Source organism: Cupressus sempervirens, chromosome 3 (assembly GCF_028749045.1).
Source record: "Cupressus sempervirens isolate cs-2001-9-10 chromosome 3, ASM2874904v1, whole genome shotgun sequence".
Classification (NCBI taxonomy): Eukaryota; Viridiplantae; Streptophyta; class Pinopsida; order Cupressales; family Cupressaceae; genus Cupressus; species Cupressus sempervirens.
This window is the reverse complement of record NC_143120.1, coordinates 581,303,919-581,592,276: the sequence shown is the minus strand read 5'-3', so window position 1 is coordinate 581,592,276 and position 288,358 is coordinate 581,303,919. Positions and strand designations below refer to the sequence as shown.

Below are 288,358 nucleotides of genomic sequence, written 5' to 3'. Positions count from 1 at the left end.
TAGCTACTTAGCCTATTGAGGTATTCTTGTGCATTAGGGTTCCTTTGACAACTCACAAAATAGTGTTTCTCAACACCTCCCCCACTTTGACATCAAGTGTTTTTCAACACTTTATAGATAGTTTACCTACGGTCTCCAATGTCGCAGTATTTCTCACTATCAGAATCAAGTCTGGAAGAAATGGCCAAGTGACTTACACACACGCACTTTAACACTTAAATGACTGAGCTATGCTGACATTTATCTACTTTGTGTGCTGTCTATGATGATTTCTTTTCCATGTATTCCCTCCCTAATAGTCTTTCAAGGATGTCATTGACTAGAAGACTGGGGGCATGGGACATATCTTCTTGATTTCTGCTTGTGGGTATACTTTGTTTGTCTATAGTGTTGTAAGCATTTATGCTGGTCCTATTCAACACATTGACTTACAAATGTATCATCCTTGACTGTTTTGCAAGACCGCACTCAGGGTTTATCCCGGCGCTTATGCCTTGATACAGGTGTAATCTTGCTAAATTAAACTTAGGGAATCTAATCGTGTAGTTATCTTGACTTACATGTCTCTGATGCTTAGATTGGATTTCCACATACCTATCTCATATTGATCATATTCATATCCTCATAGTTATACTAGTGATGGTTGTATGATCTCATGATGTCCCTAATAAATGCTCAATGATGAAATTAAGAGTCTAAATGTTATGCGCTTCTTGCTGGTAAACCACTTTGCATATTAGCTTGCATTTTAGGTTCATTTTATAGCTTAGTCTTGCATTCTTGCATATGGGGAGAGCTCTCTCTTCATCTTTTTGTGGACATATCAGCTAACTCCTTTCATATATTTCTTTACTTTCTTCTTGTTCATGTCTTTTCACCTTCTTAATCTTTCGCTTCATCTCTTTTCTATCTTATCATCACATTATATAAAATTTTTGACCTCTTAAATAATTTCAACGTCCTAGATTCATTTTCGGGATCGAAATCCAAATTTGAGTTCACCTTGATGGTCAAAATTGTCTTTTGAAATTCTACTTTCTTCTGAGCAGTTAGTTGACCTTTTGAGGTCTAATCTCTGAATCATCACTGGGGCATCTTCATTTCTTCATGTCTTCATCATTTCCATACTTCATATCTACTTAAATTCACTATTTCATGTCTAAAATCACCTTTCTACTCATTTCAACCTTATTTTTATGCTATATCCTTCAAGGTCAACTCTAGTCAAACTGGGGCATTTTATCAATTTTTTTATATAGTCATTCTTGGGTTCTAATCATCTATCTGTCATCTTGGACATTGCTATATTCTAATTTTCTCATTTCTAGCCAATTTTTGCATCCCCTTACCTCATTTCAATTTCGATCCCGAGGGGGCAGAAATACTCTATCACTGCTTAGGAGCATTTGTTTGATCTTCTCACTTGCTCTCACTCTATCTGCTTTTCTAAGTGTTAGTATTCTTCTTGAATTCTAACATAATCTCTTCCTAGTGTTCAGTACTACTGCTATCAGGCTGTGCATTCAGGACTTGCTATCTATTTCTGCATTTCATTCTTTGGAATCAGATATCTATATCTATCACCGCCTACTTGACTTTCTATTTTCTTTGACATAATGTGTTCCCAGATCGATCACACATTAGTCAAAGAGGGGCAAATGTAATCACCTAAAAATGGTCATCTAGACTATTAGCCCCCTTTTCAACATTTTGGCTAAATTAATTTAATCATTTATCTAGACCAAATTGCTAATAATCAATTTATTTGATTATAACCTATAGTTTGACTATGCTATCCTAAGTTCATTATTTGATTAAAAGAACATGTCCCCTTTTAATTAAATAAAAGACCCCATTCTTATAACCCACTTAAAGTGCACACATAAAGTCCTTTTTCTATTTTGCAATTAAAAGAAAAGGCTTTGTGACTTTTGTCTTATATGACAAGTCAACTTATATTCTATTGGTTGATTTGTGTGTGCACATGGATCACTCCTATTTTCGAATTCCACCGTTGATCATCCACCATCTTCATCTTGATCTCCACCGTCCATACATCTTTAAAAGGGAGAGAGCTTTCCCCCTCAATCCATCCTCATCTTTTGAACATTGTTATGCTGCAGGTTTTCTAACAGGTTTCTTTGGAGCTTTGTGGAGAACTTCTATTTCTTGTCTACATTCTCTCATACCATAGCATCTTAGCTTAGCTTTCATTTTTACATGTAGCTTAATCTCACATAGCTTAATATTTGGATTGTAACACTCTCATCCATGCTTAGAATAGTTGCATTTTTCATATTCATTCTAGCTTAATCTTCATTTGCATTGCATTCTTGAGGAACTCCTTGGGACATTTGCATTCTTGCATCTTGTCTTTGGAACCTCCCATTGCATGGTTTACTAGCAAGAAGAGTATCTCTAAGGCTCATCTGAGAGCCTTTTTATTCTTGAAATATACTCTCTTGCACTCCGTGGATAGGGAGCTCTAAGCCGGCATCCAAGCATTCCAAACTCATGGAATTGTTTGGATAGAAGGGTTTAGAGTGTGACACAAATCGAGTGTACACTAACAATAAGAGAGAAAGAAAGAATTACTGGACCAGAGCTCAAAGTCTAGTGCGGATCAATAATTTAAAGAAATGAATTATTATGGGTGACTTTAACACTCTTCTATTGGATGAGGAGAAGAAGGGAGGTCTGCCTCTGGACTAGGAAAGCAAAAATGACCTACCTAACTTCATTAATGGTCTAGCTTTTTTGGATATGGACCTCATGAGAGGTGCTTTTACTTGGTCAAATAAATGGATTGGTCGGGATTGTATTTAGGTCAGATTGGATAGAGCTCTTATCAATTTTGATTGGCTGAAGACCTCCTCTTGCAAATTAGCTATTTTGCCTAGAGTTGGTTCTGACCACTCCCCTATTTCCCTTTTAGTTGTTCCTATAGGTCCCAAAATGCATCCCCCTTTTCATTTTGAAAAAATGTGGATCTCCCACCCTGACCTTTTAGACAAGATTAAGCTCTAGTGGAGTATTGATGTGGAAGGCATAGCTATGTACAGGGTAGCAAGAAAACTTAGCAATGTTAAAAGGATGGTTAAAGCTTGGAACAAGTCTAATTTTGGCCATATATTCTTTGAGAAGGAAATCCTAACCGACAATCTTTTTGCTATCCAAACCTCAATTCAAGAGGAAGGGTATGATGAGTTAAACAGGGAGGTTGAGTTGTCTATCCTATCAGATTTACACAATATTATCAGTAAAGAGGAGAAGGTTTGGAGACAAAGATCAAGGGTAAACTAGCTCAAAGAGGGAGATCAGAATACAAAGTTTTTTCATCTCACTACTCTAAAACATCATGCAAACAACAAAATCACAGGTTTAAAGAAAGGATAGGGATTGTTGACCAAGGATGAGAAAATATCAATTGAGGCTATTTCTTTTTTCTCTTCCTTATTGTCTTGGGATCCTTTGCTTTCCAAAGTGGATCAGGATGACATTATCTCTTATATCCCTAAGGTCATCCTTCCTCAACATAATAAACTACTTCAAACCACTCCCTTTGAGTCAGAAGTTAAAGAAGCTCTCTTCTCTATGCCGGCAGATAAATCCCCTGGCCTTGATGGCTTCCTGTCTTTCTTTTTCCAATTGTTTTTGCCTATTTTGAGGAAGGATGTGGTTTAGGCTGTTTAGGAATTCTTTGGGGCTAGAAGCATTCTTAAGGAGATTAACTCAACTTTTTTAGTTATCATTCCTAAAATTCTTGGAGCCAATTCCTTAGACAAGTTTAGACCAATTAGTCTTTGTAATTCTTTCTATAAGATTATTTCAAAGGTTCTTACTTCCAGGCTGTTCAAACTCCTCCCTCTGATTATTTCTCATCAACAAACTATTTTTGTCCTAGGCAGACAAATTTTAGACTCCATAATGATGGTGCATGAAGTGATTCACTCCATGGAAGCTAGAAAAAGAGAAGGGATGTTACTTAAACTGGACCTCTCTAAAGCCTAAGACAGGGTTGACTAGTCTTTCCTAGATAGAGTGCTTAAGGCTTTTGGGTTTGATGACAAAACTTGTAAGCTAATATCTCAACTGGTGTCTACTTCATCTCTTGTAGTTTTAGTTAATGGATCCCCCCTCTAATTTTTTCAAACCCTCTCATGCCCTTCGTCAAGGGGATCCTCTTTTGCCTATTCTCTTCATTATCTTGGCGGAATGTTTAGGCAAACTTATTGAGAAGAATAAGAAGGAAGGGAGAATCAAAGGTTTTAAACCTTCTTCTAAAAGTGCCCTTTTTTCACATCAGCAATTTGTTGATGATACCATAATGGGAGGGGAGGCTTCCGTTAAGGAGGCTAAGGCTATGAAGGACATCTTGGATATCTACTCTAGAGGGTTGGGGCAGCTCATCAACTAGGATAAGAACTTTGTTTTCTTTATCAACACCCCTAAGGATAGACAAAAGAAAATCTTCAAAATTCAGTGATGTAGTGTGGGGAAGCTTCCCTCTACCTATCTCGAGCTTCCTTTGGGCATGAATCCTCCTAATTTTTTCTGGAACGGCATTATGGATAGATTTAGTAAGAAGTTGGTTGGTTCAAAAGGGGCCTCTCTTAGCCAAGCTGAAAAATGCCAACTGGTTAAATCCACCCTTTAGGACTTGCCTGTCTATGCTTTGATCCTCTTTGTGATCCCTGTGAAATTTGCTGAGAGAATGGAAAAAATTCAAAGAGACTTCTTATGGATGGGGGCTGAAAAGAATAAAAGGTATCCTCTTGTTTCTTGGGAAAATTTTGCCTCCCAAAGAAATATGGGGGTCTAGGCATCAAGAAGCTAACTCATATCAACAAGGCTCTTTTGGCTAATCAAATATGGTGTATCTTCAGTAGCACAGGGGAATGGAGAGACATTATGGAGAACAAGTATATTAAGAGACCCTCTAAATAGTTTACCCTCTTTAGCAAAGATATCCCAAGAGGATTTGCTATTTGGAATGGTTTTTTAAAAGCCAGGGACCTGGCTAATTCTAGAGTTTCTTGGAAACTAGGAAATAGGGAGGATATCCAGTTCTAGTCTGATAGTTGGCTCATTCAAGGCCCCCTTATGAACAACCCCAGCTATGAAGTCTGGATGAATGACTCCATCAACCATTTTGGGCAAAAAATTAGTAACTATAGGAACGACCAGGGATGGATAGACCTTTCCATCATCTCTAAAGATCTTAACCCTATTATTATTATGCTTAGCTCTATGGCCCTGAATTAAAAAAATGATGAATTGGTCTAGGGAGATAATACCAATGGGCAATATACTGCAGCCTCTGGGTACTCGGCCCTTTGGAGATTAAAAGAGATCCCTCCTTGGTTGAGGGCTTGGATTCCTAGCCTCATTCCAAAAATTAATATGTTCTATTGGCTGGCTCTACAGGACAAAATCCTTACCCAGGATAACCTTATTAAAAGAGGTCATATTATGCATAGCAGATGTGTGTTATGTAAAGATCAGACAGAGAGTGGCAATCATTTTTTCATTCAGTGCTCTTTCTCTAAGGAGGTTTGGGTTTTCCTCACCCAAGACTTGGGCTTTAGTAGGTGTGTGCCTTTTAACCTCCTAGATCTCTTATGTCAATGGAAGTGTATGTTCAATAGGTCTCAACTTCAAGAATTAAGTTCCTGGATCCTGCCTCATTTCTGTTGGAGCATTTAGAAGGAGAGAAATAATAGAATCTTCAAAGATAAAGAGGAGCCATCTATAGTGATAGGAAAGAAAATATTTGCGAACATAAAGGAAAACTATTCAATAAGGAAAGGGGGAGATATTGAATTAGGTGGCAGAAAAAAAGAGAAGGCAAAAGACAGAAAGATGAAAAGATAGGAAGCCAAATGGCTTCTCCCCTCAGAAGGTTGGCATAAAGCCAACTTCGATGGAGCATCCAAGGGAAATCCTGGCTCCTCAGGAAGTGGAGGCATAATAAGGAATGAAAATGGAGATGGTATTGTGGCTTTTTCCCTCCCACTAGGTTATCAAACCAACCACTTTGCGAAAGCAAATGCTGCGTGTAATGCTGTCAAACTGGCTTTTGAAATTGGAGTTACTAATCTTTGGCTTGAAGGGGATTCGAACAACATTATAAAATGTATTAATGGAAACTCTCATCCATCATGGTCGATTGTGAATCTTATTGATGAGACTCATCAGACTCTTGCCAAATTTAGTAGAGTCCACGTCACTCATATTTTTTGGGAAGCTAACCCGGTTGCTGACAAGTTTGCAAATATTGGGGTCGGTACAAGCCAAATTATGACATGGCATCCCAGAAATACTTTGCCCTCAGATGTTAAAAGCATGATCGATCTAGACAAGATCCAAGGAAGTACAGAGAATATCAATTTGCAATTATGAGTATGAATGGATTAAGGGGAAAGGGTACTTCCCAAAAAGTTAGCATGGGAAATTGTAATTGCTGCAATTTATTATAGACTAGTCGACATGCTTTGTGGGTTGTTTATTACTTTTACAATAGGAGCAATAGAAGGGTTAATTCTTTCTGCATTCTGCTTATTCACAAAGGATCCAATCTATTGCAGTGTGAGGTGCATATAAGAATTGAGGGTGTGTAGAGTGCAAAAATGGTTGGTGAAAGGTGTAGAAAGGAGCCAATGGGCAAAATTGAGAAATGGAAGAGCAAGGACAAAGTTTGGGAGCAGCTGGATCAAGGCGAGATTACCAGATACATTACGAAATTGCATGGCTTTGATCAAGAGGTGACCAATAGTATGATTGGTTCATGGAAGGATGGAAAAGTGAAAGTGAATGGTGTTTTTTTCATGATCACTGAGGAGGTGATTTTGATCGTTGCTAAAATCTCGATTGAGGCTTTTAATTTTTTTAGGGACAAGAAGCTCTCGGCTAATGCTGTGCAGGATTTTGTTAAGGATGAGAAGGAACTGGAAGCCCTGAAGAAGATTGGCATGTACTATGTTCCTCATACCATGAAGAAAATGTGGAGGTATGTTCTAAGAGCTGCTATAGAGTATATAACTTTGGACCCTAGGTTTGATAGGGCTAGTACCCACCACTTTGTTCTTTTGAATCATTTTTGGTGCAGCCGTAAAATTTCTTTTCCTTTTTACTTGTTAACTTCTTTGAGAAAGGTAGTGGTTAGCTTCAAAAAGAAGCCTACTGATAACCCTACATTGCATGAGGGGCTCCTATTGCTTATTTATGAGCATTTTAAAGCTCAGGCTATAAGGAAGGCTCCCCCTCAAACTGAGAATGTGACCTCTGGAAGCTCTAGCTACTCTTCAGACTTAGATGACATTCAAAGCTTTAGCTCTAAGGATAACGTGATTTAATCTACTGATAAAAAAGCCACCCATCAAGTCAAGAACTCACCTTCCTCCATCAACCCTTGCAGAAAAAGTCCTAGCGATCATGGGCAGAAGCATCTTGTGAAAGATGTGAAGGATGACAGTGATGAAGAGGAGGATGTGGAGATGAAAGAGGAGGAAATGGAGATGCAGGAGGAAATTAAGGATGATCGAGGAGGGAAGAAATGCAAGAGGGAGGGTCTAGAGGATGAGAGAATGAGACATGTCTTCGCTACCTCTTTCACCTATCCATATTCATGCACAACCTGAGGAACAAAATTTGGATTTTGAGGCTGAGGGTGGGAAGGTGCAGGTAAATAATAGGAGGAAAGCTTGGAAAAACTTTAAAGTTAAGACCTCAAGAATGGGCATTTTTAGAGAGGCCATGATCTCGCAGGTCCTTGTGGATAACCAAGAAGAGACGAGGCTTGAAGAACTCATTGACTCGGTGATTGTGGCTAGTTTGGACAAAGCTAGGGAAATCGGGTTGAATCTCTTGAACATTGCCCGCAATAGCATGATTGATAACTTCAGATCAATCAAGTGGCTTTTCCATGAGCTGGAGGAGGTCAAAGAGCAGGTGGGTCATATAAAGGATAACAAGAATGGAGTGGACTCTAATAAAAGAGATGACAATGGTGAGAGGCTTAGTCTAGAGAAAGAGAAGGATTAACACCCTCAAAATCTACAATCATAATCTCTTGAATTAGATGATTTTGATGCTAAGCTCCATTAACAGCAACATCATATCTTTAACAAGATGGATCAAAGACAGAGTTATGAAGGATGATGAGGATGGTAAAGATAGGGAAGAAGCCAAAATGGGGGTCGACACCACAAAGAACAACATCAACAATGGTTAGGACAAAGAGGATCAAAGGGCGCACCAGCAAGAGATCAAGGAGAACAAGATGGCCTATGAGGTAGCTTAGGTCATGCAAGACCTAGAGACAAAGAATGAGGACTAATCCTCTGCCTATTATTTTGTTTCTTTTTGTGCCTTTTTTTGGCTTTTTGTAAGGGATTTTACCCTGGTCATTTCTTGTTGTTTCTGTTCCTGGCCTTTTCTTTGGTTTTTATCTGTCGGCTGGGCCTTGTGCTTATTTTCAACCTTTCAACTAAAACTTTTTTTGCTGGGCTTTTCACGCTTGTTATCAGCCTTGTTAATGTTTTAACTCTTGGGTTTCAAGATCCTTGTAAAACTTATTTATCTAATCAAAAACATTACATAATTATTATGACCATTTTGATGCACTATTTATAAATTAATTTAGATAACTAATAAATTAAAAAAAATACCTGGTATAATCATTCACAGGGCAGGAGTCCTCAGGGAGGAGGGTCTAAAGAACTAGGTATGAAGGAGGGTTTTCAGGTAGAGTGTGGAGAGGCAAAAAATGGGGATGGGAACTCACATGCTAATGGTGAAGTCCAGATCAAGCCAAAAATGCAACCCTATGTGGTCAGGCTAGGGAATCTTCCAGCAAAATGGGCCTCGCTCTTTGGTGTCAAACCATTTGGTAAGTCATCTTTTCCTCTGGTTAAGATTGTATCAAGTCTGGAAAAGGGATTGTGCATGATTGCTATTCCAGACAAATTAGTTGATCATAGCATAGCTTCGATAGCATCCACACTGGTTGGAAATTTTATTGGTTAGAGACCAAACATTAATGTGGTGTGGTCCTTCACCTTGAAGAAATGGCATCTTAAAGGTCAGGTCAACATTACTACGATGGCAAAGGGGTTTCTCTCTTTTGACTTTACTTGTAATGAGGACATGGCTAATATTCTATGTGAAGGACCCTAGAGTATAAGACAGGCAACTCTGGTGTTGCAGAATTGGTCTTCAAAATTGGAATTAAATGAATCTTTTTTTCAGCAAGCTCCAGTATGGGTTAGACTCCTTGAGCTACCCTTGAAATTCTAGAATGACGATGTTTTTATGGGTGTGGCTAGTTCCTTTGGAGAACTATTATCAATTGATCATATTATTGCTTCTACGAGTAGACTTACCTATGTGAGGATATGCATAGGAGTAAGGGAAGGGGATGATATACTGGAAGTGGTGTGCTTCGAGTCTAAGCTTGGCACTCACATATAGCAGATGGACTATGAGAGCATACCTTTTGGTTTCTATCATTTTTTTAAGACTGGACATAAGGCTTTTCAATGTCTAAAAGTGAAGATGGACAAGAAGAAGAAGTCTCTCCCTTCCTCTTATCTCAATAAAGACAAGAAAATTTGGAAGAGGAAGACAACCAGCATAGGCCACAAGGCTAATCCTATTATGGTTGGTTAGAAGGCTAGAGAAGTTAAGAAGGACATTACAAATAAGTTACCACCTTCTACCAAAATAGCTCAAACCAAAGATAAGAAGGATTTTCCTTATTCTAAAGAGCATGCCCAAAAAACTTCAAATGGTGAAGTATTTGCAAATCTAAAGGAAAAGCTAGAGGCAAATTCCCTAGAAGGAAACCAAGTTGACTTTCATGAGTCAGAAGACTCTCAAATTGTGGAAGGGGCAAAAGATTTGCAATAGGTAAAGCCTATGGTTAAAAATTGCAAGGGAGCTCCTCAGCAGATTATGAAGGAAGCAGATCCGAAAGGGATCCCTGAGTCTAAAGGGAGAAGTGTTTTGGCCGCCAAAGACAAAGAAAAGGATAGAGTTAATAAGGATATAATTATCTATCAAGGCCCAGACAATAATTTTGTTTCCTCTAGAGTAGGAGCTGAAAGTGTTGTAGAGAAAGAGAAAGAAGTTTTGGTGAGGGTGCTCGATGATTAGGAGGATCCTCCTAGAACTCCAAAGAAAGCTCAAATAGTATCTAGGTCTTTGGACTCTATTTTGGAAAGAGAATCTTTTCTTTCCCCTAAGCCTAGGAAGAAAAATTTTAGAGAACCCTCTTTGGCCTCTCCGGTGGAGACTAGAAGTAGCTACAAACCAGATGTGGGAACAGTGGCTAGAAAAGGTAGAAAAATAGAGAAGCAAACTAGAGAGGAGGAGACCAGAAGATGCTTGGCGAATGGGCACCAGATAACTCTTCAGGAGTGTTCCAAGAATGGAAAATGAAGATCATATCATGGAATATAAGGGGCTTAAATGGAGCCCACAAACAAAAAATTATAAGAAATTTGATCAAAGATCAAAGCCCTGATATTTTGATGATCCAAGAAACTAAGATGAAAAAGGAATCTCTAAGGAAAATTAAGTTTAGTAGCATGATGAGTAGGGAGGCTTCAAATGTAGAGGGTGTCTCTGGTGGTCTACTGACCCAGTTTAATACCAAGCATTTTAGAGTTGAAGTAGTGTTTAATGAGGGTAATATTATTCTCTGTCATGTTCATCATATTCAATCCAATGAAAATTGGTTTTTTCTAAATTTATATAATCCTAACAATAAAAGAGATAGAAAAAATCACTAGACTAAAGTAGGAAACCTGGTGCAAAGTAGTAATTTAAAGAAAGGCATCATTATGGGAGATTTCAATACTCTTCTTGTGGATGTGGAGAAGATGGGTGGTCTGATCGTGGATTGGGAAAGTAAATAAGACCTCTCTAACTTCATCAATGGTTTGGCTTTTTTGGATCTGGATCTTATGGGAGGTGCCTTTACTTGGTCAAACAAGCACTTGGGGTAGGACTGCATCTAGGTTAGATTGGACAGAGCTTTAATCTCCCCTAATTGGTTGAAGTCTTTCTCTTGTAGGTTAGCTCTCCTGCCTAGAGTGGGATTTGATCATTCTCCTATCTCCCTCTCGGTTGCTCCTATAGAACCTAGAAGTAACCCCCCCTTCAGATTTGAAAAAATGTGGACTTCTCATCCTGATCTTTTGGATAAAGTCAAATTTTTGTGGGGTTTAGAAGTGGAAGGCACTGTTATGTTTAGAGTTTCCAGGAAACTGAGTAATGTTAAGAGAATGGTTAAGTTTGGAATAAGACTGATTTTGGCCATATCTTTCATGAGAAAGATGTCTTGACTAACAAACTTATTTTTGTTCAAGCCTCTATTCAATAGGACGAGTATGATGAGCTTAATCGGGAGGCTAAGTTGTCTATTCTTACAGACTTACATAATATCATCAGCAAAGAGGAGAAGTTCTAGAGGAAAAGATCTAGGGTCAACTGGCTTAAAGATGGTGATCAGAATTCAAAGTTCTTTCATTTAACCACCCTCAAGCATAGAGCTAATAACAGAATTGTTGGCATCATGAAAGGGCAAGATCTGATGACTAAGGAGAAGGAAATATCAATTGAAGCTATCTCCTTCTTCTCTTCTCTCTTGTCTTGGGATTCTCTTCTATCAAAGGTGGCCCAAGAAGACTTGGTTGTATCTATTCCTTAGTTAATCCAACCTCATCATAACTTAATGCTTCGAGCCATTCCTTCTGTTATTGAAGTTCATGAAGCTCTCTTTTCCTTGCCTATGGATAAATCTCCTAGCCCTAATGGGTTCCTTACCTTCTATTTTTAGATGTATTGGCAGGTGGTGATGGATGATGTGGTGAAGGTAGTTCAAGAATTCTTTGGAGCCAGGAGCATTCTTGAGGAGATTAGCTCCACTTTTCTAGTCCTCGTCCCTAAGGTGTCCTGGGCTAACTCTTTGGACAAGTCCAGACCTATTAGCTTGTTCAATTCCTTTTACAAGATTATCTCGAAGGTTCTTACCTCTAGGCTGCTCAAGCTCCTCCCTTTGATTACATCGCAGCAACAAATAGGTTTTGTCCTAGGTAGACAGATTTTAGAATTGGTCATGATGGTGCATGAAGTAATCCACTCTATGGAAGCTGGAAAATGAGAAGAAATGTTGCTTAAACTAGACCTATCTAAAGCCTATGACTGAGTTGACTAGACTCTTCTTGATATGGTGCTCAAGGCTTTTGGGTTTGATTTAAAAGTTTGTAAACTGATATCTTAGCTTGTCTCTACTTCCTCTCTTGATGTGTTAGTTAATGAAGCCCCTTCAGATTTTTTCAAACCCTCAAGAGGACTGTGGTAGGGGGATCCTCTCTCACCAATACTCTTCATTATCCTAGCTAAATGTATGGGAAGGCTTATTGAGAGAAAGAAGAAAGAAGGCAGAATCAAAGGGATAAAACCTTCCTCTAAAAGTGATCATTTCTCACATCGGCATTTCGTTGATGATAATATCATGGGGGGGGGAGGCTTCTGTGAAGGAGGAAAAATCCATGAAGGATGTCCTGGATATCTACTCCAGAGGGTCAGGCCAACTAATTAACTGGGAAAAGAGCTCTTTATATTTTATTAATACCCCAGAGGATAGATAAAGGAAAATTTCTAGGATTTTGGGTTGTAATGTGGGAAAGTTTCCCTCTACCTACTTTGGGCTTCTTTTGGGTCAGATTCCTCTGACTCCTTCTGGAATGGTATTATGGATAGGTTCAGCAAAAAGCTTGTTGGCTGGAAAGGAGCTATTCTTAGTCAAGTTGGCAAATGTCAGCTGGTTAAATCCACCCTTCAAAATTTTCCATTGTACACTTTAAGCCTCTTTGTGATTCTAGTTAAATTTGTGGAGAGGATGGAAAAAATTCAGAGAGATTTCTTATGGACAGGAGTTGAAGGGAAAAAAAGATACCCACTAGTTGTCTAGGACAAAGTCAATCTCCCTAAGAATTATGGAGGTCTTGGCATAGCGAAGCTTACTTATCTTAATAAGGCTCTTTTGGAAAATCAATTATGGTGTATCTTCAACAGCACTAGGGAATGGAGAGACATCTTGGTCAAAAAGTACATTAAGAGGCCTTCTATTCAATTCACCCTTTTTAGCGAGGACATTCCTAGAGGATCAACTATCTAGAATGGTTTTCTGAAAGCCAGGGACCTGGAAAAGGCAAAAGTATCTTGGAAATTGGGGAATGGGGAGGATATCCAGTTATGGTCTGATAGTTGGCTTATTCAGGGCCCCCTAATGAACAATCCTATCTATGATGTTTGGGCGAACCATTGTATTCAACTTTTTGGGTTGAAAGTCTGCAACTATAGGAATGACCAGGGTTGGATAGATCTGTTTATAATCTCTGATGATCTAAAACCAATCATTTTAATGTTAAATTCAATGGCTCTTAGCAACAAGAGGGATGAAATGATCTGCGGGGACAACTCTAGTGGAAACTACTCTGTTGCTTCTAGGTATATGGCTCTTTGGAGCTTAAAAGAGAAGCCTCCATGGTCGAAAGCTTGGATCCCAAGCCTCACTCCTAAAATCAATATATTTTATTGGCTAGCCTTACAAAACAAAATTCTCACTCAAGATAACCTTATAAAAAAAGGACAGATTTTGCCAAGCATTTGTAGTTTATGTAAGAACCAGCTGGAAACAAGCAACCACTTGTTCATTCATTGTTCCTTCTCTAGGGAGGTCTGGGACTTCCTGACCCAAGACTTAGGGATTAGCTGGTGCATGTCAGATAATCTTCTAGATTTTTTCTACCAATGGAAATCCTTGTTCAAATCCCCTATTTTGCAGGAATTAGGAACCTAGATCTTACCCCACTACTGTTGGAGCATATGGAAGGAGACAAACAATAGAATCTTTAGAGACAAAGAGGAGCTAGCCATTGTTCTCAGGAAGAAGACTCACAAAAATATAAAGGAAAACTACCTAGCAAGGAAGGGGGGAGATATCAAAGTGGGCGGTAGGAAAATGGAGAAGGAAAAAGAAAGAATGTTAAAAAAAATAGGAAGCCAAGTGCCTTCTCCCCCCTGAAGGATGGCATAAAGCCAATTTTGATAGGGCCTTTAAGGGAAATCATAGCTCCTTGGGATGTGGAGGCATAATTAAGAATGAATTTGGGGATGAAGTAGTGGCCTTCTCTCTCCTACTAGGATTCCAAACTAATCACTTTGCGGAAGAAAGTATGGCCTGCCATGTGGTGAAACTAGCTTTTGAAGTAGGAGTTACTAATCTATGGCTTGAAGGGGACTTGAATAACATTATTAAATGTTTAAATGGAAAATCTATTATTCGTGGTCGATTGCAAATCTTATTGATGAGACACATGAGACTCTTGCTAAATTTGATAGAGTCCATGTCACTCACGTTTTCTAAGAAGTAAACCCGATGGCAGATTGGTTCGCAAATAAAGGTGTCCAATCTGACCAAAAAATGACCTGGCAACTGGGAAAGAGTTTTCTAGTGGATGTTAAGAGCTTGATCGAGCTGGATAAGATCTAAGGGAGTACGGAGGAGATCAATTTGCAATTATGAATAGGAAAGGCTTATGGGGAAAGGGTACAACTCTTAAAGGTTGCATTGGTAAATGCAAGAAGTGGGAATTATTATAGTTTATTCAGCACACTTTATGGGTCATTTTTTGCATTTGTAACCTAAGCAACAACAAGGCTTATTTCTTCAATCTCTCTCTAAAACATAGAGAACCCTATCAGGTGGTGAGGTTTTAGAGGGTTGTGCTTATGAGAATTGTGGGAGAGCAAAGTGCTAATATGGTGGGTGAAAGGTGCAGAAAAGAATTGGTGGGAAAAATGAAGAAATTGAGAAGCAGGGAGAAAGTATGGGAGAAGCTGATTTAGGGCGAGATTTCAAGGTATATCATGAAGTTGCATGGTTACAACCAAAATGTGCCCGATAGCATGGTCAATTTGTGGAAGGATGGTAGATTCAAGGTGAATGGGATAGCTTTTCTAATAATGGAGTGTCATGTCCCCTATTCAAATAATTTTTAAAAAAAAAAACTTTGTTAAGGCAGGCAGGCTCCAAAAAGGTGAAATTTCGGAAAAAGGGGTTAATCTTTGAAAACCAATGGACTAATAAATAAAAATTATTATTAAATTATATTTTATTAACCCCTCTTGGACGTGAGTTAGGGTTATGCCCTCTTTAAAAGGGGTTTGGAGGCATTTTGGGCTCATTCTACATCTTGATTCTTGCTAATTTTCTTGTTATTCTTCAGAGGCTGCCAAACCTGTGGAGAAGGAGACCCAAGAATGGGAGTTTTCAAGTTTCCAACAAGGTTAAGGTTGGGAGTTTGAAGCCATTCCATGTGCATTCTCATACAGAGTTTGCCTTTGTGCTGAATAGTGCCGATTTGGGTGTTTTCGGGGTTGTTTTTGGTTTGAGTTTGGGTTTTCAGTTGAGTGTTTCATATCAGTTTGGTTTGCTGTTGTATTTCAGACTTTATGATGTTAAAATAGGGCTGAATATATGTATTGGGTCATGATTAAACTTCTAAGATAGTTTATGAGTGTTTTGTGGTGTTTCCGGGCATTTTTTGTGTTAATTTCGAGAGCCCGATTGAGCATAGTTTTGCCCTACATTTGTGGTCTGTTGTGTAAAGGCTATAAAAATCTAGAAATTTCATTTTGTAGGCTGTTATGCTACTGAAATTTCTATAAAAATGTCCATTTTCAGATTTATTAATAATTTGTGAAGTTGTGAAGTTTTTGGCACTAATTTGGACATACCCGATTTGGGTTTTATTGGGAAATTGGCAGATCTTTGTAATATTGGTTGTTTGATTTTAAAGTTCTGATTTGAGGCTGGAAATATCATAAAAAAATCAGTAAAGGGACATTTCAGTGGTATCAGAGCCATGATCTTGCCAGCCTGAGGGTTTGTAGAAGTTGCATGTCAGTTTTAACAACTACCCAGATCTTGCATGTCAAGTTTTGATAACTACCCAGATCTTGCATGTCATATTTTATGATTGCATGCAACTAAGTGAAAGAGAAAAAAGATCATTGCAGTGAGAAAAGAATAAAGAAATTTTGATCAAACCCCCAGTTGAAAGCAAAAGTACAAAATCCAAGGAAGAAAAAAGTATGGCTGATCCAGATGAGATGGCAAAGAAATTCTTCCAAGACATCCAAAATACTCAGAAGCAAACAGTGGATGGTTTGGTGGAAACTAGAGAGGCTTTGCGAATATTGATAGAAAAATTACAAGGAATTGCATCTATTAATGAGAAAGGGAGCACTTCAGAGGAGCCGAGAAATGGGAGATCCACACCATCTAAATCAACCAAATCTATTTTCTTGCCTGCAGATGAGCCACCAGTACCAAATCCAGCCATTAATCTAGTGGAAGAGGTTACAGGTAATTTGATTACATTAAGAGCTACTTACAATGGCTTAGATGATGACTTTCGTAGTTCAGTTCCTTTTAGAGAATATGTGGATATGATGAACGCTTTGATGCCCAAGAAAGAGAACAGGAGGGAGCATGACACAAGTGGAAGAGAGCTCAAAAATAAAATAAGCAAGTTTACAGCACCTACTTTTGATGGAACAAATAAAATTTCAGCTAGAGCATGGCTACAAAAATTACAAACTTTCTTCACACTTAACCCCATGAAAGAGAATGATGCTATTCAATTTGCAAGTCTACACTTGGAAGATGCAGCCTATGATTGGTGGTATCATGGAATGACTACTCAAGGTCACGATCAGGTAACTACATTTGAAGATTTCAATCAAAGGGTGATAGATAGATTTGACCTTAAGGATGATGAAGAGTACTTTAAAGAATTGTCAAAGTTGAAGCAAAACAAATCAGTTAATGAGTATATAGAAGAATTTCAAAAAGTGGTTGTTATGGTACCTGATATAAGTGAAAAGAGGATCGTTTATCTTTTTATTGATGGTTTAGAAAATTCTGTTAAGGGTTTGGTTAAGGCTTTCTCACCCTCAACCTTACAGGAAGCTATCAAAAGAAGCTTGCAACTTGAAACTTGCGTGCCTTTGAAATCAATCACTAATCAAAAACCCCCAAATCTTTGGCAACATAAGGGAAATTTTCAGAAAAAGACTTTCCCAACACTACCACCAAAAGATGTAACAAATGTGGCAAAAAAGAAGGTAGATGAAGAGACTAGGAGTGAATTACGAAGGAAAAAGCTTTGTTTTACTTGTAGAGAACCATGGGTTCCAGGACACAGATGTTTGGGGAAAGGTCAAGTGCACTATATTGAAGTTGCTTTAGAATCTAATTCAGATGAGCATGAGGAATTTCATGATGCTAAGGAGGAGGTAGAAGAAGATAAAGTAAAAGAAATCAGCAAGGATGGCACTTTAGCAGCATTATCAGGAGTACCAAGATACCATCCCTTCCGAATTCGAGGGGTACTAGCAGGGCAAAGGTTGACTGTTCTTCTTGATAGTGGGGCAACTCACAATTTTATTGATGAGGCATTTGTCATGAAAAGAGGGCTTAAAGCAGAAGATTTTGAGGGATTCAATGTTACTGTAGCTGATGGATTCACTATGCCTTGCACACGGCTGGTGAAACAACTCAAGATGACCTTAGGAGATTATGAGTTATGTGATGACTTCTATGTGGTTGGTATTGGGGAGACAGATCTTGTATTGGGTGTTCAATGGTTGCACTCTATTGGAGGCTATTACATGAACCATCAAACTATGGAGTTTAAACTTCATTCCAATGGGAAAGAAGTCATATTGAGAGGGTTATCGAATGGAGCACCTAAGGCGGTCTTTGTAAAGAGGATGGAGAGGACTTTTCGAAGAGGACAAGTAACATGGGCAGCAGGAGTCATAATCCAACCAACAAGCTCTCCAAAGAATCAAGGTAATTTCCATTTTGAAATTCAAAATATTCTTGATAAGCATAGTATAGTTTTCAATGATTTGCCTCCAGGATTACCACCAGATAGAGGTTTTGAGCATGTTATAGAGTTAGAACAGGGTGCCAAACCAGTTATAACAACCCCATATCGCCATCCAAGAGGTTATAAGGAAGAAATTGAAAAAACTATTAAAGAACTCTTGGACATGGGATTCATAAGGCCTAGCTCTAGTCCATTTGCATCATCTGTGGTACTTGTCAAGAAAAAGGATGGTACAATGAGAATGTGTATAGACTACAGGGCTCTAAACAAGAAGACCATAAAAAATAGGTATCCCATACCACACATAGATGAACTCATTGATGAGTTACATGGTGTTGTATACTTCTCAAAAATTGACTTAAGATCAGGCTACCATCAAATCCGAATGAGGAGTGAAGATGTGGAAAAGACTGCTTTCAGATGTCACTATGGGCACTTTAAATTTCTTGTTATGCCATTTGGACTCACTAATGCACCTGCAACATTCCAATCTTGTATGAATAAGGTATTCAGTCAGCATCTTCGAAAATTTGTTTTGGTTTTCTTTGATGATATCTTGATATACAGTAAAACATGGGAAGAGCATCTAAAGCACATAGACACTGTTTTGGGAATCTTGGAGCAGCAATCCTTCTATGCTAAGCTATCTAAATGTGAGTTTGGTTTGATAGAGATCCTATATTTGGGACATATTATAAGCTCTAAAGGAGTACAGGTTGATCAACAAAAAAACCAGGCAATTTTGGATTGGCCTCCACCCACTAATCTTACACAGTTGAGAGGTTTCTTCGGGTTGTGTAGCTACTATAGGAGATTTGCCGAGGGATTTTCTCAGCTTGCTGCCCCCTTGACTGATTTGACAAAGAAAGGAGCTTTTGTTTGGACAGAAGAGGCACAAAAAAATTTGATAAGCTTAAGGAGCTAATGAGTTCATGCCCTGTGCTTGCAATTCCAGATTTCTCTTTACCTTTTGTTGTCGAATGTGATGCTTCGGGAGAAGGTATAGGGGCTGTCCTAACTCAAAGGGGACATCCAATAGCATTTGAGAGTCAAAAATTAAATCAATCAGAGAAAGGGTACTCCATCTATGATAAAGAAATGTTGGCAATTATGCATGCACTTCATAAGTTTAGACAATATTTGGTATGTGGGAGATTCATTGTAAAGACAGACCATAATAGCCTCAGGTTCTTCTTGAACCAAAAGGATTTGAATGATCGTCAACAAAAATGGGTAAGAAAATTGCAAGCTTATGATTTTGATATTGAATACATGAAAGGAAAGAATAATGTGGTTGCTGATGCTCTCTCAAGAAAGCCCACTTTGTGTTCCTTATCATCTATCTCTGCTGATTAGAAAGTCTCCATAATTTTAGAGTATGCTAAAGATTCATTTGCCACCAAGATTTTGGATAAGTTAGTGGATGATAATAGGTACAAGGTTGTTGATGAATTGATTTATTACAAGAACAGGATCTTCTTAGTGCCAAGGTCAAAAACTAAGGAGAGGATATTGAGGGCCTTTCATGACACACCTTTGGCTGGTCACCAGGGATACTTCAAGACATACAGGCAAATTCGAGAGTAGTTTTCATGGAAGGGTATGAAGGAGGATGTCCTTAAACACATTAAGGAATGTATGGTATGCCAACAAAGCAAGAGTGAGCAAAATTTTCCTGCAGGGTTGTTGCAGCCACTTCCTATTCCCGAACAAAAATGGGAAAGTATTTCCATGGATTTCATCACAGGGTTGCCCAAGGTTTAAGGTAAGGATTGCATATATGTGGTGGTAGATAGACTAACTAAGTATGCATATTTCTTTCCTATCACATCTAATTTCAAGGCATCACAAGTGGCCGAATTGTTCTTCAAGGAAATTTTTAGATTACATGGTTTGCCTAGAAACATTGTTAGTGACCGGGACAGTAGATTCCTCAGCTCTTTTTGGAAGGAGCTCTTTCATTTGGTAGGAACTGAAATCACTCCCAGTACTAGCTATCACCCTCAAACAGATGGACAAACAGAGATAGTTAATAAATGGATAGAAGGATATTTGAGGAACTCTGTTTCAAATCAACAACATGCTTGGGTGAAATGGTTACACCTAGGGGAGTATTGTTACAATACATCTCATCACATGTCTATTGGTATGCCTCATTTTCATGCTCTTTATGGTTATGATGCCCTTTCCTTTGTTGATCTAATACTTTTCGATAGCAGAGTACCCGCAGCAAGTGATTTCATCAAGCAAAGCCAAGACATAATAAGGTCCCTCAAGGATAATCTACAACATGCACAAAACCAACAAAAGATATATGCTGACAGGAAAAGGATTGAAAGATATTTTGAGGTGGGAGATTTGGTATTTGTTAGGTTGCAGCCATATAAGCAAAGCACCTTGAAGAGAAGTGGGGCAGAGAAACTCAAGCCAAGGTTCTATGGGCCTTATAAAATCATCAAGAAGGTAGGAGAGGTAGCTTATGAATTGGAGCTCCCACCAAATAGCAAAATACATAATATTTTTCATGTATCTTGCTTAAAGAAGGTTCTAGGCCAGCAAACCATAGTATCTACAGAATTACCACCTCTTGATGATGAAGGGAAATTAGTTTTGATACCAGAAGAAATTTTGGATACAAGAGAGAAAAGGTTGAGAAATAGGAGCATCATAGAGCATTTGGTCAAATGGAAAGGATTACCACTAGAGGATGAAACTTGGGAAGGAGAACATATTCTTGAGAATTCCAACCTTCATTGCTTGAGGACAAGCAATATTTGGGAGGGGAGGACTTGTCATGTCCCCTATTCAAATAATTTTAAAAAAAATAAACTTTGTTAAGGCAGGCAGGCTCCAAAAAGGTGAAATTTTGGAAAAAGGGGTTAATCTTTGGAAACCAATGGACTAATAAATAAAAATTATTATTAAATTATATTTTATTAACCCCTCTTGGACATGAGTTAGGGTTATGCCCTCTTTAAAAGGGGTTTGGAGGCATTTTGGGCTCATTCTACATCTTGATTCTTGCTAATTTTCTTGTTGTTCTTCAGAGGCTGCCAAACCTGTGGAGAAGGAGACCCAAGAACGGGAGTTTGCAGATTTCCAGGAAGGCTAAGGGTGGGAGTTTGAAGCCATTCCATGTGCATGCTCATACAGAGTTTGCCTTTGTGCTGAATAGTGCCGATTTGGGTGTTTTCGGGGTTGTTTTTTGTTTGAGTTTGGGTTTTCAGTTGAGTGTTTCATATCAGTTTGGTTTGCTGTTGTATTTCAGACTTTATGATGTTAAAATAGGGCTGAATATATGTATTGGGTCATGATTAAACTTCTGAGATAGTTTATGAGTGTTTTGTGGTGTTTTCGGGCATTTTTTGTGTTAATTTCGGGAGCCCGATTGAGCATAGTTTTGCCCTACATTTGTGGGCTGTTGTGTAAAGGCTATAAAAATTTGGAAATGTTATTTTGTAGGCTGTTATGCTACTGAAATTTCTATAAAAATTTCCATTTTCAGATTTATTAATAATTTGTGAAGTTGTGAAGTTTTTGGCACTAATTTGGACATACCCGATTTGGGTTTTATTGGGAAATTGGCAGATCTTTGTAATATTGGTTGTTTGATTTTAAAGTTCTGATTTGAGGCTAGAAATATCATAAAAAAATCAGTAAAGGGACATTTCATGGAGGAGGTGATTTTGGTTGTTACTGAGATCCCGATGGTGGGCTTTAAGTTCTTGGGACAAAAAGCATTCGGCTAGTGCAGTGAAGGACTTTGTCGACAACTCTAAGGAGTTGAATGCCCTAAAAAAGAGTGATACGTTTTATGATCCAAATTCTATAATGAAGATTTGGAGGTATGTTCTGTGTGTTGTCATTGAGTACATTACTCTTGACCCTAGGTTTTATCGTGTTCACACCCACCATTTCGTTCTTTTGAATCATTTTTAGCATGATAACAAAATTTATTTCCCTTTCTATTTTTTGAACTCTATGAGCAAGGCAGTGTCAAGCTTCAAAAAGAAACCCTCTACTAACCCTGCTTTGCATGAGGGGTTGTTACTGCTCATCTATGAGCACTTCTAGGCTCATACGATAAGTAAGATCCCTTCACAAGATGGAAATGAGGAAATTAAAAGCTCTAGCTACTCCTCTAACTCGGATGATATACAAAGCATTACTTATGAGGAAGAGGGGCTTACTTTCTCTGGTAAAAAAGCAATGCCTAATGTAAAGAAGTCACCCTTCCCCATTACCCCTAGAAGAAAAAGCCCTAGAGATCATGGTCAAAAGAAGCTTGGGAATGAGGAGCAGGACACCTATGATGAAGAGGAGGCTATAGAGTCTGAAGATGAGGAAAAGGAGAGGTGGGAGGAAAAAAAGGAAACCCAGGGTGGGAAGAAATGCAAGAGGGTGGGCATAGAGGATGAGGGGTTGCAGTAGGACCCAAACTCTTCTTTGCTCCCTCTCTCCCCTATCCATCCCCAAGCTCACCAAATAAAAGATAGTTTTGGAGCTAAGGGGGAGGAGGTTCTAGCCAAAGATAGGAGGAAAGCCTGGAGAAATTTTAATGTGAGGACTTCAAAAATGGGTATTTTCAGAGAAGTGATGAACCCCCAAATCCTGGTGGACAGCCAAGAGGAACTGCATCTTGAAGAGCTCATTAACCCTGTGATTGTGGAAATCTCTAATAATGTTAGGGAATCTGGGATGAACCTCTTGAACAATGCCTGCAATAGCATGATAGACAATTACAGGTCAATCAAGTGGTTTTTTCATGAGCTAGAGGAGGTTAAGGAGAAAGTGGGTCAAATGGAAGGAGCCAAGAATCTAAAGGGCTTGGAGAAAGGGACAAATTATGATGATAGGCATAGCATGGTAGAAAGGAGGATCCACAACCTAGAAAATTACAATCACAATCTGTCTAGCCAGATGATCTCATTGCTCAACTCGATTAATAACAACATTCTATCATTAACTGATTGGCTTAAAGATAGAGACATGCAGGGGGATGTGGATGGAAAAGACAGGGGTAAAGCTAGATCTGATGATGATAATACCACTAGTATCACTTTTTCTACTCTGGACTAGGAAGAACATAAGACTCACCAACAGGAGGCCAAGGAGAACCAGATGGCCCAGGAGGCTGCCCAGGTCATGCAGGAGTTGGAAAGAAAGATTGAGGATTAGTTCCTATCTTTTTCCTTTTTGGCTGGCTTTTTGTTCTAGCTTTTGTTTTTTTTGTTTGTCTTGTATTTTCTGTTTGGCCTTTTCTTTGGCCTTTATTTATTTGACAGGGCCTAGTGCTTATTATCAGCCTTTAGACTTGTTACTTTTGTGGTTGGGCTTCTAGCGCTTATGTTCAAACTATTATGTTTTAACTCTCGGGTTTCAAGATCCCTATAAAACCTATTTATCTAATCAAAAACATTATGTGCTCCCTCTTTATGGATATCCAAGGAGGAATTTTATTGTTAATAGCAAAAACATGCCACATTGAGTAAACATATTTCATATCTCCAAATGGATTGATAGTGTCTGTTGCTAATGAAAGCTTGAGATTACGAGGTTATTCTTTAAAGTGTGTCCATATTTTTTATGTCTTTAAATGTAGAACCATTTGCACAATTTGCATAATGTCATATTGACTTCTATTGCAGGCATGGTAATCCATAAAGTGTGCCAAGCTAGTGTACCTAAATAATCGTTCAAGACATGGAATAATGAGAATGTACTAAAGAACTTTGTGAGACACCTTTTTTGTTATTTGATCTGACTGATATCTACTAATACAAAAATTAGGGCATTCTATTGTAAATTCATGTTTTTTATGATATAGAATGTGATCATTGGGACATGCATGTATTGTTTGATACTTCATTCCAATTTGATTCATAATGGTGGATAATTCTCGGTATGAATGAGGCATAATGTTTGATGATGGTAACAAAAACTCACCTATCAACTTACAACAATAAATATGAATTGTTAATATAATGAATAGTAATGGTATGCTAACATTAAATATGACAAAAATGGCATACCTTAGCATACATGACATTGCTACATTGGATAAACCATTCATAACCTTCAAGTTCACCAACAATGATATAGCAAAGAGAAGAGTTGTTTGGGAGCCTTGGTATAGGGGCTCATATGCATTCTCAAATATAGGTATATCAAGACCCATCTTAATCATCATTATCAGATGTGCTAGTACCATCATCATGATCATCTTCATCAGCTATGCTAATACCATCTTTTTCAATCATGTCCTCTAGTACATTATCATCTTCTTACATGGGAGTGTTATCCTCATCTTGGATATTCACACCTCCATGTTCCTCCAATTGGAAGTCCACATCCACCAATCAACAAAAATTGTGGTCCCTTCAATGTGACCATGTTGCCTACAGTGACTCTAGGTTGTTGTGATTAGAATTCTTTGATTCTTTAAGCCCATTGACTTTTTGGAAGGACAATTACATTTATCAACTTTTCTTCGAAATTGAAACCACAATCTAGCAATTGTCTCGTTATTTTGTTATGGGTTCATATTGCTAAGCATGGTCTTTCTTCATAGGAAAATATATCTAAAAATTTATTGAACATGTTGTACTTAAATGTTTATATCTACACATATGGTTTTGAAAGAAAAATTTAGTGTAATTAATGTGTATATCTACAAAAATATTGGACATGTTTTAGTTAATGTTTATATCTGCACATATGATTTTGAAAGAAAATTTTGGTCTAATTAATGTGTATATCTACAAAAATATTGGACATGTTGTACTTAATATTTATATCTTCACATATGGTTTTGAAAGAAAAATTTGGTCACCTCACTCAAATTCACCCATATTATGACCAATGAAAAGTTATCTTCTTACAATGCTCTTTGTTAATTGTACAATATACAATGCTCATTATACAATATTTAATCACAAATCTCATCACCTTGGTATTTAATTGTTCATCTATAGTAATTTTGCAGTCAGCATGGTACATAGGAGATCTCATTACAACATAGTGGTCTTCTACGAATCATTGTCTAGACGATCGTTTTCTATAAGATAGGATTCCTTAAAAAATGCAGTTGTTCCAATGATATTCAATATTATCAAAATAGTTGAGAAGCTAGAGATGATGATGCTAATGTTGAAAATCATCTTCCTATCACTTGCAAGTCACTGTTGATGTTCCTGATATAAATGGTCACAAATTCATTCTTAAGGTTCATGCAAGCAACACAAAGCTAGGAAAAGATATCTTACTTGATGTTGTTGCCATGAGAACACCTGAGTTTAGTGGTGTTGATCTTGCAAACCTCTTGAACAAAGCAAAAATTCTTGCTAGAAGACAAGGCAAACAATACATATTAAGTAAGGAAATTGATGATGCAATAGATAAGATTGTGACTAGTATGGAGGGCACATCAATGACTAATGGAAAGAGTAAGAGCTTGGTGGCTTACCATGAAGTTGAACATGCAATATGTGCATAACTACATAAAACCAAACATCAATTAGTACTTTATTGTATGCTTTTATGTAGACCCTTCACATATGTATGGACCACAAGTTGGAAGTCTGATTTGCAATAATATATGATATCAATGTGTGTTTTAGATGCAACTAAAACTTGTCTTGGTAATTGTTACAAGGTTAGCATGATGACCCCTAGACATGATCCAGTTCAAAAAGTTACTCTTTTACCTCGAGGACAAGCACGTGGTCTTACATGGTTTTTTCCTAGAGATGACCCGAGTCTTACTACCAAGCAACAAGTCTTTGCTCAAATTGTGGGGGCTCTTGGTGGAAAAGTTGTAAAAGAAGTCATATTTAGTGAACTTGAGGTCACATTAGGTGCAGCCAATGACTTGCAGTAGGCAACACAAATGGCAAAACTGGTATTTTTCTCTAAGTGGAGATTGTAACGCATTTCCAAATGCACATAAAATTTGGAGCTGAATTCTATTAATCATTAATTCTAGAACTAATTTTTTTTAAATATGAAATTATATCTATGTTTTATGAAGTTATATCTATCTATCTATATGTATGTACGTATATACACAACTTCTAAATATTTCATTTCTCATTGCATTTTCATTAGGATTTTGTTTCTCATTTCTCAGTTCTAGTAACACACTCTAATTTAAGCCTTGCTATTTGAAAATTTCTATAAGTGAGGCATCAAATGGGAAACTTAGTATGTTTTTCTGTAACTTGCAAATGGTTATGAGGTCTGGAATGTCTGAAATTGGTTCATGGGATCTATTGGACCCTATAGTCCAAAGTGGTGATATTATTTTATGCATGATGGGAAGGCATTCCATGTCAGAGAAGCTAGCAGAAGACATTGATACAGTAGTAAGAGACATTTTAGATAATGCATATGAGGTGGCTAAGAGTCACATCAGGAGTAATTGGGTAGCAATGGATAAGATTGTGGAGATCTTATTAGAAAAAGAGACACTTTTAGGGGATGAGTTTAGGGCCATCCTATCTAAGTTTACAAAGATCCCTTCCATTTTTTTGATATGTAGAGAGATTTTGTGTCTCTTTTTAGACACGTGTGCCATTATGTATAGTATGTATAGAGTTTGTTATCATAAAAACATAAATGTTATTATATGTGATTTGTAGAGAGTTATAGCTCTATAATAAGTAATTAAGTAAAAATATAATCCATGAAACACTCTATAATTCCATGAAGCTTATTCTAGTTAGCTACTTTTCTTCCCAAAGTTGGGGCCTTTCCTAGCTCACAACACAACTTAGATTTCTTACAAGCATGAGACTAGGAAAACTTAGGATTAAAGTTATATTTCCTTGAGTATTATGTGGTCATTTCATTGAATCTTTAGACCATTTGTTATCTATTATCCCATTTTTTGTTGGTTATAGCTATTGATTATATAGAATGATGGGTTGACCATCTTCTATCGTTTCTTCCCTATGGATCATTGCATGCTCACTTTTTTTTTTTGTTTGAAAAAATTAGTTGGAAATAAATAATTGATTCTTTAAAAAGACTCCCTCTTATTTATCTAAGAGGTCCCTTGATAATCAAAAAATTCCATATTAAATTTGACTTTCATATAAATATATGAGAATTTGGATCATTTAAATAATATTTCTTCATAGGATAATGAGAATAGAAAAATTAAAATCACTTTCTATTCTTTCAATTTTGAGTTGCATACCTCTTACATCATTTTTCTTCCGCTAAAAAAAAATATTTTGTTGGGAAATCAACTAGGTGCTCCTAGACTAATGAATGCCAACTGGAAGAACTCCCCAATCAAGCCTATCGTTCAGTAGGAGATCCCTTCTTGTGGCTTTTCATAGGGGGATTACATGTTGCTAATGGGGAGACATCTTTGCATCATTAGGGGTTTATGCTCCTCAATGGAGATCCCAATAAGAATAGCTTGCTTGTGGAACCCTTTGTTTGGTAGCCATTGGAAGCATGAATCATATCCAATCGACCACATACCTCCCACAAGATATGCCCAAAATCCTCATCTCCAATAGCTCTTGATATCCCCAGTTGTAATAGCTCCCAATAGAACCATGAAGAAAAAATAACAAAAAAATAAACTTTTCGCTATTTTCTTATTTCATCAATTGGTTTCCATTAGGATTAAAAATGCAAAAAGTTGTCATATTTGACAAGAAATTGCAACTATGCAAAAATTCAATTTTGGAAAAGTTGTCAAAAATGTCTTTTTGGCCTCCCAACATTCATAACCATCAAAAGTTGGTTTGAACTGATTGGATGAAGGTATTTAAGACTCATTGTGTCCATTTCATAATTGATCATCAAGTTGTATGGAAGAATCAACATTTTAGGAAGGGATTTACCAAAGACCAAATTATGATTGAATCAAAAAATCAGAAGGTACACCACTCATACTTATTTGGATTTGTGATGCCCTCATTGTTAACCTAACAACAAGATAGAAATGAAACACATATGTGGTCAAGGGGTGGTAGACCTTGAGCACCTCAAGATACTAAATAGAAATTGGCAAATTGTACATAGTAGTTAGAAGTTCAAGAAGGTAATATGTATGTTCTTTCAATAAATTCAATAGCATCAAGGTCTTATCAAGGAAAATAATAAAGTCTTATATATATGATGATTCTCCTATCTAGCTTCAAGTAAGTGCACAAGAGAATTGAGATCAAGCAATGTGATCCAGAATTGAAGATATCAAGTACCTTCGTCAACATAGAACTGAAGTATGATCCAAATATTGAGCTCACATGTTATCAAGTATAACAATCATTTGGATACCTGACACCCACCTTATTAGTATGTGAATCATGAATTTAGTAATAAATGCTAATTCCATAATCCATCATATCCTTAAGATGCCATCCTTTATTGATCATCATCAAGAAAACATGAAGTATGATTATTAGTGAAGATATGGTTGTCACATCATAGCATCCATCCATTGATTAAAATATGAATAAAAGTCCTTATCATTAATCATACAAAGATAAGATAATAAAGTTAGCAAGAAACATGATAACACAAGCAACATGATCATCCAACAATTATTATCACTGGGGAGATAACCAAACAAAGCATCAATTACCAAACCAATCTACAATAAATGGTAATGTTAACCATGAAATATCAGTTAGCAAGCATGTCAAGATTATCACCTTATTTAATTCTCAAATGATCATCATAATCACCCATCAATTATAACCATTACAAGAGGTATTGAATAGGAAGATTGAACATACCTTTCAAATGTTCCCATGTTCACATCAAACAACATAAATGCAGCCATAGTTGTGTGTGTGTATACATATGTATGTAGTTTCCTATCAGCAAATACACAGTCATATTATCAGCATTCAACATAATATTGTCTTTATCACCACCTATGGAAGATTAATCAAATAATGAAAAGTGAAGTGAAAAAACTAATCAGTAGTGATTATTCATAACTATGCAAAGGCAATGATTAACCATTAAATGACCATTTCTGAAAAAGAAAGGTGCTATCTCAACCTATGGGTGCAAGTATTCAATAATAATGAGATTTATTATAAGAATCAATCTCATTCTCAAAGACATTATCGAGTATTTCTTATCAGCTGTTTATCCTTATTGGATTGCTCAAGGGAGTACTTGCCTTTCAAAAATCAGTTTGCAAATACTAAAGGAAAGTAACCATGAAGAGCCCACTATCTTGTATATTTCCAAAGACAAGGTAGACATAGCAATATCATTACTGTAAGCAATATTAATGACAATTGCATATGTATAAGGTAAAGATTAGAATTAGCAATATCATTGCTATAAGTGATGTTGGAGACAAGTATAGATAAGAAACAACTATATCAATGCTATAAATGATATTGAGATATTTGTGTACTTATAAGATAGATCAAGAACAACAATATACATCATTGCTATAAGCAATAAAAGTAGACTTCAACATATTAGTGCTATATTAGAGTCGGCTATCAACACATTGGGAAGAATTGTAATATATCTTCTATTGATATATTAGAAACAAATAGCAGCAATTGGAAGGAGACTTCACACAATTCATATTGTTATAATAGAAGTGCAGATCTAATATATAGTAGACATCATCTTGGCAAAAATCTCATCAATATATCTAAGATAGTTGTGATACTCTATTGTATTGATAAGTAATATATCTTATAGCAGCATATTATAAGAAATATCAATTGTAAATCATAATCTTTCATTCTTATATTAATTGGTGTCAATTACTATCATTACATGTCTTGTAAAGGAATTTTAAAGTCTTCTTGGAAGGAAGTTTCTCGCCAATTTTTGTGAGTTAATTGCCCCTAATTCCTAAGAATTAATATAAGGGGATATTGCATAATGTTAAAAGGACTCTTCACTAAAAAAATTCTCTACTGCTAAAACTAGTTTATGTTCATTTAAACTATTTGGTAGGAAGGAATCAATCTCATAATATTAGATGTACACAAGATTCATGGCTCTCTAGATTATTCATAGCTTAATTTGTCATACCTTCTAAAAAAATTGCATAATTTTAGGTTCCTATTTCTTAATGGAAACACTGACCATAGGTATTATAGATTATTATTATATTTTATTGTGATATTTCTATTTATGTTAGCGGTGTGGTCTCACCTTAGCATGTCTTAATTTTCAAGGAGTCAACAATGCCCATGAAGTAAAGACCTTTTTGGTACATGGAGAATGATGATAGATAAATTTAACTTAAATAGGTCCAATGAACTCACTCTAATTAAAAATATAGAGATTTTCCCTCCTAGTATTGCCATCCATTTAATAACATCTCCTAAAACTAAAGAAAATTCACTTGGTAAGATAATGTATGGGATATGTAAGAATTTTCCTTAGGGAAAAATCACCGAAGATCAAGGAACTCAAGCACAAGCACAACAGTAGACCAAGAAGAGTATGATCAATATGATAATGCTCTCTATTATGTGAAAAGCATGTACATACACATTAGGAGAGCCTATATATAAAGGCCTCTAAGATACATCTAGAATGGTTCTTGAAAGAACTAGGAGATAAGCATGACAACTAAGCACACATCCTCTATTGTGCATGAATATGCATGCACCAATGAGAGGATAAGCATGATGAGGTGTCTCATGTGTAGAGATGTTGTAGACACCATGTGCTTAAATAAAGTGCTAACTTCTATGTTGTAGACACCATGTGCATAATTAGAGTGGTAACTCTTGTGCTGTCAACATGACAACTCACAAGAGTACACATACTCCTAAGTGACTAACTAATAAATAATTAAATAATGGATTGACTTAAGTAAACTTAAGTAAAGTGTAAATAGTAAATACTTATTTACACCAACACCCCCCCTAAGTAAAACTTAGGGGAATGCACTGGAGTTCACAAAATCTAGGATGAAATGCATAATGGGTCCCAACTACTAGGCCATGTTAGGTACCCATGTACATAATCCAATGCAATCTCTCATAAAGTGGAGAAAGAGGGAAAACCTCATGGGAAAAAGCCTCCCCCAAAAAGAGAGATGAAAAAATAAGATCCATGGATGGATGGAGTAATCAAGACCCCTCAATTATGACATACATCAAGTATATACAATAGAGAATGAGAAGGAAAAAACCCCATTAGAGAAAAAATTGCCCCTCATAAAAGAGAAGAATGGGACAAGGTAGTCCCCCCCCCCTTAAAGGTAGTGTGTTGATTAGTGAGAGCTGCTCCAATGTAGAAGTTGATCCATGACCATTGAACAATGTTCCTCCCCTTTGGAAGAAACAATGGCAAAGGTACAAATGAGATGCTTCCCCTATGTGTAGAAAGAATCTTGAAGATGTATGATGTCTTCAAAACCTGCTCGACTATCCCTATGTTGATATTGATGGTCACTCCTTCCAATACTACTAAGAAGAAATGCAAATCTAGCAAGGATGTATGTAGAACATGTTCCAAGGAACAAAGTGTCTCCTCCAATGATAAAGAGACCTCTTGCAATTGCTATACATAAGGATCCACAATCATATCAACTTGTAAAGATTGATCATGTAGAGAATGGAAAGGAGGGTTAGAGTGAGCCCTTGTGACAACTGAAGAAGTGTCTACTTTATCAAAGAGAAGATACATATCATCAATGATGTCTCCCAAATCTAGTATGTGTGACTCCATGAAAAAACATGAAATGTTAGTCAAGAAGTCATCCATTGATGTTGGAGATGGAAGACTAGGTGTACCCTACTATGTTGGACCTATCATTGTGGCAATGGATGAAGTATTCACCTCAACAAAGAGAAGATGAATTTCATCGAGGATGTCTCCCACATCTTCAATATGAGACTCCACGAATAGACTTGAAATGTCTAGAAGGAAGTCATCCTATGAAGCTGAAGTAGGAAGACATAATGTTTCTTGTTGCATTAAATCAAAAGCATCTAAGGATGGAACTAAATTAGTAGAATCAACAGGAGTATCAGGAGGTGGGATCTCATCTAAAGTTGGAGAAACCAATACTGAAGTTGCTGGCTAAAGATATAATGTCTTCTGAAAAGGGAGGAATGTTTGGATCTCCATATGCTTCCCAAAGAGCCATCCAAACATCATGAGGAAAACTTGCCATAAGAAGAAGAGCAAACGATTCCTTACTCATACTGCTATACATAAAGTGAAGAAGAAAAGGAAGATATTTGAACGAAGGTGGTATCTTCAAGTATAGAGAAGGAAACACTTTCTAATGTTCTCTTAGATGATCAAGCATCAAAGCAACCCATTTTTTATAGTTTCTCAGTGTCAACTTCTGTCTTAAACCAGACTGACATATGTGGCAAGACTCCATGAGATCAATAAATGTATGCACCCCCCAAAATGAAGAAATAAGCATTTAACCCCTCCCCCCCCCCCCCCAATGTATGATTTGGGCACCCTATAACCACTTGCCAATTTAGGGCCTATTTCTGCAAGTAGTATTTTTTTCCATAGAATCCTATATCTAATTGCAGATCTAGAAAGTAGACAAAAAAAATGCACTTTCAAAAAAAATGGAACCTGATTATGTGTCCAAATGAGCCCGTACTAAGCATTTGAAGTGAAAAAAATCAAGATTTTTGAGTTGCAAAAAAATTCAGAAAATAAAGATCTCAAACCACTTGCACCAATGTGTAGATCACAAAATTCTACCCTAAAACAAAAAAAAAATTGCTCAAAAAAATGAGCCTGTATGAGGGAGATATCATTGTTTGAAAGTCACCTATGTTGTTATTTTTCCTAAATCGTTGTCGTCCACCTCCAAAAATCAAATGACTCTAGATTTCACTAAGGATGTCTAATTTTGGTGAGACAAAAGTTGATTTGGGGGTTTTTTGACCTTTTGAATGTGATGCAAATATCTAACTTACACTAGCAAGCTTCAATCTTCACCTGCAAAAATCTCTCCTATTGGCCTAATGGCCAAAAACAATTTGAAAAATAATGCAGATCAAAAAAAAAAAGTTGTAGAGATGCAGATGAAAAAAAAATGTAGACCTAAAAATTAAATGTATGGATCTAAAATGATCATACCAATTTTGTAAATCAGGCCTTTAGGTTGTCAGTTTGCAAAAAAAATTGCGTCAATTTTGACTATTGCCCAACATAGGCACATTTATAGTCAAATTTTATTGAATTAACATTTTGGACGCAATGGCAAGGTTCACTTTGGCTCTAGATGCTCCCAATATCTGTGGATTCTCTAGATCTAGGTCAAGGTGCTAAATCAAGAATGGTCTTGAATGGCTATGTGAAGAGAAATTCCTCAAGCTCTAATACCATGTAAGAATTTGGTATAGCTTTGATACCATGTAAGAATTTTCCTTAGAGCAAAATCACCCAAGATCAAGGAACTCAAGCACAAGCACAATAGTAGACCAAGAAGAGTATGATCGATATGAGAATGCTCTCTATTATGTTAAAAGCATGTACATACACACTAGGAGAGCCTATATAAAAAGGCATCTAAGATGCATCTAGAATGGTTCTAGAAAGGACTAGGAGATAAGCATGACAACTAAGCACATGTCCTCCATTATACATGAATATACATGCATCACTGAGAGGATAAGCATGATGAGGTGTCTCACGTGTAGAGATGTTGTAGACACCATGTGCTCAAATAATGTGTTAACTCCTATGTTGTAGACACCATGTGCATAATTAGAGTGGTAACTTCTGTGTTGTCAACATGACAACTCACAAGAGTACACATAATCCTAGGTGACTAACTGATAAATACTTAAATAATGCATTGACCTAAGTAAACTTAAGTAAAGTGTAAATAGTAAATACTTATTTACACCAACAAGATAGTTAAAGAGAATTGATTTGAAGATAATGTATGGGATAAATAAAACACACACTTCATATCAGAGAATAAATTACTTGCATACTTTCATATTTTACAAGGAGCTTGTCACCAAAAAGATGTTTCTCAATGGAGGCAAAAATTATGGGGTACATCATTATGGCAGAGGTGTTTCTGGCTATTTCTAATGTAAATTTAAGATTACTAATCTTGGTATAGTAATTTTTTATTACATATGGGAAGATTGAATAGCCCCAAACTCACTAAGATCTAGCCTACATTATCTATCTCAAAAATTAATAAATGATTTATGGTTCTCCTTCAATCATTTGAGCATAGTATATATATGATAGGCTTATTAAACCATCTATACAATTGAGAATAGATAAAATGTATACAACCTCATTTCCTCCTTGCAAACAACTCTGATGAAATAGGAACAAGATTGAGAAAGCAATCACTTACTGTTTAGACAGAAGCCACATTTTGTAGCAGATCTTCAAACCCAAAACTAAAATGCAATCTAATGATATCCAAACTTCAAATAATGATATAAAAGATAATAAAACCAAGATAAAAACAAAACAAAACAAGATTGTTATTATGAATGTGGCTTGAAACTTGCTCAACACTTAAATGCCTGTAGGAGCTCCTAAAATGAAAAATCATATGATATCTAGCATAATAATCAAACTAGATAAGAGGCACAAATCCACAGGTATGAGATGGTAAATCTGCAGGGTTTTGATTTTTTTCCTCAAGCTCTCTTTCTTTTCATTTCACTATTGCCAAGGTTTCGCTTTGGTTTGAAATGAGGGTTTTATGCATTCACTTGCTTTCTACCATTCACTTGAGGGTTTGGCATTCACTTGCTTTCTACCTCCTGCAACTTATAACCTCCTTTTGTATTCACTTTCTTTCTACCATTACTAAAAACAATAATGAGCTCAATTTTGATTTCTTTGTGATTAGATCACTTGCATTCAAAATTATGCTTCCTTTTGCATTCACTTGCATTCAAAATGGCACGGGGTCAATGACTTGCCATAGACATTGGTGATGCACTTGTAGCTTGATCCCTCCTCCTACACCTGTGAGTGAATAGATGTAATGAAAATCCCTCCTCCTGTGCTTTCTCTCTTTTTTTTGTTTATAATCCTTGTTGGTCAAAATTTTGACCAAACAAACTCATGTTGTTTAAATTTTCGACCAACTCGGGAGCTTAAAAAAAAAAAAGTTAAAATCAAATGGAAAATGGCATAAGTTCAAAAATTAACACCAAATCTACTAATGATACAAGTTGGAAAGATGATAAGATTGAGAAAAAAAGTACCAAAGAGACTCTAGATCCATTAAGGAGGAATAACAATATGATTAAAAAAGACTCATATTATAATCCTTAAAGATTACTACATGCTCTAGAAAATTGTGTCATAGCCCAAAGTTTGTTAGAAGAAGATGATCTTAGATGATAATCAAAAATCCATAGTAAATGTGATGGAGACACGACCCAAGCACAGAATGGACACAAGAGGAAAGGGAAAATTTTATTAACTGTAAAAATATGCTAGTACACTTAGTGCAGAGAAACAGACTCCAAAACAGTCCCTATGGGCTTACAATAGCATAAAACTGGAGATAATTTCTTCTCCCAGTACCTTCTCTCAAACTCCACTCCGAACTGCCTTTTACAATGCCAGAAATGTTCTTAAATAGACCCCAGAGGGTTAAGGATTAGGAATAGATTCTAGAAAGTGCTAGTAGGCATCCACCGACCAAATAGAAGGCTCTAGAAGTTGCATTAGAAGTCAACGCAAAATTAGAAGAATCCAAAAACGGTAACCAAACTTTTGGGAGGCATAACTTTTGAACCGTAGCTCCGATTAATGAACCGCTTACATTTCCAAAAAACTCTCGAAGCGCTCTATAGCCCTTTTGACTAGATTCACTCATCCCCCATTTTTTGGCCCTTTTAGAGGTCATTTAATGCCCCTAACTTGACTTTGAAGCATTCTTAGGATGTCTCTAGAAATTGAAAAACTGCGATAACGTTCAAACCGTGGGGCCTTTTGACCTGATTCTTTTTCTGGAATGCTCTAAATTACAATTACATTCATTTGGGCAATTTACACCTTGTTCACCAAAATGATGGCTCAATTACATAATCCTTTTTTTTTGGCATTTACACATATCCCAACGTGTTCAAATACTCTATCCTAGAACACTGATAGTGGAACTGTGAGAGCTGGAACCTTTATTTGACCCGAATGGGTATCCAGAAATGAAAACACATGAAACAAAAACTAAGTCTAAGTACATTTTTTTGGTTGACACAGGATTGCCCTTATACCTCTGGATGCTCCTGCATCAAAATGCAATCTCAACTAATTCATTTTGGGGAAATAATGAGTATAGTTCTTCTAAAGATGCGAAAATAACAAAAATTAACTCAAAAAGAGTAAACCAAAAATGTAATGCACACCAAGTATTTTAAGATGATGAGGATGCTCAAACATTGAGAAAATTGATAAATGAAATAAAAAGAACTTATACAATTACCAATATAGTGCAAATAAGAAGTACTTACCAACTGAGGAACATAATACTAAATGCTAACCAAAGAAATCCTACTAAATTTTTCACTAAAGTACTAGAAAACAAAATGATAACAAAATGAACACCTTCAAGAAGAACAAGGAAAATGGTTCAAAACATAACCAATAAGTAAATCACAATGAAGCCCATAATTCGACAAAGCCAATGGAGAAATAAATGATCTATAAATCTATTCTAAATAGTAATTATTTTATGCCTAATGCATTATCCTAGGTTAAAATGATTGTTCCTTGATGAAAATTCCTAAGTATAGAAATAAACTTTGAAAATATTATCTAATGCTAGTGAAATTCCTAAAGAAGAATCAAGTAAGAAAGAAGTGATAGAATATCTACTAGTAATATACTTGGGCACTTCTATTACAAGGAACCCAACTCGAGTAGATCATTTTTATCTTCCATTTTTTATTATAAACAAGTTGGTTAAGAATTCTATGATAGATTCAAGAGTAACAATGAATATTATGCATTTTGAGGTCATGAAGGAACCTAGGATGAAGTTGGATACCACATTTGAAAAATTTTATGTTATGCATGATAGATCAATGCCATGGTTGGAATCATGAAGAATATAGAATTTAAGCTTCCAACATGTTTGCATGCATCATATGAAACTGATATTACAGTGGTGGAAGTACCCACAAATTATGGAATGCTTTTATCTAGGCAATGGTCATACCCAATGGGGGCTTATCATATGCAATCATCCTAGTAAATGGTAGAGAAGTGAGAATTGATAGAGAACCAAGATCAACATATATAATTAATTATTTAGATCCAAATCATGTAAATTATTTATTCCATAAAAACATGGACAAATTGAACAGGTAAGTATTATTAAACCTTCTATGCAAAATACTAAGCAAATTGAAATGCACATGTTGAAGAAAATAAAGAAAGGATATGGCATATGTATTTTGATTGTGTGTGTAGTAAAGAAGGTAATGGTGTTGGGGTCATTTTTATTTCCTCTAAAGGTAAATATTTTAAGTATTTATTCCTTTTGACTTTTATGTCTATAGATAATATAGTTGAATATGAATTAATTTTGTTAGGCCTTAGAACTACAAATAAACATGGGACAAAGTTACTATCTATCTATGGTTATTCATGATTAATTGCATCTCAGGTTAAAAATAGGTTTCTTAATAAGACTTCAAAGATAAAAGTTGCAAGAATGAAGTTTGGAATTATATTGAGGTTTTTGATGCATTTGCAATAAATTGGGTTAATAGATCAAATAATGTTTTGGCAGATTTTGTGGAAACTTGGATATCATACACAATGACATCTCTTTTGATGAAATCACTAAAGTGAAGACTAAAAGGCCATTAGTAACTAATAATGTTCATAATTAGTAAGTTTTTGAATATTACCTAGAGGTGATAAAGTTTATAGATAATATAGTTGAATATGAATTAATTTTGTTAGGCCTTAGAACTACAAATAAACATGGGACAAAGTTACTATCTATCTATGGTGATTCATAATTAATTGCATCTCAGGTTTAAAATTGGTTTCTTAATAAGAATTCAAAGATAAAAGGTGCAAGAATGAAGTTTGGAATTATATTGAGGTTTTTGATGCATTTGCAATAAATTGGGTTGATAGATCAAATAATATTTTGGTAGATTTTGTGGAAACTTGGATATCATACACAATGACATCTCTTTTGATGAAATCACTAAAGTGAAGATTAAAAGGCTATTAGTAACTAATTGTGTTCATAATTAGTAAGTTTTTGAATATTACCTAGAGGTGATAAAGTTTATCACTTGTGAGGATCAATAGATTGATTTGAATACATATGTAGAAAATGAATAAGGTAAGGACATTTGATAGTAACTTTGTCCCATGTTTATTTGTAGTTCTAAGCCCTAACAAAATTAGTTCATATTCAACTATATTATCTATAAACATAAAAGTCAAAAGGAATAAATATATAAAAGATTTACCTTCGGAGGAAATAAAAATGACCTGGGCAACACCATTACCTTTTTTACTACACACACGATCAAAATACGTATGCCATATCCTTTCTTTATTTTCCTCAACATGTGCATTTCAATTTGCTTAGTATTTTGCACACTGCAAAATACTAAGCAAATTGAAATGCACATGTTGAGGAAAATAAAGAAAGGATATGGCATACGTATTTTGATCGTGTGTGTAGTAAAGTGTAAGGTCCCATCTAGGTAAGGACTAGAAGGATCGTTAATTTGTCTACAATATAATTTGATTAGAAGTAAATATTAATTTTTTCACTAGAGAACATTATATGGCTTATGCAATAACATGATTAGGGAGGATCATTATGTGACTTGCTATGATTAGTATTGTTTAAATAAGATTGACTTATCAATTGTAACCATCTGAATATTAGGTCCAAATGTATATGTGATACTTTGTATAGTAGAATCTTTCTAATTTAATTAATGTGCAAAGTTAGACTCAACTTATGATCAACTATGGATTTTGTTCATACAATTGACAATGATTACAAATAGAAATGGTTGGACCTCTTTACAAATGATACGATAGTTTAGATAGTTTATGAGACTGGTAGCATTAGAACTAATTCACACTATGATAGATTGTATAATTTATGTTAACATATTGATTAACTAATGTGAGTTACCTTATGGATAAATACCTTATATTATTCATTTTTATCTCATTATGATAATTAGATAGTTTTAATAATTGAAATTATGGCCAATTGAATTGAATAGATATTGTGTTGTGGTGAATACATTCTACATAAGGTGACTGTGAAAATGGAAATCAAGTTTGGTTTATGAGGTTATTGTTTTGAAGTAAATTATGTATCAGTTAATTCAAATAAAGAAGTATAGAAATGAATAGAATATAGATAACACAATGAATACCAGTGATACTCGTTATGTTATTGTAAGAGATGTTATGATTGGAATCCTGTAATTAGTGAGAGTAAGTACTTATGCTTGATGAATTTGATTAATGTATGTGTAACGTGTAAGGTGTTTTGATACATATGCTGTGAATTATTAATGTGGTTATTATTCTTGAAAAGTTTGTAATTAGAGAGTTAAAGTAGAAAGAATGATACTTATTTGTAAATGAATTTAATATGCAAATGATTCTGAAGAAATGATGTTGGAATATGATATTGATCTAATGGGTCGATCTATGGTTAATTCAGGGATATGTATTAATGTTTAAAGTCTTATATTTATATGTTTGAGTTAATGATGTTAAATTTGAATTTGTGCAGCGAATGATATGAAAGCCTAATCAGATGATTATGAAGACCTTCAAGAAAACTATGCCAACTCTTGTACAACAATCAAAGTCGACCTCTATGCAAACTTTATGTAAAATCGAATATGAACTAAAGTTGGACTTTAGAGGGCTTAAAATGGATCCTAGAGTGCATTTTGGGTTAAAATAAGCCAACCCACTTATACTACCTAAGATTGGATGTTAGTTGAGGTTCAAATCATGGTTAAAACTTACATTATGATATCTCAAAAGTGCCCCACTTCAAAGGTGACGAAAATGAGTAGTGGGAAACAATGGGTTATGACACATTGATAAGAGAGCCATGTGCCTTCATTAAAGGGGATGAAGACTTTGGAGAAGGGGGGATTCACCATGGTTGGAGATGAAAGGGGGAAGTTATATGCAGAATAGGGAAGGAGGAGTATGGAGAAGGGGAGAGATGATGGTAGAACCAGTATGAGGAGAAGAAGATCAAGAGGGAACTTGAGAGAGAGATGAGTCTTTCTATCCCTTTTCTTTGTAGTATTTCTCTTTGATTCAAATTCATGTAAGTCTAAAATGTGTAACAAGTGTAGTTTAAAATATTGTTCTTGTATTAGGAACTCACTCATATGATAACATCTATGATCCTTAGATGCAATGAGTTCTTGCTCGGGGGTATGGCTAGGGCACAAGAGGCCTCATGATGCCATTAATTGGTAGGGTGGAAAACGAGCATTGTTTGAGTATTTGTAATTTTCTTTATTGTGTCTTGCAAAGAAATGTAAAGGAAACTTATAAAAGCTAAGTCTTGTTATTTGATTCAAGCTTGTGTATATGACTCTATGCAAAAGAGAAGTTTGTGATCTAACATTTGTGATGTATGAAAGGTTTCCTACTTGAATACAAGAAAACAAAAAAAAAAAAAAAAGTTATGTGTCTTATTAAGATTTATATTTGAAAGACTTTAAAATGGAAATCTAAATCTGATGTTTTTTTTTGAGTTGAAATAAATTAGTTAATCAAAGTTTTGTTTCCTTATAGTGTAAATCTAAAAATTTGTAGTAGAAAAATAGTTATCTAAATCATGCCTTCCTTTAAGAGAATTTATGTTTTATTTTGGGTAAGAAATTATGGGCATGACATAAAGAAGGTAAAAATAAAGAAAAGATATGGCATATGTATTTTGATCGTGTGTGTAGTAAAGAAGGTAATGGTGTTGGGGTCATTTTTATTTCCTCCGAAGGTAAATCTTTTAAGTATTTAGTCCTTTTGACTTTTATGTTTATAGATAATATAGTTGAATATGAATTAATTTTGTTAGGCCTTAGAACTACAAATAAACATGGGACAAAGTTACTATCTATCTATGGTGATTCATAATTAATTGCATCTCAGGTTAAAAATAGGTTTCTTAATAAGAATTCAAAGATAAAAGGTGCAAGAATGAAGTTTGGAATTATATTGAGGTTTTTGATGCATTTGCAATAAATTGGGTTGATAGATCAAATAATATTTTGGTAGATTTTGTGGAAACTTGGATATCATACACAATGGCATCTCTTTTGATGAAATCACTAAAGTGAAGATTAAAAGGCCATTAGTAACTAATAATGTTCATAATTAGTAAGTTTTTGAATATTACCTAGAGGTGATAAAGTTTATCACTTGTGAGGATCAATAGATTGATTTGAATGCATATTTAGAAAATGAATAAGGTAAGGACATTTTTTTTGGAATGTAAATTGTGCAACTAAAGACAAACAAAATTCCAAAGGGGTTATTTGCATTAGAAAGGTTTTTTTAACAATAGTGGGTTACACTTTTTTGGAGGAAGAAATTCCTCCAAAATCGCGAAAGTCATATTTTTTGCCGAAAAACTTTCGATAGAATTTTTTTCATCTAGTTTCGATAAAAACTATAAAATTTTCTATCGAAACTACTTTTGATGGTAGTTTCGATCGAAACTAACTACGCAAATTTTTTTTATCCTAAATAGTTTCGATAGAAACTATAGAAACTATTTAGTTTCTATCGAAACTATTTTTTAATGAAAACTCGGCCTTATTAGTTTCAATAGAAACTAACTAAAAATAGCTTCTATCGAAAGTATTAAAAAAGTTTCGATAGAAAGTTAGTTTGTATCGAAACTAGTAAAGTAGATGGCTTTTACAAAGCCTATAACATTCTTAGTTGTTTTCATGGCTTCCAGGCTCAATTTCTAGGTTCAGATGGAGCACTAAAGACATGTCATTTTCCATGACTCAAGTACTTAGAATGAGCTTTCTAATGAATATGGATTTGATAAATTTTGAATTTTTTTAGTATACATTTTTTTACGTTAATTGAACAGAGGTTCATTATAAAAAATAAACCTATATATTGAACACTCATGGAAAAATAGTAAATAAGAGAATAAAAATTCTGAAAAATAACTACGGTCTCTGTATTTGAGTCCTCTTTCAATCAAAAAAGAAAAAATTTAAATTGGATAAATATATAATAAGTTACATGTGTCAAAAGCCATGTATGTCCAAATTAGTGTTAGGTCAACTTTAAACTCTGATAAAATATGAAATACTAATGATAAAGACATCAAATCACCTTTTCGGTTTTGGTATGGATGTTAAAAAACTAAATTCGAAAGAATTATATTGATATCTATTGTAGAAAAAAAGTTATGTGTGTCAAAAACAATGTTGCTTTTTAAAAATTAGGTTTTTGATAACATAGCAATTTTCTTGGGAGAAAAATTAATTCAATCAAATCAATTCAAAAAATATATTTAAAAATATATTTAGAATCTACATAGAAAATCCTAAAGGACTCTAGTTTACTTCATCTTCAAATTCCTTACCGTTAAATGGCAATTCGCATCTGAATGTGAAAGTTTTCTTGAAAATTCATCGTTCAAGGTCAGTTTAGGAAAAAAAGTGTAACCCATTATTGTGGGTCCACCCAAGAATTGAAATCATGTCCTATAAGTAATGATGATGTGGAAAAGGTGAATCTTGGAAATGAGCATACCCCTAAGGAAGTATTTATTGGAAATAATATTACCCCTAAGATTAGATTAGATTTAATAAAATTGTGAGGAATTATTGACGTGTGTTTACTTGGTCATATTGTGACCTTAAGGCCTATAAAGAAGAATGTTTTAGGATGAAATTCCTTTAAAACCATATGCAAAAACATTTAGGAAAAGACAACAACAAATAGACCCAACATTGGCTGCAAAGATAATTTAAGAAGAACTAATGAAGATGAGAGATGTAGGAATAATAAAAAAAATTAGACATTCAGCATAGGCGTTTGATTTGGTGCCTATCAAAAAGTAAAATGGTGATGTAAGATCATGCATAGAATTCAAATAATTAAATGTGTCATCACTAAAAGATAAGTATGATTTTCCTAACATGGAAGTGTTGTTGCAGAAAGTAATAGGAAATAAGTTTCTCTTTATGATAGATGGATATTTTAGGATATAAATAGGTGAAAGTCAAAGAATTAGAACAAGATAAGGCAACTTTCACAACACCTTGGGGAAAATATGTGTATGATAGAATGCTTTGTGGACTAAAAGATACTAGAGAAACATTTTAAAGAGCCATGGATGTGGCCTTTGAAGGTTTTACTGATTTCATTTTAGTTATTTATCAAGATGATCTAATTGCATAGTCAAAGAAAGTAGAAGACCATTGTAATCACTTGGGAAAAAATTCTTGAGAGCATTCGAATATGATATATCTCTTAACCCCAAAAAAAATCATTTTAGAGTTATATAAGGTAAATTATTAAGGCATATTGTATCAATAGAATAGTGTAAGGATAGATTGTGAAAGGATTTTTTCCATAGACAGAACTCAAGTGCCTAAAATAGTAAAGGTTGCTCAATCTTTCTTTGTGCATATTTATATTTTGAGAAGATTTGTATCTATTTTTTTAGAAATTATGAAACCAATTGCAAAATTACTAAAAAGGTGGGTTAAATAGATAAATGAAGCCTTAAAAGAATTTGAAATATAAAAAGGGAAATAAAGGAATCCCATGTTGTCAAGTCTCTCGATTTTCACAAACCATTTAGATATTCAAATTTTCTTCTTATCACACCATAACCATTGTTATGTTACAAAATAATGACGAGGGTAATGAGTGTGTGTAAAAAAAGTGTCACACTTCTATAAATCATTATTCTTGAGAATACCCATGAAAGAGGACATCTCAAGAGGTGACTTATAGCTCTCTATCTATGACGTGCAAAGGTTGTGAGATGGTGGCTCTCAAGTGAACCAAACTATGAAACCCTTGCAAGGTGCACCATAGAACAAAAGATTCAAAGAGTAGAGGCAAGAATTTTAATATCCAAGAATCTAGAATAAAATACAATACAAATGCAAGCTATTCTAAATTAAATGCCAGCTAACAAAGAGAACTAATCTAAATCATAAAGGAAACCAAGCTAAAAAGTATGCCATAATGTAAGTAGAATGAGAACCAAGCGAAAATGCAAGAATGCTCCAAGCCTCCAAAATCACCAAGAAAACCTACAGCATAACAATAGCATGAGAGACTAAGATTTTTGAATGAGGAGAGAGCCCTCCTTTTTAAAGAAAAATGGATGGTAGAGATTAAGAGGCAAACAAGGCATAATCAAGGGAGGAGAATGCATCTTGAGTGATCCATTTGCAAACACATTGACTATGGATGAGTTGATGGGAACTCTTCAAACACATGAGCACCAGATCAACAAATTAGCAACAACTTCCCAAGAGCAGTCATTCAAGGCTCAAGATAATTTAAGAGGTAGGGGGAGAGGAATAAATGACTCCAGTAGAGGCTCAAGAAGTAGAGGTCATGGAAGGAATGGTCAAAGGAATGCTAGTGTAGAAAGCTCAGGACAAGTAAGCAACCAAGAGGGATCAAGCACCTCTCAAGATAGCTCTAGAGGAGGTAAGAAGAATTAAAACTCCAATAAGAGCAATGTAGAATACTACTACTATCATAAGTTTGGGCATTATGAAAGTGAATGCTAGAAGAAGTAGGGTGATCAGTCAAGACAAAATGCAAATGTGGCTGATGTCAACATGGGAAATGCAAACAAATCTGTAGCCTTCATAATGTGCAACATTGGTGAAGAAGGTAGTCCTGAGGTATGGTACTTAGACACCGGTTGTAGCTACCACATGAGTGGAAATGAAATTCTATTTTCATTCATTGATATATGTTTTAAGTTTGAAATTAAGATGAGAAATAATGGAACCATTCCCATAGTAGGAAAAGGATCTATCATGGTCTGCAATAGGCAAGGTGAGAAGAAGGAGATACAAAATGCATATTTTTCCCCCAATATGAAGCACAATTTGATGAGTTTTGGATAACTCATTCAAAATGGTTAAAGGTGTTGATGGAAAATGGCAAGTGTTCCATTCATGAAAAGGATGGGAGTAAGAGAATACTTGCAGCAGTCCAAATGACAAAGAATCAGATGTTGCCTTGAGGATAGAGACATGCTTCTCTTCTCAAGTTAGTGCTACACCTCCCAAGCATGCATGTACAATAGTGCATCAGCAATCAGCTCCTAGGAACATGATAGAAGACCCCTCCAAGCTATGGTATCTCATGTATGGACATCTTGGCTTTGCTAGTTTAAATTTGTTGTCCAAGAAAAGAATGGTAGATGGTTTGCCAAGAATTGTAGATTCATATGACAAGTGTGATGCTTGCATTTTGGGTAAGCAACATAGGCTTCCCTTTAATTGTAGTAATTCTAGAAGGGCAAGGGCACCATTAGAATTAGTGCATTCTAATTTAGTAGGCCCTATGAAAACTACTTCTATTGGGGGAAGTACTTATTTTATGACATTTATAGATGATTTCAATTGTAGGACATGGGTGTATTTCTTGAAGAGAAAATCTGAAGCATTTAATAAATTTGTGGAATTTAAAGCCTTGGCTGAAAAACACTATGGACACTATGTAAGATTCCTTAGGTCAAATAGATGAGAGGATTATACCTCTAATTTATTTGTAAATTTTTGCAGGAACAATGACATTGAGAAGGAGCTTACAACCAGTTATACTCTATAGAAAATGGAGTGGCTAAGAGGAAGAATATGACCATTGTTGAGATGGAAAGAAGCATGATGAAAGTAAAAGGACTCCCAACTTAATATTGGGAAGAGGTTGTAGAAAAAATGGTATATTTGATAAATAGGTGTCCTACAAAGTCAATTTGTGAGAAGATTCCTCTTGAGGCATAGTCAAGGAATAGATGGATAGTTTAGCACTTAAGAGTGTTTAGATGTGTAGCATATGCACATATATGAAAGGAGCAAAGGAAAAAGCTAGATGAAAAAGGTGTAAAGTGTATCTTTACTAGTTACAAATCAGAATCAAAGTCTTATAGGTTGTATGATCCAATCACCAAGAAGATCATCATTTCAAGAGATGTGGAGTTTCTTGAAAATTAGTCATGGGATGGATTGGTAGATTAATCTTCAAGCACTTCAAGTAAAGTGTTGACCATTGAAGAAGAAGAAGACATTGGTGATCAGCAAGATGATGGAGCAGCAAACTTAGAAAATTGCAAACAAAAGCAACCTCTAACATGTTGAGTGACAAATCCTAAAAGTTCAAGACAACCATGAGCTAGCATGCAAAATAGTAGCAAAAAAAGTACTCAAAATTCAAATTCCACTATCACCTCCCTATTGCTAAGAAAGACTAAGAGTCTAAGGGAGATATATCAAGAAGAAAGGTATGATGAAGAGTTTGATGAGAGTGTCAATTTTACATTATTTTCTCAAAGTAATCCAATCTACTTTAAAGAAGCTATGAAGGAGGAGAAATGGTGTAATGCCATGGATGAGGAAATAGATGCTATTAAAAGAAATGAGACATGGGAGTTAAATACATTTCCTCCCAAGAAATAAGTAATTGGAGTGAAACCAAGTGCAATGCTAAAGGAAAAATAGATAGGCGTAAGGGACATTTAGTGGTCAAGGGGTACAAGCAGCAGTATGGTAGATATTATGATGAGACATATGCCCCAGTTGCAAGAATGGAAGCCATGTGTGTTGTCATAGCAATTGCAGCCCAACACAAATGGAAGGTATATCAAATGGATGTGAAGTCTACCTTCTTGAATGGTGTATTCAAAGAAGAGGTTTATGTAGAGCAGTCACCTAGTTATGAAGTTGCAGGTGAAGGACATGAGGTGTATAGGTTGAAGAGAGCTCTATATGGCCTCAAGAAAGCTCCATGGGCATGGTACAGAATGATTGACTCATACCTTATGAGTAATGACTTTAGCAAAATCGATGGTGAGCCCACACTCTACATCAAGGTAGAAAATGGCAAGGTATTGATTGTTTTCTTGTATGTAGATGACTTAATCTTCATTGGAAATGATAATTTTCTAATTTGTGAGTTCAAAGAGGCCATGAAGAATGAATTTTAAATGACAGGTATAGGTCTCTTGAATTATTTTCTAAGCATAGAAGTAAAATAAATACATGATGGCATCTTCATCTCTCAAGAAAAGTATGCAAATCAAATTTTGGAGACATTCAAAATGAAAATTAGTAAGACAGCCCCAACACCAACATTAGTAGGTTTGAATTTGAGCAAGGAAGATTGCAACAAAAGTGTGAATCCAACATCATACAAGAGTATGGTTGGAAGCCTAATGTATTTGACAACAACTTAGCTTGACATGATGCATGGGGTAAGTTTGATTTCCAAATTTATAGAAACACCAATGGATTCCCATTGGAAAGCAAGAAAGAGGATCCTAAGGTATGTGAATGGTACCAAAGAATTTGGGATTTTGCAAACTATAGATAATGATTTCAAGTTGATTGGTTACACAAACAATGATTGGGCTAAAAGCATAGATGATAGGAAGAGCACTTCTAGATAAATGTTCCATATGGGATTGGGTGCAATTTTATGCTTATCCAAGAAGCAACCTATTGTTGCTCAATCTAAAAAAGAGGTTGAATACATAGCAGTGAATGCAACAGCATGCCAAGCTATTTGGTTAAGGAGAATCTTGACAAATTTGAATGAAAGGCAAGAGGATGGAACCACAATATTTTGTGACAACATTTCCTCAACTAGACTATCTAAGAATCTGGTCTTCCATGGGAGAAGAAAGCACATAGAAATCATATATCAATTTATCAGAGAGTTGATGGAGAATGGAGATATCAAAATAAAATTTTATAAGTCTGAGCAGTAGCTAGCAAACATTTTCACTAAGCCTTTGGGCATAGCAACTTTTGTGCATCTAAGAAGGAGTCTTGGTGTAGTTGATTTGGATCAAGAGTGATCCTTGTTTGTATGGATTAGGAAAAAGAAGAAATATCAAAAAAAATGGTTGGTTTTGTCTTGGAGCCACACGGCCACCTACCCACCTGAAAACATTCAACTCAATAGCTAAGTTTGAGTTCAGAAAAGAGAGGGAAATAGTTTTTATGAAAGACAAAAGGGATGAAGTTCTTTCATTTTTAGAGAATGTAGAGAGAAGATCAATAGATCAATGTAGAGGAAGTGCAGAAGAAAGTGCAGAAAGTTTAGAGGGTAGAAGGAACTAGAAGAAGACATAAGTTGCAACAACATAGTCTTTGTTCTCCTTGTTCTCTGTGAGTTCATATTTATTTGTCTTGAGAAGAAGTGATTCCTCTAGGTGTTATTGTATGTATCCTTTAGTGTTGTAATTTTAAGATTAGTTTTATCAGTTAAAGTATTTTGTGTTTTTTTAGGTTGATGATGAATGCTCCCAAGTCTATAATTTTTTAATTAGTTTATGAATAGAAAGCAAGAAGGTAGGCATAATAGTCAATCCATTTGTTTTTACTCTTTATTGTCTCTTTTATATTATGTATTGCATGTTGCATTGAGTATTTGAGAAGATTAGAGTTACAAGCTCTCTGTTATTATCCTAGTGTTTTAATAGTGGAAAAGTTCAAACAGAAAGTCTATCATTAATGTGCTCAATTCCTTTGCTAATTGTGTCCCCCTAGTGTTAACTTGGTCAACACTTGTATTGAGTCTAATGAGTTACAATTGTTTGTATCAAGTTTCCACCCTGTGCCTACTAAGCTCACTTGATTCCTTCATCAACCAAGTCCACTCACTCCTTGTGTTAGTTGTGTGTTGAGCCTGTCAAGGTCCAGCTTCCTTTGGTGATCGAGTTCACTCGGGTCCCATTGTTGCTGACTCACTCAGTATCGATTGTATAAAGCCCCATTACTATTGAGCTCACTCATCTTCGTAGTGTGCTAATTTTACTTGGCACCCATTACCTGCCATTCGACATCTTATGTTGCCAAGAAAAAATGTCACTAGGCATCCACTAAGTACTGAGCAAAATTTTGAAGTTATTTTGTTGTGATTTCTCACAGTTGATGCCCAACCTTTTCTTCTTCCAAACACAAGACCCTATCTTGGCAACATACCTTTACAAAAATGACTTGAACAACCTTCTATTCATATCCATATGAGAAGTTGCAACAACATATCCCCACAATCTATAATCTAGACTAAACTATTTTGACATTTAGCAATTTGGAATCCAATTTTCTACCTTTCCTATCTTGAAATTAGAACTCAGCCCATAATATATGTCAATGCATATGTCATATTGCACACAATACTAAAACAATGTGACAATAACCCATTTTATATCTAGTCTCCTTGTGAGCATACTGGAAAAAGGCTCAATAATAAGGGCTACAAATTTTGGTATAATCAGTTTCTTTCCACTCCATTAATGAAAAACTTGTAACACAGTACCTGATATGGAATACTTTAGACACCATTTTTGAAGAATAGGCCACTATTGAAGCAAACTTTCACAAGTGTAACCATTGGGATATCCAAGCATGTTTGATTTCTTCAATCATTTGTTGTGTACAATCTTACACACTCATTTGATATGGAATGATAATATGTGCATTCTCTAAAAACCTTTCTTTCATGACCAAAGTGATTTCATCCTTCTAATTTTAGCACACCACTATTCTTGGCATCAACTTGACACTCTAATGGAATCAATCGGGCCTCGAGTGGGTTTGGCTAAAAAAACATTGCACTTCAAACAACTAACTTTTCAAACTGATCCAATGATATCCTTGGATTGATTTGATGAAAAATTGATCACTAATTTATCATTTTAAAACTCACTTTAATCCTTTTAGAAACCTTCCCATTTTCATGCTGAGAGCCTCTAAAACTAGCCTTAAAAACTAACCAAAACACCTGACCTTGGCCAGATATCTAGCATTTCTGCTCTTCGATTAACAAACTCCCATTTTGTAAATTTTTATCTCATGAAAACATCAAGTTCAACAGATATTGATTGTCAAAGTTCCCCTTTTCAGACTACCCTGTAATCAAGCATGTTAGAAAACAACAAAATGCATCCGATTTTGACTTTGAAAACTAGTCAAATGACTACTTGGGAATATGAAACCTAGGACATTGGTAAATTTTTATGTGGAGAATATGAAAGTAAATTTTGGGCTCATGAAAAATAACTAGATGAATTTTGCAAGCGCATGAAGTTGGCTACTTGGAATTGTAGAAGTGGACGCATTGATAAAACAAAGTTTCTTGCAAATGAAATGGAGCTAGGAAAGTGTGCAAATAGATTCATCAAAACTTGCAAACTAGCATGCTTGAATTATTTTCAGTCTAGAACATAGTGGTGAAATCCATTTGGCTTCATCTATCATGGTTTCAAAGTTGTAACATCTCAAAAGGGCCTTCCAATCAATCTGCAAGTTTGGTTACCAGTAAAACCTTAGAAAATGCATTTGGAATCACACTTGAAAACTAGTCGAATAGATTCGTCATAAGCTCAAATATGGAACATAAAATTTCTCTAACCCTTAGAAAAAAATGAAAAAATAATTTCTTCCTTTCGTTCAACTGGGTCAAAGTTGTGATTAGTCAAACATGGCTATTGGTAAATTGTCATAAAGGACAACTAGGCAATTTTAACTTTTTTGCAAACGGATTCAACTCGGGAAAATCATCATATAGATTCATTAGACCTTGAAATTGAAAAATTAAGATATCTTTTATGACTAAAACATAGTGGTATGACCATTTCTCCATAATATTTAACTGGTCATTAAATATTCACTATCAAACAGGGCTTCCTAAAATTCTGAACAATGTGCATCATAATGATAATGCACAACAAACTTAAAGGAATTCAAAACCCTATCAAAGCATATCAAAATGACTCAAAATATGAAACATAGGTTCTCTAATATGCATACTAAGCACTGCCAAAGTGGAAAATCATGAAACTCTACCAGGTGCAAGATATTCAAATGCAAATTAGGCTTCCCATCGCTATTTGACACTTAAAAGGAAAATGCAGATTTGACAAATGCTCAAAATGACACTTCATGAAATGACTTAGAATTGCAATTTATCATTATGAGACACATGCATGTACTGAATGAAAGGTGTAGAACATCTAAAACTCATCATAGGCCTCAAAATGGCAAAATGGTACATACACATGATAAGCTCTTATAGGGGTTCATTTTTAGCAAAATATTCAAAATGGTATTCAAAGTCCTGATGAAATTTTGAGTCTCAATAAATGGTACATGTCCATTATACCATTTAGGAAGGTGATTTAAGTTTTCTTGATGCTTTCCAAACATTACACACCATTAAGAACCTTTATACATTGAAGCAATCAGACAATATTAATTTTTTGCCAAAGATAAACTATTTTCTAGTATTCTACCCACTAGGGAATCAAAGATATTTCACAATAATAAATCAATAGATATGAAATCAAAGTCATTTTAAATACATATCAATGTACTATAATATACCAAAAGTTTACATTTTTCCCATGATTCAAGGATGATTTATGGTCAAACCCCTGTCGTGTGCTTATATACCAAGGATTTCATAATATACTTTACAAAATGTGGTTGATCTATTTTCATCAATCATGAAATAACATATAACTTGGTTGTAAACAAAGTTAGTCCATAATTATTTACTTCCAAAAAAATAATAATGATTTTTTAATCCATTTTCATACAAAATAATGCATGGGAGTTGTGACTACAAATGAATGATACACATGTGCAAAAAATCATAATAATATAATATATATATTCATATACAAATATGATACAAATGTATGTCAAAATATACATCAATATACAAAATTTGGCACATGTAATCAAAATATGTCTCCAAATCAAAGTTTATTTATACAATGTGGCATGTTCCATCTTAAAATGTGCCTTGGGGCATCCCTAAAAAACTAAAAAAAATTATGTTGTTGGTGGATCATAAAAATGTAGCCTCTTCGACACAGTTTCTAGACTCATTAGTTATGTATGAACAAAAAAGACACAATCCAAATAGACTAGTTAATTTAAATGATCTTTACATATCAAACTAAAATTTATTCAAATACATATTGATCAATAATGTAATTAAAATTTGTAGAACTTCATTTACCTCTTGCCATGCCTTCCTATGGCGGATGGGAGTCCTTACATAAGCCCTTGGCAAATAAGGGACCATGTCACCTTTGACCTAAATATGTGTGTATGGTTATCAGATTGAACTGATACTTAAACTATAACATTATTAATGCTAACATAATTAATTAATAATATAATGAATAATTCAAATCAAAATTTACTTCATGTGATTTCTCCTATGGAAGTATCGATTGGATCATCAAAGATACAAAGGTTTCCCAACCCCCTCCATCACATCAAGTGTTTTCTATGAAAGTCAAAATTATAATTGTTACTATAATGACAACCATTTCTTTATAGTCTAAAAAAACTAAGATAAGTAACAACTAAATGATAAATATATATAAAATGGGGCTCTAGTTGAGAATGGAAATGCATGTGGCTCTACGAAGATGAATTTATGTTGGTGCATTATTAATGGAAACCCCCTATAAAATAAATAATTCAATAACATTTCATTAATAAAACTAAGTGACAAGTATATATTATGCATTTAATGATTTTAGAACACCTAAATACCTTCCCCTTGTCAATGGAAGGTGGCATAAACCCACCCCCCCTTCCCCCCCCACCCCCCCGCCCCTTTAACATTGTCCCCCACTAAGAGGTGAAACCTACAAGGGGAAGAAGATGAGAAGACACGTATAATTTAATAAGTAAAAAAGTAATGAGTAATAAAATAATACATACCATGGAGGTTTCAAGGCCAAATGAAATGGTTGAAAGAGTGACATCATCCACCTCTATCATTTTCTGTTCCATCATCAGCTAAAGAAAAATGAATCATATACATGTACATAAGTGTGAAGTTGTCAAAAATATTTTAATATAAATATTTATTTTTAAAATTACAATACTATGCTGAATCAAATGTATAGACTTATCAAACAGAAGGATTCCATCGCTTTACTTGCCCCTCATGCTCTCTCGTACGAGTTGTGCCTATCTTTGCAGAAATGTCTATTGTATCATCATCCTCAACTACAAAGTGAAACTCTCCATCACTAATGGGACCCAGGAAAAGATTATTGCACATAATTAAATTATGGGTCACACAAACATGTGAGCTACTACCTAATGTACTAGTGTCAACATCATTAGCACGAGTAGGAAACAATAACCTAGCCTGTGTGACTAGTATATTTCTCAATCTATGAATGGGTTTGATAGACTATGAGCTAACCTCAATGATGATATCAAGATGTTGCACGGAGGAGGGGGGTGATATGAGGGGGGAGAGGAAACATGTGGTGGCTTTCCTCCACTGGGAAAATGGTCTATCCTGTAGAGCTCCTCCTCCTATACCAATGTTGGCGCTCATGCTCCAATAGTTTAATTTCTTCCCAATCACAAACTCAACATACATCTTTCTCAAGAAATAAATGGGCAACTCCATATTTCTATGTGGTGGTTTGTCAAAAACCATCCACCAGCAATCCCAAGAATGACTCTTAATGGCCTCATTGGCGCACCATTTTACTGACAATGTTGGTTCCTTTTTGTCAACCTTTTTACTAGTTTTGGGGTCAAAAAATGGGGCAGCTAAATCTCCCTTACTAGTATCAAGGGCCGCAACCCCATCATAATCTAATTCATCATCAAAGTGGGTGTGCATCTGGTCATGCCAATGAAGAGAAGCATCATGTTGCTCAATTAGGGTCTGAATGTTATCCACAACAGTATTGAGTGTGGATAGAATGAGAGACAATGTAGGGATATTGTTATAAGATTGTTGGATGGTCATCAATTGATTTAGGTTTTCTTGTATAAAATTATGAATGCATGGAGGGTTTTGTGGGGGTAATGGTTCATTTTGAGGTGGTTGTGGATTGTTTTGAGGATTATTGTTTGGCAGGGAAGTGTTTTAAGGTTGGTTGATGTCAGCCATGCCTACTTATATTGCAAATAAATGTATAATTTTAATTTTAATAAATATTTTATAAACCAAATTTTAAAAACATATATTTTCATTAAAATAACCTAAATTTTAATGAAAATGAATTAAATGAAGTGTCAAAAAAAATTAACTTACTTATGTTAGGATGGAATCTCAGGTGAAAAAACTTTTGTGCAAGATCGTATACCTGATCAACTTGCCCAAAAACCACCACAAATGTCATCAAAATCAAATACACCGACAAAAAAATTGTTCAATTTTTTTTAAAACTCATCTGCAAGTATCAGATACTTGATACTTGGGTACCCAATATGGTTAGTAAAAAAATTTCTTGCATTGGTGTTAGGATTGGGGAAAAAATCAACATGAATTGAGAAACGCTTTTGGACATTTTTAGACTAGTTTTTTTTCACATCACTAGTTTTCTACCCACCATGATCCTGCACATACCCTAGCTACCCAAGTAGAATGTTGAGTTGGAAAGATTATATTAGCATATAGCACCTTCTAAATTTCAAAAAAAAAGGTTCCTATAATTTGTGGATTGTACTACAACTACTTTTTCTAGAAAGGAGTTGCACCATACTTAAGGGGATATCATGGTATGAACCCTTAGGATAGAAATCCTTTAGGTCATAACAAGAGTATGGTAGAACATATATATATGTATGTATGTATGTATGTATGTATGTATGTATGTATGTATGTATATGTGTGTATATATATATGTATATATGTATGTAGGATTGGGGAAAAAATCAACATGAATTGAGAAACACTTTTGGACATTTTTAGAATAGTTTTTTTTTTCACATCACTAGTTTTTTGCCTACCATGATCTTGCACATACCCTAGCTACCCAAGTAGAATGTTGAGTTGGAAAGATTATATTAGCATATAACACCTTCTAAATTTCAAAAAAAAAAGTTCCTAAAATTTGTGGATTGTACTACAACTGCTTTTTCCAGAAAGGCGTTGCACCATACTTAAGGGGATATCATGGAATGAATCCTTAGGATAGAAATCCTTTAGGTCATAACAAGAGTGTGTGTGTGTGTGTGTGTGTGTGTGTGTGTGTGTGTGTGTGTGTGTGTGTGTGTGTGTGTGTGTGTGTGTGTGTGTGTGGATATGTATATATATGTATATGTATATGTATATGTATATATATACATATACATATACATATATACATATGTATATATGTATATATACATATATATATATGTATATATGTATATATGTACATATACATATGTATATATGTATATGTATATGTATATATATGTATATGTATTTGTATATGTATATGTATGTATATGTATATGTGTGTGTGTATATATATATGTATGTATGTATGTATGTATATTTATGTGTGTGTCTGTGTGTATTCATGCAAGAGAATCGTATATTGATTTATTTATTTAGGTGTCCAATGTTTTCCATTGTTCACAAATCTTGGGTCGACATCTGAGCCCAAGTTAATCTTCTCAGATTCCATAGAGGATTTTGATCCAACTTCTTGCTGATTTTTAATGTAGTGGACATGTTTTACAAATAGCCACTCCAAATCAACAAAACCACATGGAATTTTATTTTGTTTGAGCTAAATGATATCATCCTTGATATCAAAATCCTTTTCTAAATTGATCTCTATAGTAGGTGAGATACTTTCTTCAAAGTACGCTAGACTGAAGTGTTCCTAAGGGGCAATAAGGAAAATTGGGTAATAATTTTAGGAGGGAGATATCTCAAAGATAAAAAACGGATACAAATAGACTGTCAAGATAAAAAGGATTTTCTTACAAAGACCTATAAGAACTTATCTAATTTTTTGGAGATTAACTTGGTTTTCATTTGGTGACCCAGTCTTAATTAGTGCAAAAATTTGCATTGTTCTTCAATTAAAATTTTCATAATCACACATCTTCCAAACCATTTGTCATGGGCCAAAACCATCTACTCCATTGGCTCTAGTTGGCCAAGTAAATTTTAGTTACAACCTCTTTTCTCCCACAAAGTATCTCAAACATTACAAAGCATGCTAGACCAAAGTTTTTCCAAGGTACACTATGACAAATCAAGCAACATTTTTTGGATGGAAATTTCTCAGAGTTTGCAAGGGGTATCAAAAATATTTCTAGGGAAAAATGGACCATCTTACCAACTCCTAAAAGTACATATCTCAAGTTTTAGAGATTCCACTTAATTGTCATTTAGAAAACTAGTCTTTATTGGTGCCAAAAGTTGCATTGTTGCTTCATGAAAAGTTTCATAATTGTGCATCTTTCAAACCATTTGTCATGGTCTCAAACCATCTACTCCATTGGCTCTAGTTGGCTGGGTAAACACTAGTGACTTCTTTGTTTCTCCCATAGAGTATCTCAAACATTACCAAACATGTTGGATCAAAGTGTTCCTAAGGTGCACTAAGGCAAATCAGGCAACAATTTTTAGAGGGTTGTATCTCATAAGTGTCACTACTTGGGTATGTAGGTATACACAATATCAATAACCTAGTTTTAAAGTATACAACATATGAGTTCTAACATGTAATGAACAAATTGGATCACATTTCAAGGCATAAACACAATGAACAAGTTTGATCACATTTTAATTGTAGTATCTAACTAATTTAAAAAAATATTAAGTTTCATATATATCAAAATGAATTAAATATAAAATTTAATTATACATATCAATGAACAAAATGGATTGAATTTTTTCACACAATGATCAAATGTCAAGTTTCTTGTATATTAAAATGAATAATAATCAAGTACATATAAAAAAATGGCATAAATTCCAAACACAAATAGTTATAAAAATGTGGCATATCTCATGTTTGTCAAATTTGATATATACATGCATTTGTTCTTCAATGACTACAACTAGAACTATATGTCTTTAATGGTATCTACAACTATGGTCGATCATCAAAATTTAACCTCTTTGAAACAGTACATGGCTCTTTAGGTAACTAAAAAGGGACAATTTAAATATCAAATCAGATAAATTTTCACAATATAATATATAAATATATAAATATTAAACTTTAAATTGTTTAAAGTTAAAATGTTAGTTACCTCATCTCTTTCTTTTGCAATCAGGTGATGTCGGTGATTCATGGGAAGTGTTGAAGGGGGTTGTAATTGGTAAAAGAAAATTAATAAAATTTAATAATATGCATGTTAAAAAATACAAAATAAATAAAAATGGAGAGACTTACAAATAAAAGCATGTCAGAGCCTAAGATGGATCTCCTATGGTTATAGGAGGAAAATTCACAAATGAATAAGTTACATTCATTTCCTATATAGATGGTAAGTGATCCAAAATGAGTTAACAAGAGGATTTCAACTCTATTCTAGACTTACTAAAAATAAGTTAATGTAATACAAACACACATGTTCCCTCTATTGTGCTAAACCATATCTTTGACATGTAGGAATTCTAACAAAATTTAATGATAGAGCATCAATAGGAAGTTTGGAAGGAGGTTGTAATAGGTTAAAGACAAGTAATACAAGTTAATAACCCAAAGTAGTTGACAACCTAAATAAAACACTATAAATGATTATGCTTATTCCTAAATAGATATGTTTAACATATGTAGAATTAATTCACATTGAAGCCCCATATTGTTCTTCAATAATCTTAGGAGGCATAGTTGAATCTAATGCAACTATTATCAAATTCTATATGAAAAATGATAACATGTGATAAAAACATGAAATGATATAGATATTTAGAACAAGAAATAATGCAATCCAAAGTCAATGTGATTTTATCAATTTATCAATATCTACATATACAAGTTTGATCATAATACATTTCAACAAATAAATTTAAGTTATATTGAATTGCCTTCTATTATTTGTGTGTTTGGGTGGATATCTCTTTCTACCTTAGAGTGTTGGAGGATGGATTTTTCACACAAGATGTCCTCTAGGTCGATGGGGTAATCTAATACAATGTTTTTTAATATAAGAGAAAAGAGAATGTATTCAATATATCACCCAAATCAATAATACCTAAATCTAAATGGTACCTCAAAGCTATTTAGGCCAAAGTCAATGGCCGAAATGGTAAGATCATTGAGTTGGGAAATCTCAGCCCCTCATAAACCCTTCAAAACACCAAGTAATGATACATATATATTAAAAAAACATATTTTTAAACCAATATATTATTATATTTTTAAAAGATTAAAAATATTTACCTCTAGTGGTGAAACCACTTGAGATTACATAATTGACAAGAAAAGTACATGGTGTACTCCCATCACACGATGAACTTTGTAGTACATTTCATTTATATGTCACTTTAAATTGTTCTAAAAAATAATAATTTTTTAATCACTTAATTGTTAACATATCATAAACTAAATTAAACAAACATATATATGATTGTGAGAGAAAATGTACTCATCAAGTCATCTAATAGGGCTACATCCTCTAGAGAGGAAGCATGACATGTACTCCTATAATATGTACACAAATGAGATGCCAAACCATCCTCACTTGTATTAATGTCTACATCAAAACATACACCCTAGCAGATGGTGCACATATGCTCAATGGGATGGCCTATGCCAAATGATGCATAAGGAGTCATTAATGAAGGAGGTGTTATAGGTATTGGTATACTCTCTTCTCTGACCAACTATGTGTCATGTTAAATAATGGCATCAATCAATGATGTAATTGCTTGAAGATCCAATAATTTCATATACTACTTCAAGGATGTTGGGATACTGCCATGAACCATGGGTTTAGGAGTTGTATAAATATTATGTTGCGGTTATTTCATGTTATGGTTCCTAGGTTTATCCCATCTAGAGCCCCTCCCTCTACCTTGAAACTATTGGATGTCAAAGTAATGTGGATTCTTGTTGAACATAAACTTGTATACAAAAAAGCAAACACACTTTTATAAACCCTTTTCCCAAAGAATCTCAGAGAGAGAGAGGGGGGATTCTTATATCTCTCTATCTATGATGTTGAAAGGTACAAAATTGTAAGAGGGTGAATCTCAAATGAACCAAGTTATGAAACCCTTGCAAAGTACACCATAGAACAAGAGATTCAAACATGAGAGAAAGAATGCTAGAATCCAAGAATAAATATGCAATGCAATGCAAGATAATTGAGAGATGTGAATGCAAGATAAACTAGAAAAATGAGAGTATTACAAAGCCTTCCTAATTTGACTATGTGAGCTATTTTAAAGAATAAAAAAAACTAAACTAAGAATTTCATGAAGCTATGATGCAATTAAAATGAAAGCTAAACTAGAATTCAAGAATGCTACATGCTCTTCAAATCTCCAAATTCACCTAGAAATCATGCAACATGATGTTAGTACAAAAGAATAAGGTTAGAGAATGAGAAGTGAGCCCTCTCTTTTGAAGAGAAATGAATAGTTGAGATTAAGAGGAAAAAGAGGTCTAATTAAGGGTGGATAATGCATCTTGAGTAATCCATGTGCACAAGAATCTCACCTAGTCAAGATCAATGGTTGAATTTTATACGAAATATTATGTGGAGGAGAATCAAAGTTATTTTGAAAATGGAAGATTTATCTCACATAAAAAATTGTGTATTCATGTGTAGGAAAAATCCCATTTTCCTCTTTTTTTAAAATAGGAATAATGTTTTATGTGTGCACACTTAGGATAATTGGGACTTGGTGATTTTATTTAATTAAAATGGAGCAATTAGTCAATTAAATAAAAGACTTGGAATAAGGTGGTCAAACTATAGATTATAATTGAATAAATAGAAAAGTGATGATTTTGATCAAAGAATAACAAAGGGATGAATTAAGAAAAAAATGCTAGAAAGGGGGCTCATAGTCTAGATAACCATTTTTGGGTGATTACATTTGCCCCTCTTTGACTAATGTGTGATCAATTTGGGAACACATTAAGTCAAAGAATGAAGGTAGCAAGATAGGATAAAGATATGTCTCCAAAGAACAAAACATAGAGAGATAGCATATGTTGAATGCATACTCAGTTACTAGTAGAACTGGGTACTAGGAGAGAGATGGGAAATATCAATACCCGAGATGAGCATCAATATGTCAAGCCAAGTAGTCAAAGCAAGACAATGGATCAAGAGAAAATAGATAACCATAGCAGAAAAGCAATTTGCAACAATGATAGAATATTCCTCCTCCCTCAAGATCAAAATTAAAATGATGTAGAGGAGACACTTAAATGAGCTACATTTGATCAAAAAATAATAATAAAAGGTTTATGATGGCATATAATAAATTAAGACCAAACAATGAAGATATGCCCCAATTTGATGAAATTTGACCAAGAAGATAGAGCATCAAAATTAGGTCAAAACTAGAAGAAAGATGAAATGAAATGGAATTGAATGGATAAGAAGAGCAGAAATGATGAAGAAATGAAGGTTTCCCTAGAAAGACTCAAAGATTAAGCCTCAAAAGGTCATCCAATTGCATACAAGAAGGAATAATTTTTAAAACACAATTTTGACTAGTAAGATGAACCCAAATTTAGATTTTGATCCCCAAATTGGATCAAAGACATCAAAATTAGGTCAAAATTATATATAACGGGTCCAAAAGGGTAGATAAATGTGATGATAAGATTAACCCCTTATGATGACAGGACAGAAAAGAGGTGAGAAAAAGCCAAAAGGAGATGATGAGACATGATGGAGAAGAAATAAGAGAAGATTAACGCAATTAGCCAACATGTCTATAAAAGAGGACTCTCTCGATAGTCAAATGTAAAAATAAGCTATAATGAACCCTAAAATGAAATATTGTATGCAAAGGAGCAATTTCAAGGGTTATATAAGTAGGCCCTAGTTTTTATCATAGAGCCTTAATAGGGAAGTTAGAAGATCATAAAATCATTATTAACATAACTATGAAGATTTTCATATGATCTATATCAAATAGGTATGTGGGAACCTAACCAATGCATGGAAGACATAAAGGTCAAGATGATGGTGTCGTTAAATTCCTTATGATTAGTATAGCAAGATTATTCTTGCATCAAGACACAAAATGTCTAGATGGCCATAAGCATGCACTTGCAAAAATAAACAAGGATGATACGTCATAGATCCTAATTGTCAAGCGGGATGAGAAAGATGCTCAATACACCTAGGATCTAACAAAGTACACCCACATGTAGAAATCAAAGGAAAACATGCCCCATGCCCCCAGTCCTCTAGTCCTTGAGAGACTATTAGGGAGAGAATATTAGGGAGGGAACACTCAACAATAGAATCATTATAGATAGCACACAAAGAAAAATAAAGTTGATAAATGTTAGCTAGTTTTAGTATTTAAGTATGTGTGTGGAAGTCACATGATTGTCTCTTTAGGACTCAAGTATACCAATGAGAAGAATCGTGACATCCTAGACTATAGCAAAAGAATTTGATAAGTGTTGGGGAAAAATTGATGTCAAGGGGGAAAGAGTTGAAAAACACTATGTAGAAAGTTGCCAAAGAAACACTAGTGCAACAAGGAGACCCCAATAAGCTATGCAGTTTGTGCCTCATAGAATTAGATGAGATTCAATTCCAAGGCAAGGAAACATAATGTAAGATGAGTGATTTGTGAGTGCAAAGAAAGATACTAATAGACATAGGTACAAGGGTCTCAATTAGCACCTATTTCAAGGTTTTCAGCACTTGGCATAATTTTTTATTTATTTTCATGACTTTTTATGATTTTTTCTTGTATTTTTGAGATATTTGATTTTTTTGGTGATACATCAAAATGCTTGTTGCTAGGTTTTCACTAAGATGGTCATTTTTTGGATAATTTCTATTTTTAAGGATTTTTTCAACATAATATATGATTTTTTTGTAGATTTTTTCAGGATCATAAGATATGTATAAGTATTGGGTAGCAAGAGCACTAAGCATAGAAATTTTTCAAGTGAAGGATGTTAATAGGATTGGGGAGTTGTTCTCCTTCAAGTGTAGAGAGTTAATAAGTGCCAGATCCAAAAGTAACATTGATAATGTAGGGACCCAACCAATTAGATTAGGCCTTCTATTCTTTGTTCTGCTAATTTTTTAGATTTTCTCTAAGGACAAGATCATGAAATTGAAATTATCTAGGATGAACTTTCTTATTGTAGCTGATGGATCTTCATTTCTGATAAGCTCCCGTATGACCAACGACATCCTTATGATGTTCACCTAGGACCTCAAGCTCATGTATCCTCATAGCTCTATAATCTTCATTAGTAATTAGCCCTTTCAAAGAGACTCGCAACAAAGGAATCTCAACCTTTAAAGGTAGAATGACCTTAGAACCATAAACTAGAGAAAAAAGTGTGGCCCAGTAGGTGTGCATATTCTAGTCTGATATGCTCATAGCGCTAGATTAATCTGCAGATGTCAATCTCTCCCAAACTTATGTATAGTATGCAAAATTTTCAGCAATGTTTTGTTTGAAGCCTTAGCTTGACCATTCCCTTGAGGGTAGTAGATAGAGGACCAATGTTGTTTAATCTTGAACTTCTTACAAAGTTGTCTAAATTCCTTATTATTGAACTACCCTCCATTATGAGTGACTATAAAGGAGGAAATGTCATAGCAAAAAATGATATGATCTAATATGAACAAAGAAAAATGCTTTTATATAGCGAAAGAAAGTGGAACAACTTCAACCCACTTAGTCAAGTATTATGTAGTATTGATAATAAACTTGTGTCCACATGAAGAGCTAGGATGTATTTTTCCAACTAGATCAAAGGCCCATTGCGAAAAATGCCAATGTGTGATGGATGGGATTAGTTCACATCTAGGAGCATGAATAAAATTACCATGTAACTAACAGTTTTCATAGGACTTAGCATAATTTGTGATGTCTTCTTACATAGTAGGCCAATAGTAACCATCCCTAAGCATTTTCTGAGCAAGCACAAGGCCATTAGAGTGAGACCAACAAATGTGGTCATGGACTTCAGCTAACGCTGATTCAGACTCATCCATTTCTAAGCACCTAAGTAGCATTCCATCCAGACCCTTCCTATAAAAGGCACTAGAGATGAGGGTGAAATAGAAATCATTAAGAATGAGTTAGCATTTTTTATTACTTGTTAGGTTATCAGGAACAATTTGGACATAGAGGTAAGAGTAAATGGTAGCATAACAAGAAGAGTCACGACCAATGATAGTACAAATGACTCAGTTATCAGGGATATCATAGGAAGGATAACTTAGCTCTTCCACCAAGAATTCAAACTGAGATTCATGTTCTTGCAATTGTAATTTATAGATGCCAAAGTAGCCATAGCATTTGCAGCCTTATTTTTAGCCCTAGGAATTTGTAGAAAAGTGACAAAGGTGAAGTAGTTTTGTAGAGCATCAACAAATTGCTTATATGGAATCAACTTGTCATCCTTGGTTTTTATAATCATTGTTGATATGATTTATGACAAGTTGAGAATATCCATAAATATGTAGCTTAGTAATTCTCCATTCAATAGTCATTTGATATTATTAGCGAGAGCCTCATATTCTCCTATGTTATTTGTGTATGGAAATAATAGCTTGTAAGACTTAGAAATTGTGTAGCCATGGGGTGTAATGAAAAAAATGATAGCACCAACACCATTTTGAGTATGAGATCCATCAAAGAACATCTTTCAAGTCCTTTTTTCTAACTAACATAATAAATGAATCTAGGAAGTCTATTAGCATAGGAGCATTATCTTGGAGTGGAAAATCAACAAGTTGGTCTATAATAAGTTGTCCTTTGATGGATTTAAATTTGACATTTTAAATGTCAAAATTTGATAGAATCATCATTCATTTAGCAAGTCTACCCATAAGTGTAAATTTACTTAGAAAATACTTAAGAGGATCAATTCTTGTAACCAAATGTGTAGTATGAGCTAGCATGACATGTCATAGCTTTTGAGATGCAAATACAACATCAAGAAAAGCCTTCCAAATTTTATTGTAATTGATCTCATAAGTAGCTAAGGTTCTTTTGATGTAGTGTTAGTAATGCTCCTTTTCATTCTCATCATGTTGTGTTAGTAATGCCCCTAGGGAAGTAACTATAGCTAAAATGTACAAAAGTAAAGGTTTCCTTGGAATAGGAAGCATAAGGATTGGAGGCTTGGCCAAATATTCTTTGATTTGATTGAGACTTTTTTACATTCTTCATTCCACACACATGTAGATCCCTTATGTAGATTCTTATTGAATGGTTGTGGTCTATCAGCTAGTTGAGAGATAAATCTCCTTATAAATTGCACACTTCCTTGAAGACTTCTTAATTGACTTATGTTTCTAGGGGGTGGAATTTCCATTATAGCTTGTGCTTTCTCATAATAAACTTCAATGCCCTTTGCAGATATGATGTAGCCTAACAGTTTACCAGAGGTGACACCAAAAGCTCATTTCTTAGGATTAAACCTAAGCTGAAATTGTTCCATATGGTCCAATATCAAACTCAAGTCATCTAAGTGTGTATTTATTTGTTTAGACCTATCTAAGGTGTTTTCTACATAATATTCCATGTTTTTATGCATCATATCATGGAAAATGGTTGTCATAGCTCTTTGATAGGTAGCACCAGCAATCTTAAGCCCAAATGACATGACATTTGAGGAAAAAGTACCCCATGCACAAGTGAAAGTAGTATTTTCTTGATCTTCAGAAGCTATTTTTATTTGGTTATATCACAATAATCCATCTATCAAGGAATACATTTCATAACCTGGAATTATGTCCACTGTCATATCAATGTTTGGGAATGGAAAATCATCCTTAAGGAAAGATTTATTTAGATCTTAGGAGTCTAAGCAAACTCAAATGGATATGCCCCAAACTCAAATGGATATGCCTTGAAAAAAGTACAATGTTGGATATCCATTCAACATAATCTACAACTCTTCTAAATTTGGCACTTAGGATCTTTTCTAATTCAGCTTTCACCAATAGGGCAACATGTAGATGTATTTTTCTCAATTTTTATTAACAATTTTGACACTAGGAGCTATAGAAAGATGGTGCATGATTAAATCAATGTCAAGACTAGGAATGTCTGCATATGTCCAAATGAAGTTGATTTTCTTTTCATATAAGAATTGAGTGAATTGCTCTCTTTTTTAGTTGATAGTGACTGGGCTAGATGTATAATCTTTGGAGACTCTTATGTACCAAGGTTGATAGGTTGTATGGGTTCAATCAACACTGAAATATATTAAGAATAACTAGGAAGAATACCAAGTACCTCATATTCGAGCACCTCAGAGAGGTTTTCACCCTTAGACATATCTTTATTTTTACTATTTTTTAGCTTTGACATCGCCACAAAATGGTTTTCATCATTAAAGCTCCCTTTTTTATTTTTCATTTTTAATTTGTGAGCAAGGTACTTGATAACTAACTCAGTCATGTTGATAGTTTTCTCACTAATGGAAGAGACTATAGACTCAATAGCATTTAGGTATTAGGAAATCTAAGAGTTATTTTGAAAAGATGCTAGTTTAGGTCATTGATTGTGTATAGACTAGTCAACGAGATTGGGGTGTACAAGAGATAATGAAGTGGAAGGTTCTAGGTTATTTATATGAAAGGAATTGTCTCTAGCAACATGAGAGTTAGGAACTATAAGGAAATCTTCAAAGGTACCCAAATTAGGATAATACCAAGGAGAATTAGCGTGGTCCACTAAGCAAGTTAAGATTTCAACTTGTCAAACCTACTTAAGACTTGTCAACTAAATTGGTTTGATTAGTATAGGCATGTAAAAAATCCACTCCCACTTCATAAGATGCGATCAAAAGAGAATACGATTCATATTCATTTGAGTCAAAATTTTGATTGTGAGCTATAAGGTGAGCAATATTTCCTCTAATTTGTTCTATAATAAGATCCTCTATGTAATTAAAATAAAGTTGTATAGAAGTGGAAGCCATCCTCAAAGAATGGAGGTAGAAGGTTTGAAGTCTTCTTCTGGGATAGTAGTAGCTATACGTTGAATCTCATCTTCTGAATCACTATCTATAGGGGGCTCCTCATCATAAATAGGAAAAAATAATCAACCACGTAGCCCAAGCTAGTTGTTTCTTTACTTTTGTGACCATTAGTATGATTCATGAGTTCCACAAGAGTGTGTTTGTTATCATCCAGAGGTTCATGTCCAGGGTAACCCATCTTCTTGAGAAATTGATAGCCTTTCCCATACCGCATAGGAGAAATAGGTGTATTAAGTGTAACCTCATTAATTGGGTCTTATTCGCTATATATCCAATCCCTAATAGCTTTATCTTCCTTTTCATCTTCTCATGGGACTAAGGATTGGACAAATGTATCATAAATAGTCATAATTGATGATGAGGGCTTCATGCATTCGGATGGTTTCCCATAAAAGTGTGGAGAAATTGGTAATGCAACAACATAATCTAAGTATACCCCCCTACACCAACGCTCATCATTTTTAGCTTTTTCTCATAATCAGCAAGTGAGGATCTAGCTTCATTAGTAGCTTTGTTATTTGGAACTAAGGACTTGGCAGTAGTGAGCATGTTTATCTACATGTAATTATCCCCAGGAATCAAGAATTCAATACCATTAAAGGGGAACTTAATGCATTGATGTAAAGTTAATGGAACAAATTGCATTTAGTATATCCAAGGTCTCCCTAACAAAATGTTGTATGCAAGTGAAATGTCAAGAATTTGGAATACCACATGATTTTCCACAAGACCAATCTAAATAGGTAGTACAATGAGACCCTTGGATGAGAATTCAACTTCACCATAAGCTTTGATTGTAATCTTGCATCTAGGGTCAATGAAAATTTCAGCGAGACCCAATTGTTAAACAACAATAAAAGAGACAATAGTTAATCCTGTATTATTGTATATCAACACTCATCTAACTTGGGTATGATAGATTTGAACTTCAATGTGCAATACAAGGTTATGGGGGTGACTAAGCACTTTATCATCTTCTTCCAAAAATGTTAGGTAATGTAGAGTAGAAATGTGATTAACCATAACTTGGAGCTTATATGTATCAATGTCGGTAGGAATACTAGTTGCACATAAATCTTTTTCTAGGATCTCCTTGTACAAACGAGATAACTCTTGTAACTTAAAAATAGAAATGTAAGCAAGAGTGCATTCAAATTGATTTACAAGATCATAGGTGGGATTAGCGTTTGAGGATAACCTAACTTGTTTAGAATTAGCATGTTTGGAATTATATGTGGTCTTAAGGACAACTTTGGATTGACCTCTAATAACAATGTTTAGTCTTTCACCATAGGATGAAGAGGAATATGAAACCCTAAGTGAAACCATAGGTCTATTGTCATCGAAGCATTGGAAAGAGTCAAGAATTCTTAAGATCACTTTAGGCCTTCATTATTAGTATCATAGCTAGGTTCCTCATCAAATTTAGGCACCATCATGTAGACACTTTCTTCACCAATAGGCTCAAGCATATGTATAACATTTTCATCATTTGTGTATGTGTGTTTTATCTTTGTGTTGTTGCTTTTCTTATTTGCATTCGATGTATCTCCTTATTTATACTTAGGAAGAGGTTGTTTGAAAGCTTTGTAATCCAAGTTCTTAACTAGTCCATCTAGGCTAACCTTTTGTTCATCAATGAGATCTTGTATGATGTCCCTAAGCTTAAGACAATTAGCGGTACTATGACCCTTTTTCCTATGATAGTCACAAAAGTGATCATCCTATTGATCTCAGAATGGTTTTAACATTTGAGTTTCAACACACTTAACCACTTTCTACATAGAAGTTGAGTACACTATAGTATGTGTCGAGTCAGAATCTGTCAAGTCATAGTTTATGTTGAGCAAGTCAAAACGCTTCATGTGCCAAGTGAGCCAGAACTATGCATGTGCCAAGCAACACAAAATGTAATAGGTGCTGAGAAAACTAGGATCAAACATGTGTCAAGCACCAGAAATCTAGTTTGTGTCGAGTAACACAGAATCAACATACAAGTTTGTGTCTTTACAAACTTAGATGCAAAACCATTTTTGGATGATTCACAAAGGGATTAGAAGATAAGATCAAATCTTTTGTTTTAACTATGTTATCAGCATGCAACCAACTAGAAAATTGGAGACAACATGCAACCAATAGGCCAAATCCAAGGATTTGAGTGGGAAATTTGAGTTCATGATTTCATTACAAACCCTAAGTCTATGAAGTCTTTATAAGAAGACTTAGACCCCACGATTTCAAGTCACTGAATAGAAGTTAAAGAAGTTGATAAGAAAATAGAAAAATTGTAGAACAGGGAAAACATTAGGGGAATCAAAGACTTAGTGAATTGAGCAGCAATTACATATCCAGTTGATCAGAATAGCACAAGGGCAATGATCAGATATTAGATCAAGTAAGGATCACATCAAAATGAGAAAATCAAGTGCCTAAAAATAGCAATTGAAGATTGTAAGCAATCAAGTCAAAATATTACTAATACTTTCTAGCAAGTGTATTAGATCGTGGTAAATCCTATGTTGATAGGTTAGCTTAATAGCTATTTTGTAGATCCTTTGAAGAGGTGACTAAATCCTTTAATAGGGTGACACTTCATGTAAAGTGTTTTAAATCCTTTAACTAGGTCACTATTGACAAAGTGTAAAGCCTTTAATAGGGTAGGCCTTTAACAAGGCAAACCATCAGAAGTGGTCAAACAATTATTGCTGCAGTCATTTTGTGGGTATCATCCCCACCCTAGTTTTACCTTCTCACTTTGGAGGGTTTCTAGGTTATCAAATTCCAGTGTCATTTGTTTACTTGCATGTGTTTATTTTATGGTTATTTGATATGTTTACATGCATGCAGTTTATTTTTAGCTAAGTGTTTTAAAGGGTTTAAAAGGGATAAAAGTTAGTTACTTCTAATTCACCCCCCACCCCTCTCAGAAGTACTCTTCCCATTTGAATATTCCAACAATTGGCATCAGAGCCAAGGTTCTCATAAGGAAAAGCCTAACAACTTAGAGAAAAGATCTGAAGATGGAAGTCTTCAAACTTGGGAAGATCATAGACAATCAGGTGATTGATGTGCACCTCACTCTACACAAATTGGAGGAAGCCAAAGAAGAATTGAGAAAGTCCTTGAAAAGAAGGTAGGATATAGCCATAGCTCAAAATGACATACACTACAAGGAGATTGACACCACACAAGTGTTTTCCAATGCAGATTCCAAGGAATTTGATGCAGCAATAACTGAATTGATGGAAAAGAACAGAGCTCAAGAAAAAGAGATAAGTTCTCTTAAAATTGAGCAAGAGTCACAAGCCATGATGTTGTGTGAGATAATTGAACAAAATAAAAGAGCCATTGATGATAGGGCCATGCTTGAGGATGACAAAAGAAACCTTGCAAACAAATTGGAGGAAAATTCCATAGAGCTTGCAAAAGTCTCCAACATGTAGTTAGATACCCTTAGCCAAATGATGAATGCTCATCATGAGCAAAACATGAAGGACATTGAGATCTCCTCCTTGAGAATGCAAAATGAATAATTGTAGAATGAATTAAGGAGAGAGAAGGAGATAGTAGAAAGCTTCAACAAACCCAATGAGGCTATCAAGTACTTTGAGCAACTAGTGAAATCACCAAGGGCTAGTAATGATACTTCAGGACTTGGTTACACCAGCACTGAACAAGGAGAATCATCCAAGACTGCAGAAGAAAGGAATAAAAAAGGTAAGAACATTAAACCTACTTGTCATTTATGTGGAAAAAAGGGACATACCTCAAATGTATGTAGGAGCAAGGATGGCCATCAACATGATAAGCCTAAAAATGCAAGCTTTTGTCACAAGTGCAAAAATCAAGGACATCAAATAGAAGAAAGCAGGACTAAGATTATCAGGACACCAAAATTTGATGGTCACTACTAGAATTGCAAGAATATGGACATAGAGATTTTGAGTGTAGGTCAAAGCCCATGTGGACATCAAATCAGGTAACAAGAGAAGGTAACCATGGTTATCACTACAATTGGGACTATAACACCAGGTATAGCTTTCACTACTGTAAGGAATATGGACACATTCCTAAAAATTGCATAAGGACACATTTCAAATTCTAATTTAGGAATGTTTCAGTTGCTTGAAGGCTGGTCATATCAGTAGGTATTTCCCAACAAGGGCCAAGGCACCCAAGTTAGAAGTCAACAAAGGAAAAGAGAAAGTAGATGTTGAACAAATTAGAGGAGAAATGAATAAGGCTTGGAAGAAGAAAGATGAGTGCAACACATCAAATGGAGGGATCACTTCACCCAAGAGGTCAAGTGATCACACCTCATCCAACTAAGCAAAGGATAGGTGTATGGGACTAATATATAAAGTTATATCATACATCAGTCCCAAGTCATACAAGTACTGCAAAGAAGAAATCAACATGAATAAAGATGCCAAGTCAAAACTTGAAATTTTTGCAATATTGTCGAGTTGTCCTCAGATGCTAAGTAGATGTCAATGCAAGCTGAATGAAGTGGAAATCTAGTTGATGCTGAGTGAATGAAAAGCAATGGATGTTGAGTCAAGTTAAAATTTTCAAGAGTCGAGTTTATAGTTGTATGCATTATGCATTTAATGCTAGGTTTTTAAAGGGTATAAGGTCAAATTTTAATCATTTTTACGACATTCAAACATAGAGCAAAGATGAGAAGAGTGCAGAAGTGATCAAACAACAACCTTGAAGCCTTTTGAACTAATTTCAACAATAATTCAGCATAAATTTTGTCAATCTAAGGTATTTATCAAGTGTCAAGCTACATAGTGTTAAAGTTTTAATATATTGAAACTCTAGATCAATATAATGGCTTCTAGTTCTAAGAAACTCAAGGGAAAGGAAAGTCATGAGGTCTAGGTGGTTAGTAATGAAGTAAAACAACCTGAGTTTAGACCCATTCCCAAGGTAGCCTACAAGAATGACCCTGTCAGCGTGTTGTCCATAATTACACCCAAGGTTGTCATGGTGCAGGATGTAAGGAAGTGTTATAACTGCAAGATGGGGGTTATAGGTGACCTTGAGATATTCCAAGCCTATGAAAAGCTGTGTGACAATAGGATTCTGAAGGATGAATTTCAAATAGTTGAGAAAAAGGGTTTAACCCATGCCCTAGTTTACCCTAGAGGTTTTAAAGCAGAGTGGATAAGAATTGTTTTAAGCAACATAGACAATGGTTGTTTATGGTTAGAAGTAGGACTCATGAAGATAAAAAAGAGGATAGTACATAAGGTTACGAGTTTCCCAACCTTAGATCAGTCTAAGACCCTAAGAAGTGATTCAAAAATATAGGGGCTAAGTGGAATAAGAGGGGTATGACAATTGATACTGTAACAAATCCTCTTCTAGATTTTGCAGTGAGAGTGATATCTCACAAATTTTACCAATCCAATAGATTAAACAGTGTACCATGTATTGTTGTTGATGTAGCCTATAATCTTGTAAAGAAAGATCATACATATGATCTAGCAGAACTGATGCTTCAGTAGATAAATGAGAACCTAGGAGCAATAAGAAGGTCAAAAGGTGCTCAATGCAAGTTTGGTTCAGTTCTTGTGTGCATTTTCTTTTATGTCTTGGAAGAGTTTCCATCAATTGGAAAGGTAAATTGGAACTCAAACAAATCTGCAATCACTCAAATCAATGAGTAAATTGAACAGATGGGTGACAACTTTGAAGCCCGAATGACAAGCTATTTTGAGAATATCAAGAAATCCATGAAGCAAAGGTTGAGGATACTAGTTTCCCTAGTGGAACAACATATCAATGATATATTTTTCTTAGTGGACATTGACTACATCTATGTACAAGTAGTAGTTCCAAGGGTGAGATGGCTAAGGCCATTGGGATATGAACTAGATGTGGATGAAGCATCAGCAACAATCACTGCATTTCTTGCAAAAGAAATTGATAAGAAGGAACCTCACTTTGGAGCATATGATGTTGTGCATTCCAAGGTAGATATGGAACTAAAAACATCCTCCACCTTAAGGAAGAAGGATAAACTAGTGAAAAAAATAAAGAAGAAGTTTGGTGCAGGAATTGAGGGTGCAGCTGAGGAGGAAGAAGAATAAGGTGAGAGTGAAGAAGAAGAACAAGGGCAAGGCCCAATGGAGTTAACCCAAGGCTTAGAAGAAGACAAGGAGGAAGGTGTCAAGAAAGAAGAAGCCAAGGAAGCACCTACACAAGTTGATTCAAAGAAGAGAAAGGCTAAAAATTAGCCTCCAACCCAGCCAAAAGAGAAAAAGAAGGCTATAGAAATAACTCAAGCCAAGCCAACACTAGTAACAAGAGCTACCATAAGGGCCTCTACTCAAAAGGCCAAGGAGTAAGTAAAAGAGAAGAAAAAGGCCACTGAACAGACTGGTGAAGTGCAAAAGAAAAGAAGAAAGTATGTAGCATAACCAGATATTGATGATGAGGAGAGAACAGAGTCAAAGGATAACAACCAATTCAGAGTGGTAAGCCATCCTCCCAAATTTGCCATAGATAAAACTTGTGAAAATATTAAGAATGCAGATTTGACTGATTTGAAAAGCCTTGAATTTAACAAGTTAAGTAGAGAAGAAAAAAACAAACTAGAAGAATCTGTATATGCCATGACGGCTGAATTTAAGAACACACCTCTAGAGCTAGACAATACCATGCCTAGGGAGTTATATGAGATAGTTGAAAACAAATGGCATTATTGTCTCAAAATGGAGAAGGAGATTAGAGAATCAACACTAGCACAAGTGATGCCTGATCTGACAAGAGGTCAAATTACTAAGGCTACTAAGAAACATGGTGATAATTTTGCACCAAAATATAGAGCCTTCATTATTCTGCAAAATAAAATTGAAGATGTAGTGAATAAGTCCACACAATTGTGGAAGTCAATATACAAATTGACTGATGACAAGGATGAAGAAGAAAATAAGGCTAAAGCTAGTGAGAAGGAAAAGGAAGCCAAAGTAGTGGAGGAGGAAAATAAAATAGAAGAGAAGGCAGAAGAGGAGACAACATCAAAAGGAGAAGAAGAGAAGAAAGGAGATGAAGAGAAGAAATGAGAAGAAGAGAAGAAAGAGGAAGAAGATAAGAAAAAAGGAGAGGAGGAAACACAAAAAGGATATGTAATGGCAACAGCTAAGCAACAACAGCAAGAAGAACAAAGTGTGCAAGACACACAAATGCCACCCCCTAGCCCTCCTCATGTAATCATCACACCTGCAGACACTATAACTATGAAGGATGTTCTTGACAATTCTGCTTAAAACATCAATCCACTAATTGTAGAGGATCTCAAGAAGATCCTTCACCAGTCAACTTTACAAGCACAATTATTCACAAATCTTGTATTGGTGAGTGTAGATGACCTACAGAAGGTAGTAGCAAGACCAATAAAAGATAAGGTGAAACCACAAGAACCACCTTCCATCTTTACAACTACTAGCACTAAACTCCTAATGCTTCCACCATTACAGATTGCAATAGTTGATACATCTGTAATAGATGACACCATTCAAAAGCCGAGTGTAGAAGTAGAGAAGCACACAAAGCAAATAGGATAGATTGATACATCTGATCCTATAGTAAAACTCCAAGGTACACCCGAAATAATTGTCATTGATCAAGGGAAGTTTGATGAGGAAAAGGAGGATAAATCAAAGGAAGAGGAGCAGGCCGCAATACAAACACTGGTAGAGTTACCAAAAATAGGCACTTCTACAAAAACTCTTCAGAAGCCGAGCATTGAGATGATACCTTTGCAAATCTCCACACCAAGCTTGAGTTCTACAAAGGTTACTAGGGTACTTCACTATGGAGACCCTAAGTTAGATGAAGAGATAGTCATACCTTCCTATGACTCTAAGACTATTAGTATTGAATAGATTACAGAGATGCAAAATGCATTGGACAGAAGAAAGAAGCAAGAAATACTCATAAAGGAGTATAAGCACATGCAAGCACTACTTGAGATAAAAGACATCTTTATGGATGCCTTAAACTTGTACTCACCACATGAATCAAAGCCTATACTGCAACAATTATCTGATATAGTTGACCAGGTGACAAGCAAAGACCAAGACACAATTGTCAAGCTTATGGAGTGGCTTGAAAGGAAATTTTAGGGAAAAGTAAATGAGAAAATATCAAGTGAAATAGCACTTGCACATGTAGAAATGGCCAAGAAAATTGAAAAGGTCAAAACTGTACTTGAGAATATTTTCTCACTATACAAAAGCTGTGTGATTTTTCCAATTTCACAAAAGAGATAGGCCAAAGGATATTGAGCTTGGAGAGAAATCTTAAGATTTCTAGCATGCAATTACCAAGAGATCTAGCTCAAAGTGAGAAGCATTTTGGTCAATCGCTTCACACTCAAAAGGAGTTAGCTACACTTACAAGTGAAGAGACCAATATTAAGGTCAAATTAATGTAGATTCAATCCTCCATAAAGAGTAAGCCTATGTAGAGAATGTTCTCAAGAAAGATCCCAATCTTTCTACACTTGATGGGCTTGTGCATCTTGCTGCAGAGACTATCATTCAACATAAGTCACTTGAAATTGCTTTGGAAAATTGGGATGTAGCTCTAAAAATGATAATGGAGGTAACCAATACATTTTTGGCTAAATATGGTATTATTTCTTAGAACCCTTTGACATAAGTGTTAAAAAAGGGGGAAGATATTACTAAGGGGGAGAATACTAAGCATTTTGATTTCATTCTTTCAATCATTCTTTTGAAGAATAAAGGAGGAAAGATTGTAGATAGCCAAAAGACAGAACAACTCAGCACACAGGTATAGATTATAGAAACAGGGCAAAGTCAAAGAATATCAGGTATATTCAACACATAATTTTGGTTACAAGAATAGACAAGGCACAATCAACTCAAGGGGAGTTATAAGGCATTTTGAACAAATTTTAAAATTTTGTACATATGTAGAGCAGAATGATTAATGTACTCATAAGGTCAGATCAATAATGTTTAGTTAAGTTTTTTTGACACTCATGTCAAAGGGGGAGATTGTTGGTCTTAGAATGGTTTTGAAATTTGAGTGTCAACACACTTAACCACTTTCTACATAGAAGTCAAGTACACTACAATATGTGTCGAGCTAGAATTCCAATAGGTGCCGAGTGACTTTAGCTGTCGAGCATTATATAGGTACCATGTGATATATAAGTGTCAAGTCACAATTGATGCCAAGCATGTCAAAATGCTTCCTGTGCCAAGTGAGCCAGAACTATACATGTGTCGAGCAAGATAGATTGTAATAGGTGCAGAGCAAACTAGGATCAAACATGTGTTGAGCACCAGTAATCCAGTATGTGTTGAGTAACACAGAATCAACATATAAGTTTGTGCCTTTACAAGCTTAGATGCAAAAGCATTTTTGGATGATTCATGAAGGGATTAGAAGATAAGATCAAATCTTTTGGTTTACCTATGTTATCAGCATGTAGCCAATCGAAAAATTTGGGACAACATGCAACCAATAGGCTAAATCCAAGGATTTGAGTGAGAAATTTGAGTTTATGATTTCATTGCAAACCCTAAGTCTACGAAGTCTTTATAAGAAGACTTAGACCCCATAATTTCAAGTCGTTGAATAGAAGTTAAGGAAGTTGCTAAGCAGATAGCAAAATTGTAGAATAGTGAAAACATCAAGGGAATCAAAGACTTAGTGAATTGAGCAGTAATTTACATATCCAGTTGATCAGAACAGCACAAGGGTGACAATAAGATATCAGATCAAGTAAGGATCACATCAGAATGAGCAGATCAAGTGCCTAAAATTAGCAATTGAAGATTGTAAGCAATCAAGTCAAAAAATTTCTAATACTTTCTAGCAATTGTATTAGATAGTGGTAAATCCTATGTTGATAGGTTAGCTTAAAAACTATTTTGTAGATCCTTTGAAGAAGTGACTAAATCCTTTAACAGGGTGACACTTCATGTAAAGTGTTTTAAATCCTTTAACCAAGTCACTATTGACACAATGTAAAGCCTTTAATAGGGCAGGCCTTTAATAGGGTAGACAATCAAAAGTGGTCAAGCAATTATTGCTGCAATAATTTTGTGGGTATCATCCCCACCCCAGTTTTACCTTCTCACTTTGGAGGGTTTATGGGTTACCAAATTCTGGTGTCATGTGTTTACTTGCATGTGTTTATTTTATGGTTATTTGATATGTCTACATGCATGCAGTTTATTTTCAGCTAAGTGTTTTAAAGCATTTAAAAAGGATAAAAGTTAGTTACTTCTGATTCACACTCCCCCCCCCCTCTCATAAGTACTCTTCCCATTTGAATATTCCAACACATCCCTCCACCATGGAGGTTTAACTATAGGGTCATAGGGTCTTGAGTTTTTTGGTAAAGAAATGGTTTTACAGTCAAGCAATGTCTTTAGGATAACATCATATAAATCAGCTAATGGAGTGAAGTTATGCTTAGGCTTTGGAGGCCGAGTGAACTTAGGTTTTTCATAAGATTGAGACTTGATTTAATCATTCATTTTTGTAGCTTCTTGGTGCTTGGTAGTTAGGACAACATTAGCTAAACAACATTAACTAAGTTCAAAGTGGGTTCCTTGGTCTTAGGTGCATCAACAATTCCATCATTAACAACATACTTATTCTTATTCTGACGTTTTACTTTTTCCTTAACATTTCCATTGCCATTTTTATCCCTGTTTATGACTATAACACCCCTCTTAACATCAAAATCTTCAATACAATACACATTCTCAATCATGTCATTGAATGTGATGAACAATTGTTTCCTATGATCATAATATAGATTGATTACAAGAGTGCTAATGAAGATACCAATTTTTTGATTTTTTTCATGGATTTGTTGAGGATATTTAGAGTGTGATCTCCTTCATCTCTTCAAATATGTGACAAAAGGCTCCACTTGTTTTTGTTTATTGTTGCATAAGTCAAGCATTGTTACAGGGTGTTGTATGTTGTATGAGTAATGTTGAATAAACTATTTTGCGAGCTCATCAAATGTCCTAAAAGGATGAGATATTTTTGTGGACCACTCCATAGCTCATCCATTCAAGCTCCTTGGAAAGAGCCTCATGGGGTATGTGTCTTCATATATAAATTCCATACTAAGCTCATAGAATTGTCTAACATGATCATGTAGATCCCCATTGGCATCATACTTGTCATATTTAGGAATTTCCACATACCTTGGAAAAGGCATCATGTAAAGGTTTTTGTCAAAAGGTATCACACATATGGTTTCAAAAAACAAGTTTGAGGTTTCTATTTTTCCATATTCATCCATGTACCCTCATTTCATAGGTCTTGGACTTATTTCTTCAAGATCTCACTTTCCATAGGTTCTCTCTTTCGAATGATCCTTTGGACGTCAAAGTCATGGGGTAATTTCCAATCTCTAGAAGTCATGTATTGTAAATATTGATTCATATTTTTGTTCTAGGCCTTAAGCATAAGTCTTTGATAGTAATCATCTTTTTGAAATTTAATGAGCTCTTCGCTAGTCACTTCATTTTCTACTTCACTCTTGTGATGTGAAGGTTGTCCTTGATGGGAGCGTCTAGGTGGTGACACATATCCCTCAACATGTGATCTTTGGGTTCTTGGAGGGGTATTGTTACCATTATTGCCAAAGTTAGCATAGGTTACAAAGGGATTTCTCTAAGTAGTGCTACCATTTTTTATTTTTTAAATTTTATGCATAAGGGCCTTCAAAACCATAAGCATTATGAGCATGAGCATTGTTTTCATCATATACATGGGCAATCACTCTAGAAGTTCAACATCTTGCTTGGTCAAGACTCTCTTGTTCCAACCTTGCCTATTCATCTTGATAGGATTTATTTCCTCTCTCAATTTCTTCTCTGCTATAAGAAAAATAGCTAATTAAGTGTTGATTTCCCTCTTTTGGATTCATGGTGAAAGACAAGTTTTTATCTCTAGGAGTATCAAGTGGGGTATCAAAAGAACTACCAAAGTGGCTAAGTGGATCGTACCAAGTAGTGGACTTGTCTTCCTCAGCAGTGTCAGAAATAGGTTCACCCTCAAACTATTACTTACATGGATGCCTAGTAGGAGAAGTTAATTTCTCCAAGATAAAAGAAGGATGGCTAACTTGACCAAATTGAAGCCTAGTTGTAATTGACATGTAATAGCTTAGTCTTAAGTTTAATGAGATGACACAAAGTGTTTGGAGTTTTAACTTAGAAAATTAAGATGTTCACTTGTCAAGAGAGGGGTGGAAATAAAAAATAGCTTGTCAAAGGTGTCCAAGCAGCTTATGAGACTAGTGACTCAAATCAGGGGCTAGGCAAGAAGCCCAAATAACAAAAAGGATAGAGTAAGTGGAAATGACAAGTGAACAATCTCTCAAATCAAGTGTGTATCCAAAGAGCCAAGGTGATCATTTTCAGCCTAGAACACAACCAAACATGCAAATTTCAGCCTACAAATTCAATGTGACCAATTATGGACACCACTAAATCAGCTAGAACACAACCAAAGTCAAATTTGAGCAAGTAGAAAGTTCAGGCGACAAAGTGCAAGAAGAAGTACGATAGAAGTTTAGCAAAACATTTCGTATGATAGTTTGCAGAAAGAAGTATGATAATTTAGGCCAATACAATAGTATCTATAAGTCAATATAACAAGTCTGATCTTGTAGTGTCACAATTTCTATAAGGAAGAATGATAGTTTTCAAAGTCCAGAAGTATTGTATGATACTTCTCAGAAAGATAGTACAATCAAGATAAATTTTTGTCACTTCGTGCCTACAAGAGCTATGTTTAACTTCAATTTTTCACTTGTTTGAATAATATAACAATTGTAGTAGAGTGTATCTTAGTTTGTAACAATAATGTAGCCTTTTTTAGAGAAATCATGGAAACACACATTTTCAAGCAGTTGGACACGAGACAAAGCAACCTTTCCAATACAAACAATTTGGAGGCTTTAAAGAAAAGACCTTATGAAAACTACCATCTTGTGTATGTTCAACTAATTTCCACAGATCTAGCATATTTGAAAATACACTAAGAAATATCTACCTAAAAGTCATAGTCCATTACTCAATACCTTGGCCCACAACTTGATGCCCCCTCACCTCACACAAAGTGGTTGCCCATAATAGATATTGGCTTTGTCGTGGAAGTGCTATTAACATAACCAAAGGGACACATATGGTGAGTCAAATCTTGGGGTGATCAAGGTAGTCCACTAGGATCGATCCTTGCACCAAGATATTGAGCAACTAAAAAGGATAGCCTCTAATCCTAGAATGTCTAGTAAGGGTGTTGTTCAAAACATACCCCTTGTTCCTGATGTGAGACTTAATAATGGACCTCATAGCCATATGGGAACCTTAATCATACTGACCTAGTGATTTCCTCATGGTCCCAATCCCACAAGTAATCTCACCAAGTGAAGTCAAGTGTTACACCCCCTAATACTTTTGCCTTTGTCAAGAGGTTTGTGATTATAGTGGGTCAGATTAGCTGGGTTTCACTTGTTCCCACTTTGGGTTGTTCCTATTGGTATCTTTCCACCAATAGTAGGCCCTCTAAAGGTATGAACTCACTAGGAGATTAACAAAATAGATCCACACCAAGGAGGTCAAGATTTTTGATTTTCCTAAAAGGTAAAGAGCATACTCTCCTACTCCCTAATATTTCCCCCAAACACATAAAGCAAGTTAATTAAAACCACTAAAGAGTAGAGTAGCCCACCTAGTTTCTTGATTCAATGAAGGGTAAAGATTTTTTATTCACCTAAAAGGTGAAGATGAGTTTTATGTGCCTAAGAAAAGGGAACAACTAGTACATGCCACACATGAAAATGAAATAGAATGCACCCAAAATCTTTTTTCTTTCTTTTGTTTTTTCTTGGCCATCCTTGCAACAACGTTAATATCCCTTTTTTATTTAGCAATGTACTTAGCAATAAAGCAAGCAATAAGCCCATAAAAAACAAACAAGGGTTAGGCAATCAACTGGCTAGAAAAATATGAAAATAACCCTACAAAACCACTTGTTAGGAGCTATTAGGAAACCAAAAAACTGAAATGTGAATGCTTGGAAATGAAAAATGCAAACTAAAAACCAAATCAACTAATTGAAATAGGTTGGATGATAGTTCAGGTTGCAACAGTATCATATGATACTTCCTAGTATACTAGTTGATAGTTTTGTCTGGGTATGATACTCTATATCAAATAGTACAAAACCTTATAGGACTGCAGTACAATAGAGTACATAATATCGGTAAAATATTTAATTGGCTCTATATTGTATGCATACGATAATCTTGTCTTTAAAAGTAAAATTTGAACCAAAAAGCTGAAAAAATGGCAAAAATGCAAGAAGTGGATCTAGACAAGGTTGTCTAGCTCCATGATAGCCACCAAAAATGTATACCAATAAGTAGGCACACTTCTATAAACCCTTATTCCCAAAGAATCCCATAGAGAGATAGAAACTTGAGAAGCATTTTATAGCTCTCTATCTATGACGTTGAAAGGTGTAAAATGGTAAGATGGTGGCTCCCAAATGAGCCAAGCTATGCAACCCTTGCAAGGTGCACCATAGAACAAGAGTTTCAAAGATGAGAACAAGAATGCTAGCATCCAAGAATCAATGTGCAATGCAATGCAAGCTAAATAAGAGATGTGAATGCAAGATAAAATAGAAAAATGAGAGTATTACTAAGCCTTTCTAATTAGACTATGTGAGCTATTCTAAAGCATAAAAAAAGTTAAACTAAGAACTCCATGAAGCTATGATACAAGTAAAATGAAAGCTAAACTAGAATGCAAAAATGCTCCAAGTTCTTCAAAGCTCCTAATTTGCCTAGAAATTGTGTAGCATAACGTTAGTACAAAAGCATAAGGTTAGAGAATGAGGAGAGAACCCTCTCTTTTAAAGAGAAATGGGTGGTTGAGATTAAGAGGCAAAAGAGGTCTAATCAAGGGTGGAGAATGCATCTTGCTTGATCCATGTGCACAAATGTCTTACCTAATCAAGATCAATGGTTGACTTTAAGAGGCAAAATATGTGTTGAGGAGAATTAAAGTTATTTTTAAAATAGAAGATTCCTCTCACATAGAAGATTGTGCATTCATGTGTAGGCAAAATTCCCTTTTTTCTTATTTTTAAAATAGGAATAAAGCTTTATGTGTGTGCACTTAGGATAAGTGGGACTTGGGGATTTTATTTAATTAAAAGGGAGTTCTTTCAATTAAATAAAAAACTTAGGATAAGGTAGTCACACCATAGGTTATAATCAAATAAATATAAAAGTGATGATTTGATCAAAGAATAAGCAATGGATGAATCAAGCAAAAATGCTAGAAAGGGGGCTCATAGTCTAGATGACCCTTTTTAGGTGATTACACGACTCACATTACAACTTTCCCAAAATATATAAAGGAACCTCCCAATTATTACAAGGTGGTTGGTCAAAGACCATATACCACCTATCCCAAAAAGACACTTTCATCCTAGTATGAACATGCCAATGTATGGCAAAGTGTGACATATAAGTAAGTAGGTTGTTATTAATATTAGGATCAATGAAAATATCACATCTGTCATTTTTAAGTATGCCTTTTCTTTTCACCTAATCATATGATAGCCCATCTGCATAAAATGAATGACATTTATCCCTCCATGAACTCCATTTTGTAACTTGTCTAGATACCTCATTTGCACTCTTGGCCATAGTTTCTAGGGTTTTCATGAGGGATGGCCAATCTTCTTGAGTATTGGACCTTAATCTATTCACTAATATAAAAATTTAGGTAGTGTTTTGTATCAAGTGATTAATAAGATCATCTTTTGTGGCTTGTACATGATCTACGAGAGGAGGTAGAGGGTTTCAAGGTGGTGATAGTTTCTCATGAGCAATATTTTGAGGGTTTTGTGGTTGTGTATGTAGTTGCAGTTTATAATATTCATGGGGTTTTCTTGAGTTAGTTGTGTAGGAATAGTTCTTTGTTGTCTCACTCATTTTTTAAGGATTTTTTATAGAATTTGACATCAAATTAATAAAAGAAAACATCAATCAATTAAGAACCCCACTTTAATGAAAGAGAAAAAGAAAATAATTAAAATAATGAAGTATTACCTCTTCGAGGTGGTGGCATGGTTGGAAATTGATATAAATACCAAAAAAAAGGTTATTTAAGGCATAACAAGCTCAAGTTCTGAGATGAATTTGGTTATTTTTGGTGATGTTCAATGTTTTTGGGTGTTAAAGCCAGGCCAAACCCACAACCTTCAAAAACATATCAAGTTTTTCATAGCCCATATGAGCTATGAGAAACTTTTTGTTTCTCATAACCTATACGGGTTACGAGAAACTTAAAATTTTAAAAAAAGGAATTTTCAAGGATTAGTAACACTAGTCCAAGTGTGATTTTGAATTATACAGAACCCAAGTGGGTTACATACAATTTCATCTTTTTTGCATTTGGCCACTTAATTGACCAATATCTGGTGCACTTATCCAAAAGTCATATCTTGTCACACACTTAGTCATTTTCATATGATTTATAAATAGGTATAGTTTTGTTGATAAATTCCATGTAATGTACAAATATGCTCTAATTGTAGGTGATAGTATCATGTGCAAATCTGTAACACATAATTATACTATAAGTACATTATTCTTTGTAGTATTGAATAAGTCAAAGGTAGTTAAGGATTTCCCCTTCTTTCTCCACTTTTCTCTCATCCCCTTGCCTATAAATAAAGGAGGGCGCTTAGTGTAATATTTATCTTTTGGCAATGCGAGAAAACTCAGCTAGTTTGTGTATGCACTCTAAGAATTTATGCTTTGATTTAGATTAAATTTCTTTTAATAAAAGAAGTGGCTTGTTTAGAGACTTTGTGTAAATAAAAACTATAACGTGATGATACTTTCTTGAGTTTATCGGGAGTTTTATGCTTTGTTTAATAGGGATTTTAGCATATTCTTGCATAATTTGAGTTGTTTATCTTGTTTAGAATTACAATTTGGTTTCAAGTTTTGTCTCAAAGAATTTGAGCTTCTTATCAAGTTTAAAGTTATTATAGGATACAAAGACAAGGAGGTAACTTGTAGAATTTGTGCTACATTTAATTTCTCAATTTTTGCATGCAAGGAAGAATGTGTGTTGGAGACTTTGAGTTGCACATGTATTTCTTTCTTGTTCATAGTGACTTATAAAATTGCCACCCAACAAAGATCACATAGACATTGTATGAACTATTGCACTTAATGAAGCAACCAAAATCATGGGCATGACCACAACTATACAATATTTAATTTGAGGAGACAAAAAAACTATCAAGATGATGATGCAAGAAGAAAATCAACTACTCCACTCAACCTTAAAACTCAAACAAATAAATACGCAATGACCACAATAGAGCCTCTTTATTTTTGAAGAGCATGAATTGCAAAATAAAATCAATTTATTAATAACAAGTTTGTGGTCCCAAATTACAACCTTGGCCTCACAATTGTTCTCTCACAATTTTGTTTGTTTGTTTCTTTTCTCTCCCTTCATGCCCCTCACATGGGTTGTGAATTTCTCCTTACTCTTTTCCATAGCTAACCCACACACTCACCCGAGATGAGAGTGTTTGCTTTTCCTCTCCCATTGCAATCTCCATATTTTTGCTTATATCAATTCTTTTCTTTCCATTCTTTTAGATTCTACCATGTCTCTCCTAGACTTTGTATTGCATTATTAGAGATGCCTTCATAGAATGAGAATTGGAAGTTGAACATTCTAACATTTTCATTTATCTTTCCTTCTTTTGATGCCTCATTCATTTTTCCTTCATCATCTTGATGTCAACTAGAGTTGAAAGGTTGTCAATTTAATAGTTTAAAATAATATATTCTTTGTGCTTCTTTGTTTCAATTGATATTTGTAGAACACAAATATAGGTTGGAATATTCAGTCATTACTATTTATGAGACACTGCTTCTTGGAAATGCTTGTCAATTAACATGCTTGGTGATTCATTTGTTATTTAAAATGGTGGAATTGAATCCTAATTGACTCTCAAGGCCTCTCCTATTCATTTCTTCATGGTTGTAACTGAAATCAAATGATTAACACACCGCTCTTTTGTTCAAAACATTTTTGATGTAGGAATTCCATGTGAGCGCATTTTACCAGAATCAAACACTTCTCAAGCATTGTCCATGATTCTACATTTACATACATGGTCCAATCTCTTATGATAGATGAATGCTTATACTCCATTCTCATACTTTAGGAATGCTAGCACAAAAAATGGCTTTACAATCGATGTTTGCAATTGTTTAATAAGATGGCAATGCTATGACATGTGTTAATATCCATATTTAAACTTTCCTTTTCACTTTCAATGGTCATAGTTGAGCTTCAACAAACTAAATGTGAGATGTCAAGACCATGAAAACTTTCATTCTTAGTGGTCATGGTAAATCTTCTACAAACTAAATGGGAGATGTCAAGACCATGAAAATAAAGCAAGTAGAAACTAAAATTGAAGGCAACAAATGAATGAAAACATATTTGGTTGATGTTGATCACCCATTCACCCATAAAGATCATGCATCAAAATCTAACAAGAGACACATTGTATATGTTATCCCTCTTCATGTTAGGCTATAGAAATGAAATGTACTATAACATAGAATGACCACAATCAACTATTACTAAAGTTGAAAAATAGATTTCAGTGCAACGAATAATTTATTGATTGTAAAAATCAAAGAAATGTGCAATGACAAGAATAACCAACCCTAGCATGTATGTATGATTTGAAGGGTCGTGATAAAATCCTACGATGAATAATATGTATACATTTATTTGAAAGTATACACATGTAAACAAGGGGTGTAAGCGCCAAAGTTCCTTCCTTTATTAATGTGGTGGATTGTGGGGTAGGAGGTGAGTGAAGTTTGTGAAGTTGTACATTTAATGGTAAAATTTATAGTTTGTAAATTTTGACATTAAACTAAATAAATTAAAACTTTGATAATGTATTGTAGATGGAAAATATAAAATTTTATGTCATTTTAAGAAATATTTAAATAATAAATATGTCTTTTGACTTAAATCATATAAATCTAAGATCAACAAATCAAAGAAAAATAATGATGATCATAATAACATAATAATAATTTTGGCTTATAAAAATAACGTAATAGTATTGGTACGATTGATTTACTCATGACTAAATTATAGATCATTATTCAATTTTGAGTTGTCTCATATGTCAAAAACTAAGTCTTGTAATTATTATTTTAATAGTGCTAGAATATTGAACATTTAATAATAACAATGTCATTTCAATAATAATTATAGTTACTAAAAGCTTCAAAGCTTGAGATATGTTTTTCAAAGTTAAATAGCAATGATATCTAAATTTCATGTAATATATGTTTTAAAATTATAAAATAATATTGAAATCAAAATATATATGTTTTTTTATTTTAAAAATATGACCTTATTATTCAAATTCCTCATAATCTATATACTTTTAAATTTATAAATAATAAATTAAATATTATAGTGCAATGGTTTAAATTTTTACAAAAATTAATCTAATTATATAAGTATTTGCTAAAACAAATTATAATTAACCATTAGTATATTTATTATTATTTTATTAATATCAATGTAAGATTGGAAAATAGTAGCTAGTAAATTATAGTGTAAAAGAAATAACATTTTACAAATTACAAAAATAAACATCAATGTAAAAATAATAATAAATATATTTAAAATAAGAAATATAAGAAATTTAACTCTATATTTGAACATGATAAGAAAAATAGATAGTGATAATTAATATTGATTAGACATTCATTTGTGAGGTGGAAGATAAAAATGATTGTTTTTAAAAAAGTTAATCCACTCGTCACAAATGTGGAAAAGATAAAGTTGTAACTAATGCATTCATTGATACATGATAGAGTTGTTAGAAAAATATTTGCATTTTTGTTGGAGAAAATTGAATTTTTTCATTGCCAAAAATAGAATGGTCCAATAGAATGAATAAAAAATGTGATTTATAAAATAATGAAAAATTAGAAAAAGATATAAACATTTGAAGTTTCTTTTAATCTTTTAAATCCTATGAATTGATAGGTCAGTTAAATTGAAAAATTAAATTGAATGAAAACAATAGTATCCTGCCAAAGGACAACGCCACATGTTGTACTTACATTATGTTCATCATGCTTCTTCGTATGACATACAATATGTAAATATTTCCTCATAAAAGGAATACAAGGAAATAACTAAGTACCAATTTTAGCAAATGGTTTGCATCTTTTCATCATAGAAATTCTCTGTGAAATACATTTAAGAAGAACAAGTGTAATAATATATAAAGGTTTCCTTTCATGTATGGATATGCACTTTCCATTTGTCAAATTGGTTTCATGTAATTTTTTCTATTCTTTCTCTTATTGTAATTAGTATTTGGTCAAGAAACACTATCATTTTACTTTTACTTTTTATTTTTATTTATTTATAATTAATCTACTAATATATTACCCAAATGATATCTTGCTATCAACATAACCATTTTGATGGCTTCCCTCCGACCTTTTTTGAATAATTTTGGAATATTATTGATCTAGAGATTACTAGAGTTGCTAGAAGAGCTCTAAAGACTTTATAAGGATGAGTAAAATTTTGTGACAACACAATAAATCCTTCACTTTTCTTGTCCCCAAACAAAATAACCCCACCTTCATGAATGATTTCAGGTCATTCGACTTATGCAACACTTTCTACAAGACCCCATCCAAAATCACCAGTCAAAATCAAAAGGCACTTGTTCTAGGTAGACAAATTTTGGATGTGGCCAATTCTACCCATGAAATCATCCACTCCATGGGCAAAAACAAAAATGAAGGCATGGCTCTTAAACTTGACATCTCTAAGGCTTATGATAAAGTCAATTAAAATTTCCTTGCTAGGTTGGGATTCAATGAAAAATTTGTCAATTTTGTTAAGGAACGTGTTGAAACTGTTAATTACATTGTTATTGTTAATGGCTTCTTTGGTGAGTTCTTTCCCTTGCAAAAAGGCTTCAAGAAGGGAGGCCCTCTCTCCCCTACCTCTTCATCCTTGTTGCTAAAGTAATGAGCATAAACATGTAGAACCTGGTGGACTAGTGAAGAATCAAAGGTATCAAACCCATGTCGACCCTTTGCCCCTCAGTTAGACAACAATTTGTGGATGACATATTTTTCTTTGGCGATCCTCAGTGATTGAGGCCAAAGAATGGAAGTATTTGCTGGACAACTATGTTGAAGCCTTAGGACAATGTATCAATTTCTAGAAAAGTAGAGTTTTTTTTCAGTACTCTTGAAATACAAACTAAGGTGACTAAAATCCTGAGATGTCAATTTGCTACTCTCCCTTTAACCTACATAGGGCTCCCTCTCCTGGTCAAAGATGTAAAAAATGAATTGTAGAATAATACCCTCAAATACACCCAAAAGAAACTCATGGGGTGGAAAGGCAAACTCCTTAGTAGTGCTGAAAAACTACAACTTCTTAGCTCGTCACCCCAAGGCATCCTTAAGTACTTTCTATCTTTGTTCAAATTCATGTTGTGAGGAATGGACTTGAGAAAATCCAATTCACCTTTCTTTAAGTGGGCATTGAGGAAAAAATGAAATTGTCACTTGTTAACTAGGATACTGTCTATTCTCCTAAAATATTGGTGGCCTCAGGCTGAGGAAGATTAATAACTTTAACAAGGCTCTCATGTGTAAAATGACATGGAAAAGCATCATGATCAAGGTAGACTGGTGCAAAGTTTTCCATGCTAAATATCTCAATTAGGACTCTTTTAGTGAGCTGTATGTGGAAGGAAATCACCCCAAGGTTCCAAAATAGGCAATAAAATCCTCAAGTGCAAAAACCTCCTTCATAAAGGTGTTAGATGACATCTCAACAATAGGAAATTCTTAGATTTTGGAAAGACAACTGGCTTGAAATGCCGACAATAGAGGCAAATAGATTCTAGCCTTTGTGCAATTTTCTTGTCCTAATTCTTGTGAAAAATATAGTTAGGTAAATCAATTTGGGGAGGTGGACTAATATGCTCCCCCTTATGGAAAATCACCCAGAGGTCTACAATCTCACCAAGAAACTGATGACCAAACTCGAATAGATAAGAATTCCTTTTATGGGGTAGGTTGTGGCACAGGGAAGGACAAGAGATAACTAGGGCCAAAGGCACACCCAATGATCTAAGCCACTTGCGAGAGTAAACATGATGGAAAACAACACAAGGAATAGCCACAAAAGGAGATAGAAGAGCCAAATTGCTTTATAGATTCATGAAATCATCAATATACATGCCCAACTTTAAGGCATTATAGGTTGCAACCAACATTACAATAAAAATTCAATCCTTAACGATAAATTTCACATTCCAACTTTAGTTCTACTCTTCCTACTCTACTTTCATACCCTAGACTCTACCCAAGACCCCAATAAATACATGCATGACCACAAGTCGTCCTGATGCTAATACTAACAAAATACACCCTTACATTAAATGCCAAAACAAGCCACAATTCGGCTCTCAACAAACACCTATCACAAAATTAAATGCAAAGGTCGGCTCCAACTAGGAACTGCACATAGATGATCCGATCAATGAAGGACCAAACACAATGTTGTCACATGGCAAATTGAACAGTCAAAGGAACTTATCAACCAAAGGAACTTGGCAACCAAAGGAACTCGATAACCAAAGGAACTCAATAACCAAGGAACTTAGCAACCAAACGAACTCGACAACCAAACAAACTCTGCAACCAAAGGAACTTGGCAACAACTGTGAACTTGATAAACATAGAGAACTTGACAATGCAAGGCATTGCAACTCGATAGAAACTAAGAAACTCATCAAACATGTAGGATAGCAATGCAACCCAACATGCTCCTACATCAGGTTGACAAGATAATTTGGTCCCCTAACATGTCTGGCTTCTTCACATTTAAATCAATTTATCACTTGACTATTACCACCATCATGGAGCTGATGAACTATTTCAAAATTTGGAACTTGCATCTTACTCACAAAGTCAAGTTTTTCTGATCGACCCTCATGCATAAAAATATTCTCACACTTGATAATTTGACTAAAGGGGGATTCAATTTTGGCAAATGATGCATTCTAAACAAGAAGGTAGAGGAGGACATCAACCACCTCTTCATTCATTGTGAATATGCCTCAACCATTTGGCAATAGGTCCTCAGAAAACTAACACTCAATGATGATATTAAGTAGTTTATATACCAATACTTCATCTCCAATCACCCCTTGCTCAAAATCCTTTGGAAGATTATACCCCCTCATATCTATTGGTGCATTTGGAAAGAAAGGAACAACAAAATCTTCAGAGAAATTGAAGCCTCCCCCCAAACCACCTTCATTTGGGCTTGAAACATCTCAAGGAGAATGTTTCTACATGTAATTGGAAGTGCCCACAATAGGGCTATCCTTTCTAGAGAAACACATAGTGTGAAAATGAAACATGTATCTAGATTTTGACAATTATGATAACTCCAAATAGGTTGCCAGAGACAAAGTTAGGTGGACACCACCTCTCCGGCTGAACCAAGCTAAAATTTGATGGTGTTTCTATAACAAATGCACAAGTAGGTGATGCAATTTTGATATCACTATCGCCAACTTGTAATTTCCTATGTTAGCTTGCTAAGTGAACACATGGTCAATCAGGCTGAAGGAATGACTCTACTGTAGGGGCTAAAAATTGCCATCTCTATAGGTATCACAAAGTTAGAAATTAAAGGTGATTCTAAAATCATCATGAATGTTGTCCAAGGCATGGCCAAAGTGGGTTGGAAAGTGAACCCTATCCTCCTTGATATCATTTCCCTCTTAAAAAATTTCAAGAATGAAGAATTGGCCATATCTACAGGGAAGACAATGTAGTGAAAGACTCTATGGTTGTGGTGGGTTTGCAATAGGATGACCCTAGATGCTAGAGTGTTAATGATCAACTACCATAGATTACCTAGAGACTATTAAGGTGGGAGTAACATGTTATTAACAATATTATCCATGCATGACACCTATATGTGAAAGGGGTTGGGGCCATGATTTCATTAATCAAGAGGGTTGCATCAATTGTCCCCTCTTAATGGTTATGATTTGCATTCAAAGGCTCGCATTAATTAGGTTGGTTTTGTGGATCATCATGGCTATGTCAATGTAGGAAATGATCATCTGGCAAAATCTCACAAGTTGGAGTGTGAATTTCCTGACACCTAATGAGCCCTTTGGGTGTCCTAACAATAATTATAACTATAACTTCATTCCCAAGAATTATTTTAATTTAATATTTCATGATCTTACCAAAGTTGCTTGCAACTTTTATGTTAAAAGTTCCCATGTGTATGAGCATCTGCTAACTAGCAAGAGGGGTAAGATTTACAATGGTCATAATTATGGCAATTATAGGGGTTATGACAACCATCATCAAATGGTAATACATTTTGGGCTTCATCTTGGTATTAAGAAGGGTTTTTCTTTCATTTCTGCCAATAGTTGCCTTTTGACTGTTACTATGCACTTATTTTTCATGGGCAATGCTAAGCTACAAATTAAGCCAAGAAAAAATGATGAAGCCTTCTGGAAGAACCCTAAAGTGATGTTTTTCTACAAAGAGGGAGGCATTTTTCCCTTCATAGAGAATATGGGTGGTGGATATGATGAGACCATGTCCAAGCAATTTGTGTCTTCCTGGAACAATCACATAGTCACAGTGTATGACATTTTCTTTGAGTTTAATGAGGATGTCACTATGAAGGTGATGGGGCTTTCCATTGAGGATTGCAATTGGAAGAAAACTAGTCACACATTTGTCGATCATGAAAGCTTCAACCATTTCTTCTGACCCCCAAATGAGCAACTAGTCAAAAAGCAAGGTGGTTATAACAAAGAGGATCTCTTGGGCATCTGGCCTTAAATTTTCCACATTATCATGAAGTACTTCATGATGGAAGGAGATGGAGAAGGAGGTTAAGATTATCAACAATCGTATGCATGTTTCTAACAAATTCGCTATCAACGCCATGCATGTTTGTTTGGTTACCCTCTAAAATAAGCACGAGAGGATCACAAGCCTAAAGTCAAAAGCTAAGGAGGACTACAAAGAGTTGTTTCCATTCCTCAAGGAAGAATGCGCCTCTACCATTCTTTCCAAGAAGCTGGGAGGGGATAGTAAAGTCTAGTGTTTATGGGGTTCCCTTTCGGTTCTATAGTTCGTGGTGGGCCTAGGAACTTTGATAATATGTTTAAAAACACTATTATGTTTAATGACCCCGTGTGACTTATCCGCTACATTGACTTTTTGAAGTATGTCTATATTGCTAGTTTTATTTTCCATCTGAAACACTTTAGTTTTTACGTTTTTGATAGAGACAAAAAATAGTTGCTTTGATATGTTGTAAATCTACTAGATATTATTAATGTACTATTAATGTTCTAGTTCCTAACACCCTCTTGCTACTTTTTTATTAAAAACATAACCATTACACATCCTTAAACTACAATAATAGTTAATATCTAATTACTTTCATAAATAAAAAATTAAAATCTACAAAATGATTGAAAACAAATAATTTATATTTATAATTGAAACTTAATTATTTTATTTCATTACTATATATAAAATTAAACACCTTTACATCTCAACTTAATTATTTTATTTCATAACTATAAATATAATTAAACACCTCCACATCTCAATGTGGTTTATATGTTTTTAATAAAAGAGATTTCATAATTTTATTTGTATTTTCTTTGACACAAAGATAAATGAGAACACAAATAATTAACAAGGGGCACAAGCACCAAAATTCCTGCATTTAGTGTAGTGGGTTTTGGAATAGGAGTGCATGTTGTTTGTGATGGGGAAATAATGGTATTCAGTTTTGTAATTAGGTAGGTTTAGCCTTACAATTAGTCCAACAATGATGTGAAAATTGAGGTAGAATCAATGTTAAACATTGAGGCACAATCAATGCGAATAATTGACTAAAATATGAAAGTGATGTGCCCAAGTAGTAACATTCTTTTTTAATAACAATTTAGATAACTTTTAAAGCAAGTTGTATTAGTTTGAAGAATTATTCTAAAATTATCTGCACGTGAATGGTCTTTCCCTAATTTAACTAAAATGCATCTCACAAAAGTTTTATTTTTTGGATAGTCTAAACTTGAAAATACAATTTCATAAATAAAATTAAAGTGCATTTCAATAGGTAATAAACATCTACATTTTTCATAAACTGTGATTTTTTAGAAATATATCAATCCCATTTTGAATATAATGGGGAATGAGCATACATGTCACCTTTGGAAGTTTGATCATAAATTATAGTTCAATGTAAATAAGTTTCATCATAAATTATAGTTCAATGTAAATTCTGTGTTGGTGATTTACATAGCAGACAACCTACTGAGTCACATCAGTACTATTGAGTTAATAGTTTATAATAATAAAAAAATAATTAAAGGAATTAAGTCCAATTGTGTGAAGTTTTTTTGCTGCTGAAAAGAGTATAGGGTATTAGCAGTGAAATAAAGTTGCAATTGGTCTATTATTTGAATATGATTAAATTAAATATTTTGAAATCACATTCGATTAATAGACCACGTAGTATAAATCACATATTTTGCTTCAGTCATCTTACTTGTAAAAGACTTTTTGTCATACAATAAAATATTCAAAACCTTTTATTGTAATTCGTGCTTTCATCAAATAATGAGAACTAAGCAATTTAAAATAACTTGCTAGTAGTTATAATATATATATATATATATATATATATATATATATATATATTTTATAATTTATATTTTTAAAGAGCTTTTTGAGTAAGCAAACTTATAGATGTTATATTTTACAGATGTCATACACTTGTCTAGCTCTATCTTTTCTTGGTTTTAAATTTGCATGAACTCTTACAAGATTCCAATTTGTACTATTATTGTTTGTGTATTTCAAAATGAAAAAGAAATGCTTTGAAACAAAGCTTCCTATCTTTTCTGTTTGGTATTCTGTGTCTTGAATTTCCCCAAAATTGATGCACATAGAATTAATATTTTTTCGTAAAAGCAATTCCCGATGTATTCATCCTCAACTCACTAATTTGATACACTCACAGGCATAGAGTAGCTGGAAATATATCAATGCTATGGAATGGACGTGTTCTACACATGGACTGGTGGGTTGCATTTGTGCTACAACTTAGTGCTGTTAGCAAGTCATCCCTAAAGAATTGGCAAGAGAAATTGTGCTGCTCAAATGCAACAAGGGTTATAGTGTTCTTACAGCTCATCCAATGTCAAATCAAAGAATATTAATGTCCAATGTTGAAGCAAAACACTACGTACCATTAGAACGATACATGGTAAGGCTTGATCACTTGTGAAGGCATCTGCCTTCTCTCATCATGAAAAACAAAATTAATTAAAGAATCCCTCATATATACTATAACGATGGCTATCATTCTTAGTGGTGACACCCATAATTCTTGAATACACATGATTGACCTGAAGGATTGTGGTTGGCTTAATTAATTTGATTGAGCAAAAAATAATAATAACCCTATTATCACAATTAGTGACAGAGAAAATGCAATCTTATCTATGTTGGTAACAACCCCCGATCTATCTTTTAGAATGAAACCACAACATATTGGGTTGCATTAACTTTGTATATGATTCAAATTCCTGCTTATAAATTTTGTATGGTTGGAAAATTTATGACTTGAAGTCGGATTTTGGCAAGGCTAAAATTAGTCCTCCTTGAATTTGATAACATGCTTCAGAGTCATGGCACCTAAAGTTTGCCCTAAGATATAATATTTTTGTTATTCTATTTTTATGTAAATTGGAAAACACACAACTTAAGTTTAAGGAAAAATTAGTGATATTTTTGGAAGAAAAATGTTTACGATTCTTTCCTAGAGATTAAAAAATCCCACAACTCTATAGATACCCATAAAGAAAAAAGTTTCACAAAACTTCTGAACAAAAAAGCTTAAATCTTAGGAAAGTATTGATTTTGAGCCAGAACAATAGATCTAACCTGGAAAACTGCCAAAATCTTTTGATTGCCATGGTAAATGAGGAAAATGTTGTCTTTCTGTGCACACGACCAGACAAAGATGTATGCAAGTAAACTAAGCAAGGTGCCAGATTAAGAAAATTTATAGACTAGCAATCATTGTACCTAGTTCGCAACCGCTAGTGCATAAAGAAAAAGGCATATATTATGAACGTTGAAATTGTAGCCATTTTTCATGTTGGCTAGTGTAGGAACAAAAAAATTTACATATTTAAAAGGAATTAACATCTCAAGCATAAACTAGAAAACTCAAACCTGTTCACACTAGTAGGATCCAAAATATTAGAAATACCTAGTTGAAAGTAGATCCCTCATAGAGACAAAAAAGACACCTTTATAATCAAGTAGATAGTCAAAAGCTTGAATATGCTAATATCGCAAAATTAGGTATAATAATTTTTTGTAATTGACTATGTATATAGCAATTGAAAGAGTAGCAAGAACTAACAAGGGCTTTCGACTGTTCTATTTAAAAAATCGACAATGACATATAGGGGAAAAATCTGAAATTCTTGGAATGTACTATGCTAAACTTCGCCTATCAAAAGGACATACATTCAATGCAGTGAAGGACTTATATTTAATGCAATTAATGAGTGAAGGAGTTACATTTTACAGTTTACTTTGCATTGAAATAACAAACAATATTTTAATCCAATTTTTCTTATGCAAATTTAATTTTACTCTTTGCCTTTTTTCCATGGGGACCAATAAGATTTCAGATAAATAACGTTTTTAACTTTTAAAATAATAAGAAAATATGTAAACTATATAGTAGACTTTATAACTAAAAAATTCTGAAATGCTATTGGTCAAACAAATAGCACTCTAAGAGCTAAACGAAAGCAGTAGGTTTCCTCCTATCGTTGGAACTAATAATTAATAATAATAATAATAATAATAATAGCCGGCTACCAAATATAGAAACCCAACCATTCTAACATTGTCGTTCGATTCTTCCATGGCTTCTCCTGTTAAGGTGCGTGCGGAGTTTTACAATATTGTAGCAGATTCTTAGGTTTTAATTTCTAATTTGTTTCACCTGTCTAACTGCTCAGAGTGTTTTCTTTGACTGTGGAAGCAGTGTGATTGAATACAAGAGGGCTGGAGTAATTAATGTCATTTTTATTTTCCTAATTATGTATTGGACATCTGGGAATAGATAGTTATTCTCACTGCATAATATTCTTAGCTACGTCTCACAAAAATATCCTGTCACACTGAAATTTATTTCAAGAAAACCCTTTGATTGAGTATACCGTATTAATATATATTCTGAAAAATGAAATCATATTCCAATTTCTTCTCCTTCTAGATTCTCACATAATGATGCTGAATGTCTAGATGTGGTAACGCTCCCTAATTATGGCCGTCTAGACATGGAAGTCCCTGAAACTGAATCGACGCCCTATTAAATGAAGTTCAACTTTTAGTTGTTTTGAGTGTGTTCATATGATGGGAGGTTGAGCATGAAGGAGATGGGTGCCTCTATCCAGTTCGGCAACGAAGTCTTAGGTTTTATACCTACGACTATATGCATTGACTAAGATTGAATTTGCCATAGCTTAATGAAGATATGACTGAAGACTATACCTTCCAACTTCAGACATAAGCTACTCTATGCGAGCAAGCAAGTGGATAGACGAAATTGTAAATATCGAACAAGCATGACTTAGCAGTCCACGAATAAACCCATGTACTCCTTATGTCAATTTAATAAGATATCTTCTAAAAGTTTTTCAAGGATTTTACAATTATCCGTATGACAAATTAATTACAGATAACACTTGCATCACCAAACCTGTGAATTTTTTGGGAAAATATATAATTCACATGGATACATTCACGAGACACCCTACACAAATAAAAATTTAATCTCCTAGGATTACAATGTTGTGTTATATCCTTGAGATAAAACCCAAAATGTTACAATACAAAGTTCCTTCAACCTTTTGTTTGAAGGAGAACTCTAAATGGCCTAAAACTCTATTTCTTTGATTCTACTCCAGAATTCCATCCTTTGCAAATAGATATGAGGTTGTTTGAAGGAGAACTCTAATTGGCTTAAAACTCTATTTCTTTGATTCTACTCCTGAATTCCATCCTTTGCAAATACATATACGTGCATGCATGCCTACATACATATTACAATATTGTATTATATCCTATAGATGAAACCCAAAATGTTGCAATTGAAAGTTCTTTCAACCTTTTGTTGGAAGAGCTCTAGTTAACCTGAAACTTTTTTTTCCTTTAATTCTACTCTAGAATTCCATCCTTTTGCAAATAATTGTGTGTACATAAATATATGCATGCATGCATACACACACACATACACGTTACAATATTGTATTATATCCTCAAGATGAAACCCAAAATGTAACAATACAAGGTTCCTTCAATCTTTTGGTGGAAGAACTCTATTTAGCCTAGAACTTTTTATTCTTTGTTTACACTCTAGAATTTTATCCTTTTGCAAATATACATGTGTGTATGCATGCATGCATACATACATGTATAGAGTTCAATACTAGTAAGCTGAATTGGGAGAAGCAGCAGAAGCACCATCACTCATACTTGTGACTTCAAATACCCTACAAAATTGGTACCATATAATGTGTAGAAGCAACTTTCAATTGAACTACATCCTTCCCTGCTCATTAATGCTGTCTAACAATGTATAGGGAAGTTAATAACCCTCATCTTAGTCATGTGTGGAAATTTATTGAAGATTAAAATATTCCGACCTTGTCATGTGAGATAAGTTAAATCCCATGAAACTTGCGAGAAAAACAATTAACAATTTGTAGGAAGATCCTTGGGAGCTGAAATTCACCCGCCTCTTTAATGGTGGTGCTATCATCCTCCATCACATATTTGCATTTGACATTGCCCCAATGATAAACAATTTTTTTTGGGTGGAAAAAACATGATTGGGTAGGTGTGAGATTAAATCTGGTTGGTAATGGTATTTTGGAAATTTTAGGGGAATGGTGGAAGTGATTTGGAAGAAATGCAAGGATTCTAAGCATGTGTGAGAATGACAGATGTGGTCTCAAACAATAGAATTGAACATTAGCAGAAGGTCCTTAGATCTCTGCAAAACAAGTGAAGGGTGTAATGTTCTCATTTTTAGGTTTTCTTGTAGTTTAGTTGGCATTGGCTTTTTGGGTTGGTGTCACCAGGATTAGAAGAGCATTTTGATGTTGCAATGGTGTTTAGATGGATTGATAGAGATTAATGGCCACTACTTATAGCTTTGGGTCTCCTCTTAGCTTTGGTATGCAATATATTCAGTTCTAGGGTTTGGATAGTTTGGGCTATTTTTAGGATATTACTATTATAGTAACTTCTATTTTGGGCAATTGATCTCAGTCTTAGCCTTCACTCAACTTCATAGTACAGAGTCCTTAGTTTTAGGACTTGGTGAATATTCTTAAGGATGGGAAGTAATATTTTCTTATTTCACTTGAATATTTCTATAAAGTGAGATTATCACTTAAGTGAAATAAAGTGAATGTTAAAGTTAAGGAGGTACAATATTTTAATATCATTTTATGTGGCCTCCTAAAATGAAAAGAAAATAAAAGATTCAAATAATAAATTAAAAAAAATGTCCACATGAGGAGATATAATTGAAAAATTCAAAAAGAGAAAGATTATTATTTTATTGTCTGAGTTTCCCTAAGCTATTGTAGCCCTAATTACTCATTGAGATTTAATATTGGGGTTTTGGCATTCATTTGAGATATGTTGATTTCGTGGTTTTTGATATTTCCCTTTGAGTAAACCTTGTATATTCTGGAGATTGGACTTGGTGTGTCTCATGCTTTTTGGAGGATGAAGACCCTTACAAGGAACATCTCTATGTTGGTCAAAAATCCTATTTGGAGGATTACTCAATAATTTCACAGGGAGATTCATAGTTAGGCTTCATTGTGAAAGATTTCAGTTGTTTTATAGTCTTGAAGTAGAGGTTGAAAGAAATATTTGCAGGTTTAGTTTCTCTATGTACTGACCGTACAGCCTAGGGAGTGGTGTGAGCATAGAAAAAGGTGGTTCTTGGGGTTTGAATAGGTTTCCTTTGCTGTTTGCATTGCCATTTCTATCTATTATATGACCTTTGAAGAAGTTATTGAAGGTTGACATCCAAACTACAAGTGCTAGTTTGTCGATTTTAATACCAATTCTGTATATTTCATTGCTGCATTTTTTTGGGTATGTATGAAGTTGATAATTCTATTTGATGATTTGGGTTCCTCTTACGTTTAAGAAAAAATGTATTTTTAGATTAGAAATAAAATCATGTAATAACCCCAACTAGTTCTAACTCTTACAAATCACCAACTGCTTCACTTTCTAGATGTTTGATATTTCGTCAAACACTTTGCATGCAAACTCTTTCTCGCTGTATTTTGTGTACTTGTTTGGAAGGGTTTTGAATGACATTAGAATGCTTGCAAAAGTTGACCAAGAAGTTTAGGAAAAGAACTAGGTTACAATGCAACCCTTGTGAACCTTTTCAAATGTATACATATGATTTCTACATTTAAAAAGTGCAATTACAGCCAGTAGACATTAATGCAAACAATTGGCATGAAACCAAATAAATAATTATAACATTTCTCAATTAAATTTAAATAATAATTAGAGAACCTGTGAATAACTGCTATATGGATCAACTTGCAGTAAATAAATTAATGAAAACCACATACAACAGTTTGCTCTCCCAGCCCAATGCCAAACGCTGCTATGCAAATGATAGACGCAGCCTTACAAGGTAACTCAAAGCTCCAATAATGCAGGTCGCAACTGCTAGGATAAGGCCACAACTGTAATGCAGACCCACACCAACAACATGAGGTATTTGCAGCAAACAAATGCCTTGATGACATCCAAATTGTAGAGGTTTAATTGGGATAATGGACACCCAATCACACACTATATGCAGATTTAAATTACTGTCCAGTTGTGTATCATTAACAAATAAAATCCAATGCCCAGCTGTGTAGAATGGACGCTAACTTGCAGCACTGTCGCCTTCCTAAAACACAGTAATCACAGTAGAGGAAGATAATAATTATTGTCAGAATTGAATCCACAATACCTCAGCTATGGATTAAATGCATAACTTAGGTTCAAACCCTTATACCTCAGCAATGGCACACAAAATCAGAGCTTCAAGAAAACGTCACAAAGACGATAAAGCAAAATAAGATAATGAAATGATTAGATGCTTTTCTCATCAAATGGACTCATATTTATAATCTCCAAATGGCACAAGTTTCCCAAATAAACTCGACAACGTTAAAATATAAAAAGTTCCACTATAATATAATTTATTAATTGCTTTTGGCTCCCAAAAAATGACCTTAATAACATAATATTCTGACACACAAGGCCACTGTTTCTTATGCCCATGATTTAAAACTTTTCGACACTGTTCCAGTCAGCTATGATACTGAGGTGATCAACATAGAAACCAACAAAAATAACAACCTTAGCATAATTAGATGAATAATAATAATACACGCGTCTTGCAAAAACAACTATAGAAGCATTAGAATCGAAATCTCACAACACCAAAGTGATCTTTGATGAAGAAAAACAATGAATGAACCTGATGGGTGACTTGCTATAAATAGACGCTCCCTCCAAAATTCTTGGAGCCCAAACCAGAAGCCACAAATAAAAAATGAGAGCATCTCTCAACTCCTTTAACTCAATTGAGCTCATTGGAACCAACAGTTGACTTATTATAAATAGTAAGTCCCTTAAACAAAGCCAAAACACACCATAGGTTGCTGGATAGCCTATAACCCCCCGACTGAGACACTCAAATCCCACTATCAGCTCACGAGGGTTGCGATGGTGAACTGACCAAGCCAATTGTAGGAATCTGCTAAAAATGGGGACATTATAGTCCTCCCTCCTCAAGATAGCTTGTCCTCAAGCAATCCGGCAACATAGTGAACTCCAACCTCTTTGTGGATCCCAAATGAAGAACTACGTGACACCTCTATCAACATTGAACCAACTGCATACCACTAACATCATCAGGACCAACAACATAACTTGCAACATAGCACTTAGAACTTGTGCTAATGATGTAGAAGTTAGGATATCACCAAAAGACAACTCCATAGGAAATCTTAGCATACTTTTCTTCCCGGTCACCACCCACATAATATATACTAGACTGGAATCTTGATCATCAACCCCCACAAAAGATGTAGGTACAGGAGAACTTGGTGCAGCATGGGTTTCTCTGCTTATCTCAACAAAGGCACTCATACCAACAACACTTGTAACTGCAATGGGTGTAGCTATGTTATAATCTGTAGATACAAGAACATCAACAATTGCACTTATAGGACTCTGAATTGTGTCTGCAGATGGCGAGAACTGAGTCCAACTCTACTTAGGTGAGTGATCATCATCAACATCAAACAGTGGATTGTCCACGAAGTGAATCTCACCATTGTGTTGATTTGAACTATAACATTATGCTGCCTCGACATCACTCACCTCATCATTAATGACATTGTACTATCATCAAAACACACATCAAAAACCACAAGCATATTGCTAAAATCCTCAATAGATGGCTCAACCGACATAGAAGTAGTTGCCAATATAATTGTATCATCGAATGCTCCTACTCCCACTATCGCTGCATCACCATCAATGCATGACCCTGGGGACTCACGCCAACAACCACATCATCCAACTTAATGAGTTCTCATCACACTCCACATCCACTGTGTCTCATAAGAAATGTCTCGCACATCTGTAGGTACTAGTGTATCATCACATTTCTTTCTTCAAAAAAGTGATATCATGCTTTGCTCAAATCTCGGATTTGAACTTAGTTGGATCATCCATTTGTGATTTTGATTCAACTCATTTACTAACACATTCAACTGTTTCAGAATACCAAAATGTATCATAGGTTCTTTATCCCTAGGTGGTGAAGTACGCCCTTTGTGGGTATAATGAATACCAAACCTCTTGTCACCATCCATAATGCTGAAAACCAAATCTCCAAGAAAAAAACACTAATCAAACTGAGCCCAATTCCTACAGGCTGGCAGGAAACCGCTTTGATACTACTGTAATAACCCCAACCAATTTTAACTCTAACGAATCACCAACTGCTTCACTTTTTAGATGTTTGACATTTCATCAAACACTTTGCATGCAAACTCTCTCTCACTGTATTTTGTTTTCAGATTGTGTTTACTTGTTTGGAATGGTTTTGAATGATATTAGAATGCTTGCAAAAGTTTAACTAGAAGTCTAGGAAAAGAACTAAGTTACAATGCAATCCTTTTGAACCTTTTCAAATGCATACATATGATTTCTACATGTGAATAGTGCAACTACAACTAGTAGACATTAATGCAAACAATTGGCATGACCAAAATATCTACGAGGCAGCTCTTGATGAAGACCAAATAAATAATTATAACAACTCTCAATTAAATTTCAATTATAATTAAAGAGTGTGTGAATAACTGCTATATGGATCAACTTGCAGCAGATAAATTGATAAAGACCACATACAACAGCACTCTCTCCCAACTCAATGTCAAACACTGCTATGCAAATGATAAGATGCAGCCTTACAAGGTAATGCCAAGCTCCAATAATGCAGGTCGCAGTTGCCAGGATAAGGCTGCAATCATAATGCAAACCCACGCCAATCATAATGCAATCATATATGGATCAACTTGCAGCAGATAAATTGATAAAGACCACATACAACAGCACTCTTTCCCAACTCAATGTCAAACACTGCTATGCAAATGATAAGACGCAGCCTTACAAGGTAATGCCAAGCTCCAATAATGCAGGTCGCAGTTGCCAGGATAAGGCCGCAATCATAATGCAAACCCACGCCAACAATGTGAGGTATTCGCAGCAAAGAAATACCTTTAACGATGTCCAAATTGTAGAGGATTAATTGGGACAATGGATGCCCAATCACACACTATATGCAGATACAAATTGTTGCCCGCTGTGTATCATTAACAAATAAAATCCAACGCCTAGCTGTGTAGAATGGACGCTAATTTGTAGCACTGTTGCCTTCCAAAAACACAGTAATCACAGTAGAGGAAGACAATAATAATCCCCAGAATTGAATCCACAATATCCAAGCTATGGATTAAATGCATAACTCAGCTTCAAACCCTTATACCTTAACAAGGGCACATAAAATCAGAACTTCAGGAAAATGCTAGAAAGACGACAAAGCAAAATAAGATAATCAAATGATTAGATGCTTTTCTCATCAAATAAGCTCATATTTATAATCTCTAAATGACACAAGTTTCCCAAATGAACTCTACAACATTAAAATATAAAAAAGTGCCATTATAATATAATTTATTAATTGCTTGTGACTCCGAAAAATGACCTTTTCCACCATAACATAATATTCTGACGCACAAGGCTACTGTTTCTTATGCCCACGATATAAAACGTTTTGACCTGGTTCCAATGAGTTATGATACTGTGGTGACCAACATACAACACCAACAAAAATAACAACCTTAGCTTATTTAGATGAATAATAATAATAACTCACCCGTCTTGTGAAAATGTAATGTCCCCACTTTAGCAGTCAACCAAGTGTGTGCGCGTTAGCCTAGTTCTACATGGTCCCGAGGGTTAACAAAGGGTTTAAAGGGATATTAGAGTGTTTTGGCCTAGTCATCTCCAGTTTGGGCCAAAATAGAGTTGATTTACTCAGCCTCAGGCATACTTACTATTTTTAGTAAGTCAGCAAGACACAGGGGAGGCTAGTTTTGGTGATTGAATTTGATACTCCGTGGCGAGAGCTTTTCGACGAGCTATCACTTGTGCTATTCAGAGTCCAATAGCTAATATATTTTTATGCCTGAAGTATTATTAAAGTAACAATTAATTTAGTTGTACAATATTAAAGTGTTACTTTAATATTAAATTTTATGGGAATGTGTGCAAATCAAAAGGGGCGCCTAAGGGAGACATAAGTGATTATTTTAATATGTTTTATATCGCACATCTTTTATCCCACATTGCTCATGTGAGTGGAATGGACCCTTGGAGAAAGAATAAAAGGGAGCATTAGTGGCTTCATTCAGTAGGTTGAACACTAGAAGACATCAATGCATGAGTTTTAGATCCATTTTTGGCATTAGAGGACGTCTATCCTCTCTTGTGACATTCTAGACGTCATTCCCTTGGGGTTTGGCCTTTGGAATTCATTGCTATCAGCTTTACATCAGGCAGATTGGGTGCATTTCCAGCTACAACCGAGTTATTGTGGTGAGTTACTGTAGCTGCTGAGTTACTATAGCAGCCGGATACTGTAGCAGCCATGTCACTATAGCAGTTGAGTTACTATAGTAGTTACATATTGTTGCAGCAGGTCAATGCAAGAACCATGCCCTCAACTATTTGATGTAAACAATGTTTGTTCCAATTAATTGCTGGAGTATTCAGTGAGTCAGCTTTGCACTTGTTTATTAATTTTGGAAATCAATATAAATATAGTGTGCTGGTTATTTCTGCGATATATGTTATGTTTTTTCAATTCCTATATTTATGTTACATGCCAAACACAACACAAAACAGACAACCTTTTTAGAGCCATAAGGGTTGTAGCACATAACGGGAAATTAGAGACTGCAAGCTAAGTGTTTGATAAAATTACCATATAGCTGTGAATACTTGTAAGCAAATTTGGGGGTATCCATTACAAAAAACAATTTGACAAAAAGCAATTGTACCCATTACAAAAAACAATTGTTGAAGCATCAAAATTAAAATTTGACAACACCAGAATGAAAATTTGACAACACCAGAGTGATCTTGATGAAGAAAGGCGATAAATAAACTTGACGGGATGACTTACTATAAATAAACGCTCTCTCCAAGATTCGTGGAGCCCAAACTAGAAGCCCGAAATAAAAATAGAGAACATCACTCAACTCCTCTAACTCAATTGAGCTCATCGGAACGAATAGTTGACTTATTATAAATAGTAAGTCCCGTAAACCGAGCCAAAACACACCATAGGTTATTGGAAAGTCTACAACCCCCAACTGAAACCCTCAAATCCCATTATCAACTCATGAGGGTCATGATGGTGAACTGACCGAGCCAACTGCAAGAATCTGCTAAAAATGGCGACATTACAAATCAGAATTTTCGACTACATGTATTTTTAAATATTGTTATATTGATGTCATCTGCAAGTTTACGTACATATTTACAATAAAAAAAGAGGTATGCAAGAAATCTATTATAAACACTTCTTGTAGAAAAAAAGCAAGAGGAAAGACAAATTCGACTAGAATATAAAGCTGGAAAATTACTCAAAAAATAAAATGAATCCAAGGAATAAGAGTTTCTTCTTCGATATCTGTTTTAAATGATTAATAGTAAGGTTCACCTAAAATAATACAGAGAATTGGCATGAACTAAATCTTCCAACCCCACCAACACAACTTGCACGGTAAAATCATTCCCAGAAATAAGAGAGAATCTGAAAGCTGAAACTCTCAAATGGGTGCATATGGCACTAAAACTCTAACAACATTCTTCTTTATCTGTTTTGATATTCAAAGTAAGTTGCACAAATGATACTCATTTAATCTTGATCATACTCTCTTAAAAACACATTGTGGTCCACAACATGCCTACACTATGATTCAATCACTCTACTTATTGTACTTAGAGAAATTTCTTTGAGAGCAGCTATTTTATAACTAGTTCATAACCTCATAATATGTTACCCTTTAACAAATAAAAATGCCACAAAATTAAAAGGTTATTATGAAAGACTAAAAATGGTGGAGATTACCACCTACCACTTGCCACCTTCACACTGTTGGTTCTAGTAGAACCTACCATGTCATCTTGACTGGTCTCATCTGATTCCCCTCTTTCTATCTCTGCCTTTTCAGCTCTAATGTTCCATTGCCAGCTACATTGCATCTTTATCATTTGACTTTATTCAAGGTGCCTATAAGTGACGCTTTAATTTTGTAATGATATTTCAAGGATATTATAGTGTCATCTAGAAGGCTACCATAGTGTTTAATATGGTTCGAAAACTATTTAATTGTTATATTTGTTGCACTACATGTTAATGGTCAAATATGTGTGATTTATTTGATTATTAAGTAATTTTTTCTCTCACTTATACAGGAAAACCTTAATCCTATTCCTTCCTCTGCCAGCTTGAAACTATACTCTTTTTGGAGGAGCTCATGTGCTTGGCGTGTCAGGATTGCACTGAATCTCAAAGGTCAGGTTTAAACTTTATATTATCGAATTGCAAGTGAGTGTATTCAATCATAAGCTTGGTTGAAATTTGAAATTTGGTATTAATTATCCTAATTTATAGTTTTAAATTTTTTTTAGAATGGTGAATTCCTCATTGGAAACCCATGATCAAGGGGTATCTTTTTCATTACACGCACTTTGGGCTTATACTTGACTCATTTTTTGGGGATGCTGCATCCAAAAGTGGATGTGCTAGTTTCCTAATTAAACATTCAACATCGACACATTTTAATTACTCAAAAATTGAACATCTAAACATTCTGATATGTAAACATGTCAAACAAGGGAGCTTATGCAATTAGACATTCAACATTCATACATTTTAATATGTAACATGTCTTGTGGAGGTTTGGACATGAATCTTCTATAATAAAAGCCTTGGTGATTTTAAACTTGAACTCATCCCATTTGACATCTTCATTTCTATTTCTTCTATGCCTTTTTCCTATTTTTTTTATCTTTATTTGTTTGATGTCATTTACTCTAGTAGGCATTAAAAACCTTGCTCGGGTCTGCAGGGTTGCCATATGAATATAAAGCAGTGAATCTTGTAGCTGGTGAGCAATTTAGTGAAGGTAGGTTTGCAATTGCTCTAAGGATTCTGTCGGGAAAGAAAATCCTTGAATGAGCATAGTGATTGTGTAGTTCACATTTATTTTTCTTATTGGAAGCAACGCAAAAACACAGTATGCAACTAATAGACTATTGCTATTTCTTGTACAGATTATACAGAACTGAATCCTATTCAGTTTGTTCCAACTTTGGTGGATGGCAACATAACAGTTGCAGATTCACTTGCCATATTGCTGGTCTGTAACCAGATTAACCATTGGATCTTAGAAATTGGTGATCTTATATGGTTACTCTTATAATTACATAAACAGTCCTTATTTTACTTAAGGCTTTATATCTCATGTTCTCATGTAGACATATTCAGAAATGCCTATTGACATAGTTTTTGTTTGAACAGTACTTGGAGGACAAGTATCCTGAACACCCACTTCTCCCAGATGATCTTCAATTAAAAGCAACCTGCATGCAGGCTAGTATTTATTTTCTTTCTCATGTTGCATCAAATTGCCATTTTTTGGTGTTTTATTGTTATGAGTGGTTTTGCTAGTTGTGATCTCATGTCACAAATGCCAGTCTTCCTAGACTTGTTCTCTCACTCATTAATGTTAGGAATCACTTATACTCTCGATGGAGGAACAATGTGATATAGTGTCAAATCAATAAAGCAGAACTAAATCAGTGATATGATAATATATCATGGAGACTAAAAAAACAGTCCCATCCAAAATACAACTCCTCTTACAATATTATCAACAGAACTGTAATTATAGTAAAATAAGGAATAAACTTGTACAGAAGTCTGAAAGAGATGTTTTCACTTTTCTTGTTGGAAGAGACAACTGTTATATTGAAATAATGGAGCCCAGGGTAGGATCTATTCCGGAGCTACCTTATGAAGCATCCAGAGAATTGGCAGTGTCAAAGATTGCTGAAATAATTAATCTTCCTAAGGACCTTAATGAGCCCAGTTTTGGTACAGTGGAGGAAATTGAAACAATTATCAGAGAAGGTAAAATCAATAAAACTCATGCTTAAAGGATGGAAAAAATGTTTACTGACTTAGTTATGCCGAGAGCTTTTGAGGTATTCAAGAGGACAAGATCTGTATCTTTTATGTCTCTTATGTGATTGGCTCTTCCAGTATCCCTAAGGGAAGATATTAAAGGAAAGGTTGCCAGACCAAAGCAGAAAACCGGAAGGAAATTTGTTTTAGAAAGCAGCAGCAACTGCACAAATGAGGAATTAAAGAAACAACAATTTGTTATTAGTCCCTAGATGAAGAAGGCATGGGTGGAGAATGTTGAGGAAACTGAGACTCTTGTGAAGTTGTCTAGATTGTAGACAAGGTCTGGAAGGAAGAAAAATGTAAAGGACAGAAAAAGAAATTCTGGAAGATGACCTGAACTATCAATTGCTTAGCTTCAGGGCCATGGTAAATGCTATTTGTATTGAAAAATCCTTGAAATACACTATGGACATTTATGATGTAGTCCCTCAGGCAGATAAGAAAACAATTGAAAGTGCTATAGCTAGATATATGATTATTGTTATTAAAATTCTTAGCGTGCCTATTTATATGAAGTCTTAGTTGAGAAAAGGAAGAAGGCTGGGATGAAATAAAATGATATCAATCTGCTGCTATGGACAAGGTATGCCGTCCCTTGACTTGAGAGGCATGGAGCAAACTTGTACAAAATTTTAATTGAAAGAGTCAAAATGAGGGAAAGAGTGAATTTAATAATGGGTAGAGATCCAAGAGATATCAAAATAATTATCAGACAACATAAGACATTGCAGAGGTGGTTACATCCTTGTCTTCTTTTGTGAGATGGTAAATACTGGAATTGCTATGTAATGTCCCCAATTTAGCAGGTTTTTGGAATATGATTATGTTAGCTCATCATTGTGACCCTCGCGAGCTAACGCTTGGATTCAAGGGTCTCTGATTGGTTGACTTACTATTTATAGTAAGTCAGTTGGGCGAGTTACCTTTTGGGCAGTGCATCTGGTGATGCTTTGGGTCAGGCCATAATTGCAGCAGGTTGAATACTTGACAAATTCTTGTTCTTGGGGTATAAAGAGAAGTAATTAATTAAGTTTTACTTAATTAATTAGTTATAAGCCTAAAGTCAAGTATTAAATATAAAACTACATGGAGTATTCAAATTAAAAAGGATTGAATATGTATCCAAATGCAAATTCACAATGTACGTGAAAAGTGTGAATTAAAAGTGTGAATTCAAAGCCTCAGCCGTTGGGTGTGATGGAAGAAGCTTGAACTAAAATGTTATAAATACAACTCCTTGAAAGAGTTTGATTCATTCTTGAGCTTTGATAATTTCTGTGATGAGGGTTTGGTGAGTTATTCTGAAGCTAGAAGGAATCGGTAATTCTTTGTTGCCAAAGCACTTTGAGTTGGTCAGTTCTCATTCCAATGAATTGTGCCTCATACTGCTGTGTTTGAGAACTGTAGAATTGAAGCGGTTTGCATAGGAGTCTGACATTAATTGCTCGGTAGAAATGTCTAATATTCAGAGCCATAGAGGTCAACGACATCAATACTTGGCAGCCGCATTGCCTCAAGCCAGCGCGAGGACTGAGAAAGGGGCTGCACTCAATAGCAGCAGCATTTGTTCGCATAGGCTGCCATGTCAATCCCAGGGTTGTGTTTGGATGATGGAGGGTCAGCGTCTCAGTTAGGCATCAATTTCATGTTCATTCTACATCAACTGGCATGTAGCATTGCTCATTTACATTACGAGGTTCTTGCATATTAGTTTCAAAGTTGTGCACTGTATATATCTGTCATTTTCAATATTTGCATAATAAATTAAAAGAGGAGTGGATTTCCATTTACTTTCTATGCATTGTTGTTTACTTACAAATTTAGAAAAAGTACAAAGAAACATATATTCCAAAAAAGCACAAAAAATACAAAATTTTAGAAAACACAACACAACAATTCTTTAACATAGTTTGAAAGGAGCCAGCAGGGTTCATTACAGTGGTATTAGAGCGATTCCCTGCCATCCAACAAGGAGCTGGGTTCATTTATGGCACAAAGATTTATACCACGGGTTCATTTATGGCACAAAGATTTATACCACGGGTTCATTATATTCGATGGGAGAACTTTGCCATCAGGTAAAGGCGAGCAGGAAATACAGTTTGACACTGTGGGTGACAGAGATGCTGGTAGTTCCCATAATGATATAGATAGAGAGGCTATGGATATGTTCAGGGATATTGCAGACGGATAACATCAGTTGGCAGCTGGCCAACACTAGGTTGCTGATGTACTACAACAACTCTCTGACACATTCCAATGCATCTCATTACCTAGAGGTCACAATAGAGATAAGGGTATGAGGATTATTTCAGTCAATTGATGACAGAGAGGATCCTATAGGTACACGTGATAGGCCTTTGCATCCTACTTTCTTGAGGCCTAAGTCAAACATGGTTAGTACTAAGACTGAGACAACACCTTTTTCTAATGATGTGGTAGCTCATTTTGCAGAGTGGGATGCATTACCACAGGTACTGAAACAAAATTTGAACTTTGATAGGTTTTTGAGTTAGAAGAGAGAGCATTATAGAGGTAGACCTAGACCTGATATGAGACAGAGGCCTAAACATAATGATTTGAAGCAAGCATCCAACAAGATGTCTTTGACTCACTTCGATGGAAGTGGGAAGGTTACAGCTAGAGCTTGGGTTCACAAGCTTGGCACATATCTTTCATTATGTCTTATGATTGAGGAGGATGCTATATGATTTACTGTGTTGCATTTGGATGGTATAGTCTGTGATTGGTAGTATCATGGGTTGGTTTTATTGCATCATGATTATATTACATCCTACCAAGAGTTTCTGGATAGAGTGGTAGAGAGATTTGATGGGAAGGTCCCTAAGTCCTATTTCCGTGAGTTAGCATAGTTGAGGCAGAGTGGAGGTCTTGAGACCTTTATCAGTGAGTTTCAGTGTTTATTAGTAATGATTTATGACATTTCAGAGATGAGGTGTGCGATGCTCTTTATAGAGGGTTTAGTTTAGCCTCTTAGAAGTTTGGTTAAGTCTCTTGATCCACCCACCTTGTCAGAAGCCACGTAGAAAGAAAGGAATTTGAAAATATCTAGTCCACGAAGAAAATTTTCTTCTAAACCATCTACTTCCTCTTATGAAAGAAAAGCAGTCCCAAAGATGGTTGAAAAATTCAGATTCTAAAAGACCTATAGCAGCCTTTTTAGATCAAGAAAAACTTAATGATCTAAGAAGGCAAAGGCTTTGCTTCTATCGCGAGGGACCTTATAATGAAAAGCATGATCGTTCTTTGAAGCTTTGGAGTAAAAATTGGATTACGAAGTGGTTTTATGATGATGAACATAATTCTGATTTTTTGGAACAGCTAGGTAAAAATGAACAAGAGAATGAGCTATTAATAGTGAAGAGGTTGTTGATGATTCCAACCTCAAAGTAGTATACCTCTCTAGCATGAGGAAGGAAGGATCTTTCAGGTTACAAGGTCTTTTGGCAGGGCAATGAGTTATCACTTTACTAGACACATGTGTCACTCATAATTTAATTGATTCTTGGTTGATATCTAGGATAGGCTTTTAGACTGAGGAGTTTGAGGGTATTGTTAAGGTGGCTGATGGTTACACTCGTAAGTGTAATAGGATGATTTCTGAGCTTCCCATGAAGCTCAATATTGTGAGTTTAAGGCAGATTTTTATGTTGTTGATATGGGAGGTATTGAGGTAGTTATTGGGATGAGCTGGTTACACACTATTGAGGATATTTATCTCAGCCTTAAGAAAATGGTAATGAGATTTGTAATTGACTGTAAGACTCATATCCTTAAGGCCATTAGGGACAACATCTCGAAGGTGATTTTATTTAGACATATGCAACATCTCATTGATCATGATGTGGTTGAGTGGGTAATAGAGTGTAGGATATTACCGACTCTTTTGGGAGATTTTTAGGTTGCATGATTTACCCCAAAGTATTATGAGTGACGGTAATAGCCATTTCATGAGTCATTTTGGCAAGAGTTGTTTAAATTATGTGGGACGGAGTCAATTTCGAGCACTAGTTACCACCCCCAAACTAATGGCCGAACGAAGATTGTTAATAAATAGGTGGAAGGCTATCTATATGTTAGCGAACAGATTGTCTTTCTGATTACACAATGATAATTCACTCTATACCCAAGGATGAAAAATACTACAATGTTCACAACAATTGAGAAAACTTCATGTTATTTGTTTTCTCTCTGTATTTATAGGTATAGCTTCCTTTATGAGATTTATCAGTGAATTCAAAGACCAATTTCACACTTTTACCAGAAAGTGCATAAGGTACTCTCACATACTCCTAGGTAGTGAGGTGATAATTCATTCATGCAACAAAGGATGAAAAGCCCATAGTCTTTCCACTAAAGATCACTTATTCAAAAGAAATTAAACACTACAGTAACTTCAGAACAATCATTCAAGAAAATCAATTGGTATAAATTGCAGGAAAAACAGCAATAGATGTTCATACACTAAATCACATGTCTGCAAAGTAACAATGATTGAATTGCTTCAAACACCATGTTTCAAAGCACGATCAAAAGATGTGATAATATATATTTAGAAACTTCTTTCTGCACACAGTCATTCAAAAGAGCAAATGTATATACTATTTGTCTATTGCTATTCAAAAAGAACCTATTTTATCAGAGTATTCTCTAGCTTTTCTAATTCTAACTCCTAACCAGTTCAATGGTGCAGCATTTATAGTTCTTTTACAAATCCGAAAAGGCCTCGATTAAAGCCCAACTTTTCGGTTGAAACAATTACGATAAAATAAAAACAGTTTCAAAAAGAACCAACAGAAAGTAACTTTTTCCATTAGACTTCGTCGTTGGTCTTTCCTTCTTCGCCCATAGTTTGTCTCACCAGTTTCCAACCACTGAAAGTGTTTGTAAATTCCTGCATCGCATGAGAATGAGGGTTCTTTAGACTTAGCAGTTTGGATCTACAGGTGTCTTTTTGCCACTTGAATTTCTTGATCTTAAGACTTTGCCGCGGCATGAGGTTCCTATTTAAATATAGCATAGATTCTATATTTGCTAGTGTGGTGAAATCACTAGCGGTAAGCGTTTCATTGTCTTTAATCTTTGCAATCGTGTCATTGAAGCTTTTTGTTGGTGTTTCAGAATCCATATTGCCATCATCGAACTATAGAATTCCTGTAGGATTTACTACGTTCATATCTTTAAGAAGTTCTTCATGCATCCCGACAATCTTATTTTCAATAGATTGCATTTCTCTAATAGCTTCCCTGTAGATTGATTCTTTCCATCCCATGTTATTCTTCAAGATGAACAATATATAGGAATCTATTGTTTTCATAGGATTCTCACCCAAAAATTTGGGCACCCCATACTTTTCAACTTCGGAAATTTGGAACACAACGGCCTAACATCGGCATCGGTCGGCTTCCCACCCTAGAGTAAGAATTTGAATTTCACCCAAGAGTGTTTACCCTTCAGCATACACAGTAGTGAAATCTAGGATGAATTTATTGCCCTCTTTGGTAATGGAATTTATCCAATCTTGCATTGCATCCGAAAGCAATTTCCCTTTTTGCATATGTTTAACCAATTGTTGACTGTTTGTAGAATTAAGGTCAAAGGATTGTGGGGTTTGAACCACTGGGAGAGCCCCGAGATTCATCAGTGAATCTATGTACGCGGCCATGGTCACTACTAAGGCTTTGAGTTCTTCTCCTTACTATCCTTTTCAGACTGTGTTAACATATGATCAGTAGAAACCTTGAGGAAATGATTACTTGTGCTTTTGTTGATGGTCCCTAGTGCAATTGAAGTAACCTTGAAGCCTTTGTTGTCAATTTCTCCGTATTCAGTTTTCTGCTTATATGTAGCTACTTTAGTTGTTATCTTTCCAGATACTGGATCTTTAATTAAATGGGCATCAGTCTTTAGCTTCTTAACCTTTGAACCACGAGCCGCATACTTAGTTACAATGTCTTTCACAAGTGTAGATATTGGCTGCAAATTCCTTTTCTTACTGCCCGAGTTAGATAACCAAGATGGAACAATGGGATTAGCAGAGATTGCCTGAGTATCCCTGGTAGGGGTCATGAATTTAGGCTGATCTGCCCTAGGAGCTTCAATGAATTGCACATCACCATTAGGATTGATTGAGAAATCGGGACCATCCCCTAGATCTTGTCCTTGGGTCATCATCTTCTCTTTCTAAACTTCTTGCTGCATGAGAGCTTCAGACTTGGTTCTAGATCTAGTTTGAGGAGCTGTGTTCTGTATATGAGGTTGCGTTTTTCTCTGCCTATTAGGAGTTGATATATCACCTGCAATAGGAGACGAAACTTGAATGTTAGAAATCAGTGGGTCAGAAAAAGAAACTGTTTTTGGAGATTCTCCAGATGGTGGTTTACGGACTACTTTCATGCTTTGTCTCCTTAACAAATTGTCTGTATGGGTGAGGATGGATCTAGTTCTTAGATTTATGTCATCTTCCTTTTCCTGATTCCAATCCACTTCCAGTTGCTTTGATTCGCTAGCCTCTTCCCAGCCTGGTTCAACAATGTCTGAACCATCTTCAACTACACCTTCTAGTTGAAATTTCAGCTTGAGGGAATTAATCTGTTGAAGTGTTAGCCTTGAATGATCTCTCTTTAACACTTCTTCTTCGTCTTTGCAATCTTGCCATAGATCTTCCAAATGTGGAATTGTAGACGTTTGACCCTTTAGACCAAGAACATGAGCCACAAATCTTTTACTATCAAAATCCCTTCTTCCATGATAAGACCCAAAACTAAAACCAAGCAAATTACTTCCTATGACTGAGGCGTTGATCATATTGTTACAAGTCAAAGAACTGAGTTTGATTGGAAATACTGACTCCCAATTCTCTTGAGGCAGGTTATCTTTAATGACAGAAAACAATTGCCTGCAAACTTCAACTAAAACGAAATAGTCAAGTGCATAACGTGGCAGCTTCAGTGGCTCATTTTCAAACCCCCCTACTCTCAAATAGGTGAATTTAGGGAACTGTATGTAATAGCTTCCATAGTTTTGAATCAATTTCTGGGCTTTTGAGGATAGTCTGGGCATGGGTGCCTTTTTTAGAGCCAAATGCACGCTTTCTATCAACACATCATGTACTTTTCTGAAATTTTCCAATACTTTGTCCTTTTGAAGTAGAGGGCAATATTGATAGACTGTTATTTCCTCACTCCAAACTTCATGCGGGAGAGAAGTGATATTACTAACACAAGCAATGCAGTATGTGAGATAAGAGGCCATATAGAAGCTTTCTCTAGACTCCTTTGCATGTTTTAGCTGGCTTCTTAATGAACTAGCAATTATTTCAACCCAATCCATCCATTGTTGTCCCTCTAAAATAATCTCTACATAACGAAACATCCATTCCTCGAAAAGAAAGACATCGGCTGAACCTTTAACTCAATGTAGCAGCACCACAAGATCATGAATATGGGGTTTCAGATGATCTTTGGTGACAATCTTAGGTAACCTCGAACCTCCACCATAGTTAGTTTTTGTCCATTTCCAGGCTAGGACGTTACGATATTTACTAGGGCTTTCTCGATATTCAGCTAGGGACTGGATGGGGGAAAATGTAGCAAATGTGCACTCTGGCAGACGAAAGACAAAGGCAATGGTTTCTCTGGAAATTGATAGTACAAGCTCTCCATCTTTGTTTAAGATACTTTTGCTTCTCATGTCATAATGATCAATACAAAATTGAAGCAACTCAGGGCTTAACAGGGTAGGAGGGAAAGCCATGGCTTCAATCAGGCCACTAGTCAAAATTTCCATGCAACCATTCAATTCATCAACTCGTTCAAGGAAATTGGACTGCAATTTCTCCACCCTAACACCTTCTAAATTGGTATCACAAATGGTGGGCTTCTTGCATTCCAAACTCGAAACATTCCCAAAGAAATGCAATACAAATTTCATCTTCAACAAAGAAAGTAAGGCTCAAACTGATTCTATCTTGAAATGTACACAGACGATGATAGAACAAAAAGAAAGTTTTTTTGTGTTCTCACTTGCGATTTGTTGAGAAAAATGACCATTTTTTCCTTGTCCCTTAGTAGCTCCTCCTTCAAATCTTTTTTTTTTTTTGCAGAATAAACAAAAGGGAAACCTATGTTCTTTTTAAAGGGGAAAAGAGAACATAAATGCGAAAGTATAGTCTCATAATGAGGCTTTCATGACAAATCAACTGCGGCTAGGTTCACACGTTCGAAATCCTTTAATGTGACCTTCTTATTAAATAATTTCCCCTTGCGGTTGTATTGACAATGATTAACTTTGTCTGACACCCAATCTTCTTTTCGGGCAAAAGATTTCCCACTTAAAACATGATGACGATTTTCTTATGCTTGGAGTTAAGGCACTCTTTTAAATTATTACCTCCTGATGTGGTAATTATTACCTTGGGAAATGACGACCTTTTAGCAAACCACAATCAACTTCTGTCAAAGAGCCTTAGTTGTAGAATGGCTTCGAACTGCTTTGAACCAAGTTTCAAAGGGGTTCGAAGTAGTTCAAAGGAACACTTTGCTGTCTTGGCGCGCATTATCTGCAAGAAAAACGGTCAGTAAAAATCCCTTTGGTTGAACTACTTTGAACTATTTTGAACCAAGGTTCAAAGGGGTTCAAAGATGTTCAGAAAAGACAAAGTGTGACCGAGAGCTTTGGGAAACCTTGTACAATGTTTTCGGTGACCGTGAGAACACGAAATAAAGATAGGAAACTCCAAAAACTAAATGGGCAAATTTAGGAAAAGTTTGGGACATTCAAAAACAATGGCGACTCAAAATATAGCTAACACTATAGAATTATGTGTTGGTGCAATGAGCCTAGGTGAAGTGGATAAATTTTTGTGATTGTTCTTATAGTTCTACTCACCATATGTCTATTCAGAGGAGTCCTTTCAGAGCCATGTAGGGGTATGATCCTCCGAGTTTCATGGATTTGTTGTTCAGTGACAGTAGGGTGATCAGTGCAGGAGATTTATTGTAAGATAGTCACGATGTCATGAGGAATTTGAAAGACAACATTCAAAAGGCTCAAAATCAGCAGAAGCAGTATGTTGATCAGCGGAGAGTTGCTCGCTATTTCTAGGTTGGTGATATGGTATATCTAATGTTGCAACCCTATCTATCAAGAAGAGTGCAGTTGAGAAGCTCAAGCATTGCTACTATAGTCCCTTCCGTATTATTAGACGTGTGGGTGAGGTAGCTTATGAGATTGATTTACTAGAGGACAACAGAGTGCATAATGTATTTCATGTATCTTGCCTCAAGAAGGTGTTAGGCAAACATGTTTTCATGTCTTATACTTTACACCCATTGCATGATGAGGGAAAGTTAGAGTTGATTCCCAGGGCTATATTGGATAGCAAGGGGAGACATCCATGTAGATGAGTCAGTCAAGAGTTTTTGGTGAAGTGGTAGGGCTTCCCAGATGAGGATACCACTTGGTAGTCAAAGGAGCTTCTACAACTAGGATTGTGATTGCTTGAGGAAAAACAATCTTGGGGAGGGAGGACTGTGATGTCCCCATTGGTTATGTTAGCTCATCATTGCGACCCTCGTGAGTTAATACTTGGATTTTAGGGTTTGTATTTGGTTGACTTACTATTTATCGTAAGTCAATTAGATGAGTTACCTTTTTGGACAGTGCATTTGGTGATGCTTTGAGTCAGCCCATAATTGCATCTCGTTGAATACTTGACAAATGTTTGTACTTGGAGTATAAAGAGAAGCATTACTTAAGTTTTAACTAAATAATTAGTTATAAGTCTAAATTCAAGTATTAAATATCAAAGTTCATGGAATTATAAAGTTTAAAAGGGTTGATTATGTATGGAAATGCAAATTCACAATATAAGTGAAAAGTGTAACTGTGAAGCTTCTTAAGTGAAAAGTGTTAATTTTGAAACCTTAGCTATTGGGTGTGATGGAGAAGCTTTGTGTAATGCCTACCCCTAGTTTACTTTTCATATTACATTGCCAAATTCTTTTAGGCCAGTTTTATGATTATGTTTTATGATTAGCGGTACTTGGTTACTGGATTTGATTATATGTTATTTCATATTTAGTTGATTTATTTTATGAGCTACTTGATAATCAGTTATTTCATGTGTTCATGGTTATTCTTTTGATGATGATATAAGTATGTTCATATAGTGATTTTAGTTGTTTCATGATGATTAGTCAGATGAATGATTTATATGCAATTTCTATGGTTACTTACCCCATACTTGCATGTGTATGTTGTACTTGTATATTTTACTTTATGTTTGATGTTTTTGATGTGGTTGAGGTAGGGAGTCGTAGTCACCCGCTAGTCGGAATCTACCCGATGCACCACTCCTCGCCATTGCTTGTTTAGTTTAGATTTATATTTATATGTACATGCTCGGATTTTATGCAGATTGTAGGTACTGGGCATCGACTTCCCGGAATTGCGAGGATGAGCGGGCCCTATCGCAGTATTTCAATGGTAAAAGAGGAGAGATAATTCTTGAGTCCAAATCCTAATCTTAAGCTAATTGTCCTAGAAAGTAGGACAAGTATTTGAGTTATTTACCCTTCCAAATTCGTCAAGTGACGTGAATTCGTGATTTTGACCCTCGAGTTTGGTTTAGTACTCTGTCCGTTATAATGGGATATCTAGTTTTGTGGGTCTATTGTGATTTTTAGTTATAATTAAATCAAATTTAAAAGATAATTAAATGATTTAATTTAATGAAAAATAAAGAAAAATCAATATTTAATTAATTGAGAAATTAATAAAATAAAATAATTAAGTTTAAAAGATTTAATTAAAGTTCTAATTTTGGCGTAATTATATTTATTTAATTTAACAATAATTTATTTAAAAGTTTTATTTTTATAGTAAACTCTAAATATTATTATTAGTTAAATTAATAAATATATTATTAAAGACGTCTTGTGATTTAATAAAAGAGAGAAGGAATTAATTTAATAGAGTTTATTTTAATTAAAATGCAAAAAGGTTGCACATGAAATTAAAATAAAATAAAATAATTATGAAAAAGGTTTTGCGTGATTGCGAAACCGAAAACCTAAAAGAGAGAAAGCTCTTTATTAAGAAATTAGAGCTCATTTCTCCACACACAGGTTTGGAAGAGCAAATTTCGATAAAAGGGTTTTCGAGGAAAAGAGAAATTCTTACAATCTTTGAGCGTTCATCTGGTTAGCATTAGATCGAGGTAGGATTGTTGCTTGAATCTATCACAGTAATTTCTCTTCGTATTTCTCTGTCTTCTTTGTGCTTGTGTGAACATTGTTTTAGAAATGGATTTGTTTGTTTGAAACCCTCGTTTGAATAATTATTGTTCTTCTTTGCTAAATCGTTTGAGAATTAAATCAATTGAAACCCTTGATTGAGAAATGGTGTATTCGTAATTGAATCAATTTAGAAAACAAATTGTAATTTGGGTAGAGTTTGGAAAAAATCAGAATTTTATTTTGAGAATCTTATCGATAGTAATTATCTTTCCTATCAGATCTAGGTTGGAAATTTTATCAAAAAAAAAAAATAATAACAAAACGATCTTATGTGGGGGGCATGTATTTTGTTTCTTTTAAAAAAAATATATAATGGTGGGTGGGGGCCACCACCCCCTCCACTCCCCTTCCCTTCTCCTCTCCTACGGCTATGGGCTATTGGTGGGCTTTTAAACCCCGCCGCACGACAAACTCTGCTGCTGTAGTTGCTACGTCAGCAGTGCTGCCGCATGCAACGAGCCTACGGGCTTTAAAAGAATGAAGGTAAGATTCCTTTTTTTTGTTTTAATTTTTTAAAATTTTATTAATATTTAATTTTTTTTTAATATAAATGATTTAATATATTAAATATTAATTATTATTAAATATTTTTAATAATAATAATTAATATTATTTTATTAAATAGATTTAGTAATTGTTTTTATTAATAATTTAATATAAATTATTTTATTAATATCTAATAATTATTATCTTTAATAATCGAATAGTAATGTTGAAATTTTAATAATATCTATTTGAAAATTTTATTAATTACCTTATTATTTAAAATATATATTTACAAAGTAAATTGATAATTTGTAATTCAACTTAGAGAATAGAATGTTATAATAAACTTGGGTTTTGCTTGATGGTTTAGTTTTATATGGAAAATGATTTCTAATACTAGGGGAATTTTATCATTTTGGATAATTCATAAACCTTAGTAATTGTAACACTTTGAAAGGACGAAAACTGGAATGCTGTTTGTAAATCGAACCTTTGTGATTTCAAAATTGAATGATCTATGAAATTACTTTTGATGTGATGTATGTTTTATCTTGTATTAGGTTTAGGTTTGACTTAGTACGTTGACCAGTCAGGATGTTTACCAAAGGCTTAAGGGTTTTTGTTCTATAATGATGTTATGGTTATATTTTGGTCACGATCTTTTATACCCGACCATGGTGACGTATTCATGTAATTCTATGATGAGTTCTCATCAAATGTTTGTTAGTGCTTTCCAGTTGGTTGTATAGAGCTAAGGTGAATGGTATGATTTTCTTGATGTAACCTTCGAGTTTTCGATCAATTAGCTTTTGGTTCTTTCTAGTTGCTTCTATAGGATTGAGGTGATTATTGTGATTGGTCTTTAGGTGCTTTCCAGTTGCTTGTAAAGGAATCAATGAAAGGTTTTGTTTCCCTCTCTTCTCTGGCATTGTCTCTTCATGTGTTGCTTTCGTTGTGCAATCTCTACAAGGTTGGTTGATTGTCAGGCGTGCATCAATTCCCCTTGCGTCAATAATGAGTCATCATCTAGGGTATGCAAACCACCTTACCTACCTAGAAAAGATATACCAAGAGAGGAAGAAGGAAGAGATCAACCTATAAATAGAACTATAGAAAATGCTAGATCCTGACCAAGTCTTGAGCTCGAAGTTAGAGAAAACTTTTATGGAATTTTGTGAAGTTCTAAGACATATGACGCCAAAGAAAGCAAGGAGACATCCCAATAACGATCTAAGACATAAATTAAATAAAGTGACGCTTCCACATTTTTAAGGATCAAGAAAGATTATCATGCTTGGTTGCAAAAGTTGAACACTTATTTCACCCTTAGCCCAATGACCAAAGAGGGTACACTCCAATTTATTATCCTCCATTTAGAAGGAATAACACATGAATGATGTTACCAGTGGATCCTCACCCTAAAACACTAAATTAGAAGCTTGTGCGAAGAATTCTTTCATAAAATTGTTAGTAGATTTGACCAACAACATCTTGAATGGTACTTCAAGCAATTTACACAACCGAGGAGTTTTCAACGAATTTCAAAAACTTTATGTCATGGTTCCTAATCTCTCCTAAAGAATGCTCACCTATCTAGTTATTGAAGGACTCTGAGGTATACAATTTTCCGGATGCGAGTCACAGTTCAAGGACAACAGGACGTAGTTATGCCTGATGGTGGGGCCATACTCAATTTCATCAATTCATCTAGTAAACTGTAGGGTTTTGTGTACAAAAGCACTGGAAGGGTTTTACGTCAAGGTGGTAGGTGGAGACTTTATGTCATGAACCCATCTAATTTTGCAGCTAAGCATCACCGTAGAAATCACATAGTGACAAATGACTTCTTCATGGTAGATCTTGATGACATGGAAGTGATTTCGGGGATTCAATGGATGGAGACCATCGATGAGTACATACAGAGTTTCAAAAGGCTGGAATTTTCTTTTGAAGTTGATGGCAAAAAGGTTGTCTTGTGGGAATGTCAAATGACAGGCCGAGAGAGATTTCAACACAATAAATGGAGGCTATTTTCAGACATGATGTAGTCTAGGCCGCATATTGCTTCATTTCAGAAAAACCTATACATGTACAATAATGTTTCCATGAGGATGAAGAACTTCAGGCTGTTCTAGAAAAACACCATGATGCAGAGAGCAATGCAAGAGACATGGTTTAGGCTCACAAGTCCTTACAACTCCTAATGATCACCCTCAATGGCCACAAATGAACTTAGTCTCTTCTATGAGATCTTTAGAACACGACTAGGGTCTTGAACAACTCCCAAGATCACAAGCCTCTGATCTAGGCATGGATCAAATTTGACACCAACTTGGCTTTAGGGACAAGTTCCTTAAAGGTAAGGCAAAATGGGAAAATGACTCAAACATTCAACTCTACTTGAAGAAATGACTTTGACATGTTTATTTAGACCGATGACCACAACATCATTCATTAGACCAAACCACAAAGGCACACAACACCAACTTCTCAATTTGATGTAGTAGACATGCCTAATTCCTATTAGGTTTGGTTAGTCAGTTTTCTGGCCTTAAGTTTATTTTCTTCACACAACCCCACAAATACTTGGGCTTTCAGATACCCATTTGGAAGCTTTATCAAACTTAGGAGACCGAGGATTTGACTCCTTTAGAGAACTTCCAAACTAGTACTATTGATAGATATGTACTAGGCCTAATTAGGTCTACTTTCCAAAGCATCTACCGGTAAATGAATTGATCCAACTTGGTCAAATGCTTGGATACCGTTCATTAGTCTTTCAAACACCAAATCAACCACTCGATTGAGTCCCCCAAATCCTCAAACACTCACAACTACTCAATTTGCATCAATCGACACCCAAGCACATAAGAGATGCTCGGCTAGGGCCTCGCAGGAAAAATAGAAAACATCAACCTCCTATTCTGAAGCTTAGGAATCTTAAAGTACACATGCCTAACTTGCTTCTCACGAAGAGCCATTGAATTCCCATGGTGGAAAAGCGCGTTAGGGCCACATCTTTGTGCAACCCTTATTTTGTGGAGGGTTTGGCACAACCTACAATGAAATTTGAATAATTTCCTTATTTCTCCACGTTAAGAGATAAAACCAAATGCAAGAGAAATTAAGACAAAGTCCTATTCAATCATGCTTCTTGATCACACATGTTAATCCAAAGATGGTTGTACAATACGAAAGAACAGAGAATTGCATAGGAAAATCATTGCTTTATTGTTCTCAAACTCCATCTATTGCATACAAAGCTTCATTGCCTTTGTTTGGCCTTCTCAAGTTTATTTATACCTATCCCAAAATTCACAACAACTTTTTTGAATCCATATGTGCCATTGGGAAGGTTTTGATATTTTTGTACTAAAAGTTGTTATGCAACTTTGTTTACATTTTGTCAACATTTGACAACTTATTGCATATAACTTCGAAGGGGAATCAAATTGACTAATTTCTACCTAAACATTCTAGGACACCTAGAAATCATGAAATAAACACTATGTGGACCCTTTTGACCAACCTTGACCCCAAGGTTTATAAGGCTACCTTGTGCCAGGTGGCCTTACAAATAGGTCCTTACATTACAACCAACGGATCCAATGATCCTTAAGACATCCTAGGCCTAATACACCCTAGTCCATTACATCATTGGAGTGGTGCTCTTGCACCTCACCACTTGGTCTTTGTTGACATACCACTTGCATACCTTGGTGTTGCGGGTTTGGGCATACTATTTAGTTGGAGGTGAGTGCCAAACCCATCATCACCACACCATGCTATCATCCTAAGAAGTTTAAGGATGAGATTGAAAAGACAATCCAAGAGCTTCTCGACAAGGGATGGATCTAGCCCAGTTCTAGCTCCTTCGTGTCATCAATAGTGCTGGTAAAGAAGGATATGATATGATATGATAGATTTTAATGACGTCCACGAGGCTAAAGTAGCCTATGGGACCCACACGATCACCCCTCGAAAGGCAGGAGCGAGACTATTCTAGCTGCAAAGTTTTGGTTAACTTGTCTCTCCTCTAAAGTTTGATAATCAGAGCAACTGTTCTCTTCACTTGATCTTCCTCAAATAAGTGGTTGAAGTCCTTGTTCTACAATATCTCTGTGTAACCGAATTTGATGTCACCGTATGCTAGGCAATCCTTGATAAAGTGCTGCTCCGTCTCTACTGCTCCCATATTAGAGAATAAACACATTCTATTTTCCCACTCTTCCTTTGGAACTTGCCATGTACTAGTTTCACATCGCAGCCGATGTGAACTAGTTCTGAGTTGTGCCATCAACATTTTTGCTTTCCAATTAATAGGTGCTCTTATATAGGCCTTTTCATCATGACTAGAAGTGGGGTTAAATTCTTTAATGTGATAAGATTTTTTCTACCTTATGTGCCTTGTCCATAAAATATTGCTAAATTTTTCTATGACAAACTTCTTTATTTCTTTAATGTTATCCCGGCAAGTATGGATGTTGATATCCCACTTTCGCATCCATTTGTCATTTTGCTTCATCCATGTGCTTTTCCATTTGACAAGTTTTTCCTCTACGACTAGCTTGGGCCAGTGATGTGTTTTTAGACCTTGGGTTTTCTTTAAATAGCTTAGCATCCGAACCAATGCGACGGCTTGTAACGAAAAGGAACCCACCTCTGCCAATAAGATCTCATACGGCATCGTGGACTTGACTTTAAGATTGCATGTGATGAAGTGTTTTTGAATTCTTTCTACTAGTCTCCATTTCTGTTTGGACATACTACCGCTGCACAGTTCACATCTATATAGAATAACTAGAGTGACCAGCAAACCAAAAAGAGTTTTTATGGTCGTCCAATCCCATATTTCTACGTTCTTGCACCTGTTTTGTAAAGAATATAATGCTTTCCAGCCCCCTTGAACTCTTTTTGATCTGTATGTATCCCAATTGAGTTTGTTATGAAAATCTATGCCCAAGTATTTGTACTCCTCCACAATCTCAAGAGGGTTACCCTCAAATAGGAACTCGTCCTGTATACCCCTATTCTTCTTTAGCGAGAAGATCATAACTTTGGTTTTGCTAGTGTTCACTTGCATTCCCACTTCATGACAAAAACTTTCTAGTGCTTTCAAGTGTTCTTTCAAAGCTGTTTAGCTGTTCTAGCAATCTAGAGATCGATCACAATAGCCATATTTAGAAAGAAGTAATACAAATCTGAAACAAGATATATCTTCCCTTATTTAAGAGAGACTATTGTCTTGTTCATATTACAACCTGCAAGTAAGATACAGAAATCAGTAAGAATTGCATTCAGAAAAATTAAAAGACATACATAGTTCACATCTGTAATAAATCTCATCAACTTAAAAAAAAAATATAGTACTAAATATTAAAATATTTAGACCTAAAACAATAGATAATGGTAATATTAGAATAATAGAAGAAATAGATTATGGTACAAGTAATTCAACATAACCCTAATCATAACATCATTTCTAATTCAACTCTAGCAATAATTATAAGTTAGAACATATTAGTATGATGTATGTCACGTCAATTACACACATGAAAGCTAACTAACCTAAAGAAGAAAAAAGAACACGAAAATGAAAGCTTCCTCTAAAGAGGAGAAGAAAAAGATGACATGAACACAGCTGATATAATAGAAACTAACAAATAAGAATTATTTTCATAGATGAGACTTACAAGGAAAGAGGAAGAAGATAACATCACAAAAATGAAAGCTTACTCCAAAGAGGACAAGAAAGTGATAATGACATGAACCTAAGAGATATAATAGAAGTTAACGAATGAAAGTTTTTCACAGATACGTTTTTCAAACAATGTTGACAAGAATCAAATTATTGTTCCTCAAAATTTATATCGTATGATTTCTATTACAAAATTTCGATTGTATACAATGCACAGATTTACTTTTTTGTATATTCTACTATCAACTTAACTATTACACCTTTTGGTGCAAGTGCTGGTATTAATCATTTCACCTTTATCTCTTGTAACGAACCTTCTCATAGCTATGCTGGATTCTGCTCTTCCATAGAAGTATTGATGATGTTGTTGATTAGTGAACAAAACTTATGTGATAGTTCGTATTCGCTGTTCCAGGCTCAATTGACGTCTGCCATTACTAATTCACTCATCATCACCAATTTGTCAGCAATCTGTAGTAATTTTTGATCCCTTATTTGGATGCCACGCACATGTATTAGCTCTGATTGCTCCTTATTTATTCTTTTCAACTCTCCCAATATATAAGTTGCTGCTAAAAGGTTTGCTTCCTGGTCGACTAGTTTAGCATATCCACATACCTTAGGAAAATTTGTACCTCAATTTGCTTATTATTATTACTTTTTTCTTTTTATATTTCTTTTTATTTTATTATTATTTATAATTTATTTAATTATTAATTATCGATTTACTTTATTTATTTTTATTTTATTATTGTTATTGTTTTATGTATATTATAATTATATTGTATTAAAACATTTTTTTAAGCAAAAGGTAAAATGCCGACATATATTAATTTTGTATTCAAATATTATGCTATATTATTTTTTAATTATCTATGTTAAAATATTCTATTGTATCATTTATTTAATTATCTATCTTTATATTTTAATATTATTATTTATTTACTAACATCTTGTTATTTGATGATTATTTATTATCAAATCTTATTTCAAAATGGGGACATCACAATCTTCTACCACTTGACATTGATGACAAAATCTTAAATAATTTCATCTTGATGGTTGCGCTGTATAAACTTGTAAACTGATTTCCTTGACAGAGATCTTATTTGAAAAAAACTATCAACTCTTGACATTAATGACAAATACTTCCAAGAGATGTATACTTGGTGTGATTGACATGTTGCTTACTATCCTTTTTGGAAAGGCGATCGTCATCTTGGAGTAATCCTTATTCGTCCCAATGTATCCAAGGAAATCGTCTTATTCACAAGACTCCTTGTTTTTCCAAATATCTTATTCTTAACTGCTTATGTACATTTACTTCTAGCTAACAATCTGCTATGTATATCTACTCTAACTAGCTATAGGTATTCAAGTACCACCACTCCTTCACCACAAAAGGGCTTTATTGTCTTTATGCGTGCACCCGGGTCAAAACCCTAGCGCACTTGGTGCGCGTAAGCACCTGGTGTGGGTGCGTCACTCACCCGAGTACCCCCGTGAGGAGATTTTCCGACGCCGCACCCGCGCCGCACCGGTCGAGCACCCGGGTGGGGCACGATGCTCAAGTGCGTGGCAGGTGCTTGGGTTCTCCTAGGGGTGCTCGTGGGGTGCTTCCCGGGTGCTCCGAGAAGATGGCCGACAAAAGTCAAAAATAAAAAGTGTTTTTGCATTTTTTTTTTTTTTTGGTTTTTTAGGCATGCTAACCCTGATTGTCATCATGAGCATCTTTATGATATATGATATTCATAGAATCATATAATTTGAACAATGAATTTTGAATCTTGCATCTTGAACTAAGTTAATTTGTTAAGTAGTCATTAGTAATGGTTATGAAGTTTCAAGTTTAAACTTATGGTTTGTGAATCGCATTTCAATTTTCTCTATTCATTGTATTCAACTATATTTGGTATGTTAATGTTATATAATATATTGAAGTATCATTTCATAATATATTGAACTAAGTTAATTTGTTAAGTAGTCATTAGTAATGGTTATGAAGTTTCAAGTTTAAACTTATGGTTTGTGAATCGCATTTCAATTTTCTCTATTCATTGTATTCAACTATATTTGGTATGTTAATGTTATATAATATATTGAAGTATCATTTCATAATTAGCATTTTCAGTCATATATATCATATATATAATATATTGAACTAAGTTAATTTGTTAAGTAGTCATTAGTAATGGTTATGAAGTTTCAAGTTTAAACTTATGGTTTGTGAATCGCATTTCAATTTTCTCTATTCATTGTATTCAACTATATTTGGTATGTTAATGTTATATAATATATTGAAGTATCATTTCATAATTAGCATTTTCAGTCATATATATCATATATATACTATGCAACACCCTCCCCCCCTGCCCCCATCCCCTCTCCGCTCCCCCACCGTCCCCAAATTGAGGCCATTTTTTTCCCGCACCCGAAACTTGTCTCGATGTCCCCCCCGCACTGCCGCACCCCCGTGCTGGGGTAACTCTGCTTTATGCTATCAGTTTCAGTATGGGGACATCGCATGTTGGCAATCTAAAATGGTAGTTCTACCATACAACTCATTTGTGAGACCAAGGTCACAAATTTTCTTACCCTAGGTATTTGATGCAAGAACATCAAGGTGTAGGTTGATCTTGCATTATCCAAATATTTTGTTATTTTAATTTTCTGAAGATTACTGGGAATGAAAATAAATGCAAGCTACTATTGGTCTCCATGTACCTAGGAATTTGTCCAAGGGGAAATCGGAAATAGGGATGAAAAATATATAATATTCGTGGCTCATGTATAAAAGAAGAAATTGCAAATTTTCAAGAGTGGACACATTTCTATCATTTTTTATGCTAATAATGAAAATACCCATCTTGGCATAGAAATTGGGAAGAGGAAGAGTCATGCACTCATTAAGAGTTGAATTATTTATAGATAAAGAGGAGCGTTGAGGAGTTTAGAAGTGCAGTTTTTTGCTCCATCTTGCAAAATTGCATCAAAATTGAGAAGCCTAAGTGGTTGATACTTTGTAACTATGAATAATTAATTTATTTCATTTGACAGATAGAAGGCAAGTTTTTGATTAAGGGTTAAACAGGTTGGAAGGGACCCAAAACCCTATAAACAAAATGCTGCCATCGGCAAACAATCAGGAGAAAGGCAGCCGACTCACAGCAAATCTGACAGTAAAACAAGAACTAATTTAGGCTTTCTAATGCCACTTCAGCTTTGAGTTGAGAAACATTCACAGATTTTTCACGTCCTTCGGATTGTAGAAGGCAAGTTATTTCTTGCAATTTTCTGAGTTGTTCTCTATTTTATGCAATGTATGAATATTGGGGTGTAACCTTCATCTAGTATAACAAATTATGTGTTTGGCGAGTCCATGCCATCAATGACTTATGTGGAAAAACAACAAACTTCATCTCAAAACTTGACAGGATGTGGAATTTTTTGTATGGGTATAACAGATCTTATGTCATAGATAGATTCTCTTATAAAGCACTACATGATCTGACCTTTGCTGTTTATTTTAGTGGATCTTAAGAAGGGTCCTTTGTCGATAAGGTCATTCTAAGATTCTTCATTTTAAAAATATTCATTTCTGTTTAGTTAGATGCATAGTTTATATTTATTCTAATATTTTCTGTGGGCCAAAGTATGAACAATAAATTTTATTTGTTTGAATGGTATGGTTTCCTTGTATTAATGTCATACAATGCAATTAATATATTTTACTTATATTTGTTTGGTATTGTCCAACAATACACATGCCCTGAAAAATCGAAGTTGAAATTTTGTCTTCTAGAAGTTCCCATAGCTAACTTTTCCTTTCCATCAGAATGTTTGACGAGTTTCATGCACCTGAAAGCAATTTATAAGGTGTTAAAAAAACTATATGAATGCAATTTTTCTTCTATCTTGTTTTATTCCCATAAATTTACTAAGATATATTTTACTATACATAGTATGCGTTTAAATTCATTAATGTATTATTTGTATACTTTCTAGATCTTGGACGAGTTCCATAATCAGAGTGTTGTTTACATGGACACAGGTTATTGCGATTATTGGATCCAGTATACAGCCTTTTCATCTGATGGTTGTAATATTGCACTCTTATAGGATTATAAGGATATAGATTCTGCTCTTTGCACTATTATTGGTAAATTTGTATTTGGATTACTAAGAAAGGAAAATGTTACCAATATATGAAGTGATTTTGATGTGTAGGATAGAACGAGGGGAAAACTTGGACCAGAGGAGCAGGTAGCATGGATTAAATATTTCATTGAGAGAGGCTTCTTTGGTATGACATAGTATTGCTGACCATATCATATTTGCATATACACAAATATACTAGATGATTGATTTCAAGGATTTGGAAACTTGACGAATGAACCAGTTTATAAACGTTGTGGTTGTGTTACATAATCATTGCAACAAACACTTTTTAAATCTTTCCATATTGATTTCATTTTAGTTACAAAAGTGTTTTTTTTATAGAAAAATCAAGATTTACTTCTCTCGCTCAATATTCATAACCATCTATTAAAGGAAGATCTAATACCATAAACTTTCTCTTACACTAGCTAGAGCTTATAGTGGATGAGAATGTGGAACATCTTTAACTAGCACTAAATGAGTAACTGCCACTAAGTAGTTTGATATTTCTTTATATTTTACTTGAGTAATAATGTCTTATGCTTTTATGTTCTATCTAAATCTGATTGAGGTTGTCCCTTCCATGCTGTTGAAGCCATGAAGTCTTCCTAGATTTGTTCCGGATCTAAAATTTAAGTTTGTGCTTTCCTAGATTATAAAATAGATTAATGCATGAACTAAGTTTGTGGTATATGGCCAATAATTAAAAAGGTCTATTCAGGAGACTTATCATCTTGCTCCTTATATGTGTATGTGTTGGATGGATATTTTGCAACCGACAGTTTATGCAAATTCAGTTGTAAAATAGGTAGCCACCCACAGTGTGTGAGACAAAGTGATATTGTTGTATCATTATGTTCTTTATGAGATAATCATGGTGGATATTATGTTATGTAATATCTGTGGACATGCCATGCCATGATATGTTATGGTTGACATCATGAGACATGATGTTAGTACACATACCATAACTAGGATATAAGACTGTCATGTGACTTGATGTTCTCTATACTCCTTGATATTACGAGTTAGGTGATATCTAAATTGATATATACTTGATTATCTTCCCTAGATAAGAGGGAGGGTTGATACATAGTAGCTTCGGTCAGATTTCAGAATGATAGATTGTAATGCTTACACACGTGTACATGTATGTATATCAGTTTACTATGCATACATACATACACAGTTACTATGTTTAACATGTGTAATCGTTACAGGACCTTGAAGACAAATCTATCATCCCATTATCCAAATCTGAAACTCTATGATCAAGTATACTACAATCAGTATTGACATTCTGATAATAATTATTCACTCTTGATTCAGATCGAAATGTGATCTTTTGAGTTGATATATAAGATCAAATAGTGATTGCATGTTAAGTCTCCTTTTGAATCGAGTAATGATTCATTAATGCTCTAGCAGATTGGCGATTTGCTAAGGAAATATTTGGCTATGTATAAACAAATCTGATTATGATGAACATTAACCATTTGTTTAATTGAAAGGTCTTGTCATGAGTGAACATGAGACATGTACCCTCGTGACACACCTTTTAATTATATGTCTATTGGAAACCATATTTATTCCCAGCCAATAAGCACAAGAGAGAAATAGAAATCAATCAATACCCTCTCATTGGAAGTTTGGCAGTTTCAGATCTGAAGATTAAATTGCATTCTCTTATTTAAATTGGTATTCCACATAATCCTCTAAACCACATAATTCTCTAAACCGATTCCTTCATTAGTAAGGATGGATCATTACGTGCCACAAAAGAATAATCAGAGCATTGAAATCTACAAATCGCCTAAACTATACCAGTCTGATAAATAAGTTTAGTTTACATTTACACTGCCCTCATTTCTTGGGCATTATGGTATTGGGAAATAGGTATTTCAAGGTGAAAATCAATTGTTTTACAGGCAAAATGGAGTCTTTATTTAAATTTGGAACAGGTCAGGGCTGCGAATTGTAAATCTGGGTATGAAATCAGAGATGTTAAGGGGCAAAAAATTAATGATTAAATTTCTTATTTTGAGCTAGAAATCAAACCAAACCTCATATTCCAAGTAAAGAGGCAGATTAGAAGTTTGATTGAATGTGATGTTTGAAGGAGGTTGGAACTTGGACAGGTCGGAATCCAACCCTTCCATGTCCCACTGGAGACTTCATGCCCCTAATTTATGCCAGCTTGTGTAATGGCAATTCAGTCTCAAAATAAAGCCACCTCCTTTCAAATTTGGGCCTTCTAGCAATTGCATGTTAAAATAGTTAGAAATTGGGTTAGAAAGTGTACTGTCCTCATTTTTGCCAGCAATAGAGTTTGAGAGATTAGCCTATTATTGTGATCCTCGTAGGCTAAATATTGTGGATAGAGGGTCTTTTGAGGCAGAGGCTTGGCTATGGGAGGGCCTTGTCTTCTTCACAACTCAACATGCGCCAGTTTGGTCTTAGTTTGACTCAGATTGGACTTCATTTGGGCTTAGTTTCATGCACTTGCTACTTATGGTAAGTTGGGTGATGATTGAGAGGAACCCTTTCTATTTTAGGAAAGTGCATTTGGTCACATGGGGAAATAGTAGGCACAGGTCATGTTTCAGACAGCATACTTAAAGGATAAGTATTTTGGGAGTTATTATTATTTTAGTGGCCAAATTATTATTAAATCATTAAATGACTTATTATGAAGTTATAATTTAATTTTATAATTTCACTTGAGTTGAGGGTTGAGTCATCATTGGAAGGGGCCATTTATTTAATTAGTTATAAGCCTAAGTCAAGTATTAAATATTAAATTGCAAGAAATTGTTATATTTAAAAGTTGAATCCTCTTAAGTGAAAAGCGTCTTTATGAAGCCATGTGCTAGAAAAGCTATTTATTAAAAGAATCTAATGGAAGCTTCTAATTAATGGTGTGTTGGTTAAGCCAACAAGATTATAAAATGTGGCTTCATGAAACAAATGAATCATCCAGTTGTCTATTTGCTTTGCTGTCTTTGTGAGGGTTTTTGAATTTGGAGATTTCAACTCCCTTGCTGAAGTATAAGGGTTTGAAGCTGGGTTGTGCACTTTATCCATAGCTGAGGTATTGTGGATTAAATTCTGAGATTTATTATTGTCTTCTCATACTGTTTCAGACTGTGGCTGAGAAGTAATTGTGCTGAAGAATTTAATATTTGAATTCTGAGAATTTTTTGGGTGACTTCCTTTCTGTTATTGGTGTTGCTTGGAAGGCCATTATCATGTTGAGAGTTAAATGACAAATTGATTCTGTATGTGGATGTGCATCTTTAATGGTTTTTGGTGTCCAACATTCCTTGTTTCAGTGTGAGTGTTTCCAGCATTTCAGAATGCCAAATATCTGTTCATCAGCATTGAGTTTGGCTGCGAGGCGTTGGGTTTTATTTGCTACATCAGAGGTGTAAAATCTGTGTAACGAGGACTCCATTGCCTGCAGATTGAGTACCACTACTGGTGTTGACTTAGGCTACAGCAGCTGCAACTAATGGGCTGCGATTTGTAATAGAAAGCAGGGTGTCTATTGGTGAAGTGGGTTGGCTATTTCCAGGTTCATGTTATTTTAATTGTAAGTTTTATAGATGTTGCAGCTGTGATTTGAATAAGAAATTGCATATTGCTCACATTCCAACACTGGCATATTACATGAATTGTCAATTTAAGATTTTATTATTCAATTCATTTACATTTAATTTTATATTCAAAACCGTAAAACACAAAATTGCAAAATGATGTTCGTATCATTCAGCATTTCAAGCTAGAGCCAGGTTAGGCTCATTACAGTGGTTGCTTGCAAAGTTTTTAATGAAATGTGAAACAACTGAATAGAAAGGAAAATTGGTGTTTGACAAGGTTATAACCAATTGGGGTTATTACAAAAGGATACAAATTTTCAAGTTAATTTCAACTATTAATTTAAGACTGAAATTGTAATGTTTATGAGTTTGACCTGATTCTTTGTTTTGTTTTGCAAGGTAGCTTTGAAAGAAGGAGATGTCTTAGAAAGTGAGAGGCTATGACAAGATTTCATCAAGAGGACAAGATAAGTTCAAGGATTCAAGGAAAGAAAGATGTTTTGGGAGTGAAAGCCAAAATAAAGATTCCAATCCAAATTCAAGATGAGATTATGAAGATGGTGATTATAGAACAAATTATGCAAGAAAAATGAACATGTCTACAAGTAAAGATTATTAGCAACTTGAATTCCCTTTTGGAATCCATGTTCAATTGGACCAAATAGAATTATGCAATTACTATAATGCCCCCTTCTCTAGCACATGTTGTATGATGTTGTCATAAGCCTATTTCTCCGTGATCTTGTAGGCTAACCAGGACCAAAAAGGGACTCTGTGGCCTTTTGGCCTAGGCCATTTAAGTTGTAGCTCATTCTGAGATGATCTGAGACAGTTTGGGCACAATATTTGTGGTGTCATAATGGGTATAATTAACTTCCAGTGGTAGAGGTGTTGATGATTAATTGTTTAATACTAATTGATATATTTAATTATTTAACTTTATTAATGCACAATCTATAGTTTGTGGAGCATATTTAATTAAATGACCCCCTTTTATTCTATAATATATTGGAATCATAAATAAAGGTAATTGGGGACTTAAGTAAAGGAAAATCATGTTATATGATATGGAAATATTAAAGAAAAAAAGCATTCTTGATAAAATAAAGGCTGGAAAAGCAACTGTAAGAAAATATGGGAGAACAAAACTAAAATCCTTAAATTATCGGAAAGGCCAAAAAAGTGATTTTCTTTATCCCACAAAAGTGTTTGAGCTCTTATAAAGTGTTATACAAGAGATTTAAGAGCTGTCTTTGTGCATGCTTGGAAAAACATATGAAATTGGGAAATTGTATGGAAAATTCATATTTTTGGGCTTGGAGGATATAGACCCTTTTTGCTATCATTCTCTTTGCTGTTGAAAGACACAGTTAGGAGGATTCATGATTCGCTTGAGCTTAAAATGTAACAAGCTGTTTTGCATAATATATATAGTTACTTCATTTATGACATCTTAGTAGTTAGAAGTGATTGATTCGAGTTGTTGATGAAAATAAATGAACTGGTAGTGCTTTATATCTATTAGAATATCCTAGCTGGGTGTAATAGTAGCTTGTAATTAGTAGTTGCTGCCCATACAAGTTTGATAGATAAGAGAAATAAATTTATTAATGCCCAACAAGAGAGCAATAAGGGTCTAAGGGATCGAAAGTTTACCAACAAGGGAACCACCCACACTAGGGACACCAAATGGTGCCCACGAAAGAACAAAGCAACAAAGAAGCAAAGGAAGACACCAAGGAAAAGGACTAGGGGTCCTCCCTTGGCTGGAAGAAGTCCATCACCGAAGGATAAGGAACAAGGTGACCATGGGACCCATGGCATCTCTGAATACTGTCAGATGAGGAGGTCTCTTCTCTGGTGATTTCCATATAGGCTCATTGATTTGATATGGCTGCGAGAAGGAGTAGAGAACTATCCCTTTATGCCACTGGCGGGGGATATGGGTGCATAAAAGTTGGTGATACGCTGATCCAAAGCCTGGCGTTGAAGAAAAAGCAGTTGTAAAGTACGGTGCCGAAGGTGAGTGGCCTCCCGGAGATAGAGCACTAGGCAATGCTGGTCAATGTAACTAAAAAATGCTGATAAGGACCTGATCTCATAGTAGATGGGACAATGAAAGATGAAGTGAATCTTCGTTTTCGTCTTCGACAAGGTACATAAATGAAAAATATGGTCCTCTTTGTCAATGTGATGGCTAGTTTGGTATCTAAGCTGGTGGGATCCAACTTTGAAGGAACCTAGAGAGATACAGAGGGCATGACACCAACGTCGGGTCAAATATGCAGGACGAATGATATTGCCATCACAGATATCTAAGAAGTGCTCTGCATAAAAGGCCATCTGCGGATGTAGCCCTCCTGGAGGGTTGATCCAAGTCGTCCTAATGTACTATCTGTAAATATCGAGTCTCACATGCTAGTTCAGCTCCTGATGAGAGGGAAGAAGGTGAGTTGGAGCATTAAGAGAAAACTGACAAGGGGGGAGACGATCAATGTCAATCCAGATTGAACACAGTAGAGTAGTGGCTCGAGCATACCAGCAGTGGGCCCTAGTGGAGGGATCAGAACCATCGGTAGTGATTGAAGAGTAGTAAGCCAAGTAGGAATATCTTTGTCGGCCGCTAGTTGAATTAGCAAAGGCTCGGAGGCATTGAAGAAACCAAACTAGATCGAAGATGACCGCAAGTCTGAGGCAAACCCCACCAAAATAACATTGTAGGGAATGGAACGATGACATTTGATGAAATGCTTGAGGAAAAGCGTCTGAACCCACTCAACCAAGGACTAGTCGTAGTCCAGGAGGGAGGGGCCCCAAACCACTAAACCATATGAGATTGTGGGTCAGACCAAAGAATCCAAGAGGGACAATTTAGAGGAAGTGTCTTGATAATGTTGTTTGAAGCATTGTCTCTCTAATAGGGCAAGGGAGCCCAAACCCGTTATTAACCCTAGGCAAAACAACGGGTCTCAAATTGAAACGAGGGCTAGAGAACTTCACCCCAAGGTAAGTGTACGAAGAAACAATCTCTATCTCCTAGCCCTATAAACAAACATGACAGTGTGAAGTCTTCAGACATGTGAAGACCATAACCTGAGTCTTACTCAGGTTCACAACAAGTTGATGCCGGTCACAAAAAGAGGCCAACCTATCAAGAAGCCTTTGAAGATCCTCAAGAGAAGATGCCAGAAGAATCACATCATGGGCAAAGATGAGAATAGAGATCATGACTTGGTGTAAGTAGCAGCTGTCATTGGGGACCGAGGAATCTTGGAGGAAAGCCTCAAGCTCATCAATATAAATGCCAAACAAAGTGGGGGAGAAAGGGCAACGCTTCTTCACCCCAATGGTGCTCTGGATTGGGTCCGAAAAGCCCTCGGGAGTCTTGAATCTGCCTATAACAGTCTCGTAGAGCCTCATGATTGCGATCAGTAGAGTCCTTGAAACACCAATGTCTTTGAGTATCTGAAAAAGTGCCACCCATGGGATAAAACCAAATGCCTCGCGAAAGTCCACAAAATAGTCATAGACTTTTGCCGAATGGTGATGAGCCTCCTTAATGATAGTCCGCAATGTCAAGATATGGTCCATGGTTTGAAATTCTACTCAAAAACCTGCCTGACCTCTGACCCTACAATGTTCCTTGTCAAGTACACTAGTAAGAATGGCGTTCAACGCACTGGCGTGGAGTTTGGAAAAGGTATGCCTGATCATGATGGTCGTATAGTTACCGTGGTCTGAAACCAACCCAGATTTATGAATCAGATAAATCTTGTGTCTCGACTAAGAGTTAGGAAAACTAGTGCACACAACTCAATTAAAGAGCACGGGAAGATAGGAGCTCAAAACCAGAATACCAAGCTTGAGAAGCTTCACAACCCTTCCTCATCAACCGCTTTGCTACATCTCAAAGATTTGATGGCCTCATAAATGTTGGAACCATACAGTGTGGAAATCAGTTATAGATGGTCCGTATGGGTCCGCGATTTCCTAGAAGTTGTACAGGTCTGTAACTTGCAAAAAAGTAGTCGTACAAGTTGGAAGTCAAGGCAAGATGTTAGGGAAACCTGGAGTATTGCTGTTAGGGTGCCCTACAGGATTTAAGTTGCCATTAATCAACACTAAAGGTGTCATTCTAGGTTGATTGATAGTGGTAATTGATCTGCAGTCCAAATTGCATATCTATTACAGTAATTATAGCAAATGGGGTAAGCATACATGGTTGGTTTGATCTCTAGTGTGTCGTACCTCATTTGGGCTAGTGTGTGTGTTTCTTTGAGGACTAAAATCTGCTCAAAGGGCTAAAATATACACCTACAACTAAAGAAGACTCCACTACTGTAGCTCATCATTGGTAGCATTCTTCTTTGAGGCAATAATTCTACAGTGTGAGCATTATTGGGTAGTAATTGGGCATCCCGTATAGCTGGTAATGAGATAGTGCTGGAGTTACACGTAGGTGACAAGAAAGGTGTGAAAATAATTATCAGATTCATCTCCCAAATTGGTGTAGGGCACCTTTCTTTTTGATGTTTTTAAATTTATTTTGGATGTGTGGAATAAATTACAATGGGTTTTGATCTATGATGGATCAACCATATGTTGTAAGAGCCTATAGTGTTCACTAGGGGAAAAGTTGCTAAAAGTTGCCATTTTGGCTTAGAATAGTGGAATAGTGTTATTTTGGGGTAGGATGAGTTTGAGGGGTGATTTAGGACTATGTGGATGTTTGCTAGAGTCAAGGTGCTCACACTCAACCATCGAGTTGTCAATATGGGCTGAAATGCTCATTGTGCTAAAAGTTGCTCAAGCAACTTTGACAACTCTTGCAACAATGGAGCAACTTAAGTTTAGATTGATTATAACCACCCATGCTTGGGATATGAGCATGGATTTGATGCTTGGCGAAGGTTAATGGAAATTTGGATTGCAAATATTTTTTTTTTGGTACTTCTGCACGGACATTTGTGGCAGAACTGTGCTAAAACTGTACTGTTTACTTGTGGTTGTACGGCTGGTACGGATTGGTAGAGTAGATCAGGTTCCATGGAAATATAGAGGGTTTAATTACCTTTCATTGCAATTAGATAGGTTGTCTTTAAGTTGTTAGGGTGTGAAGTTAAGGCTTTTTGAAGGTCACTGGTTTGCAGTCCATTTGATAGTGTTGTTTGGCAAGAAATGGCTCTAACCTAAGAACCCATTGGTGGAATTGACTGAAACCATGGGGGAAGTAGGGTTAGAGCTTGTAAATAATCTTTTTGTTTTTGCAATGGTTTTCCTTGGCCAAATTGGAAGCCTTATGGCTGATTGTTGAGAACAGGTGAGCCAGGATAGGGAAAACAGTGATTTGGCACGTGCGCGCATAGCCTTGTGGAAAAGGTTAAAAGGTATTTGAGGAAGCCCTAGATGGTCCCTTGATAGGATCTGGAGGTGGAAGGAGTAGAACTTAAGATTGAAGGGTTTTTTGACAATTGTTTGTGCTCATTGGTCTAGAGGCCTAATTAATAGGCTTAAAACTAGGGCCTAGTTGAAATTGGGGTTATGGGTGCAATCAGAAGTCAAGATTTTGGAATTTGATAGTATTCACAAGTACCTTAGAGATTCTCAAGGTCTTGTGTGGGGTCATTTGGAGAAATTGGGACTTCTATCATCAAATAGTGAAAATAGGCATAATAGGCCTTGGAGCAATTAGGTCTCCTAGTGAATTTGAAACCAATTAGGTTGGTGAAGGGTCCAGAAGTGTGGGTGAAGGTTTAGAGGGACTCTAAATGGTTGAATAGACTTAAGTGTTTAAGGAAATATGTGGAGAGATCTTAGGAAGAAGATTGGGCATTCTAGGAGGGAAATCTAGCAAAGAAGACCAAGTATTTGAGGACTAGTTGGACTAGTTCAACCTTGTAAGCTTGGAATCTTACAAAGATCAGCTATACCTTGGAGGAGAAGTTGATCCCAAGGACCTTGGAGATCCTAATTAAGGAAAGGTTCTAAACCATTGGATGGTTAGAGAAAACAAAGGATTATCTGGAGTGAAGAAACCCTAGGATACCCAACTTCTCTACATCACAAATATGGTCAGAAATGTTGCTACAGGTCCGCATATTTATTTAATTTGTCCTAGAACAATGTCGATTCTTCTATGTTTTCTTCACAATGACGTAATGCTTGAGAAACAAATTAATAAACTTGGAAGAGTTGTTTATGTTCTGTATTGTCTTCTTTGTTATGGCATTTATTTCTATTATATGTAATACTGCATTGGTAAAGAAATCTGAAAATCTAAACATGAAACTCAAACAAACTTAGAGATCTATATTGTTAGCATGCTTGCAAACTATTTGACAAAATTCCTGTAAGTTGCAAAAGTTGAAAAAATATTAGAATAAGGAGGTGCCCGTACAATAACGTAAAACTTTTAGAAGACTAAGACCAAGAAAATCAAGAGTTAAAGAACAAACAAGTTCAATGAGAAGATTTCCAAGAAATACAGTTTTTTTTGAAGATTCAACAACTTGGCTCCAATTGCACGTGTCCAAGCACATTCAATCAGTTCATGCCAAGTGTACATTTTGGAGTCCACATAACGTCTATAGGTAACCTATTTTCTCATTCGCTCTCAAAAGCATTGCAATGTTCTCATTGACCCACAAGGTGATGCTTTCATGTAAATGGACAAGCATTAAATTCTTGTATAGTTTTATTAGGACAATGTTGGCATAATCTTGGCCCTTTATCTCAAATTGATCTTGGTTCATCATTTTAATTGAACAACCATAAAAGGTCAATGCTTTCTTATTTTTAACTCATTAGATTAGATTGGATTAGCTAAGGGAGAGTCTAGTTGAATTTGTTGGCATAATGCTATTGAAGTGGTTGCTAATGTATTGTTGGTCTTCATGATGGATTACTTGTGTTACTTTCAAGGATTGCATGGTATTTTACATTACCTCACTCAGAGTATATTTTATTTCATGTTGGTTAGAAATAGTGTTTAGTTGAACAAAAGATATTTTGGATGCAGCTTTGGTGAACTCACTTAGATGAAACCACTAGTTTCTTGATGATTGTAAGTATGCCTTGTGTGGTTGAATGGTATATTTATGAGCTTTACTTTGATTATTGCTTGCACGTTGATATTGCATTGATGAATGGTGATAGTTTGAACAATTTACATCCACCTTAGGAGATCGCATTAGCTTGGTTGATGTCGATGGCTAAATTAAGTCTACCAGAGTCACAAAGACGTTCATTGTTTCTTACATTCTAGGTAGAATAGCTTTCTAAACCCTCTTATCTCTTTGTAGTTTTTTTGGTTGGAAGTAGTTGATATGCATGGAGTGAACAACATAAGTCCCTTTGTGATGCCCAGCATATCACATCATTAAATTTGAGTAAAGGAGGAGCCTTGGGATTGTCTCATTTGACTACACAATCCATATAGATTGTTTAGCATATGAGCATCCTTATTCAAGAGAGATTTTGAGATTCGGTGTTTCAATTGAAATATTAAGTATTCGATTCTGCATGTTATAGTGGCATAAAACCACATCAACATGACCCCAAACAGATATGAGGACACAAATAATTTTAGGTAACAACTACTAGAATAGTGAGGAGAATGAAGAAGGACAAAAGAAACAAAGAAGAACTTTATGTCCACAGGGGACCCATCTACCACAACTATGAGTAAACCAGATGTTTCTTGACCCAAATTCAAATGTGGTTAGGGCTATAAAATGCAAAGTGCAAGATGATACTTTCTTTGGCAAAACCACTTAGGGATGCTTTGCTAGGATAAGGGCCAAACTAGCCCCTTTGATTGATAGGTTATGTGGGGTGTATGATAAACTGATCCAAAACAAAGAATAATCTCAGTTTTGGAATCGAGAGATTGAAGCAAGTAGAAGATTCATTGCAACAAACTGAAGAAAAACTCAAAAGGATCTTGGAAATGGGAATGGATAAGCTAGCTGTAGAAGGTATACACCCAAATGCTAGGGATATACAATATATTACTTGGAAAGGAAGTATTAAATGGAAGATAAGAATCTTGCAACAGAATTTAAAAGAACAAGACAAGCTAGTGAAAGAGTGTGAGTGCCTGATGATACATCTCGTGCAACAACTTAAAGATATCAGGTGCCAACTGCAGCAAAACAACAATGCAGAAGTCACCATCACTGATGAATTGAAGGCGGACTTTCAAAACAGTGTAGATGTTCTCTTGAGTCAAGCCAATTATAGTGAGTAAAACATGAGCAAATTGGCAAGGATTGACTCTAATCTATCTTGGTATGTCAGTCACCTGAATAATTACTACAAAAAATGTCAACATTCGGTGAAACAAAGCTATTTGGAAACTATGAGGTCAAAGCATTTTCATCCCAAGCCCACAGGGCATTTCAGCTGTAGTGCAAGCATTAAGAGGTTACAAGGCCAGGTTAGAAGCTCAGCAAGCACCAGATCTGGCCAATCAAGATCAACAAGAAACATCTTCACAACCCCGACTCTTCGTTTCTCCATACTACATCTTAGTCATTTTGTAGTGATATTTTGAAGAAGTTTTGCTTAACTAATTCTATTTTGGAAATAGGATCAGTTACGAAGGAAATCCAGATAATTACTCTAGGGGCAGTTATAAATATGCAATTGATAGACATGAAAAGGGTCTGAATTTTTTATAGCAGTGACATTGTAATGTAAAATAGTATTGAATCTGAAGATGAAGAAAAACCTTTCTGAATGAATTACTTTAGATTTTCTTTGATTGTATGCAATGAAATCAAGATGATACTTGCATTTAGCATAAGTCTGTGAACTTAAAGTTTTGGATATTACTTTTTTTCTGAAGTTGAAATCTGTGTACACATTTTCTTGACATCTTAGAAATTTGGTCGTCTTAACTACTTAATCTTATTTCCATTATCAACTTGTTAATTTCTGCATTAAAAGGCAGTTTTAGTTACTGTTTTGGAAAAGATTAAATGATCTATGCATCTAAAGTCATGTCTCTATAAGAGTTATAGTTTTTCCCCAAGTAAGATATTTTGCATCTATTTTATAGTGATGAGTGGATGTTAGTTTCCTTTCTACTTTCTGGTCAAAAGTATACCCATTGTAAATTTCTTAGAATAAAAAACATTTTACAAATGGAGCTGTACTTCTACTAAAATTCAATGGGGAACTAACTAATAGTTCACCCAACTGTTATTAACTATTTGTCCTTATCATTCGGGGCATTAAAAAGTCATTTTCTTTAAATCTTAAGGGGACAAATATCTTAACTAACAATAGGCACCTGGATAAAGTAAGGATCAATCAGTCTCTAGGAATATGTGCATATAAAATTAGGTTAAATTCAAGTCTGCGACCAATTCTTGTACATAAACATATCAATTTGTATATTGCTAATTTCACGAATGACCACTTAGAATGAGCCCAAAATAATTAGGAAAGGGTAGGGTATGCAATTTTCACCATCACTTTTGTATAAGATTATTCTGCCATGTATTAATCTTGCTATTCGTGGTAAAGTTTTGGTTTCTCATTCACATGGAGGCAAACACACACTATTATAGATATTAATGGTAACAATATGCACTCAAAATGGCAAATGAATTTTCCATGTCATATCCTGAGAACATTCTACTCAAACTTTGGTCTTTGTATTTGTCTCTTGTATTGTAGTCCAACTCAGGGTTACTTTTATCTGTATAAAATCCAAAAATCCCTTTCGTTTTCCCAGGTTAGATTTTGAATGTGAGGACAATAATTTGTGTTTAACTTTTTACTCCATTTATGTCAGTTTTTTGGTGTTAGGGACATAACACGACCATAAAAGAAAATTCTTGCAATAGCATAAACCACTTTTCAACTCTTTCCTATATGACTGAAAAAAGAAAAGATAGGCACGTAGGCAATGATGTAACTATTGCGATTCATAGATCATGATTCATTTTCTTTTTGTGAAGTATTATGGCTAACTTCTCTAGGAAAGTACCTCCGGTATGGTGTATTTGAACTGTTTCCTGTATAATTTGCACAGTTTGTAATGAAAGAGAAAGAAACAAGATATGTTAGTAAATAGTTAAACACTTTTTCATGTATAGATCATGGTAGAGACCTTTCAGCTGCATTGTACTGAACTTCGTCATTGGAAATTTATTGATGGAAAATGAATAGGATGGTGAAATATTTGCTTGGTTTATTGGCAATGGGGTGACTTGCGGTGTATTGCATATACCAACATGGACATGATTTTATTTGTTTTGTTCTATGAAAGATACCTGATAGATGCCCTTGCTGATCTGTTGTAGTTTTTAAATTAATAAACTATATTTTCCTGTGATTTCTTTGATGGTCTTTGAGAATAGACAGAAGTTGCAGAAGGTTTTGTTTTTGTTTTGTGTTTTTCGATAGTTTTCACAATAGTAATGAATAATGAACAATAAGCATGAGAGGAGACTGAAAATAAATAAGAACATAGAGCCAAATCAGAATTGTTATAAATCGTACCAGGCAGATTTCTGATTTATAAAGCCAAATAATAAATCCAATGTAGTTCCAAGGAGCTTACATCCAACAATGATGCCAAACTGTTGCAAATGGCAGCCGTAAGACTGCAATGAATCACGTCCCAGCTGAAAGAATCAATTTGTAACGCTGAAACCATAAATCTGCAACCTGAATCCACAATAAAGAATGGTGTACTCTATCCCTGATAGCAACGCACACTGTCTGAAGAATCCAATGCCAATAACTGCTGAGGGCTACGTCCCAACCAATCCAGAACCTCGGGTTTGCGTCCTAGATCAAGAATTGCTCTCTCAGAGCCAATTCACAAAAACAAGTTTTTCAATATGCAAAAGATAATAGGAAATTAGGTCTCCATCCCCTTATATCCCCTTCCAATTGTAAATTGAACCCTAAAGGGAAATTACACTTTGCCCTTTAAATAAAATATAATAAAATAACATTTTCCCAATTAAAGTCGTCCATGCTATAGGAAAAACATTACCTTATTAAAATTTCATAGCTGAGGCACCAAAAAGTCTACAGATAGTAAAAATCATGTATAATAATTCGAGACCTTTCCAACAAGCTATAACACATAGGTGTACCTGATCAACTGAAGCCAAAATCCCCATATTACTCCAAAATGGTTATATTATTAACCTTATTTTAATTTATTTAATCACCAACTTAGGAAATATTTAAATATATTAAAATATTTCTCAAATGGTCCCAAAAGGCCCAAAATGACCAATCAAACATGAATCTGACCTTGTCACTTGTCTGTGACTGATGCCGAACAAGATGGGTCAACTGGCAATCCATCCCTAAAATCTAGGGATGCTCCTAAAAAGTAGGAGATTGCCCCAATCAACCAAAATTGAGTCCCAATGACTCTCCCCTACTGTGTGCACCTCTGAGAGAACTGTCACTGAACTGGGAGTTCCTCCTAAAAAATAGGAGATGCACTCTAAGTCTCCAAAACGTTCGCCGAGGTCTCCAAATGCCTCCTAGACCACTCCTAGTCAATCCCTACAAATTAGGAATCCCTCATAAACTGTAGGAAACTGTTGTCTACTGCTCCAAACTACTTGGGAAGCTTGTGCATGACTCTCAAAGGCCTTGGGTTGGTTCCCTCTATGCTCTGCTGGCCTATGGGAACTAGATAATAGACCATCCTTGCTAGAAATGTTGTCACTAAGGAAGGGCAAAAATTGGGGACATGACATTCTAGATACAAGAGTATTGTTGGTCCTTGAAAACAAGCTTACTCCTTGGTCATAGTATCAAAAGGACATGCTGGCATACCTGTTCAACCTTCTTCAAGTTTGGAGTGTTCCTTAAGGTGTGAAGTGCCTAATTAGTTGGATCCATAATCCTGTCATTGCAATCTTTTCTTGCATCATTTGGATATGAGCTGATTGGTTCCTCGTAAATCATTGGCTCTTTACAATTTTGAATCAACATTTACGGAATTTGTTCTGTTAGAGTTGAGTAATCACATCAACAATTGTAATGAACTTCGCAAAGCAAAGAAACAAATAAATTATCATATGTTGGTTGAAGTGAAGAACTGACCATGAAATCAATGATAGATACACATTCCATTCAATTTATCAGGGAGGCTAATGTGTTGGATTTTCTTTTATTTCCTGTATCTGTAGGTAGAATGCTGCCTTCTCTCATTATTAAATTCTCAAAACTCTAGATGCTCTTATTGCTTTAGCTATTACTAAACTAGATTAAGATATTTCATGTTTTTCTTTATTTTCTTTGCCTTCAGAATTTTATATGGAACCGAGTCTTAGGTTTGAGTACAATCAGTTGTCCTAGTGAGTTATTTGTATAATAAACACAAATTAATAGGATTTCATTGTTTCTCCTTGTTTATAAAGAAATACCATTGTAAGAATTTATAATACAACCTACTTAATATTAGAAGAAGGAAGGCCATTTTCTAAGAATTGGCATTTATGATGAGAGAGCTTTACTTTATGACACTGTGTTTCTAAATATTCTTTGAATTTGTATCAAAACTGATTATCTGTTAGTTATTTGTAGGACCTTCCTTTGATGTTTATATATTTTTATGCTGATCATAGGTACTAGAGTAATATAACCTCGTACTTGTGCATATCAAATCATATATTATGAGGAAATTCACCATTCATATTTTAATTTGGAGGAAATCTTTGAATGAATGGTGTAGCATTGGAGACATTGCTGAAGAACGTTTCTGGGAAGTATTGCTTAGGAGACCAACTAACTTTGGTGAGATCCTCATATTCATACATGTTTGTAGACAATCAGCATGTTCTTATTCATTGTGTAGCTTTAAACATAACAATGTTATTAATCTTGAGAAATGAACCTGCAAACGATGTAAAAGTGATGAGCTTTTGTGGCTCATCAGTTGGGTTTTTCAAAATTTTCCAGATTATAAGTTTTAGTGTGATCTTCATTCTAGGATTATCTAAGGAATCTTATCCAATAAGTGTATAACTTCCATTATACTATGTTTCTGGTCTTTCTGAGCTGTTATTGTTTATGTACATTACTTGGGTTTTTTAGTTGATTTTCTAGAACTATATAGATGTGGTGATGCAGATTTTGCATGATGCTGATGAACTTCTGACTAATTAAAAGAATACATCTTTTGCCATATTTTGCAGGCCTTAATCACACCTATATCTTTGGGATTTGACTTGTTTGGTCATTTCAAGATTATTTCCATAAGTAGTCATTGCCCTAATTTTTCTAGGTTTATATTCGTAATAATTTTATGGTAAGGGGATCCACATAGCACTGGAATGGGAATTCAATGTATTTGCTATGGAGGTGAAAGGCTCTGTAAATAAGGAATTACAAAAGGATGTTTCTAAATCAGAAACAGTCGTAAATAAAAAGCAGAAATAGAAAGAAATTAAACTAAGTGAAAATATGTAAAATAACCATTATAGTAATCATGACAATATTTCTATAATACTCTCCACTACTGGTCATTCTACTGACTACATCAATTTGCCCCCTATATTTGTAAGATGCCACCCCAAATCTATTCCCAATTTTTAACTTTTTTTTTCACCAGTTAAACTACTACAATATTCTCTCAAATAGTTTGCATTCATTCTATTAAATGTAGTTTACTGCGGTTAAACTACTACAATATTCTCTCAAATAGTTTGCATTCATTCTATTAAATGTAGTTTACTGCAATTATTTAAGGAGATTCTTGTAATGTCCCCATCATAAAATAAATAATAAATTAAAACTTCAATTATGGGCCAATTGATTTACATATTTCGGACCCATTTTTATTTTAATTGTTTTCGTAGGAATTTGCCTTGTCTTTTGTCGGCACATAGTTTCTTCCTCCACAGGGTATTTATGTCCATCAGGTTGAGTTGTTTTGGTATGCATTTGGATTATTTCTTTGTACTACAAATTCCTGTTAGAGTTCAATATTGTTCGCCATTTCAGAAGTGGAAGACATTCCCTACTTACCTATTCTGGTTTCAGTGGGATTAAGCCCTCAACCTATTTCAATTCGGTGTATTAGTTTGCTTCGGGTCTGGCACATCTAGAGCGCCATCTTTGTTTGTGAATATTATTGGCGAATATTTGTGTTCAACATCTATTCATGTTTGGCATATTGTGCAAATTGGTGTTCTAATATTATCTTATGTAGCATACAACATTGGAATTCACTCATTCACAGATAGCATCCAACCGCACTTTTCGAAAAGCGGATTCAAACCAAGTACCTACCAGTACCAACCATACGGCCTTACCAGCATACCTTACAAACACCTCCATTTGCCACTATCTGACATCCTGCATAAATCCACTGTACGACCCACAGTCCATACAAACACCACCTCTGCTCATCGTACGAAATTACTTAATCCAATTGTATGCCTTTAGTCCATCCAGTGTACATCTTCTTTCTCCATTGTACAACATCTATATTCCAGCTTACCATACCCCACAATCTCCTGTGTATGATAGCCAATAACATTTCCTCTATACGACTACTTCCTTTGGCTAGCACCCACTTGGCATATGACTACCACCTACTGTACAGACACTCCTGCATTGATACTATACGGATAGTACAAATTGCCCCACTCATAGGGTCACTGAAATTGACTTCTAGTATGCTGAAGTCTACACTAACAGGGTGTATTTGGGAACAAGAAGAGTCTTTCTTCAGGGATCATAGTCTGGTACATTACAGTGGTATTAGAGCGAGTGATACTGCCAGCTTGTGGATAGTGAATACAAATTTATAGCCGGAAACTAAGGAGATCCTACTTAGTTGATAAATGATAGATTTGTAAGGACCCACTCCTACCAAAGTCATGGCATTATTAAGGGAGCTTTCAAGGAATCCAACATAGATTAACAACACTCAATGGCTTATGGAAGAAACTTTGTGGAAGTTAGCTGAAAATAAAATATTTGACAAACAAAATGGTCAAAGTGACGATTCAATTTTTGGAAAGGCAAATCCTTATCCACTTTGCTCGCGACCTTGCATGCAGACTTTCCCTCCACGAACCGATGCACCACACTAAGGAAGGGAACCAACCTTTGAGGAAGTTCAAGAACAATTGATAGAAGATTGGAAGAATGCAAACTTGGAAGGCGACATATCCTACAAAGATTATGTAGAATTGAGAATAGGATATTCTAGGGTCAGAAACTGACGATATTTTAATGATGATCTCAAAAGGAAGTTTAGTAGAGTGATTCTCTCGCCATTAAACGGATTAGGATCAATATCTGCACAAGCATGGGTAATGAAGGTTGATATTGACTTCCAGCTCAACCTAATGCCAGAAGAGAAGGCTATTAAATTTGTAGCACTCCACTTTGAGGGAGTGGTGCATAAGTGGTGGTATCATGGTACAATCACGCTAGGACATGACCAAGTAAATATTTATGCAGAATTCACTGAAAGACAAACGGGATTGGTTGACCATTACATCATGGAATTCTTGACTTTTTGTACTTGTTACAAACATTTATGAAAGGAGACGTATAGAATCACTGATTCATGGACGAATTGATAGAACCACCAAGGAGTTGGGTAAAGAGTTTCAATCCATCCACTCTCTCAGAGGCTATCAAAAAGGCACGAAGTATGGCATCATCATCCGCATCTTCTTCTCGAGGTTACTCTCACTCCAAACCACGTTGGCTCCTCGGGATAGAGACAACAAACCCTCTCCAAAGAAGCCTTCGTTGGATGAAGCTACTATAGAAGAACTTTGAAGGAAAAAATTATGTTTCACCTATAAGGAGTCGTGGGAACGAAGGCACAAATGCCTTGGGAAAGGGAAAATACACTATATCGATGTTGTATTTGATGTTGAGGATGATTAGGAGGAATAATCCATCGAGGGTGGTCACCAACAGGAGGACCCCAAGGTGGTTAGCCTAAATTGTACCAAAAAGATTGCTGCATTGATACGACGCAGAGGAACCATCGCCCTAGACGGAAGCCCAAGATGTATAGTATTCAGGGTACAGGGAACCCTTTAGGGACAGAGGATCATTGTGATGCTGGACATCGGAGCCACTCTAAATTTTATAAACTCATCACTAGTTAAACGAAGAGGTTTACCTACAGAGGCACACACAGGTTTCCAAGTCAAGGTTGCCAGAGGAATCCTCTTACCATGCACGTACCTTGTTCCCCAACTTAGTATCACCATGACTAACCATAGGTGACGAAGGATTTCTTTATAGCGGACCTAGATGATATGGAGGTCAATCTGGGCATATAGTGGATGAAATCAGTGGATGAATACACCCAGAGTTTGAAAAGGATGGACTTCTCTTTTTTGTCGATGGGAAGAAGGTTGTTCTTAGAAAGATGGAAAATGATGGACCAAAAGAAGTATACACACAACGATGGAGGCCATCTTCTAGCATGATGGTGTTGTGTGGGCTGCACATTGCTTCGTTTCGGCAGAACCAATAAAAGGGCAACCAGTGTACCATCGAGATGATGACCTTCAATCCATTTTGAATAAGCACGATAGGGTCTTTGCAGACATTCCTCCTAACATACCTTCCCATCAAGGTTTTGAACATACCATCGAATTGGAAGTGGGCACCAAGCCAGTTATTACCACGTCGTGATGCCATCTCCGAAAATTCAAAGATGAGATGGAGAAAACTATTTAGGAGCTGCTTGACAAAGGATGGATCCGCTCCAATTCCAGTCCCTTTGCAACATCAGTGGTTCTAGTGAAAAAGAAGAATGAAAGATTACGCATCTACATGGACTACTATGCATTGAACAAGAAGATAAAAAATAGATACCCTATTCCCAAGATTGCTGAACTACTTGATGAGTTGCATGGCGTGATTTACTTTTCTAAGATAGACATTCATTTCGGATATCATTAGATTCGTATGCTTGAGGAAGATGTAGAAAAGATGGCCTTTCGTTGTCACTATAGGCATTATGAGTTCCGGTCATGCCATTTGGATTAACAAATGCACTAGCTACATTTTAGTCTTGCATGAATTGCATCTTTAACAAACAGTTGCGTAAGTTCTTGTTGGTATTCTTTGATGACATCCTCATTTACAGTAAAGCATGAGAAGAACACTTGAGGCATTTGGATGAAATCCTAGCGATCTTGGAGGCCTAGTCCTTGTTCACCAAGCAATCCAAGTGCGAATTTGGGATGATAGAGATATTATACCTGGGACATGTTATTAGAAGATATGGAGTACAGGTTCACTAGAGAAAATCCAGGCTATTCTTGATTGGCCTCTGCCAAAAGCACTCTTAGAATTGTGAGGACTCTTCGGACTATGTAGTTACTACAAGAGATTTTAAAAGGTTTCTCCTAGCTTAGTGCACCTTTAACCGATCTACAGAAGAAAGGTTCTTTTCAGTGGAGTGAAATGGCACAACATACCTTTGATAGATTGAAGGAGGTCATGAGTACTTGTCCAGTGCTTGCATTACCAGATTTTAGTCAACCTTTCATCATGGAGTGTAATGCCTCAGGGGAATGCATTGGCACTGTGTTGATGTAGGATTCACACCTGATAGCATTTGAAACTCTGGTGGGTGCCAAGTTTGTTGTCTACATTGATCATAATAGTTTGAGGTGCTTCCTTGAACAAAGGATTTGAATGAGAGACAACATAAATGGGTAAGCAAGGTATAGGCTTTCGATTTTGCTATTGAATATGTGAAGGGAAAGAATAATGTCATAGCTGATGATTTGTCAAGAAAATCGACCATCTATTCATTAGCTCAGATCCCAAGTAATTGGAAGACACACTTATTGGTGAAATACTCTAAAAACACATTTGCATGTAAGCCAATGGATGGCTGTAATGTCCCTTAATAGAACATTAGTTTAAGAACCTAACTCTACATATATTTCTTCAATTTTCAAATGATTTTCTTTCTCATTCCTTCCATGTCCGCATTCATATCTTGTTCCTTCATTTTATATGGAAGAAGATGCCTTTCAAATGTCATGAATCTTCATAGACATGACATATCTTGTAATAATATATATAATAACTTGTATGCTTAAGCATATAATAACTCATTTCAATGTTTAATATACTATTTATTACTGATTTTATTATTAGTATTTATTGTTATTAATCAATAGAATTATCATTTCAATATTTAATTAATATGTAGATATGATAATATATTTATATTATTATCATATATTATAATTTAAAATTTAATTTTAATATTACATTGTTTATCCTTTTAATACTATAATTTTTATATCTAATGGCTAAATCCTCTATAAATTTCAGTTTGGTATGATTTGTTTTTCTAAAAAGATGACATTCTTATATATTTATCATGTTTGAAGGGATGTGTCTCTTCTAATGCCCTTATTATAATTATTATTTATATAATTAATATATATTATTATTATTAAAATTTTCATAATTGTTACTCTTTGTTTGATTAATAATTATCATAAATACTATTTAATATTTATCATCTAATAACTATAAATTTCAATCATAATATTTGATGTATTACTATTTATTATTATATTTATTATTATATAGTATGATTATTATATCAATATGTTGATATATAGATTACGTTATATTATGGTAATATATAACCTTATATGATACTTAATGAAAATATTATATTCATTTATCATTATTTCAATATTTAATAGTAATGTATTTAAATGAGATTATTTTATATCATCTGTCTATGTCTATCTCTCTTAGCTGGGGAACACTATAATTAGGGTTCTAAGTGAGGGCTATGACAATGGCGACATTCATGACGATCAATATAAGGTGGTTGATGACATCATCTACTACAAGGATTGAATTTACTTGGTGCCTGAGTTCAAACTAGAACAGAGAATTCTGAAGGAAATGCCTGCCTCATCATTTCCTGTAACACCTTGGATTTCTCAAACCTCTATAAATAGCTCAGGTAGAGGTTCTCATGGAAAGGACTTAAGGATGATGTCTTGCATTATATGTGGAAAGGTGCAATATGCCAACAAAATAAATCTGAACACACCTTATCGACAAGCTTGTTACAACCCTTGCCAATCCTAGAATAGAATAAGATAGCATCTCAATGGATTTCATCACCGGAATCCTGAAGGTAAATGAAAAGGATTGTGTTTTCATGGTGGTTGATAGATTGACAAAGTATGCACAATTTTCACCATTCCCACCAAGTTCCAGGTTGCCTAAGTACTGAATTTATTTTTCAAGGAAATCTTTTGCCTGGATGAATTGCCGCAAAACATTGTAAGTGATAGGGATAGTCATTTCCTCAACACCTTCTGGATAGAACTATTTCGATTGGCAGGAACAAAATTGTTACCAAGTACTTTTTATCATCCCCAAACTGACGGGCAAAGAAAAATTGTGAACAAGTGGTTGGAAGGATATCTCTGCAACTATGTTTTGACACAACAAACTGCATGGGTTATGGCTACATCTTGAGTAGTACTGTTATAACACTACTTACTGCATGCCCATCAGGGTGGAGCCTTTCAAGGCACTCTACGGATACGAATCCCACTCATTTGTAGATATGGTTCTGGGTGAGAGTCGTGCATTGAAGGTGAAGGATTGGATGCAAGAATAGCTAGAGATTTTGTAAGTCTTGAAGGGAAACCTCCAATAGGCACAAAGTTAATAGAAGATGTACACAGAAAGACATTGAAGTGAGAAAAGCTTTAAGGTAGATGATCTGGTATATCTCTATCTTCAACCACATAGGGAGTCATCTCCGAAGGTAAGTGGCAAAGAAAAAATAAGGCTACGATTCTACAGTCTGACTGGCAGGAACAAAATTGTTACCAAGTACCAGTTATCATCCCCAGACTGAGGGGCAAACATAAATTGTGAGCAAGTGGTTGGAAGGATATCTTTGCAAGTATGTTTCGGCACAACAAAAAGCGTGGGTTAAATGGCTACGTCTTGGGGAGTACTATTATAAGATTATTTACCACACGTCCATCAAGATGATGCCTTTCAAGGCACTCTACAGATATGAACCCCCTCATTTGTAGATATGTGACAGTCATGTACCGAAGGTGAAGGATTGGATGCAAGAAGAGCTAGACATTTTGAGGGTCTTGAAGGAAAGCCTCCAATAGGCACAAAGTTAACAGAAGATAAATGTAGATAGACATTGAAGTTAGAAAAGCTTTGAGGTAGGTGATTTGGTATATCTCCGTCTTCAACCACACAGGGAGTCATCTCTACAGGTATGTGGCAAAGAAAAACTAAGGCCACGATTCTATGGTTTGTACCCCATAACTTGACGTATAGGGGAAGTTTCCTATGAGCTTGACCTACCAGAAGGAAGTCGGATCCATAATGTCTTCCATGTATCCTACTTGGAGAAGGCCGTAGGGAAGAACATTCTTGTATCCACCGACCTGCCACCCTTGAATGATAAAGAGGAATTGATATTAGAGCTTTTCAAAATCCTTAACATACAAGAGAGAAAATTGTGGAATCGCACCATCAAGGAATATTTGATACACTAGAAGCACTTGCCGCTCGACGACGCCACGTGGGAAGGTGAACAAGTTCTCCAGCGTGCACTACCGTGTTTTCTTGAAGGCGAGCAAATTCTGGAATGGGAGGACTATAATGTCCCCATCATAAGATAAATAATAAATTAAAACTTTGTTTATGGGCCAATTGATTTAGCATATCTCAGACCCATTTTTATTTTAATTGTTTTCGTAGGAGTTTGCCTTGTCTTTTGTTGGCACATAGTTTCTTCCTCGACAGGGTATTTATGTCCATCAGGTTGAGTTGTTTTGGTATGAGATTTAGATTATTTTTTTGTGCTACGAATTCCTATTGGAGTTCAGTATTGTTTGTTATTTTGGAAGTGGAAGATCTTCCCGTCTTGGCTATTTTGGTCTTGGTGGGATTAAACCCTCACCCTATTCCAATTCACTATATTACTTTGCTTTAGGTTTGGCACATCTGGAGCACCATCTTTGTCTATGAATATAATTGGTGAATATTTGTGTTCGACATCTATTCTTGTTTGGCATATTCTGCAAGTTGGTGTTCTAACATTATCTTATCTAGCATACAACATTGGAATTCACTCATTAATAGATAGCATCCAACTGCACTTTCCGAAAAGCGGATTTAAACTAAGTACCTACCAATACCAACTGTACGGCCTTCTCAACAAACCGTACAGATACCTCCATCTGCCACCTTACAACATCCTGCATAACCCCACCGTATGGCCATAGTCGGTACGGACACCGCCTCTTCTCACTGGATGAAATTACTTCATCCAATTGTAAGCCTTCAGTACCTCCACCGTACATCTGCTCTCTCCATTGTATAACATTTGCATTCCATCCCACCATACCCCACAGCCTCCTGGGCATGACAACCAACAACATTTCCTCTGTACGACTACTTCCTTTAGCTACCACCCACTTGGTGGATGGCTATCACCTACTGTACGAACTTCATACTCACCATACAGACACTCCTGCATTGATATTGTATGGAGTCTGGACAATCCACATTGCCTCACCCGTACGGTCACTAGAATTGACTTCAAGCAGTGCGGAAGTCTGCACAAGTAGGGTGTATTTGGGAATAAGAATAGTCTTTCTTCAGGGATTTTAGTTAGGTTCGTTACAATTCTGAAGTGAGTAATTGTTGTTTTCAGAAACTCAGTCTTTCATGAACAAGAATATAAAATGCAAGTAGAGGACATCTACATTCTTCACAAACTATGTCAAGCTCCAATTTGTTGTTCACAACAGGAATTTATGTTGCAAGATTCAACATCGTATCATTGTCCATCCTTATACTGCTCGTCATTGGCAACATTACCTTAGGATTCCCTTGGGGGCTTTCAGAGTTGGTTCCAACCATCGCCATATTGAGATTGACCACGGTTTGGACAGGTTTGACAGGATTTGCCAGCTTTGTTCTCTCGGTGAGGTGGAGTCAGAGGAGCACTTTATTTTTTGTTGTCCTATCTACTATGAGATTAGAGGCAGGTTCTAGTGTCTCTTTAGAGAGGCCCAGTCTCTCTACTCTTCCTTCAGGTAGACGGATCAGAGATGCATTGCTCTTTATCTGCAGGAGGCTGCTTTCTACATGATTGTTCTCTTTAGTGCATTATTCAGCAGCCTTTGTGCCCTTTGACTGACCAGCTCACTGCTTCTTTCTTTCTGGGGATGGTGTGGGGCACCAACAGGAAATTTTCCTCACCTTCCCATTCCAGATATGTGAGGCCCCATAGATCCTAGTTGCAGTGATCCACTCCTCGCTGGGTGGGTCACCTCCGAAGACAAATTTATCGGCACCGCCCCTCTGTCACTTCTACTGATTGTCCTTCTGTTTTGGGGTTTTCCTTTGTCTCCTTAGTTTTGGCTGGTGGTTTGGGGTTGCCCTCTCACCCTCTTCCACCCTCCTCGTGTTTCTTGGGGCCTTGATTCCTCATTTCTTTCTTTCTCTTTTCTGTTCTTTGTTTCTTTCTCTGGATACTGTTTGTTGTTCCTGCTGTTGTTCTCTCTAGTTTAGCTCTTTAGTTGCTTTGATTTGTTTGTGGTCATGAGTTGGACATTAATAAAATTTATCGCCTACAAAAGATACTTAAAGAACTTGTATACAATTTTCTGTCCTTATTTAATGGAGTATATTTCATTTGCACATGTCTAAACATTTCCTGACCACGTTAGTTCCATGTAGAAAATGATATCCTAATTGTTGGCAGTATGAGATTCATTTATTTTCATTCAAGACCAATGGAGCAAGAATAAAAATTATTAGAGTTCTGTGATTAAAATCAGACCAATAATAAGTTGCATATTAAGAATCAGACTGTTAAGAGTCAAGCCAGACACTACCCTCTGGGTTCTGAGCAATGTATGAACATTTTTGATGTATTAAGATGCATCTTTGCACACTCCTGCTGGCAGATTATGAGAGTCATTGGAATACCTTTTTGAACAGCCATAGCCTACCAAGAAGTCCCACCTTCAGTCATTAAATATGATGTGCAAGCAACAGCAGCACCAATCGATTTGTTCCTCTAAATCTTGAGTGCTCAGCAAGGGATATTCCTAAAACTGGAACAAGACGGTAACATATCAAGAGCAAGAGCTGTAATATATGACTGCCTCTCAAAGACAACAAAGTCTTTCAAATAGCTGATGAAAGCTCAGAGAAATCACATGCATAGGAATAGCCCAAATGAAATAGTGGAAATTACACTTCACCATAGACAGTCTAACAAAGCTGGCCTCTATCAGCAAAAATATGAGATTAAAACTTCTGAAACTCTAAAAAATTTGGTACTGTATTGTAGAACAGAAAAACCTCACAACAAAGGAAGAAGTACCCAACTGTAGAATAGGAAAAACTCACAACAAAGAAGTCTATATCAATTTGCAGTGTCTTCCAAAGGTTCTGCCAAATATTTGAACTATAACTTACACACCAGAGTCTTTTAATGTGGCAGTTCCTAGTAAAGAAGAGCCCGATAATACATGTATATTACTTTTAAATGTTTCATAAAATATTTCAAGCTCCCCATATTGCCAAACCATAGGAAAAATTAAAGACTATGCATAATGTAAGGTGACTCCCTCCGAGATGATTATTCTGAAAACTATTAATTAATTCCTCTGAAATAGCTTATTGCGCCCAACATTATAATGTTCAATGAATATTAGAGTCCTCTCAATGCAAATAAATCCTCCTCTGGAACAAAGTAAATACATTCACTAGAGCTTAATATTATGGATTAATCCTCAAATAACCTCAACACCTCATATTTGATGAAAAAATCAATCGCCACAGAACATGCCTCGTTAAATAATTAAACTGTTCATAATCAAGATGCACTTCTTTGCAATCTGTAGAAATTCAGATGATAAATAATCTCAAATGGCAGCTCCTAGTAAAGAAGAGCCCGACATGTATATTACTTTTAGATGTTTCATAAAATATTTCAAGCTTCCCATATTGCCAAACCATAGGGAAAATTAAACACTATGCGTAATGTAAGGTGACTCCCTCCAAGATGATTATTTTGCAAACTATTAATCAATTCCTCTGAAATAGCTTATTGCGACCAACATTATATTGTTAAATGAATATTAGAGTCCTCTCAATGCAAATAAATCCTCCTTTGGAACAAAGTAAATATATTCACTAGAGCTTAATATAATGGATAATCCTCAAATAACCTCAACACCTAATATTTGATGAAAAAATCAATTGCCACAGAACATGCGTCGTTAAATAATTAAACTGCATTCATAATCAAGATGCACTTCTTTGCAATCCGTAGAAATTCAGATGATAAATAATCTCAAATGCTTTCTATGTTTTTTTTCCAAGACACTTCGTGAATTTGAAAGTCTGTAAATACAAAGTTAGATGAGTTTACGACTGTGATTCTTGACTGGCTTCTCCAACTAGAACTGGGTTTACATTCAATTCCTAACAAAATCTAAGGGTTTTTGTCCTCGAATTTTTATAAACTGAAAGCCTGTAGCTCCCAATCCCTCCAAGAGAAAAATGAATTAAAACCAAGAATGTTTGAATGAATCTATCATTCTTCTTTTAAAGCCCAATCTAGTGACTTCATTTTCCCTCTTCCCTTGTCTTCATTTCCTTTCTTTTTGTCTTTTTTGTTTGAATTGAACTTAGGGAATGATAATAAAATGACTTTATTATTATTTTCTTAATTCACCACTAGAGTCATTTTGATACTTTGATAAATAATTAGATTAAGTCATCATCAAATTATTTATTTTTTGACAACTTAAATTTAATTATTTAATTAGTTTCCGGTATCTAAAGAAAGGGGATTTTACAGTTCTTTCTTCCTAGAGATTGGTTGCCCTCAAGCAATTAGTTTTTGTATGCCAATACCAAGATCCCAAATCAATGTCAAAAACAATGCTTCACCAATCTGTTGTGCCACTCTCTGATAATAACAGTTGTAATGCCCTGAGTTGTGATGCAACTCACCACGATCTACAAGAAATAATGCACTGATCTTGTCTACACCCAGATCGCAAACCAATCTATCCATGGGAGTAGAAATGGATATCTATCATTATACATTTTTCATTTATCATCAATCTGAATAAGTAATCCACCCAAAAAATGCTGAAATAAAAAAAGAAACTCCAATATGTAAATAGATCAACTTATTAGGCTACCAAAAGGCTGCTTATAATGTCCCTGTCATTATATTAAATTAAATTTATATTTGTATTTTTGGGGTCTTGATTGATTTATGTATATCTAGGCCCATCTTTTATTTTTGATTGTAGGTGTTTGTTGTTGTGTTGGCACTTGTTTGACATCTTAAGAGTTTCCCTCCGATGTGGAATTAATGGCCGATGTGTAAAATGTTTTTGGTATGCTACTTGAATTATTTTATTATATTAGGAATTCTAGTTGAAGTTCTTCTTTGTTCACCATCTCGGAAGTGAAAGATCTTCCCTATTTGGCTAATCGCAGTGTCAGTGGGATTCACCCCATACTCTATTTTCTTTGTGTTGCTTTGTTTCGGATCTGACAAATTTGAAGCACTATCATTGTTTGAGTCAACAACTACTTCTAGGCATCTCTAACACTTGGCACTCATCTTGTCAATCCGTGCGATCTGGAGTCTATTATTGTCTATACGTACAAATTAATATGCTTGGCATTAGATTGTCTGCCCACTTTTAATCATTTATATTTGGCAAACTTGACATCCCTGTATCAATTTCACACTCTTGGTGAACAAGGTTTTACAACCATTCCAGCACATACAACCGTGCATGCTGGCTTGACACTATATGAACATCAGTGCCGAGTCATTACATGATCAACCCCACACTGTACAGACTCTCTTCATACCACATGCCTAACTTGGATTGTATGCCCAAACTCACTTCTTTTGTACAAATTATTACTCTATCCCCACCTAATATGTACGCCTTCACCAGTTTCACTGTATAATATGCCATACAGACAACATTGTTGCACACACCAGATTCATTTGGACATTGACACAGAAGACTAATTCTGCTACATCGAGTTCGGGACATTACAGTGGTAACAAAATTGGTGATTTTGCCAGCCTGTGGGAAGTGAATGCAAGTTTATACCAGGAAAAGAAGGCGATATCACTATATTTTCTAAAAAGGCTTCTTGAGGTGCTAAGATTTTTATGATCTCCATCAAACAAGAAGTAACCAACAACCTTATCTCACCATCTAGATGCCTCAACTGTTAAAATTTGGTAACTACTTGAGAGCTCCTTCATAGTTGTGGTGATGAGTAATAGTTTCATCAAAGTTCCTGTGGTGCTGTATGAGTCTATCTCTTTTCGGATTGAGCTGCTTCATTATTGCAGAGATGTCTTTGTCCCTAAGACTATGTAACCTTCCTCTTTATTGTTATCGTTGCTTGTTAGATAACTATTTCGAAATCTTATCGAGCTGTAGTCTTACAAGCATTGAATGTCATGATGCCATGCCCTTTACTGCTTCCAACATGGCTTTCACTTTTTCTTTTATCTCAATCATTTGTTTCATTAGGTTATGTCTTCCTTCCTCATACACAATGATATTGTTGTTGGTGACACTTGTCAAGGGTTGCGTGAAACATATTGATGACATGATATGAATTACTTATATGTAAACGCTATCAATCCCTTGTTATGAAAGTAACATCATTCTGTATGGACCAGGGAAGTCCATTTGCATGCATGGGTCTTAGTATTGGTAACACTTAAATGAAGAAAGGTGACGTTTCATTCACAGTATATCGACTCTTTGTCTATCGAAGGTGAATGTCTCATGAGAGAGTCCATTATGTTTTTACACACTGAGAATTTTAGTGAGCTCAGTAGATAAGCAACATATAGCATTCTAAGATTAAAGCATTAATATACTATTTGTGACAAGTAAGATTTTGATACAGTGTTTATCAGAGATTCTGATCACGAGTGATAAATTATTTGTTTGTTAATCATTTCCAATACTTGTGAGATACTCTTTGCTGTTTTTTATAGTTCAAGTGTTCAATTTGTGAAGGAGATGTATTGGGCTTATTGATTGACTATTTTGAAGTCATCAGTCATAAGTCAGAAATTTGTGTATTTGTTTTGAGATCTACGTAAAGGGATCATCATTTGGTGGGTTGGGGTTTTTACTCTTAAGTGGAGGGTTTCCTAGGGGAAGACTCTGTCGATATCTGTTATTTGTGATTTTTGTATTTTCAGTTTATTGAAATTTATATATTCTGGTCCAAAATTAACATGGACTTAAGAGTGGTTCTAAGGAAATGATCTAGAACCAAAGTCTTTAAGTTATATCTTCTCCTTGTTCTTCTTTCACTTTGTTTGTTTCAGCTCTCTACAATAGTGAATGGTCTAAAGTGAAAGATAGATTGGATGGAGCACAATTTCACTTCATGAAAATTCAAGGTCCTAATTGCACTTGAGGAAAATGATCTTTTCAATTATGTAAAGTCTAATGTAGCTGAGCCTGCTAACGACACAAAGGAAGTGCAATGGAGAATGAACATCATCATGACAAGAAAGATCTTGATTGATTCTGTTAGGGATCATTTGGTACCTGTCATATCCAAGTTGAATTTAGATAAGGAGATGTTTGAATGTTTTTAAATTTTTGTATGAATACAACATTGTCAAAGCTGCAGCCTTGAGACATTAGTTGTGACTTTTATTGATGGATTCTCTTGAGTTGTTTAGATTTAAAGAATTTAAAGCTCTTGTAGAAAATCTGTCCAATAAGAAGATAAAGGTTTTAAGGTCTGATAACGGGGGTGTATGTAATGTCTCCCCCTTTCAAGAACATAATCTAATAAAAATGAATCAATAAAACAATCAAATAATATTGATAAATTAATTATCAAAATAATTAACAATAAATTATACAATTTATTAAATTAACTATAATATAATGATTGAAGAATGATATTATAACATAATTGATTAAATATAAATATTAGAAATTGTTGTTATGTGGAGCCTAATCCGACTTGGAGGTTAATTTTTTTCCTACTTCATTCGGTGCGGTTTCCCCCAAATTTTACTATAGGGGAATGGGGGGCAGCGCCCCCAAGCTTTAGGGGCAAGGGGTAACGCCCCTTGCAAGTTCCTAGGACAATGTCCTAGGTGGGGTCAAGAGGTAATGCCCCTTGCAGGGTTCTGGGGTCGGTGGCCCTAGGCAGGCTCCTTGTCACGATACAAGGCGGGGTCAAAGGGCAGAGCCCCCGAAGCCAAAAATGAATTTAATATTGTAAAAGGCATTGGGAATTATATTTTTCTATTGGTCCACTTATTCTAGCCCTAATTTTGTAAGCGGCATTAGGGTTTTTTTATTATGTATGACGAGATTGTAGCTTCTTGCAGTGGTATTGAGCTGTAAGGGATTGTGGATTTTAATCAAGTTGTAATCACTGGATAATAAGAATATTGGACTCCCTTTTTGGTGGACATAGCCCAGGGATTGGTGAACCGTGTTAAATCTTTGTCTCTTCTGTTCTCTTCTATGCAATTTATAATTTTTTGATATTGGTTATATTTGCATGTAATTGTTATTTCTGTCTCATTAATCCTAACAAAAATTGCAACATAAAAATGAATCAAATATAAAATGATTTAATCCATGAAATGAATTAATTAATAATTGATACACTAATATTTATGCATTTAATGAATAATATTTAGTAACCCATTATTGACTTAATAATACCTATCAAAATCCAATAAGTTTATGGCTTGAATAAAGTCAACAATATTAACTTTTTTTATGAATGAGATAAGGGGCATAAAATACATACAAATTGAGGCCATATGTGTGGAAATGATCAATAAAACAGTTAGTGTTACTGTTTCGAAAAGTCTATGGTCATAAGTCCTTGCTCTTGTATTGTCGTGCCTTGCCAAGTATTGAGTTCATCTGTGCTGAGATAGTATTATGTGGAGGAAGAAAGTAAAGTCTATAAATTGATATATTTAATACAATTAAGTGGGAACTAGAAAAATATTGATTACCAAAGGCTTAGGTATGACAGTTGAAATGGTAAAGAGTTGCGATCATTTATTCTCTCATCTTTTCATAGCATATATAAGGAGGGAAGGAAACAGATACCAGGGATATAATTCAGTCAGCACCGAATACTAATTAGTGTTGAATCCAACAAATTCATAGATACATGTAGGCCAAGTCAATGCTCAATCATAGTAATCCAATCAGTACATTGACATTCAGAGAAAAACACAAAAACACAGCAACAGGAAGGGTCAACTATTAATAAACAATTTTCATTCAATTGAGATGTAACACCTCCACGGACACGGAGAGAAGAAAATAGATATATTACATTGATACGTGCAGCTATTATATACTGGCAGAAATCCTATTTACTTATGACATCCTACATATTCAGGTAGGTTGTTTCCTTATTATATTCTTGGGAACTACTCTTACTGAAAAACAATATTGTGGGCTACACACAGGTTGCAAGAATACATTCCCTAATCAAAGACAACATTAGTGAAAGAAAATACATTGTAATATCAGATACATTATATATTATTTGAAGAATAAAATAGTAACAAATGTCATTCACAATAGGCAACAACGTTATTAATCACTACATATTGTGGAAGACCATTGAATTCAATACTTTCAACATTACAAGAATCAAATCTCTTACCAAGAGATCACAAAGGTTATATTCTACCATTAATTTGAGAGATTACAAGGAAGGCCTGTACACACAACCATCATCATTGCATAGGGATATTGTTATATCAGATACAAAATAGGTCTGTGAGCTGTATTATTATACAATTACAACCTCATAATTACATATTGTCTGTAATTTGAGTATATTGATAAGTCATAATATAAACTTATCCCACATCACATGCTTATAAACTCCTACACAGTTTTTATCAGAAAAACATTATAAGAATCCGTGGTTATTTTCCATCACTTGTTTGGTAAACATCTAATCAAGATAGTCGGTGAAATATTATCCCATACAATCCTTATTGTTCAGAAATAGAGAAAGAAGGGACGTTACAGTGGTATCTGAGCATAATCCTATGGTTACCATCCTGTGAGTGAAGGATGCAAACTTACGAGAGGAGAACAAAGAAAACTATAATGAATGAATTAACAAATGAGATGAGATCCTAGATGGAGCAAAACGACCAAACCAACCAAACTATATTGAATTGACTGAAAAAATCAAATCAAGCACTTTTCCAAGCATTGCAAGACATGGGAAATTTAATCAACAATTTGAAAGGTCAACCCAACCAGGCAAGAGACACTAGCTCCAATCACCCAGAAAATAATAATGTATTTTCTACAGCCGGGATATTTGAACCATCATTCTTACCCAAAGAAGAGATACCAAGAGAAGAAGATGGAATAGAGCAACCAATGACTAGGATAGAAGACATCGCAAGGGCGTATGCTGTTCTAGAACCTCACATTAGAGAAGTGGCATGATTCAGAGAATTTTGTGAAGTTAAACAAAGGGAGACATCCAAAAGGCTTGTAAACGAAGAACTCAAACATAAAATCAAAAAAAATAAAAATCCCAAATTTTGATGGATCAAAAAAGAAAACACCCCACCAATGGTTAGAAATATTAAACACATTTTTTATTCTAAATCCCATGAAGGAAGAAGATGCCCTCCAATTTGCTATAATCCATCTAGAGGGAGCAACACATGATTGGTGGACCCATGGACGTACCTTATTAGGACATAAAGATGTAAAATCATATGAAGAATTCTCTCAAAAGTTCATGAACATATTTGATGATAAGGATATTGAATGGTATTTCAAAGAACTCAACTCAAACAAATTGGAACAGTGGAAAAATTCGCTCGTAAATTCCAAGGGGTTATTAGTCATGGTTCCAGATCTTTCCCAAAAGAGACTTACTCATATGTATATAGAAGGATTGAAAGACTCAACTAGACACTTCGTACAACTGCTTGAACCTCAAAACTTGGAAGAAGCCATTAGAAAAGCAAGAATGGTAGAATCAAATCCTTCAAAAGCAAGATTTTAAGAAATTTTCAAGCAAAATAGAACATAAGCATGGAAACTCAAAGGTGTAGATTTTCTGCAAATTCTGATGAAATAATACTGATATATTACCTTCAACGTTGCTGGAAATGGTCCTTAGAAATTCTGGACAGAATATTAAACATTCTTGGAGAATGGTGTATAATTCTAGAAATTGTTTTAATTTTGATATAAAATCGCTCAAGGTAGTAATGCTAGAAGAGCAGACTTGGGTGTAAAAATGCGTGTCTTCTATCTACATCCTTGCCTCTCCTTTATAGTGAACCTAAGGGAAATGTCCTTGCAAAGGACATGACCCTTTCTAGGTCAGCCCTCTATAAAACACATTTAATTTACCAAGATTGGTGTATCTACTTGTTTGTCTATTAGTTAGTTAAACTAACTACATTTAGACAGTAGATACATTTAAAAATGTTCCAAATGGATTGCGATCTGCATTATAAATTAATGTATCCTAAAGGCCAATTCACTTAAAGAAATTCCATGCATTACCAGATTTGTTCGATCTAAAGAAAAGATCATTATATTATCAGAGTTACTCATAGAATTAACACTCCCTCTTAACTTGATAATCATAATGAGAGAGAACATATCTAGCACCATCAATCTGAAGTTCATTGATCTATGCATCCTGCTGCTTCAGCAAGATCAATGGAAACAAGAGTTCGGTAGCAGCTCCAATTCCACCTCCACAGAGCAAGCCTTTGTTGCGAAATCCTTTCAGAAGGATGAGGGCAAGTTTCAGCAACCATTTCAGTAGAAGTCTTCTGCTCCAGCATTTGATGGTTCTAGAAAGAAGAACATTCAATGCAATTACTACCACAAGTTTGGACGCATGAAGGTTGAATGTCGAAAACGCTTAGCTGCCTAGTCTAAGAAATCAGGTTCGTAGCCCAAAGCGAACAATGCAGAGCACACTAAGCAGGCGGAATTTGCCTTTTACGCCTTCATGGCTAAAAGACTTGCAGATCATGTGAAGTCATCTGCCTGGTACATTGATTCAGGTGCCTCTAGACATTTCACTCACTACAGAGACTGGTTTACTGACTACTAGCCTTATTCAGATTCTATTATTTTTGGTGGCGGAGAAGAGTACACGGTTGTCGGTAAAAGCAACATTTAGATTCAGTCTTTTGGGAGGAATCTCATATTCCTTGATGTGTACTACGTTCCTAGGATGGAACTAAATCTACTCTCAGCCAGTCAGTTGCTGTGACATTCTCCACACTTGGCAGTCACCTTCAGTTCACATCAGTGCACCATCACTGATTGGGCGACTATGTCTACTGTTGCAGTGGATCTTGAGGATCATGGTCTTTTCAGACTTATTGATTCTGGTGATTCTCAGGACTTAGCTATTGCTGCTCGGCGATCTTTTGTCAGCACACTTTGGCATCAACGATATAGGCACTTAAATGTGCATTATCTCTCATAGTTTGCTCGGGATGAGCTTGTTCTTGAATTGCCAGAGATTTAGACTCAACAACTTGGAATTTGTGATGCATGCCAAGCTAGGAAGCAACATCGCACACCTTTCACAAGTGGCGATTCTTGGCAAGTTTCTCAGGTACTTCAGCTTGTTCATGCTGATATTTGCGGCCCTATGGCCACTCCTGTTCTTGGGTCCAGCTTTTTGGATACACATGACATCAAATGCTAGTTAACCACTCCCCACATGCTACAACAGAACAGTGTAGTTGAATGTCAGAACAGGACAATCACTGAGATGGCTCATTCCATGCTCGAACATAGACATGTTCCGAAGCAGTTTTGGGTAGAAGCAGTTAACACTGCTGTTTATTTGTTGAACCGGTCACCCACAGTGGTGGTCAATGGTAAAACTTCAGAAGAGGCCTGGTCAAGTCGCAAGCCCAGAATTAGTCACTTGAAGGTTTTTGGCTCTCTTGCTTTTGTTTGTATCCCTGATGCTTCGCACACCAAGTTGGATGCCAAGAGTCAGAAACTGATGCTTCGCCCACCAAGTTGGATGACAAGAGTCAGAAACTAATGCTTGTTGGATATAGTAGTCTTCACAAAGCCTACCGCCTGATTGATGTTGAGACATCTTGTCTCATCTACAGTCGCCATGTAGTCTTTGATGAGCAGTGAGGACCATTCATGCCTGTTTCTCCTGTTCTTGATCCAACAGACATGCCTATGATGGCTCATGATTTGGGAGTTCGGCTTTCATTAGGTCCACCTGATGGGAGGGCTCCAGTAGCTCTTGCAGCTCTAGTTATTCCAGTGATACCTATGCAGACTCCTCCGGCTTCTCCTACAGGATCACCTCGCTTTGTAGATGCTTCACTTGAGTTTGATCCAACTTCTTCTGATGAGGATCTTGCTGATCAAGCATCTCCTAGTACTACTTTTGGTCATTCTCCTATCTGGCCTAAGTGGTGGGCTAAGACATTTTTTGATCTTCGTGATGATGAGCTCATTGATGGGAGAACTGCTCGAAAAAAGAGCAAAACTATAGATTCTGTTAACTTTTCTCTCATGGCCAACATTCACAGTGTGTTTGAACCTAAAACATATTCCAAGGCTAAAGGAATTCTTGAGTGGGAACATGCCATGACATCTGAACACCAGAGCCTGCTGAAGAACAACACCTGGGTCCTTTCTAATCTCCACTAGGGAAGAAACCCATTGGCTGCAAATGGGTCTACAAAATCAAATACAAATCAGATGGTACTTTGGATAAGTACAAAACTCGGTTAGTGGCGAAGGGCTTTTCTAAGTGTCAGGGCATTGATTATGAGGAGACTTTTGCTCCTACTACAAAGATGAGCACCATCAAATTAGTTCTAGCCATGACAACACAGTTTGGCTGGAATGTCCATCAGATGGACGTTAAGAGTGCTTTCCTAAATGGTGATCTCCATGATGCAGCCTCCTGGTTTCAAGGTTGCTGGTAAAGACCATCAGGTTCTCATATTAGTAAAAGCTCTCTATGGCTCGAAGCAAGCCTCTCAGGCATGGTACATCAAGATTGATAAGTACCTCAATGATCAAGGCTTCAAGAGGAGTTCTTTAGACTCAAATCTGTACATCAAGACTACTGACAGTGACATCATCCTTTCGGTTATCTATGTGGATGATCTGATCATCACTGGCAGTTCAACATCTTTGATTCAAGGAATTAAGCAGAATTTATGCCAGTCTTTTGATATGACTGACCTTGGGCTCACGCATTATTGCTTAGGTGTTGAAGTTTGGCAATAGTCTTCTGGTATATTCATCTCTCAGTCCAAATATGCCCGGGCTCTATTAGACAAATTCCGCATGCAGGATTGCAAACTTGCATCTACACCTATGGAGAAAGGTTTCAGGTTATCAACAAAGTTTGATTCTCCTTCCGTTGATAATACTACATACACGCAACTAGTAGGCAGCCTCATCTACCTCATTGCTAGTAGGCTTGATATCAGTTTCGCATTTAGCTATATTTCATGCTTTATGACAGCTCCTAAGGCTGATCATTGGATGGCAGCAAAGCATGTGCTTCGTTATGTGAAGGGCACTTCAGATTATGGACTTCTGTATTCTCGAAGTTCTAATCCTAAACTCAGTGGGTTCATAGATTCAGATTGGGTAGGCTTTGTTGATGATAAAAAGTCAACATCTGGATATGTGTTCAGTTTGGGATCCGATGTAGTCACATGGACCAACAAGAAGCAGCAGGTAGTTTCTCTCTCCTATAGAGGCTGAATACAAAGGGACTGTTAAGGCAGGATGTGAAGCTGTTTGGCTTCATCGGATGCTTGGGGATATGCAGATGTCACCAGCAAGTCTGACTACTTTGTTTGTTGATAATGAAGGCGTTATCAAGTTAGCATGGAATCCAGTCTTCCATGAATGAACGAAGCATGTGGATGTTCACTGTCATTACATACGACAGTTGGTTGAAGACGGGACTATAGATTTGCTGTATGTTCCTACCATGGATCAGACTGCAGATATTCTCACCAAGCCTCTTGGTCTTGATAAGTTTGTCAAATTTAGAAGACAGCTCGGTCTGTTAGATAGATTAACCATTAAGGGAGGGTATTACAATAATAGATAAGTCGTCTATTATTAGTTAATAGTTATCTATTATAAATATCTTAAGCTTTAATTTGCTTTCGTTTTTTGCTTTCTTTAGAATAGAATGTTTCTATTCTTTATGATCATTTCCTAAGGAAACATCGTCTCATTCTTTTCTATATATTGACCTTTTGGTCTGTTAATATCAAGCAAATATTTACCAATTACCTCATAATATGGAGCTTGTTTAAGCCCATAGAGAGCTTTCTGGAGCTTGCAAACAAAGACTTTGGGGTTATGAGTTTCAAATCCTTCAGGTTGTTCCAAATATACCTCTTCAGTAATCTTTCCATTCAGAGCTGTTTTCACATCAATCTGATGTACTTCCTATCCCTTCAATGCTGCAATAGCTAGGACCGCTCTTACAAAGGTATATCTGGCAATTGGAGCAAAGATTTCTTCATAATCAATTTTCTCCTTCTGAGAGAATCCTCGGGCCACAAATCTGACCTTATATTTTTCAATGCTACCGTCAGCAACATGCTTGATCTTAAATATGCACTTAGAAGAGACAAAAAATTTTCCCTCAGGCCTTGGAACAATTTCCCAGACATCATTCTTAATAATGGATTGGTATTCTTATGTCATGGCATCCTTCCAAGTTGTATGTTTGATAGCATCTGAAACATTTGTTGGTTCTCCTTTAGATAGGTTACTTATGTTTGTTGCATAGCTATAAAATCTTTTGGGTCTTTAGCTTTTTCTGAAGGTTCCAAATGGTGCAGCGAAGTCTTGTGCTTCCTCTACAGTCTTAATAGCCCAAAGTGGTCTTTTCTTAGGATTTTGACTTCCCTCAAGATTAAGATTTTGAATTTCACCTTCAATTTCTTCAATGTTCTCCCTTTGAAACTCAGGTTCATGATTTTCTTCAGAACTAGGTATATGTGAAGGATCTTCAAAACTTAGGGCTCTTTTGAAGCTAAATCTTCTTCAAATATTACATCCCTACTAAGTTCAATGTTTTTATGACCAGGTATGTAAATTCTATATGCTTTGGATGCTTCACTGTATCCAACAAAAATACCTCTTTTGCCTGAAGGTTCAAGTTTAGTTCTTTTCTCTTTAGGAATATGAATGTAAACAGAACACCCAAATATTCTAAGATGACTAATATTTGGTTTAAAATTAGAGAAGACTTCCTCAGGAGTTTTATCTCTGGGGTGGGAGTGAGAGCATCTGTTTTGAATATAGACAACAACAGATGTGGCTTTTGCCCAAACATAGGATCCTAAATTTTGGTCAAGTAGCATAGCTCTTGCAACTTCCACAATTGTCCTGTTCTTTCTTTTTGCAACCCCATTTTGCTGAGGATTGTAAGGAACAATACACTCCCTCTTAAAAATCCTTAAACAAATTTGATGTATATTCCCCTCCATTATCAATCCTAAGAGTTTAAATTTTGTGTCCTGATAAATTTTCAATCAAGTATTTGAATTCTTTAAATCTTTTAAGGATTTCTTCTGATTCTTTACATTTCAAGAAGTAAATCCATGTCTTCCTAGAGAAGTCATCCATAAAGAGTACATAGTACAAATATCCTTCGAGAGAAGGAATAGGCATAGGTCCACATAAATCTGAGTGGACTAATTCTAAAACATTGTTCATTTTTGTAGTGCTAATTTGAAACAGACTCTTGGTGTTCTTACCTAGTGTGCATCCTTTGCATATGCTTGAATGATCTTTATTTAATTTAGGTAAATCAATAACCATCTTCTCCATAGTCGATAAGGCTTTGAAGTTTAGGTGCCCTAACCTTTTATGCCATACTTTGTTTATATCGGTGGCTTCATGGATTAAGACTTGAATTGTTTCTATATTTAATTCATACAAGTATCCCTTTCTTTGACCAATCAACTTTGATTTCTTAAATGAAGAGTTCTTAGACCAGGTCATTACTTTACCATCCATGAATGCTATCTTATGTCCATCATCTTCAAGTGGTGTAACAGAGATTAGATTCCTCTTGATTCCTGGTACATAGAGTACTCTTTTGAGATGAAGAGAAATACCCGACTTCAGTTTCAAGGTGTAGTTCCCAATTCCTTTGATAGAATGAGTGGAATTATCACCTATAGTAACTTTGTCATTAACTTCCTCTGATATTGAGTCTAGTACTTTTTTGTATCCTGTAATGTGTCGAGATGATCCACTATCAACTACGCATGCTTTGCTTGATTCTTCATTTGATAGCGCTGAATACAATACATAATTTTCAACATCATACTCTTCTTTTGTCTTAGTTACCTCTGTGAAATTTGCTTGCTGTTTCACATTCTTAGGGTAATGTCCAAGTTTCTCACATTTAAAGCATTTGACTATAGATATGTCCCTCTTGGATTTGTTATTGCCTTGAGAGGCCTTCTTTTTAAAGTGTTTCTTCTTTCCTTTGTAGGAATTTGTATTGAGAACATGAAGTTCTCTCCATTTTTCGATTTCAGTATTTTCTTAAGTTGCCTAGATTCTTCTTGAAGGCAATCTCCTTTAAGTCTATTGAAGTCTAGGAGCTTGTCTCTAGCACTTACTCCTTGTGAGAATGTTTCACATGAATTTTGAAGCCCATCTATAGCCATAAGTGATAGCTGTTTGTCTTCAATTATGGTCCCTATACTTGTAAGTTCATCTCTTAGACTAGCCACCCTTAGGAAGTATGTATTCATAGATTCTCCCTTCTTTATTTTTATATGATTTAGTTGCCTTTTTAGTGCAAGGGTTCTAGTTGCATTGTTAACCTCATATGCATTTAATAATGCACTCATCATATTAAATGCTGTCTGATGTTTCATTAGCATAGGTACTATTTCATTTTTAATTCCATCTAATATGATTTTCATGGTTTTCCTGTTTCCTTTAATCTAGATAGTTTTAGGATCAACATTAGGTTGGTTGGATTCCTTATCAACAAACTGTATTACATCATTGTCTTCAAGTGTCGTCATAATTCTTAATTTCCATGCAATGAAGTGTCCTTTTCCATCGAACTTGTCTTCGGGTCTGATTGTGTTGGCCATTGAAGGTAGAAGGATGTTTGCTTAGATATGTTTAAAATCTGATTATCAATTTGCAGAGCCAAGGTTCGACTACTAAAGCTCTTATACCATGTAGATTTTCTGCAAATTTTGATGAAATAATACTGATATATTAACTTCAACCTTGCTAGAAATGGTCCTTAGATATTCTAGACAGAATATTAAACATTTTTGGATAATGGTCTATAATTCTGGAAATTGTTTTAATCCTGATATAAAATTGCTCAAGGTAGTAATGCTAGAAGAGCAGACTTGGGTGTAAAAATGTCTGTCTTCTATCCACATCCTTGCCTCTCCTTTATAGTGAACCCAAGGACATGTCCTTACAAAGGACATGACCCTTTCTAGGTCGGCCCTCTATAAAACACATTTAATTTACCAAGATCGGTGTCTCTACTTGTTTGTCTATTAGTTAGTTGAACTAACTACATTTAACAGTTAAGACATTAAGAAAATGTTCCCAAATGAATTGCGATCTGCATTATAAATTAATGTATCCTAAAGGCCAATTCACTTAAAGAAATTCCATGCATTACCAGATCTGGTCGATTTGAAGAAAAGATCATTATATTATCAGAGATACTCATAGAATAAACAAAAGGGCCACAAAAGGGAAAAAACATTACTTATGTAATGAGAAATGGAGTATAGAACATCAATGTCAAGTGAGAGGAATTAATGAGGAAGAGTTTATGTTTCAAAAGTAACCAACCATGGAGACATAATCATCAATGCAAAAGAGGACAAATAAATGAGATGGAAGAAGCAGATAATAAAGAAACATCCAACAAGAGATCAAGGCATTCTTAGTGAGTGCCAAAGACATTCTTAGTGAGTGTCCAAGATTCACGGTGTTCTTAGTGAGTGCCAAGGACATTCTTAGTGTCAGAGATTCAAGGCATTCTAAGTGAATGCCAAAGACATTTTAAGTGAGTGTCAGAGATTCAAGGCATTCTTAGTGAGAGTGCCAAGAACATTCTTGGTGAGTGTCAAAGATTCAAGACGTTCTTAGTGAGTGCCAAGGACAATGTTAGTGAGTGTTAGAGACTTAAGGCGTTCTTAGCGAGTGTTTGAGATTCAATTGCATTCTTAGTGAATGCCAAGGACATTTGTAGTGTCGAGATTGAGGACATTCTTTCAAGATTGGATCAAGAGCATTCACAATTAATATAGTAATTGTTAAATAGGAATTAAGACAAAGACTATATATATCTTTGAAGGCTTACTCATCTCGGGATAAAGGAACATTCAGCAAAGGAGATCACAAATGCTACTATAAAACAAGATAAGTTCTACCTTTGAATTATCCTTATGCATTTTTAATTCGAATATTATGGTAAAACATCTTTAAATTTAATAAATTTATATATGATCAATCTAACCTCATGTTGAAATTATGTTTTCAGGATCATTGTATCAGATATTGGTGTGACGTTGAAAGTTTTCATTGCTTGAGGACAAGCAGTTTTGGGAAGGGTGGACTGTAATGTCCCCCTTTTCTTGAACATAGTCAAATAAAAAATGAATCAATAAAACAATCAAATAATAAATAATATTGATAAATTTAATATCAAAATAATTAACAATAAATTATGGTATAATTATTTTAAATTAACTATAATATAATGTTTGAAGAATGATATTATAACATGATTGATTGAATATAAATGTTAGAAATTGCAATATAAAAGTTTATCAAATATAAAATGATTTAATCAATGAAATGAGTTAATTAATAATTGATAAACTAATGTTTATGCATTTAATCAATAATATTTAGTAGCTCATTATTGACTTAATAATACCTATCAAAATCCTATAAGTTTATGGCTTCAATAAACCTGACAATATTAACTTTGTTATGAATGATATAAAAGGTATTAAATACATACAAACTGGGGCGATATGTGGGGAGACGATCAATAAAATAGTTAGTGTTATTGTTTGGAAAAGTCTATGGTCATAATTGCTTGGCCTCGTATTGTCGTGTCTTGCTAAGTATTGAGTTCACCTGTGCTGAGATAGTATTATGTGGACGAAGAAGCGGAAGTCTATATAGTTAATATGATTAAGCGGGAACTATAAAAATATTGATTATCAAAGGCTTAGATACGACGGTTGAAATGGTAAAGAGTTGCGATCATTTATTCTCCCATCTTTTCATGACATATGCAAGGAGGGATGGAAATAGATACCAGGGATATAATTCAGTTAACACCGAATACTAATCAGTGTTGAATCCAACAAATTCATAGCTACATGTAGACCCAGTTAACACTCAATCATAGTAATCCAGTCAGTACATCGATATCCAGAGAAGAACACAAAAACACAGCAGGAAGGGTCAACTATTAATAAACACCTCCAGGGACACGAAGAGAAGTAAATAGATATATTACATTGATACCTGCAGTGATTATATACTGGCAGAAATCCTGTATACTTACAGCATCCTACATATTCAGGCAGGTTGTTTCCTTATTATATTCTTGGGAACTACTCTTACTGAGTAGCAACAGTGTGGACTACACACAGGTTGCAAGAATACATTCCCTAATCAAAGACAACATTAGTGGAAGAAAATACCTTGTAATATCAGATACATTATATGTTATTTGAAGAATAAAATAGTAACATACGTCATTCACAATAGGCCACAACGTTATTGATCACTGCATATTGTGGAAGACTACATTGAATACTACAGTACTTTCAACATTATAAGAATCAAAGCTCTTACCAGGAGATCACAGAGGTTATATTGTACCATTAATCTGAGATATTACAAGGAAGGCCTGTACACACAACTTCATCATTTCATAGGGATATTGTTATATCAGATACAAAATAGGACTGTGAGGTGCATTATAATGCAACCTCATAATTAAATATTATCTGTAATCTGAGTATATCAATAAGTCATAATATAAACTTATCCCACATCACATGCTTATAAACTCCTACACAGTAGTTACCAGAATTGTTTTTTAAGAATCCATAATTATTTTCCATCACGTACTTGATAAATGTCTAATTAAGATAGTCGGTAAAATATTATCCTATACAATCCTAGTTGTTTAGAAATAGAGAGAGAAGGGAAATTACAGTGAATATACTTCTTGCATATCTCAAAATTTTCGTAGTGAAGCAAGAATCAAGAGGGAGTTTTGTGTCCCTTATTATCCACAACAAAACAATGTAGATGAAAGAAAGAACAGGTTTATAGTTGAGCTAGTGAAGGCCATGATTCATGATTAAGATATTCAAACATTCTAATGGACAGAATTTTGTAGGACAATGGCATGTTTCAAAATCATAGTCTTCATCAAATCCTAGACAATATGACACTAGAAGAAGCATTCATAGTTTCTAAACTAGATATTAATCATCTCAGAAATTTTTGATGTCCAATCTTCAATCATGTTCCAAAAGATAAAAGAACTAAGTTAGAACGTTAAGGAAAGAAAGACAACTTTGTTGGTTATAGTGAATCATTAAAAGCATACAAAATTTACATTCTAGGTCATAAGAAGATTGAAATTAGCAGAGATGTTTCTTTTCAAGAAGATATAAATTGATAAAAAATATCTTGAGCCTTCTTAAGATATGGTTATTGCTGTCCCAGATTCCCCTTCAGAGATTCAGAGGCAGACTACTGAGTTAGAAGATTCTATTGATCTTTTTGATCTAGTTCATCCTATAGATTCTATTGCTGGTCCAAGTAATGCACTGTTTGACAAGAAGAGACCTTTGTGGACCAGGCATACCATGCGAGAGGCTGAAATATGCAGCCCCACATGGAAATTTTAGGGAATGTAGAACACCTCATAAGCTTACAAGATATGTAGCCTTGATGAGTCACATTGTAGCATCTGAGCCTTCAATTTTTTAGCAGGCTTGAAATCAGCAAGTGCGGAGGGATGCCATGATGGAGAAGTGTCAATCCATCATCAAAAATGATGCCTGGGACATTGTTCCTAGGCCCAAAGGTAAATCAGTTGTTTGGTCTAAGTGGTTGTTCAAAATCAAACATGCAGCAAATGAGAGTATAGAAAAATATAAAGCCATATTTGTAGCTAGGGGTTTTCTAAATAGGGAGATATAAATTATGAAGAGACCTTTGCACCTGTAGCATGTTACACTTCCATTAGGACTATTATAGTTGTTATAGCAGTTAAGGGATGGAAACTTCATCAAGTGGATGTAAAGACGACATTCTTGAATGAGGTCATTGAAGAAGTTTTCATTGAGAAGCCAAAGGGTTTTGTGAGTCATGATAAGGAATCATGTGTATAGATTGAAAAAAGCCTTGTATGCCTTTAAGCAAGTTATATGTCCATGGTATAGGAGAATTGATAATTATTTAGTGATCTTAGGCTTTCTGAAGAATGATGTAGATCCGAACTTATATTTCAATTAATTGATGATAAGGCCTTAATCTTAGTACTTTGTGTTGATGATTTGTTTCTCACTGGTGAGGATGATCTCAGATAATCTCATTATTAAATGTTAGCTTTTGAATTTGAAATGAAAGATCTTGGTCTTATGCACTAGTCCCTTATGACAAAGATAAAATGAGATTATCACAAGTTAAGTGAAATATGCTATTGATATTTTGAAAAGATTTGATATGTTAGACTGTAAGTCCATGGAAATCCCTATGGAAGCAAATCTGAAAAAGTTACATGAGGTTGCAGCCAAGTCAGATTTAGCTGATCCCACTACAATCATGCAATTAATTAGTTCATTAATATATTTGGTTGATACTAAGCCGAATATATCTTATGTTGTTAACACTCTAAGTCGGTTTATGTGTGAACAGAGATAGATTCATCTTGTTGCAGCCAAACATATTTTCAGATATGTAGGTGGTACAATGGAATATGGTCTGAAATATTCTTATAGTGAATAGCTGAATTTGCAGGGTTTTTTTGATTCAATTTGGGCAAGTTGTGTGTGTAACATAAATAGCACTTTAGGATGTTGTTTCATCTTTGGTTCAACTATGATTTCCTGGTACAACATGAAACAATCATGTGTTTCACAGAGTGCAACTAAAGCAACATTTGTTGCAGCTTGTGTGGCTGCAAGAGAAGCAGCATTGCTTTGCAAACCTCTTATAGGATTGTTTTGGCAGCCTTTGGAACCGATATTGATCCTATGTGAACAAAAGCTTTGTGAATCTTTCGATTAATCTTGTTTTCCATGATAGAATCAAGCACGCGGTTATAAAGTATGATTACTTAAGAGATGGTTCAAAAGAAAGCGGTTGAGATCAAGTACATTTGCACCGAAAAGTAGACAACGAACATTTTCACCAAGCCACTTCTTATAGTGGAAGTTTTGTTATTTTCGAGATAAGCTTGGTATTGTGGGCAATGATGCTCTTGCTGAGAGAGAGTCTTAGCTTTAGTGGTTCTTATCCATGTTGTTAATGCATTCTTCTTTGTGAGAGAAGTTTGAGGTATAAGCTCTTGTCAATGCATTCTTCTATGTGAGAGACATTTGAGGTGCAAGCCCTTTTTAGTACATTTCTCTCTATGAGAGAAGTTTGAGGTGCAAGCCCTTGTTAATGCATTCTTCATTATGAGAGAAGTTTGAAGTGAAAACCCTTGTTCCGCCCTCTGGGAGTAGCTATAGTAGATCTATCCTTGGGGAGTAGCCATGGTGGAAGGTATGTGCAAGACTCCATGACTTAGTTTCTTGTTCTTTACCATCTGGGAGTAGGCATGGTGAATGTCACGTTGAGCTGACAATATTATGTTGAGAAATCTACGATGAGATTTTGTTATTTTTTAGTGTAACTCTTTATGTTTGTCATGCTGAGAGATTCAATGTCATATGAGTGATCTCTCTCTTGCTAAGAGGGAGTATTAAAACTTGGTAGCTACATGAGAGCTCCTTTGTACCTATGGTGATGAATAGCAGTTTTATCAGAGTTCCTAAGATGTTGTTCGAGATCATCTCTTTTTGTTTTGATCTACTTCATTATTGTTATTTTCACCTTTGAGATAGCTATTTGGGAATCTCATCAAGTTGTAGTCTTATGGGCATTGAGTGTCATGATGTTGGGCCCTTCTTCATGCTTCCACTGTGGCATTCTCTTTTCTTCCATCCTAGTCATTGGTTTCAATCTGTTTGGTCTTCCTTCCTCATACATGGTGATATGGTTGTTGGCAACACCTCTCAAGGCTTACGTGAAACATATTGATGATAGAATATGAATTGCTTATATATAATCACCTTTGGTTCCTTGTTATGGAACAACATCATTCTGTACAGATTGTGGGAAGCTTATTTGCATGTGTGGGTCTTGGTATTGGTAACGCTTCAATGAAGAAGGGTGACATTTCAATCACGGTAGATTTACTCTTGGCCTATTGAAGGTGAATATGTCTTATGGGAGATCCTATTAATGTTTTAGATAACAAGAATTTTAGTGAGCTCTATAGGTAAGCGATGCATAGCATTATGAGCTTGAAGCATTAATATATCATTTGTAACAAGTGATATTTTGATATAGTATCATACTATTATCAGAGATTCTGATCGGAAGTGATAAATTATTTGTTTGTAAATCATTACTCTTTTTTGTTGTTGTTTAGAGTCAAGGTGTTCAATTTGTGGAGGAAGTGTATCAGGCTTATTGATTGATTGTTTCAAAGTCATCAATCATAAGAAAAGAATTTGTGTATTTGTTTTGAGATTTAAATAAAGTGGTCATCATTTGATGGGCTGGAGTTTTTGCCCTCAAGTGGAGGGTTTTCCTAGGATACGACTCTTGTGTTCTTTATTATTTTTGTTTTTTGCATTTCAGTTTATTTCAATTCGTATATTCTGGTTCAAATGTTAACAATAACCATATCTGTTGACTTTAAGTAGTTGCTAGAGTTGCAATAGTAATCTGCAATAAAATAGGAGTGGATTGCTCTACAATTTTCAAGTATCCCTCTAACTGATTCAAAATGACGAGAACAGTTTTCCTTGTTTGTGATTCCGAGCTGAGCTTGCCAAACATTTCCCAAAGCACTTTTGCCAAACTGTCATCTGTTGCCATTTTAAATCTGATAGCTACATTCTAAGTCACAAGGTTCGCCAAATTTTTGGGATCAGATTTGAAATTCGGTGAATCCATACAATATTAATATAAATATTTTTTATTGCCGTGCTTTGTAGAGTAATGTGCCCTTCGTTTGCTGAAAGATGCATCCATCTGATTGTATATGTGTCTGAAAGACAGTTAGGGAAAAAACATTTTCATGACTTAAAAGATGCATCGATCTGATCATATCTGAGACTGGAGCATTTGGTGTTGCGTCCAGGTTCATGCATCTGCTATTGCCTATTGCTTGCTGTTTGCATCATCTGTCTGATTCTGAAGAGTCTGCCTCACTTGCTGTGTGCAGTCTTGCCCAACTCCCGACGGCCATTTCAATGGAAGTTTACAATGATTTTCATTTTATGCTTTAGGTATCAAGCTCCTGACTGCCATTATGTTTATAATATTTCATTCTATGATTTAGGTTTCAAGTTTTTAAATTTTTACCAAGTCTTCTTTAATAGTAAAATATTATTGTAATTTTCAAATAGTATATGTTATTTTTTTAATAATTTTTAGGAAGACATTTATATTTATCATGTATATTTTATTTATTTTTTATTAGAAAAATATTAATATTTTTTATATAGTTTTTAGGTTATTAATATTTTTATTACTTTTAGTAATGTAATGTTTAAGTTTTAATTTTATTAGTAAAGATATTTAAGTTCTTTGCATGAAACTCATAAACATAAAATAATAAATTATATATATATATATATATATATATATATATATATGGCGAATTTAATGTCAAATTTTTTCCATTTTTTTGCCTTGTCGAACTTCATCCGAATTTCATAGTTGTTGAACTCAAACTCAAACTCGAACCTTTTGACTTAGGAGCTTACATTTATAATTTTCCCAATTGGATGTTGGGTAAAATCTGGGCTTTGATACAACTTTAAGGTGCCACCACAAATCTATTCCCAATTTCTATCAAGTCTTTTCACTAGCTCAACTACTAAAACATCATGTCAAACATTTTGCATTCATTCTTTTAAAATTTAGCTTACTGCAGTTATTTAAGGAGATTCCCATGTGAGTCAGTTTTTAGGAACTCAGGCTTACATGAACAAGAATATAAAATGCAAGTGGAGGACAATTACATTCTTCACAAACTATGACATCCTCCAATTTCTTGTTTATAATAGGAATTTATATTGCAAGAGACTTGATTTTCTTCGACAGCAGATACTTAAAGAACTAGTATACAATTTTCTGTGCTTATAAAATGGAGTATATTTCATTTGCACATGTCTAAAAAGTTCCTAGCATGTTTAATTCCAGTCCCATGTAGAAGATGATATCTTCGTTGGCAGTTTGACATTCATGTGTATTCATTCAATTCTAATGGAGTAAGAGCAAAACTAATTCTGACTTCTGGGATTAAAATCAGACTTGTGATAATAAGTTGCATATTAAGAATCATACTGTGAACAATCATGCTGGACACTAACTGCTGTGTTCTGAGCAATGTATGAACATTTATGATGTATTAAGACCAAAGTAACTCGACTTGGACCCGGCTTAGACTCGGCAAGGGTAACTCGACTCGTGACTTGGCTCAGACTCGCTTGTGACTCGGCAAAGTGACAAAACCCTTGAAACTTAGAGATTTTTTAGGACTTAAATTAATTCCATGCATCCATTATTCAATAAAGCTTAAATAGAAGGTAATTTGATCACATACATAACATACATCGATTACGTAAGTACAAAGGTAAATTTTAGATGTATTAAGAAAATTTTGAAAATAAAAATAAAAAAATAGATGAGTTAGATGAGTTAGCTGAGTCACCCAGCCGAGTCGGTCGAGTTAGCCAAGTCAACTTAGTTGACTTGCTAAGTCACGGTCACGAGTCATTTTGACTCGGCTGAGGTAACTTGACTCGCCGACTCAGACGACTCGCCCGACTCGCGACAAGTCTCATTACTTTGATTAAGACTCATCCTTGCACTCTCCTATTGGCACTTTGTGACAATCATTAGATTACCTTTCTAAACAACCATACCATTCCAAGAAGTCCCATGTTCAGTCACTAAAAATTATTTGTGTTGGCTATATATTTTGTAAGTCATTAAAACTACAACTTACAAAATTGTGATTTTAGGCAATGGTGTAGTGAGATAAATCTCTCCTCTCAGCAATAGGGGAGGCTCCGTTCTTATCGTAGGTGGCTCCATTAGGATCTTAATTGAAATTACAAAAGGGGTGGTTCTTTCAATCTTTTCCTCTTTTTTCAAGAAAGATGTACAAGTAACAACGACTTACAACTTTAAACAAATCTCCAGTTGCTACGATAATATTGGTGGCTCGATGGTTGATGTAAGAACAACTCCTTAGAGAGTAGTTTACTAATGATAACTTGGGTGAATTAACAACCGGAATCCAAAGTCTTCGACGATTAATTTGAGCAATGATTCAGTAATTGGAATGCAAACAAATAAACTAGATAAGAAAGGATAGTATAGCTTAAAATCTATTATTGAACTAGAACCACCTCTAACTTTAAGATTCGTGTTGTGAGGTTTTCACACCATCGCCCCAAAAATTTTTGGGGACCCGTCTTTTTTAATTGCCTTGGCAAATTTTCGGGTTGTCCAAAATTTTTGATTTGATTAAGTGATAGGACACCTTTAGGGCCAGTGGGGAGAGGGTTAGCTTCATTTTCACCCGGTTTCAACTTGATTTTCCAGAACAACCAATTTCATCCTTAGGCCAGACAAAATTTTCAAAAAGCAACAATTGGCAGGATAAAATTGTAAAATTTGTACTTAGACGATTTGTTTGAATATTTGGATGTAATTGTGTAAACTTGGATAATTTTCAAAAGGTGAAATTTTGTTAGATTTAAAGTCTTTTTTGGAAAATCTCAATTTTTTTTCTTTGGTGAGAAAATTAATTTTGTGATGATGAAATCAAATTGCAAAATCGATTTTAGACTCTAGAGAAATGATTTATTTGTGTTAAAAAAAAAAACTAAAATTGGTTAGCAAAATCGATTTGAATTGAATTGCAAAAATTGACATTAAATGGATTAAATTTGCCTTGAAAATTTTTAAGCCTTTAATGAAATTGGTAATTTAATATTGAAAAAATGGCTTTTGGCTAGCCAAAATCTGATTTTAATGACGTATTAATTACTAAATCATCATTAAATGGAAACATTTAGCATCTCCAAGGCATTATTTACTTTCTTTTTGCAATTTTGGTCTAATTGGCAATTTGAAAAAGTAAATTTCATCTTGGCAAAGTTAATTTTGGGCTAAGCATTTAATTGGGGGCCATGTCTTGTGTTCTAATTAATTTATTTTTGCTCCCAGGGTCCCAGTCGGCCAGCTAGGGAGGATGAGCAAGTTTGGTATAAGAAGAAACTCTTTCCTCTCATTTCCTCATTGCTCACTCCTCCTCTTTGGCGCTTAGGCTATTTTTGGCTAAGGGCAGATTTCTTCTTCCTTGGATGATTTTTGCAAGGGCAGATTTCTTCTTCCTTGGACAATTTTTGCAAGGGCAGATTGGTATTTTCGTTGGATGATTTTTTTTGCAATAGCAGATCTGCACTCTTCTTGCTTGGCGAATTTTGTGGGAGCCGAATTTTTTGGGAGGCGAATTTTATGGGAGGCGAATTTTATGGGAGCCGAATTTTGTGGAAGATAAAATTCTGATTTTCAAGAGGGGCTGCGATTTTTTTCTAGAGGTTGGACGATTTTGTTGGTGAAGAAAACAAGTGATAAAGTCTGATTTTTTTGGCACATGCATGGGCAATTTCAAGAGGACTAAATTTTGATTTTTTCAGCTAAGGCCTCAAGATTTGCAAGGGATTTGAAATTCTTTAAGTGTGATCCTAAATCCCAAAAAGAAGACTCGGCTATTGGTAGAAGTAACTTTAAATCATTTAGAGTTGAAAGGGGTCCTTAAGTTGATTTCCTTCTTTCGTTCTTGTCTAGATATTGTTTCTCTTAGTTCTTCTTGCATTCATTATCCACCACTTCACCATCCTATCATAGGTTGACAAGATGGAGGATGTTAGTGCAAGCAAGAATCCTTAGGGAACAAACACTAAGAAAGACAAAGAGGATATGATGCCCAAAACAACTTTCTTCTTGAAAATGAGGCAAATAACCGATACCAATGTCGATACAGTAAACATGATACAAGTAAAGGACAGACTAAAGGAAGGACAATCCCCCTTGGCTATTGGTAAAGGTAATTTCAAATCATTTACAGTTAAAAGGGGTCCTTAAGCGGATTTCTCTCTTTCGTTTGTCAGCCGACTGGATGGTCTCGGCGATGTTTCTGTAGCCGACGGGGTGATGTCCGACGGTGTTTCTGTATTTTGTAGCCGACGTCGTCGGTAAATAGTTTGTAACGGATAGAATATTTGTGGCCGACGGACTCCTTCGGGAAGGTTCGGCGGTAGTATTTATATCCCGTTTGGGATCATTGTAATGCATCTTGTGATATGATATGCTCTGTATGTAATGTCTGGCGTATGTGAATAATAATATAAGTTTTGCTGTTCGTGTTCCAGTTATCTATATGCATTAATCTAGTTTACCCGTATGGTAAACATTTTGCGTCGTTGCCTTATGAATCTGGAAGGTGGGAGGAATGAAGATTAATGCCAAATCAGCTTAACAAAGATCGGAATAAGGTCAAGGAAAAAGATGGAACCTGTACTGCGCAAGAGAATTTAATTCTGGCACAGCAAGCCCAACGCCGACGGAGATTTCAGAAGATTGCCGACGGAAACCCGAGCGCAGAAGAATTGTTGGAGGAAAATCGACAGCGGGTGGAATTGGTGGAAGAAGCACAGGATGAGTTCTTGAAATTGTGTTCACCGAGGGAAGAAAATTCAGACGGAAGAGCATCAACTCGCACGGCTCGCAGTGCCGAGGGAGCACGAGCGTGGAGTGACCTTTTTGTCCGGGATAGACTTCCGCGGGAAACAACTTCAAAAGATCCTTCTTCTTCACCAAGGTTCGCAGCTGTTGACATCTCCGGTATGGGAGAGCAATCCGCCGGTGTGGGAGTGCAGTTCGTCGGTGTGGGAGAGCAGTCCGCTGGTGTGGGAGTGCAGACAGTCGGTGTGGGAGTGCAGACCTCCGATGTGGGAGTGCAGACCGCCGGTGTGAGAGTGCAGATCGCCGGTGTGGGAGTGCAGACCTCCGGTGTGGGAGTGTAGACCTCCGGTGTGATAGTGCAGACCTCCAGTGTTGTGATGGTGGGACCCAAAGAAAAGCTGCCGAAGTTTGAGGGCGATGGTACAGCTGACCCCATCCGACATTGTAAGACATGTGAGACGATCTGGCGGGCAAACAGAATCACAGATGCCAACGAATGGGTCAGGCAATTTCCGGCAACCCTACGGGGTGTGGCGATTGACTAGTTTTCGGATACGGATCCACAAAAGCTGAATACCTGGGATAACATTAAAAAGGAGTTCTTGGCGGAGTTTAAACTCTTGCGGGATGATAATGAAATCGTAGCGAAAATTTTCAATACCAAGTAGGGGAAGCACGAAATTGTCCGTGTCTATGCCAGGAGATTAAAAGACCTAATAAACAAAATGGAAAGCAAGCCGGCGGACGGATTGCAGAAAAGATGGTTCGTGGACGGCCTACGATCGGAATTACGGAGGAAAATGAAAATTGTGCCACCATCATCATATGTGGTCGTGTATAATAGAGCACTAGATCTTGAAAGTGAACAGAAGACAAAGAAGAAGAAAACTAGCTGAGCTGATTCTGATGACGACGAACCTACCAGAGATGATAGCAGCGACGACGAAGGCAGCGGCAAGAAAGTTCGGGCCCTACAGAAGGATATGGTTCGCATGGAGTTTAAAAACATGCAGAAGGAGCCAAAAGGTAGTGAATTGTGGTGCACGGAGTGTAAGACCAACGGTCATACTAAAGGATCGTGTCCAAAGAACCAATTTTGTGACATCTGTCAGATCATGGGCCATTCGACAAAGGACTGTCCCTTTAACATGAAGACAAGAGGATCTCCGCAGGTGCTTCTTACGCAGCAGGCTTCCCCGTCGGGCAGTAACGGAAATGCAAACATTGATGGTGCCACATCCGGAGGGTACAGGAATAATAGCAGAGGGAAAAATAACAACAATGCAAACAATAACAATAATAATGGGAGCCGAAGTCGAACTTAGTATGATGCAAACGGACGGCCAATCGTTCAATGCCGAGCATGTAATTTGTGGAGTCATTTTGTGCGGGATTGTACAGTGGCAAACACACTGAAATTATTATGCAGATGGTGCGGACCCGGCGATCACGAAGATTCCAAGTGTCCAAAGTCTGGAGTAAACTTGATCACTGTCGGCACAGATGTAGAGGAGGTTCTGGCAATTACACGGAGGCAAGCGGAGGAAAAAAGAAAATTGGGGGAAATGCAGGCGGAAATTGGAAAGGCATCGTCGGCAGGGACATCTCAATTGAAGGACATCACTGGCACCTTGGCAAAGACCTTCGCAGAACAAAATATTGTACGATAGATCTTACAAACGGAGATACCGGTAAAGATAAGTGACGTCCTTCTCACAATGCCCCAGTTATAGATGGCCATTCTGAATCATACACCGTTTTCGAAAGCAACGGAGGACACAGGAAGGGACAGTAGGGAAGTGATGACAACAAACCCAATGCTGTTGGCACTCACCTCCGGACGGCATCCAGCGGTTGTCGAGATGGGGATTTTGGGAAATGTTTTGACAGAGACAATTGTTGACGGAGGGTCCGGCGTGAATGTCTTACCGGAGGATACCTGGAAGAAGTTAGGGAAGCCGACGTTGTGGCCACCGACATTCCAGTTGCTCACGGTGGACTAGCACGGGATTAAACCATTAGGAACCTTGAGGGCACAACCGGTAACCATTGGTACGCGACCATTTTTATTGGATTTCGTAGTCATTCCATTGAAAAGAAAAGGATATGATGCTATTCTGGGACGGGATTGGTTGGTGCAAGCAAAAGTAAAACATGATTGGAAACGAAATACCCTATCAATGGAGCGCGGAGGCAAAAGATTCATAATTGACCTGCACACGCAAATGGTTGGCGAGGAGGCAGCATCGTTAGATTCTGACAGTGAAGGCGAGAGTGATGACGAAGGAAAGAGGAGAATGGAACCGAATGAAGGAGTATTGAGACTTGACGGAAGATCGAATGACGACGACTTGGACTTGGTGAATGGTCTTTACCACTGGTAGATAGAAGACTACGAACTCTTTCCGAGTTGTAATATGCTAAGGGTCGACGAAGGTGAGAAAAAGGAGGAAAACGAATGTCCGGAGGAATGTAGGGAAGCGGAAGAAGGAAAAACTGCCATAGCTGAAGTTGAGGGGAAGAACATACAGTCTGAACACAGAAAAATGAAAGATCCCACTGTTCGATACATGGTGAATGGACTGCGCGGAAAGAAAAGGTTACACCGCAGTATAAAGGCACCGACAGCAAGGAAATAATCCAGTTGTGCGACGATTGCAGGCACAGTGGGCGACAAAGGTGGCACAGAACAGACGTAAGGCGTACGACGTTCGAAATGAAATCAAAGTGGAAAAGTTTAAGGCCAGATGGCTTGGACCATATCAGATTCGGGAGGTCGGCGACAATCGAGTGGTAAAGTTGGAAACATTGGACGGGCAAGAGGTACCTCACGCAGTCAATGAATCCTACTATGCTAGGAAGATATCGTCACCGTCACAGAATGATCAAATGATTCCCTTGTCATCGTTGTAGAATGGCGACGCCTGGAGGCAAATTTGAGGTGCTTTGTATATTTTTTGAAAAAAAAAAAAAAAAAAAAAAAAAATTTCCTTTGCCGCGGAGAGGGTCTCGCAGACAGAGACAGGGTCCCGCAGACACGTCCCGCGGGCAGCTGTTCGGACCTCCCGCGGAACCTTTCCGCGGAGCATTCCCGCGGAGTTTTTATTAATGTTCCTACGGAAGGCTTTTTTTTTTTTTGGCTACCCGCGGATTTTTTTATTCTGATTCCTGTGGCCTCGCGGCCTTCTCCCCGGATTTCTTCTCGGCATTTGTTCTTGCAGCGGACGCTTGTCTTCTTCGGAGTTTTCTTGTCTTGCGGATGGTTTTATGCGGGTTTTTCTTAGTTCTCTCACGGAGGTGGTTGAGTTTAGCTTGAAGGACAAATTCAACTCGGAGGAATTAATATCATTCTCTTAGCAGGGACCGACAGGATAGGAAAGAGGCACAGCAGCGGGCGAGTAACAAAAAAAAAAAAAAAAAAAAACGACGACAGATTCAAGTTGTTCGGAATGAGTAACAGATGATGCCAAAGGGAAGGGAAAGCAGTAGTGGTTACCAGAAAGAGTCTGGAATTGGCAGAAAATGGCAAAAATAGTGAGTTCCGTGCATTTTTATGTGGGTTCCGGAGTGTTAATTTGGTCTTGGCGGCGAGGGGCATTGCCCCTCGACCCCGTGGGGGTGCTGCCCCTTGACCCCGCGGGGGCGCTGCCCCTTGGACCCCTAGTCATTGCGGATATCAGTTGTGGGAGTCTGACCAGTTGAGAAGAGTTGAAGTTAATGCAGGCATGGACTTTCTGTGTACCAGAGGCAGTGGGAGCAGGTGTTGGCTGTGAGGCTGTCTTGGTGGATGCGTAGAGAGCTCGGGAGGAGCTGATCATCCAGTTGGAGGCAGTGCAGCGACACTTGGCTCGGGGTACAGAGGAGTTGAACAGAGAAAGCAACATGGGTGGCTATCAAGGTCAGCTTGAGGAGACAGTATTGTGTTAGCAGAGGCTACAGGCACGGGATGAATGTGGAAGTGATGGGACAGAAGCAGATTTTTCTTGTTGCAGTTAGTTCGTTAATGTATTTTGTTTGTTAATTTGTCTCAGATATTTTGTTAGTCGTCAGGAGACGACTGTTTTTTTGGGGGGGATGGTGTCAGGCGACTGGATGGTCCCGACAGTGTTTCTGTAGCCGACGGGGTGATGTTCGGCGGTGTTTTTGTATTCTGTAGCCGACCTCGTCGGTAAATAGTTTGTAATGGATAGAATATTTGTGGCCGACGGACTCCTTCGGGAAGGTTCGGCGGTAGTATTTATATCCCGTCTGGGATCATTGTAATGCATCTTGTGATATGATATGCTCTGTATGTAATGTCTAGCGTGTGCGAATAATAATATAAGTTCTGCTGTTCGTGTTCCAGTTATCTGTATGCATTAATCTAGTTTACCCGTACGGTAAACATCGTTCTTGTCTAGACATTGTCTCACTTGGTTCTTCTTGCATTCATTGTCCACCGCTTTACCATCTCGTAATAGGGCGATGAGATAGAGGATGTTAGTGCAAGCAAGAATCCTAAAGGAATGAACACTATGAAAGACAAAGAGGATATGATGCCCAAAACAACTTTCTTCTCGAAAATGAGGCGAATAATCGATACCAATGTCGGTACAGTAAACATGATACAGGTAAAGGACAGACTAAAGCAAGGACAATCCCCCTTGGCAAAGAGGAGATACAGAAGGTGGTTACACGTCACAGCCCAAGCATTGACACTTCCATTTCAACCATGACGAGTGATGTTGGGGTGGCACTTGATTTTAAAGACATCAGAGAAGAGGATATCAATGAGGCAAGACTTGGATCAAGATTGGATGAGCTAGGAAAGGTTGCTATCAAGAAGAAACATCTGAAGACCCTTTCCTCCCTAAATGCTTTTATTGGATTCACAAAAGAGTATGAGAAGGATCATGAGAAGACACTATGAGTAGCAAACAACATGATGAAATCGACGGAGCTCAAGATGAAGCACACACCTTGTCCTCCCAAGGAAGAAGTCAACGAAAGGCTAGTTAGGTTCATTGCCTTAGCCAAAAGAATGAAAGAAAAAGGGATATTTATATTAGAAGATCATTTGATGTAAGCCCAAGTGACAATTTCTCTTTCTTCTAGGGTAGGAGAAGTGTCTATTTCTGATTGGCCACCATTTTGGTGCCTTCTTATTGGTTGCCACTTTTTCACTTTTTCATTGGTCCATTTACGAGGTGGCGTCTTCTCATTGGCCAATGGGGTGGCAACCTTGATTAGGGTTTCTAGGATTCAATCTAGATCGTCAGTTTTGCCTCTTTATCTCTATCATCGGTTGTAATTTTGGCCTCTAAATAAGGCCATTTTGCTCTCATTTGTGGGAGAGTTATGTTGGAGAATTGTTGCCAAAATACTATCAAAATTGTTCTCTATTCATTGTTGTAGCTTGCATGGTGGATATACATGATCATTTTGGTGTATTGCATGGTTCTTCTCATCTCTCAAATTAAAGTAGGATTTCATTTCATGTTGTTAGAGTAGAAGTAGTGGCTAATTGTATGGTGATGTTAGTGAATGTTTGATAGGGATCTACAACTAGGCCACTATCATCTTAGCCGCTGGTTAGGGAGCCTTGTGTGGTAAACTTGTGGTAAACTAGTTCTTTTTTCCTTTGAATCACTACATCTATGGAGGTGGAGCCGTTGGTAAGCTTTCATTAGATTCGATCCCTGTCCATTTGCTAATCTTTCCATTCATAGGAGTAGGAGTAGAATAGCAAATAGTTGAGTAGTCAAATTTTACTCTAAGAAAGTTAGGAAGGTAGAAGTTATTAGAAGCATTATTGCCTCCTCCTCGCACAATCAACATTATCTGGCGCTACATCCTCCACCATCACTGTCACCATCAACATCACCTAGCTCTCACACAAAATCATTGCCATCTCACCAAAAACCGAAGTCATCCTCGAATGAATAGCGTAAGGCCGCCTACGTGATTACTAGCAAATCATATCGATAAACAGGAGTAAGGAACATTGGAGTTATTCTCATGACTCATGAGTTTTAACTTTTCAAGAGAGGAATTGTGTGTTTGATACTCCATATCAGATATTCAATTACTAATATGTTATGTAGTGGTACAAAAACTCACATCAACAATTCGTTCTTTATTCAAAAACTTAGCTAAATTGCTCTAGCAATTCATCTAACAAGCTATAAGTTGAAACAAGGATGAACCAATCAATGCAACATATGAATACACTAATTAACTCCAAGAATCACAACACAAAGTTTGATAACTCTTGTTTCCTTTTATTTAACGTAGAAAGTTTGCACCAAGAAACATAGTTTTCAAGACAGAAGAAATTCTAGCATAGTCTTTGTTACAGATTGCCAAAGATGATTATTTACAATTAGCTCTCTCCTTTATATAGGAAAATAGGAGAGAGAAAGGTGGAGTGAAAAAGGGAAATCTTCAACCACCTTGACTTATTCTCCAACAAACTTCTAACTAACTAATTTGACTTATTCAAAGTTGCACGCCTAATGCAATTGCAACTTGACTACGCGAGTTGATTGTGCAGATACATGTTATTGTATACTTACAACATAATTTCTCTTCACATGTAATCTTCCTACTACCGTTCTACTTAAAGCAAATGAAAAATTTGAAGTGTTCACATAGTATCAACTAGCTCCCCAAACTTTTGCAATGACTCACGTACAATTGTGGTGACTGTTTCACTAGTGCATTGTGCGATCATTGTAACCTTTCAAAGTGTACTTGCTGCCTCCAAGATTTCTTTGATACAAATCCCCATCTTGCTTCATGGATCATTCAACAAATACTTCCATCTTGCAAATGTATTCAACAGACTGATATCAAAGTCAACTACTTCAAGCCACAAACGAATTGCTTCCGCGAACCCTGTAAGGATGTCTTCTTCATTTGTCAGTTCATTATTTTCACTGACAACTTTGCATGACAACCTTTTGAAACCTTCCCTGATCATGCCTTCTTGATTGTTTACCTTAACCACTGCCTCATTTAGGCCATATGGAAAGATTGAGCCTCCTTTGGGCTAGCTAGTTTTCATTAATAAGTTTGATGTAGTAATGACTATCTTCATTTGACCTCTCCAAGGCCTTCTGTCTAGTGATGCTTGTAATCAATGGAGTTTGAGGAACATGAAAAATCTGATAAATAGTCTCTAGATCTAGACTAATGATAGTTTTGGAGGTTGCATCAAAATGTTTGGTGCATGCAAGGATGAACTCGGGTTCATGAGCCGCCAAGGGAAAGGTAGGTAGAAAATAAATATGACTTGTTTTTATCCAAGTCATATTCTCAGTGGCTTCAACATTGATTCTTGTGAGAAAATCTTCCATATTGTGCATGCTATATCTGTATCTTGAACCTCATTACTGTAGGAAGTTACTTGAGATGGTGGAATGGAGTTGTGGTACTGATCATACTAGTACTTCATCTTTTCCTTTTATTGGTGCAAACTCTTTTGACATTGCAGAGTGATATACCTGTGCCACTGTCACATGAAAGTTCCATAGTCTAAGAACATCATATAAGGGGTCCATAGCAAGTTGTTATGTTCCTAGGGTCCTATAGTTGGCTTGGTCAGTTCACCATTGCAACCCTTGGGAGTTGACAGTCGGATTTGAGGGTCTCAGTTGTGGGGTTATAGGCTTTTCAACATCTTGTGGTGTGTTTTGTCTCCATTTGAGGGACTTACTATCATAGTAAGTCAAGTTGTTGGTTCCGATGAGCTCAGTTGAGTTAGAAGAGTTGAGTGATGCTTTTAGTTTTTATTTTGGGAGTGTCTATTTATAGTAAGTCACCTTGTTAGGTTCATTTATCATCTTTCATCATCAAGATCACTTTGGTGTTGTCAAATTTTGATTCCAATGCTTCTTTAGTTGTTTTCATTAGACGGGTGAATTATTATTATTCATCTAAATATAGTGAGGTTGCTATTTTTGTTGGTGTTGTTTGTTGGTCACCTTAGTATCATAGCTCGTTGGAACTGGGATGAAATTTTAAATCGTGGGAACAAGAAACAGTGGCCTTGTGTGTCAAAATATTATGTTATCGTGGAAAAGGTCATTTTTGGAGCCAAAAGCAATTAATAAATTATATTATAATGACACTTTATTATATTTTAATGTTGTCTGGAGGAAGCTTCTTAAGTGAAGTTTATTTGGGAAACCTATTCCATTTTGAATATTATAAATATGAGTCCATTTGATGGGAAAGGCATCCAATTATCTTATTATCTATTTGGCTTTTGTTGTCTTTGTGACAATTTTGAGTTTGAAGATTTATGCCCTTACTGAGGTATAAGGGTTTGGTTTTGAGGGAGCATCTGATCTACAACTGAGGTACTGTGGATTAATTTCTAAGATTTGTTCTATTTTGAATTTGTCTTCCATTATTGTATTCTTGTTGCTTTGGACAAAGTCATTTGTGTGGAAAGTTGGTGGTGAGTTAAAAGTTGAGGATTACTCTAGTCTAAATGTAATTGTGCTGGGAGATTATTAGTTCTATTGAGCGATCATGGCTTGCACTTTGGTGTATCATGTTCTGATATTTCTAGGCATCCAATACCTTTGACTTTGTGAGAGCTGTCTCTACATGCTGAAGCACCAAACTCCTGTCATTAGTGTCGAATACATACCCTAGAAATTTTTCTTGGAAGGGCTGAATGCCAAGAAGATTAAAAAATGAACCATTTTTGGCAAAAAAAGTGCCCTAGACAGGCTGTTTTTGCTCAAAGGCATGGACCAAATAAATGCAATCACACTCCAAAAATTGTCGTTTGGCAAAACTAAGGAAAAACGCTGCCTTGGGTGGAGTTTTGATATGCAAGTACATGTGTGTTTGCTTCAAAAATGAACTTGCCGCCCTTGAACACACTTCTTGAAATCAAAGACATGTAGTAGCTCATAAAATTGCCACTTTTACTTTTGCTCACGAACATAGCTTTAAATGCGTTTTTGGGATGTATTTACATGTTTATAAATATATACAATCAGTTAGAAAATTGGCACTTATGCTTTTTAGTCAAGAAGTAAGTGTTGAACACAGTTTTGGTGGTCATTTGCATGTTTTAAAACCATGTAATGGCTGGAAAAATCACCACCCAGACTTTTAATTCACTATAAGCCATAAAAATGGGTTTTTAGAAGCCATTTGCATGTCTAAATGATATGCAATTGGGTCCAAATTTGCCACTTATGCTTGGACGCATTTCTTGAAGTCAAAAACATGTTAAAGATTACATTTTATTGCATGAAAACTCACTAGTTTTGGTTTAGGCTTATAAAAATGGGTTTTTCTTTATCAAATACACGTACAATTGGGTCAAAAATGCCACTTTTGGCTCACTTAAGTGAAAACTCACTTAAATCATGTATTTACATGTTATAACATGTAAATTGATTTCAAAAGTCCAATTAAGTGGCAGTTTTAAAAATTTATATGTAATACGCTTGAAAAACTCCACTTAATTGCATCAAAATATTAAAAATGAACTTATATGTGCAACATGTGTAAATGTATTCAAAATCTCTACCTTGAGCCAATTTAATAAGATTTAGATATGCAAAAGCATATTAAGAACCCACTACACACATGAAAATCTATTATTGCATTTAAAATGTCCACTTTTATGATGCTGGGGCTTACATTTTATTGGAAGTGGGTTTTTATATAATGATTTTCATGTTGATACATGCAACGAGAAATAAAAACCCTAGTTAAATGCATTTTAAGTGTCTCATGTAATTATTTAATATTTAACTATAATTTTTAATAAAGTACCATGAAAATAAACTTGAAATAGGCTAATTTTCATAAAACATAAAAAACTATGGTCAAATCAACTCAGAATGAGTTGAAATTTTAAAATGGATATCAAAATCCACTTTAAATATTAAATATAATTTTATATCATGCAATTTCCAATAAAAGCTCACTTTAATGAGGTTTTTTAATCAAGACATGCAGTTGCCTTGAAAAACCCCACCTTTTCCTTTATGACTTGAGCTAGACAATTCCGGTTTAGACCTAAGTTAGCTCAAAACGAGTGGAATTCCAAGGGCTATTAAGCTAAGGAAAAAACAAGACTAAAAACTATTTACAACATAAAGAAAAATGAAGAAAAGATACGGAAGTTTGTCAAAAGTTGAATGTTTGTAGTCATGGAAGAAAAACTCTTACTAGCAAACAATTGGGGATTTAACTCGACAGAAACCTTTAAACGAACGCATAGATTGTTAATGCATAGGATCTCTGATAGAAATAATATCAGATTTTTATATCAGACTTGTACTTCTTCTTCTTTCTATTTGTGTGCAGCAGGTCTGTAACTTTGATTTGTCTTCAATGCTACAATAATCTTTATCTTGAATGCCAAGTGCTGATGAGAAAGTATTTGATAATCTGCAATATATAAGTCTGCTGATTCTGGGACTGCAAGTATGTCTATTATTGATATTGCCTTGTCCATTGATGAGAGTTAACATTTATATGACGTAAAGGGTCATGTCCCTGTAGGGGCATGACTAATCATAACCAAATGGTGATTTGATCCAAACTAATCATGCTCGATAATGAGCCCGATAAGACATGCTCGGTATTAATTAGAACAACACTTTAACATATATCGGAGGCAATACAATTTGGAGCTCGATCCTTGATTAGTGACAACAAAGATGTTATAATATCAATATTGAAGCAACCCAATATGAATCTGACAGTAGTAAGAGAAGCCCGATCTGAATTATGAACATGTAACTTATATATATACATATCTATATATATATACATATGCATATAATCATATGTCTACGTGTATATATATATACACACACACACACACACACACACGACATATTAGATTCAGATACTCAGTATTACTTTGACTAATGCTAAACTTCAACACAGATACAGCTACACAGGGTACAATTCAGGGATAATGAATTGTCTTCACAACACCTTATTTATGCGTTAAAACAAAGAGGATGCTCATACAAATCCATGAGAAAATTCCGTAGGGTTGGCCCAATCTTGTGAAGCCAAAATTGAGGATGACAATGTGCAAGCAATAACAACAACAATCAATGTATTTCGCGATATCTTGAGCGCTCAATAAGGAACTTCCACAAAACTGGAACAAAGCGACAACACATCAAGAGCAAGAGCTGCAATAGATGATTGTCTCTCAAAGGCAACAAACTCTTACTAATAGATGACGAAAACTGAAAGATCCAACGTGTAGAAATAGACCAATGACATAGTGGAAGTTACACTTCACCATAAACAGTCCAACAGAGTTGGTGTCCATCAGGAAAAATGTAAGAAGATTGGATCTTCTAAAACTCTAAAAAATGAAGTGCCCAGCTGTAGAACAGAAAAATATCACAACAAAGTAAGAAGCGCCCAACTGAAAAAATCACAGAAAAGGAGTTTATTAATTTTTAATCCTTCCAAGGTTTTGCCAAAAATTTGAAATATAACTTTCATGGCATAGTCTTCTAATGTGGCAGCTCTTAGTAGAGAAGAGCCGGACGATACATGTATATTACTTATGAATGTTCATAAAATATTTTAAGCTCGCCACATTGACAAACCTTAGGGTGCATTAAACACTAAGCATAATGTAAGGTAGCCTCTCTTGAGATGATTAATCCACAAACTATTAATCAATTCTTCTAAAATGGCTTTTGCACCCGACATTATAATTTTCAATGAATATTAATGTCCATGCATTAAAAATAAATCCTCCTCCAAAAAAAAGTAAATTACATTCACTTGGAGCTTAATATTATGAATTAATCCTCAAATAACCCGAGTGCACAATGTTTGATGAAAAATTCAATCACCACAAAACTATAGAATCCTCATTGAAGAATCAAAGTATGCTCATAAGCAATCCACACTTCTCTACAAGCCATAGAGTATGCATATGATTATTAACATCAGATACTTTCTAAGTTTGTTTTCCAAGGGAGTTAACATGAATTTAAAACAGTTTGTAAATACAAAGTTAGATGAGATTACAAATGAGATACTTGATAGGCATCTCCAACTGGAATTGAGTTTCTGTCCGATTCCTAAGAAAATGTAAGCGCTTCCATCCTCATATTTTCTTAAACTGAAAACCTATAGCTTGCAAATCCTCCAAGATAAAAATGAATTAAAACCAATCATGCTTGAATGAATCTATCATTCTTCTTTTAAAACCCAATGCAATGACTTCATTTTCCCTTTGCTTGTCGTTTCATTTCCTTTCTTTTTGTCCTTTTTATGTCCCCTTTTTATTTGATTTGAATTTAGGGAATTATAATAAAATGACTATTGTTTTTTCCAACTCACCACTAAAGCTATTTTAATACTTTGATAAAATTTAGATTAATTCATAGTAAAATTTATTATTTTTTGACAACTTAAATTTAATTATTTAATTAGTTTTTGATATTGAAATAAAGGAGGCATTACAAAATTTTACAAACTTACCCGGGCTTAGAGACTTGGTTAGAATATCTGCAATTTGATCCACAGTAAGAATATACTGTAACATCATAGTTCCATATTCAAGAAATTGTCTTATGAAATAACAATGAAGCTCTACATGTTTAGTTTTCTCATGGAAGAATGGATTATTTTCAATTTTTAGCACCCCTTGATTATAAAAAAAACAAGGTTGAAGGCTTTACTTGAGTCATTTTTATGTCAGAACTGAAGACATGCCCAAAAGTAGACTAATTGTCATCAATATAACCTGCCCAATTTAAATCAGTAAAATCAGTCAGCCAAGGATTTTTTATTCAGTCGCTTCAAAACACATTGCTTGCTTAATCACATTATCCTAGGATCTCTTAGAGCACCATATTATGATTGGATCTTGACTGCAAATAATAAGTTTGTTAATGTTGTTGGACATGTTGACATGGGTACATGATTTGTGTCTAATGTTCTTTGCATTCTTGAGGTTGTCTATTATTTGCTTTCACTTTTATTAGATTACACCATCAAAGGACACAGTTGAGTTCATATTCGATTCAATTTTCAATGGTCAAGAGACGAGAATTTATTGCAGTGGGTAGGGCTGATCATACGTTGTAGGTGTGAACTCATTCCCACTTCTATGTTGATTATGAATGTTCCTAGATCACTCTCTAGTAGTGTGGGGAGTAATTCTATTCCTCATAATGGGTTTGTGAATCTTGCCACAATTCCCTCATTACCTGCTTTACTAAATTTGAGTGTTGACATGGTCTCCAACTACGTCACAAGTTTCAAGTTCAACAACAATAAAATTCGAATAATGTTTAGCAAGGTTTTAAAAAAGGAGCAGAATCATTTACTCCAAGCCTTTATGTGTATCGAACTAATGTTTCTGTTGACGAGGTATGAGCTTTTTTCCAAAGCTTCATTTACACGCCACTTGACAGGAAAATGGGCTGTAATTTTTTTTTCCTAGTTGGTGGTGGATATTGATTAGTCATTAATGCCATCCAACATTGAAAACTGCGGTAAGAAATTTTCGCAAATGAACATTTTCTCACTCCTTGACCTAAAAAGGCTTTAAAAAACAAAATTTTAATATGTTCTATTTTAATAAACTACACCCTTCCTCTGTACGAATTTTGGGACAAATTTTAGCGATTTTTAAACATAGTTTTGAAGTTAGCTGAATTTCAAACTTCATGACATAAATTTGGCTAACCTTGTGACTTAGGTTTCTAGGACTTCAACAAAGCATGATATATACAATTTTTTAGATTTGTGGTTTTAGGATGGATTCATTTAGGTGTTTCCAAACTTGGTTTATCATTCTTCTTCATATGTGGAGGATGTGCTCGAAGTAATGTTCCCATTGTTTGTGAGCATCAGAGTTTGAGGGATTAACCTATTTCTTGACCCTCGTAGGCTAATTAGTTGGATAGGGGGTCTCACTTGGTTGAGCCCGAGGTTGTATTCCCACTCTAGTAATCAAGGATGTTCAGGATTGCTTTTTATTTGACTCAGATTGGTACACTTGCTATTTATAGTAAGAGACCAAGACTTGATGAATAGCTGAAGGTATTGCCGATCAATTGAATAGTAACAATCCATCATTGTGTAATAAGGGTAGTGTAATTTGTTTAAGAGCAGATCACACCTTTATTTGAGAGCAGATCACACCTTCTTTGAGATCTGCGTTTGGTTTTATAAGTCAGCCGCTGAATCTTTGGGGATCATGTTAGTGCTGAAGAGGCAGCGTTAGAGTACAGTAGGGCATGCTTTGACAGGTTGGTGTCCCAACATTGCCATTTTCAGCTTTGGTGGCAAGGTAAGAGTTTCACATCAGCAGCATCCCATTATTTTAAGAGCAGATCACACCTTTATTTGAGAGCAGATCAAACCTTCTTTGAGATCTGTGTTTGGTCTTATAAGTCAGCCGCTGTATCTTTGGGGATCATGTTAGTGCTGAAGAGGCAGCGTAGTACAGTAGGGCATGCTTTGACAGTTTGGTGTCCCAACATTGCCATTTTCAGCTTTGGTGTCAAGGTAAGAGTTTCACATCAGCAGCATCCCATTATTTTAAGATAATCAAAACCTGCAATCTATTTCCAGGTTTGTTTCATTGCATTTGATTAATACAAAATCACGTGTTATCATCATTGTAATTGATTATTGATAAGGAATGATAAATTGCATGGCTAGTGTTTGACAAATTGCCTCTCTGGTATAAGTGAGTGCTTCAGCTTGTTATGAGTCTTATGCCTATACTAGTGTTTGACAAAATTTGTATGCATGGTACTTGTGACTTGTGTGGTGTTTTGGTAACACAACAACTCAGAAATTTTGAACAGACTCGACAACTGTTTGATGAAATGCAGGACACAAAAATGAAAATTTAACAGCAAACTGTAGGGGATATTACAGTGGCTAAGTTAGAACAAGTTAGGGTTCTTACATTGTAGGAGGTAGTGTTGGTTCTCAAAACCACAGGTTGGAAATCCAAGAGCTTTGCCAATTCTCTAATAGGATCTCTCAGTCAGTTTTGGCTAACGAACGGGAACAACCTCCTAATTCAATTCTCTTGCACTTTAGTCTTTGCTAAACCGAGGCAAGTAGACCTTCCCCTTAAAACCTAATCCCTTGGTTCAAATCTTTTCTATAGCAAATTTAAGCTTTAATAATTCTTAAGTTTGCGAAAATCCTTAAACTCAATAAAAAATGAAAGTTGTATGAATATTTGAAAATATGCTTGAAATGATTGAACGTTTGTATAAGATTTTATCAATATTTGAGTTGACGCTTGCAAGAAGGGGATATAGAAAAAGAATCACAAACTCCGACTATGAATCAATGACTACCTTTCAATGATTCTAATGATCAGTTCCTTGTTGACTTGGGCAATAGAGTCCACCACAATGAAGACTCTTATGTACAACCTTATGGGACCATATACATTCAAACACTATCTATTGTTCATGTGCTCTAACTTCTTCAGAGGGAAGTCCAATTAGACATGAATGAAGAAACATATGTCTATTTCACACTATCCCTGATTATCAAACAAAGAATGCTATGAAGGAGCTAATACACAAGCATTGTCATGAATAATTCGCCAATTGCCTTGGTGACCACAAGGGAGTAATCCAAATATTAGTTTATCTCTTTGCCTTAAATGAACAGAAACAAAGAACTTTTATTGATTGTGAAAGAATAATACATGAATTCATTTTGCAAGTCACGCTTTCATCTACACTCAAGGTTATAAAATTAGAATAACTTTTATAATGCTCTTATCAGATATGTTTTCTTATTTTGTTTTGGCATCTTTCATTTATATTTGTATGAAGGGATGCATAATAGCTTTCAACCCGACATTCCTTTTAATAAGAGTAATTAACTTATGATAACATCTGTTAGCACATGAAACTATTTTGATGAGCAATCAGAGTCTTCTCATGTGTTAATTGCCTGTCAACCAACTCGTTATAAATGTTATATCTTGAATTGGGTAGAGAAAAGTTGTAGCCACTACATTAGCTCCTTTTAATGATCTTTCTTCGAGGAAGTTCAGCTGTTAAGAAAATATGCCGGCTCGACATATCCACAAATTCCTCTCCTTCAATTGCAAGTTAGATATGATTGTCGACTCCGCTATGTAATGCACACTTCTGTAATGTCCCCAATTTTGCAGCATCTGAGTTTTAGGGATTAGCCTATTATTGTGATCCTCGTATGTTAATTATTGTGGATAGAGGATCTTTTGAGGCAATGGCTTGGCTTGGGAGGGTCTTATCTTCTCCACATTTTAGTAAGCTACAGGTTGGCCTTCGTTTGGCTCAGATCAGACTTCGTTTGGGCTTAGTTTTGTGTACTTACTATTTGTGGTAAGTTGGTGTTGATTAAGATGGACCCTTTCTATTTTTAGAAAGTGCATTTGGTCACATGGAGAAATAATAGGTGTGACTCCTATTTTAGACGCCATATTTAAATGATGAGTATTTTGGGAGTTATCATGTTTATAGTGGCCAAATTATTATTAATTATTAAATGACTTATTATAAAGTTATAATTTAACTTTATAATTTCACTTAAGTTGGAAGTTGAGTTATCATTAGAAAGTGCCATTTATTAATTAGTTAAGCCAAGTCAAGTGAGAAAATTTAGAGGAAGCTTTTAATTAATGTTGTGTGGTGAAGCCTCTTGAGTGAAGTTACATTTTGGCAACAAAAGAGAATTTGGAGGTTATAAATACAAGCGCATTTGTTGAGAAAAGCACGCTTGAATATATATTTGCTTTTGTTGCCTTTGTGGCTTTGCTGAGTTCTGAATTGTGTGCCCTAGTTGAAGTATAAGGGTTAAGATTGAGAAGTTCTTGGCAAGTGTGCTGATGTATACAATTGGCCAACATCTCCTATTGTATTTTCTATAGCTAAGGAGAATAGACTTGATTATATATTAAATTTCTTGTGCATCCTGCTGAAGGGTTTAACTAAGTTTGAGGTTGTGATCTGTGAATTGCATTGACAATTGTGCTGAAGTAAACAATTAGCCAATTCTCCCTACTATACTTACTGTGTCTATGGAGGAGTTAGTTTCTCATTGAATGATTTGGAAGAATTGTTTGCAGAAGATTTATTGTGGAGATCTACGCCCATTTCCAAAGCAATCATTGAGAGTTTAGAAGCAAATCAATTTATCTTCTTGGCAGCGATTTATCTATACAAAGGTGATTTGCATTGTGGTGGCTGTTTGTGTTATTGTTGGGGTCAAAATTATATTTGTAGATAGTAATTGTGTAGCTGCATTTCATATTGAGGTTTACTGAGCTTGTATTGGAGGCCACGTGTAAACCTGAGATTGTGGGACTGCGTGGGAAGTGGAACACTTTAATCATCCCATTGTTCTAATGGTCTGCTAGTCACGTCTTGGGGGCTGCAAGCTACAGCAGGACCTGCGTTTTCAGTTTAGAGGCCAAAGATCACAGAGGGGACTGCGTTTGGCATGCTGAAGGGTACAATACAGAATTACATGCGCACAGAACTCTACTGCAGGCTGCGGGTGGGTTTGGAGTGGCTTACAACACCAACATTGCTGATTTCTAATTTGCATCTAGGTTTCTCTAAATTAGAGCAATATATTTCTTTATTAATCATATGTAATTGCTGATAAGAAAATAGTAAGTTGGTAGCAGTCGTAGATTGTAATAAGGAGATTAAGATTTCTCTGAAGTTAGTCAAACCAACATTGCTACATCGAAAATACTTGAGGTCTGATTGTAATTCATAGGTGCATGGATTAAACAAATATAGAAATCAGAACTAGTGAATTCATTATTTGCAAAACTTCGTAACATCTTCATCCATGATTTATATTTATATTTCTTGTGAATGTTAAACAAGGAAATGATGTTACTCAGATCATCCTATTAACATTGGTTATGAGGGTCCTAGACAAGTGTTTGACAGAATGTCTAACACTAAATATTAAGGAAATTAGCGTTATTTGAAGCTATAACCAGACAGGGTTATTACCACAATAATTTGGTGTCATTATTACCCTGTATAATATGTAAAGTCCCCATTTTTGGAAGGTCTACGCAGTTGATGTTGTTAGCTCATCATAGCAACCCTTGTGAGCTGATGTGATGTCCCCATATTAGTATATAATTTAATTAATAAATAATAATAATAATAAATAAATAAATATTAACAAGTAATATTAAATAATAAATAAATATTATATATATTTATATTATAAACAAGATATCAAATTGATATAATATAATTAATCAATTAATATTATATATATTCAAATGTGATAATATCTAGATATGTTATTATTTCATTATTTATAATGTAATTGTAACATTTATTTATTCTTATATCTTAATCTTATTATTATGAATAATAATAATTTATATTATTACTATGAATAATACAAATGATTAAGTAAGATAAATAGATCATAAGTATTTTTCAATATTATTTCTTTTGTGAACAATCGATAATAGCGTATGAACTATTATTATATTTTATCCAATTATAGGATTCCCTCTTAACGTATGATATAAGAATAGGGTAATATATATGTATTAAGGTACATATATACAAAGGCATGATATTAATACATTTGATATAATTTCGTAATATTGTAGAATCATTCTAATCAATGAAATGTCGACTTGTTTGATTTCGAATATCAACTCATTTAATATTAGAATGGAAGTCGATGAATAATAATCTACAAATGATGTGATAGATATCCTTTCTCTTGGAGACAAGGACATATTAATATGTTAACTTAATGACAAATTATATCATTATTATTAATAATTAATTTATCATTAAATCTTATAAATATGGGGACATGACAGCTGATAGGGTGTTTTGGGGGTCCCAGCTGTGGACTTACTATTTTTAGGTCTATTTTTGGCAATGCAGTGGGTGGCTTCAATAGTTGGTTGTCACTTGCAGTAAACATGGTTATTAATTTCATGAGCTCTTATTTATTTATTATTAAGTTGCATTATTATAATAATGTTTATATTATTATAATAATGACTTTAAGAGATATTTCTAAAAAGTGTGTTGGAAAGTTTCTAGTGTTGAGTTCTTTTGGGAAACTTCCACAATTTCTGAAGTGGAGTTTTTTAGGAAACTTTGGCCAACAAAAGGTTATAAATGAGAGCTCATTTCATTGGAAAAAGAACACTTGAATATATTTTTGCTTTTTGTGCCTTTGTGGATTTTTTCTTGAGTCCGAATTGTGAGCCCTTGGTGAAGTATAAGGGTTTCTGAGTTTCTGATGTTTTAAATTACTGCTGAAGTATAGTGGTTTCACTGGTCAAATCTCTTGTCTGTCATTATCTGTGTTTGGGAGATTGACTTAGTAATTTTGAGAAGTGGCAATTCACAGTTGAGGTATTGTGAATTAGATTTTTGAGATTTATTAATCTTCCATTTTTGTGATTCTGTTGCTTTGGAAGAAGTCTTCTTGTTGGGAGTTGTAGTCGATTAAATTTTGAAAAGTGTGAAGCTGGAGATTGTTGGAGTCTTCCTACTGTATGACCTGTGGCTGGAAGACATCTATTGTGGGAGATTGATTTACATAACTGCCTGCAAGTTGCAAGGGTTTGATCTGAATTTATTGTGAGGAGTCTACAGGCAGTGCCATGCATTTCTGGACACTCAGTGTTTTTTTGTTTTGGCATTTGACGCTGCCATTTGTCATCTGAGAAGGCAGTATTTGGGTATTAATGGGCAGCAAACATAGTTGGAAGCCTTCATGAGACTCTACCAAGCTTGAACTTGACAGTTGGGGCTCTCTTATAGGGCACGATTCTGATTTGGCATTTACAGTATGCTAAATTTGCATTGAATGACTAGTTGTTGAAGCCTTTAGAGGTGGTACTTGTCTTTGTATCTTGTGGCATTAATAAATCAAAATTCCAAGGCCGTGAGTTAGCTATTGGACCTAATTTTGCATTGCAATTAGAGGTGGCAATGACCTTCCATGTTGGCGTTCAGATTTTTTGTGATTGGTCAACATTTTGCAATTGTTATTTGAGCGCCTGGCTGCCTAGATTAACATCATTTGGAGGCTGCAATTGATGGTGTAGCTAGACACCCATCGTGAGATCATTATCAGGTTCACAGTCTGAATTAAATAATAATTGCTTATTGTGCAGTAAATATTGTGATAATATTTGTGAAATTTGTTATTGTTACAATTTGGTTTTCGCTCAACTCTTGTGGTTCTTATTCCTTGGCATAATATTTGCAAGAATAGTTTCAACCGCAAGCTGATCATTATTTCAGAGCTGCATACTATTGTTTGGTATTTATTATGGCAAAATGTGAAGTGCCAAAATCAACTAAAATTTGTGAGTGGTTGTGCATCTTCTGATACAATCACTGAGAATTTACAACATTTTTTATAGTGTTAACAGTTTGTCTGCCAAATGTTTGACGAATTGTCAAACTCTTGATTAGCAAAGTAAATTGATCTTTGTTAAGGATATAGCCGGCTTAAGATTTTTACAGTGGTATCAGAGCGGTTTCCTGCTAGCCTGCAGGAATTGGGCTCAGTTATTATTCTGTTCGGTGCTGACTTTGAAGATTTTCAGATTGATTATGTGATTTGGTTACCGACATTATGGATGGTGATTGAAGATTCATTCCAGGTAAATATTATACTCGTAGAGGGCATACTTCCTTGCCTAGGGATGTAGTGGTAATGGGGGTAAACGTGTGCGATGATATATCTACAGCTACTTTTGTGATAAATGAGCCATCTAGTGAGGCACTTAGCAGTAGTACCTTAGATGTTAAAGTGTTTAGAATGTTTGTTCTTAATGTACGCTGAAATTAATAGTAATAATGTTATTGCAGCATACATCTGTCTCTAATTTGACCTATATTCTGCTCTATTCTTCCACAATTATATATATGTTTATTGAATTCTTCCAGTCATTGTTCTTGTTATACATATATCGCTGCTTTATATTACACGACACAATCATAGTTGCTTCTATCATCATGACTACAGATCCTTGTTTATACTTTCTTTAAAGTTGCTGTAAATTGTAGGCATGGATATTTGTTTTGCTGCCGCAAAGACACTCTATCCAGGTTGCATTCCATATAGTCTCTTAGTTTTATTGTTATTTCATGTATCATGCCTGCACATAGTCTATTTCAAAGTGGACGATTTCTAAGTTTGACGGGCACTTCAGCTTCAAGAACCCATTCACAACATTTTGACTGTTCTTGTAATATTCACACTGCTCATCTTAATCATGCCCGTGAGATATATCTACCCGTGCTGATGTTTTCTTTCAATAGATATGTATTCTATATTTGAAGAGGTAGATATATTGGAGTTTAGTTGCTGTATATTGGCCATCATGTTTATTTGCTTAAACCTCTTAGAATAATCTTTGACTTTATGTCTAACATTCTTCCATATAGGATAGAATAGTGATATTTAAAAATGACTTGACCAAAGGATATATTGCTGCTTCATGCTAAAGTATATAGTCGAAGTAATTATTCACTCATATATATTAATTGTCTTCTTTTGATTAATACGATCCTTGTCCATACAAAAATGAAGCTATTTGACATCAATGACAATTTCTAAGAAATATCATCCTAAAGATCTTTGACATCAATGATAGTACTTCCGTCAATCTACAACATTATTTCTCAAATGGAGGCCCTAATTTGCAAAAACTAGGGCTCCAACAAGTAGCACATCTCTTTGCAGATTTTACTTTAGAGGATGTTCTTGAGTCTCCTTATTCTCTTGTTTCCTTGGTAGCTGAATTGTTAGCCTAAAGGCATCATCTCTAGGTATGAGTTGATTCAAATGCTGAAACTGGTTTGAATCACCTGTGGGTACGCACAAGATACTGTTTTTTCATCTGAAACTATTCTTAAATTTTTTGTCTCCTTTCCACTCGATTCACTATTGACGTGGCGATTCCACATTGACTCCATGGTGATTCCACATTGACTCTGTTATTGTTGACTTTGACCGTAGAAAAAAAAACCTAAAAATTTATCTTTTCCTTTTATGCAGTGCTTTCTTTTATGTTTATTACTTTGTTGTTACTTCACGTGGCTGGGGGTTAACTTCACACAAAGACAATTTTTCCTTTATAGACCTGCACACGGCAGAAGCTTCCATTTGCCCCCTCATAGAGTCACGCCTCACACGACGGTAGTTTCTCTTTCAATGTTTGACAACTTGCAGGCTTTCAGCTGCAGCAACTTGACAACTCTCTTTCACCTGCAACGGCTTCAATCTTTCATCTACATTTCACCAGTGACTAGTTTCAGCTAGTGACGAAAGGTTTGGAAGTAAATTTTTAGTTTTTTCCTAACTTCAAAGATTATTATTATTATTAATTGTTTTTTTTTTTGCTCGGTATTATTAATTTATTTTTGTTTTCTACGAAGTTTAAAGATTATATAAAGGATTCCTTAGTTTTTCTTTACTTAGATTTTATTATTATATTTTAATGTATTACTAAAATAGTAGAATACCAATAGTAAGTATTACTAAATAAAAAAAATGTAAATGCCAAATTATATATTGCAAACAAAAGGGTAAGTTTATTGATTTCCCTTTTTTATATATAATTTGGTATTACATATTTTTATTTAACATTTATTAATACTACTATTTTGCTATTAGGATAAGACTATTAGTTTATTAAATATTTTATATTTTAAATTTTACAATTGAAATTCAAAATATTTATTTTAAAGCTTTTCTATATAAATTGTAGGGTGATACTGTGCTTTATCATGGCAAACACTACACCATTTACTGTCGACCCAGCTTCACCATTATGGAGGCATGTGAACATATTAGAGCATGTTCTTGGTAGAGGGACATGTTTTTGGAAATGTCTTGGGTGTGATGTGTAGTATACAAGTTCGTACAGTCGAGTGAAAGGGCATTTGTGTGCAATTCTTGGAAAAGGAATCAAAGCTTGTCCAGGAAAGGATAAGGTACCTATACTAGTTTCTAAAGTAGCAGCATATATTAAGGAATAAGAGGAAGTAGATGCAAGGGTTGAAAGTAGGTATGGGCATCCATTGTTGAAGGCCAAAAGAGTTCACGGAAGTCACATGCTTCATCATCTCATGGTCATACACCTAGCACTGCTCCTCATCCATTTATGAGGAGAAATGAAGATGAGACTAGTAATCTGAAGAGAGCAAGAGGACCATTGGAGATGGCATTTAATAATGATGCAAGAGATATTGTTGATGAAGCGATTGCTAGGTGTCTCTATGCAAACGGTTTATCTTTAAATGTTGTCAAATCACCCTATTGGCAAGACATGATAAGAATAATCAATGAAGCTCCAAAGGGGTACACATTCCCAGGTTATGAGAAGGTTTGTACCATTTTATTGACAAAGGAGGTCAAGCATATAGAAATATCATTAGCTCCTATTAAGGCCTCATGGAAAGAAACAAGCGTGTCCATTACTTCTGATGGGTGGAAGGATGCAAAAAACAGACCCTTATTTAATATGATTGCAACGTCCCCTAAAGGGGCAATGATTTTAAAAGTTGTTGTTGTGAGGGCCAAGTAAAGGATGCAAAACTCATTGCTAACACTCTCATATAATACATTAATAAAGTAGGCCCTCAAAATTTTGGCCGAGTTGTAACATACAATGCAAAGAACTAAGAGCGGTTGGTATTTTAGTTGAGACAAGATTCCCACATATATTTTGGACAACTTGTGCCGTGCATTCACTTAACCTCGTGCTACAGAAGTTGGGTACTAAAATAGCTTGGATTAAACAAGTATATGATGAATCTCAAGGTATCCAAATGTTCATAACAAACCACCACTTCTCCCAAGCTATTTTTAGATCATTCTCGCGACTAGAGCTATTGAAGGTACGGTTGGCATCAAGCAAAGCTAAGGATTTAGTCTATGTGCATTCAAACTTGCGCATTCTTACTAACAAATATGATGAATAGAAGGAAGGGGCAACAAAGTTATGGGATGTAGAACTGGAGTCTACTGACTTGGATCTTCCTATTGGTGCACCAACTTTATCAATGGAGGATTTAAGTAGCCAATATATTTTTATTGCAAGTACCAATGGGATTCAATCATCTAATGTCAATGTTGATGACAATCATGATATTGATGATGACCCATATGGTTCTGATTAGTGAGCTGATCAGTGATTTCTAGTACTATTTCTATTTCGAGCAATGACTATATTTCATGACACTAGTTCGATCTTTTTGATATCGAAAACTGAATTTCAAATTTAATTAGTTATGTTTCAAAGTCTGAAATTTGTAATGGTTTTGTTTAACTGCTAGCATATGCATAGGTACGTAAATTCTAAATTTAATTTTTTTTGAATGTGGAATGTTTTTTAGCAGCACAAATACATACATACATACATACATACATACATACATATATATATATATATATATGTGGACGTATTGGTCCCTGTACCCAACACCCTAATTTTTTTTTGTTGTCCTAGCATTTCAACCCATGTACTTGTACCCATTCCCGTACCTGATTCGTAGCTTGTACTTTGTAGTCTTGCAAATCGAAGCTCTCAATAAAATACTCCATGAATGACTAAGTACAATAGAAATTATATATGGAAGTATCAACCTATTCTCCCACAATCCACAACTGATCCTACTCAAAACGTGGCACAAGAAGAATCACATTGTAGTCCTTAACTAATGCTCTCACCTATTCCTTCCCTCTTGCACCATATCCTGGATTGATGTGTCGGCCACATCATCACGTCTATCATCGCCAACCGTAGAAACAACCTCACCACCAACCATCACATTGTGCAGCTAAATTGGACCTTTAGCTGGTGTGGACTAAACATGCTCCAACTCCACAGTGACCTCATTCAACTGAGACTGTGACTCCTGAAGAGCCAAGTGAGTACATTGAAGAGGGTTCATAGTCACCTCAAGCTCTTGGGTTAGCTTAGTCACCTCCTTTTTCCCTAACAATGCCTCATAATAGGTGCTACCCCACTCCATAATGTAATCTCTTTCAGTAACTAATTGTGAGTAATTATGCTTCAACATCCTGACAGTGTTTTGAAGGGCATGAATCTCTACTAGGGAAAGACTACTATCACTGTGCTCATTTGACATAGGAGCACCCCAACTAGATGCAACCAACATCTGACAAATAACATCACAATGCTCAAGAGCTAAAGAGATGTCACTATCTCTCACCTTCATCTGACTAGTCACATGATGCCTATGTAACCCCTGCCTCATATGCAAGCTCACTGCCTTACTATTTGCATTGTGACCAAAAACTGAATCAAAATTGCTCACCACAAAATTGCTCACCATCTGTGTGCTATCGTCCTTGGACACTTCTACATCCAAGATACAACTACCTGGTACCTCAACCAACACCTCCTCTGAGGTAGGGAAAACCATTGTTGTATCGTACTCCTCATATGACTCTATTTCCCCTTCAACAGAAAGTCCCTGTAAATCCTGATCCAGGGACCCATCCAAAACCTCCTCGGAGTCATCACTCGATAACTAGCAAGGGGTATCAGACCCAGTGCAGCTCATAGCATCATCAAATGGATCATCATATGTGCCCATATTTTCTAGTATCCACATCTTCTAATAGATGCTCAACTGCCATCACATGACTCTGCACACATGATTCAACGCTAGGGTGTGGATCAATAATGCTAGAGCATGATCCAACATCGACTGACTCCACTGTAACACCCAGATCACTAATATCACAATTGGGTGACTCCATAAATGTTTTGGCTTCTCTTGAGGAAGATTTTGCCTCTTGGCCAGGAGCAACATTATGACAATTGACATATAAATTTGCAATAATAATCCCCTCGAGCAAATCCGAACAATCAGTGGTTATAACTACCCCAATGGCCCTTGCTCTATTTGCGTTGACAACTTTAGAACTTGAACCTGTTGAAGCTCAGTGCCACTATCCTCTGCTGCCACTAACACAACCACGTCCCTATGAAATAAGTCCATCATCAACTCCGCGCATAGGACTAGTGGGTGTTGTATTGAAAATAGGTGCATGTGCCTCCTGAATGCCAATCGGAGAGAACTCAAGCCTTCTTCCCTGCATCCTCGGTGCTAGTCTCCTATAAGTGGAAACCATATATCTTGATACCCTATCTACCATTGTCGGATTCGACAATCTCTCCAACAGACCTCTGTTGATGAAGCTTAAGTTTCTCCATGCTCTCTCTCAAGGCGTTTATTTTCCTTCTATTTTCCTCACTACTTCACTAGCTCCTGAAACTACTAGGCCTCCTGTATCTGTCCATAGTTGGAAATGCTAGAGTGTTGGTCACTCCCAAAACAAAAACAAATTTGAAATATTATAAATGTTTCTACAAATTACATGGAACCTAGTAACCTTCTTAGCTCACGAAATGATTGGAGCACACAAGATATTTCTCACTCCAATACCCCTGGCAAGCACAATTTTTGAAACGCTTGATAGGGGCAGATCCCATTCATCAATAAATGCTCTAGATTCTTGACGATAATCTGCTGGAAACGAATTTTCGGTAGCAGCCACAATGATAGACCTCAAACTCCAATTTGTAGACTAAACCCTTGCCCAACAATAGATAAAATTAAGCCCAAATCAATATTGAATTGTTCAGCAAGCAAACACTTCTTAGCCACAGAAAACACAATATGAGAAGATGCCAAATTCTCCAATAGATAATTGCTTCTCAGCTATAGTTGATACAGAAGAGGAAGCTCCGAATTCTCGGATCAAAACTATTATACTTCAGCAATGGAATTGATTTTACCAAAACTAGAAACCCTCACACGAGCCAAATAAAAAGCAAATAGATAATTGGATGATCGAATGCTTTTCTCATCAAATGGACTCATTTATAATATCCAAATGACACAAGTTTCCCAAATGAACTCCACTTAAGAAGCTTCCTCAACACAACATTTAAATATAACAAAGTGTCACTATAATATAATTTATTAATTGCTTTTGACTCCCAAAATAACCTTTTGCACCATAACATAATATTCTAACTCACAAGGCCACTGTTTCTTGTGCCCACAATTTAAAACTTTTCAACCTGGTTCCAATGAGCTACGATACTAAGGTGATCAACATACAACAACAAAAATAACAACCTCAACATATTTAGATGAATAATTATAATAATTCACCCATCTTGCGAAAACAATTGAAGAGCATCAAAAATCTAAATCTGACAACACTAGAGTGATTCTAATGATTAAAGACTATGAATGAGCCTGATGAGATGACTTATGATAAATAGACGCTCCCTCCATGATTCTTGGAGCCCGAACTAGAAGTTCAAAATAAAAAATGAGAGCATCACTCAACTCCTCTAATTCGATTGAGCTCATTGGAACCAACAGTTTGAGTTACTATAAATAGTAAGTCCCTTAGATGGAGCTTAAACACACCATAGGCAACTGTAAAGCCTATAACCCCACAATTGAGACCCTCAAAACCCACTGTCAATTCACGAGGGTCGTGATGGTGAATTGGCCAAGCGACTTGCAGGAACCTACTAAAAATGGGGACATTACAGATGTGGTCGAGGGGAAAACCTTTGCCACTAAGCCCAAGTGAAGACTTTAAAGACTACATAGACCTTCATGGACTTTCTGAGTACTTGTCACTAACTTTTAGGTACACTTGGCAAGTGTTTTTTGGCAAAAAATTAGCATGAAAACATACTTGATAGTACTTTGTGACTTGCCAAGTAGTTAGATTATGATAATAACCAACAAATACAGACACTTATGCAAGCGACAAAAAGTCTCTTGAAAATCACATTGCACTAATGATTCTCTAATCTTTAGCATAATCAAGTTGCAACATAAGAAAGTATGATTTAAATATATCTCATAATTAAGTTAAAGTCGGACACTAAGATTGATACAGCTAATATCGTCATTACCATTTCATACTCATAATGGAATCACAAAACTGAAAATATCATATTACCTCAAATTATAAATAATATCATGTCTCATAATAATATAATCATATTGATATTAAATGTTGATCACAAAAAGTACAAAACATAACCAATATAATTTAATACAAAAATGTGCAGGAAAAATAAAGGTGCAACACTTGTAGGACTTACAAAAGAGCGACTTACAAAAGAGCGATTGTGATGAAAAAACATAGAAATTATGAAATAATAGAAAGGTGTATTTATGTCAATTTATTTAATAAGCTGTGACATTGTGTTGATTATATCTGATTTTCACTACAGATAAGTTGCTAGATAAAGGTACCTTGAATTTCTTTTTGATGAATTATTTACTAAGAGGTTGTACTATATACTCTGCAGGCAGATGTTTTCCTTGCTCCACAAGTCTGTAGTGCAGCAAAACGTTTTGATGTCGATGTGGTAATAACTCAACTTGTTTCCCTTGGAATATTTATTTAATCTAATCATGGTACATTATATACACAGACATATGGCCATGCATGCATTGCTCTTTATTAATTAATATGTAAAATGTAACCAATTTTTTGTGTGGCATAATTTTTGTTTCTCAAGTGTTGGAATAACAAAGGATGATATATAATAGGTAATTGGAAGTTTTCCTTAAATTGAATTAAGCTAATATAAAAAATACTTGTAGTTATACCATTGATTTTTTTGGATTAATTACTCCTTGGGTGCATTTTTGTCCTTTTCTGTGTTGTGCATATCTTTTTCTTGCAACCCTCCTTAAGGCAGCAGGACCTGACATGTTTTAAAAGGGGTAGGATTGGATCAGGGGGAAGTTCTATGTACAAAGATATTTTTGGAAGAATGGAGAAGGTTGTACAAGAAGCCTTAGTTCATTCTTCCTTGTTTTACTTTTGTGGAGAATAAAGTAGTTCATTAAATTGGTCCACTCCATAATGAATTGGTAGGTGTTACTTTTTGAACACAACCAATAATTTAATGATACACTTTATTCCATTAATGTCCAGAAAAGAAATATGGTATAGAATTTTATCAGCTTCCCAAAAAAGATTGTGACGCCTTTAAGCATTAATTAATTAAACCATAAAATGAGTTAGCCATCCATTCACAAATAAAAAATCCTCAGAAAAATGAATAAAAGATTGCCAAAGCTAAATTAATATTTTCTGTGAAAAAGCAAATGAAATTATATAATAAATTATTAAAAAATAATCTTTGAATAAAATTTCATTGCTCCACAATATTATTGAAACACATAATAGAAACGGAATTTGGAAATGATTGGCAACAACTTTGCACTATGGAAAATCCACAAAAATGTAAAAATTGGAACTGCATCAACTTTTTTACTATTAATTTTCTATATATCCACACCACAAAATCAACTAATTTGAAAATCAATGCAATATTAGAATACCTCAAAACCATAATTAAAATTTGGAACCCAAACAACAAATATTGAACACCAAGAAAGTAGATGCATATACCATTTTGGGGATCTAAAACGATCTTTACAAAAATGGATTTTATCCTCAAACAATAGAAAAAAATCACAAAGAAATCTTTATAGAAAAAATTCAAAGTTTCCGGTTCGGATTTGGGTTCAAGTGTGGGTTCCAGATTCGGGTTCAAAATTTGTTCAATTGTTTTTGGGTGGTTTTAAAATTTGTTCAATTTTGTTTTTGGGTAGGTTTGAATTCATTTTGAGTTTGTCCATAAATTTTTTTTTTTTTGGGTTTGTCCCTACAAACACATATGTTTATATATATGTATGTATCTATGTGTGTATGTGTGTGTGTGTGTGTGTGTGTGTGTGTGTGTGTGTGTGTGTGTGTGTGTGTGTGTGTGTGCGTGCAGCAACAAATAAGTTCATAAAAAACTATGCTAACAATAAAGCAACATACACCACTATATATATTAATGTTTTATTCTAATAGACACATGTTTTACCTTTTTGGCCCTTTTAGTGGTGTATTTTAGGGTGGAGTGTTGGATTGACTAAAAGATATTTAAAAAACCCTTTAAAAATACTTTTTTGGCCAAATTTGGTCTGGGTCTTGCCACAAATTTTCAAATTCACCATAAAAATGACAAATTTCATGTCGAGTTTGTCTGGTAGAGTTTGAGCAGACTTTGAAGGTCTACAAAAGTGTTGGCTAAATGTTTTGCAAGTCACTGTGACCACAACTTATAAAATTGTGACTGTAGGCAACATCTCGTGAGATTTCGCTCTCTTCTTAGAAATAGGGGAGGCTATTGTCTTAATATAGGTGTGGCTTCAACAAGAACTTAACTGAATTTACAAAAATGGCAGTTTTCTTAATCGGTTCCTCCTTTTTTTTGGGATGATTTGCAAACAGCTACAACTTCAATTTTAACACAAAGTGACTATTGTTACGATTATATCATTTGCTTGAGTGTTGGCGTACGAACAACACCAATGACAACAATCTGTTTTATATCTGGTGGAATAAATACAAGAACCCAAAGTCTCTTGAGACTATCCTGAATTAGGATTCAATTAGAATAACCAATAAGATACAAAATCTCCTAATGGATGGTCACAAATTTAATAAAAACACTTACAACTGAAGTAAAAAGTCTTCAGCTCTAAGTAATTACAAACACTATCAATTATTACAATTCTTCCTTTTGAAGCACAAAATCTTCAAACTTCAAATAGAATGATAACTCAAACGCAATATGCAACTCATAGCTTACAATATTGAACCCAAATCCCTCTTCAACAAGTGCCATAACTTACAATCAAGTCAAGATGTTATCACATGACAACTTGGATTGGTACAAACTCTCAAAACAACCTACCTCTTTTAGTGAAAGAAATTTAACTTACAACCAAGCACAAAGTCCTAGAGTGCTTATACAAATTTGCAAATTTTTCTTGCAATTCCAAAACATAAAAATTATAATGAGCACCCTCCTTTATTTATAGGTACGGGGCTAATAAAAAGGTGGAGAAAGAAGGGGAAACCCTTAACTACCTTTGTCTTATTTTGGATTACAAAGCCTAATGCACTTGTAGCCTAATTACATGTTGCAACTATGCATGTGATACTATAACATGAAATTACAACTTGTTACCCAATTACATGAAATTTTTTCATCAAGACTACACCTATTTACATTTGAAAATAACCAACCATCTGGAAAGACATGACTTCTACTACATCATCCTTTTTTGGTCTTCATGTTGCTATAAATTGATCCATGGTTGATGTGTTCAAGTTTGGTAGAAGCATCTCAAATTGGAACATGAATCTGTATCCTTGATTGTTGTGCATTATAATGACGGTTATTGGAAAACCATGTGTGTTTCTTTCCATCTCTATCTTGAAAGCATTCAATGCTCTCCATCACTCTCATAACTCATCCCTTTCTTTGTATGACTCCATCGTGTGGTTATTCTTGCCTTGTTATTTTCTTTAGTTACCATAAAATCCATAACATGATCTTTCAACCTAGAAGGTTACAAATTTGGAAGAGTATGCGAATAGGATATGAGCTGAAGGCTTTTGAGAAACAAAGGGTGGAGAAAAGTGAATGAAATCAGCTATTTCAGTGGGTGAAAAGCTGGAAAATAGGGTTTTCTGAGAGCACAACATATGAATGTATTGCAAGCTTTGAGCAAAGAAGTGAGATATATATGTGTATATATACGAATGGGAAGGTTATTTACTGATAAGTGGGGTTTTTATGCCCCATTACAAGTTAACCAACAAAGACTTAAAGCTCAAAAATAGGATTCTTATGTCCATTTGCAGCCCTGAAAAAAGCTTGAAAAGTATATGTTATGCACTCGAAAGTGGGTTTTTAACTTGCATTTGCATGATGGAAAAGTGGCTTGCTTCTTTGGAGTAGTTCAGCACTTAGAACAGGGGTTTTAATCTCGACTGCATATGCAAGACAAACAAAATTCTTCCATATGTAACTTAAAGAAAAATTGAGAGGCAAATAGAAGAAATCAACAACAAAAACAAAAACATGCGAATCTGAAAACAAAATGAAAGACTTGTATTCAAAAGAGTAAAAAAATATATACAAATTTGAAAAAAAGTCCTAGAAATAACAAAGAAAAATTACTTTAACTTGAGAAATGCAAGAGAAACAATCTTTTCAAGATCTTTGGAGAAAATATGTATCAAATCCAACAGATTTTGAATTTAGCAAAAGATCTCAAATGGGAAGTTATGTAGGCGAGGATTTTGACTATATCTTCTTGCTAAATATGCATATTCGATTCAAGATTGATTTCTTGACAAGTGTAGATCTTTGAGAAATAAAATGCATGATAACAAAAACAAACAAGACTTATTCAAACCTGGAAATGGAGAGGGATGCAAAAGGATAGGATTTTTTCTTGCAATCACATATAAATTACTTGCAACCATGCCCAACTTGCTGTTCTTGATTGAAGGAGTTCGAAAATGGGCTTTGAATGTCAAATTGTTGTCCTCAATTTTGGCTTCACAAAATTGGGGCAACCCTACGCAATCTTCTTATGGATCCGTAGGCATACTCTTTGTTTTAATGTGTCAATAAGGTGTCATGGAACAATTCGTTATCCTTGAATTGTTATGTTTGCATTCTTTTTGAAGGTTTTTGTTGAGTTAAATCTCAAATTGTTTGCTAGTAAGAGTTTTTCTTCTTTGATTGCAAACTCTTTTTTTTTGTCAAACTTTTGCATCTTTTTCTTTGTTTTTCTTTGTGTTGTAAATAGTTTTTAATCTTATTTTTTCCTTAAGTGAATAGCCCTTGGAATTTTTCTCGTTTCGAGCTAACTTAGGTCAAAATCGTAGTTGTCTAGCTCAAGTTATAGGGGGAAAAGTGGTTTTTTTTAGGACAATTGCATATCTCAATTAAAAAACCTCATAAAAGTGGGCTTTTTATTGGTGAAAGTATGATATAAAATTATATTTGATATTCAAAGTGGATTTTGGGGTCCTTTTAAATTTCAACTCATTTTGAGTTGATTTGACTATAGTTTTTAATGTTTTATTAAAATAGCCTATTTCAAAACTATTTTTCATGTTACTTTATTAAAAACTATAGTTAAATATCAAATTTGATTACGTAAGACATCTTAAATGCATTTAAGTGGCGTTTTTATTATTCATTGCATATATCAACATGCAAATCACTATATGAAAACCCACTTCCAATAAACCATAAGTCCCAACATCATTAAAGTGCACTTTTTAAATGCAATAACATATTCTAATGTGTATAATGGGTTTTAATATTCTTTTGCATTTTTTGAAACTTATTAAATCAGTATAAGTGGAGATTTTGAATCCATTTACACAAGTTGCACATATAAGTTCATTTTATGGTTTTAATGGATTTAAGTGGAGCTTTTCAAACCTATTACATATACCTTTTTAAAATTGCCACTTAAATGATCTTTTGAGATCAATTCACATGTTATTATAACATGCAAATACATGTTTTAAGTGAGTTTTCACTTATGTAAACCAAAAGTGGTATTTTTTGACCTAAGTTCCCCCACATTTTGGGACGAGGACAACGGGGGACAGGTTTTCAAGACGACAATGTTTTAGGCAATTTTGGGGAGGAGGGGAGGAGGGGGGAGGGGGGCAGCTATATATGTAGAGAAACTTTAAAATATACACTGAAATTTGCAAATATACATGTTATTCATATGAAACTAAGCACAAAGCATGTCATTTAAACACTAAAGATTCAAAGAACCATAACATACAACATTTGAATGCCATCTAGGAAATAATAATTGATTTCAGTACTCAATTGTCAATATGCATATCAATATGTGAACAAAAATATTTAAATATAAGTTTAGCAGTGAATAATATTATAAAAATCTGCAAAATCTAAATATGCTCAAAGTTATAGGCTAAAGGCTAGTGGGCTCCCATAAAGTACCAATGTATCATCATCATGTTCAAGTTCAATATAGAAAAAAAAACATAGAAAAATAAAGCAAACTGCTGCTCTTATTGTGCCTCTGCCACCATGGCATCAAAATTAGAGTCCTCCTGACTATCATTCTCTACAGGAAGCATAGTTTGCTTACTAACCCAAATTTCAGCTGATTGGAAAGCACAATTGTTGGTAGAATATTCCAAAAACACATTTTCCTGTAAGCTAATGGATGGCATCACCAAGGATGACAGGTACCGAGTAGTAGATGACATCATTTACTATAAGAGTCGGATATTCCTAGTGCTTGAATCTAAATTGAAGCAAAAAATCTTGAAGGAGGTACATGACTCACCATTGGCAGGACACCTAGGCTTCCTCAAGACGTACAAAAGTCTACGGGAGAGGTTGTCATGGAAAGGATTAAACGAGGACGTGTTGCAGTATGTAAGAGAGTGTGCAGTCTGCTAGCAGAACAAATCCGAACATACTTTGCTTGTTGGGTTACTGCAACCGTTGCCAATTCCAAAACATAAGTGGGAAAGTATCTCGATGGATTTCATAATGAAGCTTCTCAAGGTGAACGGAAAGGATTGTATTTTCGTGGTAGTTGACAGGTTGACAAAGTATGCACATTTCTTCTCCATCCCCTCAGAATTTTAGGTTGCACAAGTTGCCGAGCTGTTTTCTAGAGAAGTCTTTCGTTTGCACGGGTTACCTCGAAACATTGTTAGTGATCAAGATGGGCGATTCATCAATATCTTCTAGACAGAACTGTTTTAGATGGCAGGGATAGAATTGTCACCAAGTACTAGTTACCACTCGCAGACAGACAGACAAACAGAGATTGTGAACAAATGGCTTGAAGGTTACCTTTGGAACTATGTTTCGGCACAATAACGAGCGTGAGTCAAATGGATCCATCTAGGGGAGTATTGCTACAATACCACGTACCACATATCCATCAGAATGGCACCATTCAAAGCTCTGTACGAGTACAAACCCCTTTCCTTCATCGACATAGTTCTGGGTGATAGCCGCGCACCAAGGGCGAGGGACTGGCTTCAGGAGGGACAGGACATTCTAAGATGCTTGAAGGACAATCTACAAAGGGCACAAAATCAACAGAAGATGTATGCCGACAAACACAAAATGGAGAGGAGTTTCGAAGTAGGGGATTTGGTCTATCTCCGGCTCCAGTGATATCGACAATCCTCATTGAAGGAGAAGGCAAAGAAAAATTGAAACCTAGATTCTATGGCCCCTATCGTGTAACTCGTCGCATTGGTGAAGTTGCCTATGAGCTAGAACTTTTAGAGGGTAGCTGTATTTATAATGTCTTTCATATTTCTTGTTTGAAGAAAGTCGTAGGGAAAAACATCATAGTTGCCACCAACCTTCCGACTCAATGAAGAAGGAAAGCTTATTTTGGAACCGGCCGAGATTATTGAAGTATGTGAAAAGACCCTATGTAACCGCACTGTAAAAGAATACTTGGTACGCTGGTGAAACCTATCGTTGGACGACGAAGCGTGGGAGGGCAAGCACATTCTCCAGCACCCGGCATTGCATTTGCTTGAGGACAAGGAAAATTTGGAATGGGAGGATTGTAATGTTCCCGTTATAAAATAAATTATTTATCGAACTATTGTAACGGGCCGATTGATTTAATGTATCTTGGAACCATTTTCGTTTTGTTTCCGTAGTTTGTGTCGTTGTTGGCTGTCTTTGTACACCCTCGGAAAGTTTTCCTGATGGGTATTTAAGCATGACTTATAGGTAGTTTTTAGGTATGCTTTTGGATTGTTTTCTATGTACTGCAAATTCCTATTGGAGTTCTGGACTGTTCGCCATTTTGGAAGTGAAAGATCTTCCCTATTTGGCCTATGCGGTTTCGATGGGATTCAACCCTCACCTTACTCCGTTGCATGTAATACTTCGCTTGGATCTAGGAAGTCGGAGCACCATCTTTGGCAATTATTAATTGAAGATCGTTTGTGTTCAAATCTCTATTATTGTTTGGATTCTCTTCCCAAATTCGGATCTACAAGGACTCTTTTCTCTACTCTCCACCCATGCACCATCCACTTCTTCCGACACGAGGTTCATCTTCCATGTGATTACATTGCCTATTGTACGGCCCATGCTCATCTCCTTCATCTTCTACCAACCATATGGCCTCCCCTTCACCCATCCAACCATCCATATCACTCCGTACTTCCTTGGTACGACTTCTTTTACACCTTATTCCCTCATCATACGGCTTCATCTCCATCCATAGCACTGCTAACAAATCCCTTCATACGTATAGCTTCACCACCGTACAGACCAACTTCACATTAGCGTACGGGCACAAGGAACAGACCATACGGCCTAGTCCATTCTCTCGTACGACGGCCAACATCCACCGTACTGCACTACCATATAGCTACCAGTATAACCGTATGGCCTACTTCTGAGCACCACCTAGCACCCCTATACACCGTACAACATCCATGCATTGGCAATTTGGCATCCGTACACCTCTTCACTCCATTGTGCCAGTTTCTAGTTTGTGCGTATTGCATCAGGTTGCCTAAATTATCTAGAGAAGGATTGTCTGTACGTCATGTATGGAATTGGGACATTACAAATCCATCACATATGTAACTACGTAAAATGTAAATTGTAGGCTGTAGCTGAAGTAAATAGAAATCATATGATCATAATGATTCAAATCATAGAATGTATGTAAGATGAAGATCCATAAGACATCAGGCTCGAAGTAACATCTCTGATAGAATATCATTGCTCGAAGTATGATCATATCTGCGCGTGATAGTGGTGATTCATGATCCTGCCAACTGTTTGACATAATCAATTTGGAAAGCGCCATTCAAAGAAGTTATTTTTTAGAGAAGTCTTTCGTCTACACAGGTTACCCTGGAACATTGTCAGTGATTGTGATGGGCGATTCATCAATATCTTCTGGGCAGAACTGTTTCGGATGGCAAGGACAAAATTGTCACCAAGTACTAGTTACCACCCACAGACAAATGGACAAACGAAGATTGTGAACAAATGGCTCGAAGGTTACCTTCGGAACTATGTTTCGGCACAACGAGTGTGGGTCAAATGGATCCATCTGGGGGAATATTGCTACAATACCACTTACCACATGTCCATCGAAATGGAACCATTCAAAGCGCTGTACGGGTACAAACTCCTTTCCTTCATCGACACAGTTTTGGGTGACAATCGCACACAAAGGGCGAGGGACTGGCTTCAGGAGGGATAGGACATTCTGAGATGCTTGAAGGACAATCTACAGAGGGCACAAAATCAACAGAAGATGTATGCCGACAGACACAAAATGGAGAGGAGTTTTGAAGTAGGGGATTTGGTCTATCTTCGGCTCCAGCCATATCGAAAATCCTCATTGAAGGAGAAAGGAAAAGAAAAACTGAAACCTCGATTCTATGGCCCATATTGTGTAACTCGCCGCATTGGTGAAGTTGCCTATGAGTTAGAACTTTCGGAGGGTAGCCGTATTCATAATGTCTTCCATGTTTCTTGTATGAAGAAAGCCATAGGGCAAAATGTCACAGTTGCCACCGACCTTTTGCCACTCAATGAAGAAGGAAAGCTCATTTTGGAACCAGCTGAGATCATCGAAGTGCGTGAAAAGACCCTATGGAACCACACTGTGAAGAAATACTTATTACGCTGGCGACACCTACCTTTGGACGGCATGACGTGGCAGGGCGAGCACATTCTCCAACATCCGAAATTCCATTTGCTTGAGGACAAGCAAAATTTGGAAGGGGAGGATTGTAATGTTCCTGTTATAAAATAAATTATTTATCAAACTATTGTAACGGGGCCGATTGATTTAATGTATCTCGGACCCATTTTTGTTTTGTTTCCGTAGTTTGTGTCACTATCGGCTATCTTTGTACACCCTCGGAAAGTTTTCTCGACTTGTATTTAAGCACGGCTTATAGGTAGTCTTTAGGTATGCTTTTGGAATGTTTTCTATGTACTGCAAATTCCTATTGGAGTTCTAGATTGTTCACCATTTCGGAAGTGAAAGATCTTCCCTATTTGGCCTATGTGGTTTTGGTGGGATTCAACCCTCACCCTATTCTGTTGCATGTAATACTCTGCTCGGATCTGGCAAGTCGGAGCACCATCTTTGGCAATTATTAATTGAAGATCGTTTGTGTTCAAATCTCTATTATTGTTTGGATTCTCTTTACAAATTCGGATCTACAAGGACTCTTTTCTCTACTCTCCACCCATACACCATCCACTTCTTCCAACACAAGGTTCATCTTCCGTGGGATTCCATTGCCCATTGTATGGTTCACGCTCATCTCCTTCATCTTCTACCAACCGTACGACCTCCCCTTCATCCATCCAACCATCCATATCACTTCGTACTTCCTCTGTACGACTTCTTTCACACCTTATTCCCTCATCGTACGGCTTCATCTCCATCCATAGCGCGCCCAACAAATCCCGTCATACGGATAGCTTCACCACTGTACGGACCAGCTTCACAGACCATATGGCCACAAGGAACATACCGTATGGCCTAGTCCATTCTCCTATGTGGCAGCCAACATCCACCATACTGCACTACCGTACGGCCACCAGTATAGTCGTATGGCCCACTTCCGAGCACCACTTAGCACCCCTACACACCGTACGACATGCATGCATTGGCAATTTGGCATCTGTATGCCTCTTCACTCCACTGTGCCAGTTTCCAGTTCATCGTGCGTATTTCATCAGGTTGCCTAAATTATCTAGAGAAGGATTGTCTGTATGTCATGTACGGAATTGGGACATTACAAATCCATCACATATGTGACTACATAAAATGTAAATTGTAGGCTATAGCTGAAGTAAATAGAAATCATATGATCATAATTATTCAAATCATAGAATGTATATAAGATGAAGATCCATATGACATTAGGATCAAAGTAACATCTTTGATAGGATATCATTGCTCAAAGTAGCCTAGTGAAAACATAGATGATCATATTTGCGTGTGATAGTGGTGATTCATGATCCTACCGACTGTTTGACATAATCCGTTTGGAAAGTGCCATTCAAAGGAGGGAAATCAAATGCTTGTTGTAGGCTCTCAAATGGGGGAAACACCATCTTAAAAAGGAGAAATACAAACCACGGATATATAAGATTCCTTTTCCATACATCCTTAATACAGAGAAACGTGCATGGTATTTGTTTGATATAATGTTCATCTGTATATGACAGTCTCCAAGCATTTGCTGGAAAAGCTGGAAGTCTCGATGAACATATGGAATGAGCCACACCTATCTCTAGCTCGTAGTCATCACACAGAGTTAGAAGATTGGATATCTGTATCAACAATGAAGTTGGTGTTCCCTGTGTTGGGGAATCATCTTCGACATTTCTCACTTCCATCTTTGGCACACGAGGACATTACATTGTTTTAGAGATTGGTAATTCATGCCTGTAATGAATTTGGTGTTTCAAATCTGTGAGGGTTGCTCTCAGTATTAATACAACAGGGGTCACAAAGCATGTGAACTGCTTGACAAAATTCCATTGTACCGATTTTTGCTACCGATTTAGGTGATTTCTGCGATGAATCACCTGAATTGGCGATTCAAGCGATTCATGGTGAGAAATCGGCCATGTTGATTCGCGGCTCCAAAAAAATCGCCTGGCCTGAATCGAATCGCCAAACCAATGATTCAAGCGATTTTCAGGCGATTCTCGGAACTATGATTAGAAGTAATAATCATCTTTTTTATAGTCTGCATGTAAAAATCCTCACTTCTAATTGCATATAGGTTCTAATGTTTAATTTCACATGTAATCTAAGCTTTAATAAGGAAATATATAATGTGACTTAAAAAGTCGACCTTTATATTAAAAACTCATTGAAGTCTCACATATTTTGATGTGAAATTTAAAAATGGATTTTTAAATCCATCTAACATGTAAATAACACCTTTTGTACAATGCATTTGCCAACAAAAAGACCACTAATGAGAGATTTTAATCAAAGAATAAGGATATGGAGTCGGGCCGAAAAGCCCCACTCGTAGAATGCTTAGTTCCATAATTACTTTTGATAGACGACTTTGATTGAGGCCTAAGATAACTCGAAATGAGCAGAATTAAATGAAATCAATCTTCGACAAAAGAAAACCAAAACCTAAACACAAAACAGAGAAAATGCAAAAAATATCTCAAGGGTTGCTAAAAATTACTTAGTTACCGGATTCGTGCCCAAGAAGCTGGATCCAGATCTGGATCTATGGCTGGATTCATCCGGATTCTTCTAGTTTTTTTGAATTTAGTTTTTTAATGTTTTTTTCCCCTTTTTTTTCTTATAATGATTATGGATTTGATCCATAGATTCATACCAGAATCATAGATTCATACTATGAAATGATTTAGAATCATAAATTCATACTTTGAAATGATTTAGTTTTAGAATTATGTATATTTCTCTCATTTTTTAGTATATATAATGCATATATATATTTATATAAATATACAGAATCCTTCGCAAATCATAATTGGGAAAAAAAAATCACAAATCCATGGATCCGATTCACGTGCTTGAGTCAGATTCCTTTCGCGAATAGGTAACTAAGAAAAATTAGGTTCGTGCAATCAGGGAAGAACAACTTGTAATGACACGAAAGATGATGATAAGCTTGACGCAAACCTTCATAAAGGATGCATGAAAAACATAATCATAGGACAATTCAAGGATGATGAGTTGTAACTCATCATTTAGAGCAGCAAAAATTTAGAGGATACACCTACAAATCCATTAGAAAATTGCATAGGGTTGCCTCAATTTTGTGATGTCGAAATTGGGGACAACAGGAAGACTTATTTATAAATTTCACATCTTGTTCTCATTAGGACCAGAAATTTCACATCTTGTTATCATGTCCTATTCCTCATTAGATTTTTGCAATTATCTCAAAATGTGCAAAGCTCCTAAGTCAATGGATTGGATTGAAGAGAGTTGAGATATTCTCAAGTCACTAAAGGATAACCTTTAGAGTGCACATGATCACAAAAAGATTTATGCATAAAGTCACAGCTGAGAGAAGCTTTGAAGTGGGAGATTTGGTTTTATTGCCCCTACAACCTAACAAGAAGATAGTAGTGGTAGGAAGTTGAAGCCTTCTTCTGCGACCCTTATAGGATTGCACAAAGAGTTAGTGAAGTAGATTATGAATAAGAGTTTTTTGTGAAAATAGTAAAATTCATAAGTTTTCCATATATTTTGCCTCGGAAGGAACTTGGTCAACATATTAGTTCATTGCCAAGCCCCCTACTGCCCCACTCCTCCACCCCATTGCCATCTCTTCAGCTTCTCCAACATTAGGGAGACAATCAAATCCTTGAACAATAATAGGGTGACGGATGAGGAAGGGTTCCAAGTGAAACTCTTCAAACTTGGTATCGCAGTTTTGGGTTCCTTCCTCACTATGCTTGTCAAGAGGGTAGTGTTTACCGGCTTCCCCTCCTCTTGGTGAGGGCATATCATTCATTTGATCCACAAGGTTGGGCCAGCTTTGGATCTTGACAACTACAAGACCATCATAGTTGGGCACACTTTTGCAAAACTTTATTCCACTGTGCTACACACTATTCATTCTAGCGAGCTTGATCGGTGCCATTGTTGTACGGGGGGACAGACTAGTTTCTAGATAGACTTTAAGACCATAAACCACATGTTGACTTTATGGGCTATTATTGAGGAGGCTCACACAACTTTGCAAAAGTCTATTGTTTCTTTGTGGACTTTCGCAAAGCATTTGATTTTGTCCCTCATGCAACTCTTTTCCAAAGACTTTGATACATTGAGATTTTAAAGATTCTTCTAACGAATCGTCGAATATCATGAGATTGTATGAGAGTATGGCAGGTAGGTTTAGGGCCCTATCAAGGGCACCACTGGGGTGAAGCAAAGTTCCCTTCACTATCCTACCTTATTTGGCATCTATGTTGATGAGCTTGAGGCGTTCCTTCGTAGTGTAGGGTGCCTAGGAAAATGAGGATGTCTCTAGATGTCCATGGGTGTAATAAGGTACAATAGTGACCAATTTATGGCTGCTAGGATGTAATAAGGCCTATTGAGCCAATTAATTGCTTGTAAGGTCATAGGTCCTCGATGGTTAAATATGGTCAAAGGCCATCCTAGGTATGTAATAAGGAGTCCAACATTGTTTGAGGCCTAAATATATCATTTGTAATTTGTTGGAATTGGTTCTAGTCCTTTTTGCATAAGAGATTCATACAAAGTTTTAAAATTGCAAAAATGTTGCAAAGTTACAATATTGACAACATTGTCGATGTTGCCAAAACTTGCAATTAGGCATCCCGACGAATAATTAGCTCAAAATTCAGTTGGCATCGGTTATGAAGAATGTCTATAAGAACAAGATGGACAAAGAACAATGTAACTTGAAGAGTTAAGGGGGAATAAGTTTTATTGTTGTTGTTTCATTGTATACAAACATGCAATTTCCTATTTATCATTCGGTTTGTAATTGCCTATTGATTGAATGCATTGAAAACCTATTACGAAGGTGTAGCTCTATGTGTTAACTCTCAATTGCACTTGGTCTGATTCAATTTGGTGAAAGAACAAGCAAGATCCACTCAATTTCCCAAAACTGGTCTGAAACCCTTGGAAACCCTAAGGTTTTGGACAAAAATAGCAATTCCTTAACATTTAATTGTGGAATCTAGCCAATTCCTTGGGAAATGTAGGTTTTATTATGTATCTTAACCAAAGTAACGAGACTCAGACCTGACTCTTAGTCGGCAAGGGCAATTGGACTCGTGACCTAGCTTGAACTTAGTCATGACTTGGCAGTGACTCAGTGAGCTAGGGTATATTAATAGAAATGCCTTAAAGAAATATAAAATATTTGATGACTTGGCGGGTCAGGTCACGGGTCATTTTGACCTGGCAGGGGTAACCCGACTCGCTGACTCGGGTGACTCATGTGACTCGCGGCGAGTCTCATTACTATTATCTTAACATATTTAGAGTAGAGGGAGGAAGCAGCGAAGCTCCCATTTTTAATATGATTCCCTAGGCTTCGCATAAGGGATGTGACAAGCCAAGAATGAATGCAAATTGAGTTGTAGGAGGAATCTGATTAGAGGGTGTTTAAAGAGTGTTTGGGAAGACCCCTTAAGCATACGTAGACATGTTCCAATAGTTGGATTCATTGGCAAAGACAGCTGGTGAAAGTTTTTCTTTAGAAATTTTTCCTAAACCACTAACTAGGCCTAATTTGGTGGTATGCAGGTTGACTGGGTCAACAATAAAACTTAGAAGCAATTTTGTGCTATGGCAAAGAAGGGCCAAAAGGGTATCTAGATCTAGTTTTAGACTATGTCCTTGTTCAAGAAGTTTAGTAGTTGTTGATGGAGCCCTAATTTTAGGGCCTCCATTTGAACAAAAATGTTGCAAATAAATGCCAAGGGTATAAAGATGACCCTACATCCTTCATAATAAATAGATATTATGTTTTCTTGTAAGGCAAGTCCAAGAAGGGATTGTTTTGTCTATTCTTTGATGCTATTTACATGAGGCTAGAGGTGCTTATGAGGAACTTCTCAATACTATACAACAGCAGATCAATGATCAACTACAGGGCATCTTGAGAGGTTCAACTAATGAAGTCTTGGCAGTTCTAAAGAATGAGCAGATTAAGAGCCTTGATAAGGAGGAAATTGAGAAACTTCTCAATTCTTTGTCATCTCAGCATGTTGCACAACCCGTTTCTATTAGTAAGCTCATTACTGATTACCAAGATACTGGCAAGACATGGACAGGTGTGGCAACTGCTGCTGGGCAGGTTCCTAACTATGATATTGGTGTTGTTGAGTTTGAGGACGAGGAGAGTGAATTGGATCAAATACAGTGAATACCTATAATCTGAAGGACAACATAATCAGCAAAGACAGTAAATGTTATCATATGCAATTTAAAGCAAAAATTACATAACAACTAACATGGATGTAATTAATCTGGGTTGATTGAGGAATATACAGGTTCCTGCTATTTCTAATGAGATACAATTTGAGAAAAGAATATGTAAAAATATATAGTATCAGTGATATCAAACTCTAGTCGATGAGAGAGCCAATGAAACTCAGATATGTGCTCAGCATCAAAATGAACTTGCAGAAGAATATGTAATGGATATATACATTGATAATGATTGACAAGTGCAAGTGCAATCTCCTGGCAGCCCGATACCTTGGTTGTTGGTAGTGGATAAATCAATATGCCCAGATTAAAGGCTTAGCTTTTGCCATATCAAAATAAATGCCATGTCACGGTTGTATAAGAATACTTGTGTAAGTGCATAATACATACACAATGATGATGTTGGAATACACATCTTCCCCCAAAAGAAAAAGGTGCATGAATGCATATGAACTATGATCAAAGGCAAAGTCGGGAAAGTCAATTTTCGAGAGGAATCCAGATGTGGCAACAGTTTCATATACAAATCCTGTGAACACATCACCAAGAGTAGTCAATGTGCACAGAAAATCCAACACAAGCCTGGCATCGGAGGGATACAAACAAAGGAGGAACACGCAAATACTTCTTTAAATGACGCATATACCAAGCAGCAACTACAAACCATGTCAAGATACCATGTGCGAGAAGAGAGAGCAAATTGGGCAAGGTGTATAAGCCCGCAGCTGAGTATTAAATATCATCGATTTATTTGAAAGCAGCGATTGAGATTGAATTTTGAAGAAAAGATTAAAATAATTTAGCAGATAAAGACCACAGCCACTGTAGAAGTTTGGCACATCAGTAAATTGATTGGTTATTAAGATTAAGGAAAATACGATGCACTATGAGAAGAATGAATAAATCAATAATAAACATCAAACATCGGGAGCAGCTTTGTTGGGATCTTTGCCTAGTTACTAATAAAGAAAGATATATTAAAAAGATTGAAATCAATTATGATTAAAACAATTGTGTTATGAGAAGCCGCGATTTATTTTTGAAAACACAACCTTTAAAGTTTGAAAAGTCACCTTCTCTTATTATTAAGATATAAATAGGGAGATACAATGAAAAAGACATATTCGAAAGAACATTCATAGACCCTAAAGGAGTATTTTATATTTATTTATTGTATGGAGGAATAAGGGGCTCATTATGACTTTGTAATATAAATTCTATTATTTTATTAATAATAAAATAAAATGTTCTTTATTTATTATTAAAGGTGTAGAGATTTAAACTGCAGGCGAATTGTCCTTTGTAATTATTTTCTAGAACTCTATATACAATTTAAATGTCGGATAAGTGGACACAGTCATCTAGCATTTTAAATTTGATCATCACAAATATTGTGAACTATTAAATCATTTCCGTATCTATGTCCAATTTGTCTCTTTACTAGAGGAGTTAAAGTTCAATCTGGACTAATTTAAGATTGCATATATATTTGATCTTTCGCATCTTGATTATTTAATTGTTGATAGTATACGTGCATGGAACATTATAAAGTTGTACGTGAAAATTCATTGAAGTTGACTCTATTGCCCAGATGAGCCGAGGCACTAGTCTTTCTATTATTGAAGTTAGAAAATCTATATATTCCTTCTACAAGCATTGGATCCATTATTAAAACCTTATACAATTCATACAATTCAAACACTCAGCATCTAGTTCCACTTTTCAAGTTCTAGGACTTTGCCAACTGAAGAACTCCAAAAGCTTAATTTCGCTTTACAAAAAGCTCTTAACCAAACGATCAGGTTCGAGGAGAAGGTCTACCTGCCTAGGTGTAGCAGAGCCTGAAGTGTAGGAAAATCGAGAAGTATTCCCGTTCGTTGGCCAGAACTGATTGTGGAATCCTAGTGGAGAAGTGGTAGGCTCTTGGATTTCCAATTTGTGGTTTTGGGAAACAATAGTTGTGACAAAAAAGAAAGGGTTGGAGGGCTAATTCAGCTAGATCTTCTATTAGACCAAGTTGGCAAACATTTGTCTTGAGGGACCCTAGATGCAATCAGAGGGACTAGAATGATTGCAATAGGATGTTAATAGGATGAGAAACACCCACAACAATCCCAAGACATACATAGAGTGGAAATCATGACTTTGGCAAGGGCTAGGTTACAAGGAGCCTCTAGGAAAGGTCATGGTTTGAGTAAGAGTTAGAAACTCTTAAAAGGTGGTTTAGTTGCTCTTGAGTAGGGCCCCTAGGAGGTGAACATAGGGAAATAAATAGAAAGACCATAACCTTTTGACAGTATGGGAAGGTGAGATTTTGGATAAAAACTAACAGTAATCTAGGCCCTTTGCATCATATTGGTATCTGAGCCAATTTAGCTACTTGGTTGATGAATGCAAGCAAAAGAGCTTGAAGGTTAGGCTTGTACAATATGTCTAGCGAAGGTGGATCGGTTCCAAGAGCTCATAGAGATAGAGCAAAGGATGAGAGAAGAGTGGAAAGCCACAATGGAGGAAGAGATTAGGAAACTGAAGGGTAAAGGAAGGAATTTGTGGGATTGAGAAGATGAGGATAAAGAAGTAAAGGAGGTAAGGGCTAGTATTCTAGAATTGGCCCTGGATTAGAAGGTTTTCATAGACACTTAGGCAGTTCAGACTGAACCAAAAGTAGGTGGTCCCCCATTGAGTGTAATGTTGAATGGAGTGGATAGAAGCCATGGAGAACTTCTCTGAGTATAGGGAGATTGTGAAACACAAGAAGGTGAAATTTTCAAAGACAAGATTGAAGGGATCTGCTTTGGTTTGGTGGAAAAATACTCATTATGAAAGTGTTAAGATGGTTAAGAACTTGATCAGTTCATGGAGTAAGATGGTAACATTGATTAAGGGAAAATTCATCTTGGTAGATTATGAGGTCCAATTCATAAGGAGACTACATAATTTGAGGCAAAAGGATATGGATGTGGCTGCTTGCGCCGAGGAGTTTCACAAGTTGAGTCTTAAGGCTAATCATTTAGAGGATGAAAAGGATCTAGTTGCAAGATACCTAAATGGTCTGAGGTTTTAATAAACAAGACAAAATGATCATGTCATTTCCATGAAACCTAGATGAATGTTTCCAATTGGCCATAAGATAAGATAAGATAAGATAAGATAATGATATTGATGTCCAACAAAAGACCAAAAAGGTCTATGGGACTGAAAGATTACAATAGCAAGGCAAACACCAGCAGGAACACACAAAGGTGTCCGAAAATAAATGACAAAAACCAAAGCAACAACAAATAAAGAGAGAGACAGAGAAAACACTAAGAGAGACTATGAGTCATTCTTAGGCGAAAAGGAATCAGCCACTGAATGATACACATGCCGATGTGTAGAGGCACTGTACTGTCTCTGGCCACTCGTAGAGGAGTGTCGCTGGTGCAAATAGCCGGAACGGGATTTGACACATCTGGAAAGCCCGGTAGATCTAATAGAGATAGAATGCCTTTTTACAGCACGTAAAGGAGATAATGGTGTAAAATAGGCAGTAGTGAGCTGAGTAGATGAGCTTCCGGTGTGGAAGCAGTGATTGGATCGTGTTAGCACGGAGCATAGTGGCCTGACGAAGATAAAGTGCAAGACATTTCTAATCATAATAGCTGAAAAAGTCATAGAGAGAGAAGCATCCCCAAAACAGACAGAAGAATCTTCCATTGATCTCATAGTATTTAGGGCATCAAAAAAGGAAATGAGTCTTAGTCTCCACCTCTCCTAAAGTACAGAGCATATAGATCTGCTCCCCACTATCAATATGATGATCAGTCTGAGCCCGAAGACGGTGAGAACCAACTCTAAAAGAACCTAATGAGATCCGTAGGGCGTGAGACCATCCCCTGGAAAGGTAGCTAGGATGAACAATAGAAGAAACCTGTGCATACCAACAGTGAGCACGAGAACCAGACTCAGCAATCGCAGTAGAAACAGACGAACAATAAGCTAAATATGAGTATCGGTCATGGTCTCTAATATTATCCACAAACCCACAAAGGTGATGAAGGAACCAAACCAAATCAAAGATGGCCGCGAGACTGAAAGGATGAGCACCAAACTCCACCAAAATGACACTATGAGGAGTAAACCTATGAGAACTGATGATGCACCTCAAAAACAAAGTCTGAACCTGCTCTATCGAGGCACAATCTGAGCTAAGAAGAGAAGGGCCCCAACCCATAGATCGATAAAGAACAATCAGCCTCACAAGAGAGTTTAAGAGAGATAGCTTGGGACGAGGTATCCTAGCAGTGATATCTAAAACATTGTTTCTCAAGCAAAGCGAGAGAACCCATACCCTTATTAACTCTAGGCTGAATAGCTGGTCTCATACTGAAACGCGGACCAGAAAACATAACCCCCAGATAAGTGTAAGATGAAGTGATCTCAATCTCCTGGCCTTGAAAAATGAAGTGAAGATGAGAGGTCTTTAAGCAATTAAAGACCATGACCCGAGTCTTACCCAAGTTAACCATAAGTTGTCGCTGATCGCAAAATGAAGCCAAGCTATCAAGAAGTCTCTGTAACTTGTCTGGAGAGGAAGCAAGGAGAATCACATCATCCGCAAAAAGAAGGATGGAAATCAGAACCTGATGAAGATAACATCCATCCCTTGGGAGAGAAGACTTCAGGAGGAAGTTCTCAAGCTCATCAATATATAATCCAAACAAAGTAGGAGAGAGGACATCCCTATTTAACCCCAATGGTGCTATGGATCGGATCCGAGAAGCCCTTAGGAGTCCTGAATCTGCCAACCACAGTCTCATACAGTCTCATAATAGTGGTGCATAACATCTCAGAAATACAAACCTCTCTAAGTCTCTCAAACAGAGCCACCCTAGGAACAAAATCAAAAGCTTTCGGAAGTCAACAAAGCAACAATAAACCTTCTTCGATCTATGTTTGGCCTCCTCAATAATAGCCCACAGGGTGAAGATGTGATGCACAATTTGATAACTAGCCCAAAAACTAGCCTGCCCTCTAGCCCTACAACCTTCCTGTCCAGCTCCGTAAAAAGCATAGCGTTAAGGGCTGTTGCATTCAGTTTGGCAAAAGTGTGTGCAATCATGATAGTTCTGTAATTCCTCAGATCCGAGACAGGGCTGGTCTTGTGAATGGGATAAATCAGATGCCTGGACTAGGAGGTCGGAAAACCAATGTGGATCACTCTATTGAAAAGAATATAGAGATAGGGGTCCAGAATTGAGGCACCAAACTTGAAAAGCTCAGCCTGGAAACCCTACTCGTTAGCAACTTTACTACACTTCATGGATCTGATCACCTAATAAATGTGGGAGGGGGTGAAAAGGCAGACAGAAGGAGGCAAAGAGGGGTGGATGGAAGGCTTCCTAGGAATGTCATAAGGAGCCATGGTGTGCAAGGCAAGAGAGCGAAAGTCGAGAGTGAAGGGTGGAGGAGAATTATGGGGGAAAAGAGTGTGCCAAAAGAGCTGGGGAATGCGGATCAACATGGAGCAAAGAGATTTGCACTTAGAAGCGGCAAAGTTACACTTCTTACTCCAAAGAACGTGGCGATAAGATGAGCGAATGCAAGCAAAATCAGTGGAGCGAACCTCAAAAGAAAAACGCATAAAGTGACGGAACGATTTGTAGTCCAAATCAAACCACTGGTTCATAGGGGAGGTATTATGACGTTTGCTGCAATGGGGCAAAGGAGGGTGATGAGGAATGGAAAGGGTGGCTGACTTAAGGATAGCCGACGCAAGCAAGTCAAACATGGAAGTGGCCTCACACAACTTTGAGAAGCATGAAGGGTTGAGAAGTCTCAATAGATGAGCGGAAAAAAAGCTCACAATCACCATGGAGAAAACGGAAGCGAATGGGCGAGCGAGCAGTGACAGAAGAATGATGAGGTGACATGAGAGGGGGCGAAAAAAGAGGGGAGAGGCGAAAATGAATATTGAGGAGAGCATGGTCCGCCAGAGGAAGGCACAAGATGGTGAAATTGCGAATGCAAGGGATGAAGGATGGACAGGTAAGAACATAATCCACAACACTAGCACCACCACAATGAGGCCAACAAGTGAAGAGCTCAGAACCAGGGAAGCAGGAGAGACTGTTCAAGATCACAATGCCAGAAGACTCACAGAGCGGCAACAAATGTCTACCATAAACAGATAACGGCCCAAGAGCATCCTCAGAATACCTCTGAAGCCCTAAAGAAGTTGGATCAATCTCGGTGGAGCATATGGAATCTGAGCTACGATCATAAAGTGGACTCTGTAGGACTTTGGTTCTCGCATTGAAATTCCTGAGAATAATAATGTCACTTAGCAGCAAACTGTGAAATAATCTCACAAAGATCGATAAAAGGATCTCTGTCATCGGTACCATGAATAGCATAGTGAGAGGAAGCCAGTGGAAAGTAGCAAGCAGCCAAATAAAGATCTCTTTGATGGTGACACGGTTAATGCGAACCCACATAAATTTGGCAAATGTGTCTAAGTGTACAATATAAGTGCTACTGAAAATATCTTAATCAAACAAGCTACACCACCTGAGCCCCGTACCCCCCCAGAAACACAAACCTCCTCTTTACAAATGGAACTGGTAACACCTAGAAGAGGACACATAGGACTCTCATGAGTCTCAGATATAAGAAGAATATTTGCGGATCCCACAACATCATGAAGAAGACCGGGTAATGACCATAAAGATCCATTACCGTTCCAGCAGTTAACAACAAGGGAGTGAGTGGGGGTCTCCCTCTTGTCTGACTGTTGGTGGGACCGTCATTTGGCCTTGGGGGCCTGCCTCTCTACCCAACCACTGGGGGGAAATCTCTAATAACTGCTTTTAGATTTCTGATAATTGCTCATTTACCAGCCTACCTTGCTTCTGCAACAATACCCTAAGCGTGTTTGAGCTCTACAACTTGAGCCTTCATGAGACTTTCGTTTAAGAAGATCTTGGAAGGAAGAGAAAATAGCTTACTCTTAGTACGGAGAGCCCGAAGCCTATTTGCAAGTGAAAAGAATCTAATAAATAGTATGTCACCATGTCCAACCCAACACCTATCCATCGTGATGTCGGTAAGACCAAGTTGATCACAAAGGAAAGAGCGTCCAGCTACGAGAGGATCATGAATAGAGGGAAGTCCATGAACCCTCAGGTTGAGCTCACAAACACGTCTCACCCTTTCATCCTTAAACTTTCCTTGTACCATTTTGTCAATACTAGCCAGAGGTTGAGAATCTGTGTTATTACAAAGAGAGGCCCAAGACTTGATTTTCAGTTTGGTTTCAGATGCAAGAGAGGAGTGCTTAGCTGCTATGATGGATTGCTGTTCTTTGATGGCATCAAGACCCTCCAATTGTGAAATAACAAGGGATGAAGAGAAGTTGAGAAGGAATGGAGAGCAAAAATAGTAGAGGAAGAGGGGGAAAGAACTTTAGAAGAAGAGGAAATTTTGGAGGAAAGAATCATTTTGGTAGAGGCAATGAGGAGTCCAATCAACAAGAAAAGAGTGAGGTGTCTAATTGCAGAGGAGGCTATAGAGGAAGAAGACCCAATAGGGGGCAGATTTGGAAAACTGGACAGGGGTACTAGCATTTTCACTAGAAGATGCTATAATTGCAACTAGTTAGGGAATTCAGCAAGAAGATGTCCAGAGAGACAAGCCTCGTATTCAAATTTTCAAGGCTGGGGAGAAAGAATAACCCAATTAGTACAAGAAAATGACTGTTATTGGAAGGGCAGGACCAGTTCATGAAGGGGAAAGTTTTGATGACTAGAAGAACGTTGTTGAAGGTGCCTTGAAATCATGAACTGTTCCAATGGAAGTCACTATTTAGGACAAATGCAAAGCCTATGGTAAAACATGCAAGGTAATTGTAGATTCTAACTCCACTGAAAATTTTGTTTCACTCAAAATAGTAGATAAGTTAAAATTGAAAAGGTTACCTCACATCTATCCATATAAAGTGTCATGGTTAAATAAGGGGCAGCATGTTATGGTAGATGAACAAGCATGTGTTAATTTTGAGATAGGGGACTATAAAGACAAATCCTATGTGATATCTTGCCTATGGATGTATGTCATCTATTGCTAGGTTGCCCATGGCAATTTGATGCCAAAGCCTAATATGATGAGGAACATAACACCTATATGATAACCAAAAATGGGAGAAAATTTATGATGGATCCTGTACCTGACCAAGGTAGTGAGAAGAATCTAGGCTCTAGTGTGATGTTACTAAATGGAAAGGAGTTCTTGGAAGTCATGAAAGAGGAGAATCAAGGGGGGTATGCTTCAATCCTCAAACCGAGGATGAGTCTAAACCTAGGGATAAAATAGAAAGGGAGATTTCAAGGGAAGTGCAGGTGATGTTGGACAGATATAAAAGAATTGTGGTTGAGGATACGCCAAACACCTTACCACCCATTAGGAATATAGGCCATCAAATAGACCTTATACCAAGAGCCACACTTCCTAATAAGCTTGCTTATAAGATGATACAAATTCAAAATGAAGAGATAGCAAGACAACTGAAAGATCTTTTTGATAAAGGTTTAGTGAGGAAAAGTCAGCCCATGTGCAATACCTACTGTACTTGCACCTTAAAAGAATGGTAAGTGGAGGCTCTATACTGATTCAAGGGCCAGAAACAAAATCACTATTAGGTACTAGTTCCTAATGCCGAGGATAGAAGATTTGATAGACTATTTAGGAGGACTGTGCTTTTTCTTCAAAATTGATTTAAGTGCAAACTACCATCAGATAAGGATCAGGCAGGGAGATGAGTGGAAAATGGCTTTCAAGAGCAATGAGGGTCTTTATGAGTGGATGGTGATGCCCTTTGGAATTTCCAATGCTCCTAGCGCCTTCGTGTACCTTATGAATGAGGTATTGAAGGATTTTATTGGTAAATTTGAGGTTGTTTATCTTGATGATATACTTGTTTTCAACAAGACTGAGGAGGAGCACCAAAGGCACCTAGAGCAAGTGCTAAGGAGACTTAATGAGGAGAAGTTGATGATTAACTTGGATAAATTTGAGTTCATGAAGGATGAGTTAGTTTATCTAGGTTTTGTTGTTTCTAAAAGGTGTTTGAAAATGGATCCTTCTAAGGTAGAGGCTATTCTCGATTGGCCTACACCTAAGATAGTAGGGGAAGTTGCCATGGATTGGCAAAATTTTATGAGTTCATTAGGGGTTTTAGTCATATATGTGCTCCTATTTCTTGATACCATAAGCTCAGAACTATAAGTCTAGTAGCTACAGATAAATCTTGATATACTTGTCATCGTTAATATGGTAACTATGCAAAGCCATATGGCCTCACCATCTAATATAATAGCCCCTTTGGCTTTAATTAGGATTGTATATCTGTTTGGGCTATTGCAGCTACTAATATTTTAGGACAAGTAGCATACTTTTTGTACTGGTTTCATGTTTTTAGACAATCAGTTTCTTTTCTTTAACTTCAGCATTTCATTTTGTATTGAATTAATTTTCTGTTGAAGTTTAGACTTCAGAGAAGTATTGGTAGAATTATCAAAACTTATTGAAGCAGAGTAAATAACATCTTGGGGTACAATGTCATCTTTTTAAAATGTTTTGTCTTCTCTCCTGCTCTTTTTCTTATAAAGACCACTGTCAAAAAAGTACCTTTTACTTGTATGGTCATTTTGTCTGTGACTGATGATAAAGGATATCACAATTTGTATCTAAGTGATCCATTTTTAATTTCCTTAGTGGAGATATAGGTTCTCTGACTTACAGACAAAAAAGTAGTTAATTTAAAAGGAACAATTTGAATAGCCACTTTCGTAAACAATGTTTTTTTTCTTAGAGATCTGTTCATATTTCTAAATATTATAGATAATTCCATTATTAATTTATGGTTACCGGTTTCATTGTTTTCCTTTAAATTTTCTTTAGTGTTGAGCATATTATCTAATAAATCGTTCTAAATTTATAGTCAAAGTTTCCAACTCTGAACAAGATCAACCAAGCATTGGCTGAACTGCCAGAATTTCAAGCTGCGGTGCCAGAAAAGACTCCAGATTACATTTCATAATTATGTGATTCATTGGAGTACCAGAAATATGTATTATTAAGGACATATAAACTATTGTTCAAAAAAATTTCAAAACCTATTTACAACTCAAGATATATAACGTACACCATAATTTATGATATAGCCTAATAAAATGATGCTCAGCAAACAATTAAAAACTATTGCATAACATCGAACTTCATTATATGCATTTCTAATTACATCTAAAATTGTTATTTTTATTCAATGGGGAGCTTTAAGGTTTTGAACTTTGGTCTTTTATATTTTCAGTAATGAATCTTGGTAGGTCTAGATGCAAGTTCAGCATTATGTCTTAGTTCATTTTCTCTCTCAGAAATATTCCCTTAATATCATAGAAATCTGCAATTACAAAATGATTCTCTTTCAATATTTTCATTATAATATGTTTTTGATTAAGCAGCCAGACAAGGGGCCTGACCCTTACAATACACAGCCAAGAGGCTTTCAAGAAAAAAACATATTGACAAAGGTGTAGGCAATAACAAATCCAGGCCATAAGAGGCACACAATCAACAAAGTAACAAGAGGGTCACTAGGAGAACAATAGGCTGCAATTGGCCACTAACAACACATTGTCAGAATACCGTATAGAGTAGGGCACATTGGATATCAAAGTGGTGTCAAAACCATCCCAAGAAAAAAGAGTAGCATATCCTGAACTGGAAAACCACTTCCCCACTGCTAAGCCCTTTCCACCCCAATATAAAAGGAGCCTGCCCCTATAGAAGCAAGAAAGAAAGAGTTCCATGAAAAGGAGAGAACACAATTCCTTCCCACACATAAATTGCCATAGAAAGGAAAAACCCTTATTATCAGCCTCCTTAATCATCAAGCATGTTTCCATCTTCGTAGAAGCCATAATAGAGAAAGAAGCAACTAAAATTCATCAAGCCCCCATAATAACCAACAGAATAGCTCCAAAACCAGCTGCAAACTTTAATTAAAAGTCACAAACCAGAACGAGCCCTTAAAAATTTTCAGCAAACAATTGGCCACAAAAGAAAACAAGATCACTGTCCATACTAGCCAAACTGATAATGCCACTAAGAGGATAGGAGGACCATAAAAGTCAGCAACTTTTATCACACTCAGTAAATGACACAGTGCAAGGCCAAGTGAACCTCCAATGAAGGTGACCAAGCCCCTAGCAAACAACCACACAGCGGAAACACGATATTCAACACGAGATCTGATAGAAAGTACACTCTTTATTCATCAAATAACTGATTACATGCAATGTGTCGGGCTGTAAGGCCTTCTCGGTTATGGCAAAATACAAAGGAATTACGGTAACAGTTCCGCAAAATCTCACAAGATCCAAATAACTCCTAGGTAGCCCAGATATGTAATAGCACAACAATCTGGCAGAAACCCCAAAGATCTAAACTTGTGCTCTCCAACCACTAAGCAATCCTCTTGTTTCCCAAGCCCACACTCAGCTACTAGCTCTGCGAAACTTTGCTCCTCTTAGCTACTCTCTAGCTCACTACCAAATCCTTCACTGACTCTCCTACAGCACTACCCAAACCCTCCTTTTATACTTGCACAGCCACAGTGTAATATTCCTGCTCCTGATTTGACAAGGAAATTAGAATTTGACTAATGACATTTTGACGAACAGTTTATGTGCAGCCTGGTATGAAAGTTCCGATATCACTGTACACGTCCAGCAAGGGCAACTGCTGTTCTAAATCAATGTACATGTTTAAGTAGAACTGACTGTTATTTCAGACAAAGTGATCATTCCACAATATAGAACATTAACAGTATAACAATATTCACGATGGAATGCTAAGCATTGAAAATATATTTCAGAGATAAACAATGGGATAATTAGACTAGGACGTTAGCATAAACTACATAACGTCAATATCCATCAGAAAATGGACGTCTACTTATTGTACACAGAACTAGACAACAGGGGTACCTGGTTCTAGAAATGGCGTGACTCCTCACATGTATCATGATCCAGGATGGGTATGCTGTCACTGGTTCACTCCAGACTGCCTGCAGCCAGCAGTACTCCCAATATTCTGAATGTGTTCATGTTCAATGGACTGTCATGCCATTCACACTACCTTGTAGTCTGCTCATGGTTTCCACTGCTTGTTAGTTGGTCTTCAACTTGTGGTCTTCCTATGGTGAGGATACTCCACGGCTACTACCTTTCTCCAAACCTGTATAAGTCTGTGCCGACTGCAACTTCTAGTACTCCAAAACTGTTCTGATGTATATAGGCTGATTGCTACTGAAAAACCAGTCGGGTGTCTGCTACCGCTGCTAAACACACAAGATTTCACTGCTAGTAATATTAGAGAAGTGTCTTACTTTGAATGCCGACTCCAACTATGCTGAGAGAACAGCTGCCTTGCTTCACGTCTGGTGTGTGTTAACCTTTGATGAATTTGCTGGGGCTACGTCCAGCTCCTCCACCCTCTCAAGGGGTTTCGTCCTCAAGAGTGACCAGTCACATTTAAGCAACCTTGTCGTTTTCAAACAATAATATATTTTCATGGTACAAATCCCAATGTAGATCCTTGCTTTTATAACCTCGATGTGACGGGAGATGCAAACAACTAGGCAATGTGGGATAAAAAGCCTATTTCGTCTTTTAGTCACTTAATTCATTTTTGTCATAAAGTGACTTTTAAATGATAAAGTACTTTATAAATCAACTTTATAAAATAAAGTGACTTAACTGTAGGAAGTACCCACTTAAATATCTCCCTGACAAAACCAAAGACTCATGTGATTGACTACATCCTCAAAATAAGTGTCGTTAACCTATCCAGATGGAAAGATAGACCAACAAGGCGCCATAAGGTCTAGCGTAGAGAAGGGGACATTACACACAAGTTGGCCTGTTGCAGATAGAATCATCTAAAACCCAAATAAACATAACATGCCTTAGTCGACTTACAACAATCATTGAATGCACATAGGAGAAATAACCAAGACCTCAAATAGATCTTCACACATCCATGATCGATCCATGTCATGATCACACACTATGCATATTAAATGCATAGGTCGGCCAACCACATCCAACAATACCACACTCCTTGGTGAACCAAACCACCAAGCAACAACAACTGAGTGTCCTATCAAAACCTGTTTTTACTTAATCAAAACAACAATCGAGTGTCTCCAATAGCCACCGATCTAATCGACGCAAGAGCACAAGAACATCCACTAAGCCTAGTGTCAACTAAGCTGAACATCCACTGAGTTGTACAAAGATCATGAAGCTTGAGTTCCACTAAGTAGATTTCCAACTAAGTATCACCGTGTTCATTCAGTCACCTATTCCCTTGGGTGAAACTACAATCGAGAACTACCCCAGTAGTGACTGAGCACCTCCTCCTTTCAATCGAGTTCACCAACTCCAAGGTCAAAAGCCACTCCAACTTACAGGATTGCCGACTATCCCAAGATGCTCTTGCATCAAACGGCCCAGGGGTGAAAAGATGTTCCTTACTAGAAGAACATCTTCCAAGATTCAACACATAAACCTTGAACTGATTCTTCACATACATGTCCTCCAAGTCATCAACTTGTATACTCTTTCCTTTGTTCCACTTTTACAAATCCTTTCCTGCAAACATACAACTATTTACTCTACTTCTTCACATCCTTCCTCAGTGCACCATAGGCTTGTTTTTCACATTGTTCTCTACCCCTGTCAAAATCCTTCAACTCAACTTGCCTACCAAATCTCAAGTTCCTCCTACTGAGTTCTGCATTCTGCAAAGGAATCAAAGAAAACTTCCCGCCACCCTTCGCAACACTAAATACATTCTTGACAGAATCATGCACTTCCCTGCAATCATATTGCCAAGGTCTACCAAGTAATATGTGACAACTGCTCATACACACAATATTACACAACACTTGATCCACATACTGCCCAATCTAAAAATCAACATGACACTTCTCCCTCACTTCCAGAGCATGTATATCTTGCAACCATCTAATCCTATAAGGACAAGGATGTCTCATTCGACTCTTCAAACCAAGTTTTTGAACTATGTCCTTAATAACTAGGTTATTAGTACTACCACTATCCATAATCAAATTCCAACATTTACCCCCAAACTTATATCAAGTCCTGAACAAATTACTTCTCTAACAAGGTTCCAACATCCTCTTACCAAACAATACTCATCGAACCAACAAGTTAATCTTCCATGTTAGGCTTATTCGTCGAATCCTCATTCTCATTTACCACAACAATTCTTTTATCACCAACCTTCCAATAAATATTGGGACATTCAAAAGATCTATGTCCTTCACCACATCTATAACAAGTACATTAAATACATCTCTACCTATTCTTCTCCTTTGTTAAATAGGCTTTGGTTCATCTCCAACAATCTGTTTATCCTTCATCAAGTGATCCTGCTTCTCCTTCCCTTGGGAATTACCTTGATGTCTTCTCTTTAACTTATCTTCTACCTTTAGAACATACTGATAAGCATCCTCTATTGAATCAATCTTCAACATATCAATCTCATCCTAAATGCTGAATCTCAAACAATTAACATATCTAGCCACACTTTCCTCAGAAAGTTCTTTATGTCCAAACCGAATAGTTAACTTGTGAAATTCCTCGATATAATCCTTCACGATCATATTTTTCTGTTTAGATTCGGCAATCTCTTAAACAACTCAAGTTCATAATCAATAGGAATGAACTTAGCTTTCAACTTAGTCACCATCAATCTCCACCTAGTGAATTTCATTTCACTTCTTTTTCTCTATTTCTCTGCAATTCTTTCCACCATAAAGAAGCATGTCATTTCAGCTTAGTTCATGCCAACCTCACTCTGAGAAGATCACCAATATCCTCTAACTAAAAGTAGCATTACAATTTACCAATCCAATCAATCAGATCTCGAGGATTCAAAGTGCTTAAGAAATTAGTAAGATCCATCTTCTGCTTCAAATTCAATCGAGCATCAGTTCTATCCAACCGGATAGTTCCGTCTTCCACAGATCTCTCCATCCGATTGGTCCTCTCTTCACCACTATATCCAACAACCTCAAATTCTTCGACAACTTCCTCATAACCATCTTCTGTACCCACGTTCCTTAGTACGCCAACTATAGCCCTCATCATTTGGGAAAAAAATTCATTCTTCATCAACTCCATCTTAGATCTGAAATCTAATCTCTCCTTCTCTAAGATTTTAATCTCTGTAGCATCATAGAGATCTACAATCACCCTAGGGTCCAATCTTCTCAAAGGCATCTTCCAAGATCTTCAAAAACCCAAAGAAATAAATCACCCACCAAATCAAACCTTCACTTTGATACCACTTGACGCAATGCAAGGTCAAGTGAACCTCCATGGAGGTGACCAAGCCCTCAGCGAACAACCACACAAAGGAAACACAATACTCAACACGAGATCTAATATAAAGTCCACTCTTTATTTAACAAATAATTGATTACATGCAATGTGTCAAACTATAAGGCCTTCCTAGTTTTGATCAAATACAAATCAATTACGATAATAGTTTTGTAAGATCTCACAAGATCCAAATAACTCCTAGCTAGCCTAGATTTGAAATACCACAACAATCTTGTAGAAACCTCAAGCAAGATCTGAACTTGTTCTCGCAAGCTGTTAAGTAATCTTCTTGTTTCCCAAGCCTACATTCATCTACTAGCTCTACTAAACTTCGTTCCTCTAAGCTAACTACCAATTCCTTCACTAACTCTCCTACAATACTACCCAAATCCCCCTTTTATATTTGCAAGGCCATAAGTCGGCCTATTGCAAATAGAATCATCTAAAACACAAATAAGCATAACATTCCTTAGTTGGATTACAACAATCATTAAATGTACATGGGAGAAAGAACCAAGACCCCAAATAGGTCCTCACACATACATGATCGATCCACATCATGATCATGCACTATGCATATTAAAAGGTTGGCTAGCCATATCAAACAAGACTGTACTTCTTGCTAAACCAAATCATTGAGCAACAACAACAACAACCGAGCGCCTCCAATAGCCATCGAGCCACTCGACGCAAGAACACCAAAACATCCATTGAGCATAGTGTCAACTAAGTTGAACATCCACTGAGTTGTACACAGAGCATCGAGCGAGAGTTCTACTGAGCAGAACTCCAACCAAGCATCATCAAGTTCATTTAGTCACCGAGTCCCTTGGGTGAAACTGCAACTAAGAACTGCTGTAGTAGTGACCAAGCACCACCTCCTTTCAGTTGAGCTCACCAACTCTAAGGTCAAAAGCCACTCACACATACAAGATTGCCGACTACCCTAGGACACTCCTGCATTAGTAAAAATAACCAGTCTCACTTTTGGCATCTAGAGAGAAGAATGCAAAACACAAAAACAAAAGGCATAGGAAGTAACTTCGGTAGGTACAATCTCAACCTATATCTTCACCATACACAACTATAGAGGCATAATCAACCACACCTGACACAATAAGGAAGTGCTCCACTGCACCAGGGTTCTAGTACTAGCAACCTCTTCCAAAACCCATAACCACTAAAAGCCTTGGGAAGTAAGAAGACCAAACCCTAGGTTGCTTCCACACAACTTAACAATCCTTCTCAGAACCTTATTATCTCGAAACAAACGTAAAGGGGTAAATACCATCTCATCCACAAGGCCCACCAAACCAGAAACCTCTTCAATTCTCTAAATGAATAGGGTCATTATGTCTTCATTCACCCCAGAGAAAAAAGGAGTCACCTAGAAAGGGAGAAATCCATATCCACACAATAGGGATAGAGTCCCAAAAAAACATTAAAGCACAAATCAGATAGGGCTCCAATCAATCAACCATAATAGGGATGTTGGTAACAAGCATCATTAATAACATAGCAATCCCTTATCAACATGAACATGCCAAATAGACCAATACACAAATAAGTAGAAGAAACTTAGGCAAAATCAACAAGAGTTTAACATTGGAGGTCCTCATTCATGAAGAAAGTTGGGTGATGGCATAAATACATGGACTGGGGATAGTAACCACACAAGCACCCAAGTTATAGGCGTGACCACCAAAGAGAGCGGTGTTAAACATCAATCAAGTGTTCCAATGAGGAAGAACCATATCCACCGCAAGCGAGGTCGAGGACACACAACATCGTCATGTCCAAACAAAGGGGAAAATGTTCCTAAGAGGTGACACAATATAGAGAAATGCCTTCACCCTTATGTTCCTAGCTTAGATCACCGCAATTAACATTTCCTTTAAGAATCTACAAGAAAAAGGCTCGCTGGGATAACGAATTGAATGGACAACCATACCACAACAGGGAGACTACAAAAATAAACAAAAACCATATGGGCCAAAAAAGTCCAAACTGCACACACCACCACCAACCACAAACAATGACATAGTAGGGCTAGAACAAGCCACCACCAAAGCACACACCTTCCAATACCCACCTAGATCACCATCTTCATATGTATCCTCTCCTCAAGTTCAGAATTTAAAATTTCACCCCTGCTCCTCTTCCCACTCAGAGCCATTTTTTATTTCTAATTATATGTTATGTATTAAGGCCAAAAAGGTTTTTGAAGGGACTCAACCCTTTACAATAAGAATACGATACATGGAAACAAATAATAGGCTCCTACCATTCAAAACACAAGTTGCATGAAAACAATTGTGAATCTACCAAAAACCAACAAGAGGGCTAGAAGAAACTCCAGCCCAACCTCCCTCAACCAAGAGCCCTCAAGATTTGACTTTATCGATGCCCTTGTATTAGGTTTATAGTCATGCCAAAAGAGGACACATATGTCTTAGCTTTCTTACCTTTAATATTAATCCCATTAATATTAATCCAACCCTCTTCCACCTTCGCAGTGACATCATGTTAGGGCATCAAACTTATCAATGGACCACCATTAACCTAAGAGAGAGAGCTAACGGGGAGGGCAAACTACAACTTTGGAGTTGAATATCTCCCTGCAAGAAAAACATTATCCTCCATGCCTCTAGAATTGATAGCCAAAAAAATAATCATTGGAATTAGTAGCTTTAGCCACATTCCTATCCTCATTCAGGGAATCAACATGATTCAACATACTAGCCTTAACATCCTCACTAACAATAACTTGATAAGTTGGAGAGGAAGTTGTAAGAGACAAAGAATCTTGTGCAACCACCTGGGAGAAACTTGTTTGAGTATCCGATTTCTTCATAATCATATAGTATTGATCAAAAGCACCATTCCACCATTAAATCAAAATTTTCTTTTTCTCGAGACCACATTGAGAGGTTGCATGACTAGTTTAAAAACATCTTTACACCTAAAAGGAGCCCCTTCATAGTCCAAAATTTGAACCCAACTGTCTTTAGAAGAATCAATCAAAATCTTAGCAAGCAACTCTTTAGAAACGTCCATTTTGACTTAGTACACGAGCATAGCTACAATGAAAAATATTAGTCTAATCAACCATCAACCATAAAAAAATCTCCAAGTGCCTCTCCCACTTCCTCCAAAAGAAAATCAACACATAGATGAAAGGGGGGATATGGAAGTTGAAGTTAGATCAGAATCTTACTAAACATTTCATATGAAGGGGAGAAATTAGAGTGCAATGGTTTAACTGTAAACATAGATTTTTCCTCCCAACTAAAATAATGATCACACAAGATTATATTTTTAACCTAAGAATTCTCAAATTTCGTAATTAAAAAACCCCTAACCATAAGGTAAATATGTAGATGCCCCCACTATTGTGAGACCCAAGCATATGCTATTGAGGAAGACTAGGCAAAAAACCCTTGAATTGAGAGAACAACATAAGAGGTGAAAAGAAGAATTGTGATATATTTCCTCTGTCACCGCATTTAAGTTCATGGAAATGGAACTTGAAAATTTTACAAACCCTCTGTCATTTAGTTGAGGCTTCAACCCTTTATGAATCACATCTTGCAGAACCTAATTACAATGCACATCACAATCTCCCATGCCAGGTTGATTTATTGTCACACCACCACCCCTAGAAACTCTAGTGGTCGAAAGGGAAGACAATAAGACAAGGGCAATAAAACACGAAGAGGCAGATGATAGAACAAACATAGAACGAGGGACCACATGTCCACCAAAAACCATATACAAAGGAGCAATCCCTCATTTGCAGAGGGAGGACACCTAACAAACGTGATACCATTGCATTCAAATCCTTTCTTATAATATGTTAATTATTATTCTACTTTGAACAGTTTTCTAAGAGTTCAGTCACTCATATTCAAAAATATTATAGAAGAGATATGTAAATCATTATAAAAACAAATAGAATGAAAGAAATCATGAATATTAGAAGAGATCTTGAAATCATTATACGAATAAATAGTATTGAAATAAATCATTTTATGTATTCTCTAAATCGTATTTAGTGGTTAATGAGATGAGAAAACTATATGAATAATATTACCCAACATTGGTGATGACTTGAAGCTTTTAAAGTAATAATGCAATGAATTAACTAGCTTAGATGAGATTCCAATACTTAATCATGATCTTGATGACTTGAGGAAAATATGCTAGAATGTTAACAATGGGAAATTGATTATAACAAAATCACTTGCCTTAACCCTCATTTAACATCAATTCAACTTTGTTTTGGAGAGGCTTTCTATGAATGACAAAGTTTCTAGTAAAACTTACAAAGCAAACATCGAGCAATATACAAGGAAAACAAGATCTAGCTTAGCAATAGATATAATAGAGGTCACTGGCAATATAGTGGAGGATTCATGACAAAAGGAATGCGACATACTACATTAACAAACATACATAATTTTTAATTGATGTTAATAGATGTTGAGATATCAAAAGATAAGATAAATGTAGTCGAAATTATCTAACTTGACAAATTTTAAATTATTAAAAGCGACAAGAATCAAACCACAAATTCATTATACACTTGCAAAGAATAATCAATACAGTGAAAATTCACATCATAGAGGAGATTTTTGTTCTATAAATATTATTAGAATCTTATTATTGATAGGTAAAGGAAACAATTACCAAATCGATAGGATTTCAACTTGATGAATTTTGGCAAAAATGTGCTTTGCTCCTACTTTAGCAAATCAGGGGAACTGTTGCCCAAATGCCCAACGTTTTTGAAGATAGAGTGAACATTTTTGGAGAACAAAATATGTTCTCCCTTTTTACAAATCCCTACTTCAGATCCAGTGGGAGAAGATGCAAATGATGGATGGACTATGGTCTGGTCCTGTAGGTCAAGAAAGAGACAAAGTAGATCATAAATATTATGTTCCCGTGAAACGTAAGTATCAACAGAGAAAACAACAACCCTCAATACCCTTTTTCTCTCTTTGGGAGAAAACGAAGGAAATAAGAAAGAATGGTTCCACAAAGCCGTGACAATCCGAAAATAGGGAGGATGTCCTACCTCAGGGAACTACAAATATCTCAAACGACAAAAGGAAGTATCACAACATGACTAGAAGGTAATCCATTTATCAAGCCAACTGGTGGGATACATTCAAAGGATATGTCAAGACCAAGGCCTTTTCACTCACTAGACAGTTCTAGAGATGGAGGCAGATCATGTGGTAAATTGGCTAAAAAGCATTTTGGGTAAGCATCTTAACTTGACTGTAATGGAAATTGAATCTATTTATTTAGCCTACGATAAAGTAGATCTTAAGGATGAACTTTTGTATGGTAATAATTTAGTTTTTAAAGGTTATCCTGTCAAATTCCTAGATCGGAGTCCCTTTTTCAACCCAAAAAGATTGGCTAAATTTGAGGTAGAAAAAGTTATCTTATTACCAAATTTTCCAATTGAATTCTTATATGAGGACATTCTTAGAACAATTAGATCTAGTTTTGGAACTTATGTAGGTTTGGTAGAATCATATTTGGTTGTGTCCAATCCAATTATTATAGTAAAAATAGATCTTTACACTATCCAAATTAAATCCCTAGATATTAATGTTGATGATAAAATATTTTTTGTTAAACCACGATTAGTTGAAGGCCTCTTTATTAGTTATCAGGATTTAGCTTCATCTGAATCCCATCTTGGGGGTAATCTAAGGAAGGCATAAAACACTCAAGTTGTAAGGAGTGATGAAGAGGAGAAACTGTCAGTCTACCAAAAGGACATGGAAGAAGGGGAAATTAGAGAATGCCATCGCCGCCTTAACTCGGCCATCGTTGTTTCAAATCTAGATGAGGTAGTTGTCCCTCTAGAGGTTCCACCTCAATTACCAGTAAGTCAAAATAACCTGACTGCTATGGAAAGCAAAGATTTATTAAGTCAGGCAACTTACTCTTAGGAAGATTGAAGTGAAACCTCAGAAAGAAAGGAAGCATAAGTTAACATCTTGATAGAAGCCCTAAATAAAATGGTAGTTGAAGATCTTATGAATCAATTCATTGATGAGATTTGTGATGAGGAGCAACTCAAGTTGCAAAAATCTATTTTGATCTCTAAAATCCAAGAAGTATAGGACATGGAAAGGGAGACAAGTCACATTGTCGTAGAAGAAGGGTTAGCAAAGTAGGCTGAGGATTTGACAAGTCCTTTAGGATTAGGGGTCATCCTCCCAAGTAGTTGAGGTCCTGATTCTGCAAAAGTATTAAGAAAATGAGGGTGAAAATCCTTGCAAGAAATATGTCTAAAAGATAGGGGAGCTAAGGGTTAGATTAAATTAAATATATTCTTAATGCTAGGAAGGGGAAGTGCCTTCCCTAGGCGCCATGAATGTCTTAACTTGGAATGATAGGGGCCTCAATGCCCCTAACAAGCAACAACTCCTAAAATGTTGCATTACTAACACTAAAGATGACATAATTATTCTTCAGGAAACAAAACTTAATAGTGAAGAAATGATTAAGTTTAGAAGATCATTAGGTTGGAATGAGATAAAAGATTCCCTTTCCGAAGGGACTTCTGGAGGTCTTGCCATTATATGCGATCCTAGAAATGTGTTGATTTCATATATAGAAATTCATAAAAATTGGATGAGTTATATGGTGAAAGGAATCAGATCGGAACTTCACTATAGGTTGTTTAATGTCTATGGTCCAATTCAAAATGGAGATAATGTTAGGTTATGAAAAGAGTTGGAAGACAAACTAACGTTAGAATAGGAAGGTCTATCCATTCCAAGAGGAGTATTTAATGCTATTCCTCGATTTTCAGAAAAGAAAGAAGGCAACAATACCCTCTCATTAGGATCAAACGAATTTTTTAATTGGGTAAATAGGTTAGGTCTTCTAGAGTTGGCTAGAGAAAACAACACCTTCACTTGGAACAATAGAAGGAAGGGATTTAGTAATATTGTAGAAAGATAAGATATGTTTTTTTTTTTTCATGGAGATTAATCAACGGTATCAGTTTCATTTGAATGTGAAGTTAAACCAATATCAAGATAATATCACTATCTTGTAGAGCTTAAAATTCTGGAAAATAAATGACCTAGCAATTGTCCTTTCAAATTCGAGCAAGTGTTGCTAAAAAATGATAATTGTATTAATCTTATTAGGAGATGGTGGGAGGAAACAAAAGTCTCGAAATCCAAGATGCTCTAGGTACTTAGTAAATTGAAAGCAATCACACGCAAGTTAAAAGAGTGGAACTCAAAATTCTTTGGAAATATCTTTGAGGAGAAGATAACTCTAGAAGACAAATTAGAACCTAAACAAGGAAGTTATGGAAAATGGAATGGGAGAGGTTCAATTCCTTGAAGAAAGAAAGCTTATGCAATGATATGAATAATTTTTGGTTAAAGAAAAATGTTTTTGAAGACAAAAGTTGAGAGAGATGTGGTTAGAAGTCGAGGATAATAAAATGGAATATTTTCATACTAGCTCTAAGAAGAGGAGAGCTATTAACCAAATTACTTCTATTAAAGGAATGGATGGAATCCAAAGAAGTCGGTTGAGGATATCAACTTAGAAGCCATTTTTTACTTTGAAGGTATTTATAATAATGGTGTATGTTCTCGTTTGACAGCTCAGAGGAGTGTTCTTCGTAATGTCCCAAGAAAAGTCTTAGGGAAACAAAACAAAATCTTAGTGTAGAAGATCACCGAACTATAGGTTGAAGAAGTCCTCAAAAAAATGAATTTGGACAAGTTTCCAGGTCTTGATGATTTTCTAACCATTTTCTTTCAAAAACGTGGGGACTTCATAGGAGATGATGTAATGAAAGCCTTGGAAGGAGTTAAGAATTCTGATAAAATTCTAAGAGAAGTCAATAATATTTTTATAACCCTTATTCCAAAATAGGGTAAGGTAGAATCTTTTAATGATTTCAGACCCATAGCTTTATGTAATACTCTCTACAAGCTCTTTACTAAAATTTTGGCTAGGACACTTCCAAATATGTTGTCTAGTCTTATAAGTGATGAACAAATAGGTTTTTTCCTAGGAAGATCGATATATGATGGCTTCATTCTAGCACAGGAGGCTATTTGTTCGGTTCAAAATAATAAGATATCCAATATGCTCATAAAATTGGATATTATGAAAGCGTTTGATAGGGTAGATTGACACTTTTTATGCAATTGTCTTGAAGCTTATCGTTTCTCTAAACACTAGATAGAGTTAATATTTGAATGTATATCTACTTTGAAAATATTTTTTTGAAAAATAAATAGCACCTCGATAGGCTTTTTAAGTATTTCTTTGGGATTGAGACAAGGAGACCTTATTTCTCCCTTTCTATTTATTCTAATGGTTGATGCATTAGGGAGGTCAATTAAGAGAGAAAGAATGGAAGGAGTCATCAAAGGTATCTCAATAACCAACAGGGAGGAACCATCTACACATCAACATTTTGTAGATGAAAGAATGTTATTTGGAGAAGGATCAGCTAGAGAGGTTCTTGGAAGGATATTCTAGGTAACTATACCATGGCATAAGGTGAGGAGATCAATAGAGATAAATCAAAGATCTTTATCTTCAACCCTTCCACCAATTGGAAAGCTCAAATTTGTGTCATTTAAAACTTTAACAAAGGTATATTGCCTTGTAGATACTTGTGTCTCCCTCTCAATTTGGGTCACAATGTTTCTAAATTATGGGATCCCCTAGCATATAAATTAATAGTAGAAATGACTAGATGAAAAGGTAAGTGGCTTTCCTTAGCAAGTAGGAAGACTATGGTTTCTGTTGTTTTGTTAGTGCAACCTATTTACCAGCTTTCATGTTTAGATCTCCCAAATAGAAAAGTGGTTGAAATTGAAGGTCTACATAGAACCATTTTTTGGCAGGGTAATGCAAATCGACTTGAGTTTTCCCTTCTTTCCTAGGACCATATCTGTAGGTGTAAAAGTCTAGGTGGAGCTAGTATAAAAAATATTAGATGTCAAGGAATGGCCTTAGGAGCAAGGTTATTATGCAAGATGGTTAGGTTTTGTAACCTTAAATGGGTAAGAATTTTTTCCCACAAATATGTTTCATCCCCTAATCTAGTTAATATCTTTAAGGAGGTCAACGCTCCCAAAGGCTCAAGATTTTGGAATTTAAATGCATAAATATCATTCAGAATAAGCTCTCATGGAATCTAATAAGCTCTCATGAAATCTAGGGGATGGAAATGAGGCTTTTTTTTGGGAAGACTCTTGGGGTGGCTATAACCCCCTTGTTTGTTATCCTTCCCTTTTGAAAGCCAAATCTTATTTGGTAGAGAGATGGGGAACAAAGGTGAAGGACTATGTGATTTTTGGAAAAGATGGATTGCATTGGAAGTGGAGAAATCTTGATGTTGAAGACATTCCCCTAGAACAAAAAAATCTTGTTCAGTCAATTCTAAGATCTAGAGTGATCTCCTTCAAGGGAGGGGATAATAAAACTCATATGGGATGAGAGCAACAAATGAGAGTACAACTAAAAAATAGGTTATTTGTATCTTCAATCTCTTCAAGGATTCTCTTCATCTCATTTCCCTCTCCGCCTGTGATGGGATAAGTCCCGACTTCCCAAGGCAAGATTTTTCTCATGGATTGTCCTTCATCAAAGGACACTTACAACAAAAAGGCTTAGAAAGTTTGGGACTTAGGGGCCTAGTAGATGCCCACTATGTGAATCTCATGAGGAATATGTTGACCACCTCTTTCTTAACTTCCCTTACTAAAGTTCATGTTGGCATTAGCTATGTTCACAACTCAGAGTTATGTTAGCTTTTCCAAATTCAATTAGGAGTGTGACTTCTTGGCCTCTGTTGAGAATAGATAATATATTTCATAGCCTTTGGATTACATCTCCTTCCATAATTTTATGGGAAATATGGAAGGAGAGGAACTGTATAATCTTCCATGATAAGAAAATGCTTGTTGATCAATTAAAGAAAAAGATTGAAGTCTCTACTATTGAATTAACTGACAACAAATTTTTTTAAGTCTCTCTCCAAAAATGCTAAGATGGCTCATTCAGATGAAATGACGAGAGGTAGATGGATTGGTCTAAGAATTCCCCCCTTTCTAGGTGATGGAGAGACTCTAGGTAAATTAAAGAGATCAAAATGTGTGTGACATGCTCCATAGGATGGCTAGTTCAAGCTCAATTTTGATGGAGTCTCTATAGGAAATCTGGGTCAAGCAGGTATAGGGTGTTGCATTCACAATGATCAAGGGATTGAGGTAGCTAACTTGTCCAAATACAAAGGTGAAGCTACTACCAATTGGGTAGAGATTTCTGCTCTAGTGGTGGGCCTTCAGTTGTGTAAATCCTTAAATATTAAATTTTTAGAAGTTGAGGGGTATTCTACCAGCACAATTAATGTTCTTAGAAAATGTTCCAATCCTAACTGGAAAATGGATGCAAAATTAGCTATAGGTTTAGAACTTGGCAGATATTTTAACAAAGTTATTTTCAACCATATCTATCGGGAAGGTAATAGGAGAGCAGATGAGTTAGCTAAAATGGGGATAAGTGCCTTTCTAGCATCAAATTTTTAATTATTGCCTCATCTTCCTTATTCATTTTTAGTTACAAGGCTCAAAAAAGATGGTAAGTACAAGTTGTCTTTTAAGTAGGTAAAGAGAGATATCATTAGTTTTTGTGCTCTTCCCCTTATTGAATCATGATTACATTCACAAGCTCTAAATCTTTTCGAAGTTTGAAATCTAAGGTCGTAAGGGAGGCTTTTATTACTCCCTTTAAGTAATTGGTAGAAGCCTCCCCTCTTTCAATCTTTTTTGCCTTTGTTACTCTCCGCTTGGTTGGATTTTGAGATGTATCATTTTGATTGGTATGTAGAAGTATTTTTAAAAGTTACTTTGTGATGTTATTAAATAGCTTTGGGTGAGTTGACGTTTATTCGATTTGATTTCTTGCTTTTCTATTTAAATGCTCCTTTATGACTTAATGAGTTTGTGCTCCTCAATCTCTGGTTGATGGCCTTCTGCAGTTTCTTGTTTTTATCTTTTTAATAGTATCTTTGTTTAAGTTTTCTAACCCCTAATAAAGGATATATTTTTAAAATTTGGGCTAACCTGAGGGACCATCACCCAATTCTGTCCTTTTAGTGCATCACGAGTTGGGTTGTACTCTTTTATATTTAATATATGGCCTCAGCCTCTTGCTTATCAAAAAAAAAAATAAAAAAATTTCAAAAGAATGTTTGATCAAGAGAATCCACCACCATCATAACAGACTACAAAGGCTGTTGAGGAAGGGAGGTAATTGAAAGTCCTATTGTTTTCCTTGTTTAATTTGGTTTAGGGTTTCCCTCCCTCTGGGCTGATTGGGACTTCTTTTCCGTTTCGTAGTTAGTATTTCTTTGATCCATCTTTCTTGGGTGTTGCTCGTCAATTTTTAAAGGACTGCTAGACCTTTGTTTTTTTACTTATAGAGTTTCTTGTCAATGGGGTTCTAGATCCCCTTAAAAATTTATTTGTACGGGGTTTTAGGTCCCCTCGAAACCCACTTTAACCCTTAATCGAAAACAAACTCCAAAGACTTTGAAATGATAATATGACACTAAAACAACTACAATAAACATGTATGAATCCTAGTAATATAAAAGGGAAAATAAAATATCTCTCCAAAACGTTTAAGTAAGAATAAAATCTAATCGGCCATTAAACTAAAAGTCATTTTCCATAATAGGAGAGTCAAATGGGCTTGAATTGTGTGTTTCTCAAATTTTCAAGATGCAAATCCAAGCCATATTCAAAAGCTTTTCTATCAATCAAAACCTTCAAATTTAGTCAAAGTAGTGAATAATATTAAGTAGTAGAAGATAAACACAAAATCTATTTTAGGATAGATATGCGTAATATCAAAACAAGCATACAAAATCATGACCTAGATCATTTATCACATAGATTGGACATCCTTGTGCAAACTTGGGTTAGACATAAACATTAAAGTGATGGTTTTATGCGCCCAAAAGATTTTGTAGTACAAATTTAGAGAGCACTAAAATCTTATGAAGACAATGATGACCTATGCGCTATGTTGCCTTTCTACTTCTAGTGGTGAGACTTTGTAGAAACACAAAACTTTGGCATTGCCATGCTCTTCGAGAAAAGCAATGGTATGACACTAAACCTATATTGGTATTAAATCAAAGCCATTTAGTCTAGACTATGGACTATTTCTTTTGAGAGAGCTAATTTACAAGGCTATCATTGTAGAAAAAGATAGACCAACAAATGTTGTTTGGACCAAATACCAATCAATCTTCACAATAACAATTTAGTCATGCAAAAAGTCAAATAGAAACAAAATGAACCACAATAAAGAAAACATAAAATATGAAACATGAGTCAAAATGAAACCTCAAAACATAAACCATTCACGTATCATAGTAGTAAAATACTCTCTTTGGATGGAACATTCCTTACCAGAATAAGGTTGTTTAATGATTTTTGTGTTGTTAATATAAATAGAAAGATTCTTGTGACGTGTAGATTGAAATTTTTTTATGTAGCATTCAGTGAAGATAAGTGCAATTCAAAAATGGGTCATATTGTATTAACAAAATTGATAAAAATCCTAGTATTTGAATACAGATAAAAAAAAAACCATGATAAGGTAGACATAAAATGTGAAGTATGAGTAGTAAGAAAATATATTACTGCTCAATATTGTTTGTTCAGTTGTCATGACATTAAAATACTATCTTTTGGATGAAATCCCAACCAATAATAAGAAAGATTTAAATTTTTTTATATTATTAATTTTAATTGAGAGATCCTTGTGATGTGGATATTGAAAAAAAATCATTCCACAATTTATTCATCTATTTGTATGTACTAGTTGGATTTTGTAATGCTATTTAGATGGCATAAAGTTATAGATTTTATTTGCAATAACATTACTACACAAACTTATATATATGATTCAATACATCACTTTCCAACTCTTGCTGATTTGCAACTAGTTGTGTCTTCTATCCATGTCCCAATGAGTTCTTCTTTGTAGTTGTGCCCTAAACATATTGCATCACCACATGTTATTCAAGATAAACTTTCCCCTTTCACAAGTTTTGAAGGTTTCACATGGAGTTCAAATACAAATTAAATGCAAAAAAATGGTTGGGAATTGCGGTAAAAATTTCTTTAGGAAAAAAATTTAGGGGCTAAAAAAAGTTTGTAGAATAGATTTACCATAGATAAGGTAAGCTGGGATTTTTGGGAGATTTTTTCTTCATATTTATATTCACCCTATATAATTTATGAACACATGGGATGTGTTTAAACTTATAATGGTCTACATTGTTGTTGGAAATAATTATGTTGTCATCAAATATGTTGTCAGGTTGTTAAGTATGTCGCTGGTTGTTAGTATACTCTAGGTGCAGGCAGTTATGGGTTGCAAGAGTTCAACTCACACCCCCTTGAGGTTTATATGTGCTCTCTCAGATGAAATGTAATGGCATTATGATTGTCATTGCATATGGAGTCACAATCAGATGTAAACCAGATTGATATTAATGAAGGAAGGGTTTTTTTTTCTACTATCTCATTGTTCTTTATTGTCTCTACGACATTTTTTTCTATTTGTAGTATGCATTAATTCACTTTCCCATAGCGGTAAACATTTGTCACAATTGCTTTGATGACCTTGGGAAGTAATGGAGTGTAATTGGCAAAGAGAAGGAAATGGAGCAACCATTAGATTACAATGAAAGCAATTGCTTAGATCACGAGGAGGAAAATCCAAAATTCGTTAAAGATGAAGAAGCATTTGCTTCAAACTTTGTTGTGTTAATATAGGATTCCATTGAAACTCATGTTAAGAAGGAAGAACCACAAAAAGAGGTGTAAGATAGTGTCATGTAGAGTGCCCTCAAAGTGAGTTTTGTAGTTAAAAAAATGGTGTGTCATTTTCCTTGATTGTTGGTGCAAACCTTCCCTTCCCTCCAAAACTATTGTAAGGTTGTCAACCATGAGAATCAAAGGCAAAATATTCTTTGAGACTACCATTGTCGAATGGAAGAGGAGGAATACGATTAACCCTATGCGAAGGAAAACAAAAACTAAACTTTCTAAAGGGAAAAGGAAACAACGAGAATGTAGAAGTTGATTATGTCATGTTTGTGACATGTTGTGTACACAAATAATGACCTAATAAAATGTTCTTATTTATCCATGTCTTGTTTCTCATTTCATGCGAAAGGAGGAATTCATGCCAAACTTGTTAAATAAAGATAAATGAAGGGGAAGATTTGATTGAAGAGACTAGAAGTAGGTTTAGAAATTTAACTCTCACCCCATGTATAAAGTTGAGGGAAACATTAAGGACAAATGGGGAAGAGGTTGAGAATAGAGTTGCGAGGGATACTAGTGCAACAACAAACGTCAGAAGGACACAGTTGCATGAAAATTAGAGCAACCTATCCAACTCAAATACTTCTAGTTTAAGGGTACCTAGTTGAGGGTCACCAACATTGGCGATAACCAAAATTGTTTTAATGTCACAAAAGCCAAAGTTACCTAACTTTATAGGCAATGGGAAATACAATCCCATATGGTACTATAAAACATGTGAAACCATTTGATTGCTAACAGGGTAACAGATAAGGATGAATGGACAAAGCAGTTTCCAACAACATTATGTAGAGTGGTCGTGGATTGGTACCTTGATGTCCATCAAACAAAAATTTCTACATGGGCAGATTTCAAAAGGAATTCTTGACTAAATTCTTGACTAATTTGGGATTATAATGAGATTGTAGCTGGAATCTACAACATGAAGCAACCAAAGGATGAAATCATATGAGCGTATAGTTGATCACTAAATGAGTTGGTAAGAAAGATGGATAACCAACCAGCTGATAGATGGCTTGAAAAATAAACAATTTATTAAAGGGTTGATACCATCCCTCAAGAGGAAGATGAAGATTATGCCACCACCATTATACACATATGCATACAACAAAGTGATGGATCTAGAAAGTGAGTAAAACATCGAAGAAAAAAGAACATATCATACATGATGATGACTCTTCGGGTGAGAGTGCTCAGAAAGAATCTAATAAGAAAATACAAGCCCTGTAGAAGGACACGCTATAGATGATGAGAGGGTACATAACAATGAACAATAACACTATTTGAAATAAGAATGATGACTTATGGTGTGCACAATACAAGGAGAAGGGCCATGCCAAGGGCACATGCCCAAAGAAAATATTCAACAATATTTGGCAGATGATGGGACATTCCACTAAGGAATGCTCATATAATATGAAGAAATGGAGCCAATAAGTCTTATTGACACAAGAACTATCCAACTCAATAGCAATGACAAACACAGGTGACTAACATAATGACATCATTAGAAAAATATTGGTCAACTGATAGGGTGGAAAGAATAACAACAATACAAATAATAACAATAGTAGTAGTTGAAGCCGCATTCAGTATGACGCAAAAGGACTAATTATACAATGTCACACATGTAGCCAATTGGAACATTTTTTCCAGAGATTTCCCAAGGGAGGAAGCACCACAATTTATATGTAGATGGTTTGGTCTAGGGGACCTTGATGATGCAAATTGCTCAAAATATGGCATAAGTCTGTTAAACAATGAAAATGAAGATACAATAGAAGAGGTGTTTGTTGTTACCCGTGGGCAAGCAAAGAAGACCACATATCCACATCCCCCTACCGAGAAGAAGAGGATATGAGAAGAAAACACAAAAAATGAGAAGGAAATGATGGCCAAGAGGAGGGAGACAAATGACATGGTGAGTAATTTACTTAGAAGTGATGTGGTACAAACCATACTAAGAAAATGATATAGATAGAGATTCTAGTAAAAATTAAAGACCTCCTTGAAACCATGCCACAATTTTAGATGAGAACATGGTACTAGCTATGAAAATGCCAAACCATGCAGATTGTATAGAAGAATCCATCAAGCCTTTAGGGAACCCAATGTTGCTGGTGATCAATACATGTGGACATCTAGCACTAGTTGAGATGGGCATCATCGACACCATCCTAACTGACACCATCATTGACAATAGGCCAGTTGTCAATGTAATACACGAGGAGACATGGTAAAGTTTGGGATGACCAACATTGTGGTTGTTGACTTTTCATCTTGTGGGTGTGGACTGACATGACATCAATCCTATTGAGACATTAACTCCATAGAGAGTGATAATTGGCACTCAACCATTCATTTTAGATTTTGTGGTAACCTAACTTAAAAGGAAGGGCTATGACACCATTCTCGGGAAGGGTTGGTACATATGAAGGTAAATCATGACTACAAGATGAAAATCTCATCGATGACAAGGGGCGGTATTAAATTTACTATTGAATTGAACATGCAAATGGCGAAAGATGACTTGTCATCTTTGTTTGAGTCAAAATCCGAAGAAGGAATGGATGAGGGAAAGAAATGCATGGAGCTCAATGATGGAGGCATTCTAGAATTGGAGGGATAGTCTAAAAATTGCTTACACTCAATGACCAAACTCTTCCATTAGAAGATGGAGGATTATGAACTATTTTGGTGTAACATGCTACAAGTGGACAAAGGGGAAGGAAAATACTTGTTCCCACTTGAGTGTGGAGAGTATAAGGAGGGGAGACTCGAGTAAGTGAAACTCGAGCACACCAATTTGACAAAGAGAACCCAATTAGATATGATGAACCCTCACAAAAAATTATGAACCTAAGAGATGAGACTAATCCTAGAAACATTCGAATAGGGCATGATTGGAATCCTGTTTCAAAGACGACGACATTCAAAATTTTCTTGGAATATAAGGACATTTTTGCCTAGACATATAAGGATGTGAAAGGTGTGCCACAAATTTATGTGTACATTTTATTCCATTGGTTCTAGTAGAAGTACTTGTATGGAAGCAACCATAGAGAATGAACAAGAATTATGTGGCATGAGTTAATGAAGAAACAAAATGCATGTTGGATACAAGCATCATATTTTGAGTGCAAAGAAGTGAATGGGTGTCCCCCATTATTATTTACTTGAAGAAAGAAGCAAATCATATGCAGATATGTGTGGACTTTAAATGCCTAAATGTGGTCACCATAAAAGATCCATTCTTGATTCCTTTTAAGTACAATATTCTGGAGGAGGTAGTAGGTGACAAAATCTATTCCTTTAAGGATGGATTTTCTGGGTACAACCAGATATCCATCGTAGAGGAAGAAAAATTAAACATAACCTTTCTGGTGGAGGATGGAGTGTATGGCATGCCCTTCAGACTCTATAATGCCCCCAAAACATTTTAGAGAATGATTTTCCACATCTTCAAAAATGTTCGTCATAAATTTTAATTCCTTCTTAAATGATTAGTACATCTACAATGTAGAGGAAACACATCCTATAGCCCTTCAAAAATACATGGAGAGTTACATAAGGGCAAGACTTGCACTCAAATCCAATAAGTGTAGGTTTATGGTGGTGCAAGGAAATTTGCTTGCACACATTGTGAGGGTAATCATGGAAATGGAGTCACCGACAAATGTTACTGGAGTTAAGTGATTCCTCAAACACATTGGATATTGCAAAAGATTCATCAAAAAAATTTCTCAAGTGTCCTTTTTGTTGGATATGTTGACATTGAAGGGAGATCCCTACACTCAGGGAGAAAAGTATGAGGAAGCATTCAAGTAGTTGAAGATGAGGTTGGTAGGCGTGCCCATTACAGGTGTTCAATGTGCACTTCGATGCATCCAATTTTTGAATCATAGCTACACTCACAGAGGTGGATGACCATGGGTTGGACTACCCAGTATACTTCGCCTACAGGTTACTGTTGGAGGTAGATAAAAAATGTAGTACTCACGAATAGGTTACTTTTGGAGGTAGACAAAAGAATATAGTACGATAGAATGGGAGGCCTTAGGGTTGGTGTATATAGTTCAAATTTTTGAGCACTACTTGTTGGCTACTTGATTTTCATTTTATGTGGATCACTAGGCATTGATGTACTTGGTAAACAAGCCAATTATTCAAGAGTGAGAAGATGGTTGCTCCTATTACAAGAATTCACATTCATGATTGAATACAACCACAGAGAAGCCATGTGATTGTAGATTGGTTTTCCCATATTAGTTTGGAGAATCACCAAAAGGAGTGTATCTTGACTTTCCTAATGTGCATCTCTTTCACATTTCACTCCTATCAGCTTGGTATACAAGCATTGGGGAATGCCTCTCTACAACCTAGTTCCCAAGGGATATGTGATTTGGTGAAAGACAAATTCTTGTTCTAAGGAAAATAACTTTCCAACTAATCAATGTGTTTCTTTGCAAAATGGGACCAGATCAAGCACTCTGATAAGGTGTAATGGAGTAGGATCTGAGTTTCTTAAGGGAGGTTCATGAGGGTTCAACAAGAGAGCACATGCAATTGGACATAAGTGCATGAAAGGTGCTACTTGTAGGCCACTGGTAGTCCAAATTGTAGAACAATTCTAGAGAATGAGTTGTAGGTTGCACCACCTATCATACAATTGGGAGATCAGTATTGAAAAGAGACTTTGTGCTACTAAATCCCTCTCATGCACATGAATTATTTGAGTGATGGGGACTAGATTTTGTTGAGCCACTGAAAGAAAGTACACCACAAAGGTGCAAATAAATTATCATGGCAACTGAATACCTAACCACGTGGGTCGAAGCATTATCATGGCAACTGAATACTTGACCAAGTGGGTTAATGTTGGACTAACAACCAATGTTCCCCTTCGAGATTTGTGACATGGCTTAACCCCCTTCTATGTTTTATAAGTCTACTGGTTGTATCAAGCATTACAAGGTTGATCTTTTGGTGCAACGACAACTCTGGCTTGCAACAAGTGGTATTAGAGCTTGGTCATAGGTTCAAATCTCCTCGGGTAACACTGAGGGGGGGGATTGTTGGACTAACTGCCAACGTTCCCCTTTGGGATTCGTGACATGGCTTAACCGCCTCTTGTGTTCTATAAGTCTAGTGGTTGTATCAGGCATTAAAAGGTCAATCTTTTGGTGCAACAACAACTCTACCTTGTAATAGTTGAAGCATTATCATGGTGACTAAATACCTGACCAAGTGGGTTGAAGAATGTGCCCTAACCAACAACTTGTTCTTGAGCATAACAAGATTTATTTATGAGAAAACAATCACAAGGTATGGCATCCCATTCTAAATGACCAACAATTGAGGGGGACATTTCATGAACCATATTATCAAGTTTCTAGCAATGAAGTTTATTTTTTTTCACTCACTCTTAAATCCCTCCTCTCTTTGAGAAAATGGCCAAGAAGAGGCTATTAATAAAATATTGGTGTTCATAATTTATGTCATGTGGAATCGAAGGAGAGAACTAGGAAGAGAGACTACTATTGGTACTGTAGGCATATCAAACAACATATAAAGTACACTACAAAGTGGACACCATTTCAATTAATGTATAGACAAGAGCTATCATATTGACATAATTCATGGTGTCGAGCTTGCAAATACTAATATAACAAGTTGGAAGACATGGATAGTTTAAGGGAGAGGTTGTACGACCCCAACAAGTTGGATGACCATCCGATGATAGTACAAGGGGTGATGAATGCAACTCGGTAGTAGAGGAAATCCTTGCATGCTAAAAATATAACACAAATGTGGTTTGTACTTGAGCTACTGGTGCTGAGGTGCAATGGGAAAAATGAGGTAAAACTAGGAAAGTTTGAAGTGAGGTAGATGGGTCTGTACAAGCATAGGAAATTTCAAAGAACGTGGTCATTAAAGTATGGATATTGGATAGAAGAGATGTTTTGAACACTGTGAATGGGTCAAAGCTTAAATCACACTTCAAGTACTGAAGGCAAGGAGGATGAACCACTTGACTAAGTACATTAAGAATATACCATGAAAAAAATTGAGAAAAAGATAGAGAAGTTGTTGATTGTATGGTTCCATGATCGTACAATGTCTTTGCAGTCCATCACTATATGGTGGGCTGACATAGTGGTCATCAATGGTGGAAATAATGGTGTTTGGTGCCAATAGATACCATTGGAAAATTAAAACAAATTGTACGGTGGTCCAAGCTTGTATAAAGCCTGTTGGGGATAAAAGAAAAAAATAATGCAAACACCGTGGGAGAAGAGAAAAGGCTATCAACACAAAGAGTTAGGAAACAAAAAAACTCCACTGACATAAGGAGATTGCCAAAGGAGCATGGGGAATATAGTCATCCCTAGAATAAGAGAGTCATTGGAGAAGAGGAAATAAAAAGCCATCAGGAGAAGCAAACTTCATCTGTAGAAAATAGCATACAACATTGGTAAACATTGTGGCAAAGTCAATAACATTGGAAAAGTAGAGATAACATTAGAATGATGGATATAGAATTATACAAACCATATGGTAGGCATGGACATGCGAGCGTAACATACATCACACACTATACAATGTGTGAAGTTGACACACAACAATATGAAATCAACATCATACGAGGTCTGTGTTGTTGAGCATAAGGGGAAAGAGGACTTGACTGAGTATGGGTAGATGTGTCAAAATTTTTAAGAAGAGAAGACATTTTAGACTCACAGATATTGGAGTTACCATCAAACACTGCAAAGAAACACTCATTGGTTGTCATTGTTGTCCACACATAGACATTTAGAGAAATCAAGTAAAGGACATGACATAGATCATTTGATACAACAACTAGGGATAAGTGACTACTGAGAAAAATTAGGGAAGTCACATGGATAGATTGGAAGTTCTCATTAGTGTAGAGAAGGTTTAGTAGGAACCGCACATAACAAGGCCTACCAAATAAAAAGAATACTAAGAAAAAACACAAAGGCTATAGGTCATGGTAGTAGAGGATAGAGGAACAAGAAGAAAAAAAAGGAGGCTAAAGAAAGATGGAAGAAGCAAAGGAAGTTCAGCACACACATTGGCAAGGAAATGGAAATCAGTTACAAATGATGAAATTCTCAAACACTAACTGATTTTCAGCCTGATTGGACAAAAAGACAAGAGAGACAGTTATTGGTGGATTTAGTAGGCAAACAAAATTGGAAGGCAATTAAAATAACAATCAAGTAGTTCCAACATGGATAAGGATGCACAAGTTTTGTCATCCGGTGTAAAAGTTGTAGGCAAGGTGGATGCGAATTCTAGCAACAAGAAGAAAATTAGATCGAAGGTGCAAATGACTATTGTGAAAGATGTCATGCCACATACAGTTGCATATGAGAAGTTGAATGAAATAGAGTGTAGAAAATGGTGAAAAGAGACTTCTAATCATGATGTGATAAAAAAGAAGTCGAGGAGAGCATAAGTCCGGTGGGACATTCAAATACCCATTTTCTTCTTTTGTGATTGTGAGGCCCCCCTCTAGTTGTTGATTGAGACATTTGACAAGTTTTCACTGACAAGTACTTTTTCATATTTGAGGTGTAACTTGAAGGTTTCATACACCACCACAAAGTTCACCAATCCTTACAATAGTTGGGTGACATGGATTTATTTTTTTGTGTGAAGGTAAGGAAGATGACATGGGAGGCAAAGGAATACTGGACTAAAATGGTATCTAGAGTTCTCGCACCTCAGAAAATAGATTCGGTGTAAAGGCATCAAAAGGGAAAAGGATGAAGAAGCCATTCAGTGCAGAAGGGGCTTGGAGATGCATTATGTACATGGTGATGAGTTAGTTGATAGGATCAAGTTGCACCTTGAATATAGCCCTCCCCTAGATTGTTTTGATTAATGGACTCATAAATGACATCATGTATGATTGGGTGACACTATTGGTAGAGAGGATGTTGGAGTTTATGGCATTACAACACAAGACATTCTACATGTCACATTATGCCATAGGGCTATTCTTTGATACAACATGAGTGTAGATCCCACACTAGTAAAGAATGAGACATATAAGATGTTTGGTATTACACAAAAGAAATATAGTATTGCAAAGTGTTGTGAAGGAGAATGAAAGAAAAAGGAAGTTGCAATGATAGAGGAAGATATAGGATTAGAATAGAGAATCATTAATGGTATGTTGATTTATTGAAGAATTTTATTGGATATGATTTACTAGGATTAGTATGAACTATAGATCACTTGTTAGCTTTTACTCTCTAACAATTGTGGCAGTAAAATAGGTGGCTCTAATAGGTCTTTTGTAAAATCATATAACTAGGCAGTATTCTCAAAGAAGTGTCTAAAGTCATCTAACAAGGTTACTCCTAATAGGATAAAAGACTCTAATTGGTCTCTTAGGAAATCCCTTAACTAAATAGCATTTAACATTGTTGTTGTAACCCTTAATCAAGCAAGCTCTTAACTCGGTGCATTCTAGAAGAGTACAATTATTTGTTGGCATCAATCTCACACTGTAGTTTTTATCCCAATCGGATTTCTACAAGATAAATTTGGTATTACTATTGTGTGGATGTCATTTCATGTGTTACATGTTATTTGGTTGTTTACTTTACCAATAATGTTGTTATTGGGTAAAGAAAGCCTAATTGATGAAACTATTTTTTTATGTTTAATCAAGCCAATAAGTTTATTGGGTTGGTGATTACTAATTCACCCTTCCCCCCATCTTAGTAAATCATTCATATATTTATATTTGGTATCAGAGCGTTGGGTCCCTCATTTGGAAGGCTTGAGTGACTTAGGCAAAAGATTGAAAGATGTATAGAAAGGACACAACCAATTTCAACAAGAATGAAGATGACTTTGATACATGGGATAGCAAGATGACACTATACTTATTAGGGCTCTTAATTATTGCAGAAGGATATCTTACCAAAAAATACACAACACCAACTAGGACACCTATTGAAGCTAACTAGAGAGAGAAGTTGATTCATAATTCTATGACGATAGCAATTGTAAGTGCTTTACACAACTCAAATTATGCTGACATCAAAGGTTTGACTAGTGCCAAAGAAATGAGGGATAAATTGCAAATAGTCCATGGATTTGATTCACATGTGTTGAAAACTAAAGTTGGCAATCTGAAAGGAAAATATGATGACATGAAGGTTGAGGAAGAAGAGAACATTGCATAGTATTCTACCAAGATAAAGGAAGTTGTTGCTGCTATCAAGGAGCTGGAGGAAAACTTGAAGATGATGAAGTTGTAAGTAAAGTTCTCAAAACTCTTACATGGAGGTATGCAATTAGAATTTTTCCTATCAAGAGCTAACGGCAATTAATTCTGGAAAGATTACACTTGATACACTTAAAGGTAGACATACTACATTTGAATTAAATAGTTATGATAGAAGGTCAATCTACTATTGAACCTGCATTACAAGCTACACTTAACATTGGTTTATCAAAGAAAGAAAAGTTAGCTACATATAGTGTCAATGATTGTGACTATTTGGTTGTTGAATAAAGAGAGTTAGAACAACAAGAAGCATTGATATCCATAATATTTCCTAAAATAAAAGGAAGATACAAAAGGGGAAGTCCTATAGCATGTTGGAACTATAGACTAATGTGTCATTTTGCAAATAGATGCCTGAATAAGGCTAAGTAGGAAAATGAAGAGGAGAAGAAAGCCAAATTCAAGAAATTCAAGAACTTTAAGGAAAAGAGAAAGAAGTTGTATTATATTTTTGAAGATGAAGATGACGATGACTACAATTCTAATGGAAATGATAATGTTGAAGAAATAGTGTTGTTTGATGTGAAATAATATCCTTCTACCAATAACATTGGAATTGGTGAAGAGAAATATTTAATCTCAAGCATGAATAATAATGATGGATGGATCATTGATAGCAGCGTTACTCATCATATGATTGGAGATAGGGATAAGTTTATCATAGTGGAAGAATGTGACAGAGGCTCAATTAGATTTGGAAATGGTTTTATAACTCTCACGATAATATAACTTGTGATGATGTTTATTAGGATGATGGACTGAACTTTATTTGTTGAGTGTATCTGACTCAAACAATAAAGGATTTAGGTTTGTATTTAGTGATGGAAAATGAGAGATATTAGGAAAATTTGGCGAACCAATCACTATTGGTGCACAAACAAAAGGTAATTATAAAGGAAAGTTGAATACCACATTTGGACATTGTTTAATTGCTGAAGTAGAAGAAAGCTAGTTGTGGCATAAAATATGTGAACTTTGATATTATGGTGAAAGTTAGCATGAATAAAAGTGTTATAGGTATACTGATATTGACCAAACTAGATAATGCAATATGCAATGAATGTTAGGTAGGAAAGATGACTAGCTCGAACTTTACTAGCAAAGTTTATTCTACTAAAAGTATTCTAGATTTGGTAAATACAAATTTATGTTATCCTATTGGAATTGAAAGTTATCATGGTGATAAGTACTTTATTCTATTTGTTGATGACTACACAAGGATTATGTTTGTCATGTTTCTAAAAGTAGAATCAAAAGTGGTTCATATGTTTAAGATATATAAGGCAAGACTTGAAAATGAATAATGTAAAACATTGAAGTGTCTTACATCTAAAAGAGGAGGTGAATTTAATTCACATGATTCAATGAATACTATGAAGAATAAGGAATCAACAGAGAAATGATTACACCGAGAACACTACAACATAATGAAGCCTTTGAAAGAAGTAATAGGTCTATTATGAAATGTGCTATGACATTACTTAAAGAGAGATGAATTTATTAGAAATTGTGGAAAGAAGTTGTGAGTACTTTTGTATACACATTGAATAGGGTACAACTTAAGAAAGTTATAAACAATACACTATATGAACTCTGGCATGGGTGTACACCTAATGTTAGTTGTTTCAATGTATTTGGAAGTAAATGCTATTTAAGAAAGATGAGATGAAGGGAATGTTAGAAAGTGAAGTCCACCAATATAACTAAGAGGGGGAGTGCAGGAGGGAGGGCGGTTCAATCATTTATCCAACAATTATAACAATTATCAACCTTATTAATCCTTAACCATATGAGCAATATAATCAACAACCACAACAAGATACTTGTACACAATAATACAAGATATGTTAACTAGGGAAACCCTTGATAAGAGAGAAAACCTTGGTGGGGATGGTACCCACAAAATGATATACTAATATAAATGTTCCTTGTTAGAGGATGGACCCTGTTAGGAGTCAATAAAAACATTTAGTATGTATTAGTCCATGTTAGGAGACTTTGAGTCACTGTTAGGAAAATCCAACAATGTTAGGAGTTGTAGAAGGCATATAGACCCACTATCCAAATGATCTCTATATTATTCCTTGCAAAATAGTAGAAATGAACTACACTTGTACTTCCTCTTTCTCTATCCTATCAACCAGACTTCTCGACTTCTTCTAATTTCAATACTAGATCACAAACTTTGCATCAAATAATCCCTTAGATCACTTACTCACATTTACCAAATACCATTCTCTTGTTCACACACTTCTCACTTCATACACACATCCGAACAAGAAAAATATCCTTCCTTTATACCAAGTCCTCAAAATAATTCCTTGAGTCAGCCTTGAGGCTTTCACAATTGATTATAATAGGACCACATTGAGATAATTAATTATTTCACATTTACACAACATTGTTGGCTCACAGTCTTTAAACTTGTTTTCACATGTGCGACTTTAAACCTTGTACACTTGCTGATGTCACTATCAAGTTGTATTCTATCACTGTTTAACTTAACATATCATGATTCTATCTCTATTTGGAGATACAATCCATTTATTAAAAACTATTTCTCAAATACTCTATCTGTATATTGCTATTTGGTAATTAAACATATCTTTTGCATTTCTTCTTACTGTATGTGCACTTAACCATGTGATCAGGACATAGTATAGAACATGTCCTTAACTGCACTTCACCTGACCATCAATTCTATGTCTGTACGACCTCAATCTCTATCTGCTACTCTATTAGTCTTCACAAAAACTATACTATGTTGTCATAAATTACAAATATAGTCATGAATGAAACATGTCAATCATGATAATAGTCTCCCACATGCTCCAAGAATTCTTAAAATACCCTCCAAAAGGAATACCATCAACGTTCATGCTAACAATCCCCCCCTTTGACATTAATGACAACATAGATGAAAAACATGTAAGTTCCAAGAATACCAACACAACGCTTTGTTGCAACTATTGTTGTTCTCTTCCTTTAAAATCCTCTTCATCAATCAAATATAAATCCTCTAGAAAATTGCTGATTCATAAGTTGTTCACACACTAAACAAGTCTCAACTTCTCGCCAATACAATTTATTTCTCTATTGAAACTTTACACATTGAAGATCTCAATTTCTCCCCCATTAATCAATCTTCCTCCATTAGAGGATATTCTCCCCCATTCATTATACTTTCTCTTCATACTTTCCCCCATTCATACATAGGAGATGTTTTTCATGCATACTCTCCCCCATTGACATTAATGATAAAGGCTTTATTATGTAATCATCTGCTCCGAGTCTTTAATCAGCTCAAGTGTACAAAGACACTATTCTAAACCAACTACCAAGAGTCTTAGATGACTTTGCTCATCTTAGACACTCCCCCATATAGGAAGCATTGACATTTAGTCTAGTCAAACAATAATGCTCTGTACTACTGGAATGATGCAATCTCTACATCATCTACTCTGAAGTAGGCATGGGCATAACCCCAAGCATACCTCTCAAGTACTCAAATGTATCTTTAGGCAAAGGCTTTGTAAAGTTATTTGCAATATGATCTTTTGTACTGGCATACTCCAATCTAATCTCTTTTTCTGCAACTTTCTCTCTCAAAAAATGATACTTAATAGATATATTCTTAGTCTTAGGATGCAATACAAGATTCTTAGACATGCTCACTGTACTTGGGTTATCACAATATATTACAAGATTTAAAAATTCTGATGTAGGAGCATCCTAGGTGTAAGAGCAATCTTGCATCACCCATAAATATTTCGTTTTCAGTCTTTTCTATTTTAATAAGGACTAGTAGACAAGGTGGTTACTATTTCTAAGAACTTAATATTTTTAGTAAGTTTGTCATTTGAGCTCAGAATGTTCTCATTTTCTATATGAAGGTTCATTTTAGAATTATAAGCCTACCATAAAAATGATTGCTCCATCTTAAGTATTGGAGAAGTTATTGCATATTTTTGATGAAAAATTTAGGAGAAAGATCTTGAGGTTCACCATTGGAGGTCTTAGAGTGCCCAGATGAGGTCCAAAAACTCGATAGTAGGGTGCTTGTGCAATTTTGAGTTTGTTGATTAGGAGTTGGGATTTTTGAAAAGTGGTTATAATAGCCAATCAGAGCAACAGTTCATGAGTTATGGCCTTTCAAAGTTGAGCTACCTAAAATTTCTAAATAATTTATCAAAGATGTATGTAGTCGACTCTATATGTATTGTTAGAGTCTATTGGCCCTATGTATTAAGTTTGAATATGTAGAACCTTCTTGAGCGACATAAAATTGCCTATTTAAAAAAGGCCCAAACATTGTCTAGGACAACTGTGGGTGGTATTTCACAGCTTAGTATTGCAGATTACTGTAATGAAGGTGCCCATGTGGGTAAGCATATTGTACTAGTGAATTCTATAATTTTGCATTTGTGACGCAAATAAGAAGTTCATATTTTGTTCTCGTGTTTGTTGTTGTTTCTTTGTTTTTGTTATGGTTTATGGTATTAAGGGGATCGAGTGTGTGGATAGATCACTGACTGTGAGGTAGTTCACACTAGGACTGTGGTTTCTGCTAAGCATGTAGATAGATCATCGATTGTGAGGTAGTTTGCACTAAGGTTTTAGCAAAACCAAGAAAATGCCTCCACGAAGAGTGCATGGCGGAAGAGCTATATGTGTTATACCTAAGGGATTTAGAGCCCTCCAAATTAAAATGCAAGCATTGAAAGAAAAAATGCACAGAGGAATAAATATTCCTGTAAGAGATGAAAATGAGGATGAGGATGAAGTAGAAGAAAATGTCAAAATAGAGGCAGTTATAAACATAGAGGAAGAGAGGCTTTTAAAGGCCATCTCCAAGATTGGAAAAAGACCTAAGTTTGAGATTCCCATATTTTCAAAAAATCTTAACCCAAATGAGTTGATCAATTGGATCAATGAATTGGAGTACTTTGAGTATGAAGATATTGAGGATCCTAATAGGGCCAAGTTTACGAAGGTCAAACAGAAGGGACATGCAAAAATTTGGTGGCAGGAGGTTTAGTTGGAGCGAAATAAAAAAGGGAAGGAAAAAATTCACCATAGAGGAAGATAAGCTTTTAAGGCCATTTCCAAGATTGGAAAAAGACCTAAGTTTGAGATTCCCATATTTTCAAAAAATATTAACCCAAAGGAGTTGATCAATTAGATCAATGAATTGGAGTACTTTGAGTATGAAGATATTGAGGATCCTAATAGGGCTGAGTTTGCAAAGGTGAAACAGAAAGGACATGCAAAAATTTGGTGGCAGGAGGTTTAGTTAGAGCAAAATAAAAAAGGGAAGGAAAAAATCACTTGATGGGATCGAATGATAGCTAAACTGAAGTAGAAATTCATTCTTGTGGATTATGAGCTTGATCTATTGAAGAAAATGCAAGGGTTGAAGCAAGTGAGAAATTCTTTTCAAGAGTATACTGAAGAGTTCTACTGAGTTCTCATTAGAATTGGCCATGCAAAAGCTAATAACGAGAAAGTGGCCTGTTATCTTAATGGGTTAAGGCCAAGTATTTAGGATGAGCTGAGTTTGGTCCACATGACCAATATTGATGAGGCATACTAGTTTTCCCTAAGAGTTAAGGAGAAACTGAGCAAGATGTTTGACACCAAAAATAGTTAGAGGCAGTTATAAACATAGAGGAAGAGAGGCTCTTTAAGGCCATCTCCAAGATTGGAAAAAGACCTAAGTTTGAGGTTCCCATATTTTCAAAAAATCTTAACCTAAAGGAGTTGATCAATTGGATCAATGAATTGGAGTACTTTGAGTATGAAGATATTGAGGATCCTAATAGGGCCGAGTTTACGAAGGTGAAATAGAAGGGACATGCAAAAATTTGGTGGCAGGAGGTTTAGTTGGAGCGAAATAAAAAAGGGAAGGAAAAAATCACTAGATGGGATCGGATGATAGCTAAATTGAAGTAGAAATTCATTCTTGTGGATTATGAGCTTGATCTATTGACAAAAATGCAAGGGTTGAAGCAAGCGAGAAATTTTTTTCAAGAGTATATCGAAGAGTTCTACTGAGTTCTCATTAGAATTGGCCATGTAGAAGCTACTAAGGAGAAAGTGGCCTATTATCTTAACGGGTTAAGGCCAAGTATTCAGGATGAGCTGAGTTTGGTCCACATGAACAGTATTGATGAGGCATACTAGTTTTTCCTAAGAGTTAAGGAGAAACTGAGAAAGATATTTGACACCAAGAATAGTGGAAAAGGTTGTGGTGGAAGATCTGGAAGACGATCTTATAGTGGTCGTAATGATGATAAGAAGAACAAGGATGAGGCTAGGAGTAGTAGTCAAAACTAGAGGGGAAACAATTCCAATCGTTTCCATGATCAAAATAATAGAGATCAGAGAAGAAGAGGCAAAGGACAAGGATCTGAAAGAGGACACTTCTGTGGGAAATGTTTTCACTGCAGAGAAGAAGGGCACAGAGCATTTGAATGTTCGTAGTACCAAGGAAGGATAAATTGAAGAACAGAAGGCCATGCTAGAGTTGCACATGTTGATGAAGATGCTAGATCCTCACATTTTGAAGATGTTGAAAGAGGACAAGTCCTATTTAACAGAAGAGTCTTGCTGAGTGGTGAAAATGAACTTGATCAAAGAAGAAGTTTGTTTTGGACAAGGTGCAGATGTGAAGATAAGTGTTGTGATGTGATCATTGATGGTGGAAGTACTAAAAATCTGGTGTTAGAAATGATGGTCATCAAGTTAAAGCTAAAGAGATAGAAACACCCACATCCATACCATATTGCTTGGGTTCAAGATGACCACAAGTTCACAGTCAATGGGAAGTGCTCAGTGAAGTTGAAGATTGGAAGTTACTAGGATCAACTACTTTGTGATATCATACCTGTGGACATATGTCATATGTTGTTAGGTAGGTCGTGGCAGTTTGACAGGCATGCTGTAAATGATGGGTGAACAAATACCTACACTTTGACCAAGGATGGAGTGAAGGATAAGTTGAAGCCATTGAAGGAGAATGAAGAAAAGGTATGTAGTGTTTCCAGAAAATGTTTTGTTGATGGAAAAAAAGTTTTCTCAAAGGTATGACGTGTGAGCATATGTGGTTTGCTATAATTCCAAAAGATAGTAAAAAAGAAGTAGAGGAGGTACCTACACCAGTTGTAGATATGTTGGGAGAGTTTTCTAATATTGTATCAAATAATGTACCTGATGGATTGCACCCAATGAGGAAGATCAGTCACCAGATCAATTTGGTTCTAGGAGCCAATTTTTCAAACAAGGCAATGCACAGAATGACACCAACAGAAAGTGAAGAGTTAAACAGACAAGTTCATGAGCTGTTGCAAAAGGGGCTGATTCGAGAGATTCTAAGTCCATGTGATGTACCGACCATATTAGCACCAAAGAAGAATGGAAAAGGAAGGATGTGCACATATTCAAGTATAAATTTCCATAGCCAAGGATAGATGATATTATGGATTGTTTGAGTGGGGCTGAGTATTTCACAAAGATAGATCTGAAGAGTGGGTATCATCAGATTCATATTAGAGAAGGTGATGAGTGGAAGACTACTTTCAAGATAAAAGGACTATATGAGTGGTTAATCATGCCTTTTGGGCTAACCAATGCATTGAGCACTTTCATGGGGCTCATGAATGAGGTAATGAATGAGTTCTAGGTAAGTTTGTCATTATTTACATAGATGATATTTTGATCTTTAGTCAAACATTGGAGGAGCATTTGATTCATATTCATAAGGTGTTTGATAAGTTGAGGGAAGAAAAGTTGTTGATAAACTTAAAGAAGTGCAGTTTTGTACAAAAGGAGTTGGTGTACCTAGGATTTGTAGTCTCAGTAGCATGTTTAAAAATGGACCCAGAGAAAGTGAAGGCTATCCTTGAATGACCTACTCCAAAGAGTGCAATAGAGGTAAGATCTTTTCATGGATTGGCTAGTTTTTACTCAAAGTTCATAAGAGGTTTTAGCTCTATTTGAGGACCCTTGACTGAAACAATGACAGGGGGTTAGAAAAGAATTTAAGTGGACTGTAGGAGTAGTTAAGAGTTTTAATCTGTTGAACCGGAAAGTTAATGAGCAACTTATTTTAGCACTTCTTGATTTTAACAAGGTATTTCAAGTAGACTATGGTGCTAGTGGTATTGCAATAGGAGCTATTTTGAGCCAAGAAAGTAGACTTATTGCTTATTTTAGTGACAAGTTAAATGATGCCAAAAGAAAATATTGTATTTATGATCAAGAATTTTATGCTATAGTTCAAGCATTGAAGAAGTGGAGATACTATCTTCTTCCTTAGGAGTTTGTTTTGTATACTAATCATCAAGCTTTGCAATATTTGAATAGTCAAGGATTAAACCAAAGACATTTGAAGTGGGTTGAGTTTTTGCAGAGTTATACATTTGTTTTTAAACACAAGAGTGGGAAGTCTAACAAAGTTGCAGATGCTCCTAGTAGAAGATAACTTTTCTGATAGAAATGCAAATTGAGGTGATTGGGTTCAAGGAACTTGGTATTTATATTCAGATGACCTTGATTTTTGTGAAGCATGGAATGCTTGTACATAACCTGTTACACTTGACAAAAAAAAGTGGTTGGATTTCATGATCCAAGATAGTGTGTTGTTCAAAGGAAGCTAGTTGTGTATTCCTAGAAGTTCAATGAGAGAGAATCTCATCAAGGAGAAGCATAGTGGAGGATTGGCTGGACATTTTGGCAGAGATAAAACTATTTCTTTGGTTGCTGAGAATTATTACTAGCCACAGTTGCAGCAAGATGTGAAGAAGTTTGTAAAGAGTTGCAGAGTATGTCATATGGCGAAAGGAGTGAAGTAGAATATAAGGTTGTATTAGCCATTACCTATACCAAAGAATCTGTGGGAGGATGTCAACATGGATTTTGTTCTTGGCTTACTAAGGACACAATGTGGGCTTATTTTATTTTCGTGGTGGTTGATGGATTTTCAAATATGACACCTTTTATTCCTTAAAAGAAGACTAGTGATGTTGTTCATGTGATCGAGTTGTTTTTCAGAGAAGTGGTGAGACTACATTGTTTGCCAAAGAGTATAGTTTTAGATCAAGATACCAAATTTGTTGGGTATTTCCAACATACATTATGGAAGAAGTTGAAGAAAAATTTGAAGTTCAGTTCATCGCATCATGCACAAACTGATGGATAAACAAAAGTGGTGAATAGGAGTTTAGGAAACTTGGTTAGATGTTTGGTTGGAGACAAGCCAAAAGGATGGGATCTGATTTTACCACAGGAAGAATTTTCATATAATAATTCTATCAATAAGAGTAGTGGGAAATCACCATTCCAAATTGTATATAGGAGTAGTCCCAAAATTGTTTCTGAATTGCACTAGTTGGATAAAGGAGAGATAAATAGTGCTTAAGCAAAAGAATTTGTTGAACATTTGAATTACATCCATGAGGAGGTGAGGAAGCACTTAATAAAAATGAACACATAGTACAAGGCTAAGGTAGATGTGAAAAGGAGGTATAAGGAATTTCATATTGGAGTTGAAGTCATGGTTTATTTGAGAAAGGAGTGTTTTTTAGTGGGTGCATAAAATAAGCTGAAGATGAAGAAGTTTGGACTGTGTAAGATAGTGAAAAGGCATGATTCTGGAAATGCTTATGAAGTGGAGTTGCTAGCTGAATTGAATATTTCACTAGTATTTAATATTTCAGATTTGACAGAGTATTATGAAGGAAGTGATGGAGATGAAGTTGCAAAACTTTAGTGGAGTATTTGAATAGCTAGTTTGGCTACAAAGGAGATTGAGGAGATACCAGACAATCATGTTGGAAAAAGTACAAGGAACAAGACTTACAAGGAACACCTAGTCAAATGGAAAGGGATGCTAGTAGAGGATTCATCATGGCTAGCAAGAGAGGAGGCTAACCATCTTGGTTTTCCTTTGAACACTTGAAACAAGACGGAGTAACTTCTCAAATTATACTAGGTGTCTGATGCAGGAGCATCCTGGGTGTAAGAGAAATCTTGCATCACCCGAAAATATTTTCTTTTTAGTCATTTCTATTTTAATAAGGACTAGTAGACAGGGTGGTTACTATTTCTAGGAACTTGTTGTTCTTAGAAAGTTTTTCATTAGATTTTAGAATTATAGAATGTTCTCATTTTCTACACGAAGGTTCATTTTAGAATTATAAGCCTACCATAAAAATCTCATTTCTCCAGCTTAAGTTTTGGATAAATTATTGCAGATTTTCGGTGGAAAATTTGGGAGAAAAATCTTGAGGCTCATTTTTGGAGGCCTTAGAGTGCCTGAATGAGGTTCAAAAAATCGATGGAAGGGCACTTGTGCAATTCCAAGATTGTAGATTAGGAGTTGGCATTTTTGTAAAGTGGTTATAATAGTCAATTGTAACAATTGTTCGTGACTTATGGCCTTCCAAAGTTGAGCTACCCGAAATTTCTAAATAATTTGTCAAAGATGTATTTAATTATTAATTTTTTTAGTGCTCTCCTCAGGATTCATAAAAAGTGCTTAACCGCCTCCTGTGTACTATAAGTTGAGTGGTTGTATTGGGCATTGACAGATTGGTCTTTTGGTGCAATGACAACCCCACTCTAATAAGTGGTATCAGAGCTTGGTCACAGGTTCGAATCCTCAGAACCTTGGGTAACACTGAGGAGGAGATTGTTAAAAATTTGTTTAGCGCTCCCCTCGAGATTTGTGACAAGGGCTTAACGACCTCCTATGTACTATAAGTTGAGTATTTGTATTGGGCATGGATAGATCAGTCTTTTGGTGCAACGACAACTCCACTCTAACATATTTAGCCGACTCTATGTGTATTGTTTTTTATTAAGGAAAACAAGCTTTAAAAGGGCCCTAAAACCCGAACATAGAAAGAACTTTCAACACAACTAAACTCCAAACCAAAGGTGAAATAGGTCACCCAATAGAACAAGGTGATTGTGGTGGCTACATAGATAATACCATACAACTTAGTCACACAAATAGGTTTTGACCAGGCCCCTAAAACCCCATGGTTAGAAAAGGATAAATAGTAAGTCCCTTAACCATAAAAAACTTGAATGGACAGTAGGCCAAAAAGCCAAGAGTACCAAAACCGGATAGGGACTCAAGATATTTCTTTCGATCCCACCTTATGAGAACGTAATGCCATATCAAAAGTGGGAATGGAGGGCTTGAATTTTTTCCTTTTTATAGTTGTCCATCCATCCTCCACTAACCCAACAGTCTTCTGCCAAGCAAAGTCTTCAAAGCCACTACTAGCCCTCGAAACCCCCACAGCTCGAGAAGGACTCTGGAGCACAATAAAAGCAATAGTAACATTCAGAAAAGGAGTCACAAGAGGGGAATCCCCAGTGACGAGATCTAAAGGAGGGAGAATAGGAGAGGTTTCCACCATAGAAGTCAAAGAAGGGAGAATAGGAGAGATCACCACCGTTGGGGCAACATCAACACCGGTCGAGATTGTCACCAAAGGGTCCAGAGCCAAGCCATAGTCCCTGACCCGGGGGGGGGGGCTTTCTGAATAGTGTAGTGAATGTTTGGCACCCCTTTCGACCAAGAGGGAGACTTCTTCAGTCTAGATTTTTCAGAAGAGAAGTGGGCAACAAGGTGACCTGTCATGTGGCATTTCTGGCAACAGAAAGGGATGCCCTTGTAATCAAGCATCTGAATCCAAGAGCCAAGTGGGGAATCCAACTTAATCTTCTTAGGGAGTCCCTTGGAGATGTCAATCTCCACAAGAATGCGAGCATACATCGTCTGAAACACATTGGATATCATCGAATCAACCAATAAAAAATCCCCAAGGGCCTCCCCCACCACTTCTAGGATATAATCCACCCAAAGGTGAAGGGGAAGATTTGACAGGTGAACCCATAGTGGGATTTTATTGAAGGATTCAATCATTGGGTCAAAGTCCATATACCAAGGTCTGGCCATCAAGGGGAACTTCTCCCCCCATGAGAAACCACGACACAAGACAACATTTCTATCTTTAGAAGAGGCAAATTTAACAATGAAAAAACCCCTAGCCATAGGGTAAATCTGGACTTCATCAATAAAGAAAGGCTCCCATTCTCAAGAGATCCAGGCGTGTAGACCTGACAAAGAGGGCTAGGAACCCTTAAACTAGAAGATAGTAGCAGTGGAAGAGAAGTTGTCCACATAAGTGGAAATCTCATCAACAACATCAAACTCTAAATCAATTATGATCGGGTTACAGCGACAGGCACAACATCTTGGATTCCTGAATGCATAAACTGCCCACCAAAGCTACCACCAATGTCTACCTCATACGCAACAACGTCTACATAAGAGATAGTAGACCGACCAGCAACACCATGCGATGGAGACACCTTCCTAGTAGGTGCAAACAAAAAGGGGCGTCCAACGCCAGACCCATCTAGGGAAATGCTGAGGGAAGAAGCTGGAGTAAAGGGAACAAAAAGTAGGGCCAACCTAGCAAACCCCACACCCAAGGAGGCGGCCCACCCAAATGCAGGAACAAAAGTAGCGATTGCGGGCACATGCACAACCACAATAGATGATGTAGACGCGGATGCAGAGGTCATAGAAGGCATCGTGGAAGACAAAATAAAAATTATTAACCCTTGGTTGTAACTCTATTTTTATTGTTAGGGTTTGTTAACCTTAGGTATTAACTTAGAATGTCTTGAACCTTCTCAAACGACATAAAATTTCCTATTTAAGAAAGGCTCGAACATTGTCTAGGACAACTCTGGGTGGTAGTTCATAGCTTATTCTTGCATATTACTGTAATGAAGGTGCCCATGTGGGTTAGCATATTGTGCTTGTGAATTCTATAATTTTACATTTGCGGTGTAATTAAGAAGTCTGTATTTTGTTCCCGCATTTGTTTTTGTTTATTTATTTTTGTTATGGTTTATGGTATTAAGGGGAGCACCCTTCATCAACTTCTATCTAAATGTTCTTTAACATGTACTTTATCCACATGATCTGATTACAATTATTTGTTGCTGCTACATACTCTGCTTCAGTTGTACTTTGTGAAGTACAATCTTTTTTTTTGCTCAGCTAAGAAACCAATCTTCCTCCAAGGAAAGATACTCAATCACTAGTGCTTTTTCTTTCATCCACATTGTCTTCCTAGTCTACATCAGTATAAGCACATAAAGTGAAATCACTTGATCTATAATACCATAAACCATAATCAAGTGTACCCTTTAAATATCTAACTATCCTTTTTTACTATTGCATAATGATACTCCTTAGGATCAACTTGAAATCTAGCTACAATCCAAACTGTATTTTCTATATCTATTATGGTGCGAGTCAAATATTGCAATCCTCCAATAATTGATCTATACTTATTTTTCTCAACTGCATGCCTCTCATCTTTTCTAGATAACTTGTGACCAGTTACCATTGGTGTGCTAATAGGCTTACAACTTTCTAAGCCAAATCTTTTCAACAAGTCTTTCAAATACTTAGCTTGTGAAATGAAAACACCATCACTATTTTGTACATTATGTAAACCTAGGAAAAACTTCATCTCACGAATCATGCTCATCTCAAATTCATTCTTCATTTCTTTAGCAAATTTATCACTTGCTTCATCATTACCTCCAAAAATTATATCATCAACAAACATTGCAATGACCAACAACCCATTTTCAATTTCTTTCAAATAAAAATTACTATCTGTCATACCTTTAGCAAATCCTAATTTTGCCAATTTTTTGTCCAACCTTGCATACCAAGTTTTAGGTGCTTGGTTTAGATCATATAGGGCTTTCTTCAATCTACATACCATGTCTTTTTCTTCTATCAAAGGGAATCCTTCAGGCTTCTCAATGTAAACTTTTTCTTCAAGTTCTCCATTTAGAAAAGGCTGATTTGACATCCATCTAATACACTTTGAACTTCTTACTTGCTCCGTAAGCCAAAAACATTCTCACTTCTTCCATTTTGGCTACAGAGGCATATGTTTCTTCATAATCTATTCCTTTCTATTGTGAATAACCTTTGCATACCGATCTAGCTTTGTTTCTCACAACTTCTCCTTGTTCATTCATCTTGTTTTTGAATATCCATTTAGTTCCTATAACATTCTTTTCTTTAGGCCTAGGAACCAATTTCTATGCTTCATTCTTCATAGTCTGATCTAGTTCTTCTTTCATTGCTTGAATCCAATGATTATCCTTACATGCCTCATCTATGCTCTTAGGTTCAAGTTGAGAAATCAAACACAATTCCTCATGAATTCTATTTCTTCTCATTAATCCTTTGTCTTTACTTCTAATTATCTTCTCTGTGGGGTGATTCTTTGTCAAGTTCCTATTAGTTAGGAGTTTCTATCTCAACTCTTATCTCTTCTCTTCGTTCAATTCTCCGTTCTCCTCTTTTCTCAATGATTTGTACATCATTCTGCAAGTCATTGTTAGTCTCAAAGAAAACTTCTACATTCTCATGGTTAGCCTTCAAATCAACAATAGTCACCAAAGATATTTCTTCTATTACTTCCTCTTTCTTAACCAATTCAAGCTCATTATCTTTATTGTCATTATCATTCAAGAATCTTTCCATTTTCATTTAAAAATTTTCGTCTTCATTAGAAAATTAATTCTTTATAGCTTTTCTTACTCTCTTAGGACATGTAGACAAAAAATGACCAAATTCTTTACATGTCCAACAAACAAAATTTTTCATACCTTCTGGCTCCCTTTTTATAAGAAGATCAATACCTTCTTTGATCTTCTTGTCTTCTTCATATCTAGATTTGTCTTTATTTGTGCTTCTAATCTTTTGTATGCAACAAAAAGATTCTAGATATAGAAATTCAATGCTCTATTTTGTACACAATTATGATATCTCACCAAGAAGCCCCATCTTTTGCATATCAAAATCACCTCCATCTGACTTGGGAATTTCAATTTTGAAGTGATTTTTCCATTAACCTCCCAAAGCTGTTAAGCTATCGCTTCAAGGACCGAAGGCTCTAATACCAATTGTTCGAATGTAGAGTCCACTAATATAACTAAGAGGGGGGAGGGGGTGAATTAGTTATCCAACTATTATCACATTATTAACCTTAATAAAACTTAACCATATGAGAAATATAATTAGACATCGCAAGAAGATACTCATGCAAAATAACACTAGATATGTTAACTAGGGAAACCCTTGATTAGAGGGAAAATCTCGGTGGGGATGGTGGTACCCACAAAATGATGTACTAATATAAATGTTCCATGTTAAGAGTCAATAAAAACATTTAGTACATATCAGTTCCTATTAGGAGACTTTGAATCCCTGTTAGGAGTTCCCGACCATGTTAGGATTTGTAGAAGGTAGATGGATACACTGTCCAAACAACTTCAGTGGCAAGATCAACAAACCCATTGTCCAAATGATCTCTATATTATTCTTTGTAGAATAATAGAAATAAACTACACTTTTAATTTGTCTTTCTTTTTCCTGTCAACCAGACTTCTCTACTTCTGATCTCGATATTAGATCACAAATTTTGCATCCAATAATCCCTTAGATCGCTTACATGTATTTACCAAATACTCTTCTCTTGTTCTTACACTTCACACTTCACACTTCATACACACATACAAACAAGAAAAATATCCTTCCTTTATACCAAGTTCTCAAAACGATTCCTTGAGTTGGGCTTGAGGCTTTCCCAATTAATTCTAATAGGACTACATTACAATTGTTAATTGTTTCACAATTACACAACACTATCAGCTCATAGTCTTCACAACTTCTCACATGTGGAACTTTATACCTTGGGCACTTGCTGGCATCACCATTGGGTTGTCTTTTGTCACTATCTAACTTATATTTTAATTCTATCTTTGTTAGAGATACAATCTATTCATCAGAAACTGTTTCTTAGATACTTTGTTTGTATACCGCTCTTTATAAATCAAGCATATATTAAGCATGTCTTCTTCTTACTATATGCACACTTAATCACATGACTAGGAAACAATGTAGAACACATTCTTGATCGCGCTTCACCTGATCACCAATTATTGTTCATACGACCTCAATCTCTATCTACTACTCTGCTAGTCTTCATGGAAACAATACTATGTTGTCATCAATGACAAACATAGTCATGAATGCAACATGTCAATCATGCTAACAATCTCCCACATGCTCTTGTAATGCTTAGCATACTCCCACAAACGAATACTATTAGCATTCATGCTAATAGGGCAAGTTTTATAGTAAAAATGACGAATGAATATTTCTTGGTAACTTTATTAAAAGCAAGGACCAAAAGTGTACAATAAAAGGACAAACAAATTGCTTGAAACCAAAAATATAAAGATTGATGGATTCTTATAAAAGAATGAGGAAGATAACATGAAGAAACCAAAATAATATAGTGAGCTTATATATTTTGAACCTATAAAAGTTGAAACAAAATCACAAGTAACTACATGAGCAAGTAATACTCAACCGATAACCAGAGCATAATTGATATTATTGAAGGAAATGAAGGAGTTCAAAACACAGAACTAGTTACCCCAAGACATATAATGATAAATCATAGACAAAAAGAGAGGCTCACAAGTGTTTAAACAAAAGGACAAACAAATTGGTTGAAAGCACAAATGTAAAGATTGATAAATTCTTGGAAAATAATGAGGAACTGAGCATGACAAAACCAAAAGAATATAGTGAGCATATATGCTTTGAACCTATAAAAGTCAAAACAACACCTTAGGTGACTACATGAGCAAGTAATGTTCAACTGATAACCAATAACCAATAACCAAACTGCAACCAATAATACAAATGAAGGAAATGAAGGAATTCAAAATATAGAACCAATTACCCCAAGAAATATAAGGATAAATCATAGCTTTCCTAACATAATTGGTGACAATAATTAAGGAGCATTAACCAAATGTTAGTTGAGGACAAGTGATACTACATGTTTACTATCAAAGATTGAATCGAAAGATAGCCAAAGAAGCATTAAAAGATGATGACTAGATAAACCCAATGAAGGAGGAGATTGATTAGATTGAGAAAAATAAGACATCATCATTGGTACCCAAACCAAGTGACAAGAATGTGATATGTAATAAATGGTCCTTTAGAAATAAATTGAATAAAATGGAGAAGTAATAAGGAATAAGGAAAGACTAGTTTGCAAAGGGTATGCTCAAGAAGAAGAACTAGATTATGGTGAAACTTTTGCAATTGTTGCTAGATTGGAAGGATTAAGAATACTACAAACTTATATTGCATACAAAGTATTTGAGTTTATCAAATGGATCAAATCTACTTTGCTAAATGGAATATTAGAAGAGGAAATCTGCATAGAACAACCTGAAGAATTTGTTACAGAAAAAAGATAAAAATTTGATTTGTAGGTTATATAAAGCATTATATGGATTGAAGAGGGCACCAAGAGCATGGTATGAAAGAATGCACTCTTATCTTATTAAAATTTAATTGAAAGAATAATTGATAACAAAAATGTCTATTTAAAAACTAAAAGTAAGGATAGGTTATTAATTCTTGAAATATTTGTGGATGACTAAATAATATTTGGAAGAAATGAGTTAATAAGTAGATTATTTGTAGATGAAATGAAGAAAACATTTGAATTATCTATGATAGGAGAAATAAAATTCTTCATAGGAGTACAAGTACAATAGATGAAGAAAAGAATATACATTAGTTAGTCTAAGTATATTAAGGAAATGCTTAGAACATTTGGTATGGAAGATTCAATACCTATTGGTACATGGATGATTACTAGTTGCAAATTATCAAAAGAAGATGATTCTAAGGAGGTAAATAAAATGTTGTATAAATCAATTATACACAAGTTGCAATATGTTGTTTATAGAAGACCACACATAGCACATGCAATTGGTATAGTTATGAGACTTTCATCTAGTCCTAAGGATTCACATATTACCTCTATTCAGGGATTACTTTAGCGGCAAATCTTCGCCTTTTGGTGATCCAGTCTGACGGGTCAATCATCATTTGGCGAATATTTATCATATTTGGGTCCAACCGCGTTGTTGAATATTTATCATATTTGGGTCCAACGCCCGGGGTGGTCGCCCATTAGTTATCACATGATCGATCAAAATTATCGATGCAATCACCAATGCAATATACAATTTGGATACATTTATTTTAAACATATCACCAGCCTTTGCATGTTGTTTCTTATTGACTGACGTTATTTCACCATTACTACAACCATATAAATTTTCCCTTGGGTTGGGTTTCGCCAACCATTTTACCGACATGTGTCGATCACCCGCCCCGTTTAGCCAACTGTTTCCTACTATGGGCTTGCATAGGAAGGTGCATTTTGCCTGCATTTGACATTCCCGCTTGTTAATCTCGCCTAATTCGCCAACCTAGATTGGACTATAAGAAATTATTATTCTACACAATTCGCTATTTTCTAGTCTAGAGACTGGCATTTCTTATTGCTGTTGAACTTTCAGAGTGTTGAGTGCATTGGCCATACACTCATGGACCTTGGTTTTTGTAAAAGGCAAGTGATTTTTAAATTATTTTGTAAGTGGTACTGGTTAATTTTTTAGTTTCACTATCTAGTGTCCGCTAGTGACTGGACATCTCACATGCTAAGATAGCCTATAGCTATTAGGTTTGCAAATTATATTGGGTAGTACCATAGACTATAGTACTATAGCAGTAGTACCCTTTTTTTGAGAATGAATCATATTATTGTTATTATATGTAGTCTAAGTAGTTAAGTCTTTTGTTCAACAACTAAGTTGATAATTTTTTGCAGCCTTTATCAGTTTGCCATGTCAAACAAGAGGGGTGGGATCCCTGAAATCCAAGAGAGGCCACCATTACCAATATGCAGAACCATAGCGACATATTTTGGTCGTGGAAATGTTGGCAACCTACAAGATTCACAAGTTAGATCTCCAGTGGTTACTGAAAAAGGAGATTCATCACAAGTTGGACCCTTAGACAGTATTGAAGTTCAAGTTGGTGAACCTGATATCTCAGTCGAGGAAGAACTTGAACAAGATCTGGAGGAACTTCCCCTGAGTAGGGAGTCACAAACTAAGATTATAGAGTTGGAGTCGGTCCCAGACCAGTCGATTGAGAAAACCAAAATTGATTCCATAAATCAGGTTCATGCACAAAAGGGGAAAAGAAAATTGGAATCGAAGAAAGATCAATCTCGCTAGGATGTGTCCAAAAGAAATTTTCAGTTAGAATGGGTGGAAAAGTACCAGTTCATTGAACCAGTGCCCAATCCAAATGATGGTGAGCCTCCTGCAGAATGCAGATGTAAGATTTGCACAGAGATAACAAAGAAGGAGAAGAGACTGCAACTTAAAATTGATTCCATAGAAAAGCATGTTGGTAAAGTTTACAAGAAAATTATAGATGAAGTTGAAAAATCCATGCTAACTTGCAAAAAAAAGGAGAACTATCTGCATATCAGGAATGCTGAGATATACGAGTTACACCGGAAAATATAAAAGAAGTGTTTTGCAGTAAAAGGTTCCATTGAAGATTTCATTGGGAAAGCAACGAAAGTGAAAAATATGGAAAAAGTAGTCCAATTAAGTGTGGTCTTTTATATATTGAGTAGAGGACACCCTATGAAAAACTACCCTTCAATGATTGCATTATTGCATTTTTTGAAAAATTGAAACTATCCTAATAGTCACCGGTTTGTAAACAGCGAGTGGGAATAGGCTAAATGTCTTGCATAGGTTGAAATAGAAGATATGAAGGAATTTATAAAAAACTCAAATTTCATTGCATTGTCTCTAGATGAAGTTACAACAATTGATAATACTTCTTGGGTGTGCATGCAACTGTAAACAATCTTTGTCATCAACCATTTCTACTATTTGTTGCTAAATTGAATCGTAGTGCGATAGCTAAAAAATTATATGAATTATTAAAGACTACTCTAATTGAATCTGGAGGTTTAGATAGCATGGAGATTGCCAAAAAGTTGGTGTGTGTTGGAGCGGATGGTGCTTCGGTTATGCAAGGTTATAAAGACGGTCTTTGCAAAAAGGTCAAGAATGATTTGGCACCCTACGCTATTCCCATTCATTGCATGGCCCATCAAATGAATCTATTTTTTGGAATTGTCAGTGATTTTGGTTGTGTAAGTAAAGTGGAATCTCTAATCAAAGAGATTTACCAATACTTCTGTCGAAGTCCAAAACGAGTTTGGGAATTTCAACACTTTGCTGTAGGATTTACTGATGGGAGGAAGTTTCTTAAAGACAATGATACCAGATGGATCTCTTTGGATGGACCAGTGCATTGAGTAATGTCTGAATACCCGTCATTTCTTGGACTAATCCACTTAATGCGAGACAGATTCCCTTGGCTATATTCAAGCCTAACTAATGTTAAGGTACTCTTAACTTTAGCAACTATTGTCCCCATGCTACAGGACATGAGAAATATTATAAAAAAAAGTTCAACAAAGAGCTATGTACATTGCAGAATATAATAAGCTGCATAAAATGACATATAGTAGCCTAGATACTCTGTACCGATTATTACCATTAAATGAAACAAAGTTTGCAAAGTGGTTAGAAATCTCAGATTTGAACAATCCTGAAAACTTTTTACATATTGGTGCAAACGATGAGTTATATGCCAGGGTACGTGGAGTTGACATACTAATGCAATACTATGCCCACATCAACCCCAACTCCAACCCCAATGAACCAGGAAGCAAAGTTGAATCAGAACCAGAGAAGGTACTTTCACATGTTATAAGTGAAGCCTTCAAAAAGATCAAAGACTCTATGCTTGACTCTATCAAGCAAGTTTGCTACAATCTGTCGTCAAAAATCAGATTCAGATTCCCTCCAGAGGAACTGCTAGAAGCAATGTCAATTGCTTTTCTACAATATTGGTCTCTAAACAGTCCAGCTGATTTTCAAAGAAGGATGATGACTTTGATTTAGCATTTTTGCACACCTAAAGTAATCAATGGAGTCACCATAAATGAAATTTTAGATGAAACTTGACTAAGAGATCAATCATACTCTTTTGCAAACATAATGAGGGAACAATATGCTATTATGGAAAACCCAAATGAAGAGGGAGCGGTAACCAAGCTTTGGAAAAACCTTTTTGAGAGCAATCAGTTGAGAGAGGCAATGCCAAATTATTTCAAGCTTACCAATTTATGTTTGATAATGATATTGAGTTCAGTGGAGGATGAGAGAGTTTTTAGTACTTTGGGCTTCCTTAAGTCAAAGGTTAGAAACAAATTAGACAAAAATTTGAATAATTGTCTAAGGCTCTATAATTCTAGGTACGAGGTAGAAAGTTTCCCTTATGACAAGGTTGTTAGCATTTGGAGAAAGCAATGTCAAAGAAGAGGGATCGCCAACATTTCAAACATAAGTGGCAGTGGTAGTGGCGGTGGCAGTGGTGGCAGCAACAGTGGTTCATATCCTGATAGTGAAAGTCAAAGCAATGAAGATGATGTTGAATTTGGCATGCATAGTGAGTCTGATGCTAACAATTGAATCTGAAGAAAATACAACAGAAAATGAAATGTTATATGCAATAAATGAGGAGGATTCTGATGATAGTGATGCTGAGCCGGTCCAAGTAGAATGGCAACTATAGTAGCTTCTCAACCTTTTGCATGAGTCAATTAGTAGGCTAGTAGCTCTAATCTAAGACTCTACCTACTAATTAATTATGTAACATGTTTGTAGAAGTTAATTTATAGCCTTCATTCACTGTCCCTTTATGGATGCTTTATTTTTAAATTTTTTTAACATGTTGATATTACAAACTTAGTACTTGTACATGTCGAGATTTTCATTGATTGTATTTTTTTAACATGTTGAGATTTTCATTGATTCTAGTTTCTTTAAGAAATTGTAACATAATGCATTTAACACAATAAGCTCCATTTAAAAAAAAATTGTATTATAATTTATAATTACAAATCAGCTTGTAACACAATACATTTAACGATTGTCAATTACAAACAATTACAACCCTTTGCAAATGACTCAATGTCAAATTGCAATGACTGTGAATTCCCTTTTGCAGATACAAGGGAGCAAAAATAGCTCTAGGTTGGTTTGTAATTGTATATATGATCATATATGTTGGCTCTTGATTCCTAATATGCCATAGTATGCCAGTGCTTGACTGCCCAACTATCCTGATATGCTGGCTCTTGATTCTTGTAACAATTAACATTAAACAAAGTTGAAATTAAATCCAAAATTTGAAATTAAAGAGCAACAAGTAACAAAATGATTATAGTTCTATCACTTACTAAGTTGTTATAGTGTTACTACTTAGTGCTATCAACTATGATTGCTACTAATAGCAATAGTAACAGTTTGAGAAGATGACCCAACTTCACTGAATTTCTTTAAGGCACTCCATTCTGCATCATTTGGAAGCCCCATTTTTTTGAGGTTGTAGCTAATTAGTTGTAGCCTCGTCAAAAAAAAATACTTCAGAGAGATAAAATCATATGATAGGAAGAATCTATCTATAACATCACTCATTGCTGACAGTGGTTTGATGCAACTTACAATTCCCTCCAGAGTGAATTCCTTAGGCAATTTCCCTAAATCAAAATTCATCCTGCCCTACAACTTTTTCATGTAATTTTCATTTCCAATGAATGTGCCTTCTGTGTTAGCTAAATTTGGTAATCCAACATTCAACAAGTTCACTATGGTGTTATTCATCTTCATCAACTCTTTGGAAGTAGAATTGAGCGATTCACCAATTCGCATCACTTCTTCACAATGTTGAGAGGCATTAATGGCCATTACATAGGCATCCAAGCGGTTTTTTATTCCATGGTTTGCCAAATCCCTGTCACTAATCGTCATTATTTTGTCCCAAATTTTATGTTTGATAAGCTTAACCGTGTTTATTATAGT

At 35.7% G+C, this 288,358-nt stretch overlaps 1 protein-coding gene and 1 pseudogene across 3 annotated transcripts; both read left to right on the top strand.

Moving 5' to 3' along the window:
* The first annotated feature begins 7,593 nt into the window (after nucleotides 1-7,593).
* Nucleotides 7,594-26,611, top strand: LOC149567755 (ATP-dependent zinc metalloprotease FTSH 2, chloroplastic-like; annotated as a pseudogene).
* A 68,640-nt stretch (nucleotides 26,612-95,251) lies between these two features.
* On the top strand, nucleotides 95,252-236,998 carry LOC149567754 (glutathione S-transferase zeta class-like). Of its 3 annotated transcripts, XM_089821014.1 has the most exons (10): nucleotides 95,252-95,285; nucleotides 105,509-105,608; nucleotides 106,165-106,221; nucleotides 106,370-106,455; nucleotides 106,617-106,688; nucleotides 128,842-128,886; nucleotides 129,018-129,093; nucleotides 145,266-145,327; nucleotides 211,133-211,192; nucleotides 236,674-236,998. In XM_089821014.1, exons 1-10 carry the CDS (start codon nucleotides 95,268-95,270, stop codon nucleotides 236,770-236,772), a joined length of 675 nt encoding a protein of 224 aa, XP_089677140.1. In that variant the 5' UTR covers nucleotides 95,252-95,267; the 3' UTR covers nucleotides 236,773-236,998. The 3 variants fall into 3 exon arrangements, with proteins under 3 accessions (XP_089677140.1, XP_089677142.1, XP_089677143.1); XM_089821016.1 differs by lacking the exon at nucleotides 106,165-106,221; XM_089821017.1 differs by lacking the exon at nucleotides 211,133-211,192.
* Nucleotides 236,999-288,358: the final 51,360 nt, after the last annotated feature.

What these genes read in the sequence shown, in the direction of transcription:
- LOC149567754 (XM_089821014.1), top strand. An exon ending in TAAAAGCAACCTGCATGCAG is followed by an intron (nt 106,689 to 128,841) that starts GCTAGTATTTAT and finishes ACATGGACACAG; the next exon opens with GTTATTGCGATTATTGGATC. An exon ending in AACGTTTTGATGTCGATGTG is followed by an intron (nt 211,193 to 236,673) that starts GTAATAACTCAA and finishes CTAAATTTATAG; the next exon opens with TCAAAGTTTCCAACTCTGAA.